Source organism: Leuciscus leuciscus, assembly GCF_965113295.1.
Source record: "Leuciscus leuciscus genome assembly, chromosome: 10".
Lineage (NCBI taxonomy): Eukaryota > Metazoa > Chordata > Actinopteri > Cypriniformes > Leuciscidae > Leuciscus > Leuciscus leuciscus.
The window spans coordinates 36253745-36481224 of record NC_138734.1 but is presented as its reverse complement, the minus strand read 5'-3'; the positions used below and the strand labels follow the sequence as shown (position 1 = coordinate 36481224).

Here is a 227480-nt window from a genome sequence, read left to right as displayed (position 1 = left end):
TAGGCTTCTACTCTCACCTAGCTTATATGCTATATCTTCCTATCATGTCCGAATGCAATGTCAGTGTACATTTTTAGTCATGAGACTTCCACAGAAGATATATGTAATTTTTCTTCTATTACAAAAAGTGTTTATGAAAAACATTACCTACCCTAGCTTTAATTACACTCCAGCACATTCTAGTATGGTCTATGATGTCCCAGTGTTAACTCTAGACCTTATAAGTTGTTGAGGGTCCTTCAGTTAAAGATGGCAACCGTGGATGGGATGTACCATCACTCTAAAAATCAGCTGCAAATAGTATTTTCAGTTTCATTACAAAAAGACACATGGAGCAGCTTTTTTATGGGTTTAAGAAATATTTGTCAAATTATTCAAGTTGTTTCAATTTTTTGCGGTTTTGTGAAAGTAAAAATAACTTAATCTTGACCTAAAACTTTTAGATTGCAACTGTCATCATTAGAAATAGTTGTATAAACCACAGCATGGTTTCCCTTGAATCATTACCATGTCCACAAATCTCATAAGCTGTAAAAATGAGACAAATAAGAGTTTAGTTGGAGTTTGGTGTCTGCAACCATAGAATGCAATTTTTTCAAACACATTTGTGACATTCTTCAAAGCATGCAGGGATGTTGTTGATGGTGATATTGCACGTAGGTTTTCTCAGTTGGAACTAGTGCCAAACCTCGGCAGATTCGTGCAGGCCCAGAGATGACATGCAAGGAAGCGATTACTGTTACATAATGATGCAGTTGAAACCAAACGTAGGCTCGGATGAACATTTTCCTAGAAATTCTAAACGTGGAATGTTCTCTATGCTGACCTGTTAAAGTAATATATCTTTATCATGTCACCCTTGAGATGCTCATTACCACAAATGTCACTCACAACCTACAAATTGCTGTTATTTTATCTTTTGGCTGAAAAAAAAAAAACTTCCCTGACAGACAGAGAAGTGTTAATCCATCGAAAGTGAACAATTTCCCAACTATTTCAAATGAAACTATATTGGAAGCGTATCCTGCCGAATTATTTACCTTGGTATAATGCACATCATTTAGTAATGACAATTAGCATTACTATATTAGATAATGTTTAATGGATTATTAAAAAGAAATGTTATGAAACATTACTCATGTTTTTGAATTTGAATGTACTGTATATGAATCACGTTGGTATTAATTAATGTTTGTTTATGGAAGTAGTTGAGTGTGATGTAGTTGTTCTGTTATGAAATAATGGATTTTTAAGGATTTTACATGATTTGGGGCATTTGTTGCACACACACACACATTTTCTTTTTTATATATACACCATTCAAAGGTTTCTGTCGGTAAGACTTAAAAAAATAACTATTCAACAAGGACACATTCAACTGATCAAGTGACAGTAAAGTAATTTGTAATGTTACAAAATATTTCTATTTCAAATAAGCGCTGTTCTTTGAACCACCTGTTGAACCAATCCTGAAAAATTCTATATATGAATTCTATATATATGTGAGGTCTATAAATGTGAGGTCTATAAATAAAGTGAATGATTGGATTATTTAGTCTGTGTGATTCACCAATAGAAATTCTTCTGTCTCATTAAAATGATTTGCTTTCACCACAAAGCACATTTTAGATTAATTTCCTGATATACCCATCACAGAATGTACTGTACAAGCTCAGATAAAACATTTCCTATAAAAGTCTAATTCAGTGAGACATAATGCCCGTGTCACGTTTTCCAAAGAGGTTAAACTAATCTTAGATATGCATTTGACCTCTTTTCAGAAGCATTTGTTTTGAAACAAAACAGTTAAATGTGAAAATCCTCACTGGAAACAATCATAAAGAAAAATCAACTGAGTGAAAAATGTCCATCGTCTGCTTTACACATGACTTCCTATACTGACACAGTTCATTAATGCTGTTTAGATTTACGCTTGTTTTTCTTGAAAGATTATACAGATCTGAAATGAAATATGGTGCTTGGAGTGTGCTGATCGATGGGAAGGATCATAATGTTTTCTTTCCAAACAAAGACGGCTGTTATGGCGTAACGCAGATGACCCTAGGGCAGTACAGACTGAGAGGTCATAAGACACAGAGAAAGCCTTCAATGGACTGTCTTGATCCATTCATTGTTCGCTGGCTTGTCTGTTTACTCTCTGTAAAATCCTCAGTGACCTCCTGCCATTTGAACGTAATATCAAATTGCTCACTGAATTAATTGAGGTTATCCTAACCCACGTTTTGGGATTTTACGTCTCAGAACTGTCTGTTTTTGTCATAGGCCAGATATTTCTAACTTCAGACATTTCAAAAATACAGCAGTGCAAATGGAGAATGTCTTTTCAACACCTTCTGTGTCCCTGCTGAACACTTTAGATTGAGTTTCAGTCCAGAGGTCAACTGGGGTTAATTTGGCTCTTGGGACTCATCTTTCGCTTTTCCACTAAGGACCAAATAATGAAAACTACTTGATGGCATTCAGTTAATGCTGTTTTTTATGCTTTATATTATTGCAATATTTTGCAAAAATTATATATATATAAAACCATGCTTTAAAAATCCTTCAGTTTTCTGCATATCCCCTGATAGATTTGTAGGCTAAAAAAATGAAGTCATCATGTTCAGTTCAGTCTGGTTTTTTGACCCAGTTGTGCTTTAATGCAGTTTGAGTGACATGGAAATCCCAAAGCAAACATAAAAAGCTATTTTGATTGCTGGCACAACTGGAATTTTAATGTAAAATGCAAATGCAGACAAGAAAAGCAGGGTTTGAGGTCATATTTCACCCCAAAACAACCTTTTTACTGTGGTCTTGAATGTGCTATGAACTTCTAAGATCTACTCGTTCTTCTACATTCTCTTTGCGACCCCGTGGTAATCGAGGGACATTTTGCATGACTCATTTGCTGTAGGCTATTCCTCTTTAGTTATGTTTTCATAGACATCAGAGAATAACACAGGCACTGACCTCAACATAAATTTAGGTGAGTGTCACGAACATTCAGTTATTTTGATCTTAGTTTCATTTTCATAGACTTTTAGTTTGTTTTCTCTGCCACATGTTCTCATATCTTTAGTTTCCCGCCACTTATTAGTTACTATGGAGATTCATTAATCATCACAGGTGTTTGTCATTATTTCCCTCAATTTCTTTGTATTTAAGTTGCAGTCTTTTCATTGTTCATTTGTCTGGTCACGTTTACACATAGCAGTTGGGTTCGCTTGCTTATCTTGTTTTGTATTACCGTCTGAGTGGATTATTAAAAACATTGTACCAGATCTCCATCTTCATTGCAACTGCTGGTGACGGTGAGAAGCTGAATCAGCTGATATCTGATATGCTCAACTCAACGGCTAGCCTATTGTTTTCCATGAGAGCCAATGTCATTTGAAAAGCAGAACATTATAAAATCATGAAGACCAAAAGACTTTGACATGCTATATATAGTATATTATCTTATTAGTTCAAAATTAGATTCTTTTTCTATTGGTCTATTTTTTTTAAATAACTCTCTGGAATACTCAATCACTCAATCGCTCCATCTATTGGTCTTATAGTTTCTAATGTTCGCCTTTATTCATGTCAACGCTGTAAATCAGAACGCTCACTGCTAGTTTCATGTCTCTTATATCGCCTCGTTCATTGACATTGATTCATTGACTCTCTTTTGATTCAAACGTGTCATCTTGTGTCTCAGTTATCGATTGTAGTGATAATGACATTATTAATTACTGTAATATTGTTGCGGGGTTCGTCTTGTTGTTTGGCCGATTGTTTCGTATGTTATAACGACCATTAAAAAGTATGTTTTATGAATGTGTGTAGTGTGAATGTAATCCGGATATACAACATCCGCCATGTTGTCATTATCTTGTGACCTGCCAACGTCAGTTGCGTCGCTTCACTAAATAAATCCTATGGCTTCATGGGATAGTAAAGTGTCCATCGAATGCACACTTTAGAATCTCGCCGGAAGGTAATCAGGGGACTTTTCGCCTACTGTTTTTCGAATACTGTGTATTCGGACATACTACTCTGTTGATGTACTGTTTTTCGCATAGCTTTTGTGTTGTCACCATTAGTTACACACTCCGGGTTGACTGAACTTACTCAGACAGTTTTTGGTACCATTGACTTCCATAGTATATTTTTTTCCTACTATGGAAGTCAATGGTACCAAACACTGTCTGGTTACTGACATTCTTCTAAATATCTTCCTTTTTGTTCAGCAGAAGAAAGAAATTCATACAGGTTTGAAACAACATGAGGGTGAGTATATGATGACAGAATTTTCATTTTAAAGTGGAGTGTCCCTTTAACCTTGCTTTCTGGAATACACCTTGATTTTGTATGTGTGTGTTTGTTTTGCTATAGTGGCTGACTGTAAATGATCCTTTAGTTTGCTTAATGTCATTTCTAGCACCCATTTTGCAGAACCCATCCCTTTTGTCCCGTGTGACCTCTCATAAGCACATGTAACAAGCTGTTCTGTGGTAAAAATCACTTGCTAAGGTTTCACAGTTAACACAGTCATCAGTGTTACACAAGTGATGACAGGACTTCTGGTCCATGGGGATCAGGATGCTGAAGATGAGTGATCTGCTGAGGGTGAGAGTGCAGGTCTGACACATTCTGAGATCACATGGTGTTCTGTCACAGTCTCTGTCAAATTAACAGCACACAGGGTTATGAAACACTTTGATGTTAGAGAATCTTTACTGTTTGATGCCTAAAAACATTTTACGGCATTTCATTTTTTTTAAATAAGCCTTGTGATTGGGACCCCACTGCTCAGTGTTGGCAGCACTTGCACTCTTTAACTTATTGGATGATGATATGCTTGGAAAGGACTTTGCAAACCTACCTTTATTGTTGATATTCATCATGACTATCATAACTTGCATATTAACTGGAATCCAGGGCATTCTGGCTTTCCCCCACTGAAAGAATGTAAACTTTTTTTTTTTTTTTTTTTAAAGCCATTGCAATGATTCCAACAAGAAAACTGACCAAATACACACACATTTTTGGACATCGCTTTTGATTCACAGCCTTCGGTCGGCTAATGTTTTGGTCTTTATTGGTAGTATAATTGTATATATGCAAGTTTCTGATTGCTTCAGATTTAACCAAAACAGGCAGATTCTGCCTACAGTACACAAAAACAAAAAGTTTTCTCTGTTGTGAAACACTGGTTGATCTGTTTGAATGCATTTTCTCTAAACAAACACCCCACTTAATCATGTGCAAAAGTGTTTCTAGCACTTCCCGTTGGTGTTGTTTATAGATTTATTCCAGAGTAAATTCTTGCAATTATTTATTTACTTTTTGTACTTTTTTGTATTTTATTTTTTTTATTGGCCCTCATTTGCACTGGTCTTCAGAGCCGTCTTCCCTGTGATATTTTAAGCACATCCAGTCCTTAAATGCAACAGACTGTCTGGGCCAGCTGGCTACAGACTCAGAGAGAGGTCAGAGGTGACTCTATTGAATTTCTCTATTAGTCTCTCTTCCTTTGTCCAATAACCGCAAGCAACTAGAGACCATGACATCAGACAGTATATGCTATAATTGTAGTATTGTGTGGGTTCTAAGTGTGACATTTGGTTTATACTACTATTAATAGAATCACTGTGATACGGACAAGATATTCAGACCAGGTATTCACTTACTCAATAATTATAATTGCTAATATAAAGCAATTTTGCTATACTGTGACAAAAAAAAAAAAAAAAATAGTTCAGCCAAAAATTGTATTAGGTCATTATTTACTCACCCTCATGTCATTCCAAACTTGTATACTGTAATTTTGTCTTTGTCATTCTTCAAATTATCTCCTTTTCTATTCTAGTTCATATTGGCCATTGCTGACAAGCTTCAAAGCAACACATTTTATGGTGTTTTAATTTTTTTATTTTAGCTTTGGGTGGTTACAATGAGCTGTTATTATATGGAAAAGATTTTTCAAAAATTCATTAGAAAATCCCTAAACTACTCATTTTAGGATGTTGCGAAATCATCTGCACAAATGGACACTTAAAAATCTTCCAAGATGACAAAACAAGCCCAAACAACTACAAATCTAGATATTTTAAGCCTTAAGTAACTTTTTTTTTCCTTTGAAAAACCAGGGTTCCCACTGTCTTTAAAAACCTGGATATATGAGGTAACCTAATTTTGATGTCTAGAAAAAAATTCTGAAAAAGTTTTAATCCTTAATCCTTGTCGAGGTAAATTTATTAAAAATCGGAAAAGTCACGGGACCTTTGAATATTGTTGTGGACAATGGAAGTCAAAAAGTTTGAGAACCACTTATCTAGACAAAATAGATTATATTGCTTCTGTCAGGTTCAACTTGTCTTCTTGGTAGAAAGAATACTTCTACAAGACCTTTGTTCAACCCATAATCAATTGTATATTTTGAGCACAATGTGGAATTCGCTAAACAATCACAAACAAAACACTCAAAACAAGTATTACCATATTCCAGTCACCACCTACGTCCTCATGTCATTGTTTATGTTTCTGTCACTTATTAATTTAACTGGCCCATGAGTGAATCCTTACTTGTTTGGGGTTTGTTTGTTTTTCTCTCATCTCTCTGCGTCCCTCTACAAGGGCGACAGGCTGTCCAAACTTGTCCTGTCGGACATTTCCCAGATATTGGGTCATGATACTGAGCTCCAGTCTCCAGCCAAGACGGATGGATCTGTCTGCTACCGGTCATTAAGACTGACCCAAAAATAACAAGCTGCGCTTAGTACTTCTATACTGATCAAAACCTGACTCGTCTTTTTAGTGCCAAAAGCAATCAGTGCAACCAATAGTAACCTGTTTAAGTCACCATCAGTGTTTAATGAATATGTTTTGAATGAATATATATCACCAGCCACTTTATTAGGTACACCTGTTCAACTGCTCGTTAACACTAATCAAGCATCTTAATGCAGTTAGGCATGTAGACATGGCCAAGAAGATCTGCTGAAGATCAAGCTGAGCATCAGAATGGAGAGGAAAGGTGATTTAAGTAACTTTGAACATGGCAAACTGGTTCGAAATGATAGAAAGGCAAGAGCTCAATAACCACTCATTAAAACCGAGGTCCACAGAAGAGCATCTCTGAACGCACAACACGTCCAACCTTGAAGCAGACGGGCTACAGCAGCAGAAGAACACACCGGGTGCCACTCCTGTCAGATAAGAACAGGTAACTGAGGCTCAAATTTGCACAGGCTCACCAAAATTGGACAATAGAAGATTAGAAAAAAACATTGCCTGGTCTGAGTCTCAATTTCTGCTGCAACATTCAGATGATAAGGTCGAAATTTGGCGTAAACAACATAAAAGCATGGATCCATCCTGCCTCATATCAACCGTTCAGGCTGTTGGTGGTGGTGTAATGTGGTGGATGATATTTTCTTAAAACACTGAGCATTGTTTAAACGCCACAGCATGCCTGAGTATTGTTGCTATCCATGTCCATCCCTTTATGACCACATCAGATCTTCATCTGATGGTTACTTCCAACAGGATAACATTACGCCACAAAGGTTATATCATCTCAAACTGGTTTCTTGACTTGAAAATCAGTTCACAAATGGCTTCTACAGTCACCAGGGGGCTCATTTATAAAATTGTGCGCAGGATCCTTACTAAAAGTGTACATGCGCCCGAAAGAACAAAAAAAAAAAAACAGACTTATAAAACCGTTCGTACGCCAGAACCTGCGCAGAATTCACTTTATAAATCCCAGTCAGCCTAAGATTGTGCGCACATGCGTCTCCACCCCGAAATAACCATATATGGAGCTTACATTTTTAATGGAAACAGATAGGCCTTGGGCATTATTTGCACCTTGCACACGAAACTATTTTCACAGACAATCTGGTATTATTTATCATGATAAGCAATTATCTCTGTGATTAAAACATTAAAACACAGCACGCCACAGGAAAAGTGTTCAAAAACATTGCATACAACAAATATTTCTATTGATTGAATATAAAACAATTTTGTAACTTCTCAGTAATGATTTCGTGTTTAAGTGTTTATCTCCACTAATTTGAATGGCATATTTAATCTAAATGTTTATATCAGAAGTAAAACATAGTTTAAATCATTATTTTATTTATTTAAACTGTTATTTGCGTCAGTTTCACTAAACGGCCCAACGCGGACATTTAAGAAGGGATGGATATTTGCTTCAAGTGATAGGCTTGGTGAGTGAAATTATATTTGTATTATGTTTAATTTTCTTTAGATTTTCTGTCTAAAAGTGACCAAAAAGACATTTAACTCCAGCTCACCATCGGTGTCGCCAAAGTGCGCCATCTCCAAAACGTTCGTACGCATGGGTCAGAGTTTGCGTGCAGGTGCGCAAATTTTCCCGTAAAGTTTGTTTTTATAAATCACAACTTATGCGTCGGGAGTGGCGTACGCCTCTTTCAGGGCCTGTTTTTGTGCGTACGCAACGGTTATAAATGAGGCCCCAGATCTCAATCCAGTAGAGCACCTTTGGGATGGGGTGGAACGGGAGATTCGCATCATGGATGTGCATCCGACAAAATCTGCGGCAACTGCGTGATGCTATCATGACAATATGGGCTAAAATCTCTGAGGAATATTTCCAGCATCTTGTTGAATCTGTGCCATGAAGGGTTTTCTGAAGCCATAGGGATCCAAAGCCAGGTGTACCTAATAAATATATAAACACTCAGTCAATAAAAAAAATTATGAAAGAATACCAAGCACTATTCTTTGATTATTATGAAAAGTAAAACAAATGTGTACATACTTTTAACTATAGTTTTATTAAGCCCTAAAGATATATATACTCGTCAATAGGCTAATGTTGACTCGAAACTGTCTCATAATGCTTTAAAACGGTACCAATAATTAAAATGACAAACTTTAGTTCCTTTGGTCTTCTGTCTTTCATGCTATTTTTAGAGGTTCACTGTAAATTTCTGCTGAAGGATGCCGGTAAACAATATGTTGGTTGAACTCCAGACTCCTGAACCAGGCCAGACGTCTCTAAGCCAGAGGAATTATAAGGAGACACAGATTGTGAGGAGTTGGTGGGAAAGGGGTTAGATCCATGGGGGGTGCTTCACATTTTTTTGTGTGGAGGCACTGATGTTTTATATTTGCTCATTTCCGCACATTCCTCTGTGCTAGAAGAAGAAGAGGAACAGGGATGAGGAAGGACTGTGCCTATAAAAAAATCCTACTTATTGGCACGTCCACTATTTCAGACAGATGCACAAATCCACTCTGCCCTACTCACGCCATGCTCCCATAGGACACGAAAGGAGAAAAAGAGAGAGAAATGAATTAGAGTTGCGGTGTAGACTTTTTGTCTGTCATTATGAAACTTGTCTTATGGGTTGTTTGAGTCTCCGTTCTATATAAACTGCTTGACAAAGGTCGAAGTGGCCACTGAGCGTATTTATAACCAGAGAGAACAATTGGAAGGGAAGGGTTCAATATCCCACTGAGTTTCCTGTGAAAATTATCCAGGTTTGTATTAAAATTATTTGGGGCTCGTTCTTTACCACTGCCTCAGGAAGAGGTCAAGAAACTGGGGAAAATAATAAGCAAAGGAAATGACCAGATGATTTTGATTACAGTATCAATTCATTGCTCAGCACATTTAATATAATATTTATATATATATATATATATATATATATATATATATATATATTATTTTTTTAATTTTTATTTTTATTTTTTTATGTCATTAATTCTTGTGATGACAAAGCATCATTACTCCAGTCTTCAGTGTCACATGATCCTTCAGAAATCATTCTAATATGCTGATTTGGTGCTCAAGAAAAATGTCTTATTATTATCAATGTTGAAAACAGTTGTGTTGCTTAATATCTTTGTGAAAACTGATACTAAAAACTGATTTTTTTTCCAGGGTTGTTTGATGAATAGAAAGTTCAAAAGAAAAAAGTTTTTTAAAGAAAACTTTTGTTACATTATAAATCTACCTGTGTCATTTTTGATCAATTTAATGCATCCTCCTTGCTAAATAAAAGTAGAATAAATACTTATTTAAAAAAATCTTATACTGACCCCAAACGGTAGTGTATGTTCAGCATTTAAATAAAACAGGAAAATATGGATATATTATTATGGTTTAAATTATGCTAAGTTGAATGGGAAAAATGGTTATGTATGCATTACAATACTTTTCATACATTGAAATTCATTACTGCTTTTTAATAAGGAGAATCACTGATGGAAATTACAAGCAAAAACAAATGGATGTATTATGGCAATGAGGAATTCCTCATATTGTCAATCATATTATGAATATATTTTACCTTAACATTTGGTCAGATTCATCCTCAAACATAGATGCTGTATAGTAGTAATGTGAGTTGGAAAAACCTTATTTATTCATAACCTTGACCCATCCTTATTATCACAGCATTTAAGACTGGTTTAGACTGGATCTATACTGGAAATGTTCTATCTATTTATATATATGCAGTGCTGGATGTCATCATTTACTTGCGTGCAGCTTTGATTACGAAAAATACTCAGATCCTTGTGTTGTTTTCATATTGTTACTATCCTATAATCCTGAGTTATTGTAACTGTAACATTTATGAATCCTTTTACTGTAATTTATTCAGAACTCTGGAAATGAAACGAACAAACACCTCCAGACTATCAATGCAGAACAAGCCACTAATCAGTTCCATAGATAGCGACTTTTACAACACTCACACATTCCAAAGACTCAAAGAATTAAACCGAACACATGGCTCCCCAGAGGTGCTAGCAGCTCCTCGCAGCACAGATGTAAAAATGCCTTTCCGTGGACCCCCCAGAGCCCCTTTTTTACAGTATCTACTGAGGGGCCACGGCATAACCCAGCGATGTATTCCAGATCAGGAATTTGATGCATTTCTGTTTCACATCATTTCTCTGGAATGTTGCGCTAGCGCAGAAGGCCCCAAACCGGAGCTGATGGATTCAAGGAAGTTTGAAAGGGGAATGATGGGATACAGGCGCTGCTGGGGAGCGGGGCGCATCCGGCGTCCACCATTAATGACCCTCCATCTCGCTGCGTAAAGAGACGCCAGTTAGTTCAGCCAGAACGCCGTGCATCTGGAGCGCACATTTACCCACAGCCTGTTTCTTGCTCTCCGTCACTCACGTAGTATGCAGATATTTGCACAATCATTAGATTTTTCTTTTAATATATAAATAATCCTGAAGGTCACTGAAAAGATATTTCATCAACTGTGGTGGTGAGACGTGAAGTCCGTGACGGAACGACAAATGATGATGGATGCATAAATATGGGCTGCGATATTGCAAATTATTCTGTTGTTGCGCTTGTTTTTTAATAAGTGCAGCACTTTTTTTTTCTGGATGTACATCAGATAGATTTGGAGGAATGCAGAGAATCGCCCATTTACATCACTAATGACGTCTTTCGCCAGAGCCAATCAATCAGCCAGGGGGACTTAGTTGAAATAAATATTGCTTTTATCATCAAATATCTGATTGCATGTGAGAACACACGCGAGGACCGGGTTACTTTAATGAGCCAAAATATTTCAGCATAAATTGACTGCAAAATTTTCAGATCATTGGACGGGCCTGGGGGTCACGGGGTCGGTCTCGGCAGTAAATACAGCTTTAAGTGGTATTGTCAGTTACACCATTTATTATAACCACAGCTGGACGTGTTACATAAGATGTTAAAGTGGTCCACCTTTTGCCCTCTGTGTTTGTGTGGTATAGCTATTGCAGGTACATACACAAACTTCATGGACACAATAATTTGTCTAATGCCAGTCTAAACCAGAAGAGGGTAAATATCATTCTTCTGCACCACATTTCCCGCTTTAAAACCTCTACACAAACAAGCACAATGCAAATGGGGGAAGTATGGTAGACATTTAAATATAAGTATATTATACTTTGCTTTGAAACAATCTTTATTGTAAAAAGCGCTATATAAATAAAGGTTAAAAAAAACAATTTGCCTTTTAGCAATTAAGCAACTATATTGGTAACACTTTACAATAACCTCTAATTTTGAAACATTAACTACATTAACATGAACTAACAATGAACCGTACCTTAACATGAATGAATTATTAATTTTATAATATAATATTTAATAGGTATACTATAAATGTATATTAATCAAAAAATGTTAATAAAAAAGTTAATCCACTGTGAACTAACATGATCACATAATGAACAACTAGCCTATGTTTTTATTCACAAACATTAACAAGATTAATAAATGCAATAAAAAAAATGTATCGCGCATTGTTAGTTCATATTAGCTAATGCATTAATAAATGTGACCTTATTGCAAAGTGTTACCATTACATTAAATAATAATAATAAATATTTTTAAATTGGCCTATATGGTTTTATTCATTTGCATATGTAAATATTATAATCACATTTAAAATAAATGTTATGGTTTGTTTGTGTTTAAGCACCGATTGATCTTTTTTTATTGACAATGTAATCATGCTTCTCCTATTTTCCATATATGTGACCCTGGATCACAAAACCAGTCTTATGTTGCACAGGTATATTTGTGGCAATAGCCAACAAAACATTGTATGGGTCAAAATTATAGATTTTTCTTTTATGCCAAAAATCATTAGGATATTAAGTAAAGATCATGTTCCATGAAGATATTTTGTAAATTTCCCACCTTAAATATATAAAACATTTATTTTTGTGAATGGAACATTCACTGTCGCCAATATAAATGGACAACTTTAAAGGCGATTTTCTCAATATTTAGATTTTTCTGTACCCTCAGATTCCAGATTTTCAAATAGTTGTATCTCGGCCAAATATTGTCCTATCCTAACAAACCATACATCAATGGAAAGATTATGTATTCAGCTTTCAGATGATGTATAAATCTCAATAAAAAAAAAAATTACCCATAAGACTGGTTTTGTGGTCCAGGGTCACATATGGCACGCGGCACTCGAAAGAAGCACATCATGTAAACTAACTAGAAATTAATATCTGACAAGATGAGGCATGAATTTTTGTGATATTTCACAGGATGAGTTCATGGAAAACAAATGGACCCTTGTGCCTAATAACACAAATCTGACACTTCCGAACAAGAATGGAAGCGATACAAATTTAGTTTGTACAAGTGTTGATATGTCATCCTCTTGGGTAAGAGAAGCATTAACCTCTGGTCAAAGTCAATCCTACAGCTTAAAATAATCTCAATTCTTATCTCATTTTAATCATTCCATGCTGTACGAGAGCAAGTATGCAAAATAAGAAATTCAATTTCCTCCCTGTTATCTTAATAGACGGTTCCCCATTGAGAAATTAAGCCGACGATACATCTTAGCTCCACCAAGTTAACGCTAAATTTGTCCTTTGATTGTTTAGGCTATGAGCGAGTTTCAATCACTTATAGACAGGAATAGTTTATGGAAACTGTGAGTCTATCAGGAATCCAATTATCATATCATTGGAGGATGACAGTGTCCTGAAATGTGGCCAAACTTTTTAATAGCCTTGTATAACGCTTGATCAGGAACACATTTATGCACACGGCGACCACATTGTAGCAGTCTCCTGCCCTCCCATTCACAATTGTCCTTTCAATCCATCATATTTTCATTGTTTGGCCCTTGTAATACATCTTGAATAGAATTTAGTAATATTTAAAACAAATCAGCCGCGGCTTATCTGTATATGGGCAGGTGCGGCAAAAAGTGCCAAACCAAAATATTCATCCAAACATAGACCTCTAGGCTATATACACTGAATTACAAAAAAAATGTAAACGTGTTAAGCATTCTGCAACAAATATTTTTCAGATTTTAAGTCTAAAAGTGAGCAGGATATATTACGATTTTCTGCATGGATTCGGTACTTAGCGGGGCAGCCGGTCTCTGAGCCCTCCCAAGCTCTACAGCGCCCCACAAATTTCCAATGTAAATCATAGACAGTATATAAGATGTAAATCTGTGGTGAACTATGGAACTGCAGCGTGCATTGGGGCAGATTTCAGGCTGCCCCGCTTTACTTTCACGTTACCTCACGTAAACCTCACTCCAGAACAAGACAATAGCCGTTTCTCAATATGCGTTCTCAGAGCCGATCCGCCCTATACGCACACTACGCAAGCTGCGTAGGGCCCCGCAAATTACTCAAGGCCCCGCCTCCCCCTCGTGTCAAAGCGCGTCAATCAAAGATTACAACATCGTTGAGACGTGAGAAAATGAAGCGGAACTATCCTTCTGGTCACGAAGAAAGAGGAAAAAACACTATGCGAGTGAATTGTGGGAACAGCAATCAGGTAGACTGAGTTTGCTTGTTTATAAACTGCAGCTGGGAAAAGATAACCGCGTCGCACGTTAACATGCGTTCATATGCGCGTGCACGAAATGAAACGCGCACTTTCCAAAATAAACTACAATAGCGGGATGACAATCCTCATTGTAGGCGTAGGCACACATACTTTTAAAACAAGACAATGATCATCTACTCTCCAAGTCAAGGTTAAGTTACAACTCTGCCATGCCAGATGGAAAACAATGTATTGGCTTTATAGTCTATATTGCAATTAAGATGCTGATTGACTGGACATACTGGTCAATATGGATGCACATCCCTCAGTAAATAATAACCTTCAAGTATTAAGTATTGCTGTTATCATTTAAAACACAGTGACATGCTGTGGCAATTTTAGCTACTTTTATTCATTCACAGCACAGGATGCATTTGTGATTTCAAGAATTCAATTTGTTCTATTTGAAGTGTGAATACTTAATATTTTACTAGTAACACTGTCTATTTCTGATATCAGGAATTACCTTTATTATATTACCTTTATAATATTATTACTCAGCAAGTAAACAAAAGCGTAAATATCTACGTAATAAAATACAAATTCTGATATTGGGGTTCCAATCATGCACTGAACCTTGATTAATTAACAAGGTTAATTCTTCACTGTTTTCCAGCTGTATTTACAGTTTTATCTTTGCTTTTGTTGTCAGGATTAGTAACTTGCCATTTTGTGACATTTGGAGTTCATTTTCTATCAAATGTTATTGGCATTGTGTATTGTCTACAAGTATTGAGGTCTCTGCATTCACATTATGCTTAACATCTGACATGTAGATATGGTGTCTCGCAAAAATATCTGTAGTATAAAGTACATGGATTTCCCAAGTAAAGCACATACCATAAATGTGTGGTGTAATTTAATATTATATTGTTTGAGTGAAATGTAATGCAAAGGAAATTTCAACTAAATTGATACTACCCAACCTTTTACTAGCCAAGTTAAAATACTTTCACCTAACTTAGTTAAGTAACGTATACTTAATTCCATATGTGAAATTAACTTAAAAAATATGCGTGTGAAATAAAAAAAAAGAAGTAAATTTTACTTATTGTTTATTTAGTGTGAGTCAGGTAGGAGGGCCCCTTAATTTTTTTTTGCTTAGGGCCCCAGGGAGGTCAGGATCGGCTCTGTGCGTTCTTGTCTGTACTTGTGTTCTTGTGGACTTGTGAAACGTCATCAGTCGCTGCCCAAGTACTGTTCCAATTCAAAGTTCACATCTAGCCAAGTCCAGTTCAAATCCCCGGATGTGTTCTTGATCCGCCCCTTTTACCGAGGATGCATCGAGAGGTGACTTGTGCGGACTTGAGACAGCCAGGTATCCCAGAATGCATCTCACACCAACCAGCAAGCGTCAATAGCGGAGGAGAAACCCCGCGTAATTTAAAAATACTGCTGTAACTGTGTCACGAAATGTAGTTTTAAGAGTATTTCAGGCGAGAATGTAGTTGTTTAAAGCTCAAATCTTTGGTTTATTTATAAAGATAGCGCCTATTTGAAAATTTGATCTGACGTTTTCGGAGTTGTGAGATCCAGGCAATCGGACGCTCGGCACCCCGCCGAGAACAGCCTTTCCTCGGTTAGTGTTGCTGACGTTTGCCGCTGGCTCGGATGTCTCCAGTCTAGTGGATTAACATGAGATAGAAATCGTCTTGTGTATATCTAACGTACGATTTATTTATTTATTTTATTTTATTTGTCTCATTAATCTATAATTTGTTCCCTGGCAAAACGTTAAGCTGAGGGCAAAGTGAAGTTTTATATCTTTATTTAGTCTATTTAATTTTAACGTTGTAGCCTAGAGAGCTGACTTATGTTTGACTGAATCGTTTGCTTTATTATTGTATAGCTTATACCTTTTAGGCTACTTATACTTTTAAAATGGCTATTATATTAAAACTGACATTTAACAAAAAAGGTCATGTCATTTTATTTTATATATTTAAAACATATAAAATATTGTATTAGACATGTTGCCTACATTCTCTTCACTGTATGTAGGCCTACATATATAATAAAATAAAATAAATTAGCTTTTTGCTAAATGTTGGTTTTAATGATCAATATTATAATGTAATTTAATAGCCGAGAAACGGCTAATATCAGTCAGCTTCAGAAATGTGTCTCTAGCATCAGGTCAGTAACTAGTTGGCATGTCTGTTCTTCCTATGTGGAGTAACATATCAAATTATTGAAAGTTTAAATCCTTTAGTTTAAACGTGCTCATGTGGATAGCCTCTATGCACAGTTAGTTCTGTGGTGTTTGTTTTATGTTTGTTCTGTAGACATGACTTTGTTTTCCTCACTGGAATTCCTACACAACTTGCCACGTTCTAAAACAACATTTGGAGGCAGTTTATACTACATTAAGGCAATTCTAAGATGACATTCGTACGTGTGTACTGAAGTCTGTCAATCATCATTAGAGCGCCACCCTCAGGCTGAATAACGCAAGGACGCTGGAATTCTGCCAAAAGTGTGTCTGATGTGTTCAGCGATTACAATATAAAGCGTGATATAACAAAATATAGATATAGATAAAACAAAAGGTCTATCATAAACTACCGCTAAGGCCCAGAATCTGCCTTACCTACATTTACGGCCAGGAGCAACTACTGAAACAGATGATATAGGCCAACTCGTGACATACCGACATAAAAGCTTTTTTGAGTTCTCAAATTTTAATTCTCCAACAAATTTGTCCAATATGTATTTAAACATTTCAGCAATTAGCCAGGTCCCTTTTCAACCCAATTTAAGTTTCCTTCACATCCAATATCCAACCATTTCTACAAGCAGGGCTGTAAATACAGTAATCTAGCGACCCCTTGTGGACGGTTACCATTAAAACCTTTCACGCACTGAACAAAATTACTCCGGTATCAAGGCAGTAGGTTCTATAACACAGAAAATAAATAATTTACAACTATTAAATAATGCCTTTTTATTGAATGATAAACAATACAGTCTCATGACTTAAATCTGGGCATTAGTTTGTGGCAAACACATAAGTTTGGTACTGTATTGTAACTGACTGAATAATCCCCAAACACAGATAAATTGTGGTAATGAGTTTTGTTAATAATTAATTAGTTAATACTGCAATCATGTCTCCTTGAATGAGAATGGGTAAACTGTTCAAAATGTGAACTGTTCTTGCAAAAGTATTATAAATTATCAGAATGTTTTTCATTAGTCCATTTTACATGATAGATGATAAACATTTTTAATACATTTTTAAAAAAACGACATTAGAGATGACTGCAATGTACGCATAAGTGCACTTTGTAAAAAGTTACTTGGTCAGTAAGATTTTCGACTTCATTGTTTTTTTTTTTACTTTTATAAAAATAAAAAAAGGGTTTAAAACCATGAACTACGGGGAAGAAACATCTGCCATTACTTTGGTGGAAATGCACCAAAATGAACACATTCACAAGATGTAGAACATCATACAAAAATGTATAAAATCACTTCAAAGCAGAGGGCCAAATGACACTGGAATGTTACAGTATAGATTTCAATGGTGAGACACGATTCTTCAGATGAAGCCAGGCTACACTTTACCCTATGTAAAGTCAAGTGGCCTACAGGTTTAGTGTGGTCAGAGACTAACCCCACAGAGGCAGCATACATACTTCACTAGTGACTTTATCTACAGTAACGGTGTATTAACAGCACAGTATAACTAACACAACTTCAAGGGCACTACTGTGGTGTAGCAGGCCTGTTTTTCTTGACCTGCCAGTCCTTTTCTCTCAGACTCAGTTCTGCCTCTGTGAATGCTGCAGGTCCCCAGTTTGTGATTTTCTGAGGGTGCTTAGGACCTGAAAAAAAAAACATACAATAAGATATGAAAATGAATTAATTCAGCAGACACTAATCTAAAGTTACTCACAAATTAGATTAATAATTATGAGCATAAACGGTCAACTGCATTTTTATGGCACTAGATGAGTAAAAAATAATAATAATAAACCGTTAATATTCTTTTTTTTTTTTACGGTTATTATTGTTGTTTATTATTATTAATACAGACAATAATTACATCGATAATAATAGCGAATTTGTTGTAATTAGTAATAATAATAATAATAGAAATGTTATAAATCAAAAAATGATGGTCAATCGCAGTATATTACATAATTGGTGTGAAGGGGTTAATATAGATGCATTGTACCATTTTATTATCTTTTGTTGTCAAAAATGTGTGCAGTCTCGATGTGAATGAGGCTTAACCTAAAAATGGTAGTAGTACGTGAAAAGATCAGGTGCTGGTAAATAAATGTTAAATAAAAGTGCTTAAATTAAAAAATAGGTCACCTGGCTGAATGAGCCGTATGAGTCCCTCATGGTGGGTCACCTTGTCTTTCCAGCTTTTTGTATTATTAGCAGCATCTGCTAGTTTCTTCATCACCTCCTGCTCAGACAAAAACATACAAACCCACCATGAGAAGTAGCAATATAAAAGAGTGGTTACATTGCACCAATCCAGCCACTAGATGGCAATCTACGCAGGAACATTTTTGAGAGCAAGAATGATCACAACTTGAGTATAATTAGCATGCAGCTATGTTATTCTAGTGTCTTACCTCATATTGCTCCAGAGCCCCCTGTCTGTCCGCCTCGAGCTGCTGCAGCTGCTGCATGGCCGACTCCAAAGCGCTTTCCTTTGCCAGCCGTTCTCGTTCCAGCTCCTGCTTCTCTGCTTGTGTCTGAGAAATGGTCTGCTGTTGATACAGGTGTATCTGCTCCAGCTCTGCACGCTTGGATGCCTCCTCCTCCAACAGACTGCAGCAGACAGAGATGCACATGCTCACATTTAAAAAAAAAAATATCATTTTCAAATGCTACCATATTATACTATATTTACAAGCTATTTAGATCTTTATTATAAAAGTGGCGGGAGGAAGTGGCAAATCCTTGTCGCAAGCTCTTGCGTTACTGCTGTGCCACAAAAAAGTATCTTTTTTTACTTTATCCTCTACAGTAAAAGACCCCTGGGTGTTATACTCGATTGCAACCTGTCTTTTGAAAATCATATTTCATATGTTACAAAAACAGCCTTTTTCCACCTTAGAAACATTGCTAAGCTACGTAATATGCTATCAGTTTCTGATGCAGAAAAGTTAGTTCATGCATTCATGACCTCGAGACTGGATTACTGTAATGCTTTATTAGCTGGTTGTCCTGCATCCTCAATAAACAAGCTACAGTTAGTCCAAAATGCCGCCGCTAGAGTTCTTACGAGATCAAGAAAATATGATCATATAACACCGATTTTATCATCACTGCATTGGTTACCTATAAAGCTCTGTATTAATTATAAGATATTGCTACTGACTTATAAAGCCCTAAACGGCTTAGCTCCAGTCTATTTAACGGATCTTCTATCGCCCTATAATCCATCACGCTCTTTAAGATCACTAAATTCAAGGCTTTTGGTCATACCTAGGATATCCAGAACCACCAAAGGAGGGAGAGCGTTTACACATTTGGCTCCAAAACTCTGGAATAGTCTTCCTGATACTGTTCGTTGCTCAGACTCGCTCTCCCAGTTTAAAACTAGATTAAAGTCGCATCTCTTCAGCCAGGCATTCATATAATCCTACAGTTCAAACTACAATCCGGCCTCTAGCTCATAAATGCCAGAGGAGAACTGGCCCCCGACTGAGCCTGGGTTCTCCCAAGGTTTTTTTTTCTCCATTAGGTCACCTGATGGAGTTTTAGGACACCATTAGGTCACTTGATGGAGTTTTTCGGTTCCTTGCCACTGTTGCCTTTGGCTTGCTCAGTTGGGGATATTTTGGGGATATTTAATTTAATTTGATCAATTAATAAATTCCTCTTGAAACAAACTTTGTTGTATTTTTTTAATTTAATACTGTGAAGCTGCTTTGATACAATCTGTATTGTGAAAAGCGCTATACAAATATACTTGACTTGACTTGACAAAAAAGTATATATTATGAACAATTTGTGATAGTGTGTTAATGAAATAACACTGTTCACTCTTATACTGGTACTGGCAGTGTTGAGGTAACACATTGCAAGTTACGTAATCAGAATATTTTTTCCAAGTAACCAGTAAAGTAAAGCATACACTGTCACTTTTAAATGTACAAAAAAAATCTGAGTTAAGTTTTCAAAAAAGTAATTTAAGTTACTGTGCCTTTACATTTATTGACTGACACCTCTTCTGTCCCCAATGTTGAGAGCAATCGGGAGGCGTTGTGTGTAAATATGATGGCTATTGAAGTTCTAGAATAAATGTGAGCACGCATTTAGTCATCTTAAATTTAAGATACATTTTTACTGTATATAAACTCATGTGACCTAAAATAGACTGTATAAATCAAGCATGTACACATTGAATTGTATATATTTTAAACAGAATGGCCTTTGTGAGCCAAGATGTGCGGCCATGTAAATGAGGGGAATTCACACACGGGTAATAGTGCAGATTGTGTCAGTTTGTGTGTGTTTGCGTAAAGTGATGAGCTTGCGATGGGTCAGCACAAACACAGGAAGAGAGATGGCTTTCGCAGGGTGAGACAGGGAACAGGAACTGCAGACTTGAACAGACATCATGTGTTTGTGACGCTACTGCAACTTCCCACCTTACAAGGAAATGGATGGCCCTTAGGTTGCCCCATTCCAGGTGCCACATGACCTTCATGCCTCAACTGTGATCTTATTCTCACATAAACTACAGTGAGGAACTAAATAAATAGGCTTGGAAGAGACAGACTCACTTTACTTAAGTACAGTAACAAAGTGTTCTGTTCATATGTGAAAATCAGTCTCCTATCAAATATTTTGAATAGGCTAATTCATTTGATGTTATTTTGTCTGTATTTCTTCAACTATATTGCTGAAATAGGGCACCAAAATGGTCAGAAACGGCCCTGACTTTATACATATTTACCTGGCCTGTAGTTTTCTGACAGTTTCCTCATCCTGTCTGGCCTGTCTTTCGTCCTCTAGTGCTTCTTCTAAGCGGTGGTACATGCTCTCCAGCTCACGTACGCGCTGCAGATACTGCTCTAACTCACTGGACTTTTGAGCCACCTGTTCCTCCATTTGCTGCCGCACCTAAAACACACAAAATTATAAATAAATAAATCATTTTATCTTCAGAACACATAAGAAGATATTTCAAAGAATGTTTTAATTGTCGAAACAACACCGGACCCCACTGACTTTCATTGGACAAAAACATTTTTCAAAATATTTTTTGTGTTCCACTTCCACAGAAGAAAGTCATTCAGGTTTGGAACCACATGATGATGACCAAATGATGACAAACTTCATTTTTAGGTGAAAAAATGACATAAAATCTAAAGTATCAGTGCAGGGAATTATTTATTTTTTTATGTGCGACTGTGTGCAAATGTTGTGCTTCCACATTTCCAGTTATAATAGTAGAAAGCAGAACATATGTTGCAGTGTACTTCCTGTAATAATCAAATAAGGACCCGTGGAGTGAAGTAATCAATGACTGCTATTGGTCAGATTAATATCTCTAGGTGCATGACATCAAAACAATAGAAGAGTGAGTGCTATGTCAATAGAAAGCTAGCCAAACAGTCACCGATCAGGTATACAGAGAGAACAAGTACCATTTTTTCTTTCTCCATTTCCACCCGGTAGAGATCCTGCAGCTCGTTCTGGGTCTGCAGACGTCTGCGTTCCTCTTCTGTTGCATTGGCTGCGGCCTCCTCCAGTTTCTGTGCAACACAAAGACTTAATTTGTAAAAAAAAAACAGATACACGTGTTGAACTGGATTTTACGAGTTGGCTATTAAAGGAGGAAACAAGCAACTTCTCTTCATTAGCTCATAATACCACTACCCAGAATGCAAGTGGTCAGAGATGGGCAGTACCATCTGGATTAGGGCCAGTAAAAGTGTATCATATGCAAACTTTAGCATAGCAGGATCTTTCAGCAAACCAAACACAAATAAAAGCCAGAATAGAATTTTTTATTTCTAGTTAAATATAAACAGCAACAATATCCTCCATTTACACAGCTGACCACAGTCTCACCCCTCAATCACTGTCTATATGGTTGTGGTCAGAGATGGCAGGTCAGTGTGAGATCCCAGGTGGCCGTGCTGAGTGACAGGGCAGGTATTGTTCCAGTATGAACTCCTCAGGGTTTGGAACGGCCCTCTCTAGCTCTCTCCCCAGGCCCCTATTGTCCTGCCATGTATTAGAGGACAGGGGGAGAGGCACTGACACATCAATGCTGGACTGTTCTCCATTCAGACAACAGTTCAGACACAACTGGACCAGACAATGAGAACTTGTCATCACCGTAAATTAAATGATTGTTCCCAGTTAACACTGTATTTACTGTGCCACTGGTTTTCTATCAGAGAATATTGTGTTGCGTGTAATATACTGTAATCAGCTGTTAGTTTTTTCTTCTGCTGAACACAAAAGAAAGTATTTTGAAGAATGTCGGTAATAACAGTTGATGGACCCAATTGACTTCCATAGTATTATTTTTTTTACATACTATGGAAGTCAATGGGGTCTGTCAACTGTTAGGTAACCCATATTCTTCAAAATATCTTCTTTTGTGTTCAGCAGAAGAAACAAATTCATACAGGTTTGGAACAACTTGAGGGTGAGTAAATGATGACAGAATTTTCATTTTTCTACATTAAATGCTTAAACTGAAAGCATGCAGGCAAATGAATAAATACATAAAACACTGTTTAAATTTAAATTTGTCTGTGTTTATAGACCAAGTACACCAATAATTAATATAGAATCATTTCTATTTAAACAGTTCTATTCACAAAACACATATAGTTTTAAATGTTTGAATGTTTATAGTGGTTCTTGTGTATAGTTAGTCAAAGCTAATCAAGTCTTATTGATTTATATTTGTATGCCAAAATATTAATTTAGTATTGCATAAAGTCTATAAACACAGACAAACGAAAGCCAAATTCCTTTACTGCACATTACTCAACATTAAAATCTCATTCTTGGTTGATTAGTCGGCTAAATCTGTTCATGGTCATGCTTATCTTACAGATTTAAATCCACTTGCTGGTGACAAAACTCATTGGGGATAAGTCTGGCTAAACCCTGATTTAACAATATTAAATCACTCAACCAGAAAAGATAATTAGGATAACGAGAAATGAGATGAAAGAAGGTTAAGAGGGGTTAAATGAGAAAACACTATTTATCCAAACCCCCAACTCTCACACATACATACTAAACTCACTTCTTTGCTCAATCCACATCTCTCTATAGGGTGTGAAACCACACACTCGAGCTAATCTGATTTCAGCTTTCAGTACAGGCTGTTTAGGATGAAGCAACTTCTGCTCAAAGTTTCTGTAGAGGGCCTGAATAGGGAAGGTGGTACTTGAAATCAAAGAAACGGGTTTCAGTGACATCAAAATTCATGAATAGCAGAGAACGAGTTTACAAAGAACCACCGTGGGTTCCTGGGGAAACATGAATGGTCAGTGTGGAAAAAGACAAAGTTCCTGTTTCACACATTAAACTGCAGTGCAGTATGTTTGTAGTTTTGTTCACAATACCTACAACATTTCATCTTTTCATTTTAAATGGAAATTGTTTTTGCCATTCCATGCATGACTAAATATGGGTTTTACGTCTACAAGTCCCAAAGTTGTAGTCAAACTTTCCAGAGATGGTGACTTTTTGCAAGGATTGTTTTTTTTTAATCACGAAGTAACAAAATTAATTGAACAAAATTCAATTTAAAATGTAGAAGGAACAAAACATGCAATTTTCAGTAAAAGGTCTGAGAGACATTTGTTTGTGAGTTGCTAGAAACTCAGAGAGACCGGAAGCTCAGCGGCTGTTGTAAAACATTACAGACCTTCCTCATGGCCTCCAGCTCTCTCTGTTTGTTCTCATTGGCCGTCTGCAGCTCTCTCATCCTCAGCTCCAGTTCTTCTTGCTCAGCTTGTTGTTTCTGTCGTAACTCTCGCCGTTTCTGCCGTGCCTCGTGGTGTGGAGCCGGACGTCCGACCTTCAGGAGTGTGATACAAGTCTGAATAGCTGAATGGGCATAAATGATAGAAATTATTCAATATTAACAAGTTAACTCTCACAAAAATGTAATATACTAACCTGACAATGGTGAATAACAATAAAGGATAATGAAAAAATATAAACAGTATATGCGCTCCAGTACACTTTTCTCAGACCTACTCATTCTTTATCAGAGTATTTACCACATTTTATAATAATAGTAAGTATTCAAAACAACTGTACCACTACACTAGCGCAAGGATTCATAAAATTCCTCAAAAGTAAAAAAAAAAAAAAATTACTGTTACAAAAGATTTCGGTTTCAAATAAATGCTGTTCTTTTAAACTTTCTATTCAAACCGCGAAACTTTTTCACAAAACTATTAAGCAGCACAACTGTTTTCAACATTGATAATGACAGCAAATGTTTTTTGAGCACCAAATCAGCCTATAAGTTATATTTCATTCTAACACAACTATAATTATATTGAAGTATGTTGCATTAAGTGTATTATAAAATCCATTTATAAAATTATATAATAATACAATTTAATTTCATCTTAAATACATTCCCATCATATACAGTCGAAGAGTAAGAAAAGCTGCGTTAAAGCTTCAGCTGCGAGGTTTCTCTGAATAACGCAGATATGCGTATGTACAGCTGGCCTATGAGAGGTTTGTAATCTGGGTCTAAAAGGTGTTTATTGTGAGAACTGGTGAGAACTGGCACACTTGGCATTGCTCGAGGAACAGGCAATAGCGCGTCTGCAAACAGCGGTAAGTTTGACAAGAGTGACGAGAAGCTGTAAGGAAAGGGTGTGTGGAAAGCACTTATATGGAGATGGTTTGGTCGTGTTTTATGTAAATGACTAACCTCGGGCACACTGTTGCTCATTTAGAATACTCCAAATTCAACAACATCAGAACGATGTTAATAACAGTGTGAATTACGAATTACGAACGTGTTGTGAATTAGGCAGTGAGACATTCTCCTGTGCGCACAAATCCGAAATAATCCACGCAATTATTAGTGAATGACCCAATGTGACCAAACTTTTGATTGGATGTTTCATATCTCACCTTGAATCCACTCTTGTTTTTTCTTTTTATCAGAGGCGCTGATTTCAAAGCTTTTGTCAGAGCACTTAACGTAGAAAAGGCACTTTTTGCCCTCCTTATCGGGTAAGGACTGCAGAGGAATGCATGAGGTCATCACAAGAAGAGGAAAAGGAAATGCAACCATGAGAATGATGTCACCATAACAACTGCAGACAGATTTCACTTACAGTAAAAGCCAAGCTGAGATCATGTTTACAATAAATCACTTCAGAAAAACATTCTTGCCTCAACACAACAGTTTCCATCTAGTAGTATGTCTCCTTTCTTCTCTGTAAGATCTTCACTGGCATAGTATGAAATTACACTGGGTTTCAACAGGAACCACCGCTCGGTCCAGTTCTTCCTTCTGTGGCCCTTTTTCATCATGTAACCCTGAAACAGGTCAAAGGAACAGGTCACATTGCAGTTCAGTTGACAGATCCCTGCTGGTGGAGCCAACCACTGGAAACAACAGTGAGTCCTGCTCCTCAAATTATCTATGAGTCACTCTGTATCACTGCTACAAGTGCTAAATGGACCAAAAAGTCTGGATACCCATGCTGACTCACATGCTCTTTTTGTTCTAAGGCGTCTTTAACACTAAATGCACATTTCAAGCCATGTAAGTATTGCGTCCTGTTTAAGAATCAGTTTACTATGACTTAGTTAATCTGTATCTTTTCCTGACTGTGTCAGCACAGCTGGCCTTGGCACCAATCTCTCTCTCATTCACAGTCAAAGCAGAAAACAACACTGATGCAAGTGTGCTTTGTTCACACTGGCCTCAGATCTACAAAACATACAGACATCAAAACACAGGCAACTGATTTAATGGCTGATAGCCAGATGCCAATATACTAACGGTCATTATAAATGGCATCAGATTGCAGGCTACACTCTGGTAAGACATTAACATTCCAGGTATGACTTACATTCTTAACCATGAGGAAATTGAATTGTAACAGGTTTGGCAACAGCCGCCACAGTGAAAACTGATTAAATCAAACCTGATTTTCCATTTTTTTTGCATAGCAAATTAACATACTTGCTGCTCATAGTTTACTTTCTGAGCAAGATTTTGACTATACTTAATAATAATAAAAATGCTTAAATAATGGATATACACTATCATTCAAAATGATGCATTAAATTGATCAAAAGTGACAGTAAAGACACAAGATTAAAAAAGAAAAAATGAATAAATAGAAATAACAATCCTGGAAAAATATATCATGGTTTCCACAAAAATATTAAGCAGCGCTACTGTTTTCCACAATAATAACCAGGGTTTCTGCAGGTTTCTGATTTTTTTTATGCCATACATGATCCATGACTAACCACAGATTTTATATATATATATTTGTGCTGTTAATCGATTAAAAAAAGTCAAGAAACATTGTGATTAATCGTGATTAAAAACACATACATTTTTGTAGGTTTATATCTAGTTTATTTATTTTATAATGTAATAATTTCACAGTTAATCTCCTAATTAATGTAGAAACAACATACAGTATATTTCAAATACTTGTTTAGTGGCATCTTTTTTATGAATGAAGGTCAGTCTCACTGATAGTAATACAGCTATTGATGTCTGGATAAAAATTTATTTGATTTGTACATCAAACAGATCCTTCAAAGGGTATGAGCACAACTGTCTGTAATATAATAATAAAATTATTTTGGATCCAAAATTAACACCTGCCAAATGCCAAATAAGACAAAAATTGACTGGTAACCTTATTAAGAAAGATGGCATTATGTCAAATTAAAATATATAATACATGATCGAATGATGACATGATGCAAAACAAACCATTTACTAAAGAAACTTGTCTCCTAACAACTTTTACCTCAGTGAAAATTTTATTTAAATTTTGTTTTACTCCATAACTCCATGTTATGGAGAAAAACATTTGTGACAGGTGCCAGTTCCCTGAAAGATGAACCCTAGCTCATCTCATATGCTGCGGGTGACGCAACATTTTTGTCAAAAATATGAAAGGAAAAATCAGCCAAATAATACCATTTTCATAGTTTGATAGCCAATTAGAAATATTTATGGCCAGCAGATTTTCTCAATTCTAAGGCCAATGGAAATTATCGCAAAAGGTACATTTTGGACCCTGTATGTATGTGTATACTCATATTGTATACAGTTTATATTATACTGGAGCCATACTCCTTCTTACCTGTTTGAGCACATCCAGAATAAGTTCCTGGAACACTTCATTAATGCCCATGGAGAGGGTCTGGCGGTCCATGCCCTTACTGAAGTGACCCATACCCACCAACTCGATCATCTCCCACACGATCAGACACTGGTGCTTGCTGCTCAGCTGGAGCTTGTACTCTTCAAATTTTTCTTCGATCCAGCTGCCACCCATGGTATCCGTTAGCTTACGAAGGAAGTACTCTATCTGAGAACAAACACATCATTATATCAATACTTTTAATACTTCAATGAAATATGTAGAAACGGAAAGGTACTTTTGTGGGCCTAAAACAAAAGCACATTTTTTAATAAGGTGATGAGTAAGATGTGTGACTAAGATGATGAAGTTTGAGTTTTCTTTGGAACATTCAGCGATTGTATTTATATAACTAAGAAAGGTATAATGATACTGATATAGTTCCCTCTTTATTAAAATATCACAGATATCACAGTGACATGCTGACAACTTCCTTCTTACAGACTGATCACAATCATAACCAGAATGGGAGAACAGAAGTTTATAAAACAGAAGTACCAGATAATAAACTGTGTGCTGTATTTTCCCAAAAACATTCGGGAATATTGGGGAATTATGATTTGAATGCCTGGAAAAGTCAGGAAAATTAATAAAATATTTGAATTGTTAAAATTGTTGAATACAAATTGTTATTAAGCTCTAAAATATTTTGTCAGAACGCAACTGCTCTTTGTGTGTAATTAAATAATTATTTATAAAAATCTTTCTCCGGTGATCACAAACGACGTAAAAAGTCATGAAAATAATTGGTCAAAAGGTGTGGAAACCCTGTTTTAGACAATTTTGTTTCAGAATTTAGCAAAAATATAATTATCATTCTCACCTCCTCAGCGACCATGACCAACGGATATTTATCCTCAGACAGGAAGTTGAAAATGCACCAGATCTTAAATGCATCATCATCTGAGATAAGAAGGTGGTTTCTGTTTAGATTTTTTCTGGCACACAGTGTCCAACACATCCTGTTAAAATCCATTCGGTCAAAGTTGTCCTGGACCTGCAGGGGGGAAAAAAAAGTCCTCATGAGACCTTATGGAACTGAAAATGCAAAACAATAACGGGCAGAATAAAGTGCTAGATACATTCAACTCTAAGCAGATTTGATGTACAGATCAGAATGAACAAAATGTCCTGAATCTGGTTTACAAGTGCAAAGAAGGCCTGAAACCTATTCAAAGCACACACAACACTGCAAATAAGACATGTTTTCCCCTCAGTACTTAACTAGAGTTCCCATGGATACTTTTGGAGAATTCTGGGCACAGTTTGCAACCAGTGCCCATCTGAATAGTGCATCTGAAACATTCTGTTGGGAAAACTGCAAAACATTTTAGCAAAGTGAGCTTTGGGCCGTTAACACGACAGCGTATTCAACTAAAAACTAAAAAACATTGTATGCGTTTTGGCCATTCATTTACATGACGACAGCATTTTTGGGGCCTGAAAACACAAACTTTTGAAAACGTGTTACAAAGTGCAAGTTTTTGAAAACAATGCTGTTATAGAGTGGTGCAGGTATGATGTCAGAACCCTTCATTCTAATTCGCCGCTGGTTCCTTCATATCTAAATAAAGACAAATGCTCTCAATAACAAATGCGGAACAGTTAGTTAATGCGTTCATGGCCTCAAGGCTAGATTATTGTAATGCTCTATGGGTGGTTGCACTGCACGCTTAAAAAAAAGCTAGAGTTCTTACTAGAACCAGGAAGTATGACCACACTACCCAAGTTGTGTCAACACATCATTGGCTCCCTATAACACATCTCATACATTTTAAAATCTTGCTAATTACTTACAAAGCACTAAATGGTTTAGCTCAGTACTTGAGCAAGCTATTAATGCATTATAGTCCTTCACATCCACTGCGATCTAAAAATTCTGGCAAGTTGATAATACCTAGAATATCAAAATATCCTTTTCCTATTTAGCACCCAAACTCTGGAATAGTCTTCCTAGGAAGCAGACACACTCTGTCAGTGTAAATCTAAACTAAAAACACATCTCTTTACCATGGCACACAACAACACATGATCAATTTATATTCAAATCAGTTAAATTATTGTTAGGCTGCATAAATTAGGTAAACCGGAACAGGGAACACTTCCTATTACACCCGATGTACTTGTTTTACATCGTAAGAAGAATGGCATCTACGCTAATATTAGTCTGTATGTCTCATCCTTATCCCAAGGTTATCGTAGTGAGTCTGATCCGGTTGAAATCCAGATCAGATGGTGGACCTGCAATTAGACACAACCAAAACGCACCCCTGAATGTCAGCAGAGACCGGGTCTACAAAAAAAATCCCCTGTGAAGGCCTTGTTGAAATGACAGATCCTCAGCAGAGGCCACAAGAACCAGACAGGTCCTCGCACAAACATCAATAATTTTCCTGTTATCACGGTTAAGCTGCTTTGAAACAATCTGTATTGTATAAAGTGCTATATCATTAAAGGTGACTTGACTTGAAGTTTTATTCTACAATGCACACTCACACCCCAAACTGTCAGTTACTCTCAGTTACTTACTTATTAACACTGTATGTTTTCAAAAATGAACATAACTGCTTCAAAATGTGTGTTTTCGCTATGTGTGTGTGTGTGTGTGTGTGTGTGTGTGTGTGTGTGTGTGTGTGTGTGTGTGTGTGTGTGTGTGTGTGTGTGTGTGTGTGTGTGTGTGTGTGTGTGTGTGTGTGTGTGTGTGTGTGTGTGTGTGTGTGTGTGTAAGTTATGCTGTAGAACAGTATGGTCAAGTTATGTTTACAACACGGCTTTATTTTACACAAACAAAACCCCCACCAAAAACCCCATTATAAAACCCCAGAGGAAAACCTCGAAGGAACCAGCGGCGAATTAGACGTCCAGGTTCTGACTTCATACCTGCACCACTCTATTGTCTCCGTGACATGTAAACTGCAAAAACGTGAATTTGTAAAAACGGTGATGTCATGTCCTAAAAAAAAACTGACAAACCTTATTAAACAAAAGTAGTAATGCCTTTAAATGACAAAAATTCTAATTATAAAGTACTAAATGTGTATTGAACACAAGTCTGACAAAAGCTAATGAAAGCTAGTCTACTCTGGAACATATTACAGTCATTATTCAATATAAACCTACAACATATAAATAAGACCTATATACATTATTGACAAATAATAAGAAACGATAAAATACAAATAATTGAAAAGAAATAACCTGGTTATAATAAGTTAGCCAACTTTGGTTGCAGGTTCCATTGAACTCTATTGGTAACGACGTAACTTGAGACTATAGTTGGCTTTGGGAAACCCCAGGTCGGCAGCACAATAACAGCTCAACAAATATCTACAGCATTTTAACAGCTGTTGTTCGCAAATGTTGCATGTTTTGTTTTTAAATTGATTATCTTTTCAGCTCCAAAAAAAAAATCAAAAAAAAAAATCAATCCCTTCAGCAGAATGGATAAAAAAATAAGCCCAGCAAATATAAAAATTACACAACTTGAGACTACAGTTGACAGAGGCATGTTGGACTTCCTATCATGTCTAAATTAAGATCTAATTATTCATTCATATATTAAAACCAAACGACAAGAAGATGCTGAACTGCTGACCTATTACAGCCCTACACTATTTAGACTCGAGACCTTGTGGAGTAATGTTTGCAACAAAAGAGACCAGACAACTCCCATTAAACACCGTGTCACTGTAATCCACAGTAAACTCAAGCGCCGTCTCAGTTGCAGTGGTGTAAGTCTGTTTGTTTTGAAATGGCAGCTCCTCTTTACTAATATATGTGCCAGATTTGATCCCTCGCTTACACGCACACCTCCCATCGCGCCCCTGCTTTCTCCGGGAGCCTCACAATAGGGGCCTTGTGGAGACCTGAGAGGCCAGTGGAGCCTCTGTTCTTCTCCAGATGAAGCTGTTCATTTGTATTCAGTGGAGCTTGGGCTCCATCACATTCATAAATAGACTTGATCACGCCTGTGAATAACTGCTTTATGGTTTCTCTGACTGTATAAAGTGTTTGGGATGAGCAAGACAGCTACAGCTGAAAACTAGTCACTGCAATCAGTTCTTTGAGTTAATATATTTCTAACTATGGAAGATTTACATGAATATTTGACCTGTAATAATGTCACAAACTGAATATAACAGTGAAAACAGTGTCAACTAACTGGTCAACAACTTTAATATAACAAAGAAGTAAGGAATACAAACCAATTGCACGTACATTATCTCACTTTAAACAGCTACTGGAATGGGCATAAAGTATTCATTTTACTTCAAAGTATTTTATTATGTGAGGTGAAAGACAGAGTAATCTAAAATACATTAAACTAGCACATGTAGAAAATCAATTGCCTTGGACAATGGTCAATTATACACTTTAGTGGATCTCCAAGGTTGCATTTTATAATTACAGTAATAATAATAATAACCTTATATTGTAAAACATAAGGATTTAAAATGGCTGTGGTCTATTTTAATATTAAAAGTTGTTCTGCTTAATATTTTTTGTGAATAAGAAAGTTCAAAAGCATTTATTTGTAACAATCTTGACTGTCACTTTTTAAAATCAATTTAAATTGTTATTGGTGAAAAAATACATTTTATTTATTAATATTACTAAATCCCAAACTTTTGAAAGGTAGCCTATGTTTCCTGTCATTTGAGCATCATGTAACTATCATCTCAAGTAAAACATAGCTGAGCAACAAAAATATTTTGATATTGCGGCCACAGCATGTTATACAGAAGCACAACCACACTACGTATTAGAAGAAGTGGGTCACACAGCACTAGACCATTTTGATATAGCGTCAGTCTATTTTGGTCTTGTGTTGGTTTGCGCTCTTTTGTTCCTCATTTGACATCAGAGCATTTTTCAGACAATGCATTTCTGGAATCAAAAGAGCTGAAAGGCTATGAAAGATGTGGGGCATAATTTACCCACAAAATAAATAATAATAATCACACAATCATACATTGCAATGAGAATTAAGATGTGTGACTAAGCTGTTGTCTACTGACAGAAGGCCATGACTGTGTGTGTAGTATGTGAATGTATGAGTGTAAAAGTGAAGCACTGTAACTTGTTTTCTCCCACTGACCACAAGTTAAATTACTTGGCTGAGAATCAGAATGGAACGCGGGGAAAGGGGAAAGGCGGGTCTCTTTGCGGCAGGGTGGAGTGAGTATTTGGTCAGTCATACAACTATATAATTAGAGGCCGAAGTGTGACCAGAAAAAGCTGACAATACGTGGCTGGTGATGTAAATGCCCCAAAGTTTGTTAAACATGAGACCTCAGACAAACATAAAATAGGCAAAGGGTATAATTTGCCTTTCCACTCTAGGAATTTTAGGCAATAAAATTCAATGTTGCTTATGATACCTTTTTCAACAACAAATCTTGCCTAAACACCAGAATTAAACTGCTTTGTGGTGCATTGAGAAATCTCTTCCCTCCTTCTGTTTCCTTTTACACAAGAAAATGAGAAATTACAAAGACAGCAATTCTTCCCAGTTTACTTTCAACATCATTGCTCTTGCAAAATGAAATGAAATTATCATGCTTAGATGCCTTCATTACTTTATCTAACATTTACTTTAAAGAGATGTAAATGCACTAGTTGTTTTAGTCAAATTGAGTTAAGTGTTCCATGAAGATGACAAATTTTCACATAAGAAAATGAACATCCATAAAATAATTACAGCATTTATTATAAAGTGCATGGCTCAGCATGAAAAACCACATGCTTCTGAATAAGAATGGCCCTCAAAAGCATTATTTGTCTGTACAATCAACAAAAACTAAGATCTAAAATGTCAACATGTGGGAAATCCAGACATTTTTTCCACTCAGTGATGTCCCACAATCCTTAAAACTTTGGACAATGAAAGAAGTGCTTACCTTGTCCAGAATGAATCTGTTCAGGTAGGGCATGTATCCCTGATTGGAAACAGGACCTTCATCATCATCTCTAAAGTGTTCCTCTAGAGCTACAGGATCATGAGGGATCTTCATCACTGTGCAGAGGTTATGGGAAAGCACCTGCAAGGCACCACTGAGATTAACACCAAAACATATCCAATAAGAATTCAATAATGTTAATTCATATTCAATAATAGTTATCTAATCAGTGCTTAAAGACTTATGAAGTAGGCATAGTGTTTTTTTTTTTTGCCGAATTCATAGTAGCACTCATGTTGTGTATTTTTGGGAGAACCTATTAATGTTTTGGACAAAATGTTAATATAATTACCTTAATTAATTTTCATAACTCTTCCATTTCATCTGAATGTTTTTAAATATTGGATACAGTTTTAGAGGTCTGTAACAAAGTCAACGTTTTGGGAGCGATTAGAAAATAACTAAAAGTGTTTAAATAGTCAGGCTGCATTTGTATGTTATCTAATACCTCATCTGTAACACGGCAATACAGTCAGACCTCATAAACAGCACTCTCTGTCCAAGAGTAGGCTACTTGATAACGTTGTGAAGTTTTGAAACAAACTAGAGTTTGAAATTCTAAAGAAAACGTCACATGAAACATTGTTACATTTGATTCACGCGTCCTTAAACACTAAGAATTTCCCGCACTGAACCATCGAAACAACTGTTACACTCCAGTGCCCAAACTCAAAAGAACAAGACCGTTAATTCAAAGGCAAAAACAAACCTTTAACTGTGACTTAGACACTTTCCCACTTTTATCCACATCCAGGGCTGTGAATGCATGCCATATTGCCTTGAGAAGTTCGTCCCTTAGTCCCATTTTCAGAGGTAGTGTTTCCCGACTACTGTCTGGCGTCGCTCTTGATGTGAACTGTTTTCTCATGAGGTTTTACAATAGAGCGGTCACATGACCTTAGAACTAGAACTACACAACTCGTAGTTAGAGCACCACTCAGCGATGAGCGCATGCTGCTGAAAGACTTGCCAGGAATTTATGGCATCAATAGTCATTAGCCAGAGTGATAATTATGAATCCCTCACAATTCTTTTTTTTTTTTTTTACATAATGTGTTTCGACGACATTTCCAAACATTTTAGTACCTGCAAAATGCGAGACTCACGAAAGGCACTTTGGTTCGCCGGAACGTAACCATAGAAACGGTAAGCTGCCTGTTCTAGCGCCTTCAAAATGTGAAGGTTTAATTACAAACATTGTTTCAAATGTTATGTAACTATTACAGTTCAAATAAAGCAAACTAGTCGCATTTAGGTGAAAACAGTTTATTAAAATGAACATATTTACAGACAAAATGAAGTTTTGAGGATTAACAAGACCAAAGTATCTAAACAGTACCCTATCAATGTAGTTTATGTAGCACATAAGTCAAAACTATACATTATTAACTAAAGACATAAGATGAACTGGACAGATTGTTTTAATGCTACAAAAATAGGGTTGGAGATTTGAATGGCATATGTACATTTAAATCATTTGCTTCCAGTTTTAAGCATACATTTGTCACATGGTTAAATTCAAGATTTGACTAGATTGAACAAAGCTAAGAAACGGATGAATGTAATCTGCAAAAAAAGGTCACTGGAGCTCTAACACTTTAATGATGATGATATTATGAAATATTGCTTGTTTGAAAGGATAAAATGATTTAAAAGTTATTTAAAGAAAAAAGAAAAAAAATCTTCCAACCCTAACAGGATACAGACGAACATGAATAGCAGCAGGCTTTCTGTGGCAAGCTCACCATTGCCTCCAAAGTGCTCATTTTAATGGCAATCTAACTCAACCCCCAAGTTCTGTGGCCAAACAGGCATTTTTCACAGGCAGTAAGGTGCACAAATCTTCGATCTGGTACATTCACATATCAGGGCTCAATAGGGGCACACATCTCCAATTTGGTAAAGAGCAACACTGCAGCTTTAAGAAAGCAAGTGCAGGAAAACCATTTTGACTCTTACCGATGGAACTTAAAGCAAGGATTAGGAAGACAGATCTATACTAAAAATGTGTCCATTATAAGGCAATTCTGTCAAGAGATTTTGAAATGGCAAACCTAATTGGTAAGGCAGATCTGCATTACATACAATGCAGAAGGACCCAAGCTTCAGTATAGACCATGGTACTTGTGTCAAACAGTGTAAGCACTATAAGTCACAGGACAGTCTGTGTCATCCTTCTGGCTACAGACAAAACTGTCTGTGTGCACAATCTTTCATAAGCACCACTGTAGTTCTCACTCAGGATTGGTCATCTCCTTTGTCTGGAGTTCAGTTCAGTAAATTGTGAGGCTAACAGAGCGGTTCATCTTCTTTCCGATGAGTCGAGAAGCTCTCGAGCTGGATTGGACTGTGGAACGTGTAAGAACGCGATCCGTGGACAGAACCCTCTCCTCTGCTGCAGCCTTTGCCATCTGAGCTTTCTTTAACTCCCTGAGAAACAAAACCCGAAAATTAATTCAATCCAAAGAAGTACAGTTTCCACCAGTAGGATTTAGTATGTTTATAACAAGTGAAAGACTTCTTAATGTAGGCCTGAATTGTTTTAAATGAAAGAATATGTCACATACTTCTGCAAAAGTGCGTTCTTGAACTTCTCAGCGTTGAGCTCTACACGCAGCTGGTCAGCACTCATTCTGGAAGCAGTCAGAAGAACAGGATGTCTGACTAGATCAGTGGTTGAGGGTCGCCGTGTTGGGTCAGGATGGATCATAAGCTGTCAGGAGGATATATACATTTTAATCAAACATTCAAGACCCCATTCAACAGTTCTGCCAAATAAATAAATAAATAAATAGACTTACTAATTAATTTATAGAATTTATAGAAGAAACCTTACCTTCAACAAGCTTATAAATTCCTGAGAAAGCACTTGTGGAATATGGGGCAGAATGCCTTGTCGGATTTTGTGCCACTTTTCTCCATTGGTGGGAAGGGGTTCTGCTCCAGAGGCACTGACTACAGTCAGAGCAAGGGCAAATATGTCTGCCTTTTTCAGGTTACTGTAGTCCTGTGGGTAAGAACAGCTAAATTAGTACATGATATTTCACAGAAGATTGTGACCTGCCAGGAATTCTTAAGACCCAGAATAATAAAAAAAGAAAAAAAAGAAGTGTTTACCTCCTGAAGAACTTCGTTTGCCAGGTATCTGCTGTCACCTTCTTCAACTTGTGGATTGGTGACCGTTGTAACATGACCTAGATCACCTGATACAGAAGAGATAGTCAAAATCTTGTCCACTTTATTAAGCCATGTCTGTATTAAACAATCATCTGGGCATGTAATTTCAGCATCTTACCTATTTTGTACACCACACTTGTGGTGGGACCATCTTCTTCATCTTCAAATTCCTCTACACTTGGAACAGTTTTGCGTGAAATGAATATATTGCCTGAAAAAAAGATTTTAATTTATGACAATTTAACAATGCATCAAGATATTTTAGGCTGACGGCTGTAATGATCAAATACATACTTGGCTTGATATCCATGTGAACAAGTGCTGTAGAGTGAATGTACTTGAGTCCACGAGAGACTTGCAGTAGCAGATCCTTCAACTCCAGCTCAGACAGGAAGTGTATACGTCGGTTGTTCTCAGCGATGACATCAGACAGGGTTCCACCATTGCAGTACTCATTCTGAATCAGCATGTGGTCATCTTCTGCCCAAGCAGAGTAATACCTCACAACATGGGGGTGCTGTCCAAGAACTGCATGTGCATATACCTCACGAAGTGCATTTTGCCTATTGGGAGAGAATTCAAAGCAGTAATTAGAAAACAATAAGAACCTCCATTCAATATAGTCAGTGTTGTTGAAAACGCATTCATAAAAGGACCACTTACTCATCCACAGAGCCTGCCAGGGGTTTTTTAGAACGTTTGATTGCGTAGATGCACCCGTCCAACCTCTTGACGCATTTGAAAACAGAACCAAACTCTCCAGAGCCAATCTTCTCCAGCTCATGGAATTCAGAAGCATATCTGGACATCATGTTATTCTCCATCATTGTGATCCTCTGTGGGAAAATCAGTTTTTATTAGGGCAGAAAAAAAAAATACACCAGTACTTAACTAACTAGATATTCATGGATTAAAGTAGGGATGCACCAAAAAAAAAAAAGATTGCCATTTCCTGTTCTCGGCCAAAAGTGTTATTGTTGAAATAATTGAAATCCAGACTGAAACTGTTACTTTAAATTCCAGTAAGAGGATCTTTAACAAAGAGAAAAGTTTAAAGTCATCCTGAAATCAAAATTGACCCCATTTACTTTGTTAGCGGACATTACATTACTAGTCTTGTGGTGAAATATTAATCCGTAACATTAATACACAGAAAAAAAACTGTCACGTTAATCTATATTCAAAATCTGAAGGAAAAAAATCGTTTCTTCTCAGATGATGTTAGTGGGTCAAATATCCTTAACCACTCCCCTCCAACCGCCAGTCTGCTATGAGCGAGGGATGGAGAGGAGGTGCGCTCAAGTAAAACCCCGCCTTCTATTCAATATTCCAGTTCACTTGGAAATACATCACAACACTGAAGTAAAGTCGGTTGCAACTACCAGTTCACAGGGACTTTTCATTTTAAAATCAGTTTCAGTTCATTTCAGTTTCTGCCTAAATGTATTTCTGTGCTTCATTGGTTAAAAAGCAAAGTATTTAAGAGTACAACTCCAAATAACTCACAGCTATAATTAATTTAAAAAAATTACCTTTGGGGGCGGAATCAGTTCCTCTTCTATTTCAGCGTCACTTGCATCCATGTCCTCTCCACAGGAGCTACAGAATGAAAAGGCATTATTAGAACGCTAGGAGGCAGCAGAGAGGCCTGACTAAGCACATGGCGTGTAGATGGAGCGAACACGAGGAGCTGGTTCCTCGCCAACTTTTTGTCTTGTAACAGAATTAGTAAACGGATTTAACGAACGGCCCTGCAACCTGTGCCACACCTGTCCAGTATCGGCATAGTCTATCACTCTATTAAAACTAACGTTACTTCACAGCAGTCAGAAACCACCTGGAGGTTAACTAATAAAAAATAAATAAATAAAAAAACACGAGGAAAAGCTAGAAGAGACATTTAAAGTTAATTATAATCAACATACTCATTCCAGTGTGATCGTTTTCTGTTGTTTCTTTGTAGTGTCGAGGACTGCACCAGAATGGAGTCCGGGGTGAAGGGGTTGATGTTTACTAGAGGTGTCTGGTTTCGTCTTCCGTCCAGACAGGCTTTGCTTGTGGAATCCACATTCTTAAACAGGGCGACTCTCCGGTTCGTCGATCCCATCGTCCTGGCCTTCGACAACAAGCTCTGCAGATGCATACATAATACTCATTAAACCACATTCCTAAAGAAAAGACTAACGTTGCAGCACAGTAAAATTCAAAACAAACCGACACAGTCAAAAAGAAAAGAAAAACACTGCACATTTTTAAATGATGTAATGATGTGCTAGTATCAATAGACTGATTCACTCAAGCGGTTACGCAACTTTGTACAGCAAGTCCAATATCTGTGTCACTAGGTGAACTCATCCACCTAGTAAAGGCTGGGCTGTTTTTTTCAAATCATAACTAACGTTGCTTAATTTGCTTTTTGAATATTAACAATGGCAGAGGAAAAATAATTACACAAACGTAAACAACAAAATGTTCTCTCGCGTTAAGCATTTGAATAGAACCGATGTTAAAAATCAACAACAACAAAAAACAAAAACAAAAATGTCGTGATTAGCAGCTAAGTTAACATGAAAACAAACCTTTGGGGTGTGAGGGGTATCAAACAGACGGAGTTTTCTGAAGGTTTTATGGGGTGGTGTATCAGGACAGTCCGGGACAGGGGAGCTGGATCCTTCCATGTCATCATGAATGTAACTCCTCTCAGGGGAACTGTCGTAAGCCTGGGGACTTTTCCTTGGCGATGGAGAGCCTTTCATGTAAAAAGTTTGTTTCGCGCGAGACGGTGAGCCAAATCCCTCCTCATCCCAGGACTCTTCGTCGTCTCTGGTTCGGCTAAGCGGGCTGCTGCTGCCCAGGTCCTCCGGCCTCTTATCGCCGCTGCGCCGCACGGAGAGCGGGGAGTCCAGCTCCGTGAAGCCCGACTCGGCCCCGGTGCTGTTGTTTGCATCTTCGATACTGTCCTCTTCACCATCACTTGCCGAAAACTGCAACTTTTGGCGCACGGGTTTAATATTTGGAGACTTGCCGTGCCTCCGTGGGCCGAAACTCATCTTTCCAGGCAAATGTTCAGTTTATGTAAAAAGATCAAACTTAAAAACACACAACGCAAGTTGTGTAAGAGTATAAAAACCAGCCCAAACGGCTGGAAAATCAGGCAGAGAGTATGTAATTTAGATAAACATATCTAATACCGCTCGTGCAATGCAACAACCGAAGCGCTGATGAATAGTCCCAAAAACGGCGATGCGATGTTCCAGGTGGAAAACTGCTACAGATTGTCCGAGAAAATATCTCCTTTTGACGACTGATATCTCCGTGACAAGTCCAAACAAGTTCAGTTTAGACGCATATGGAAGCTGATAACGACGTTGAAATCGTATAAAACAAGCGTCCACGGCGGAGTTTCGACTGAAAAAATGGCTGCTCCACAAACTTCCAACTGATTTAGAAAGAACTAGAAAAAATAAATTCCTAAAAGTAATTACGCGATATGTAAGACGCCGAATTAAAAGGTAAACTTCTCAAAACATGTCAAAACACCCAAAATAGTATCGTTTAACACAATAATGTTTACAAAACTAGTTTGAATGGTGAGCTACTCCTCCCACCAACACGCGTGGTCAAAGCCTTCCCGCGACCGTTGGTCATGTGACGTGATACACACCAATGAGCGCCGACTTCCAAAGTTTAAAAGATGGGAGGTTCTGTAAGTGCTACGTCAGTAAGCCCCTCCCCTGAAATGTCCACTGACTATGACCTCAATTTGGCGCGAATGCTCTTCTTTCATCTACGAAAATGGTCTCGTTTGATCATGGAGTTGATCAGACGAATGTTTTTGTGAGCTTTCACTATGGCACATTGTCTTCCGTTCTAGGTGACACACAGGAACATGTTACATTAATTGCATGACATTATATTTGATTAAATTAATCTTTGTGTTTATTATTAACACAATTAATCAGTGTTTTTATGGTGGTGTAAATTAGCCACATGGTTTTGTTTTGATGGCTGAGCTTCTCCAGTGGAATTCACTGGCAATCAGTTAACAAAAGCAATCACTTAAATAGCCTGTTAGGCTAATGATGTTTTGCACACCATATTAATGGGAATTTCCAGTATTGTTCATGACAACTTTTGTTCCACCAGTTGTTTCTTTTTTAAGCTGAAAGACTTAAGTCTGTAAACATTTTACTGTATGATGTCAAAGAATACATTACAATGATTTTTTTTCTTCAATATATTTGTAGACCTTTTCTTAACAGTTTGCAAAAAAATAGCATAATCAAATATATACAGAAAAACTCTACTTTTAAAACAGTTATGTACATATCCACACAAAAATATCTTCTTGATATATTGCATTCATGATGTCTCCATTAGAAAAAACAATGCTGCTTGACAGGTTTTCAATTGCCATACTTACATACACACAGACACACACACACAGACACACACACACAGACACACACACACAGACACACACACACAGACACACACACACACACACACACACACACACACTTGAGATGTTTAGTTCATCGTTTTATAAAATGTGAGTTAATCATCCATGCCGGGAGTTTCTCCTTGCTGTATTCTTGATGCTATTCTGATGGCTTCTTCTAGAGAGGGCTGATCACTGAGCTGAGAGGGGGAAAAAGTTGAAATTCAATTTAATTCAACAAAACTGTTTGCAATTGCAGTACAACAAATAATTTCAAAATTGTCCACCTTGCAATGCACAATGGCACCACCCACCAAACACAGAGGGACCGTCCCCTCTTCTAGAGAGTGACACATTGCCCCCTTGTTGGCGATAAAGGCTCATTAATCAGGAGTGAATGGCAAACCAGTCAACAAGCTTGATTGGACTAGGTTGCTAAGTTAGTTCTCCATTAGAGCAAAAAAGACAAGTGATACAATCACTAATCATAATTATTAGATCATTATCTGCTACCGATTTCAGCTATTATTACACACCAAGAGCTGGAATCGGTGCTTCATTAAATAGTATTATTTGGAAGCCAGGATAAAAAAAAAAAAAAAAGATTATGGACTGGTTTCACAGACAGGACTTAGATTAAGCCAGGATTAGGCCTTAGTTTAATCAGGACATTTAAGTAGCTTTTATAAATATGCCTTAAAAAAAAACATTACTGGTGTGCATCTTGAGACAAAAAAGGGCACTGACATATTTTTAGATATGTTCAGTTCAGTTAAAACTGCTCAAACGTGCATTGTAGTCTAGGACTAAGCTTAAGCCTTGTCTGTGGAACCAGGGGTAAGAGTTTAAAAAAAAAAAATTTTGTGCACTTTTGCACCCATTTTGCACTAATTTTCTCTCAGGTATCCACAAAATATGTATTTTTAAATCACATTTATGCACATAAATACACTAGCTTTGGTGTAAAGATTTTTTAAAAAGAAATGCATGCATTGTATCAAATATATTTGATCTGGCTTAGCTTAAAATTACTTATAACATGCTGAGAGGCGTTGTGCATTTCATTTAAAATGCTTCCAAACGTTAGACTTACAGAACAGTCCACAATACTAATTCAGTTGAGTGACCTACATCTTTAACACACATCCTAAAAACACTCTCAATGGAGGGTGGTTACAAACCTCAAAGGTTACAACCACCATTTTTTTGGTAATAATTGCATGTTTCCACCCTAAAAGTGGCTTAAAGGTTTACAGCATTAACTGCAGATTTTATTATTTACTAACAGGCAAAGTAAACACATGATTTAAGCTTTGTGACCTCTCCTAACTTAGTGTGTTAATGTAACTGTCTGTGAGAGTAAGATTCCATAACGCGTGTGTATATGTTCTATACCTGCACAGCTATGTGTGTGCCGTTAGAGGTAGCCAGCAGCGTGACTGGGTGAGGTCTTGAGGAAACCACATGCTGTTCGTGATCCTGCACAAGCTCTCCTTCTTCTGTCTGGTATGCAGATAGATCTGGCGTCACAATAGCCACCTAAAACGCAAATAAAGTTTACAAATTAGCTCAACTTATTTGTGTATTTAGCAAAGTAATGGAGTCCCTAGGTAGGAAACCAGCTAGTAACATCACCTACCTGTCCCTCTGTATCGTCTGCAGACACCATAGTGACAGAATGTGCTCCCCCTGAGGAAAGCATTGTTTCATGTGCTGGGATGGTTATGGTAGTTCCCTCTTGTGTTACCATAGTAATCATGCCTCCCATAGCTTGCATATCTGCTTGAGAAAGAACCTGAGAGGGACAATACAATAATTACCTGGAAGATAACTGCATATCCACCGCCCTGACATTGATTTTACTGCACCAATAAATGTTTTACTTTTCCATTTTTCAACTGTTTACACCGGACGCGAGTGGCGTGACACGACAAAAGCAAATAGGACCTATTATAACCAGTGGCACGGTGTGATGCGACAACAAATTCCTGACAGTAAACTGATGTAAAACCCGTTCTATTTCTTACATACTCCAAGCACCTACGCCATTTCTGACATAAAGAACAAATGGATTTGCAACGTTCACTTTTGGACAGCTTCTAGCTATTGTGGTGCGACATAACAACAACGATCTCGTCTGGTGCAGACACAGTGCAAGTCATCACTGACCTGTTGTGTGCCATCCTGAGATATGAGAGCCACATGATGTTGTCCCATGACCTCTGATCCTGACACCTGCTCAGACCCAGAGTCATCTTCCACCACTGTTGGAGTGTACATTAACCCAGGCTCGTCAATGGCCTCTGAAAAAGGTGCAATTTCAAAATTCTGATTATTAGTTAATCAATATCATATGGTCATTGACTAACATTTACATGCACCGTCGTTATGCGATTCTAATGAGATTTAGGCAATACTGCGATTAAACTTGAAAACGTTAATGTAAACACAATACTATTAAAATTAATATTAAAATTATCACAATAAAAAGGTATGTAAACAACACATTGATCGCATCTATTCCAATCTGACTTAAGTGCGCGTGTCACGTATATGGATGATGATGATGATGATGTTGCGCAACATGGATATAATGCAGTATACTGATGGTTGAAAACAAAAATTAAAACATTTTTAGGCCCGTCACAGAAAAAAATCCAATACATCCATAGAAATATTTTACATTTGACGCAAGTAGATTAAAACAGTGTCCAGTAACAGTTTGTTGGGGTATGTAAATAATGGCGGTTAAAATTATCACAATTCTTAGCGAACAATCAGAATAATGAAAATTGCATGTAAACAGGAGTAAAGCGGTTTGCTAACACATCTTACCGCATTAAGTAAGTAATAATCCTGATTATTGGAAATAATCACATTATTGGTGCACATGTAAATATAGTCATTGTTTGTGACTGGAGATTTAAGTAAACAGACCTGCAGGGGGCTCAAAATAAGCTTCTTGTTCCTCTTCTATTGGCTCTGTGTCATTGTGCGCTGTGCGTTTATGCATGGCTAATGTAGAAATCTGCTTATACGTTTTTCCGCAGTGGTTACAGTTGTAGGGTTTGCAAGGCGTATGAACCACATGGTGCTTGTACAGGCTGGAGTACTCAGTGAAACGCTTGTCACAGCCAGGAACAGTGCAGACGTAAGGCTTTTCACCTGAAGATGATGAGACACACTTTTGAGCTTATGGTCTGAAATTATACCTTATTTATATACAAATAAATCCATGCAAACTCAAAGCGTCTTCAGGTTTCATAATAATGATACTTTTATATGTTGGAAGCAGTTAAGAGCAGACAAGACAAGTACCTGTGTGGATCCTCATGTGATTTTTGTAATTGGTGGCACTTGCAAAGGCTCTTCCACAGCTGGGTTCGGAGCAGTAGTAAGGCCTCTCACCAGTGTGAGTACGGATGTGGACTTTACGAATGTTGGAAGTGGTGAAAGATCTCCCACAGCCTTCAAATGGACATTTAAAAGGTTTTTCTCCTACAAAATGAAATGTTATGCAATTTAAACAACAAAACTTTCAATTTATCAACATTTTTATGACAAAATAATTTTATAAGTCAGATGAAACCCTTATCGCAGGCCAGGTAAATATGAAAACCACCTGTATGTGTTCTTGTGTGTTTTTGTAAGTCTCCAGAGGTTTTGAAAGACTTGAGGCAGTTAAGTTCCTGACAGCGATACGGTTTCTCTCCAGTGTGTGTTCTGACGTGACTCTTGAGACCATACCCTGAAGAAAGCGGAAAGAAAAAGAAAATACTTGTACAAAAAAATTGGAGGACAATAGAAACATGCTTGTGGAAACAATCTTTACCTGTTGCAAACTTTTTGCCACAACCTATATGTTCACAAATGTATGGTTTATCCCCAGTATGCGATCTTTCATGCACCTAAAAGTATTTAGAAAACAACATGGTCAAGAAGTGAATTTAAAAAAGTACAGGGCACATCTGAACAGAAAACTTTTAGAAAATCTTCTCTCTTGCACAATTTCACCTTCAGATGGTGAGCAGTAGTATAGAGTTTTCCACATCCCTCATGTTCACATCGGAAGGCCTTTTCCCCAACATGCTGGATTCTAGGTGACCGGCTGTCTTGACCCTGCAGTACAATCTGAGTACACAAAGTGGGGCACAGCTTCATTAACATGCAAAGCATTCATTTTATTAGTTACTCATTTAATAAATAGAGAAATAGAGACGGTACCTGCATATGCACACTGCCATCAGAGTCTCCTCGACCAAGAAACCCAGTACTACATTCTGTGGGCTCCATCTACAAAGGCACACATTTAAAAAAAAGATTTGTGGTTACATTACATAAGCATAAAACGCTTTCTTTATATTAACAAACAATTTAAGAGTAACAAGGCACATCACATACAAAGTATACATATACAAATTGTATATAAACCATATAAACAGAATAAATCAAAAGAATGTAGAATAAGTGACAGGGCAATGATCTTAACCTTAGTAGAGTATTGCTCCAGCACACTAATGGTCTCAGCATCAATTGTCCCATCCGTCTGTAAGTCCGCTACAGTACCATCTGCCTGGATGGCCAAGATGGTGTTGGATGGAGGCATATGCTGAATATATGCAGTGGTGCCATCCTCCAGCTGAACAGCCTGTAAACCGCCCTGATCATATGTTTCTAAAAAAGATTGAACATGTGGAGATTTTCTTACTTGATTTCATCATAGCGAATCTAACATTTAAATATAAAAATCTAGTGGCTGTAAAGGCCAATTCACACCTCACCGACAGACGGCACCTGCGTGACTCGTCATAGACGTACACAGAGAGAAGTAGTTCCGGCTACAATGTTCTTCCGAAAGACGCTCGCTTTATTATCGCTCGCTATAGCGCCAAAAGCGTCAAAAATAAAGCCTCACATTGATAAAGCCTCACAAATAACATGCAAGTATTGAGGTCCCAGACAGCAGTCATTTAGTAATAGCCTATATACTTCTTTTTTTTTTCTTTTTTTTTTACACACCAGTGTGAATATTTTTGTTATTGCATTTCAAATAGGGCCAATTTATAGGCTACTCCTAGGCTTACGTTTTTTAATTAAAAAGGGCCTACTGATGTTTTTGCTATTGTATTTTCAATATTATAGGCTATTATTTGTGCATAAACATATCTGGTTATAGTAAACATACCGTTTGCTTGAAAACAACATATTCTGTCATCCTTGCTGCAAGCTTACAAGAGCGATAATATCATTAAATGTGAAGGGGGGCCCTAAAATATTTTCTTGGGAAAAAGGGGGTCTCAGACAATAAAAGGTTGGGAACCACTGCAGTAGTAGATAGTTTTTCAGAGACAGACCTTTGGGTGCATGAATGTAAGCAGTCGTTCCATCCTCCAGTTGCACAGCTTGCCCATCTTCTAGTCTCAATCCTTCTCCACCTGAAAAATCAATTTTAAAGCATAAAGGCAAATGTAAGGTCTTTAAAATAACAGAAGTAGTCTGCGTTTTAGCAAAACAGTGCAATTAGACAGTCAGTGATCATAGGGCTGCATCCATTAGAATGAAATCCATATGAAATACCTGTTTTAGACATTGGTAGGTGCTGGACGTAAGCAGCAGATCCATCCTCCAGTTGAATCACTTGTCCTTCCATTAATTTGTTTTCTGTGAAAGAAACTATTATATGCTGTAAGATTTGAATGGTGACTGAGCAAGAAAATGTGTGCATGCTTTGTAACTACACAATGTTTGTTGTAAGCAATGAAATACAGGACATCTGGACATTTTGTATAGAAATGGTCTATCAGAAGAAGAACTGAATTAGCTAATGCATGCCAAAAAATACACATTAATGTTTAGTTGCAGTACCTTTAGGGCTATGTTGGATGTATGCTGTGGAGCCATCGACCAAAGTCACCGCCTGCAAGCTCACTGTGTCCATTCCTTCCATGTTGTCATCTGTGTGGTAACAGTTGACCATTATGGATCTACGTTGCACAATCCACAAATTCTAATGCGGTTGCAGAGATTTGATACATATCTATCTCACCTCCAACTGTTACTGCCTCCGTCAGACAAAGGGTGACCTGCTGCGGGTCCCCGTCCACGCTATGAAACTCCATGCCCTGGGTGTCTCGATTCACCTGGGCTAAGAGCATGATCAGTCTGTACAAAGCAACCAACAACCATCAATGATTTTGTGTTAAAACCCAGAGGCAATCAAAGGCCTGTGATGATTTATTGTACATGGTGGATTTTGAAGTTTTGAACATTTTTTTGTCCCTAAATTTATTATAATTTAGCAATATTCGGTTTACAAACTGCAAAAACACAATGAAATAAATTAAAGGATATAAAATGTTTTATACATCATGGTTTTGTGCGTGTGTACCCTTTCTGAATAACCTCATTTTTAAAGATTTCTACGTATTTAAATAAAATTAAGTTAGTGAACATGACCCCAACCGTACTATATTGTTCAGAACTGTACTTGCTCATGTTGCATTCTATAGAAATCATTTTACTATGCATTTCCATTTACTATGCAAACCAGCATCTATTTTTGTCCTAGTACTTTTAAAATGTATTTAATTTAATCATTATTAATCATTATTAATTTAATAATAAATGTATTATAAACACTAGCAAACTAATCAAGTAGTGACAGTGGATCTGTTATTCAGATATCAACTAATCCCCAAGTAATTTATAGTTCGATTCTAGTGTCTCTTCAATAAGTCTCTTTAGCGCCTAATTCAATTAGTGCTGGGAAAATTGGAATAGATTCCAGCAACAACTTGTGTACTAGTCAGAGGTGATCGACAGATCCCCAAAAGATTCAATGGCAAACATGTGTAATTTGTCACCACACCAGTAACAATGGAACATTACTTGACACTATTTGAGTAATATTAAAAAATATATAATTTGACAAAAGTACTAGTAACATAAATAATAGACAATAGTTATTGTATTGAATATTAAAACGGCTTGGCGCAGAATATATTACTTAGTATTCTGCCAAAAGAGTCTATTTCTCAAATGGTGCAATAATGAAAATGTTGTTTAATGCACGTGTATAGAATTCAAGTATGTGCTAACGCGGGCATTTCATTGCTAATGTGCATTTTAGCCAAATAGCTACGTACATATCTTTGTAAATAACACGTAAGAGTACAAAAATAATTAGTAAATTACGTAAAATGGCGGGAATGCAAAGGCAGCCCGGGTAAAGTTGCTCACAAGTTTTTAGTTGTATTAGTTGACAGGACATCTGTCATGCTAACTCATCCTCACATGTTAGCAAATATGCTACCATAAAGCTCGCGGTTTAGTTTGGCCGTTTCCTAACGTTTACATAACCTAATCGCCGTTGAGATTCATATAACTATACCATTTCCCAAACTAACGTAAAGCAATACTGTCCTTTATAAAGGCGTTTAAACTTAAACAAACAGCCGTTAGCCCATATTGAGTTCGTTGCTGCGATAACTTGACAATCACAATCGGAACGTTACAATGTTGCAACCGATTACAACCCTGCGTCCAACTGCCTTTAATAAATAAAACACCGCTTCCGATGCATTTTCACTATTTTATTTCGTTTTGCATCCCACTTTGACTTCCACCACACTTCCAGCGCCGCACTTTCCGGCTAAGCGGCGTCTGAGGAAATAAGGCACACTGGGTAAAAACACATTTATATACTAACCTCCGAAAATTTTCCAACAATCCCTTCGTTCGACCACCATGCACCAGGGCAGGAAACGCTATGCAGAAAATTCAACCCCAGAACCTGAATAACGGCAGAATTCCTCCAACTGATCCGTAATACGTATATGCGATTGGCTGAAGGAGGCTGTTGACGCGCTCCCATTGGCTGAACGCCAGTCCATGCGAACTCGTGCTGCTAGAAATTCATGTTCAGGGGCACCTTAGGGACGCCATTCGGGTCTGTTGGGTTTATTGTTCAAGCGTGAATAAGCAAATCTAGCACAGCAGCGTCTGGCCATGATATATGTTCGTTGGGCGGATAGATGCCGCGGGTTTTGTGTACATTTCTTCGAACGCCATAACTTGACCAGTGGTTTTATTGGTTTTATAACAGCACATTTTTAAAGTGTGATACAGAAGGCTTGGTAGCCATTTTGAATTGCATTATGTCATGGCCGGAGTGAGGATGCATGGGCAATGCAGTGCAGTAGAAAGGCTTCACTTTTTATCAGTTTGTCTGAAGGAGAACGTGGAGTACCCACGTATTTTGAAGTTTTGTATCAGCATGACGTACCATGCTTATCTTTATGTCATATTAGTTTCAGTTTTTTATGCAACATTTTGAATGCCTTTTCAATGCATTCACAATAAAGTTTTATATGCATTTGTTTGATGAAAAATACAGTAAACACAGTAATATTAGTACTATTTTGAGTTATTACAATTTAAAATAACTGTTTTAAACTATTAGAATACCTTTTAAAATGCTATTTATTAGTTATTAGTGTGACGTTAAAGTTGAATTTTAAGCAGGTTACTCCAATCTTCGTCACATGATCCTTCAGAAATCAATCTAGTGTTTTCTCTGTGCTGTCCGAAGGGCTACTTTTTTACATTTGTTTGATGAAAAATACAGTAAACACAGTAATATTAGTACTATTTTGAGTTATTACAATTTAAAATAACTGTTTTAAACTATTAGAATACCTTTTAAAATGCTATTTATTAGTTATTAGTGTGACGTTAAAGTTGAATTTTAAGCAGGTTACTCCAATCTTCGTCACATGATCCTTCAGAAATCAATCTAGTGTTTTCTCTGTGCTGTCCGAAGGGCTACTTTTTTACATTTTCAACATTTCTATTTTAGTCTGTCAAAGTTGGGTCCTTTTTCTAAAACATGTCTTTTTCATTAGCTTTTCTCACCTCAGTGTCCTTTTCACATTTCAGCCTCTGTGGGAGAGAGGATGACAGCACATAATCTATTTTTGGATTGAGAGGCTCTCATTGGGATGGGCGTCATAGCTCTGAAATCAGGTTCAGGTGACCCCTTCTGGTGCAGGATCTCAAATGGCATTTCTCTCAAAGCCATCAAACACATTTTTAACAGTTTCATCTTTACTACTGCAGCTCCATTAAATGTGTTTTTCTACTGTTTCCAAGATATTTAAGTTTTACATTTTACTTCCATGTAGCTATATTGTGTAGAATATAACACTTTAAAAATCAACAAAAGGGTTATACTATGTATGTTACTATGTAACAAAAGGCACACAAAAAAACGTACATAGTTTAGTCCTAGTCAGTGTCTACTCTGTGCTTCTTGGCTCATCTCTTGTATTCATGGAGCATCTCTTGTCACTGTCCAGCAATAGTCTGCAAGCACTGATGGGCTCCATTTGCCCTGCTAGCATTTCTCTATTGTTGCAATGTCCTAGTGAAATCGCATGCCGTGCTCATCGCTCACTGCTCCGCAGTTCGATGGGGAAAAAATCTAGATAAAAATGTAACTTTAGGGACATGTTCCAACCAAGGCTTTTGTATGAATTGAGGTTTTCCACTAACCTATTGTCTTTTCCTTGCCACACATTGTTTGTTCAAATGCATCATCTTAGAAGATGTTCATGAATCTGAGGACCAAAAGACCCAGCTTGATGTGTAAGGGTGGTATAACTTTGTTTATCCAATCTGAAAGCAAAAGAGCAACAACCTTCAAATCACCACAAATTTGCCATTATGCACCTCAAAAGTTGTTTCATGTTGTCATACGATATGACCAACTGGAATTGATGGCAAATCATTGCCATTATGTAGCAAAACAGCTTTAAAACTGTTTATACTGTTGTATATATGTCATATATAGCTACTGACCCAATAGCATATCTTGAAAACTAGAGCCAATCAACAATTTTAAGCATCGTTCTCTGTGACCCACAATTAGTAAAGTTTGACTACATTTATTTCAGAAGCATTGGCTGTAGTCTGTATACCAACAACTTGCATGTTTTAATCTTTTTTTTTCTTCTATTATTTTACGTGACTTAGGTGATTAGAGAAACACCAGTCTCTAGAATGATCTTATTCCCTTCAGACATAAATAGACCATGTTCCCAATTGCACATTAGATGCTCTCTGTCACCACTAGATGGATGTAATGACATTCTAATAGTTTAAGGCTGGTCAGTGGCTCACTATGGCAACCTCAGTACACAGTAGAGACAGAGATCCTTGTTCAGTGGATTATTCGAACAAAACTTGCTACAGTTTGCAAGTGTGTTCTTGGAGTCAGGAAAGGTATGAATACTTTTGAATTGTTTTTATATGTATTTCCATCCTAAAAATCTTTACTTAGCTTATAACAAGAATATGAAAAAGAGTTGTTTGTGTTGACAGAAGCTAGTCAGATGGGTCTTTAAGTCAACTAACAGCAAATTCAATTGTGTTGCAGATCATTTGATGCGAGAAACAATGTCATCTCAGGTATCTCACAGCCAAAGTGTCCTTCCCTTGTTCATGGGTAAAAACAGAAATATCACCTTTATTCTGGACTCATCTGTGGGAATGAATGGCTTTTTGGGATCAGTGAAGAATCTTATCATCCAAACCTTAATTACTAAAGCTTCACTCAGAGACTCGCTCTTCAACATTATCAGCTTTTCATACAAGGTAAATTTACAATGAGTCACAATGAACACGTTGCAAAAGGTTACTTGTATATTCTAAATAAATAAATAAAAAGTTTTTAAAGTGTATGATAATTGCCCATGAAGCTACTGTCTCCATATTGATGATGCCGCAAGTTTGGTTGGTAACAGTTTTAAATGCAATTTAATCATTATTTTAATCTTAAACGGTTGAGTTTATTAAAGTCAGCATGAAACAGAAGCAGCAAATGTATTTTCTTCCCTTTTGTGACGTATATCCAAGAGAAACAGCTTCTCGAACAAGAAAAATTTTAGGGCTGGACTTGATTTTGTACGGAGCCCCTAAAGGGACATGGTGGTGGAAAAAAAATATGAGATGGAAGGAAAAATAATAAGCAATGCTTTTGCGTGCTCTCGCAAATGTTTTGCGTTCCCCCGAGAAACTTTGTGTTCGCTTGCAAAACCTTTGCGTTCCACTGAGAGACTTTCCAAACATTTTTGCGAGGAAATGCAACGTTTCTCAGGGGAACGCCAAACATTTGCAAGAGAACGCAAAAGTGGTGACATTTTTCCGCCATCTCATATTATCTCCCTTTAGGGACTCTATTCTATCCATATAGTAATTCTATCCATCAGGAATTGATTGGATGATTAGATTGTTGTGGTTTGATATTGTTCGATCTCATGTAAGTGACAATTTGTCCCACCCTCGCACCAGTAAACATGTAATCAGAGAAGAGAAGAGATGTCACTTCAAGAGGGAAGTTATTTTGATTAAACATTACAAGGGCACAAAAAAAAAAAAAAAAAATTGATGTGCACAGATAAATCATTTATAATATATTTCACTAGGCAATACCATGGTCTTCTCACATGATGCCCTGCACTCCTGATGTAGTCTATGAAGCCTTGAGCTGGATCCACACATTACAGACGAGTCCTGGTAGAGACCTCCACACAGCACTGGCCATAGCATTCTCTGACCCTGCCTGTCAGTCTGTCCATTTGGTGACCAGCGGTCTCCCAGACAACCCCACACAATGCTTGGGTTCATTATCAACCCTGGTGACACGCCCTGTCCATACATTTTACATATCTGACAAGTCTCCCATGAACACTGACATATCAGACTTCTTGCAGTGCATCACATCCACCACTAGAGGAAGCTGTTATGCGATGTCTCTCAACTCTGCTGGCAATGTGGACCAGGTAAGATGTTTGTATGGTGACTGGCCATCCTTTATTAGTGAATCGGATATTTGTCACCATTTAATGTTTTATAATATATCAGCTCAGTCCGTTGCATTCAACCGATGACTTGATTCAAAATCCATCACACTCAGAGGATCCCAGGCATTCAGTGGACTTCTATCAGGTCCCATACCACAACTGCGCAAGCTGTGTCTGTTCTGCACCATATTGGTATGCTTTCTAATTTAACTAAAAAGAGAGAAAGAAATAAAAAAAAATACATAATTATATTGTGGGAAATATATATCTTTGCAGGTGTTCCCCTATGAATCCTTTTAGTTCAGTGTCATGTGTATCTGGAAGGGTAATGCAAGGTGTTGAACTGTTTTCCGGCTGCCGTGTTTTAGCCAGGAAAGAGATGGACGGTTTTTATTACCTGGGGACAATCATACATCAGGTACTGAGAATTTTTTTTTATTATGAACATTCTAGTTTTGGGGTCACGATTTTTTATGTTTCTGAAATGAGTCTCTTATGTTTAACAAGGCTGCATTAAAAAAAAAAAAAAAACAGTAGAATTTAATCAATTAAAATCTATTTAAAATAACTAATTTCTATTTCAATATATTTAAAATGTAATTAATTTTTTACCATCAATACTCCAGTCTTCAGTGTCACATGATCCTTCAGAAATCATTCTAATATGCTGATTTGCTCAAGAAATATTTTGTATTATCAATGTTGAAAACTGTTGTGCTAGTTAATATTTGAGTGAAAAATGTTATACTTTTTATTCCGAATTTTGATGAATAAAAAGTTCAAAAGAACTAGATGTATAATCATAGTTTGTTAAACATGTTTTAAACATTTCTTTCGGTCTCTATAGGGCAGAGGAAATCTTTATATGGTGGAGTTTGATAAGTTTGGACCTAAAGGAAATACATTTATGGAAACATTAAATACAGTTCAACCAACCTGCCAGCCTGATATAGTTAATCTTGCCAGTGCACATGGGCACAGTATAGTACCAGGGGACACCGTTTTAGCACCATGGGAGCAAGATCTGAGAAGATTTGGGCCTGGAAGAGTCGTGTCCGGTATGGAGCTAAGATATCCACTAAAAAGTAAGATTTTTTTTGTTAAATTTTTTAAACCAATACTACATCATAAGAGTGATCTGTATATCTGAATAAACCCAGGGGAATTTGCTCATATCTGTTGTCTCATTAAAGGTGATGAAGGTCAATTTTTGGGACTTCAGGTTCTCTTCTGGAACGGGATGACAATTCATGTCCCCAAAGAGCTTGCAGTACGGATTCCAGCCTCTCACCATGAGCAAATTATCAAAGACCTCCAGCATTATTCATCTAGGCCATGTTGCTACAGGGCTTCCCACTGCAGCACCATGAATTGTTTTGAGTTGCCATGTCACCAGTGCAACCACCACAGTCTGTCCTCCATTCCACTGCTCCACTGTCCAGTCAAGAGATGCTGGCCAATGTTCATGTCACCTCCACTACTGAACAACCAGAGGAGAGATGAGCTGGAAAGGAAAGTTGATCTCCAACTGAAAGAACTACGGAGCTCTCAACAAACACAAGTGCCTTCATCTTCCTCATCATCAACCTCTGACTCAGATGAGAGTGAGGAGGACACTGCAGCTGAAAAACACAGGCCTCTGGGGTCAGGACTGGTGAACCGCTCAATAAACACAGATATTTCCTGCCTGAGAAAGCCATACAGTCAAACTGAGTCCAGACCAGCCTGGAGATTCTGGAAAAGCGGTTCTGCAGAACCACAGCACAAGCAACCAGGTAATGACAAAATATTTACAATATAGCTATCAAAATGGACAAATACAATACATTAAAAATACTGATCATGATCTGACATATAGTATATTTGAGCATACACACTACCATTCAAAAATTTGGGGTCAGTATGTTTTTTTTCAGAAAGGATGCATTAAATTGATCAACATTTACAGTAAAGACATTTATAATCTTACAAAATATTTACATTTCATATAAATGCAGTTCTTTTGAATTATTTCTATTAAGCCCTGACTTTTTTTTTTTTTTTAATCATAAAACAACAACCTTTTTCAACATTGATAATAATAAGAAATATTTCTTGAGCACCAATCCAGATTTGCCATCACAGGAACTACATTTTAAAAGACATTAAAATAGAAAACAGGTATTTTAAATTGTAATAATATTTCACAATATTACTGTTTTAGCTGTATTTTTGACCAAATAAATGCAGCCTTGGTGAGCATAAGAGGCTTCTTTCAAAAACATTTGAAAAATCTTAAGACCCCAAACATTTTAATGGTATGGCAGACATACAATTTAGGTTTAAATACAAGTGCCAGAAAATGAAGAATTTTATTGTCTTTCAAAATAAATTTAATTTGTACTGTTCTTGGTATTTCAGGAAGAGCAGTCAGGTGTTCAAATGCAACCCATTCTTGGCCAAGAGACACTGGGAATTCTGGGAGCTCTACAGATAACTCTATGATGACCAATCACAGCTCTTTATTTAAACTGGTTCGTGAATCACCAAAACGAGGAGTCAATATGAGGGACATATTTGCATCAACTGAATCGAAGTCATCACCATCACCACTATCTGTAGCAATCAGCACAAGGCCAAATAAACTGATATAACACAGCCAAAGTTCAAAGTATTATGAGAATTGCCAGTCAGCTTTTGCTGATTAGTTTTCTTCAGGGATGATATTTGTTGTTAATTCAAACATCTTATGGCTGTGTAGTAACTGAATAGAAAATACTATTATGTAAAACCATGCAAAAGTTTATTAAAATACAACATCTGTAAGAGGTATAAAGAAAGTAAAAATTAAATGTACATTTTTGTTTTGCTGTATAATCTCATTATGGCTTCTGTGCCTCAATATAAACTCATGATTACTTAAAAAAATGAAGAAATAAATATTCCTGAGTATTAGCAATAACAGTTATGAACATTCAAGCAGAAATCAAGAAAAGTCAGTGCATTTTAAAATTTTAGTGCAAGTCCTCAATTAAGGCATTCATTTTCACCCATAGTTCAGAGGTTGAATGTAAGGCTCATGCTTTCTCCTGCGTTGATGTGGACAGTTTTCGTCTCTGGCCTTGTGTCCTGCATTGCTGCCGTGATGGAATAGGTTCCTGGAGGCACTTCAATAAGAAAATCCTCTGGTTCTGATGAACCCTTCAATAAAATATGTAGATGAACCACTCTAATGAGTTGATTTTTTGATTTTGATATTGCAGAGCAATCAACTTTTGTACAATGCCTTCACAGTTCACACACAACATGACAAGAAAAATGTATAATGCTAAGGTCAATACTTACAATGTCTCGTTTGATGGCTGCAGTGGCATTCTGTTTCCGGTCTGCAGTCCTCAACATCTGCTGTGAATGGTAGCGACAGATGTGTTCTCGCTCACTGGGCTGAGCCAGGTGAACAGTCTTATAAAACTTCTGTTAAAGAAACACAGGCTGTTTCTTCTCATTCATATCTAAACAGAGTTAAAGTAAATTAATGAATAAAGCATTTTTCCACCTGGCACTGTCTCGTAGTTTCAGACATGTACTCCACTATTGTAGCAAAAGCATGGTCCAAGTTCGAATGGGAAATGTCTCTCTGTAACACAGGACAAAAAGAATTAGTATCATGGACGTTAACTTATTTAGTTGACATAAATAATGTGAATTGAGTCTACTCACTTCTGAGCCCCTCTCATAGTGATTGAACATGGGTGATGGTCTTGGTCTTGCACTTGAGCAGCTAACAGACCGTCTTTTTGCCTTTTCCAACACTTCCTGCCCGAGTTTAGATGAACGGCGCAGGGAAGACTCCAGCCAGGATTCACTGGCCATGTAAACAAGCGGAGTGCACTGGAATTGCATATGACCAATATTAGTCTGCATCTCATATAGCCTAAACAAAATGATTCTCACAACAATTACGTCATAATACGAAAAACTATTTGCAGCCGAGCTATAATTCTGATTTTGAACGAATTTGCATTCATGAAAACCATGCTACGATTTAGAATGTTAAGCGCATGGCAAACATTTGAACACTTAGAAAATATGTCTGCATTTTAAACGCGAAACTTACGATTAAATGACGCCCAAAGTGTCAGCTGTTTGTTCGTTTAACTGTATAAAATGATCGCCGCATTTAGTCCAATAGTTCTCAAACTGTTGCCGCTGTATGTTGGTGATGGGTGTGTGTCGCTAAAGTGAAAGTTCAAATGCATTTCCTTCTCTCCCACGCGTTGCTGGGAAATGGAGTCTTTTTTCCGTGGTTTAAACGCGACACTAACAACAAGAATAACAATATTAGGCCTACATCAATTTTCCTACTTTTTTTAAACCTACAGATCTACATTTTATAATAATAATAATAAATTAATTAATTTTAGAAAAATAAATTTTAGAATAATCTCTGGCTTTACCCTCTCTGAAGTTTACTTAAAGGGGTGGTTCGGGATTTTTGAGTCAGAACCTCATTTTTAAGTCAGCCTGGTTGTTATTCATCAGTGGAGACATTTAAAAAAAAAAAATTATCCAGTCCTTATATTTGGATAGTTAGCCGATGCTAGGCTAGCGCGAGTCAATGGTATATGTTAGCCAGCCATTAAAAAACGTTTTACCCACTCCACAGTGCACCAAACGCAAATCAATTATAACACTAGACTATCGATGTATATGTCCGTTGAGAGAATAATGTTAGAAATCAAACTTACCTTTTCATCACATTGCATTAGTTATAATTTGTTCCCTGTAATCATAAGCCTTGTCTACAGCAGCAGCGGAGTGATATTGATTACCTAGGCAACCGAGTGAGCCGGTACACACATGACGCAAGTGTATTTACCTGCCGCGACTTTGATATCGCTGAGGAATGCTAGCTAACGTTAGCTGGATGTAACGACTGTAGTGCGCTTCTGTTCTGTTTACTTTTTGCCGCATTACTAACCGGAGCAAAGTAAAATTCCGCAGCTGCTGAGAAACTAGTTCCTTTGGGATCATTGAGATGAAAGGTAAGTTTGATTTCTAACATTATTCTCTCAACGGACATTTGCATCGATAGTCTAGTGTTATAGGCTAATTGATTTGCGTTTGGTGCACTGTGGAGTGGGTAAAACGTTTTTTAATGGCTGGCTAACATATACCATTGACTCGCGCTAGCCTAGCATCGGCTAACTATCCAAATATAAGGACTGGATAATTGTGAAAAAAAAAAATGTCTCCACTGATGAATAACAACCAGGCTGACTTAAAAATGAGGTCCGATGTCAAAAATCCCGAACCACCCCTTTAAAGGTCCTAACTTAAGTTAAAGGTCCCATATTGTACACCTTTCTGAAGTTTTATTTTAGGTTTTGATGTCCTTAAGAATATATATTTACGGTAGCCTATAGGCTAAGTACCAAAAATCATCCCAATATATTTTTACAGCTCCTTTCTTAGGAGCTCTGCTAAGAACAGGTCGATTTTGGCCTTTCAATTAATATTCATGAGCCTCTCTTCTGATTGGCCTGTTGTTTTCGCACGGCCAGGCCAACAGGTAACTAGGGTCATATGCTGTAGACTGCCCTGCCCTGTTGTGGCTTGGTGGTTCTCACAAGTAAGGTAAATAAAACACCTGTATTGATGGACATTGCTGGGGGAAATGTTATCCGGCCTTATAGTATGTTCGAGCCGGACTCAGACCCCGATTCGGCGACGACAGGAGACAAACAACCACCTCCTTTAGGCGTAATTGTAAGAGTATAAACGAACATGTTCAGTATTAGAAATTTTCAAGCAATGATAGTTTGACTTCCCATGGCACTTTGTAAACAAGTGATTATTATCAGCCAACTTTGCATGTGTGGGCCATTTTGCCAAAATAAAGCAAAAAACAAATAAATAAACCTCACGAGGGAGCATTTCCTGTTACCCCGTTAAACGGTTCACACTTTAACCCCCCAATTTTCAAACCCAAACTACAGCCTTGCAACCGAGGGAGACAACTAACGTTAGTTCCCCCATCTCAAACAGAAGTGAACAAAATAGAGTATATCACCTTTTTAAAGTAACTTAATGCTTCAAAAAAAGTATGTATCGATTACATTGTCAAGTCAAGTTTATTTGTATAGCGCTTTTCACAATACAGATTGTATCAAAGCAGCTTCACAGTATTAAATTAAAATAATACAACAAAGTTTGTTTCAAGAGGAATTTATTGATTGATAAAATTAAATTAAATATCCAGTATATATATAAATTAATATATTGTGACACCAGTAGGTGGAGACAAGTGACTTTTAAAAAATGTACTTGTCATTGAATCATTAATTCAAAAGATTAGTTCAAAAACGCTATTCATCCAGTAATGAAACAAGTGACTTCTATATAATTGAGTCCTTGAATCATTTATTCAAACCGAAAAAAAAAAAGAAAAAGAAAAAATCATTCAAATTAATAACAATTTTTTTTTGTCAAGACTGCAGCAACTAACATTATGCCAGAACCTCTAGTAGGCTAAATTACTTGTTATAGTTTTTTAGTTGTCTATTCAGAATTGTGGGAGAATTGTAATCACAATTTTTTTTGTGATTGTCAGTTTCCAGAATCTTGCAGCTCAATGATTAAAAACAGCATCAACAGTTTCATGTGATGAAACGGGTTGTGAGAAGGAGGGGGAGAACAACTCATTAATAGAATACTCTTTAAATTCTTGGGGGGGGGGGGGGTTTATTAGCTGGTGAACAACAGAATTAGAATAGAACAACATGTTTATTAGGTAGCAAAAAAAAAAAAAAAAAAAAAAAAACTTAATGTAGTAGGCTAGCTAAAAATGATATTTGATTCACACAGCAGGATTACATTGGCATTTGATTGAAATGTAACATCTATGCAAAATAATCCTTGAATAATTTTTTTAAGGCCATTCCCGCTTCGAATATGTGATTGTGTATTGTCAACAATAAGCATACAAATATTCTGCATTTCCATCTTGTAGTGTGGATCATTCATTGCGACATTTAAACTGATTCTCATCTGCTTGACAAAATCATTTATGCTATTGCCCACTGAAATACTTTTAAAGCCACTGTCGTCCTTTTTTTTTTTTTTTTTGGCCTTCAAACACCTTAAAATGCAAATGTAGGCCTACTTTATGCAGGCTGTGTGCATTTATCTGTGGATTGACTGTTTTGAAACTTATATGGTAGTTTCATAGCCTCTAGACCTCTGTTATCATGAAAAAAGCCAGAAAATGTAAGTGTTGTCAATATGGGACCTTTATTGAAATGAAAGTACAAAGCAAACTATTTGCTAAAATAACCACAACATTAACAGCAACACTGAAGAGACTAACCCTGCGCATTTTGATTCAGACCCGTAGACAATGTCCTGTATAAATAAATAGGTAGGCTATATTATAAATAATGCAATGAAATTTCAACCACCAGTGAAAAACATGAGCTGGAGAAAGTGAACAAACTGGTCAGGTTTTATAGGGTTAGAGTGAGTATATTTGTATATCAGTGCATGATATTCTAGTCGGGAAGCATTTAAGCCTATAGGATCACTGTTCTTACCAAATCAGGTGCCAGGAGCTCGTTGTAATCCTATACACAAGGTAAAAAATAAAAGGATGATAGTTAGTCGAGAAGACTAGTAATAATATCCACGTTAATCAGATATTGGTTGTGTCCAAAATCGCCCTTATACCCTCATATCAGTATCAATACCCAGTAGTGGGATATATGAATAAGTGCACTCAATAATGTCCACAATGGTTTCGGACACACAAATGGCTGTTCCCTCAAATAGTACCCTATTTAAAGTCTCTATGAAAAGTTTTTGGCTTTTAGTATGAATATGTTAGCCTTACTGTTATCTATAAGCTAGTGTGCTCCAAAGCAATGTCAAAATTCGCATTTAGGAGACCCAACCCAACGTTGAAAATGAAAATCAGGTTGATGTCAGAATCCAACGTCAGATTGACGTCAATCTCCAACGTTGGACAGACATTGTATTGTGGTTGAAAATGAAAATCGGGTTGACGTCAGAAACCAACATGTCCGACGTCGGATGGTGATGTCAATCTGATGTCGGGTTCTGACATCAATCTGACTTTTCAACTTTCAACTTTCAATTCCGACCAAAATCCAACGTCTCTCCGACTTTCATTTCCAACTAAAATGCAACCCCTGCAACCAAAATCATCCCCTGACTGACGTTACTACTTTCTAATCAAGGACCTTGACAGAAATGTAGTGGAGTAAAAAGTACGATATTTGTCTTTCAAATGTATGAAGGTAAAGTAAAAAGTTTCCAGAAAAAACACTCAAAAAGTGTACTTAAGTACAGTACTCAAGTAAATTTATTTTGTTACTGTCCACCTCTGGGTGCCACTGTTGTCAAATGTTAGTCTGGAGTCCTGTCAGTGATTTAGTACTTTTAGAGCATTTTAAATGTAAAAATAAACTGCTGTGCCAAGCTGAAAGTAGGTAAGGAGAACTGTGTAAAGAGTAGAAAAAGTGACTTATGGATCCTAGCATTTGTTTTAAACAAATCATCCTTGATATGGGCCTATGACTATGACTTTTAGTTCCTTCGTTGTCATAAAGTCTGGATATCAGAAAAATATCAAAGTATCTCTTAAGAGCCAGAGAAGCATCTTTACAAGATTTGAATCCTATTTCACCAAAAAATGCAATGAAGCATCTTAAAGCTTAAGGGATTACTAGGGCAGATGCTTGGTAATTATTTGACATCCATGGCCAGTCATAGATTAACTAGTGTGCCATCAGGACATGTGACATGTGAGAAACACAGCATTCATCAACAAACAAGTAAAAAAATAGTGTTCCAATACTTAAAAAAAACTTAAAAAAACTCACTGAATGCAGCTGAAAACATTGGAAGCTGTTATTTGATTGTGTCTCTACACATCCTGTGGCTTCCCTGTGATTTATCAAACATTCATAAGGCATTATACAGGAAGACAGACCATAGATGGGGAAAAAAGAAAAAGGAGCTGCATTGAATGCATATCCGTAAATACTGATATATATAAATCGGGACACTGTTACCACGGTTTCAGTGTTATGCAATGAGGAAACCTCCCTATAGCATCCTTCTAACACTTCCCACGCAGTCTAACAGGCTCTCTGCACTGAGATTGAAACCCACTGTGCTCATCCAAGTGAACAGAATTCATTCAACCGTACTGGTGTTGGGTCCACGTGCAATCTACAAACACCATCTGCTGCATCACGCTATGTTTATACACACACGTTTATTCTGCTTTGGGGTGCTCAAGAAATTGTGAGGCATTATAAGTCAACATGTTGATTTGAGTATATAAATATATAATATGCCGTGTGCCTGCAGATTGTGGCTCTCTTTTCATTCTCTCAGCAGATATGTGACAGAGGCTCACATGCACACAGCCACATGCCCTGATTCACCCTTGAGTGTCCCGAGAGAGTGAGAGAGCGTGCACGAGTTACTGGAGAGATGAGATCGGGGATTTAAGAGTGCACAAAATTACATCCACACGTGCACTTCATGTTATGTAAGACCCTTGACTGCCTCACTGTATGCTGTAGTATAACAGCAGCAGTGAGCGGACAGGCAGAGCAGATGCTGTGTACACACACAAGGAAGCCTATGCTTAATACAGCAGGAGAAACAGAGAAGGAGCTGCCATTTTTTGGAGCTATGGGCATAAGCTTGGATGAACTAAGGTTGGATGAGATTGGATATTCACAGACACCTTTAGGAAACGAAGCTATTTGTGATATTCCTTCACCTGGCTGGATTATAATCAGTGATGTTTAGCGTGCTACACGGAGTATTGTGATCACCTCAGGACATATCTACTCTTTGTGCTGCTGCCCCTGGGGGCCTTTGATCATGACTTCAGTGTGGTCTTTGTTGTGGGTTGTGTGTGGATTGACGGTGTGGTTTCCCCACACTCACGCAACCTCAGTGAGACCCAATCTGCTCATGACCACCTCTGATCCAACCACTGATGAGCAGTCAGTCAATCCAGAACATCAGACTGAACCTACAGATCCACCCAGCAACAACACAGGTAAGAACAATTGACAGACAGACAGACAGACAGATGGATGGATGGATGGATGGATGGATGGATGGACGGACGGATGGATAGACAGACAGACAGACATACATTATGTGACCAATATAAATTGTTCTGATACAGTACATGGTGTGTGGAGCTACAAAAACTTGTGGGTTGTGTGTGGACTGACTGTGTTATTCACGCAGCCTCAGTGAGACCCAATCTGCTCATGACCACCTCTGATCCAACCACTGATGAGCAATCAATCAATCCAGAACATCAAACTGAACCTACAGATCCACCCAGCAACGACACAGGTAAGAACAATTGATAGATAGATAGATAGATAGATAGATAGATAGATAGATAGATAGATAGATAGATAGATAGATAGATAGATAGATAGATAGATAGATAGATAGATAGATAGATAGATAGATAGATAGATAGATAGATAGATAGATAGATAGATAGTCCTGACAGACATTCTGTCAGGACTACTATCGTCAAATACGATTGACAATAGCATACAGTTTGGATTGGCGGTATGGTTCTGTTCTGGGCAAGAACTCCCTGCGCATCCATCCAGCCTATAGCATAGATAAGAGCAGGGAGAGCAGCAATAACCCCCCTTAGGGGAAACAGAACAGAACCAACATGAATGTATTGCAGATATCATTCATTCAAAAATTTTAATGTACAACATAATTTAGTCTGATTCAAAGGGGAATCAGAATGCCAAATCCTAACTGACAAGAGGAGGATCTGGGGATGGAGGAGGGTAATTAGCTCCTGAGAAACACGATAGCTGTTGATAATACTGAAGGAGATTATATATGAATGCTGTGATAAGCGTTGTATTCCTATAGGTAGACGTGAGTCAGCTGATGCGAGCTTGGCTAACGTGACCTGCCAGAACTGACGCTACACTTGATTTATGTGACCAATATAAATTGTTCTGATACAGTACATGGTGTGTGGAGCTAAAAACTTGTGGGTTGTGTATGGAATGATTGTGTTATTCACGCAGCCTCAGTGAGACCCAATCTGCTCATGACCACCTCTGATCCAACCACTGATGAGCAATCAATCAATCCAGAACATCAAACTCAACCTACAGATCCAAGAAATAACACAGGTAAGAACAACTAACAGACAGACTGGATGGATGGATGGATGGATGGATGGATAGATAGATAGATAGATAGATAGATAGATAGATAGATAGATAGATAGATAGATAGATAGATAGATAGATAGATAGATAGATAGATAGATAGATAGATAGATAGATAGATAGATAGATAGATAGATAGATAGATTAATTAATGTGGTTCATAACATATTTTGAGTTCCTATTTATTAAACCAACTTTTTTTTAAGTTACACCAGCAATAATTTTTTTTAGTTTAGATATTGTATATAGTTTACTATTTATATATTGTTTTTGTACTAAGTATACTACTGTGTTTCTATTTAGGTATTATTTGTTTATACTTGAAATATACCTCTAACTGTATTTTAACTCTTTCCATTTTAAAAACATTTTATTCTAGCTTCATGCATCCTTTTTTATCAACTTTTTTATCTTTTACCCACATCTTGAATGTGGGTAAGTTTCATTAAAAAAAAAAAAAAGCAACAATTTAAACAAAAAGTGGAGAAAATCTCATTATCGCGTTAATTTACATGTGTGTAAGCAATCTTCTATCACTTGTTTCTTCTTCTACAAAAAAAATCCGAAAATTCTGTACTCTTTCAAAAGATGCGTAATATAGAAATAAAACTATATGAAAAAAGTGTTTAATAACCGACTCAATCAAAAGAGTAAACACAACTACAAACCAAGTTAACTTTGAATATATTCATTAATTATACTTTTAAGAATATCTCGATCAATAGATTTAGTACAACTATAGGCCAAATGTACTTAATTATAAAATAGAATAGACTTATTTATAAATAGATTTAATTATACTTAAAAATGCAATTTTAAGTATATTTCTGAGAAGTACATAAAAAGTAGACTGAAAGTATACTTATTTTTTATACTAATAGCACACTTGAATTAACTTATTTTTCATAAGGGTAGACAGACAAATACAAAAGGATGAATATAAATAGAGACAGATATTTATAGATGGATAGACAGATACGAATGGGATAGACAGACATATATATGGATAGACAGATACAATTGGGTAGATAAGACTTTTAGCACTTAATATATAATTTCTCCTGACCTGTGCTCAAAAAACTCTGACATGTCAGTGGATGGCCTAAGTGCACTTTCAAAGGTTTTTAATAATAGGAAAACTGTGGAATTAATCAATATTTGATAAAGGGCCTTATCTTTATTTAATCAGTTGCTTCTCCAGAAACATGGAGAAACGGGAGGGAGGAGTATTTGATAGTGAGCTGGGATCATGGGACAAGAGGCTGGATATAGAAGACAGTCACTGATATGCCGGCACTGATTCAAAGCAACATATACTCACAGAACACCATGCAAATACACGACAGACATTTACACATTAGTGAAAATTCACTGTGGTTTACCACAGGATACAAAGATGGGTGAGATGTCTCACTGCAAAGGAAACATGCAAGCAAGATGCATGAGGCAGAAAAAAATATCTATAACATAGGCAAAACAACTGGAATGATTCATTCTCCACAGAAGGATTCATTAGGATCCATTTCATGTGTTATGAGGCAATTTACACAGTTTAACACATCACAGAATATTCAAAGTCTTTGCTCTCATCTCATCTATATACATGTCTATCTGTCTGTCTGTGTTCCTACAGGGCTTGTGTGTATTTCTGTGCTTCCCCCACGACGGGGATCCTACTACGTAGAGCACGGCACAGGGGTGTCTGTGGGCTCTATGCTTGTGTTCTGGTGTAAGGAGGGCTACCAGCTGGTTGGCCATGAGAAAATCACATGCATCCTGCATGCAGGCGTCCCACGATGGAGCAGCTACCTGCCAGTCTGTGAGAGTAGGGCAGCCATTCAATTACCCTTTATGGAAAGAAATGTATCCTAATAATACTAATAAAAAAGCATAATTATTATTTTCATTGCCAACTTTGCTTATTTCCCCCAAATGTAAGCAAATATCTGAATTTAAAATCTGTAAGAACATTTCTTTCTAAAGAATATTTACAGTTTCTCTCAGTTTTAATATAACTGGCCATCATATCTGTTGAAACCAACACTATTTTATTTTTTCAGGTATCCCCCGGCCAAATGACCAGGGACTTCGAGTTGCTTTACTGGTGTCTGTAGTGAGTGGGGTCGTCATCTTCGTCATGACTGTGTGCTTCATCGTCTGCTGTTGTCAAGAGCGCATGAGCAAAAAGAAGGAAAAGCATCGGATGGGCAGAAGCAGGTCATTAAAAAAGAGTGGTGTCTTTCAATAACATATTCAATTCAATTCACGTTTATTTGTCGGCGCTTTTCACAATACATATTTCAAAGCAGCTCATATTCCATATTACAATTTAGAGTGATCTTTTATCAGAGGTAACAGTCTAATTTATGTATTTCAGAAATGTACATATAAAAAAAATCACAGCTAAATATGTATTAATTTAAACAATGTAATAATTTAATGCATATACAATGAGCTCATTGAAGTAATGAATACTTGTTTGTTAACAAATGATTATGACATTTAGAAAACATTTTTGAAGATTTTGCGTCATCTGATAAACAAAACAAATATATATTAGCTCCAGAAAGTATGTGGACACTGGCTACACTTAAAGATGAATGTATAATTGCATTACATATCAAATTATCAAATCAAGTGGCATTTACAGTATTTTAAATTCGTTTGTTAGCGTTTAAATAAAGGCAAAGTTAAGACTAAATTTCTGGACACGTTGTGGTTGTCAAACATTAGGGAACTGAATTCATTCATCCATTAGAATGACCTTGAATTCTTGGTGAAATGAATTAAAAACAAATGGTTTGTTCTTAGAAAATACTACCATCATTAATTACTACCTTATAAAGAAAACATTACTGCCGTGCATCTTGAGACAAAACAATGGCACTGACATATTTTAAGATTATGTGACCCTGGACCACAAAACCAGTCTCAAAACTGAATAAATAAGCTTTCCATTGATGTATGGACAATATTTGGCCGAGATACAACTATTTGAAAATCTGGAATCTGAGGGTGTAAAAAAAATCGAAACATTGAGAAAATCGCCTTTAAAGTTGTCTATTTATGTCCGCAATTATGATGCATTCACTCACAAAAAGAACATTTTATATATTTAAGATAAAAAATTTACAAAATATCTTCATAGAACATGATCTTTACTTATTTACTATATCCTAATGTTTTTTGGCATAAAGGAAAAATCGATAATTTTGACCCATACAATGTATTCTTGGCTATTGCCACAAATATACCTGTGCTACTTGTGACGGGTTTTGTGATCCAGGGAGGGTCACATTTGTCAGTGCTAGTTGCTTTCAGTTAAAACCATTTTAGTCTCGCCTTAGCGTTATCTGTAAAACTGGTGGATTCTGTGTTTTAAAGTTATAATGATGCACTTTTTTTTTCAATCATAATACTAAATTTGTTGGTACTGTCTTTGTTTACCTTTAGGAGAAGAGAAACACGGAGCTCTAGGACACGGAGGAGCCCGTCCTGGTTGGAGAGAGAGCAGCTAGACTGGGAGGCATTCCCCCCGCCTAAACTTTTCAGCCTGTCCCAGCGTCTTGACCGACCGCTGCCTCCTGGAAGTCCTGTTTATTCCGAGGTCATCAGATCCTATGAGAACAGAGGGTATGAGAGGTAAGGAAAATGTATTTAGCTGATTTCTCCCCACATAGACTCACAGTACACTTACAACAGGAATAGCCTCCCTTCTTGTCGTTCCTGTAAATGAATAGGCCTCTTACGTGTATTGAAACCCACAACCCTTGCCCACTCGCTACAACCACACCACATTTTCTACTATTATGTAATATTTTGGGAGGATGTGTAAAGCCATAAGACCTATAAGAAGTGCTTCAGTTTCTATGATTTTGTACATCACTAAATTCTCTTTCTTTCTGCACAGGAGTCAAGAGAGTCTGCTGAGAAGCCCCAATGCCACATACCCTACATACCACGCCAACAGCCAAATCTACCCAGCCCTTGTGTTCCAGAGGGTTCAAAATGAGCCAAACCCCTCCACTTCTTCAACCACCCCAGTTTACGTACAGATTTCTACACCTCCCAAAAACAAGACCCCACACGCTCCTTCCGTCACCCACCCATAGACATGCAACCATTAGTCGACTTTCTCATCAGCAGCACTGAATGTGGCCAAGACAATACAAACACTGCACAGATATAACTGGTCAGCGTAACCAGAAGCACTTTGAAATTTTTAATGTTGATGATATCTTTTAATATCTGCTATATTGTAAATATATCTTGACCTGGTTATTCTTGTCAAATCTGATAGCACCATACCTAATTTAATTAAACTGTAAAAAGACATTTTGATGATATTGTTAGAAAATAAGAGCAAACTTTTTGTTTTGCACATAGTACTTTGCTTGTGGTGGCTAACTACCACCCATTTTCATAATATCATATTCATAATGTATTGTCAAGAAGCGGTATGTACTCTTGATTAGAGTTTATGCATCTGTTAACTTAAAATCTATCTGTAAAATTTGCACTTTAAATGCACTGATTCATTTGTAATAAACTGTTGCGTCGATCTGTTTTCCTTTTGCCTTTAATTGAGTCCAGATGCCCTCGTCGATTTGGGTAAAATTTGCTAAATGTGTTTTTTCGAAACCAGAAATGGAAAATCTCTCATTTTCATTGGGTTGTGGACAAAATGCACTCAATGTACCAGCACAGAAATTCAAATAATTGTATTTATTTAAATTACATTGACAAAACAGAACAAGAACTGATATATTTAAGATCTGTCAAGAAGAGAGAAGGACAGCGAACAGTAAAATTGATCTCATAGCCTGAAAAGGTCAGTTTATATATCTCAACATTTTCAATAACACTTTCACAACTTATTTTATTTGATCTTATACATTTAAATATATATTTATTATTTGAGTGTGTGTATATAGACATTCAAAAATGTGGGTTCAGTAAGATTTTTTATGAAAGAAATCATTACTTTTATTCAGGAAGGACGCCTTAAATTGATCTAATTAAATAGTTTAGAATGATTTCTGAAGGATCATGTGATACTGAAGACTTGAGTTCGTTTTAAAATATATAAAAATTGAAAACAGTTATTTTAAATTGTAAAAATATTTCACAATATTACTGTTTTTAGATGAGAGTTTAAATGCATTTTTGGAATTTATTTGCCTTGTTTTTGTAATTCAAGCAATTTTTTGTGTTTCTCTATAGTGCTCAATCAACATGACAAACAGCATATCAAATGAAACCAATACACACACAATCTACAGTAATGCAAGCAATTTTCCGTTGTTGTTTCTTACCATTGTGGATAAGTGCAATGAAAAAGATTATTCCTGTGTTCGCTTGCCACTGGAAATCTTAACTTTCGTGGTGGGTCTCCCAACTAATTTGGCTCTACTATGGCTGCTGGTGAGGGGTGAGAAAGCTTTGTCTCCTTCTGAAGTTTCGGGGCTCAATCTTGCCGTGCTGAACATACTCTACTGTGTCAGTCTTCCTCTTTATATGTACAATTCTCTGAATCAACCCACTGGAACGCTTCTCATAGTTTCTGAGGCCATCTCTATCCTCAACTTAATCGGCTGTCCTCTCCTCTTGACCAGTATGTGTGTGGAGCGCTACTTTGCCGCAGCACATGCAGTCCTCTACATGAAACTAGGGAGTAAATGGGAGCATCGTGTTTTCTGCTCGGCTGTGATCTGGATCTTAACTTTAGGCATTGCACTGATTACCTACCAAGAAAGGCTCCCTAAAATAGCTCTGTACTTGTCAATCATCCTTGATGTTTCCTTACTGATAATGCTTGCATGTCTAATGGGCATTGTGTGTGCACTCTCCAAAAAAGGTCCAGGTGAAGGGCAAACTGGTGGAAGAAGTGGCTCATCCATAAAAAACAGAGCACTTAAGAACACCTTATTGATTCTAATCCCAACGGCTGTAATCTACGCACCTCTCCTGGCTATAGCCCCTTACGTGCTCACACTTGAGGATAAAGAAGTTAGTGACTCAGACTGTTTGATCTTGAATCTGATGAATGCCTTTCCCAGTCTTGGGGCCTGTATCGGGCCTGTATTTTACATGTCCCGTGCAAAACAACTACCCTGCTGGAAGAAGATTGCTGAAAAAGAACAAACAACTACTCAAGAGCAACAGCATCCCAAGTGAAGTTTCCTTTATGACTTATTCATCTGATATATGACATAAAAAAACCCTCCTGAAAATAACTTATATAGCCTAATGATTAACTCCTAATGATTATTTAATCTTTAAATACTGTAAATTGCTGGTGGCTTTTAGTTATCGCTGATATAAAAATGTATAAACATGATTACGTAAAATGATTATTAGTCGATAATATTCAGAATATTGTTACTTGGTGACAATCAAAATCATGCTTTCATGTCCAATTTTTAACTAGGAAACTCGTATTTACGATAATTCTGAAAGCACATGAAGGCAGCATTAGATCCGTGCATTAGGTCTTAAAGTGACAGCAGCCTAATATTCCTGCTCTGTCTGTCATTAATGTTAATCAAACAACAAAAGACAAAGAGAAAATCACTCACTGATCTTGACCTAATAACTTTTGTAGCTTTAACAAGGATTAATCTATAATTAGATATTCGGTGAAGACTATAGTGTTACTTTACATTTGATTATAGCCTACTACTACATGAATAATAGGCTATTAGTAGAACTAGTGAACTGTTAGCAGGGTTCCCACACCGTGGTTAACTTCAAATTCAAGGACTTTCCAGGTCCAATACCCTCAAATTCAAGGACTTAATGTGGGGACACATTTGTTGTGTCCAACAACAACAAACGTTGGGGTGGCATCGTAGTAGTTTTTCGCGCGTGAACGTCATGGCAACGTGCAACACAAAGTACCTCACGCAGGAAACACAACATAACGCGTAAATGCGCGTAACTATCGTAAATCGAGAAAGCTAGTACGCATAGGCCACGAAGTGTTGGCGAAATAACACATTAGCGGATCGCAGGGAATAATATGGAATTTTTTCCAGAAAATGTGTTGCACAAAATAAATTCAAGCGCTTTCATTGACCTGTATCTATTTATGTTTATTTTCAAAAAACTTTCCAGGGCCTTGAATTTTTTCCCCTCAGATTCACAAACTTTCAAGAATTTCAAGGACCTGTGGGAACCCTGTACCTGAAAATCTTAAAGCCCTGTTTATTTAATTTGTTTCATCTTTGTATATTGTATTTATGGGGCAACAATGATCTTGCATGCCCCTCAGCAAATGTGCAGATGCCCCTGATATATGTAATATAATATGTGATGTATATTAATATTTATAAATGTTCATTTATTGTGGGCCTGTATTAGCCTCATTTGAAGCATATTGTATGTATTGTATATTATACACAGTGAAAATAACCTGTATTTGACCAAAATTCCAGAATAGTCAGCAAGCTGACTTTGGATAGCGTGGTGAATGTTGAAATGGTTGTCAATGAATATGGGACGCTTAATATAATTTTGGCTTTAATAAGATTTTCCCAATTAATAGAGAAGAATAAACCTGGTGTCCTCCATGGTTCCTGTTTTTTTCTGACAACAAAGCATTTGAATGCAAGTTGCAACAAGATAATCTCAATTTAAGAAGTGGGAAATTTCTGATAGCACGTGAAGGCAGCATCATTTACTGACACACTGACAGTATCAAGATGCCTTGTTAGTTTCTATGGGCTGCCTTCACGTGCTATTGGATATTTCCTTCTTCCCACTTCTGAAGTCGTGATTACGAGCTTGTTGTCAGAAAGAACAGGAACCATGGAGGACATAGACCTACATGCTCTAAAATCATTCAAGCAGTCACCTCTTTATTATTTTCGTTAGTTTTAAGGATTTACAAATACCACCACCAAGGGTTATTGTAAAGGTTCAATATGGTTTAAAGTTAAAATTTGTGCACATATTAACACATTTTACAGCTTTCTTATTTTTCAAACTCGAACTTCTACCTTTAAAATGAAAACATGGGCTTATTTCTCCCATATATAGGCTACATTTATGCTAAATTTAGCTCGAATTTATAATATTCAAGATATGTAATTAAAATCGAACAAAATATGTTCAAAACAGTTGAAAGCTGTGCATGATATGATCCCTAATAATAAGTCTGGGGACAACTTCACAAAAATGAAAGTAACAAAACGTCCGTATACGTCACAAGGAAACTGCAGTACGTGACGTACGTACGACTCCAGCACACTCCGGAGGACAGAAGTTTACCGGTCAGTTTTGTTGTGTATTTTCTGTTAAGATATGATTGAGACCACATTGATGTGACATTCATTCGGCAGATTATATGCTGTCCGATAACAGAATCATATCAAAGTTATGTGCATTTTGCATTCAGATTTAATGTTAGAGTAGCCTAACTATGATCACTGACGTCGTGTAAAGTTCCAGCTGTAGCTAACGTTAACTCCTTACAGTTTACAAGCTGGAACAGTGCAGTTAAAAGTCTTGTTAAATTCACATTTTGTTTTGGTTTGATTAAGTGTTTTACATAATTGCACTGAGATTGACTAAATCTCTTTATCCAAACAGCAAAAGTCAGTGTTTGTTTTACATGATGGAAGGGGATTCACCTTCAATAACACGTAGCGATGAATATCTACTGCTTGAAACATACTGCAAGAAGAGAAAGCCAAGCACCAGCCTGGGGCGAAGTGTCTGTATGTACAGTCTGGGGGCACCAGAGAGAACAGGTCAGACCAGAGAGAGATACTGTACTTGATAACTTTGTTTCTCTTTCAGAGATTCTTAAAACATGTATTGTCATTTGAATGCCATTGTCTGTATTAAAAAATAAAATAAAAACAGGTGGTGAGAAATATGGAAATGTGGCTGAAAAACTGACCCGGATTGTAGACAGCGGACTTCTTGATGACGATGGAATAGAGGCAGATTCTGGTAAAGTGTAGGCTACTACTATACACATTCACTTCTTACATCGCCATACAAGTCATCGAAATAGAATCTTGCATTACACTATTAATTATCTAAACTGTAATTGTGCCATATGTCCTTGTTTTTATAAAAGTAAGCACAGATGTTATAGAGCAGATTGTCGACTTACTGAAGAAATCAGGGGATGACTTAAATAAGAAGGTAATCATCATTATCTCCTTATAGTCTGTAGTCTAACTGTTCAGTTTGTAGTTATAAAATCTTGTTACATTCTTAAATGTCCCATTTGCCTCCTCAGATTGAGAAGAACCATGTGCTTTTAGGACAGCTGCAGAGTACTTTCTCTTACGAGTTTTTTGAAAAACTGACCACAGCCTTCATCAAAAGTGTGGTACCAGAATTTCTTCAGAGCAGAAACAAACATGAGCAGATCGCCCTGACCTTTGAGGTCACCAGCAGACTCGGAGCCCTGGACCTTCACCCCATGAACAGGGTCATGGGATTCGGAGCTCAGTACCTGCAAAAGAACTTCACTCCCTGGGTTAAACAGCACGGTGGTTGGGTGAGAGTTTATGCACCATTTACATTTAATTACAATTTCCACAAAGCCTATTGTTGAAAAGTATTGTTACAAGTAAACATGTTTACTAGAAATGAATGCAGCTTACTAAATAAAATAATTACAATAATGTGCAATATACTAAATACGTCACATCTTATTCACTATAGGAGAAAGCCTTTGATGACAATGACGAGGTCCATTGACAAGATCGACAGTGAAATGGATGGTTATTAGTGATCTGTGAGTTATATGATAAAATATGAATGATATTTTGTTTACTTTTTATATTTAAGTATGTATGTTCTCAGTATTGACTACGTACTTGCTGACTATGTACTTGCAAATTACTAAACATTTATTGTAAAATAACATTGTAGTAGTGAATTAAATGTGTCCTTAACACATTGCTGCACACTTTTAAAATGCAAACCAAAATAATGCTAAAATATAATGCTTTATTGATGAGAAGTTTGCTTTGTTGGCAACAAATAAAGCAAGCACCACAAACATACAAATACAGTATGGCATTGGAATCAGAACAGTGCTTAGTTATTTTTATTTTTCATTATTATATGTACGTATGAATTTCATTCACTTGCTGCATACAGCAATATGAAGTTTAAATGAAATGCAAATCTGTTATAATTCTGTCTTAAGCACAACATTAGGCACAAAGAGGCAAAGACGAGATAAATACTAAATCTGTTCATTTTCTTTGTCGTTCCTTTAGTGTCTTAATACATTGTAGCGATGATCAGTTTTGATTGCTATATGATGACTATGGTTGCAATATTTCACACCTTAAAGGAATATTTCACTTAAAAATGAAACTTCTGTCATCATTTACTCACCCTCAAGTTGTTTCAAACCTGTATGAATTTCTTTCTTCTGCTGAACACATGGAAAGATTGATGGACCCCATTCACTTTCATAGTAGGGGAAAAAAAATACTATGGAAGTCAATGGGGTCCATTAACTGTTTCATTACAGACATTCTTTAAAATATCTTCTTTTGTGTTCAGCAGAAGAAAGAAATTCATACAGGTTTGAAACAACTTGAGGGTGAGTAAATGACAGAATTTTAATTTTTAAGTTAACTTTTCCTTTAATTTATGTGACATATATCCTTATGACAAGGCAAGACAAATAGATGTTTAGCCCAGATAAATCAACATCACTGCAAATGTTACAGTATTAATGTAAATTGAATTTAATCATGTAAATCAGTTGTATTTGTATTCTACAATGAAGCACTGGTGACACTGTTTGTCTAGATACCAAGGTATGTGTTCATTTTCCCCAAGGCATCGCAGACAGTGGTCAGGTCGCTGCGTAGATCTTGAACCACGTTCTCGATGCTCCTGGTGTCCTTCAATAAATCAATGCTCTGGGTGTATGGGTTGTAGTAGACCGAAAAAGGCCTCTTTATTGTTTTAGCAAATTCCCTGTTTAGAAGGAAAAATTTATTAAATTGATATATGCATGACATACATTTATGTGATTAAAGTGACGGAGCAAATGTGTCTCTTATACACAGTTTTAGATTGTTGTAAGATTTTCATGTAATTTTGTTCATGACTGAGTGGATATATATTCTACCTCATTTTCTCTTTTGCCTCTTCAAAACTCTCAGAGACAAAATAAACATCTTGAAATGTTGTAATGAGGCACTCCTGGTAGCATGTGGTTTTGGGATCAAACATCTTCACTTTTGCTTTTTCAGAAAGCGCATGCTGCATAATCAAAGAGGATTATGCATTTAGTTAACTATTAACTTGACATTTGAATACTTGACGTGTTTATGTATGGTTAACGAAGAGCTTCTTACCCTTAACTCTCCAATAGAAGACAGTAGACCTGCTCCATATGCCCTTAACTGACCATCCTGTTTGCACAGCCCAAACTCAATTGTGAAGAAATAGCACTGGAAAAAAAAGCACAGTGGTTTATGTCATAATAAACATGTTGTCTTGCATATTTCAAAGGTTTGGAAGCAAGATTATCTACAAGTTCCTTCAGACCCTTATGAGATGTACACACTCATATTGAGACTTCCAAAAACTTTATATACCCAGATCTAATTGTGTCTCAAAGTCTGCCATACAGAGCCACTGATATGATTTCAATGCAAATGCATGCGACTCAACACCATAGATCAAACTTTACGCCACGGAAAAACTTCAGTGACCTTTTTATTTCCGTATCTAGTTAGGAACCTGCCAGTCAAGTTCCGTATGACATTTAAGAATTCAATAAGCTGCTGTCACACTTACTGTTGCCAGCTTCTGCACATCCTCATCTGAAGAGCCTAGAGATGCAAGGCCAATCTCCTGAGAAAACTGAGCAAACTTGGGATCGGCCAGGAGTGGTACATGACCCAGAAGTTCATGACAGGTGTCTCTGAGGACATGAAAACAGTTAACAGGTTAGAAGTGATAAAAAAAATGAAGTTTTCCACAGAAAATAAAAGTGGGGGGCTTTTGCTCACGGTTCAGGTGTGTAGAGAGGGTCTGTGCTGTGACGTATATACTGAGTGCAATTAAACACTCGATAAGCCAGGCCGGCCAGGAAGTCTCGTGGTGACAGATATCCAGCCACAGGTCGTACGGTAAACCCTGACCTCTCTGCAAAGGCCACAACCCAATCCACCACATTAAAGAGAGTTGACTTTCTTTGTCATAGAATGAGTGGAGTTAATAATGCAAGAAGAAAACAGATTTTTTATTTGACCTCGTAAGAACAGAGACACGTCTTCCAGCTGTGGGATGTTGTCCTCTCTGTATCCACAATGCTTTGTGAGAAGAGGGAGGTTTTTCAAGTACTCGCGGCAGGCATGAGTTGGATAGAGTTTTGTAAGTTCTCTGAAAACGACTCCCCATGTCTTCACTTCCTCTGGTGTGTACTCTATTCGTGGGATGGGCTGCCCACTGTTACACAAAAGATATTCAGATTCATTTTAAGCAAGAAAAGGGAACAAAATTGACTGTCATTTCAGTTAGTCAACTACTACTCTAACTGCATTTCATGTCATTTCCATGTCATGTACACTGCCTGGCTGTTTGGATTTAAATAGGCAAATGCTTAAGAGTCTATGACTGGATATGTTTGGCAATAGTTCTTCTAACCATAATTGATGGAGTGTGTTGCTTTTCATTTCTTAAACAACCATGTAGGAAAACACATAATGGCCATAATCCAGGATGACAATGTCAAGATTCATCAGGCTCAAATTGTGAAAGAATGGTTGGGAGTGAGCATGAAGAATCATTTTCACACATGAATTGGCACCTCTGAGTCCAGACCAAGATCTTGACCAAAAATGTTTGCACCTCTTGATGGAAATAAATGTTGTGATGTTATTGATCAAGATCTTATATTGACAATGCAAGAATCAAGCACTTTGTAAAGTCGACTCTAGCACATCCAAAAGACTTTCAATGAATTTAAGGTCTGGACTCCAATTCTGGAGGTCCAATTCATGAGTGAAAATGATTCTTCATGCTCCCTCCCAACCAGTCTTTCACAATTTGAGCCTGATGAATCTTGGTTTTTGTCGTCCTAGAATATGACCATGGTGTGTCTTCCTAAGAAATGAAAAGCTACACACTCCATCAATTAGGGTTAGAAGAATTGTTGCCAAACAAATGACATGCTAGAAATATAATAATCCCTGCAATAATGATCCAGTCATTGATTCTTAAGCTTTGCCTATTTAAATCCAATTAGGCAACTTTTTTTTTTGGTCCGGGAAGTGTATTATGCATCTATTTTTAGTGTTGTTAGTGCCATGCTCTAATAATTGAGCTACAAGAACCCAATAGCAAAATCAACTACAAAAGAATATAAACTATTATAATCTATACTAACAATTTATAGTTCATTGCAACCTCCACAAAGTACTTCCTCCTCTGCCGATACACCTTGTCTTTGAATCCCTGCAATAGAGAACAGAGAATAACTTTACTATAAGGTTCAATTTGTTAACATTAGTTAAAGTCGGCATGAAACAGAAGTTGCGATAGTCTTTTCTTCCCTATTATTATGTATATCCAAGTGAAACTGCTTCTTAAACAAAACAAAAAAATTAGGGCGGGACTTGATTTTGTCCATCGGACTTTGATTGGATCATGGGAGTGATAGATTGTCCCGCCCTCACGCCGAAAAACGTGTCATCAGCGAAGAGCTGTCGTTTGAGGGCACATGATTAAGAAAAAAAAGAAAAAAAAGATGTGCACAGATAAATAATTTATAATAAACACTGCAATATTCAATAAATATACTATGTCAACCCATTTTAAATATTAATGTATTAGTCTATCTAGAAATTCACATTAACCATAATTAATTAATGCTGTAAAAGTATTGTTCACTCCACCATTGGGCTACTAAACATTTAACAGATTTACTTACCGGATGGTCGGCATCCAGTTCTGAGCCGTACATTAGCACTCTATGCGAACATTGGTCCAGCTCTGAAATCTTTTGGGGAAACCATGGTATTCCTTCCCCATCTGCCAATCCTCCCAAAACACACACACAGTCCAAACAGTCTGGAATAAAGAGACAGATGAATCAGTAGCAATATCACAGTCAAAATCCCAATTACACTGGCAATTCTTTCACAGAGAACTTACCGGTCTCTGCAGACCACACTTGTTGAGGTGTGTTATATGAGACAACGTTGACGTGGTCTTTCAGGTGCTGCACCAGCTCATTGAACTCTTTTTTTGTGCAGTTGCACTCTGCATATATCTCCACCTCATTGGTGACTTTCTTGGATCTGCGAGACTCAATGTGGGCCAAATTCACATGTTTGTCCTTTAAACATACAGCAAACAGCAGGATGTCACTTTGGTTTCATTTTCACTGTCTTAATCAAAACGTATTATTATTAAACAAGTACTATGCATACGGTTCCCTTATTAAAGTGTACTATTAATCTACCCCACCAAAGGATGAGGTGTTCACTAACCTGAAAGAGTCTTAGCGCTTTCACCAGACAGCCCACTTCATTCTTCAGGGAGAAAATCACTGCTAATTTCCCAAGGTCATAGGTGGATTTCTGTTCCTCTTTGTCAGGTCTTTCATCTATCCGATTAAAGGATGTCCTGCGGAGCTGCTTGGAGGTGTTGTTTAGTGAATATAAAACTCTTAAGATGCAGAAATGGGTTAAGATAAAAGCTTTTTTTAAAGTAATTTAAGTAGTTTACATTAACTAAAGTGGTAATTAAGAGTGGTTATTAACAAACTCAAAAGAAGAATTTACACTGAGAGACAACTTGACCGACTTAAATTTTTTTTTCAAAATTGAATTTTGTAAGAAAACATTCAATTGGATTTGCCTCTACATCCAGAATAACCAACAGACACTAAGTTTTCCAGTGTAAATTTATGCAAGTAACTAGTTAAAAAAAAACAAAAGACTACAGCAATTTAATATTTATTTGAAGAATTTTTTTTTTTTTGAAATCAGGGTTCACTACAATCAAATAGTATGGCAATTTGACTATATAAAATGTGGCGCCCAAAATAGGGTCTATCAAACTGTTCAGTACCCACCATTGAGGCTGGAAGGAGTGGTTGGTCATACATTGCTGAATCCAAAGATAGTCCTCGCCGAGCCCAGTATTTGCTGGAGAACATCATCATAGCAGGTTGCATCTTCGGAACTACATCTTGACCCCTCTTCCTAAGTAGCCCAATAGGTGATTTAGGGGCTGTCTGCGGCCCCTTCGCATTGGCTTGTAGTTCAGAGGACATAGTTACTGTCTCTTGAGATGTCTTCTTTCCCTGCATTTCCTATGGCGAAGGTACTATTGTCTCAGACGATTTTTCTTTAAGCTGTCCCTTGGAGATCACAGGGAGCACTTTGCATGTGCCACAGTACCTGACACTCCTCCCCCGTCAGTATCAGAGCTGGGATTATATACTGTGACGAATGACGTTGAGTCATTGCACAGCCTGTTGACTCTCGCACAGGGTAGGCTATCACTCATATTGGCTTTTGAGGGGATGGCTCTTCCATTAGGAAATGTCGGCTCGTCCAAGACCTGATTGAAGTGGATAAGCTCATCTCACCCTCTAGGAGAAATGAATCTAGAGCAAAGTCATCAAGATTTCAAGATTCACATAAATGTGGCTTCATTTTACAGATGTGAAGGAGAAGATGGGGAGGACATCACCCATCATTTTAGTAAGATATAAACGCCTTTGTACAGTGTGTCCTTCAGAGGAAGGATTTAGAAACATGTTCAACATAGAAAGCAAGGAAAATAAGAGCTTTAGTGAGATTAGAGCATTCATTTCCATGAAGTATGAACTTAAATGTCAGCATTATTTATGTAAACGTCACCTCCTTTGAGGTCAGATGCATATTGTTCATGGTTTTGGCAAATAAGTACGTTTGTCAGTGCACAAAATGCTGCCGTTTTTTTTTAATGAAAGGGAGCTAGAAGAGAGATAACATTACTGTGGTGAGCAGTGAGCTATCAGCTTCCTCTGAGGCAATTTCCTGTGGAACAGGAAATGAAAGAGATGGAAGTTGATTCCATGTGTCTTTGTTGTGGGCTGTGGTTATGAGTGGATAAAATACATTTCATCATCAATCAATATTTTCACCGACTCTCCATCTCATCTGCAAATGTCATAGCAGGCCGACTGAACCAAGGCTACCGACTTTGAATAATCTCAAGCCACAGTTTTGCCGTTGGAACTATTGCCTTTAGTTTAGCCGAGCAAATTTGCCTCACTTACTTTCACTAAGACAGTTAAATCATTTTGTTTTTGTGTGCGTTTGCAAATTGTATCTAAGTGACTACCTAATTACAAAGTACTCTTACCTGATTAAACCTCAAGTTATGTAACACATTAACTAATGTAATATTACATAACCCAAAATGGCTCTCTTCATTGGACAAAGACATGGACAACAGCAGGTGCAATAGACATGTATGTTAAATTTTGGGTTTAGTGTTATTTAAAAAGATTGAGTTCCAATACTGCTAAAAGATAGAGAGAGAGAAAAAACTAAAACTAACCAGTCTACAACAGTTAAAATATAACTCACAGACTAATGGAAGACAGATTTTAATTTGAATCTGAATTATTTAGGAAAAGGGCAAACTGATAAGAACAAAAAATATATATAATATTCAACAATGGATACCCCACCTCTGAAACATTGTGAAAACTCTCTCTATACAGTGAGAAGGAATGATTATTTCAATGAAAGACATTATGGTACAAGATATTACAAAAATAATGCTTTAGGATCCGTTTGGATCCTAGTTTTACATTCATATATTTTCTCTGCGATTTGTTTTTCTTTTACAATGTGGCATTTGGTAGCAAATATCTACATGACACCCAACACTGTTCATCTTGCTGGAATACAGGGGATATAAAATCTGTACTATACATCATGTAGTGTTGTACACTAGGAAATGAAGGCTACTTTGCAGCCGTTGTGTGTTGTTTCTTTTAGATGGCTGTGGCCGTTGGAGACGACGTGATCTTGTCTGTGTGAGGATCTTGGTGAGGTTTGAGGTGACTCAAGTATTCCATATTCACTGGTTTCTAATGTTGCAGAGGGTTCAGTGACTCTTTTGAGGCCCAGAATCTCACTCACTGAATGGGGCAAGTCCTTAGAGGGAAAAAGAAGAGATTCAAAACTTGTATTACCTGAACAAAAGAATCATTTTATAGAGACATTTTTTTTTCATTTTACATCAAATACCCCACTATCTGCAATCATGCATATGACATACCTTACAATTCTTTATCTGCATACAGATAGATTCAGATTTGCTAAGGATTTCTTCGATGTCCAGTTTCATGGAGAGTTCATTTATATGCTGTAAGAAAACATATCAATTGGTAAACCATGTTTCTCAAAATCTAATTTATGTATGTTGCAAGATGTAGGTACATATACTACTATTCAAAAGTTAAGGGTGCTCAAGAAAAATGTCTAATTATTATCAATGTTGAAAACTGTTGTTCTGCTTACATTTGTTTGTGGAAACCATGATATATTCAGGATTTTTTGATGAATAGAAAGTTTAAAAACATTTACAGCATTTATTAAAAACAAATTTCTGTATTGTCACTTTTGATCAATTGAATGCATCCTTGCTGAATTAAAGTATTAATTTTCAAAGAAATAAATCTTACTGACCCTAAACTTCAGAATGGTATAAGAAATAGTTTAGGCTAACCTTCAGGATTTCATTGAATCCATATTTTCTGTCCATTATTTTTTGTTTCTCAGAGTCTAAAATGGCACAGCACACCAGAAGGTGAAAGTTTTGGCAAGGCAGTCTGGTCCACATAACCTGAATGGGAAAATGTGAATTGAAGAAAATATTAAATCAAACGCCAATATAACAATCAAAATGATAACAGACAGTAGCTGCAGTGTACTGAGAAACAAAGAAATGGGCAGATGGCCCGAACAACAAAAAAAGGATAGTTATAACACACCTCCCAAAGGCGAAGGACGTCCTGAAAATGTAGCTCTCTCTTGAATCGGATCAATAACCAGCGAAAACAGAAATACAAGTACCCAGAATCCTGTGCCTCTGTGAAAACACATAAATACAGAAGTAAACACAATGCCTACTGATGGTCAACATTAATTAAAAAAAGACTATTTGTAATAAGTCTTCCTCTGGGTATCTTACCTAGGTAGTTCCAGAAGGCCAGATCTAGCAGACGAAGCAAAGTGCTGAGCTGAATTAGTTGGGTCTTCATCCCTTGCATCTGCTCTTCAAAGTTTTCATGCTGCCACAAACATTAGTGATAATTAAAGGGGTCCTATTATGCTTTTTAACATTTTCAACTTCCTTTAGAGTGTAATGTTGCTGTTTGCGCATGAATAAGGTCTGGAAAGTCCACACCAAAAGGGTGTTTCTGAACTCCCTGAAACGCCTCAATTGTAGTCTTGAGTTTTCTTCCAGGAATACAGAGGTCACAATTTTCCTCATTTAAATAACTCATATGTGTTGAAACTTGCAGTTATGGAAAGGGGCGTGACATTTCCGCAACACGCTCGAGTCGGTTGACCAATCACAACACACTGGTCCAGCCGACCAATCAAAGCACACTGAGTTTTTCAAAAGGAGGGACTTCATAGAGACCAGAACTAAACAGAGGTGCATTTCCCGAAAGCATCGTTAGCCAATTATGGTCGTTACCAACATAGTTCAACGCTTTTCCGTTTCTCGAAACGCAAACAGCATCGCAAACTTTCGTGGTTGGAACTACAGCTCTCGAGCTGCGGTTAGAAGCATAGTTTCTTGTTAAATGACGTGGACTTTAATATACCATGCTCTTGGGCACAATAAGCAAGTTAACATCCAGTGCATTCTATATCTATCATTCTATTTAAATATACACTACCAGTCAAAAGTTTTGGATCGGTAAGATTTTTTATGTTTTTAAAAGAAGTATCTTCTGCTCACCAAGGCTGCATTTATTTGATTAAAAATACAAACAAAAAGTAATATTGCGAAATATTATTACAATTTAAAACAGCTGTTTTCTATGTGAATATACAGTAAAGTGTAATTTATTCCTGAGATCAAAGCTGAATCATTACTCCAGCCTTCAGTGTCACATGATCCTTCAGAAATCATTCTAATTTGATGATTTGATGCTCAAGAAACATTTATGATTATTATCAATGTTGAAAAGTTTTTCCAACATTTTTACATTTTTATTTCAGGATTTTTTGATGAATAAAGTTCAAAAGAACAGCATTTATCTGAAATGTAAAGCTTTTGTAACATTAAACACTACCCTTCAAATGTTTGGGGTCAGTAAGAATTTTTATTTATTTTTTGGGGGAAAGAAATTAAATAAATCAATACTTTTATTCATTAAGGATGAGTTAAATTGATCAAAATTTACAATTAAGACATTTATAATGTTAGAAAACATTCTATTTTAAATAAATACTGTTCTTTTGAACTTTCTATTCATCAAAGAATTTTGAAAAAAAAAAATTGTACACAACTGTTTTCAACATTGAAAATAATAATGAATGTTTTTTGAGCATCAAATCAGCATATTAGAATGATTTCTGAAGGATCATGTGATACTGAAGACTGGAGTAATGTCCAGTCATTTTAAATGGTCATAATATTTCACACTATTACTGTTTTTTTGTTTTTTTTACCAAATAAATGTAGCCTTGGTGAGCAGAAGAGACTTTTTTAAAAACATTAAAAAAAATAAAAAAATAAAAAAAAAGAATCGCACCGATCTAAAACTTTTGACCAGTAGTGTACATACTACATTTTATTCTATATATTTTGACGTGTTAACAATCAACGGCGTTTTTGAACAGTGCACATGTGCCTAAATGTGGAAGGCAACCCTTGACGTATGAGGAAGTCCGCGATGAATCAAACATCAAATTAAGCAAAATGACTTGGAACAAAAACAGTAAAGTAGTCATAAGGTCCCATGTTCGATCCAGCATCATCTCGGAGATCTCGAATAGATTGATCAGCAGAAGTTATTACTCCTCCATCTGCGTGTGACGTCATTAACGACAGTCCTATATTGTTGAACCAATGTGGTTTAAATGACAGAGGTGCGGCCATGTTACTACGGTTTCGGGAAACAATGGTGACTAGTTGGTTAGGTTCTCCGACGGTGCATCATACTGTGGTAGTTATTCAGCGTCATACGGGAAACACACCCCAGAGCATTACTGACAGACTGGGAAGAGAGGTGCTGCAACAATGTAAAATATGTGGGAAAATAATGTATTTTTCGAACATTCAAGCATGAAAATCTATTCTAGTGAACCCCCAAAACAAAATCAAGACTTAAAAAAAAGGGCATAATAGGACCCCTCTAAAAGAAATGATCCTATAATGGCTTAATATGCAGAGACAGCTAGAAGTAAACCATTTGTTGGTTGACTAATTTAGTCCATTTAAAGTGCTTGCCCACAACAGTGATAGCGTGAGGACAGAATCATGGTTTATTGATGCAGCCAAATCTTCTCACACACAGCAAACCCAAGAGTGCTAAAGAGAGAAGTGCTGTAACAAACATATTGCATTACCATTTCATCCATGAAGGAAACAAAGCACCAGAAGGCATCTACTTCATTCTCCATTACAAAAAGGACGGGAGAGAGCAGGTCACTCATACCCTGCACGTACCCTGCACAGGAACAGGAAATTGGGTAAATACAAGTAATGTAAGCAATAGTAAAGCACTTAACATTATCCATAATCTAAATAAATGAATGTGCAATTAAATCACATTGACATAAACTGAAGGATTTTCACTGATTTGTGAAAACAAGGGATCAGCATGGGAGTCAGTGGTATACATAACAGTTGTTGATATTTTAATTCAGAGAAGTTGCACTGAACAATGATTCAAACACATGTAATCACTTACCTAAGTCAAAGTCGTACATGCAGTATGTCATCAGGATGTCATGTAGTAAAATCAAGCCAGGGTTGTCCAGGCCTTCGTAAAACTTGTTATTGCGGTCGGTTCGGTTCACATCTTTTTCTGAAAAAATTTAACAACCATAAACTGAGCTTCACCCAGGTAGAGAAAAGGTACATGGGAATATATTTCGAAAACATTTTTAAAACAACTAAATTATAAAACTGGCAATGTAATTAAAGACATACCAATCAGGCTCCTGTAATCTCGTAACCTTGAGTTTCTTCTTTCCTGCTCCTCACTTACTGACTTCCACTGGAGCTTCATTCTGAAGTATTCATCACTGTTGAGAGAACACATGATCTTATGTATGTTTAATCTAATGAAAGAGAGCTTTAAACACATGCTGTCGGTTCTCTGAGGGAAACATGCGTACGTTTTACTCTTTTGCAGGAGCTTCCTTTCTTCATGAGTGCTGTTCCATGGAAAATAGCCAAGCAAAAACTTCCAAGCCTCTTTCCTCACTGCGTGACAAAGGCCCTGTTGAGATCAAAACAACAGCAGCCTTGATGACTTGCATCTTCTGTAACATTTATAAACATGTCTAAACAGGTCTGGTCTAAGTGAAAAGAGTTGGACAAGAGGTCACAGGAAAAATGAGACACTGCAACAGCTCATCTCAGACTCAACTAATTTTCAATCAAGTTTATTTAGCTAATGTGGAGGGTATGCCTAAAGGAAATCCACCCAAACAGATCAGATTGAGATGTTGGAATGCTGGTTTGGAAGGTATGTAGATTATTTGGAATATAAATATAAATGGTAAGATCTTTTTGAAAGAAATGCATACTTTTCTTTAGCAAGGCAGCATTAAATTGATCAAAAGTGAAAGACTTACATATTTACATACAATACAACTGTTTTCGACATTGATAATATAAGAACTATTACTTGACCACCAAATCAGCAGTTTAGAATGATTTCTGAAAGATCACTTGATGCTGAAGACTGGGGTAAATTTGGCTTCGCCATCACAGGAAAAAAAATCCCATTTATTTTAAATTGCAACAAAGTTTCACAAAATTACTGTTTTTACTGTATTTTCTATCAAATAAATGCAGCCTTGGTTTAAAAAAAAACTTTTAAAAAAATCAAACAGACCCAAAACTTTTAAACAGAAGTGTTTGTGACTTCCTTTATGATGCAGAACAAAACCAAATGGGTAAAACTTCGGTAACTCATGACCTAAATGTTTGCAATCCACCACAAAGGTAACAGAGGCCATGGTGATAAAACCACAAGCAAAGAAACGACTGCCGAAGACATAATCGACAGACATAGGATATCCTGTGGATCAGAAATTCAGGTACATTAATGAGTTACAGTAAGATATTCAAAGCAATATCTTACCCCTTTAAATATGACATCCTTTATGTGAGGTACATTGGTCATTCTTCCCTCTGAGTCCTGGTACTTTTCCCATTCTTCCATTGTTACCGGCCCCTTCCTTTGCACCTCTGGCCTCGGCCCCAGATCAAGCTTAAACGAACACACACACACACACATCAAATACATTTTTCATAACAATACTTAATTTGCACAGGATGCCTCATGTCGGCTGTCTGTGTCCAGACTCAACTAAGTAAAAGTTAAGGCTGGAATTAGATCTGCACTTACTCTGGTGATGACTTCAAATCCAGGCTCTTCCTGCTGGTTAATCTCTAGTCCGGGAATGAGTTCTCCCAACAGATCCGCCACCTCTTCAGCAGGCCGCTGCTGACACTCTAATTCAGGCGCCCGAAATGCGTCAAAGAGGTAGTTAGTGACTTTGGAGAAGCCACCCAGCGTTGTTGTATAAGGATCTTTCTTGAATTTCTGTTTGATAGTGAAAATATTGTGAAGACAACTTTTAATTAATCTATCACATATATGAATATTTTTTTAATCAAAGATCAATTCATGGATGACTACTAGTACGATTCACAGTATAAACCACATACCTGAACAAAGTTATAGTTTGCATCATCCAGAAGATTCTCAAAGGACTGCGAGAAGGCTTTGTTATAAGAGCTGACAATCAAGATACTTTCATCATCGGGACACCTTTGGAAGACAGAGACAACGATAATACTATTCATTGTATAGTCTTAATAAAGTAATACCATATATAATTTTTTTTTTTATTGTGACACTATTGACATTACAAATACAAAATAATCAAAGCAAACAAACAGCCTATTAACAGTCTATTCTGATAACTCCTGTATGTATATACATTTGTGTGTGTGTGTGTGTGTGTGTGGAAGCATATAACCAAAGGAACATCTAGAAATGTATTACAGACATAATAGTACACACAAATAATAATTTTAAAAGTACACATAGGTATTCGACTTGTAAACATATGACATCACTGGCCATATCGCTCTGTGAATGACGACAGAAGCTGAGCCAACAAAGCCCAGCCTATGTTTCATTATGGAGTCTAAGATAAGAACTTTAATAACAGCTATCTTTTCCTCAGCAGGGCTGAATTCAGCATGCTTACGGGCGGATTTAATCTGGTGTGATATTTAACGCAGGGGAGAGGAGTGTCTTCCTGTCCCTTTCATAAAGCCTTAACTCTAAACGAACAGCTGCTGTTCGACCTTACATGAATCACGCTCACGGCCTCTTGCCACAGAACACATGCGAGACTTCCTCAAAGGTGCAGAGATATTCCATCTCGTTTGCATGCAGATTGGGTTACATTTTGATGACTTCAGTTTTAAAGGAGGAAGTGTTTGGAGGAATCATTCTGATTGTGAAATGTCTGTGGTATTTAGTGGATTAAAAGGTCAGGGGTCACTTTTAAGATAAGAAAAAGAAGAATGAAAATATTAAGCCATATTCATTCAGAGGAAGACATCTGACGCTACAGTTATGTAAAAGCCGAAATGCTAATTTATGCTCTCAGAAACAAAAGGAAGACATAAGCTGCAGCCCAATTTGCGTACTTGTGCATTATTCTATGCCATTTTTTGTATGAATTAGGAATGCGTCAATACCTATTTTAACAATCAACTATTTGCCGATTCCGATACCGGTATTTGTCACTTGCTCTCTTGATCATTAAAATGGATTAGTGTTTTGATCATGTTAAATTAGCAAAGTTCAAAAACACATGCATGTTTTAACTAGTGCTGTCAAATTGATTAATCGCGATTAATATGTGTGTGTATACATATTCTAATTATTTTTATTTATCATATGTCTGTGTGGGAGTGTATATGTACACACACACATATTTTTTTTGTGTACAAATATTTGGGTATACACCAAGCATTGACCTACAGTATACACACACACAGACATATATACAATATATATGTAAAAAACGTTTTGTAATTATATATATATATATATATATATATATTATGTAACCCAACTTGTATGTTAGATGCGATTCATCGATTTGACAGCACTAGTTTTAACTGATTTCAATTTATTAAAAATATATAATAAATATATATATAATATAAAAAATATATATTTAAAAAAAAAATTTAATGTATCAAATTTATGTTACATTTATTAAAATATAACATTTCTAATATATATTATCAAATTTTCAGCTTTAATCAGAGCGTAGTATTATCTGTTTATCGGATTTTACCATAGTTAAAATTATTCCATGGATCTTACCCCACAAGAAAATACATGCGGAGAAATTATTAAATAAGAGTGCAGGTTCTTAAACATTATATAAGCACTGCTTATATAATGTATTCAAAACTATTTATAAAAAAATCTGTAACTCATGACTACACTCTACTGGTCTAATGCTGTAATTAAAAAAGCATGCAAAATCATTAAGATCTTTCGCAAACAGAGATAAATAGATATTGCACAACATTTGCTTACACCTGAGCCAAAGATCAGGCTTGATCCATTGAAATAAAACCAACCCATACTGCACTCACTCGTTGATCTGAACTGATTTCCTCAGGCTATCCAGGAACTCTTTGCTCCCTCCCTGGTGGAAATGAATAGCTGGCAGTGCTGTGCCATCCTTCAACCGGAAAATGATGTATGACCAGCCCTCACATTTGACTGTGATAGACCTGAGGTCACACACATTAAAAGAGAAGGCCCACTTGTTCCGGTCATTTGCGTGGTTTGATCCACCTGTGACAATAAATAATACACTTGGTTACCGTTACAGATTTCCATCTGGTTTTGGAAAGAAAGGACCATAGGCAAAATTCACTGGCTGATGCATAAGTTATCTTGCTGACATTTTCTGTTAGGTACTGGGTAAAATGAACGGTGAAAGCAATTTGATACAAAAGAAGTTGGTTTTTCAGCCACATTTGACTTAATTGTTTTACCATCTCCATGTGTGTGGGCTTTTCTCCGGAATGAGACGGCATTGATCATATCCCACTCGGTTTCATAGCTCAGCTGATGGTCGACAGGACGATGAGGGTTGTCTTCTGAACTCTGAGTCCATTCCACCACTGAGCTGGAGTCCTTCACACAATCATACAATCAAGTTATCCTTCCTAATTCAGAAAACTATTCAGAATCCTGAATATACTAGTATAGAGCACATATTTTAACATATATATGCAAACTCTCACAGATGAAACGGGTAACAAACCTTGCAGGCACACAGTATGTTTGAGGGATCTGTATCCTCCAGGGGTTTATATTCCACAAGGGTTTCACCATCCTACAGTTAAAGAAGATAAAATAGATATTGGGAGAGATCGTTAGATGGCTGTGATTTTTACAGACATTTCAAAAGCAGGGAGTTCGGACTTCTCAGATATATATACACTACCATTGAAAAGTATGGAGTAAGTACGATGTTGTTCGAAAGAAATTAATATTTGTATTCTGCAAGGATTCACTAAATTAAACAAAAGTGACAGTAAAGATATGTATAATGTTATAAGATAATTTTTATTTTTAAACAAATGCTGTTCTTTTGAACTTCGGATATCAAAAAAATCCTGTATCACGTTTTATTTTTTATTTTTTTTACTGTTTTCAACATTGATGATAATAAGAAATGTTTCCTGAGCACCAAATCAGCATATTAGAATGATTTCTGAAGGATCATGTGACGCTGAAGACTAGAGTAAAAGTTCCATTTTTAAAAAATTATATTTCACAATATTACTAGCCTGGTTAAAACCAGACCATTCTCAGTAGTAACTGAGTTATGGTCTGGCAAAGCTCCATTAATAACTCATTTCCAAAGGGGCGTCACCAACGGACGTCGCTCAAATGCCTCTGGGCGCAATTGGATAGACCTAAAACCAATCAGAGCGATCGCGATCGTGTAAAGCCATATGCTGCGTCCCAATTCGCCTAAGTTACACTACGCCATAAAAGTATGTACTCTTTGTGAAGAAAAGGTATTTACTTTTGAATGTGTAGCAAAAAAGTAGGCAAGCTTTGGGACATACTACTTCGTCATCTTTATCGGACGGATCTGTCGCGTGCATCCTGTCACATAAACTGCCCTGTCAATCATCTTGTCACAGTTAAAATCCTCTATTAAATCTAATTTCATTTCCTACCGTTTCAGAGAGAAATGTAGTAGCACGTTCATCTGCCAGTGGGTCTTTCATGGAGACTGTCCTCATGTGTTTGCAATTTTAATATAATAATGCATTTAAAAGTTGCAGCGCTTCACCAACGGACCTCGCTCAAATGCCTCTGGGCGCAATTGGATAGACCTAAAACCAATCAGAGCGATCGTCATCGTGTAAACCCCAACGTTTCTGATTGGGGCCGCGATTTCGACGGAATAGAAATGGGCTTGAATGGGCTCTTTGCCAGACTACTTGCAGAGCAAATCTAAATTAGCCGGAAGTTATCTGGGTTTTCCCAGGCTTGAATATTACTGTTTTACTGTATTTTTGATCAAATAAATGCAGCCTTGGTAAGCATAAGTATCTTTCAAAAATACACATATATTAAAAACAAATTATCCCAAGCTTTTTGAACTATAGTAACAGTGACACAAGAATGTGGTATAACATCTTATGTATGTCACGTGGACCCAGTTCAGGTAAAACTTAGAGGAATCATAGCAATCCTGAAAAACACACTCGTTTAATATAAATAATATTATCAATGACAATCACCATACCTTATCAACAATCCTGAGGAACCCTGATATTAAATCCTGATCCTCAGATTCATCTGGAGATGAGTGAATGAAGACTCCCTCATGTTCAAACACCACCTAGAAACACAAAGAAACATGTATTGATAAAACATTACAGTTTCATTATTATAAGCCAAACACATTATTCTCTCTAAAAAAATAGGCTGTTAAAAACAAACATTTCAAGATCCTGTTTCAGTACTCCGCTCCCTGTGCCTTTAAATGTCTTAGCCTGAGGCCTGAACTAAAGGAACGGACCGGTCCTGTCATACTGACATAATGTTCTTGAAGACTCCCCAACAATTATGGCATTGATCATTGTAAAAATGGAAATTACACTGGGAAAACAACCATGGAATAACCTGGAACTATGTGCAATGTTCATGTCTCCTATATTCTCATACTGAATCTGTGTGATAGTGGTAGGTAGCTGTAAGTGTATATATTGTCAAAACATCATGGTGGCCAATGTACTTGCTAATGCATGTGTAACAGACACGAGAAAACGACACACACGAAAATGAGATTATGTAGTGACAATAAATAGTTAATAAATAGAAAAAAACATTCATATGTAAAGCTAGTTTCCTTATATCTTGAATTTACCGGAATCAACTGATAAACAATCAGTCATCAAGCTCAAAACATCTACATAAACCTGCCAGAAAGCTCATGACTCAACACTAAAGTACAAACACAACTCTGATTATTTGTTTTTAGAGTCCAGACGCCCCGAATACTTTCGATATTGCAGTTGTGCTGCTACTGGCAAAGGAAACGCTACTTCTAACGTCCGTGTTTTTTGCAGTTTGATCAGCTGTATGTCAGTGGGTTTGGCAGCTAGCAGCCAGGCTAACTGTTGCTAAACACTGCAGTTTCCCAGACCAGTGTATCATCTATTTCCCAGCACCGACAGTTCAAAAAGCAGGTCAAACAGAATATCTACACCACAACCCACGGAAAAAGATCGGTAAAATGGAGCTATTTGTCGTTCTGACCGTGTATTAACTTAAAAAGCAGCATGCTCAGTACCTTGGGAGGAGTTGTGGCCGCCATGTCGACTGCTAAATCGACGACGTAGCATCGCTCACGTGCCTGTCAGCGATCCACAACAACACTGACGAGTCATTTTCCGCATGGCCAACGCCGCGCATGCGCACTGACATATTTGTATTGAATTTTCAAGTTATAAAACGTATACATCCATGTATGCATACTATTCGAATGGATATATCTCTTACATCTTACAAAAAAACAGTCATATAACTATTACATCAATTATCTTTTCCAACAACAGCTTTTCTGTTTTCTGTTAATCTTTAAAGAAAATAAGGAATTAAAAAAATTCTGAAGTCGGTGGAAAACAATCTAATATTTGGTGCGCTTGACATATTTTGCTGTATGTAGGTGAAGTTTTCCAAATAGAGTAATCATTTTTAATGTTCTTTAAAAACAAATATTGTAACGATTAATGAACAATCTATGGGGAAAAAATGGGAAAAAAAATATGATTGTCAAAAATGCTCTCAATGTTTTACAGTTTTTATTCTAGCTTTTTTTATTATTATTATTATTATTATTATCATCATCATCGTCACCATCATTATTATTATTATTCATATTTATTGTTGTTGTTGTTGTATACTTGTTGGTACAGTTAAATGTGAGTTCGTTTTTGCATGAATAAAGGTATGAATAAAATTTATATAAAAAATACAACTGAATTAAAAATTAAACTGAAGAAAGTCAGACCTTAGCCAAGAGAGTCTCGAGCAATGCAGACGAAGCTCGATTGCCCTCTAGCGGTTCACACTACAATAGGACTTTTATTTTGAAATGAAATGTCTTCCAACTGGCGGGAAACTTTTGTGTCAGTAGATTATGCACAACTACAGACCTGGCAAGTGAGCGTACTTACATGTGTAGTATATATTTGTACATTCATGACAGTAATTTGTGGATGTAATATTTGACTTGTTTTGACAACGTTTCAGACGCGAAGGTCTACAAAACAGGAAGAATTGTGTGATTTGTGAATTCTGACACCGAGGAATCAGATAAAGAATGGTTCAAATAGTCATTTCAAGGTTGGTGTGAAATACAAGTTTTTACAGACCATGAATGATCTAAAAGTGCTCGTTGAAAAGGCTTTTCGATGTGCTCTGTAGTAATGCTGCTGAAGGTCCAGCCGAGTGGTTGCTGGTGGAGCTGCAGGGAGAAATGATGTCCAGACAAAATACTGGACTAGCAGGAAATCTGATGGGGGACCTGCACTACACTAAAGAGGTTTGTCTTTCTCTAATAATTTGGCAACTTTTCAGACCAAAATCAAAAGAAAAAAATAATGGGATAGTAATATAGAAACATACATATATTATACATATGTATGTATGTGTATATATATATATATATATATATTTACACACACACACACACATATGTATAATATATGTATGTATCTATATTATTATTTTCTTTTGATTTTGGTCTGAAATGTGCCCAATTATATATATATATATATATATATATATATATATATATATATATATATTATACATACAAAATGATAAAACTACTTTTTACCTATGGTAAATTCTTGATTTGTCCACTGTTCAAGGGATTACCAGTCCTTATAGTCGGACATCACATCCTCTATGGAAAACAGGTCAAACTGGAGAAGCCCTTTGCTGTTCTGATGAAACACTCTGGACTTCCTCAGAATACAGAGGAAACTATGGAAACCAACCAAGAGAAACCAACATCTTACACCGTCTCCGCCCTCATCAAAAAGAAGCTTATCTTTAAAACTCGACCCAAACCTATCATCACTAATGTGCCGAAGAAAGTATAACTTATGTCCAGATATCAGAGACTTAACAGATCAGCACAATATTCTAGATTTGGAACCATATGTTGTTTGGAATGGTGGATTAGTATCTTAGTGCATTTATTGTTTACATACATTGTTGTATTTTTTGTGTTTATTGACAATAATGATAAACAAATATAAATATTGTAAGTATGAAATGCAAGTAATAGGTCTCAAGCAAAAAAAAAAAAAAAAAGAATGCTCCAAAAATGCTCACTTTTGAATTGAAGTTTATTGTATCAAAACATCATTACAAGTGTTTGCAAAAATAATTATGAGGGAAATGTCGAAATTTAAAGAATCCCTTTTTACATACAGGACAATGTACATAATACATAAAACAAATATGTAAAATTCATGTGAGGTTAAAAGACCAGGCAGGTCCACTGTAGAAGTACAGGTTAGCTGTGACACTCAGACTACCGTAAATGATGCTGTTTCATCAACACATGATTTAATTCTGAGTAGAAGACAAAAGCTGCCAGTGGCAATCTGTAAAACAACTGCATGTTGGTTAAAAACATGTAACCGCTACCATTATGGATTATGAATACTGTAATTTATAAATCCCTAATCTGTACAGTGTTATTAAAATAACATTTTCCATAAAATAAAGTTTCCTAGGAAAATGCAGATACACTGATATGTGTGAGTATCGGAGAATGAGAATTCTTGCATGTTTAAAATATCTTTGAATTTTACTTTACAAAAATATATATTACTTTACAATATACTTGAAATGACTGATATAATCCAAGTTTTCACTGGTTAAGCTTCACCATCTAAAAATGAATGTACTGGTACTGTGTCCGGCAGACAGCAGAGCAAGAACTTTTTTCACTGTATATTGCTTGAACCCAATTTGAAATTTCTTTTTTTTTTAATACATACACTTTTAAGCACCGCAATCAGAGGGATTTCTGTTCCTGAAGACGGAGCATATCAAAGATCAAAAGTTTGGCACCCAGTCTACAACTGAATAGCATAAAATCTTAAAACACACAAATGTGAGCAATGAGATTGCAAGTTTGATTGTAAACAAATGATAAGTTTCATAATTGCATTGTGTCATCAGTCTCATCATCATAATGTTGCAGCCTTATAGGATGCTGCAGTCCACAGCAGTTCACTGTAAAGACAGTTATTGCACATGTAGTGCACAAGTCAAGTGGGTAAATATTTCATAAACTCAAAAGCTCCTCTCTAAACTTGTCCATGCACACATTTGCACACTAGCCTCAGTGTTTATATCTCTGCCAGAGTTAAATGTGTGTTTTGGGGGGCAGGGAGCAGAAAAAGTTAGCGTTAGCATTCATGGAGAACTGCTAAATCTGCTAATTGTTGCATTAGGATGGCTGAGGCTGAGGGAAAAAAAGCTGGAATGAAAATCCACTGTTCATATAAGGTAATCTTTAAACATCTAAATTTGCATACCATAAATAAGTTCATGTGATTCTTATTTATTTTTCTAACCGACCATTTTATTTAAACCAATAGGAACCATAAGTTTATAAGTTACAGAAAAGGTTCTTGTCAGGGTGACCGGATTCCGATACTTATGTATTTTTCATAAATAATCGGGGTATAAAAAATATTGACATATTCATATGTCAATATGACTCTTGTTCCATCTATAATAAAAAATAAAACATGACATTTTTTTATTATATACTTCTACCAAAGTTTTTCTTAGGTAAAAAGGAGAATAGGGTAAGAATAGGAATCCAGGTAAAACTTTGCTAATTTTACTACTCAAATATGCTGCAACAGAACATTCTAGATGCTAGAGAAAATCCTTTTTGGTTGCCTGACACTATTTATTCATTGGTACTGGATGTAACTTTAAAAATCTCGAACTGTAAACATGTAGCCTACAGTGTAGTAAATCATTGTGGAGTATCATACATCTCTAATTTAAATGCTGTTTGCTCTTTCTTCAATGTTCTATCATGTTACACCACAAAAGTATCAGAAGCACCACAATTTCTAATGATGAAATATAGAATTATGCTGGATTGTCAGATTAAAGACAATTAAAATACTGACTGGATTTGGCAAGTAAAACCAGGTTAGTGTCTTATGCAGGTTTCTTTAAGTTTTGGCACACACCTCTCTAACCTTGACAGCACACATTCTATATAATAAGTTCAAGCACCAATATAACCCTTTAACTTCATATGTCAGCTTAACTACATTAAATTATCACTCTTACACTAACCTTTGGCTCTACTTTTTGTGCCCGCCTTGGCTGGCGCCTCTTCAATGTGTGCTTTATAATCACGAGAAGCACAATTTCTGATTTTAACTCATGTAAATCATAGCTTTCTCAAAAGCTCTTGATTATGTCCAAAAGCTCTAATGTAGCCATAGCTAATGTAGTTAAAATAACTAACAACCAACAGTCTTTGACCTGCACATGATCCATAACTATAACCAGGATTGCAGCACCAGGTAAAGGAGGGGTCCATTTAAAATGAGCCCTGACAGCATGTATTGATCTTTTAGAAAGACTATGCTTCGGCATAGGATAGGTGGTACTGTTCCTCTCTTTTGTTACAGCGCTTGGCCACTATGGCCAGGTAGAGCACCAGAAGTATGAGCCAGTAACAGGCATAGAGGATGGTGCCCGCAATGAGAAGAGCCTTCTCAGTCTCACTGAAGGGTTCTTGCACCTCACAGTAAATGGTATAAACCACGCCACCGAGCAGTATGGCCGCCCACATGGTCACAGGCACAGCTCCAATAAGGTTTACCACTATCTTTTTCCTGCCTGATGTGCCCCAACCTGCTTTGTTAATAGTCAACAGGGCAAATATCTTGGCAGGTAGCAAACTTGACATGTAGAGTAGTGAATACAGTGACATGAAGATCATGACAAGGCTGCCCCGCAGGAAGCAGGCATAGGTGGCCTTCACCATGCCCACCAGCTGGACCGTCAGCAAGAAAAGCAAGATGTTCCACAACCGACCTCGGTAGAACAGATGGATGACTGTAGCCACCAGAAAGAAGGGAAAGAACCCAGTGACCACAGATTCATAGGTCATCCAGAGACTGTGCTTGTGGAACCAAAGCGCATTGTAGAGCCACTCTCGAAAGTAAGACTTGCTCCAGCGGGTCTGCTGGTTGAGCCAGCGCAGGTATTGCGTGGGGGTCTCGGTCTGGCATTGTGAGCGTGCCGTGAACTTGGTTTTGTAGCCGAAGCTGAGGACGCGGTTGGTGAGGTGCCGGTCATCACCGAAGCTGCACTTGCTTCCTAGGAAGGTCTGGTGGTACCAGGGCTCCAGGAACTGTTGGAGGAGAGAGTTGCGGTACATTCCCAGAGGTCCACTGATGCACTGCACACATCCAAAGTAAGACTGGCAGGCCCGCTCTATGTTGAACGCCATCCAATACCGGACACTGCTCAGAAAGGAGATCCAGGAGTCATACTTGTTCAGAATCTGAAAGAGACAAAGAAAGAACTCTCCGTGGGTAATCTTTAAAGAAGAAAGGTACTGGAAAACTTGTTTGTTGAAAGAAACATCAAAATGTCTCTCTGCATATTTAAAACTAAAATAGGCACATTTCTCACCTGAACATCTCCTCCCACCCCACCCACTTCTGGATCCTCCTCTAGAACCTTCAGCATCTCAATGGTGCATGCTGGATCAAGTACAGTGTCAGAATCACATACCTGCAAAACCAAGAGATGTCTACGATTTAGAACGCTCCTCTGCAACTTTAACTCATGCAACTCTTTTCAGTTATTGAGGCTGATGTTGACAATGACTGTGTGAACAATGCAAGGACTGTTGCAGCCATAGACATTGGCTCACAGATGTTTCAAGGTCATCTTGGTTTCTGAAGATATCAATCATATGCCGAAACAATGAAAAGTTGATGACAGCGCACAGGTGTGCTCAGGACTACAGGGGAAGGTAAGTAATAAGTCTGACCTTTGACCTCAATGCTGCATGGATTCATATTACAGTGACATTGAGGGAACTCTGGGGTGATGGCAGACTATGAAGAGTGTCAGTATATTGTAGGCTCAATAATATGAAATCCAATGTTTTTCAAAATAGTAATTTGGCCATCCAAGAGCAACAAGTAAGCAAGTCTGGAATGAATTCTGTTTACTCCTATAAAAGCCAGTACTTTTTCCGTTTTATTGAATTTTTAGGTTGTAAATGGTGTCTAGACTTACTTGTATGTAATCCACAGTCTCTCCCAGTGCTTTGAAGGCTGTATACATCACCTCTCTCTTGCCGCCCCACTCCTGCATGATGCAGGAGTAATGGCAGCTCCGCACCACCCTGGCCACATGTGCAGCTTCCTCAGCATGCAATGAGCCTTTCCCTCCTCCCCCATCCCCGTCGCTGTGGTAATTCCCCTTCCACACCACACAGCCCGTCTGCTCCACTCCCCCCATCACCTCCTGGAAGATGTCCATCATGTAGGAATCCTCCTGCCGATTCCCATCCACCACCAGCACCACTTTAAGCCCGGGAAAAGAAATGCGGCGAATGCTCCGCAGACACTTGCGAAGGTAGTCCGGATCTTCCTGATAGGCCGCGATGCATAGGGCCACGGTGTGACGCAGGTGCTGAGGTCTGGAGGGGCCACGCATCTGTCGGTGCTCCAGATAGGCAAAGAGGCTCTGCAGGAGGAGGTGGAGGGACAGAAAGGCACCGTACAGGCCAAAAGACAGGTGGTGCTGCTCGGTGTGGATGAACTGGTAGCCTGTCACATAGGCTAGTAGGATAGCAAAAAGCACCACTGCTGCAAATAGGGTGGTGATGAAGATCCGCACCGCAGTGCCAAATCGAGAGGGCATCTGAAGAGGGAGAAAAAGGGATATTATAACAAAGGGTAGAGAGAAACATCATTCTTCTTCTCCCTCCTTACCTGACCATTTCCTCTTTTCTCCCCTCCCACTAGTAGCTATTTCTCTATAGTGGAATCATTTTGAAAAAGCACAAATACAAAAATAGCAAATATAAAATATCAATTTTATATATTATCAAATTTTATTTTTTATTTTAACTCAAATTAAAGTGCATCTCAGGAATACATGATCTGGTAATAATTCAACCCAAAATCAAAAGAAAAAAAGAAAAAGAAATAACAGAAAATAATAACAGAAAAATTCATTAAAAAAAAAAAAATCCTAACTTGGGCTTCATTTTCTTGATATGAGGTATAATACAATTATACTTTTTTTAAAGGCTTTTGTGAGATTACCACATGAACAGAAGGATCAACCATTTTGAATTTATTCCAAACACATGGCAACAACTGACATTGTGACAATTTTAGAACACTATCAACCTCATGTGAAACTCTCTCTTTGTCTTTCTCACTTTTTTTCTCATTCTCTCAGGTTAATGACTTTAATTAAAGGCTAGGCCGAGTTTGGCAGGTAATCAGAGGCACCCAGACTAAGGAACAATCCCCCCCTTTCATTCATTCACTCACTTGCCTCCTGCTCCCCCTCTCATGAAAGAAAGAGCTGCTTCACTCAGTGCCCTTATATCATAACGGCCAACGCAATGGAGAAGAGTGGCAGAAATAACGCTGACTTCCACTGAAGTGGTTGTTGATTTTTCTATCACAGTAACTGAGTGTTCCCACAGTTATTTAGCTGCGCCAGACCAGTACTTAACCGTTTTACATCATATATTTCCAAGAAATACATGACTGTTCCTTTCATATTAGCAATTTTGGTTTCACGTTACATGAAATTAGCAATGTATCTGAAGTGAGAACTGCCATAAAACCTAAATATTGTTTATGAACTATATAATGGGTTTCTCCCTTTCTTGCGTTATCCTACACACCTTCTTGTGATGTGAACAAAGACAACATAGACCCTGAGGGTGAGATAGAGACAGCAGGCAGATACTGAGTGTTATGTTTGACCCTAATTAGAGGGAATCTTCCTCCGGAGGCTTGTTAGCTCAAAGGGACGGGTATGAAGAAGGGCCCCATGTCATACTCAACAAGACACCAACCATCACTCAGTCCCCAAACACAGCAAACAAACCCACTACCATATGTGTGATGAAAGGTGTAAAGGTGTTCACATGGCCTTTGATCTCCTGGTAGGATTAAGTCAACTCAAGATGCACATCCAAGAATAGTGGAGATTGAGTCATCACACAAGGTGATCTATAACACATTTAACCTTTAAATGAACCATTTAGGACAATAAAACATCACAATGTTAATATCTGCATGCTGCATTGCATTCTACGTAACCCCTGGATGTCAGTATCTAACCTAATGACGGAAGTTGAGTAATATTTCAACTTTCCACCAAATAAAGAGGTCAGAGGTCAATGGTTACTCACTGTTGTCATGATGAGATATTCACAGCCCGGGTGGAGATCAATCCATGAGAGCTCGATAATCTCAGATCCTTAGTTTGCTTTTAATAATTCTATTCCATACTCTTCCCAGTGATTAACAGAGAAGATGCAGGATGTTGTTCTCGGGTCTGTTTCTCTTGTGAGTGATGGTAGGGATGATCATGGGTAATCATGCATTCTCAGTCTAGACAGAAGCAGGTGGTCTCAGATGAAACAGAAGTGGACAGGATCCAAAAGATCTGTATGAAGTCACAGGTGGATTGCGGGTTGGTGGGGGGTGACCAGCTCTTGCCCCGTGTATTCTCAGGTGTGAACCAGATAGAATGAGGACTTTGGATGCAAGACAGGACACTGACAAAGGGAGGAGGTGGGAGAGGAATGAAGGGGGGCTGGGAATCACCAGGACCGATGAGGGAGGGCAGCAGGTGAGAGGATGTGAGATGAATGGCTGGAAGGCAGAGCATGATGTGTTTGGGTAAATTAAGATTGTACCAGTGCACTATACTAATATGCATTATAATTATAATGATCAACTGAAGTAATGATCAGTCGAGATTCAGATATAAATCACTTTTAAACTTTATAAACCGCATTCTCCACAGTCATGATGTGATTGGTGTCACAGCTATTCAACTTAAAGTCCTGGTTTGTTATAGACTCAATTTCTTTGCATTGTTAATGGGCAAATTTGTCTGGATCGCTTACGTTTTTTATAAATACATAAAAAATGTAATTCTTTGTGAAAGTAAAAAATGTCTAATAGTGTAACTTTATAGAGAATAAAATAATATTCTTGGGGGGATCTAATCTAAAAATCTTAAATCTTTTTAAAAGTCTTTATATATTAAAATATTATTAATATTTAAAAAAATATTTGATATAAAATTGATGTTTAAAATGTTATCTGTTTTTTTGTGAATTTGTAAATGAAAAAACACGGGGGCACCTACTGAGACTTCATCCTTTCACATCCAATATCCAAAAGTCCCAAAATATATATTTTTAATTTTTATTTATTTATTAAATGCTCACATTCAATTATATAGAACTGATTTAACAATAGTAAAGTCACTATTATATTCAAAATAGTAACCTTGAATCTTAATCCTGTTAAAGAAACTTAATGAAAAAAAGCATTAGATTTGTAGAAAAAAACCCACTGAACTTGCATGTAATATTTAACAAATCTTTTGTCAAGTTCTTCCAGCAGGCTAGAGCCTGTGTTGGGGTGAATCCTATTTTGGTCTCTAGCAAATAGTTCAAACACTTTTGAAACTCTCACTAGACCCTTGTGTTGTCAAAGTATGATGAAATGGAAAGCTAAACAGACGTCATTTTCCTTAATCGAGCCATTCTGAAGCTTTCCTGTTTTATTCCGTCCTGCTGCTGACTTAGTTACTCAGCCTCAGGGCACTAGCGAGGGTGCCAAGAAACCGAGGGCCAATCTTAGTCCACTAGGACTAATATTGTAATTACTAAAAACACACATATGAGGATCTTAAAAAATCTCATAATTTCACAGATTCTCTCAAGCTCTACACATAACCATTTCTTTTAAGTTGCTTAGTGCAGTATTATTTAGTGCCTTGCACAAGCACAAGCTTACAGTAGCCTATTTGTGCAAAAAACACACACACCTACCTACCCAACCTAAAATTCCATGCTTTGACTCTCTCTCAATTTTGTGTATTATACACACACACAACCACACAATGAACATTTGACAGAGCTCTTGTGCAGCATGCTTTCATATTTCATCCACTCCCACAATAAACACAAGACACAAAACAAAACTCAAGTTGAATGAAATGTCTCTTACCTTCCCAGCCCCGCAGCTGTGACGGTGGTCTCTCTCTCTCTCTCTCTCTCTCTCCCCTCTGGTGGAGTCGGTGTGTGTGCGAGTGTGTGTCTGCCAGGCGTCTGCTCCGCTCCTCTCCACCACAGTGGAGCACAGCACCGTCCTTGTTCAGCCTCCTGCTCACACTACATCTTTATTCCAGCCACACTTAATTCAGGAGATCCCTTATCCAAAAATACAGCACCATCACCCTCCTCCTCCTCTGCTTCCCTCCCTTTCTTTTTGTCTCTCTCCCTCACTCTCCTCCCGGAGAGTCCCGAGGCATGAAGACCTCTGATATCAGCTCTGAACTAAGTTCTCACCTGGCGCGAGGAGGACGGGGGTCCGCCGGTGGACCTCATGCCCCTGTTTCAGTGCTTTACTGCAGTGGCATCGTTCTGCAGTGCAGCCGAAAATCCTTCAAGGTCCCTTCTCTGTGCTTTCCCCCTCCTGCTCTGCAGTGCAGCCAGCCTCCAACAAGACTCTGGACTGTTTGAGCAGGCACACTCTTCTCTTGGTTACACACACACCCTCTCAATGCATCCTTTATTGGGTTATTTATTTATCTATCACCCCTCCCTGCACCCCTCCTGCTGGCATCCTTCAGGTCCAACACCGGCTGATGAAGAGATCTGCGAGAGAAGGAAGAGAAAGATAGACTGCAGCAGGCTCGGACATAATCAATATCCACGGAATCTCCAAACATTCCTATCTCAGTTGCGTCTTCTTCCGGGCCACCCAATGAAAACTTGCTCTGTTTTCGGAACGACCCCTCCGAAATTCACCAGCCAGGTAAAACACGCTCATGCCCTTTCTCTTTCCGAGACTGCTGCATGGCAGGAAGAGTAATTAGCGTAATGGCTCTTTCATGGCTGAATAGCAGTCGTGAGAAGGTTATTACAGGGTTTGCGGGAAAGGAAGGTGAAAGTGTGACTCTCCACTAGATAACTCCATCGTGGCGTCACTGATTTACCCCTTGCTGTGGGAACGTCCTTGGATCTTAACCAGAGAAGCAATTATCAGAGACACCACAAGAGACTTGTGAGGTTCCTTTGCAGTAACACTGAGACAAAGTTTATGACTTCCAACCGGGCAGCAGGCCACTACACAGCAGTTGTTTTAGCCAACACCTGAATATGGGTTTAAATACATGTGCAATTAACATTATGACTTGTCAAAACATGGATATCAAAATCCATTCACTCTCTCTCTGACTAGAATTAAACAGGCTGTTTATTTTTGCTATTGTGCCTTTAAGACTATATGAGCGTCATACACTGCCCGGCCCAAAAACAAAAAAAGTTGCTGTTTGGATTTAAATAGGCAAATGCTTAAGAGTCTATGATTGGATCATTATTGCATTTGTTATTATGTTTCTAGCATGCTATATGTTTGGCAACAAGACACATCATGGCCATATTCCAGGATGACAATGTCAAGATTCATCAGGCTCAAAATGTGAAAGAATGGTTAGGAGGATCATGAAGAATCATTTTCACACATGAATTGGTCCAGATAAAGATCTTGACCAAAAATGTATGCACCTCTTGATGGAAATGTTGTGATGTTTCTTCATCAAGAGGTGCATACATTTTTGGTCAAGATCTTGCACTCTGTAAAGTCTCCTCCAGCACATCCAAAAAACTTTCAATGAATTTAAGGTCTGGACTCCGAGACACCACTTCATGTGTGAAAATTCTTCTTTATGCTCCCTCTTAACCATTATTTCACATTTTAAGCCTGATGGATCTTGATATTGTTATCCCGGATTATGGCCATGATGTGTTTCTTTGTTTAAGAAATGAATAGCTACACACTTCATCAATTAGGGTTAGAAAAACTGTTGCCAAACATATAACATGCTAGAAATATAATAATAACTGCAATAATGATCCAATCATAGACTTATTTAGTCTATCATAATCATAGCATTTGCCTATTTAAATTCAAACAGTGACTTTTTCTTTTTTGGCCAGGCAGTGTATATATAGGCAAAATGAGCATCACTGCTTTGCTACACTTTCCACGTGGCTGCAATTTGTAAAAGTGTAATCTTACTAATATATGCTCCATCCATAAATAATAATCTCTTTGCAAAGTCTTAGACATTATCACAAAATAATGGAATTAAACACAGTAGTTTACTAAAACACACTGAAGAAGGACTGAGAGGTTAAATGTTTGTCTTTTTCACTTTTGTGATCAATAAAAACAGTGAATGAACTGATTTTTAAGAGTGAATCACCATTGAGGTTTTGATGCAAGGATCACAAAATAATCCACACTAAAATGTCAAAAAGTTGTTGGTGCTAAAAAAAACAGCACAAAGTTTAACAAACTATTACATTTTTTTTGTCTTCTTTTTTGTTTTTCAAATGTTTCAAAATTATATTTATCCTGGTTTCTCTTTTTTTCTCAAAGTTTCTGAACACAGTAAATGTATTGTTGACGTGTAAATGTGGTCAATGTGAAATTTAAATAGTTCATATTTACTTGTTTTCTAAATGACCATTACTAGTCTTATTGTGAATGTTTCATCTGTGTATGTTATTCCAAAGTTAAGTAAAACCTTTGTAATTTTAATCAAGGGCCGGTTTCACAGACAGGGCAGGGTTTAGATTACGACAGGATTAGGTCTTAGTTAAATTAGGACATTCAAGTAGCTTTTGTAAACATGCCTTAGAAAAAAAAACATTACTGCTGTGCATTTTGAGACAGAATAATGGCACTGGCATATTTTAAGATGTCAGTGCAAATTGCTTTCAGTTCAAACGGCTCAAACATGCATTTTAGTCTGGGACTAGGCTTAAGCCTTGTCTGTGAAACCGGGGGAAAGGGTTTTTGGGTACAATTCAGATATTGCTTTAGCAAACTTTCATTCAGTCTGGCTCAATTAAATGTCCACAATTCCTGTCCTACATTTTTCCTGCATTACTCAGAAATACTTAAAAGGACCATTCACCCAAAAATGTTAATTCTGACAACATTTTCTCACCCCACCCCACCCCCTTCCGAATCTGTGTGACTTCCTTTGCCTGTGAAACACAACAGAAGATATTTTGAAGAATGTTGGTAACCAAACAGTTTTGGTGACTACTGACTTCCATTATATGTAAAAAAAATAAATAAAAAAAAAACAGAGACATTTCTCAAATATCTTTTTTTTTTTACATTCCACAGAGAACAGAAAGTCATACAAGCTTGAAACAATATAAGGGTGAGTAAATAATTACATAACTTTCATTTTTGGGTGAACTATCCCTTTAACATTACAGAAGCACAATATTATAAACTGTTATACAATGTGAACTATTTTTAGCTTATTAATATTTGGTTCACCTATTACCTTACAGCACATGAGGCAGACAGGAACTTGTGGCACTGCAACCTAACCCAGATGTTCAGACACATGCTTACATTTATATTACCTCTAAAACAGTCCTAGCAAAGGGGAAAATAAACTGTTAACGACAGCATAATATAAACACATTAGACCAGCTTCGGAAAAATAAGCACTCTTTATTTTATTTTAGAGACACCTCATGACCAAGATATCATTTTATGAGTTAGCATAAATGCTAACATTTGTATTTATATGGTATTTAACCAGTTCTGCTTCAGGGCAATTCCAAGAGGTCAGGATGCTATACAGACGGTTAACATGAATGGATAGTTTTAGTATTGTGCAGTGGGAGGAATTTTAAGAGAATGACTAATTGCCCTGTCGTATCTTACAATGATGTCATGACCTAGCCGTCTTTATATGTACAACAAACATTCGATAAAAAGCAAACAGGCATTTTATCACCAGTGCAGAATAGAGAGGAAACCAGCTACACCAGGGCTCTTTACAAAGATATATCTTTTGCTTTTGTTCCCCTCTAACCTCAGTGTAACCGATAACAAAAGGCACAATGCTAGTTTATCTATGGCAAGACAGGTTTTTTGGTTTGAGAATGGAAATGTGGGTGTAAAACTGATTATGGAGAAGAAAAAAAAAGCTGAAAATGTATAAATTATTCAATTACTACATATATTAACGGATGGTAGAAATCTAAGGGGTCTACAAAAAATGTGTATGTAATTTCTGGAGCGCTTTCAAGGAAGTACCACAATCTTTTTCTCAAGTTTTTGCTGAGGGAAGATGAACCTCCTCATGACATCATCCAGCTCCTCCAGTGCGAGCTGAGCATGGAGTACAGCCACATCATCTGGGTCCGACCGCACCACCCCTTTCAGAGCCCGATACAGCTCAGATAAAACATCCCCAAGAACCTGAAAAAGCAGAAGAAGAGTCGGAAAGCACTTAGTAAGCGGATGTACTGTTTTACTGTACAACTGAAAGCAAGAAAAAGAACAAACAAGGAAGAGAAAATAATGAAAAATTATTTCATATACATATACTGTATATGTCTCTTGAGGCAAATGGTCTCTTGACCTTCTCCTTCACAGCAGGAGAGCGCTTTTGTGAGCAGTCAGCTGTTTTAGCCTCACACTAAGAGGACACCAGGCGTTGTGACTTATGGTTTACCTGGAAGAGCCGTCTCATTACTCGCTGCAACAGCTGTACCGAGTAACAACAGTTTCTCATACCAGAAGGACCTCTATCAAGCTCCATCCTGGGAAACTCAACAGACCGCGATGACAGACATGACTTTGCACCCGGGTCCAAGGTGCAGGCCAGGGACAGCAACATCTGAGTCTAGTAAAACCTGTCCTATAAAGTGCATGTACAAATATTTCAATGGCCAGGGTACTAACTAGGGTGGACATTGGTGCTGTAAATCAGGGGGTCAAAAGTATAAAAGGTCATTTGCAGCAGCGTGGCCAGTTTGGTCTGCTCTGAGGTCATGGGATCAGTTCATGTGTTTATAGAGGGATCTTAAGATGTGTTTTATGCGGACAAACACTCCCAAAATTCCAAGTGTTGCAAAGTGAAGGAGTGAAAGGACAAAGCAGAAGATTTAGCATCCTGACATTTTGTATCAAACTCTCTACAAAATTAAATGTATCATCTTATACAAGAATACTTCTCTAAAGAATCTTATTATTACAAAAAACAGTAAAAAAATGAAAAATATTAAACTACTTTAAATTAACTATTTTGAAGAAAAATTAAGATTTGTTTTTAAAAATTAAAAAAAAAATTTTATTTAACTGTTATTTGAGTACATTCATTTATTTATTTATCTTCTGTGGAACATGCTATAATCACACTGGAAAAACCTGGCAAATAAGATGAAGACATTTTCAAGGTTTAAAGATTATTTTATAGAAATACATTTGATAAAGGAAATAAGTGGTCTCAAAGTATCTCGCTTTCATGGAATGTGTGGCAGTCTTGTGATTCAAGAGTTAACTGGAATAAAATTACCACACTGCATTATGGGAGAACAGATCTGTAGTCTGAGAGGTTGGAATGTCAATCGGCTGCCAGTCTGCTGACAACATCAAAATGTACAAATTTCAGTAAAATTGGTTCATATGATCTCACAACAGGATAAACATCTGTTGAAGATGGCTGCTAATAGTCCAGTGGATCAGAGACTCAATGTTCTCACATCTATGTAAGCTGATACACACCTCTGATTGGTTAATGTAGTTACAGCTATAACTCAGAACTTGTGATACATAAAACTTTGTAGAAGGTTTCTCAAAAAACTCCTAACCCTAGATGATAAACTTTATTAACTCAGCCTGCACTGTTCATGTTATGGACATCAATGATTTTTAGTTTAAACTCATGGTCACGTTACCAGGTAAAAAAAAAAAAAAAAAAAAGTACCATAGTACTTTACAACAATGTCTTGGCAACCTACTACAACACTCTATCATAGCAGGGACACATTTTGCATGAGCAAGGACCATATGGTTTAGATCTATTAATTTTATTCATCAGGCACCAAATGTAGGAGCTATGGTCGGAAATTAAAGGCATTGCTGGGAAAGTGATCAGGGCCGTGGGAACAAGAGAGTCTGCTGAGAGTGATGATTAGACAGAGCACTGGTTGTCTTATACTGCAGGTGACCTCTAAATAAGAGAGTAGAAAATTACAGCTGCAGCTCATCAGTCCAGATGCTGGAAGAATTCCTCCCACTAAACACGTGCATTGATCAAGACACCAGATCGAAAGACCTAACAATCTACTCAATATCCTCACACACAACAAAACACAGTGATGGGACTTCACACCTTTGAAGAAATATTTCTGGTTAAAAACATGCTGTAAATGGATAGCATCTGTGGCATGCTGTTGAATACCACACTTTCTTTCTTTTTAAACAGATCAACTGATCAATGAAAATGACGGTAAAGGCCATACAAAGATTTATATATTTCAAATAAATGCGTTGTTACATTTTTGGAGAGGTGTATGCGTGCTACACACAGCCTACGACATAGCTATGGCGTGAGTTTGATGCAGAAGTATAAATTGGGCTTAAGAAATGTTACTTGAGCACCAAATCAACATATAAGAATGATTTCTGTAATGAGTAATGATGCTGAAAATTCAGCTGTGCATCACAGGAATAAATTACATAAAATTTAATTATAAGAAATATAAAATTAATTATTTTAAAATACTGAATAATTAATACATTTGAAGTCCTTTATTAAAGCTTTTCATATTCCTTTAATACCAGCCAAGTTAAATTGATCACGTATATTTAAAAAGACTCACCTGAGTGGTTTTATCACTGAGGCCCCTAAGGACCAGAGCAATGACATGGACCGCGGCCCTCCGAACCTCTGCTTCTCTGTCCGTCTTTATCAGGGCGGTGAGACACGCGCTCAGCTGCAGGAACCACACAAACAGAGGTCAAATACAAAGGACGTACGCAGGCCGCAGAGATCTGCAATGCTGCACTAGTTGATCTTTATGTCAATGTAGCGGGTCGATTGATGTCTAAACACATGCACACGGGTTTGCAGAAGGCTGATGGTCAAGATGGTCTAGAACAGCCTGTTGCAGGGGCTCTTTCATGAATAAGCAGCCCAGTTAGTCACACTGACAGAGATGCTTATTCATGAAGATCTGTAGACCACTGCCGCAGCTCAGACACTCACGGTAGATTTTCTCAACGACCGTATGCACAAGCGCTGAAAAATAAACAAACTGCTTTCCAACTGCAAGGCGTCACACATTTCACACATTGGCACAAAGTATCAAAGAACTCTAGATTTGTATTTCCTGAAGGAAACATCAATGCTTGCAAGTACAATGCTAAAGTCTCAGGTAAGCTTAGTCTTTGATTCTACTTAAAATACTGGTGACATGACTGATTTCCTAGTTTGATGTGATTCTGATTCACAGGCTTTAAACTTGATTTGATTCAACCCTGATTCTATATTTCAGTTATGAATGTCCATTTCACTTACATATGAAAGAAAAGAACTAATCAATAAAATAACCAGCTCATTTGTATTGTGAATTGGGCTGAACAAATATGTTTGCATCAGCCACTGAAAATAGGCTTAGAGTAAAAGATTGATCTTGGGATTGTATGGATCAATATGGGGAGTGCTCCATTAAACGAAAAGCGATATTTTTTCCCCCAACCCTTAAGACACTTCTTGTTTTCTATTGGCTGTGTACGAGAATCAACATAACGCAAATTCAACACATTCTGTCCACTTTCAAACGCAGCTAATGTGGTTAAGTAAGTGACTAGAGCAAAAAAAAGGCTATTCACAATTCAGAATACAAATGAATAATACAATTTAAAAAAGCATTCCAATATGCAAATATTATTCTGGTTTGAATTGCTAACATCATAAAATGGAAAAAAAATATTTACAGATCTATTTTGAAAGCATTTAAATAAATTTGAGCATACACAATCAATTGCTAAATAAAGATTTGTGGTCAAGACATTGGCTGATTTTAATGAGCAAATCAATTGATGGAGTTCAGGTTCATTCATCTATCACCCATCTGCACCAGCAGAAACCCTGATCTCAGCACTAGTAGTAGTAGTAATCTTGTGTAGTGAGATGTGCATGTGTGTACACACATACACAGCTGTGCCGAGTAAAGAGAACGATGACATCAGACTAGAAGCAGCCTCGGGGATCTGCTTAAAAAGAACTAATTACAGACTAAACTGCGCAGATTCAGCTTTTCATCAGCTTGTCTAGTTGACTTTTAGAAGTTTTGGAATACTAGAGTGGTACTACCTCTTGTGCCAGTGGTCCGAGGGAAAAGTTGAGACGTTGGCAGAGTTCACCCAAATTGGAGAGGCTGCTGGCACGCACACTACTGTCCTTGTCTCGTGTGCCATTCAGGAACACACCAATCAGAGGGCGACCATAGTGTGGAGCAAGGTCACCTAAAAGATACAACTTTTTATTTATTTATACGTACAGATATTTAGCTGTATATAAAGACTAGGCATGTGCCGGTATTCGGTAATGCGATAAATCGCGGTAATGAATATGCAAAATATTGTTATCGCGGGCACTTCAAAATACCGTGAAAAATAATAATCCGAATTTTGATTTTTAGAACGCGCATTATAGCTTATTTTCCATCAACCGCTTAAACAAACACTGCGTATATGCTGCGCGAAACACGTGCACACTCTGATGTAAACAATCGCCACGTGTATAAGCATGCGGCCGGTGCGCACTTCTAGTCTAATGTAAACAGTCCTCACATTGAGAAGCAGCATGGTGGAAGGAGGAACGCCGCCGCCTACAGTCTATGGCCGCCGCCGATCTATCCGGATCCATCCCGCTTCTAAAAGCAGAGCTGCCAACTCGACGCATTCAGCGCGAGACTCCTCATACGCTCACGCCACACATCCGTTTTCTCACGCAGAGAAAAATCGCGGAGCAAAGAGGACACGAAGACCGTCAAACAAGACAGAGCAGGTTACTTTTGATATGAAACAGGAGAACAATTGTGTCACAGAACGTTACATTTAAACCATTTAATGACCAGCAGCATGTTAGATGACTAAAACATATAGATAAAGAGGAGTATTTTGCTGAATATGTGCACTGCACTTTTTTTTACATATTTTTTATATTTTTACTTGTGTCATTACATAATTGTTATTATAATGAAAACCACATTATATTTGATTTAATTAGTTATTTGTAACCTTTAATAATACCTATGGTTACATAGCATTATGTGAGATATTTTTTTTCATGAGAAAAAAATTACTTGTGGGCTATCTACTGTAGCCTTCCTAATATTTATCCAAAATTAGTCAATATTGAATCAAGATTTAAATCATATCCCAAGTATTGAATTGAAATCGTTACATTTGTGTTAAGCAATACAGACAGTAGCCTACCAGTCATTGTACCATGTAATCATTGTAACATGTTGTCACTAAACTTAATAAAATTCAGTTTAGTTACCAAATGTTTTGACAATCACAATTACACCTTGTGATGCAAGTTTTATTTATTTTTTACATCCCCCCCCCCCCAATCCATCTGTTTCTCATGTGCAATTAAAATATCGTGATAATACCGTATACCGTGATAAAAGCTCACTCAATTAATCGCAGCATGAAAATGTGATACCGGCACATGCCTAATAAAGACATACACTACTGTTCAAAAGTTTGGAATAATTATGATTTTTTTTTTTGGGGGGGGGGAATAAGTAACTTATGCTCACCAATGCTCCATTTATTTGATTAAAAATACAGAAAAAAACTGTAATATTTTGAAATATTTTTACAATTTAAAAGATCTATTTTCTATTTTAATATATTTCAAAGTGTAATTTATTCCTGTGATGGCAATTTTGTTTTGTTTTATATTTTGTGTCTGTCAGATGATCCTTCTGAAATCATTAGAATATGCCGTTTTGTTGCTCAAATATTATTGGTACTCAATTACTTATAATCTTTATTCTTTATTATTAAAGTTATAATATTGAACTATTTATGTTCTTTATTATCAATGTTGAAAATAGTTTTTGCTGCATAGTTTTTGTGGAAATCTTGATATGTTTTTTCAGGATTATTGAATAGAAAATTCTAAACAACAGCCTTTATTTGATATTTATCATAAATGTCTTTACTGTGACTTTTGGTCAATTTAAAGCATTCTTGCTTAATAAAAGGTTTGAATGGTAGTGTATCACTGATTCCACATAAATACTAAGCAGCACAACTGCTTTCAACTGATGATAATAAATGTTTCTCGGGCAACAAATCAGCATATTCAAATTATTTTTGAACGATCATGTGACACTGAAGTAATGGCAACTGTAAATTCAACTTTGCCATCACAGGAATACACTGCATTTCAAAACAGATTAAAACAGAAAACTTTTCTTTTAAATTGTAATATTTCACAATATTACTGTTTTACTGTATTTTTATCAAATAAATATAATTTGCTTGGTGAGCATAAGAGACTTCTATCAACAACATTAAAACTCTTAATTATTCCAAACTTTTGACCTGTAGTGTATACATACTTAAAAAAAATTTAATTAAACTCAGATTTGTCCTAATATCACATGTACAGTGCAAGGAATGAGAGCTCCAGCCTGAACACACACACACACACACACACACACACATACAAAGCTGAAGTCGCGACTCCTCTTCCAATCTCTCCATCTCAGTGTGAAAGTCTGAGAAAGTCCAAAGTCCATACCTATAGGATGAGCAAAGTCACTAAACTGGGATTTTTTTGGCTTCTTTTTGGGCTCTGACAAAAAAAAAAAAAAAAAAAAAAAAAAAATCCTCCTCACACTGACAGGTATTAGTGTAAGGGGAATTTACATTCTTTATGGGTAATATATAAGGATACAACTAGACAAAAGCTATTATAATGGCTGCCAGGTGGGTCCAGAGGGACTTGCTCCCCACAGCTGATTTTGCTGGCCCTGTCTGAAATATCATTCAAACTGTATAAAACCTTCCAGAATCCATGTGCCAGGACCTATTCAGGCATGAATGTCCACTTGTTCAGCTGACCAATCCTCCAAACGGATCAAAAGAGTTTTAATGTCTATTGTGGACTAGATATACAAGAAAAAAAATGGGTATCTGATGGGAGGGAAAAGGAATAGGGGCAAGAAAAAGTGTAACATACGCTTCTTTGATCCAGTGCTTCTTGTTAACTGTGGCCATCTGTCCCAGCACCTTATTAAGCGACATGTTTAATTGGAAACCAGTGGCACGCTTATGCATGAAAAGGATTTATTTAATTACGCATCGGATGTGTACATTACGAAACAGCGTGTTTTGGTTAGATATTTAGTTATTACAAAATCAAGGATTTAAGGATTGAAATAAGTGTCTCATTAGATAATACTCAAGGGCTGAAAATGTAAATTGAGCTCAAGTGTGTGATGTGAAGTGTGTGATGCCCCCTGCTGTGTGTGAAGGCACTATGAATGTGACAGAGAGCTGTGAGACTCATTGTGCGGTTTCAGCGGACTGTAGCAGCTGTTGGGCTTTTTCAGAGCTCGGTCTGTTAGCGTTAAGGAGCCGGGGCCAAGACGACATGCCTCAGACCCAGACTGAATGATCTCGAGACACAATGAATAACCGCACACTTGTGCTGGGGACACGGCACTGCCCAGATCTGACAAACAGATCCTGAAATGGAGCATGAAGTATTTTAAAGGAAGAAAAGAATACAGAAAGAAAGAAATATGAAAAAGAAAGAAATACTACAGTCAGTGACTGTGCTCACCCATGGCCCTGCAGGCTCTCATTAATACCTCGCCCACTTTGAGGCGTGTCTCTAGGGAGCGCTCTCTTTTGGGGGGACCGACAGTTGCCCCGGTCTGATACTCTCCCAGCAGTCTCTGCAGAATCTGCTCAGGAAAAGAATCAGCCAACACTGCCAACCCTGAAACAGAAAAAAACAGCTCTGAATAAAGGCTAAAACTCTGACAGACCCTTTTTAAGACAGGATGAATAGAAAGCACAACAGGCTGCCAGAGCATTACAATCTTAATTTAGCTGTTCCTCAATAGGCCAAAAAGGGATGGTTGAGATGGTTCTGACCATTCATGGACAAAAGGTGAAATAACATTGGCTGCAAATACATAGAGCTGGTTTAGTTCATCAAACCAAAAATATAGCATCCCAAATCTGTTTGTTGGCCCAGATTCAGCAGCCTTGTAGATTTCAAAGCTGTTCCTGAAATAACCTGACACACATATACAAAAAGTCCTCCACAACTGCCGATCAATATACCCCACCATTCAAAAGTTTGGGGCCAGGAATACAAAATATAGTAAAAACAGTAATATTGTGAAATATTCAAACAATTTAAAATAACTGTTTTTTCAAAGACAAATTTTAGAATCATTATTCCAGTCTTTAGTGCCACATGATTTGGTGTTCAAGAAACATTTATTATTATTATCAATGTTGAATACAGTTGTGCTGCATAATATTGACTACTTTAATGAGCTCAGGAATCAGATGCTTTATCTATTCATTATGGCAAAGCAAAAGCCTGGTCATTTAACAAATGGAAGGTTTAACCAAACATCTGTATGATGTAACGTGAGGGCTGAAACACATTGTAATGTGTTGAGGTAAAGCTGACAGTGAGTTTAGCTGGCAAAAGTAAATCAGGTCAATGTAATGTCTGTGCTTTATACTTACAACTAAGTCATTCAACCAGTCAAAACCAAGCTGTTCTATTATGTACCATCACAACTACAAATAAATCAAAATTTTACATTAATTTCTGAAAAACCCTCAATAGTAATTTTCTTTAAAATTAGGCAAAAGCAGGTGTGAATTTAATATTTTGTTGTATTTCGAAGGAGTTTAGGCTGGTTTCTTTCTTGAACTAATGAATTAATTACCTTGAATAGCAGACAGATACACAAAGGAGTCTTCATGTTCCAGGTTTTCCAGAAAGAGCTGAAACACATTGAAATAATTCACTGAAAGCTGAGAGCAAAGAATTAGAGCAGAGTTAATTAATTCCTTAGTCTAATTATCGCTGACAGTTTTTCCAGCTCTCAGCACGTTTACAGTAATGCAAATTAAAACATGTCTATAGCCTGCAGTTTTAAAAGATTTAAATGAGTATGAGTTCACATGAGGTGAAGTGGTATGACTTTCAGAGAGAATGAAAGAGAAAATGAATACAACAGATAAGACATTTATGTGTTAAGAACTCTGACAGACACTGATACAAATAAATATTTAAAACTGAATGAATCAAAAGAAAAAGATTCACATCTAGGCTATGTTAATGGGTTACTGGGTGGGTGTTATGTCACTGTTAGTGAGAGGCTCTGTGTCTGTGTTCATGTGTGAATTAGTTGTATTTATGAAGCGTTGGACACAGAAGAGACTCTTATAACAGAGAATATTAGATGAGACATTGCAGAAAGCCGCTCATCATAACTAGATCCCACGAGAGTCTTCAGACACCCTCAAGCAAGAGGTTTTACACACCAAACATCTCACCTCATTTATTAAACATGGTCTATTCTAGACCCTCACCCACCCTCAACACTAGCACACAGGAGAAAGAGAAACACTGGAAGTCATGGCCCATTTAAACAATGTCACCCAGGGAAGAAGAGTCTACGCAAATCCCAGGAGAGATGTGCACGTGACACCAAGCTTTTGGCATCAGAGAGAATAATGCATACTGGGAGAGTAAGTGTTTATCATATACTATAATGATCGCCTGCATCAAAGCGCAATGACAACAGCGTTTTGGGGGCCTGAAAATGCAAACTTGTGAAATCGGGTTTCAAAGGGCTAGTTTTTAAAAATGATACTGTTATCGTCTGCAAATTTGTGAAAACGGTGATGTCATGCACATGCATATTGTATGTTCAGTACAGGCATGTACCGTTTCTTTACAAAGTGACATCGCCAACTACTGACATGCATAATACAGCATTTTTAGTTGTTTTTGCGGATGCGTGTGAACAGGGATTGTTTTGACATTGCTGTCAAAAATGCGAAGGACATTTTTTTCCGTGTTTAGTACATAGATGTTGTGTAAGCGTAGCCTAAACCAGCCATTAAGAATATACAGTAATAGGTGAAATGGAAATAATATTAATAATAATTAATTATACAAAAAAGTTTCAATATTTAAAAAATGTTTAAATTATTTCACCTTTAGCAATAATAATAATAATAATAATGTCTAGAATTAATGGGAACATTTTAAAATTATAACATTTATAGTATTTATTTTTCCGATGCATTTGGCAGATATTTTTCCAATTATAAAAACTATATATTTATGTATTCCCTGGAAATATGATATATATATATATATATATATAATAATGTTCATCCATTGTCAATGATGTAGCGACGTATAAATCACTGCTCACATAGAATTTATTTAAAACCAAGCAGATTTCTGTTGATCAAAACTGCAAAATTTTCATGACCAACATGAACATGAGCAAAATCCCTGATTATGCAGATTCCAACTGATATTACTAGATTTTGCCTGCAAATTTTCAGTAAATGTGACCACTTTCATATCATACATAATGAGAAATGTATTTTTTTTAAATTCATGCCAGGCCAGTTTTATCTGCTTTAACTTACATATACAGACACATACACATCTATACACTCACTGTTAGTAGTTTCTCCTTGTTCTGCAATGCCTCCTCGTATCCATCTCTAACAGATCGGGTCAGTGAACGCAGTGCTACGGCTCGAGTGGGCACATCTGGGTCACAGGCTTCCAGCAGGCACTCAGAGAAAGCTTTACTGCGCAAGGCCTCAGAAATCCCAGGATTTGGTATTCCTCCAGCTGTCTGAAAGTCTTTAACTTTGGGTGTTACACTAGGGTCTGTTGTATGTTTGGGATGTGAGATTGATTGTGAAGGGACCTGGGGTCTGGCTGGGAGGGAGTTTGAACTGTGGCTTGCAGGTTGAGTAAGACTGTGGGCAGTGCTGTGCTGGCTGGCTGTTTTAGGGACAGTTGTAGGGCGATAAGCCCCATGTGTGGCAATAGTGGCCCTCAGATCGGACGCTAGCTCCTGGATAACTGGCTCTTGGTGCTGCTGGGAAATCTGTTCCAGGTGGGGCAGCAGTGCAGCCATTGATGAATAATCATCTGCAGTGAGCTGAAAGAAGATACACACAGGTACAATTTGGTAGGTAATAAATAATATGTACATGAACATAAAGATTTTAGGCTGTCAGTTGTTTAAAACTTTTAATCATACTAATTAGAAAATATGCTGATTAATCAATTACAATTAATTGCATATATCAATATTGCTAGGAACTTCCTCAATATAATTGGGCAATTACATATCTTTGAATATAACACAATATAATAAATTCTTTGAATATAATTCAAAGAAATTACATTAAAACATAACTTAAGATCTTTTTTTGTTTCATGTCATTTTATTATTTTGCCCTTTTTGCATCGTTTTATTTAATCACACCAAATTAACCCAATAACTGGGCATTAGTGCATATTTTTGTGTGTTGTGACTGGGCACAACTTCTAGTTAGCAATTTTTATTTTTTATAGTTTTAGTTTTCATGTTAATTTTTGTTTAATTCTCAGTCAATTTCCATTATGTGCTTTTGTCATTTTCTAAAGTTTATTTATTTATTTATGTACTTATAATTATAGTGCTTCAACTTCAACATATTTTAGATTATTACCAAGGCAAAATTTCTAATTTTCAGTTAGTTTAACTAATATTTATATTTTATTTTATTTCAATTAACAGAGATATTCTCACTAGTTTTAGTTAACGATAATAACCCTGGGTGCAACAAACTAATATTTAAAATGTAATCACATTTATACAAGGTCAAATGGCATTTTTAATAAGTATACAAAAATAGAAAATCTTTTATTAAAAAAGTGTAGCATGCATGCCACACTGCAGGTTTAATATGCAATATGTTAACTACCCATAAACACAGCAAACAGCTTATTACTATAGGAACTCTTACAATAGAGTGAGCAAAGACCAGCAGCAAAATGTAGAAACTATACACTACCTCAGCAGCTCCAGAGAGTAGAGTGGCCACAAGCCCTATTCCCATACTGAGAGTCTGACTCTCCACTGGGCTGTCAGTGCCACGCTCCAGACTAACACATGCTCTCTGCAGCATGGATGCTATGAACCCAACCACCTGTAAGCACAGAGAGAGAGAGAGAGAGAGAGAGAGAGAGAGAGAGAGAGAGAGAGAGAGAGAGATGTCTTGAGAGATCACACCTTATCACTACATAAAGTAGCACAACTGCAGATATAACACATCTGCCCTAAATAACAGTCAGAGTAAAGATATTCTTTGTTGCGAGTTAAATGGAACAGATCTGGCCAGGGGATGATGTGCTCTATTTTTAGAAGGCCCATGTTTTATCTTAATAAAACCTCAGTTGAATGAAAGCAGAAAAGACAAAATGATAAGAAAGCTTAAAAGAACTCAAATGTACCACTTCACTTAGGAGAAGAGAGAACTATTTAATACGTTTAAATAACGTTGACTGAATGATTTCTTCAATATCTCACCTGAGTGGGTTTGCAGAGCAGCTGTGTGTGTGGAAGACCCTCACACATGATGGCCAGCGCCTGCAGCAGAGCAAGTCTCTGTCCGTGTCCACCTGCACGCCCCAGCAGATGCTGCTCTAACTCCAGCAGCGTCATAGATGAGGTGTTCACTTCCTGCTCAACCTCGTCCTGCTCAGCAGCCACAGCTGTTAAATCCTGGAAGCAACACAAAACACAAAAAAGGGAAGTTTTTTAATCTTCTTAAAGTAAAAAATTCTACATTTTGAAGCATTCTTGAGTCCTCAAATCTTGCAATAAAACAATTATGGACATCCATGTTTCTTATGTGCTATAGTATAGACATTGTTGAGCTACATTGGAAACGGTCAGGCTGAAACAGACTGGCAGAGGTCAGCACCTGCAGCAGCAGTAGGAAAAACTCTCCAGGCAGATCACTGTCCTTCATCTCTTCCAATAACTGCACCAGACACTGCACTCTCCACTGCTCACCTGAGACCTTCTCATACAGAGCATCATCTTCATCACTGTCAAAACACAGAAAAAGAGCCAGTTAATCATTGTTATGCCTTGCAACATACACTACTATTCAAAAGTCTCTTATGTCCACCAAGGCTACATTTACAGGTGAAACTCGAAAAATGTGAATATCGTGCAAAAGTTCATGTATTTCAGTAATTCAACTTAAAAGGTGAAACTGATATATTATATAGACTCATTACATGCAAAGTGAGATATTTCAAGCCTTTATTTGTTATCATTTTGATGACTATGGCTTACAGCTTCTGAAAATTTTCAACATTTCTGAGATTTTGAATTCAGGGTTTGCATAAGCTGTAAACCATAATCATCAAAATTATAACAAATAAAGGCTTGAAATATCTCACTTTGCATGTATATAAGTCTATATAATATATTAGTTTCACCTTTTAAGTTGAATTACTGAAATAAATTAACTTTTGCACGATATTCACATTTTTGAACAATTTATATTATGTAATATTATTACAATTTAATATGACCGTTTTTTTTTAGTTTTTTTTACTGATCACTGTGATAGCAAAGCTGAATTTTCAGCATCATTACTCCAGTCTTCAGTGTCACATGATCCTTCATGATCCCAAACCTTCTTTATTTTTTTTGAGCGATGAAAACCACAAAGCAATGTATGGAAAACAAAATAAACTTTTGAACAGTTGTGAAACTTAATATTTTTGTGGAAACCATGATTTTTCTTTTTTTTCAGGATTCACTGATGAATAGAAAGTAAAAAAAAATTTAAAAAAATAAAAAGAATATTTAAAAAAGAAATCTTTTGTAACATTATAAATGTCTTTACTTTCATTTGAGATCAATTTCACTTGATATTATACTGATATAAATAATGCTTAATTTAATGAAAGCAAATAAGATACACACAAAATTACTGAAATCTATATTTTACAAAATATCAACTCTAAATTCATCACTAAACACTTAAAAACATGCATCATCTTTTTTAGGGCTTCAGTCTGTTTTAAAATTGACAAAAGGGTGATCTAGCTAATAGATTCTGCTATTTTCCCAATTAGACCATCGCCTGATAAACTCAAAATGGCAAAAAAATACTGGCTGGTAAACCAGACTGACTAAAATCTCACTACTTTCCACAAAACATTAAATAATTATTGTAGGGTTCTCATTTAACAATACCTGATAAGCTCTCTCACTGTAAGTCTGGCCCCTCCTTCACTGCCAGGCGAGAACTGAAAGCCGTGTCTGACTCCATCCACTTCTCCCAGCAGTCCACACAAGCGTTTCAGCAGCAGAAGAGATGCCGAGCGCTCTGAGTGAGACAGGCACCATATCAGGATCTCCTGACAGGATGTACTGTAGGGAACAACCACTTTTAGTCTTTTTCAAACATATGCTCTATTACAAATACTTGATATTCTAAAAGAAATCTGACCGTAAATGAGAGACTTCTTTAAAAAAAAAAAAAAAAAAAAAAAGACTGACCGTAAATGAGAGACATTCTGTTTGGTGAAGCAAAAGAGATTGAACAGTGTTGAGTAGACATCAGCTAGAGCTTTCAGCAGCACTTCTGATGGATTATTACCCACCACACAAATCTAAACAGAAGGAAATAACGTTCTTATGTACATTTCATATACTTGATGATATGGCGCATTAGACAATACAGAACGCTTGGCTTACTTTATATACATCTTCAATACAGCGAGTCAGCTCCCACTCCTCCACTGCATCCTGGGATAGGTCATCTCCTGCAAAAGCTTGTCAGTTATTTTTGTAATACTAAAAAGAGAATATACTTTGCATCTAAAAATGATTCCTGTGTGTTGGGACAAACATTAGCAAGCAACTTGATGCAGCCTTTTCACACAACCTAAATTATATCAGCCACTATAAAATGCTAAACTGCAGTCACCTAACAAATACTAACCGGTTCCCTGTGCACACCGATGAAGGGGGGAGAGAAGAGGAAAGAGAAGGAAGCGCTGTGCAAACTCAGGCCGATCTTGCACCATGATGAGCGCCGCCCTGGTGGCCACTCTCTGAAACTGCTGTGCAGTTAGCTTGTCTTTGAAATGCAGAAGCTCCAGAACCTAAATCCAGTGGTATTACATTCTATGATTAGAGTACATTTCAAAAATTATTTATAGCTTTTTAGGTAACAGATGGCAATGAACTCTTGCTTTTGTTATTTGACTACTAGCATATTTTGCAAACCAAATAAAACTCTAAATAACCATTATAGCAATAATCTCACTATTTTGACTGTAATGAGAGAACATTACTTCACCTGTGGACACACTTGACTGTAATAGCTCTCAGCAGAGAGGGACTGCTGAGGACAGGCGGCAAGAATCTTGGCCACAGCATCACATTTCCTCCAGTCAGAGTCGCCACCTGCTGGTCAGCAATGTGAAACAAGTAAACATGATTGAAAAGCACATGCTGAACATTTATAGCTATCATAAAAAAACAGAATGACTTTCCATGGAATGATAGACCTATTGGAAACGCATTGGGAATTTTGTTATGTACTGGATTTATTATGTATGGAATGAAAATACACATTTTTCCACCACAATTCAAAAAATTATGGCCTAACCCACTGACACTGTGCTGTTTATAGAATATGCAAAACATTTTAGGTCACCTAGCTATTCTAACCGAGAATGGTTAAATGGAAAACATATCAACATGTTTGTCTCCTTCACAGTCTGCAGCTTTTTGGGGTCAATATTGTATTATTCCATGCAACAGCACACGGTTCCAGGATGTTGTATTTTATTTATAAGTTTGCGGAAAACAAAACAACATAAGCACAAACACAGGTTTCAATGTATTTATAAATGCATTTGAATTCAAATACATGCATACTAAAAAAAAATTGTGCATAGCAATAAAAGCCAAATAGGTTATCAATTTTACATTTGCATATATTTTAAATGTTTTTAAAATGTATTATTTTAACCTGTTTACTAGTAAATATACTAGTTTAGGGCTGCATTACTGAAAAAGTTTTGAAATGGGTTTTGAGTTTAGTAACAAATATTGTATGGCTGGTATAATGCTCTTTTTTATAATATTAATAAATAATAGCAAATAAGGCATACGTTAAATGTCTGAATTTGAATAAATACTAATTGCAGACAATATTTACTCACAATTCGCTAAAAATATTTGAGAACACAAAATATGTTTTATCCACTGGCAAGGGATTCTGTACATTTTTGGAACTGACATTAGATAGATAGTCTTGTAAACTTGATTGTATTCCATGAAAAAGCTTTTTCAAATTCCAGTGTTTCTCTGAACCAATCATCTGTACTCTAAATGTGCTAAATTCAGCCTTACCTCCGGTGCCCTCTAAGATGGCCCTCACCACTGCCTGGACGCCTTGTGGTTGCATTAACCTGTCGGACAGCAACTGTCCACACAGGCGCCTCAGCCAAGGGGGAGCTTGGGATAGAGCCTTACCTCCCCCTCCAGGACATCCACCTCGGGAACCCGAAGATGCCTACAGCAATACACAGGACATGTATCTGTGGAGTCACACAAATACTAACACATCAGAAAAGTATTCAGAAAGATAGTGGGCAACACACACCTGTTTAGGACCCCCTTGCAGAACAAGCAGTTCTTTGATGACGATTGGCTGATACACTTTCCCAAGAAGACTGTGGAGTGCTTCTTTGCAGGTCTTGCGCTCCTCTACCGTTAGTCCCTGTTGTAGATGAGAATGACTGAATTAGTTTAACATTTAGCTTGGGCCAATATGAAACTTGAAAGAGTGATGAATCAGGATTCTCACACTTACTTAAGTTCATGTCATTCTTCATTATTGTATAGGGATTTTAAAAAATATAGTTTTATAAAGATTTGACTCTAAAGGACAAAACACTGAGAATAACTAGAACAGTGTTATTTTAGTATAGTTTATATATTGTTTAAGTATTACTAGTAACACTTTACAATAAGGTATCATTTGATAACATTAGTTTATGTATTAACTAACATGAACTAACAATGAATAAAACATTTGTTACAGTATTTATTAATGTTAGTTGATAAAAATACATCGTTCATTGTTTGTTCGTGTTAGTTCACAGTGCATTAACTAATGTTAAAAAAAATTATATTTTAATAATGTATTAGTAAATGTTGAAACTAACATTAATTTATTAATTTAACATTAAATTAGTTAATGTTATTAATTTAACATTAACTAACATTAACATTTATTTAATAAATGCTCTAGAATTATTGTTCGTTCTTAATTCATGTTAACTAAAGTAGGTAACTAATGTGTTAACTAATGAAACCTTATTGTAAAGTGTTACCTTATTATTTATTGATATTTTGAATGAGATTTAATTTTAATTAAATTTTATTACATGTTTTTGTCATCTTTATTAGTTTTTGTTATTTTATATTTCTATGTAGCTGTAATAATTTTAAAAAAATCTGTTTTAATTTTTGTACTTGTACTTTAGCCTAAACTTCTTTTTTTTTCAGTTAGTGGTCAAGGCAACATTTTTTTTCCATTTAATATTTATATTTTCAGTTTTATTTAACAATAACTCTCTCTCTCTCTCTCTCTCTCTCTATATATATATATATATATATATATATATATATATATATATATATATATATATATATATAGAGAGAGAGAGAGAGAGAGAGAGAGAGAGAGAGAGAGAGAGAGAGAGAGAGAGAGAGAGAGAGAGACATTTCTATGTAGTTTTATTAATATTTCATGACTTTTCTATGCCTGGAGCAATATTAAATTTCCTTCCTAATTCCAGGTTATCCATGGCTTTGGGAACCCCCGATCTAAAAAGAGACCACTAGTAAAATGTATTCAAATAGGATTAAATATTCCTTTGATATTAGTGTATGTTTACCTTATTACTCTTTGTACCGTCTCCTTCAGGCCGCTGGGGTCGATAAGCTAACTGACACAGAGCTGCCATGATGTCACCCAGGTGGCGTGTAAACACAGGAGTCGCTAGCGATGACAGGGCAGACACCTCTAGGAGCACATTAGCGGTGATAAGTAGACGGCGTTCCCCAGTAGGGGCCACATCGTGTCGGACTGCTCCCTCCACTGCTGCCCCAAAGGCTGACCTCAGCCCCAGTGCCACTCCTACACCAGGGGCTAAATATGGGCAGAGACCCAGTGTGACCACAAACTGCAGCACAGCGCCCAGTGTCTTTTGTTGGGCCACACTGAGAACATCTGGGGGAAGTGGTGGAGCTGCTTCAGGGGTCGCAGGATTTGGTGCAGCAGGAATCTGGTGAAAGGCTTCCACGAGGCGGTTGAGGTGTCGTGCCAGGCAGAGCAGTAAGAGAAGACATTCCTGAACAAAGCCCCAGGTTAGGTCATTAGCATCACTGCAAAACCATGTGCTGTCTCTCCTGACCTCCTCCAGAAGTCGTCGGGCTTCCTCCAGCTCTTCGCCTGCAGACATGCTCTCCCGAAGCTCTGACAGGTTCCTCTGGAGAGCCAGGACAAGTGCTGTTTGTGTGCTTTGTCCATCGCTCCACTGAGCCTCTGGAAAAGAGTGTGCGTCCATCATCGCATGCCATCACTATTTAACAGATTTGCTAAACATAAACAACACACAAACCTGCATGACTTTCTTTGTTCTGTAAAGCACACAATGAGATGTTTGGCTATTCACTTTTATTGTATCGAAAAAATATACACTGAACGTGTAAGCCGAGGCTGTCAGTACCCAACATATTTAGTGTTTTACGAAATAAATAGATAAAGTCATGCGGTTTTGGAACAACATGAGGGTGAGTAAAAGATGACAGGTTTTATGGGGGGTAGAAAAATAATAATACTACCAAAGCATGTTATGAAACAACACTATTTAAACCCGGAGATATATTTTTTCTTACCTCGAATAGGTTTCGTTAATATATTGAGAGACTTTATTAGTGCTGTGACCATTTTACGCCACACTGCTGTGTTGTCTACTACAAAAACTTTGTCGCAAAGCTTTAACGTAACTGTGGTTGAAAGTTGAAACTGATGAGAAACTTTTCAAAATAAAAGTCCCACAAAATAAAAGCTAAACTCACACGAAACCCAAAAAGAAACGCAGAAATGAATAATGCAATGGCAATAATTCATGTGATAATTATCTGCATTTTACTATTTCATAAATCTCAATGGTGAATGGCAAGTACTGTAGGCTAATGAAAACATTTATTTAATTAGCTCTGCGTAAAGACACTAAAACAAATGGTACAATAATTTATAAATAAGTTTACTTAATATACTATATTAACATTTATTTACAAAACAGTTATATATATATATTCAGGGTGAAATATGATGAAACAATGAACGAATTAAGATCAGAATAGATTTTATTCAACATAATACCATTTGGACAAATTGAATTTTGGACAAATTGCAACACATTTTATCATCATCACTGAAATAAACTTGATATAACTATTCCTGTCATTGACAGAGTTATAAAAGGACAGCAATAGGCACAAGATCAAAAGTTCACATATTTGCATAATTTACACAAAAGTTAAATAAACAATAAATAAGTTATTATTATATAAATAAATAATGTCGTAAATAAAGTAGTGTTTTACAATAATACAAATATATCTTCCTTTCAAGAAAGACAATGTTAGTTAATAAGTATTAAAAACATGTGACACATGCAACCTTTTCAGCTTATTCATATAAGCATATAAAAAAAAAAGAAGTACCTTATCAAAAATTGCATTTTAAAACAAACACGACATGGTACATGAGACTCGTCTCTACGGGTTTGGTTTATATTGTCCTGTCTTACTGGCGAGGGACCACACAGGTACAGGCCACAGTCACTAGCACATGTTCATACTCTAAAGAGTATTTGCTCGGGTCAGATGGGCATGGGACCCTCTTCAGGAATAACTGAGATTTCTGGACGGGCACAGAGTTGTAGGTCATGTTCTCAACCCCGTTAATGATGCATCCTTCACACAAACACTTTGCTTCCTCATATGATTTGGGGTACATATCTGGCTTGTGCACAATGCTGAAAATACAACAGATAGAAAGGCATTAGTCTTGTAGCAGGTAACAAAATTTGGTGAAATTCAATAGATAATACATATACACAACTGTTTTATTGTATAATGTTGTATTGTTATTTGAACACTACAGAACAGGCTTAATAACAACTCCGCCCACTATAAAAAATTATATGATCAATAAGTTAAGACAACGTATATTTTTACATGGCTTTAACTCATCAAAATAAGTTAACCAATTTTTCACTTTTTTTTTTTTTTTTTGTTACACAAGATTCATCAAATGTTTCAGTTTAATGTAATTTAAGTTGAAATGACTTAAACATCCAAGTAATTTGTACTTAATTTTATTTTCAACATTCATTTTTGTTATAGGTATAAATTAAGCCAAAATAAAATAAATTAGCAGCACATGAGGCATTGTATGATACATATATATGGTTGAGATTATATGGAGGCTGGTTCGATTACGTAATTAGCAATGCTTCACTGCTGAACAGTGTTCTGATTTCTCTGGTAATATTAAATAGGTGTTAGCGAGAGCTATATTCACCTTGTCCGCCAGGGGGAGAGTGAGCGCTCACTGATGTGTGATAAAGACTGAGCGGCTTTCTCGCAGGAGTCCGCCGCGTGACCGGTGGCCTTCAGATGCCGGTGTCCGGCGGATGAGAGAAAAGCGTCGAGTAGCTTGTTGTGTGCCTTGATGAAACATCCCATATTTTTTCCTTCCACGATGTTCTCCGACAACAAGACAAATATTCCAAAAAACAGCGGAAACTGCAAAGCAAAGAATAAATAAGTAAAATTAGCAGGGTGTAACATCAATTTCTTTATGAGGAAAAATATATATTTCATAGGTTACGATTAAATGTATTAGGCTACTTTGTAACATATGGATCTACTTAAAACAGTTTTCTACTTACCAACATAATTTGATTAGACTTTATTATTAGGCTATTGTCAAAACTCAAGAGTGATGCTTCAGATCAATGCTCAGGTTGGCCTCAGAACTGTTATTGCCTTCATGCAGTTTACGCTATTTATACTATACTCACCTGCTGTCCATTACCGGGGAAAATCCGAGTCTATGAGGAAATAGTAATAAATATTTACTTCCGTGCTTCCTCTTTCATATGAAGCGCTATTTACAAAAGCATCTTGAAAAAAATCCTTCAGACCTTCACTTTTTTTCTTTTTTTCTATTCATTAGCAGCTGTAAAACGATTTCAGATATCAACTCAAATGAGAGTATCGCGATTTGAACTTTTAAATATGAATAATATGAAGAGAAATTAGGAATGTTTCTGCTCTCATCACCTGAAGTGACAAGAAAACGATTTCATTCATTAAAACGCGGTACTTCAGTCACTTATAGTTGTACATTCTATCTTATTTGATAGGAAAGGGGAGATGTAAAACTTAAACTTTTATAAAAAAAAGAAAAACCATCCTTTAATTATCAGCTCCATTAATATTGTTAAAAAAGAAGTGATGCAAGACAAGCCTAAGACATCTGTTAGTCATATAAAACATTTTCCAAACTTACCCTGCATTTCATGATAAGGCTATATCATTAATAAGGAGAGATATTAGCAATATTCAGATAAATAAAATTTCCCTTTTTCTGTGCATTTTGTGACCTTTTCAAATCCCTGGAACAGTGAATGTGGAGATAAATTGTGGGAGCCCCCCCTGGATGTTTTGGACATGACAAAAGAGTCCTTAATAACAGGTCATTCATTAACTAAAATGAGCTTTAGTAGCAGTTTTCTGTGGGGTTGCCATCACGGGACAAGACCAAGTGAATTTCCCAACATCATGATCAGCCGCTCAGAAAAACATCTCCCCAGGAGTCCCCTAAGCTTCATGCATAAATTCTATACGTTCTATGGAGAATGTGAAACTGATGATTCAATCACACAATGTGACAATTACATCAACATTTAGACACTATAATAACCAGCACTTTTCTATTAGTTTGAAATAACTGGTGTTCAGAACAATATGTATTAAATATTCTAATATTTATTAATTAAACTTTATTTATTTATTTTTTATAGTTAACTTTTTACTGCTTCTGATTTATACAAATACCCAATTATTTTTTTGTTTTTATAAAATAAAAGGGAAAGTAAATCAACTCAAAGATAAACTCCTTCAGTAATAAAGATAAAATTGTGTTAACAATAAAGGACTTGAGAAAGAGGAGTATAAAGAGGCATCACCCATTAACAAAACCATACTGGTTAGTCTGGAGTGGCTTAAGTGTAGATTAATGGTGTCCACCAACCACAGGATTGACTTTGTAGTTTCTCTATATGCCGAATCCATTCGGCTTGCAATTATTCGAGGATTTAAGCATTTAAAATAGGTGGATTTGGGCATTTTTTAAGCTCCCAATAATTTGAAGCCAACAGCATATTATATTGTGTTCAGCCGCACTGGCACTCAATGACACTTGTGCACCACAGTGATTTCATAATGGTGTAATCATTAAAAGTGACTCATGAAAGAATGTGGGCGCATCACAGAAGTGTGTTGCAGATTATTTAACTCTTACAACTTGTGACGTAAAAATGTACAAACAAAGGAAGATGAATAATGTTCCAACCCTGTCAATGAGTGATCTCACTAATTTGCGTTACGTGTTGATACTGAGCTGCAGGAGAACGGCGGAACAACAAACAGAGCCAAGTAATCAAATAAAAGCACGCAAACGGATGATGCAGATGTGCACATGCTCTGCAGAGACATACGTGCACAGGTAGGGGAAAGTCCTCCATTACATGTCATCTTCCCATCAGAGAGGAACAATTTCAACAGATTTATTCTCTTTATCAAAATAGTTTATTTAGAAGCTTTTTTTCCTGTCACAAAAAGCTAGACGGAATTATTCCTTATCTCCAGGTGTCCCCATTGCAGCCTCTCACACCTTCAACTAAAAATGAGGGACAAATAAAATGGAGGTTTTCACTTGAAAAGCTAGGGGAGGGGGGAGAGGGAACAATGCAGAATCTTAAAAAAAGCAATACTTCACATCACTGTCATTGGTTCTCTAGGATCATACACTTTAAGCAACAGGTATTGTATCATCTGGCTTTGTAGTTGTACATGATGAAAAACAGTAATGGCTAAACACATGGTGGCGGATACACAAAATCATCAGTTAAGGTGGACTTTTCAGACTGTAAAGGCTCTGAAAAAAAACAGTTCTAGATTCTGATTGAGTAGGACCGACGCAGACGCATCCAGGATGGTCCAAACACTTTAAGTATACGCCTGTCCACAGTAACTCGCCCCATAAAATAACAGGAGTGAGGAAAAAGCAACTAGAATATGAGAGAAGGGATTGTGGCAGGATGAAGAGCAAAAATTAGCACTGAATGTACAGGTTTTTTTTTTTAATCTTTGAGACTACAGTAAAGATTCCATCCTCCTGTGAAAACAAACGAGAACAGCGCCACTTCTCAACTTTATCACATCGATATAAAATCTAGACAACCTCTCTCTGAGGGCAAAACAAGCAGAAATGTAACTGCGGTCTCTTTTCCCTAGGACATTTATGCGAGACATCCTTAAGAGTTCAGAACGGCAACCATTTCTGGCAAACACTGGGCAAAAACGGATGTCCCAGAAGTTGGATGATGCCAGGTTTATTATTTCCCAGGGATTTTTGCCCTTTTGCGGGCTATGGCGTCCTCGACAGCCTTTAGCTGTTTTAGCAGCTCCTCGCGGCGAGAAAGGGTGCTGCTCGGCTTGCCTGAGCCAGAACTAGAAGCGGAGCCAGAACCGGATCCAGCCCCTGGTGCAGGAGGTTTACCCGCAGACACGGCAGCAGGGCCTTTCCCAGAAGACTTGGGTAGAGGAGATAGAGGACGCTTCCTGGAGAGAGAAGAATCAAGAGTTACGAACATGGGATATTTTTAAATCTTTAGTCTTAGTCACACAATGATAAAGCTTTTGTTATAAAACACCTTGATCCATCATGCACATAAAAAGGGAACTAAAGAGGACCAAACATGGGGATTTTTTTTAATAAAAGCTGGACTAATAATAACAACAATAACTCAGAGTCACTGCTCAACTTAAAAGAACATGAGACATCTGCACGTTATCTAAACAAACATACCGTATCGAGGGCAATTAATAGTTCTTATGCAAACAAATCAAATGAATACATTTACATACAAGCAAAAACATTTTCAGACAAGAGCTTATCAATTGATGGAAATCACCATATATTTGAAGGGATATTCAGAAGTGTGACAAAAGAAAGTGGCAGTGGGTACCTTTCTCCTTGTGGAGGCATGGGCCGAGGACCCTGGCCTTTAGGCCGATCCATTCTGGGAGACAACGGGGGTCGCCCAGGCATTCTCCTGTCTCGACCTATGGAGAAATCAGAGAGTGATGCATGAGGAACCGAGAGAGCAGATTGCAATGTGGTGCACCTCTTATTTCTAGACATCCTTTGAACAAAGAGCTTAAGCACTACAGTATCTGCTTGGATATCATATTTCTGGAGGGGTTTTCTAATGGACAGTAAAGGTGTTGTGTTGTGTTGTTTACCTCTGTCAGGTGACAGCGCTATCCTCTTGCTGAGAGGCGAAGGGGGTCGCTCTTTATCGGCAGGAAAGTACCTTTTCCTATTGCCTCTGTCGGTTTGCTGCTAACCAAAGAGGAATAAAGAAGTCATTGATCCATCACGCACTCAACACGGCTGCTTGAACGTGAAATTGCCTTCCCCATTTACCTTGTTTAACAAGGTGAGTTTGATGTCCTTGTGAGAGCCGTATCCTCCTGGAGGCCCCATAGGCGGCGGGTGCATGGGGTGACCTCTGTTCCCAGATCTAGGCATGCCGGAGCTGGTTTTGGGGGGGAGACCAGAGGGGTCCACTCGTTTCCGCTCATCTCTGAAAGGCTCTTCTTTCTTTGGCGGTTTTCCTTGAAAGGACACACAAGAGTTACCTATTTTAGTTAAATGCAACATTTCAAATTTTTATTTAAGTGTTTTTTTAGTTTTTAATCTTATATTTATATTTAATTTAAGTTTTAATTCAACTAAAGAAAAACAAGGTTTTAGTTTACAATAACAAAATTAAATGTATGGCCTGTTATAGAGTCATACTTAAAAAAATGCGACAAATGCTCATCAAATGTGATAGTCACTTAGCCACAGTACCTCTTTCTTTGTTGGGCCCCCTGTCCCGTGGAGGGCCCCTTTCTTTGCGGGCATGGCCCGGAGTGGGTGATCGGGAGCTGGCGGAAGACACGGGGCTGGCCAGGTCAGCGTACATGTCATCCGAGTCAGCGCTCCTGACCGAGCTACTGCTGGAGGAGGCAGACGATACAGATGACACGCTACTGACCGACAGAGACCTGCGAAACCACACAGGCATTCTGTTATACCACGATATTTACATTTGAACTCTTCAATGAAGACTCTACTGTCTGTGTGCATCCCATACCTAGACTTGTGCGATCCCGAACGGGAGCGGGAGAGTGAGGCGGAGGAGGAATGGGATTTTGAGCTGGAGCCAGAAATACTGCTGCCACTTACACTGCCGCTCACTGTTCGCCTGCAGGAGAAACAGACAGAAAGCGAGAGAGAGACAATCAAATGTTGGTCAAGCACTGGAGACAGAATTAGCATAGTTAATAAATGGTGCAGTTTAAGAACAAACCGGTTCTTACAGTTACAGACTTTGGTTGGAATATGTCACTGAATTAACTGTTCTGAAGCTGTCAGGAAAGTTCCTGAATCAACTATCAAGACCTTTATTTGTCTTGAGGGGCGATTAGTTTTGCTGCAGTAGCAAAGAAGTTAACATACAGTACATGACAACAAAGCAACAACATCATTGAAAATAAAATACAAGATCAGACAAATGGATAAATGAATACCACAAACATTTAAAGTTTAAGTTCAGTATACCTTATGTGCAGACGTTACCTCTTTTTTACAGAGTTAAGCAGAGAAATAGCAGAGGGTACAAAGGAGAATTTATATCTATTTGTTTTGGCGGATGGCTGACTAAAGCGGGAACCAGAAGGCAGCATCGTAAATTCTGCATGCAGGGGGTGAGAACTATATCAGACATGATGGAATCAGCCTTTTTAAGTACATGTCTATTGTACAGTTCAGTTAGTTTTATCCGCTGAATCCCAATGATTTTGCTGCTAACTTTATTTACCCATTGCTAATGTGTTTTTCCGTTTTAAACTAAGAGAAGCATACCAGCAAATGCACGAGTTGCCTGTTTCTGGTCAGTGTCCCGGTAGAGGGACACTTGTCACTTTTTTTATTCCCTTATCACATATTTTAGTAATCATCATAAAATCATATAAAATTCATCCAGTGAAAACATATTGAAATTGTATATTGCTTTCCCATGGAAACAGTATTTTAAAACCTTTTAGCTGGCTCAATTTGTGTGATATTAACTTGGTTAGATAGGCTTTGATTTTAATAGCAATTTTAAAGTCCAAATTATTTTGTAAAAATTATATTTTGTATAAAATAAATGTTTAGTTCTACTTTAAAGTAAACAAACTTTTTACACTTTCATTTTCAGATTTTCACTTCTGCAATAATCTGCTAAATTGTCTTGTTTAAAAAGACACCAAACTTAGGGTGGGTCAGTATTACAAAGCATGAATTACAACCATTCAAGTTCCGATATATTCTCACAAAAGGGTGGTGACGGTTTACAGTTTAAGGTTCATTCAGACAACAGAACATTTCTGTAATCATTACAAATCCGCAAGTGAAAAATCCAAAGCAAAGGGAAGAACATACAAAGCATCCTTCTTCTGCGTGTCAACCGAGAATGTTCCTCTTTGACGATAACTATGGACAGTACAACATACATATTTGAAATGGAAGCCAGTTCTCATAATTAAAATGAATTTACAGAGTATGTCGAAACAAAATGGTAACAGACACTACATACTTCCTAAAAAGAAACATTTCAGCACACATCAATTATTTTACTAGTTATATACAATACCATTCAAAATAAAATGTAAATTAATACTATATCATTGTCTATATCATTGTCTTCTGTATATCAGAATAATTCATAATGTCATCGCGTTCATGATCAGACGTGCTGCTGTATCAGTGTCTTTATTTGCCCATATATCATCTGAAGACGATGAAATATGTGCGTATTCACGGTGCGGGTTCATGTTTGGAGAACTAGAGTGAATGAAATTTGTCCATAAAAACTATGAACTGGCAGTGAGTTCATGAGCGATATCCGCATTGCTTAACTTTTTGCGCCGGTCCGTGCAGAAATATTTTTTTAGGTTTATCTGATAACATCTCTGTTTATCTGTTAACAAAAATGTGTTATAGGTTTCATGAGCCTTTAAATTGTTCAAGGATTTACCCTTTTTCCCTGTTGCGTTATAGAGCTGAAACATTATATAACCTTATACACCCTAGTTTTTCACATCACCCCAGCATTTCAAAACGACATATTGAACAATCCAATCCGGTTCAGTTTTTTAGGACGAGGTGTGATTTCTGAGCGCTAATTTTTTCACCATTTTAGAGTGGTGGATAATAAGGCAAAAATCTTGTAGACATGGCCAATTAAACCCCTAACAACCACGCACAATACCCAACTTCAGAGCAAGAAATTACAGGTTTTACATGGGCAAGCACCAGCCACATATCAAGATGTATCAAATGTGTCCTACACGCCAACTGCATTTGGCCAAATGCCATGACATAACGAAGTTATGATAACGATGACAAGTCAACAAAAGCTTCTTTGTGCTGAGGCAGTATAACCAACGGGACAGGAGATTTTCCTGAACACCCACACAGGGTATTCCACATCCACAGTGAAACTTCACTCTCACTGCTACAGATCACAGAACTGATCACATGCTGCTTCCCTATGCTGAAAAATGCCCTTCTAGACACACTCTCTCTTTCACACACTCAAAAACACAAACATGCCGTGTTCAGCCTAGAACACTGGTCACTGGGTAATGGGTTCAATATGCAAATACACTCGAAACGCAAAATGTAAAAAAAACACAACAAAAACAAAACAAGCACACTTTCAAGCTAGAGACAAAACCTCCAGCTGTTATGATGATGCAATCCTTGAACCTTAAAAGAAAAAGTTCTACCACTATTTATTACTAACCCTCATGTAAATTAAAATAAATAAATAAAAGCTAACTAATTATAATATATATATATATATATATATTACACATTATTATATAAATTATGAATGAACGTGATAGGGGTCTTGCTACAAGTTTTAAAATGACAAAATGAATAATACAAATAATAATAATAAATACCTAAATTATCAAAAACTACCAGTCAAGACGACCACTTTTAATGTTATGGTGCTTTTTTTTGGCATTTTGGAGCTTGACAATCCCAGTCCTCATCACCTCATGTGGGTCACATTTTGTGTTTAACAAAAGAAAGAAACGTGTAAATGTTTGGAATAGTGTTAAAATACTGGAATTTCCAACTTCGATACAATACTTTGAAAAATATTGATATTCGATACCACAGAGAAAGTCATTTTTTGGCCAAATTGTGATAGGCAATTATGCTATGAGGCTAACGATATATATCGCCATACAGGTAATTTATCATCTCAAAATTTGTTGATAATTTGTGAAATTTAGTTGTAATAGCTTACAGCACAGGGAGGCTTTATTTGAATCGCTGAACTCCATTTACAAAAAAAAACACATGTAAACAGTCGGTAATAAAGTAAAGACAAATTGCAAACAATAGCACAAATAAATACATTAGAATAAAGAGAGACATGAAAAAAACATGGCTTTAAGTTTTTTCCAGGTAGGTCTAACAGTAGTATTCACTAAGAAATACTACAGAAATGTAAGTAATCAAATGTAAAATTAATTCATTTAAAAAATGTAACCGATTAATGCTTAAAATTAAACTTACAAAAGTTATTAAGTCAAGATCAGAGATTGATTTTCTTTGTCTTTTTTTCTTTGCTTAACCTGACAGACAGCATTAGGAATATTAGGCTGCGGTCACTTTAAGAGTTTATGCACAGATCCAATATACTGTCACACAACATGTGTTTTCTCTCAACTATATACGTTCCAAAACTGACTGCATTTACCTGAATTCTTGGAAAGGTGGGCATTTTGACAATTTTGTATGTATTTGACCATTTAAGCGCAATAAGCCACGGAAAAAGTCAATTTGGTTCTCACGAGCTGTCTCGCATGAGACAGCTTTATGAGAGCGCTACTTATATAGATCAGTGATGCACGCATTTTAGGTGTGAGTGCGAAACCTGTGGGAATTAGTCAAATTATGTGCAATACAATCACTATTTAACCGGAATGAATGAGACGAGTGAGTGAGAGGGTGTCTGTCAATTCGCTGTCGGAGAGAAGAGAGCGAGACTGCGTAGTGGTATCGGTGTATCGATACTGCAGAAAAGGAGTATTGGAACTGTTTCAGATATTTCAGTACCAAAACATATCGAAATATTGATATTTTTGAGAACTCTAGTTTGGAACAACATAATGAGTAAATAATTATAGATTTTTCATTTTTGGGTGGACGATCCTTGTAAATGGCCATAAAACACATTTGCAAAGAGCAATAGTTTATGTCAGTGGAAGAACGAACATAACGCGTGCTGTACCTTCGAGGTGGGTTGTGCTGTTGACGTTCTTTCTTGCGTCCTTCTCTCAAGTTGGGGGGTTCTCTTGGTTCTCTGGGTTCTCTTGGTTCTCTGGGTTCTCTTGGTTCTCTGGGTCCAGGAGGTCTTCCAGCTGGACGTGGGTTGGGGGGCTTTCCTGCCTCTGTGATTGGCTTGGGTGGTTTCCCCGGCTGTTCAGGCAACAAGGGACTGGGCATCATTTTGGGAGGTCCTTTCTCCCTGCGAGGAGGGGGCAGTGCACCAGGCTTCAACGGGGGGCTGAATGAAAATATGCATTTTCACGTGCATGCAGTGAGTGAACAAAGGGGTTCTACAGTTAGAAACAGCCAAAAGGCTAAGCCTCAGTGTTATTGATTTAATTGGCTGTGTTGATATAGATTAGAAGTACACAGCTGTTCAAAAGTTTGGGGTTTTTAAGTTTCTCGATTTAATCAGGCATGTGATCAGCTAAAGACAAAAAGAAGGAAAACCTATTTTCTATTTTACAGAACAACAGTAAAATTACAATACTAAGGTTGTCTTAAAAGCTTAATGGTTGATAGCAAAGAAATAATTTTGGCGGAAAACCGCAGGGAGACCTTAAGGCTATGTTCACACTTAGCGTCTTTTTTGACAAGAAAAAGTTGACAACGGCGTTTTTTTAGCAAAAAAAAACGCTGGCAGCGTTCGGTTACAAATAGCAGCCGAGCGCGTCTTTTGTGGCTGGCGCATATACTGACGCGTCTTGACCATGCGTCAACATACGACGAAAAGGGTACCCCCATAACGTCCATATGTGACGATTCGGGTTATGGGTAGGTTTAGGTATGCGTTAGGGTACCGCTAGGAGGCGCTGCTGGTGCGCTTCTGTCTGCGTCTCATATTGACGTTAAAGGGGTACCCTTTTCGTCGTATGTTGACGCATGGTCAAGACGCGTAAGTATATGACGTTTTGGGGTGAGACCGGGCTGCTATAACAAGAGCTGCAACAGTAGCCTAGTGCTGTGTGATGCAAAAAATGTCGAGAAAGAGAAAGTTGGCTCTTGCGTTGGCTTTTGAAGTTACCGGGGAGGAGAATGTCGGTTCACAAAGACGTTTGTGGGTGCACGACAGACAGTTGTTCTTGTTGTTATGGAAACGACAGGTCTCGCTACTCGCTTGTCATTGGTCAGCTGTCAAAAAGGCGCTTGACGTAGGGCGTTCTTTTCAGAAAAGTTGAACTTTTTTCAACTTAAAAAGACGCTCTGAGCTGCAGAAAAAGACGCCGGCGGTGGCGTCTAAAAAAGCGCTCAGGACTTTTTTGAAAAAACGGTTTACTCCATAGGGTTATAATGTAGAACAGACGCTGGCAGTTTGAAAAAAGACGCTAAGTGTGAACATAGCCTAAGGCTTCTCTTTGTTGACAACAGATTCATAAACGATTCACATTACAAATTTGGGAGGATGTCTGGCACATGTTGCGTTCACAAATGCAAATTATAAGCGACTCAAACACACAGCACTTGCAGAGCAGCATTTACTGTGAATCAAAAATGAAAATGAATGAATGTTCCACTGAATGAATGCTCCTGAAATATGCAGCGAGCAAAGACTATATTTATCAAATTTTAACAGCGATTTGATGATTGCACTAAGCCATATCACATTCTCACAACCATGCATTGTCAAAATTTAACTGGCGAGTAACACCGTTTCAATGCCGATTTTTACTCGCATTTGGCGCTTTGAACCCTGGCTATGCTTAAGGGTGTCCCGCAGATGACGCCGCAAACTCTGGCAGCCCCTTCAGAAGCAATCCGTGCATGAAACGTATTAGAAAACGTAACATTTTGCAGTTTATTTAGCAATTGTTTAAGGCAATTTTGCAATTTCAATCATCATATTGTAACCATTACCACCCACAAAAAAAATAATTCTCGGACATGCACAATTCACGCGGGTCATATTTTTAAGGTAGGAAAATACAGAAAAATCACATCACTAAGCATCCTTGCTGACTAAAAGTATGTCTTTCATAAAGAAGAAAAATCTGACTAACCCCAAACTTTTGAACGTGTATAGACCTTATGCGCCAGAGAAACAAGCACGCAGCGCCAGAGTATTGTCTTTGAACTTCCGTTTAAGCGGTAGCTCTGTATATCTCTATGGCATCGCTGTCGAGGAGTAATTAACTGGTGAAGTGGATTTACTTATTGTAGAGTTAACGAAAGTTATCACGAGCAGATGTCTTAACAAATATGCAAGAACGCTGTGGAAATACAAACCGGAAGACAAAAGACAACAAGCGCAGTGCTGAAAAGGGGCAGGGCTACATAAGGTCTATTTACCAAATGTGTTTTGAAAGCATGAGTGTGTGCATTTACCCTTTCACTGCAACAGGAGGCTGCTCAGCTTTGTTTTTATTAGTGTTTCTTTGTGCCGAGGGGGTTGGTGAGGGTGAGGAAGAGAAGGATCGCGATCTAGACAATGGAAAATGAAGTGATTAATAAAAGCAAATATTTACAGCAAAACCCAGCCATTTATAAATGTTCAGAAAGTCATTAAATCAGCATGAGCAATCATCATATCTTGCCTAGAGCGGCTTCCACTGAAAGAGCTGCGCTGAGAGGAGTGACTTGAGAAGGTACTCAATGAAGAAGACCGTGAACGAGATCGGGACCGGGAAGAGCCAGAACCCGTGAACGTTGAGGACCGGGATGAAGATCTGGAAAATTGGAGAAATGGATAAATAAAAGCACCATCCCTTAAAAAACAACTTAAAGGGGTAGTTCACCCAAAAATTAAGATTCATTTATTTACTCGCTCTCATGTAATTCCAAATCTGTATCACAAAAGAAGATATTTCGAAAAATTATTTTGATCATATAATGAAATTCAGTGGGGTCCAAAACAGTGTCTTTGACTGTATGGACAAAAACAATTTCTATCTAAATATCTTTTTATGTTCCAAAAGAAAGAAAGTCAGACTGGTTTGGGAAGACATGAGGGTAAAATGTAAATGAACATTTAATAAAAACAATTGGTAAACTATACCTTTAGCTAGCAAGAAAGCTATTATCTTACCTAGATGAATTGGAAAGAGAAACTGAAGATCCAGAGGGCCTGTGTCGCCTGCGGCCACGGGGAGGGGAGCCCATGAGACCAGGTCTTCTCCTAGGGGATTTGGACCTGCGCCAGGGGTCCTTCCATTCATCTGGCCTCTTGGTCAGTGGGACCATCTCCTTCTTTGTTGGTGGCTCCAATGGCCCTCTGAAAAGAACAGCAGAAGATGTGGATTTAGATAGAATGCACCTACAAACATTTATCTTATGGCTCGTTTCCACTGACCGGTACGGTACGGGTTGGTAAACCATGAATCGGCTAACGTTTCCACTGCCAACAGTACCCTTACTTGATAGGTGTGGTGTAGCCTATGCCGGAAATTAGCGATTTCGCGCGAAGAAGAAAGCGACATAAACAACAATGGATGACATACAGCAGATCTTGTTCTTGCTTCTCAGCATGTTTCTCAATACCAAGTACACAAAGTTCGGACTTGCCAAGTCCGACTCAGGAGAATGACTCATGAGGACGCGAGTCCGGTAATTCTGCAAATAGAATAGCTCGTTCTTGAAAGCGTCACTCGGCTCTCTCTGCTACTCCAGTTATCCCTGTATGTATATTTTAGGCAACAATAAAACTAAATGTGTTATAAAACACCACACTGCCTCTTTTCGTTTTCATTTAAAGAAATCTTAAACATTATAGCCACACAAATGTGGTTCAGGCAACGCGTTTTGATTATATTCACTGCATGTAACGTTAGCCTTTTATAATAAATTTTACAAATATTAAACTTATTAATATGGTATAGGCAATAGGTTCATTTGTACTCTGATCATCTTCACTGTAATAAAATTTAAAAAAGGACAAAACTCAACCCTAGCTGTCTCTTTTTGTTAAATTTCAGTTTTATCAATAATAGCCATAATAAAAGTATAAGTAAAAAGTACAAGAAGCTATACAATAAGAAATAAACCAAACAATTCAGTCAAACATACAAAGTCAGCGCTCTAGTCTAACATTACAAAGTTAAAAAGCCTAAATATAAAGTTATGAAATTTCACTTAGTCCTCAGCCGAAACGATTGGGCAGGGAACAAATTATAAACCACAGATTTGAGCTTTAAACAACTACATTCTCGCCTGAAAAACTCTTAAAACTACATTTTGTGACACAATAACAGAAGTATTACATTTCAACTGCATATTTAAAAAAAATGGCGCTTCTAATGTTGTCATTCCCCTTGTAGCACGTGCAAGTGACGATACTCTGTCAACCAATCAACGTTCTGCAGTGAGTCTAGCTCCACCCTTTAGTACCGTAACACTGTGCTAAGTTCCCCAAAAAAGCGGTACGGTACGGTTCGGCATTTTGGTACCATTCACAACTTTTGACAGTGGAAACAGAAATAATTGCGTACCCGTACCGTACGTACAGTGGAAATGAGCCATTAATGAAAACCACTGTTGAATTTCCATATTCTCTGTAAAAGAAAGAAACTGTGTCATTGACATTGCAAAGTTGGCACAGATCAAGAGACTCAACAGAAGAATAAGTCTTCCTTGTAAAAAATATCTGTTCATTTCCTGAAAAACAATAGAAAACCCCCAAAAATATGCACGTCAATTGTCGTTATAAACTAATACCATTATGTAAACAATATTAAGTAATGTTATTATAAGATGGCATATGTTACGGAGACTTCACCATGTTTAAATATTCACAGAGTGGTGGAGTTGCAACAGTGATAAAAGACATATCCGAATTTAATTAATTATTGTAAAATGAAAGTAAACTGTCATGACAATTCAAGTCATGTCAAGTAATTTTACATGAAGGCAGAAGACTATATCCTCTTCACTGACTTTGGTAGCCATCCAACTATTCATCAGGAAGCTAGAGCTGCCAAAACGCTTCCCATAAGTAGTGTTAAATGTCTCTTCATGGGACAGTCTTATGAAAGTCTTTGTAACCAAAAATACATTCAAGAGTTTCCAATTTGTTCCCAGAAAACAAACCTAGAGATGTAATTTAGTCAGCTGTTATTCAAAAACAATTGATTAGCTCTATGCTGCAGTATTAAAATAGTATCATTGGTGTCTTTAGCCAACTTAGTTTCCTCCGGGAAATTTAGTGCTCTCAGGTCCTATGTGTTTTTTAATAATTAAATAATAACCGCTGACCTTACAATGTAATTTACCAATTCTATGGATGATATTGAAGCAAATGTAACATGCCAGAGTTTTAGTTGGCTCCCATTCAAACGCCATACCAGAAAAGGAAGATGATATCAATGATATAGAAACACTACCTTGTTTTAAACCACTTGTTTTCTGGCAACTAGATATCTAGTTTTCAATCTTAACTGTTTTTACTTCCTGCAGAAGAACATGAAGATTTCCCCTGTGCTTCGGTAGAAAGAAATGAGAAACGTTAATAATAATTTATTGTATGATTAATGGTATATTATCATCTCATACATCTATTTTTTTTAACTATTTTAAATGTAACCAACCAGATATTGTCATTAAACCCTTTCAATTACAAATGATGTGCTAACTAGTTTTGATTTGGCATTAACATTTATGTGCTACCTATTGCAATCCAATATCGTCACACTTTAGCAACACCGTCGCTGGTATAAGTAGCAGGTAATAGACTAGAAATGTACAGTTTTCTACCATCTTGCTGATAACGTTTCTTTAGTAATTCGCCAATCCTGCAGCCTGAACAACTGTAGGGAAACTACCCTTAAAATTAGGGGAGAAACGTTAATAATATATATATTTTTTATTATGTTTATAGAATTTTTATTATAATACAAATCTTAACATTTCTAAAATATGCCTTAATATTTTTCAGTTATTATTGGCTCTCCAATAATCCAATGTGGATGTTCAATTTCTCTGGGAATTCATAACTTGAGGTGTGCTATAAGACTCATAACCTCATAAGACTCATTACTTAAATACATTACTGAGTTCCAGTCCATAAAATGCAGCAAGCAGACCTTAGCGGTCATATCACCTGATCAGCTGGCCCTCCAGTAATCCCATTTCTAATTGTAATTTCTCTGGATATTCCTGCTCTATTTTCAAGAAAGCAGGTCAGGCAAAAGTTAAGAGAGTGGGAGTTTTTGAAAAAGTTGCACATTAATTAAAGATCATTATATTACAGAATTAGTCAAACATAGGGCATTCCACATCATCTACACTTAAAGTATACCTTTAAATGACTAACATGATCCAGCCTAGGACCTGGAATGTCCTTTTGGGTGACGTCAAAGTAAACAAACCCGAGGCAGACCAAGTATTGCAGTGTGCCTAAAAATAGAACAGACAAGCTGAGCTATTTTTAGATGTGAAATCTAAAAACCTTAGCTCACTTTCCTGTTTATACGGAAAAAAGGAATAACATCCTTCTGTGAAGGAATACTTGATGCAGAGCAGTAACATGGCAAATGCCCAATTTAAAAAAATTATTGTAACAAAACATAGGAGACAAATGCTTAGTTCAAAAGTTCAAGTCATACTTTTTGAATATCCTGTTTTACTCTGTAATATGTCTGAAGTAAAATGGACTTTGAATGTTCTTCATGAAGACTTTCAACTGATAATAAAATATAACAAAAGATACTTACATTTATAATTCAAATGACAAGGGTTTTATAGCAATTTGTTAAATGACTGCACATGTCAATAAGATTTGTTTTATGTTTTTGAAAGTAGTTTCTCATGTTCACGAAAGTAGTTTCTTATGTTCACTGTAAGGATGAAGAAAAAAACCTTTGCTTTTCTGTTTCAACCCCTTCCAAAGGCCATTTGGAATTTCTAAAGGCAAAGATGTGCTGATAGTGATCAAGGTCTGTAGGCCAAGATGTGTGTTCAGTGGGGGTCTGCTAATTGGCACACCTTTAATATGGTGGGGGAAGTTGTTGTCTTCTGATTGGTCAGTTTGAATGTCTAACATTTGGCTTTAAGTCACATGGTCAAGGAAGTGATAGATGAAGACCGATAAAATTGATAGATAAAATTGATAATAAGAAATGTTCCCCCACTGGATGAAGACAATAGTCACACCTCACGATTGATGGTCAACATCTGTTTCCTTTCTCTCCCTCTCTGTCCCCTCCTCTTCTTCTAAAAACAGGACACTTCAAAACGCACATAAAAACACGTCTCAATCAAGGTAGAGACGTGGCCAGCAGCCATATCACCCTGTAGCCAAAGACTGGTTGCCCACTGAAGCCAAGCAGGGTTGAGCCTGGTTAGTTCCTGGATGGGAGACCTTCTGGGAAAACTAGGTTGCTGCTGGAAGAGGTGTTAGCGAGGCCAGCAGGGGGTGCTCACCCTGTGGTCTGTGTGGGTCCTAACGCCCCAGGATAGTGATTGGGACACTATCCTGTAACAAGCACCGTCCTACGGATGAGATGTTAAACGTTATTTTCCGACATGATTGGAATTTTGGAATTTGGAATTTTACACCTACTTTTTCGAACTCCTAGACAGTTACTCCAATTTTTACACAAATTGAACCAGATAATCTTCAGACATAGCAGATAAAAAAAAAAAAGTTATGGAATTCAAGTTTATTCGTCAAACCGTTCTCGAATAACGTGTGAACGAATTCGATGAAGAGCACGAAAATGGATGTGAGACTATATCTCCACAACGCTTTAACAAATTGAGTTTTAACGAACGAGTTTCAGCACAGTGCCACCAAGTGGTCAGGTGATGTGAAAAATTTAAATTTGTGTGAACAATTTGGCCAAAAATCACAAAACCTGGCTATTTAGATTCGGTGTTTCCCAATTTTCCCATTTCAGCTATTTTGGGGGTCAGACATTTTTGTTGTAAAACGCCATATTTTACGAACGCATTGGCGAATCGTTACGAAACTCGTATGTGTCTTCGGCACCATGCCCTGACTGTACTAAAAAAAAGTTTCAACTTTTGATTAAATAAGCCTATTATAATGAACAATAGATTCAACAATAGACCCAATATTCCTTGGGCCATGCCGAGAACATGGATACCAATTTTGTCACAGTCAGCCAAACTTGCTGTTCGCCATTTAGATTTTCTTTAAAAACCCACTTTTTTGAACTCCACCGTTTATCCGGTTTTCACCAAAATGGAGTCAGACCATCTTCAGACTGTACTGATAAAAAGTTAAGGAACAAAATAAAAAGTTAAGGATTTCGTGTTGACAGACGAAGCCGTTTTTGTATACCGCAGCAAAAAATGAGGCATGATGCCAAAACGATTCTGAGGCCGTATCTCTGCAATTCTTTGACATATTGACACCACACTTTGTATGTGTCAGTCACCTTACTCTGACCACACCACATGAAATTTGTAACAGCACCACCTATTGGTCAAAAGTGATAAACCCTTAAATCATATTACTAGTGACTGTATTTATGATTTTTCAGCCTTTTTGCCTAAAATCATCTTAAAATGTCTTTAAATGCTTGTTGCAGTTGGTCTGATGCTCCCAGCCATGCTGGCATGACTTATTGTGTTCATTGTGCTTGGGCCTGATAATTGCTGCTTGCAGCTATATTTCATGTCTGGTATCATTTTAAATAACTGTAAAGGTCTCATTCCCTTAACCATTGGAAAAACCACCGTTAAGGTCTAGAAATTGGAGTAAATACTGTATGCAACTGGAGATAAACTCCACCCAGGTCTCTCACACAAATTACCTCCTGTATGTAAATGAAATTCATCTTCCCACAGAAATCAAAGAAGAATCCTCATCACTAACTTACAACCCCCAGAATGAGGTGACAAGATGTTTATAATAAACAAACACCACCATTTGATAAATCTATGAATTATCTGGATATCTAAAGGAAGGTGGCAAAGGGTTCAGGGAATCTGTAGAGAGATCTCCCACATAATTGCTGTGTGTAGTTCTCATTGGCATGTAAATGCTTCCAAATTTCCAATCAAAGAAAGTACTATTGGTCAGCTTATAATATCTGTAGTACTGGTGATGACCACTGACTAGAGACAGTGTTGCTTTATTCAAGTGTATACAGATCTATTGAGACTAAATAAAGTACTTTAAGATAGATCACACATAGGAGCGGCCATCTTAAGTATTAGTCAATTACCTCTGTCTAGTGACCAATACTCTTGAGTTTGAGACCATGCTGTGTCTGGCGCGAGGCTCTATGCGACAGATTGCTAATGAATGAGTACAATATAAAGTAAAGAGTTAAAAGGAATGATCAAACATTTATTCAAACATATTAATTATCGAATATTATTGGAAAAAAATTCATAATTTGCTGATTAAATAAAAGAGGTCATACATAAGGAAATCCATTTAATTTATGGATTTAAAAAGAAAGACAGTAACACGCAGGAACCCTTTTGCCATGGCACTGGCTACTGTCCTTGGACCAGTGCGTGGACCTTACAATCTGATCAGGCGGATCAATTGATTGTACCTAAAAATACACTTTTTTTTCAAGCTTTTGTGCTATTCTGAGCAAACATTGCGATGTATTACTTCATGCCTGCAAACAAAATTAGACCATCATGAAATCTGATCCCTGCTGAGAACAGTGGAGGACATGTTAATCGTTGACTGAAGTCATTGCATTGTTTTCCTTATAACAGGAACTAGATTGCTCTAAAAAAAAGGTGTAACCCAACGTTCAGCAGATGATGAAACTTTCAGTCACACCTCTTTGAGCAAGTTATAAAGGTGTTCTGTACTAAAATCAGACTCACACAGGAAGAAAGTCTTAAGGAAAAAAGGCTGCAACAATGCAGCTGGGCAGATTACACAGGCTTACGTAATTAACCTACAATTCCAAATACAATACACTACCGATCAAAAGTTTTGTAATGTTTATGAAAAGTCACTGGTGCTCAAGGCTGCATTTTATTGACCGGAAATATAGTAATAACAGAAATATTGTGAAATAATTTAAAATGTATTTTAAAGCTGAATATTCAGCATTATTACTACAGTCTTCAGTGTTACATATCCTCTTAGAAATCATTCTTATATATGGATTTGGTGCTCAAGAAACATTTCTTATTATCATACAAAGTTCAAAAGAACAGCATTTATTTGAAACCAATATATTTTGTAACATTCTAAAAGTCTACTGTCATGTTTGATCAATTTAATGCATCCTTGCTAAACAAAAGTAGCCTATTACTTTACAAAAAAAGAAAAATCTTACAGATTACAAACTTTTGAACAGTGGTTTAACTTCTCTCATTTTAAACCACATTATTAATTTATTAACACTACACACACATAAACAACACATTTTGTTAATGCATTATGAGGAGAACAATGACATCTCCAAAATTGTCTCTGGAATGTTTCCAAACGTGAGCACATGCCCAAGGATAAACATAATAATTTCATCATCGCTCCACGAAAGCATGTGGCCCCAGCCAGGTGTGTTTATCTCATCAAAACCAGCATGCTTTCTAACCTGTTTCACGTGATGGATTTGCCCTTGACGTCATATTTCATAGTGTGAGCGGGCTATATATGAATGTTGTGCTAAATCAGAAAGTAACAGAGGTTAGCAGCTGTATCATCTGACAAGCTACAATCCTTTCAAAGAATCACTTACAAGTTAAGCCACTGCAAAATGTCGTTCTACAGGGTATTTCCTGGGTTAAAAATGGTCTTCGATGATGGCCGACAGACACTGTCATCCTTTTTTTGCCCTCTTTTTTTTTCTTTTTTCTTTTTTTTTTACTGTGATTTGACAACTGGATTTCATAGCTTTGTAAGATAAAATCCTTCTTTGCTAGACCTGATAATTATTTTAGTATATAATCATATCAATATCAAAATGTAGAATAAAAAAAGTAGCATTCAAAATTTTATTTTGACTAATAGTCTAATTTTCTACCATATACAATTGAATAAAATTAATACGTTAAGCCACTGCAAAATGTAGCACTAACAAAAGGAAAGAGACAACACTTCTTGTTTATATGTCAAAATAATGTGATAAAATATCTAGAAAAGCAAAGTGCAGGGCTGTCCCAATTGATTGCACCTTATCCTGGGCAAATATCTCAATGTATTACTTCATGCCTGCAAACAAAATTAGACCATCATGAAATCATATCCTTGCAGAGAACAGTGGAAGACAGGTTAATCGTTGACTGAAGTCACTGCATTGTTTTCCTTATAACAGGAACTAGATTACTCTAGATTACTTTTTTTTTTTAAATGGTGTAACCCTACCATAAGCAGATAAAAACACTTTCAGTCACACCTCTTTGAGCAAGTTATAAAGGTGTTCTGTACTAAAATCAGACTCACAGAGGAAGAAAGTCTAAAGGAAAACAGGCTGCAACAATGCAGCTGGGCAGATTACACAGGCTTACGTAATTAACCTACAATTCCAACTACAATACACACTACCGATCAAACGTTTTGTAATGTTTTTGAAAAGTCACCGTTGCTCAAGGCTGCATTTTATTGACCGGAAATATAACAGAAATAGTGTGAAATATTATTACAATTTAAAATAGCCACTTTCTATTTTAATACATTTGCAGCCATTACTCTTCAGTGTTACATGATTCTCTAGAAAATTAGAAATCATTCTAATATGCTGATTTTTATGCTCAAGAATTTATTTATTTTTATTATCAATCTTGTAAACAGTTGTGCTGCTTAATATTTTTATGAAAACCATGATCATTCTTTTCAGGATTCTTTGATGAAACCTTAAAGTTCGAAGATCAGCATTTATTTTAAGGTTTCATGAAACCCCCTGATTTAGCCTGGTTGTTCACACCTAAGCTGTGAAAAAGTGGGAGCGTAGAGGCTGGGAAGAGGGGAGAAAACCACCAATAAAAACACAGACCTGCTCATTACTACAAATGAATATTAATATGAGCAAATAAATAAAGAATACAATTTTTGGTCTACATTATAGTCTTGTGTATCAGAATAATCCTTCATGATCAGACGTTGTATCAGTGTCCTTATCTGCACATATATTTCATTTGAAGATATGATGAAATATGTGTGCAATGCATACACTGTGCCGTTTCATGTTTGGAGCAGGAGAGTATGTGAAATATCAGTAAAAACCTGAAACACGCTGGTCCGGATATGAACTGTGATCCACGTGGCCAGTATTGTTAAACGCATCACAGAGATCAGAAACCGCTCTCACGCAATTCGCAGGTTGTTGCAAATGAAATAGTTACAGGCATATTTTCTGTGTGTAGGAAGTCAAACTAGAGTTCTGATCTCATCACAGGAAAAATGCAAACAACACTATTGTGCAGAGGTGATCAAACACCACCGAACAGGTCTTGTCACATTTGAATTATGCGCTGTAATGCGATCTCATGTGATTGGACAGTCTATTTTCATGAATAATACAGAGAAACTGATGACGTAAAAGCATACTCTCCAGCCACGGCATTCAATCACAACTCCAAATTAACCTCACTTTTCATGAAGTTGGTTCAACTGGTTTTTTAAACTGGAAGAACAAAATAGCTAAAAAAAAAACGAATAATAACCTTTAATTCCTTAATAAACCTTTCCCCTTAATAATAAACGAATGCTATTGTTGTTTTCAATGACGTGAAACCTGTATATTTCTGTTAATATAAAAAAAACGTTTTAGGGTTTCATGACCCTTTAAATAGAGTTTTTTAATATAAAAGTCTTTACTGTCAATTTGATCAATTTAAATGCAACCCTCACATGAATAAAAGTATTAATTAATTTATTCATATCTTTTTTTAAACAAGCTTATTGAAACCAAACTTTTGAACACTAGTGGGGAAACCAATTTTTAGGAGTCTGGTCTGTACTATGGCTTATTCTGGACATGAAGTGAAGCGAATGGATAGACAAAAAGGACGAAGAATACATTCTTATTAATTTTAGATTCTGCCAAATATGCTTTAAAGTAAACAAAAAAACTTCCATCCACGTGTACATTTTGCATCAACTAACTGCAACAAGTTCTATATAGACAAACTCTGTGACATTACACATGTTTACGAAGAACAAATCTGAATGAAAATCTCTATCATTTCATCACTTCACCCTTTACGTTAATGACCTTTGTGACGTACAATGACGAAACCTACAAAGTCAACATGAAAAATGACGCAGAAGCACAATTCCAGTATTGCAAGAGCTGTCTGGTGAAAACAGGCAAACAATACAACCTGTTATGTTGCATACTTAACCATTCTGTGCTATAAATGGAAAGAAAAAAAATGTTGTTTTGATTTTTAACCTCCATTTATTTTATTCCTGGCTTGGCATTGTTCCAGTTCCCTTCGCATTTTTCTTCACAGGTGAAAAATGTTTTAAGTACACAAGAAAACGTGACAATGAAAGACAGCGTAGAGTACATCTATAGAACAAAGTGGTGAAAACCACAGAGTAGGCTAACTGCCAAGTCAACAAACACTCATGGCACACAAACCATTCAACAGTTCAATTAATATTTCAAAATGCCCTGACATTATGGTGAAGTCTGGAATATCACATACAGCCAAATGATACAAATTACGGAGAAGCAGAACAATAGATCAAAACAAAACAATGAAAGGGGCGACACAGAGGAATATACCAGACACCAACACAATGGAAAAGAGAACACGGATAAATTCCTCTTCTGGTCTCTCCACATCTTTGGACAAACCTGATTCCATAAAAATACATTTCCAATTAAAAAAAACAACAACAACAAAACCTTCAACATATAGAGATACTTCACAACAAACCTAACAAAAAATATTTGGATTATGACTGTCAATTTTAATTGTATTGTAAAAAGCATGTAGTGCGATAAAAACATTGACAATTAACATTTTTAAAGCGCAAAATTTTTACATAATTTTGCGAGTATAGAGACAGAGCGACACGCGTCATAATCTGAAAACCACGCCCACCGGACAATCAAACCGTCTCCATTGACTTTGTATTGGGTGAAGCTGCCTCCTTGTCATTTCTGACATGTAACAAAAAACTAAATGTCTGAAAGCTGTAGGGCTGTACTGTCCCAGTCGATTAGTCGATTAATTGGTCGATACGTTCTGGTTCGACCAAAATTCTGATTGGTCGATTTTTTGCCGCGTTCATTTCATCAGTTTTGCCGCGTTTATTTCATCAGTTTTGCCGCGCTGAGGCGCGCTCATTTCATCAGGTGGAAAGCACTAACTGCTAATGGGGGTGTTTTCAGAGTACCCTTGTTTCACTGTAACAGTCTGTCTTCAGAACACCCCCCTTGTTTTCACCTTTTTTGGATTAGCCCAACCCAAGAGAGAGCGATAACTATAGAAGGTTTGATGCTGAATATTATTTATTTAATTGTGAGAGCGTTTAATAGTCAGTCCTCTTCTAACATGTCAACAACAAAGAAATCGACAGTGTGGCAGCATTTTGTTAAAATTGATAACAGGAAAAAGGTCGAATGCAAAGTTTGCAAGCAACAGTTTTCCACAGCTCGACGACAAACATGACATATCATCTAAAAGTGGTAAGCTCACTTGTCTGCGTTAGCTTGCCCTGTCTGTTTTGAGTAGGCTATATGAACATATCAGAATTTGCATATTTCAATGTTTTAGTGTGATAACCTAACTTTTAAAAAATTTTATTTGGAGCCTAATGCGCAATAGCGCTGTGCTGTTGGTTGTGTTAGTTTTGAGCCTAGGATGCTTTATTTTTCAGTTATGCACTTTATTTCGTTTCTGCTCTTGATCTGGTTTGTTTAATAAATATAATTTTTTTATTAAAGTGGACGTGCCTTTTGTGTTTATTAAGAGTAAAAGCTTTAAGTTAATAGTCTATTCGTGTCTCAGCTGCGAAGCTGAGCTCATGTTCAGCCTCGCTCGGTGCGAGGACATATGCACGGTGAAATGATAGTGTCTGACAGTTATAACTTATTATTATAACATAAATAATTGTCTAAATTATGTTGCATATTCCTCAACAGTTCTTGTGATGATATCACTAGTTGACAACATAGTACTATTTTCGGAAATCATAAGCTATGATATTGCGCAGGTGCACGTGATGCAACGCTGTCAGAGCCGACAGACTCGAGTGTCAGACTCATTTCAGTGCAAAATAATTCGGTCAAAAACTATTTAATATACTGCAAATAGCCTACTAGTTTTTTATGTTTATTTATAATTCATTTAGGCGGACAACAAGGCTACCAAGTACTGCGCATCTAATTTTTTTTTTTCTACCGTCATTTTTAGTCGAAAATTTCAGGACTTCAGTCGACCAAGATTTTCTTTGGTTGAGTACAGCCCTAGAAAGCTGCTGTGTGACAGGGTGTACAGAAACACAAGCTAAAAAACACAGAACTATGTTTTTATAAGCTGTCGACCCCAAAAAACTAGCATTTAAGGACACAAAAGTGGATACAGTCGTGAAGCGTCTTAAGGTCCTTGCAAACGGAGTCCGAAATTTTCATATGCATTTTTACGTATTCGTCATCCTAAAAATTCATCACGCACGGAAACTTTGCACATCGAGTACACGGAAAAATTCGCAAACAGAGAGGATGATTTTGTTGTTCTCTCTTCTTAAAAAGAGAAGAAAAAAAAAAAGAGGAAAAATTGGGTCCATCCAACAATCCTGAGATTGCGTAGGAATGAAGGAGAGTTCCACCCTATCAAGGAGCTGCGGGATTATCCCGAGTGATTCAAAGTTTACTTCAGAATGTCAGTGGCTCAGTTTGACGCTTTGCTAGCGATACTGTGGCCACATATTAAAAAGAAGACCAGCAAACCAATTTATCCTGAACAGTTCTGAATTTTGTCATTTGCTTGTATGGTGGCTCTGAATTGTCAAAACACCACACTTGCTACGGACACGAAAAACACAGAAAATCAAACCCATTCCGAATATTTTTATGACAGACAAACGTTTCGGAGGCAGTGTGTGAACATGATTGACCCAACGTGAGGTCGTATTTATTTTTCGGACTCGGTGTGCAAGGACCTTTAAGTTAATGTAAACAATTGGGAGAAAATCAGAAGTGTCTGTCAACATATACGCTGATTTCACGCAGCCGTTATTTTGAAATCGAAAGCGAGGCTCCGGTGGGAAGAAAACCGGAAGTGTCGCCTTTAAATCACAGGAGAGTCGTGAATGCGATGGCGTATTGTTGTGTTTAATGATGTTGTGTCAATTCTAAAACTGTACATACATTTCTTTCATACTTTAGACTATATACAGTGAAATTCATTTATAAATAAAATATTTTTTTTATATATAATTCAGAAAGTAAAAAAAAGAAGCAGGAATGAGATATATACATATCCTATATTGGATATTAACATCCAATAGTGTAAATCGCGGCAGCAGCTTCAGGTTTGTAGTCCAAGGCATTGTTGTTTATCTTTACTTCCGGGGTTCTTACTCACTTTCGATTTCAAAATGGCGGCTGCGTGAAATCAGCGTATTGGATCTGTACATTCGGTCTTAAAGTGACAGCATGCTAATATCCCTGCAGCTGTCAGTCTCATTAATGTTACTCAAACAACAAAAGAAATTGATTGAATAACTTGAGTAGCTTTAACAACTATCAATGTATATTCAATTCATACAATGAACACTATGCAGTGTTTAATTTTTACATTTGATTGTTCAATTTCTGTGGTATTTCTTCTAGGGGTGGGTCGATTCACACACGAATCACGATTCTATCGTCTAACGATTTAAATCGATTCATAAATTTCATTGTCATTTTTAAAAGAAAAATGGCAGGGCTCGCAAAATCGCCTGCCCGACGTCCCGGGGGCGATATTTTTTTTCACAGGATGGTAGGGGAAGACTCATGAATATTCATTAGGGAAGTCATCCCTGATTGGTCTTAACCCCAGTGACGGGTAGGTTTAGGGCGGGGTTAGGGGTAGGTCATCAGACCCCCAGTGGCGGGTAGGTTTAGGGGTGGGGTTAGGGGTAGGTCATCAGACCAATCAGGGATGACTTCCCTAATGAATATTCATGAGTCTTCCCCTACCATCCTGTGAAAAACAATATCGCGTCCCGGGGCTATATTGTTTTCCATTCGGGCTACCAAAATGTATAACCGGCCTGCCCGACGGGCTATCTGAAATACTGTTCGCTTCAGTCTTGTTATAATCAGATTCAGCGCGTTCTTCATCTTCAATCCGCAGTGGCTCCGAGCAGAGCGCACGTCAGAAACAGAGGACAGGGTGTGCGTGTGTGTGTGTGTGTGTGTGTGTGTTCATCTGAGTCTCATTGGTCTGTCAATGTCAGAATATTTGAGATGACCAATCAAATCAAAGTAGGCGGGCTTTATATACACAGAAGCTTCTGACCGCGAATTTGAGCAGAGCGACTCGCTGCAGTTTACGGTCGAGTGCGAGATAAGATGTAAGTAGCTAAACTAAACATTTCATTAGGTCATAAATGTGAAACGAATGACAAAAATTATCAGACAAACGAATATACTTTTGTTGAATTTCGCCATTTTGAACTGAAAATAGGCCTATGTAACGTGACTAATAATTAGTTTGCTGTCATTGTGAGGGGACATTAACAGAGCATTAACAAAGCCGTTTTCATGTTGGGCACAAGATTAATAATGAATGTGTACATGTTGAGAATTAATATACAATTTGTAGCCTTCAGTAAATTAAAAAAGTTCAGCTTTAGGAGGGGAAGAGACAGGGCAAGATGAGGAGACTGAGAGAAAAAGAAAGTGATGGATAAGAAGTGAGAGCAGGTATTGACAAATAATCTACTGCCCACTGACGTTGTTTTAAAGCTAATTCTTTTTCTTTTTTTTTTTTGGCCTTAAAATGTCTTGAAATGGACATATCAGAGAAATAAAAAAATGTAACCCCCTAATAACCTTAAATGCAGGACCTCTTTGATTATAAAGCCCTGTCTACGGCCCTGTATTAGGAATAAGATCAATAATGAATGTGTACATACTGTGAATGAATTTAATAAACTTAGGCTACCTAGCTTTCCTAGTAGCATTCAGTAAATTAATGCGTCTGAGAAAATGATTCATAAATCAACCTATCAGATGACCCTATGTTTACTTCACTGACAGGCAAAAATGAAAAGCCTATATCAGTCAAAGCTCAGCTTTAGGAGGGGAAGACAAAGAGAATAGGAGTGTGATGCTGATGAGAGAAAAATAATCAGCTGCTCACTTACATGGTTTTAAAGCTATTGTTATCCATTTTTTTTGGGCCTTCAAAACATCTTAAAATGCACATATGTAGATCAGAGAAAGCAAAATTTTCTCGAACCCCCCTGACTGAGTATGAGTGAGTATTAGACCCTAAACTAAAGTGTTACTTTTTTATTTTTTTTTCATACCCTCATTGGGGGCTGAGCCACAGACATGACTGATTCATGTTCCATACTTGTCACACACATTTCAGTTCAGTTAGAACCAGATGCATATTTGTTGATATTTTGTGTTTTGAAAAAGTTTTTGATTCATTGTTTTGACTCCTAACCAATTTTCTACATTGAAAATTGTCTTTTTATCTGGGCTAGTAAAATTCATTTCGGGCTACCAAAATCTGAAGAGTGCCTGCCCGAAGGGCTACCAGCGATTTTGAAATTTTGCGAGCCCTGAATGGATATTCTAAACTTCTGTTAATAATGTGATATTGATGGATGGAACAAAGTGCAGCACTCGGACAGTTTAGAGAGAGCACAGGGTTTCAAAAGACGACAAATGAAGCTTACTTGACAATAACAATAAGATTAAATAATGTATTAATGTACTTTTTTGTACTTTTTACACAGCATATTCAACTTGGACGCGCAAGCGGCTGCTGTGGTAACCAACAATACTAGGGATGGGCATGATTAATCGACGATCGATAATTGATCGTTAAGAATTTCGTCGATCACGTTTATTTGTTATCGATTAAACTAATGCAGGTTGCGTTGCGTAGTGTGAGTCTTGAAGCAATGGAATTAATTTTAGCGCGGAGGTACCTGTGCATCCCGGCAACGTCAGTCCCCTCAGAGCGGGTGTTTTCGGCGGCTGGACTGGCTGTCACCAGGTTGCGGTCGCGTCTGATCCCAGATCATGTCAACATGCTTATCTTTCTCAACAGAAATCAGTAGACTGGTGCAGAAGTTCTATGGGAACTTCATGCGTTTTCTCAGATCGGATAGCTATCTGATTTATCAAAACGATTCCATTTACACCTGGTCACATAAATGTGTTTTTGCAAAACGGATATAAATCCGATCTTGAATTCCCGCGCTATATGCATATTTAAATTGTTGCACGTCATCGAATCGAAAGCAACTGATATGAGCTGCATTTTATTGATCATCAGCGAAAATGTCTAAATCAAAGACCGCAACAAGATATTGCGGCAACAGCCCTGGTAAGATCATTTCGGTTCTTTACTTTTAATGAAGATGATTGTGTGTTGATGAATGACTTTCACTTTGATTTGCGATAGTTTGCACGTTGGCTTGATGAATAGATGCTCGTCTGTGGTGATGCGTGTTGAAGTAGCGTCGTCATATCTGGATATAACATGACATATAGCCTATAACACGCTCTCACACGTTTATTTCTTATCATTTTGGGGATAAGTCAAATTTACATATGTGGTTTCAACAACCAGATGCATTTACTCTTGTCCAGTTTCGTCTGGAATGCGTCTCAGATCTCCTCCTGAAGTGGTTTGAACGATCGGATTTAAATCCGTCTCGAATGCGTTTCGGAGGGCATTTAGATTTGGTCTTTTCACGAGCGGATAGCTATCCGATCACAGAAAACGGATGAAGTGGCCATGGGTCTCTGTTTAAGAACGCCGGCTCGCAGCTGCAGGTTCCGCTGGTTTAGAGCACCGCAGGAATCTTCAAGTCTACCGAACGTCCAGTTTCACTGCCACAAGTTGATCTTCTTGTAATAAAGATCTCATCGAGGACAAACAAACTGTATTTTTGTATTTTCATTGCATTTTTAATTTATAAAAAAGTTAAAGAAATAATGAATTTCAATATAAAAATATTAATGATTAATCGATAGTCGATCGTTAATTCTCCCGACGATCGACTAAGAAAATTTAATCGAATGCCCATCCCTAAACAATACCTGCTTGTAAAAGCAAATGAAAATATCCTGTATCTGAGGCTAAATCACTGAATATTGAGAATGCAATTGTGCATATTATGTTTTTCTAACTCCAAAAGATCGGCCAATGATCAGAACCAGCTGATAATCACACATTTGGATGATCCAAAGGATATGCGTGTGCTCACGGCGTGAGAAGCGACGGATTCTCAGTCTCCACCGGGCTTCAGTAAAATAATAATGCGTTTACAAGGAGTGTACAATTTAAACTATCTTATTAAATAACCCCACTAACAGTAGCTGCTGTTCAGTTTGCATACTGCTGCTCTCCAACTCTCTTACGAAATTTTCCCTCTCTTTATTAAAGCTCCAGTGAAGGGTTGACCGATATCACATAAAAGGCACTTAAAAACAATATAACAAACAGATATGGCAAAACTGTACCAGGGGAACAAATATACAATAGAACTAGTATTACAAATGACCTAAAAAAAAAAATTAAAGGAAGGAAATGTAATTTATTATGAAAAAAATTGTTCACTATAAAATATTTAGATACTTTATATTGATTGATAAAGTAAAATAAAACATGAGATTAAAAAATAAAAATTCAACAAAACTTTGTATTTAAGTTTAAATCACACCTATGAGTTGTATTTAATATCAATTAATTTGGGCACAGGTTCTCTTGTATATAAGAGAACCTGTGCCCAAATTATATACGCATACACACACACACGTGAATATATATGTGTGTGTGTGTATATATATATATATATATATATATATATCTCTTTGCTTTATTGTATTTGTCCTATTGTTATTCTTATTTTTAATAACTAAAATAAAATAAATAATAACTATCATGATATATATAGTTTTTCACAAATAACAGTTATTCATACTGTGAAATAAGATTTTGGTCATATCACCCACCCCTAGTATCAGTTAGTCAAATGCTGTATTGAGGTACAGTTTCAGTTATGAAATGGTGTTGCATTTCCATTATTGCTATTTCAAATGTTAATTTCCTTAAACTAATCAGTCCGTATCTTAAACCGGAAACCAATTGAGTAGCGATGACCCAACATTATGAAGGAAAATACACGCATGAAAAAAAAAAGGACTTGCCTTGACACATTCAGGTAAAGCCTAAAACGGTGATTATGCACACCTTTCAACGTCACAGGGAGTTGCTTCTTGCAAGCAGACAGTATCAATCTAATATCACACTCCTATCTTCACCACGCCTGGGAAATGGTTCACACAGTGAATATCCAGGTTTAATTATTTCCTTCCTTCATTCCTCTGACAAGCAAAAAAATTCCCTTGTTTCATGATCACGTGCTTGCTACTATAATGAATTTTCACAATAATTTACGTCAGGTCCTTTTAAGACGCAACAATAGATAACAATCAGATCAAACTTTCACCTGTGGGGTAGGTAATACAAAGCCATGTAGTAATGCAATCCAAAATCATGCAACATTTGATAGTTGCAGAGGCTTCATTTCCACACTGCATTGACAAGTTTCATGAGGATAATAAATGAAAAAATCCTTCCTTGAAAGACTTACAACATATACTGCACAATACATACATCATACATACATACATCCATACATCCATCCATACATCCATACATCCATACATACATCCATACGGCATATTTTAAATACTATGCACTAAGAATGAAGGCCAGTATCACTGATACCACAACTGATACTTATGTCCCTGTTACATGGTTTTTTTTCCTCCCCCGTCAGTTTTAGCCATTAATTATAACCATTCAACATTACAGTATAATAGAAAGCTATCAATTGTTAACATTTAATTATAGCCTTTAAAAAAAAGCTAACATTTAATGTACGGTGAACTTAAAACAATCTTCACATAAACTCACTGTAATAATGGGTTGTAAAACTGTCACATTTAGCTGTGCCCAATAAGCATTCGCTAAACGAATTAGAACGATTCTCCGAATGTTTTACTTTAGGACACAGTATATTTTAAATACATTGTATTTTGCAGAATAACAGTGAATTCACACCTTTGCTGGTTTCATGATAACATTTTATAACCTAATTTAGCCCATACTAATCTCTCAGTTACCATTTATTGAATTAAATTATGAACTTTATTATGATTAAATTAATGTATGAGACACTAGGTATAGCATTCTGTTATAACTTTTTTTTCCCCTCAATGTAACCCAGCATCGTTAGGTCTGACTCACCAGGTATCATTTAGTGAAGAAAACAGAACCACTAAGTTACGACTTTCACAGTGATTATTTAACAAGAGTTGTTATTGCATATTTGTTCATTCCATATTTGTGTCAAATACTGTTAGCTCTTATGATATGTAATTTGTGTTAAGTTGCTTTATTGAGAGCCGCCATGAGACCGCTAAAACGTGACAGTGTAATTCAGGCTGCATAAGTTACGAAGTTGATGTCCGCCATTTTGTGTTTGTCTGGGGGGGAACTCCTAGTACTAACTTGAGGACAAAACGTGGCCATGATATCATTTTAGTTAACCTGACATCCTCAGTTGGTTCTGGCTTAGTGCCCTAGGCAAGATAAGATTTTGGAGTCTCTAAATTAGAGAAAAAAACTAATTTAACAATTATTGTTATTAATATTTTAACATTTAATTATAGCCTTTAAAAAAAGCTAACATTTAATGTATGGTGAACTTAAAACAATCTTCACTTAAACTCATTGTTAGAATGGGTTGTAAAACTGTCACATTTAGCTGTGCCTTTAATACATCAGGGTTCAACACTAAGTTTTTATTCCTAGGCAGGACGGTTCATATTTTTACCTGCCCTGCAAAAATGCACAAAAAAAGTGTTGTTTTTGACCCATATAAACAGTACTTTAAAGGGGTGGTTGATTATGATTATTATATTAGATATGAACTCTGTATTTATTAAGTCTTGTGTACGTTAACTTGAGTGCAGGTCTCAATTCCAACATAAAACTGAAAAACATGGGTGTCCATTAACGCGCCCGATAAGCATTCGCTAAACGAATTAGAACGATTCCCCGAATGTTTTGCTTTAGGACACAGTATATTTTACAACTATAAACCAAAAACATTTCAAAACATTTTTCATTTATTGAATAAATGTTGTTATTTCAGGCCAAATACAATAAGAATATCAATAAAATAAAAGTGGTGTTATGGGTTAATTGCTAGTGTTACTTCAAAACTAAGTATTGTTTGATTATATTACATTGACATTATTAATTAATTGACTAATTTTGTATTTAATGAACGAGGACCAAATTTGTTTGCTGTAATCTACTAATGTATCCACCTTATTATTATTATCAGTGCAGAAGTAAGCTATTTTACGTGAATATGCAAGACTTCCAATTCATTTGCTGCCCAGAGTGTTACTGCCAGGATCCGCCACTAGAAATCCTCATGAATTAAAAATTTAAAGACATAAATTAATCAAATTTGGCAGTTATGTAAAAAACTTCTGTTCTGTCACTTATCGTCAGCTATTTGATGCAAGGAGGCTTTTGCCGCTCCTGCAAGTTCTCATCACATCACCAAGACATCCTTTTCAAGCACTACAGAACTTGCCATTGGTCAGTTAGTGCAACTTCCTTTCCCAGTTTACACCCAGAATGTGTTTGTATTTGGGGCTTTAAAAATACATCTGTGGAGGGTACATCCAAAGACTGGCATTAAGGAGAATGCCACACTCCTCTCAATTTAAGAGGGCATCATGAGAATACTAAAATTCTGATGAAATTACACTAAACACTGAGTGAAGAAACCCTGACATACTTTCCGTTTTTCCTTTTTTGTGTGTGTGACTTTTGCAGTCTAACAAAATATTTGTAAATGTTTTAGATGTTTAATGTTTATAAATTGTTAAGATGCCGTTTCATGAGCTCAAAATACCTCTGTGAGAATACAAAAATTCAAGTGAAGATACACTGGACATTTAAAGTAACCCTCTCCAGTTACTTGCATTTTATGGTGTTTTTGACATTTTTGCACTAGCAAATATTTGTAGAGGTTTAATGTTTAAACTGTTAAGCTGCAGTTTCATGAACTCAAAGTACCTAAATGCTAAAAATGTCAGTGAAATTTCTCTAAACACTGGGTGAGTACACTCCCCAGTTACTTACATTTGATGGTATTTTTTTATGTTTTTGCAGATAATTTATGTTTTTCAAATAGGCCTAATTGTGATTTTGTTAATGTGAGGTGCAATTCATCAGCATTGTGTATCTTATCAGAATCCTGAATTTAAAGGCATGATTTTTAAGGTCTACTGTGCAGAAAAATGCAATGTATTTACCATTTTAAGGTATTTTCACAATACTGTTGTAGATTTAATAAAATGTATTGAATAAACTATTATATTATTAAATAAACTGGCAGAATGGCTTGAGTGTTTAATATATAATGATGTTTTTTTGGAGGGCAAAGGGGAATAATACAGTAATTTTACTAATATAAATTTACCAATATACATTTTTAGTTTAGGTAAAACTAAATGCAACTACAATTTAAAATATATAATTAGATCAATAACATGGCTTGGTAAACTAAATTTTTTTCAATTGGTTCAACGTATTATTTCTCATTGAGCAAATGTTAACAGACTATTGCAACAATTAATCAAATACAATTTCCAGAATTTCACTTGGGCCAATTGAAAAATTTAGATGTGACCAGTCACTAGAATATTTTGAGTTGGAGAGGTTAGAATTTTTTTACAGTGTAGAAAATTGTGTTTTTGCTCACCCTCAAAAAGTGACAATATTAACATGCTATATAAAAATATCTGTGGGGTATTGTGAGCTGAAACTTCACATACACACTCTGAGGACATCAAAGACTTATTTTACTTATCTTGTGAAAAGGGCATTATACCACCCCTTTAAGATTTTCAGGTAGGTCCAACAGGTAGGAACAGAAATTGAATAGAATAATCCTTATTAAAGCTACAAACGTTATTTAGTCAAGAGAAGCGAGTGATTTTCTCATTGTCTTAACATTAAACAGACAGTAGTAGGTTTAATAGGCTGCTGTCACTTTAAAGACATGACGCACATGACCCGGATCTGACAAACATCCCATTTTCGCACAACTCTTTGCGTTCATTTAACATTAACTTAGTAAATGAGAACAGTTCGTGACATCGTGTGGAGCAACATGTGAACGGAGCCGCTCTGAAACACACGTAAATAATTAAAGGGCATGTACATATATATTAAACCCGTAAAGCATTTATTTATTTAATTGAATCGCAGTCTTTGCGAATTCACAATAGCACTATCCTATATGGTTTTAAAATGGTTTTAATAAATCGTGCAGCCTTAGTGTAATAATTCATGGATTATCAACCTTGGAAAGAGACACATTCTGTGTTTTACCGGTTACTTGACATGGGTAAATTGCAATAGAGGATTTTTTTTTAAATAGAGTACTCGAATTTAAATCTAGGAATCATGACAGTCCTAATATATACACACATGTACATAATGATATACAATAATAAAAATATTTTTTTAAATAAATAAAAATATATTATAAAAATATTTATTTAGCATTTCATAAAATGATAGAAAAAAGTATTTTAGCAATGAGACATTACACAATTCAGTTTTAATGAACAAAATGTAGTGCATGTTCAAGTTTTCACTTTCAAATAAGATCAGTGGAACTGAAACTCCATGTTTGTAGATCAAAGACATAGTGGCAGAAATAAATGATAGTGTTTTTCTCAAGTTTCAAGCTGACTAAATTGTTATGTTCACAAAATGGGGAGAGTTACATCAGAAAATTTTTTTTTTGAAATGTTTGAAATTTGAGACACAACAGCATTCTTTGCAGTCAAAAACTAGCTAGGTGTGAATCTCTTCCTACCCTGCCTGGTATCATGGGACAGATTCCTGCATTTCACAGTCTCCCATTGCAGAATTCTAAGAACACGAGGGATTTACTCATGTGAGGGGGAAATTTATTGTGTGGGATCTTGGCTTAATGAATGAAATTCGAATCTCTTTTTTTTATTGAAGAAAAATGAGAGCTTTTTCTGTGTAGGTGTAGGTCAAAAGAGCAGCACTGGTGTGACCATGAGATATGAATCTCCAGGAAATTTCCCATAAAGTGACCATAATCAAATATGCAATCTGAGTCTGTGGTTAAGTGAACACAGTGATAAAGAAATCGCTGTGAGGGGAAATAAACCCAACTTGAAAAGACTATTGTTATAATGTCAGGAAATACCTAAATTCCAGAAGAATTAGAATGCGTATTCAAACTAGTTACAACTGCAACAACAGTGCAAGTAATCTAATAGAAAAGGCACCCTGCAGTGCTTTCCACAAAGAATTAATATAGGCTAAATGTTAATTGAGGCCAAAGCTAATTTTATGTTCATTAACTGTTTAAACATAACATACATGGCTAAAACAGCAACATTATTTTGTCTTTATTTTATCCTTCAAGTTTTAGTTAGTTTGATTTTTTAAAGATAATATACAACTATACATTTCTATGACTCAGTTCCTCAATTCCACAATTTGTCCTGAACTGGCAAACATTCTGTCAATAGAAATAAGAATTATTCCGATTTTTTTATTTTAACAATACTTTTCCCATCAACCGGTTAAAATGTAGAACACTGCTGTATGCTGCGTCAAAGAGGCATGTGTGCACTCTGATGTAAACAAGCACAACACGCATGAGAAGTGCATGGCAGAACGAGTGAAGTAGACGTGCTGAGTGAAAATGCAGTCACGCTCTGACAGCAGATGACACAGATGAAACAGCAGAAATGCAGCCGTTACTCCAGTAACGCCATAAAGCAGCTGCGCTACTTTCTGTTTCTGAACAAATTAACGTTTTAAACAGACATTCAGATTTTTGTATTTGCAGTCATGGTGTTTATCGCAGCACCAAATACTTACATATAGACTTAATTAGGCTATTTATTTTCAAACTTAAAACATTTTTACATTTTAATCTGGACTATTACATGCCCGAGATATTGATTGAAAATGTTCTGATTCTTTATTATCAGTTCTGAGGCTCTATTAATTCTTTCATTAACAAACTGAAAATGTTAATAGCATTTTAACATATTCACCTGAATAGAATGAATCATCAAAAAGGTGTGTGTTTTAGTACATTAAGGCACTTTAAGCGTGGGTAGTTCGACCAATAAGAATTAAGCATCTCCTTAGCCTGGAGTTGGTTCACCCTCCACCTTTGCTGCCCATGCGTAGTGGTTTATAAAGACATTTGACTTTTTACAAGATTATTTCCTTTATCGGCAAGAGCTACTGTTGTCAGAAAGAGAGTTTCTGGTGGTCGATAAAAAAGGAAATGGAATATTAACATTGTTGCTGTTTAATTGGCAAATTAATCGTAGATGGTTTTAATTACAGGTTACAAATGTAATCCTGGAATTGTTATTCTGTGTTTAAAATTAAGTGGTGCAACAACTCGATTTAGACACATGAATTAAAACTATGAATAGCACCAAATTAATAAAAAACACAATATATTGTTCTGTTTTCTATCATGCGGCGTGCACAATTGTGATATGTAAGATAAATGCAAGTGCACCAGGGTTCGGTAGAATCAAGTTGAGTGTGAAACCAGACAAACTCTGCGGGGGGGGCACCGGGAACAAATCGCACTCGGACTCTGACCGCAGCAAATGTGCCCAGTGTGAAAGCCCCCTAAGTATCAACTAGGTACCGAAGTACCAGTCCTTTTGACAACCCTATCAACATGGAGTCTGGTGCACATAGTAGCTTATTTGAAAAGAAACTTCTCGCTAAGCCAGAAAAGAGACAATATGACCAACATGCAAAACAAGTATAACCACAGTTTGTCACACAATTAAATCTGAATTTGATCCTACCACAACAACAGACCAGCATACAAAAAGGGGACGCTCGCTGATTTTAAAACGCAGCAGTCTCTGTGAATGATTGTATAGAAAACACCAAAGAAATTAGTGGAAGTGCATGTAGAATTTGTGGTCAGAATTTCCATCCATCCAAAAAGAAGTACCAAATGAGATTAAACCTTCCACACTTTTACAAAATACAGGTATTATACTAATTCAGGTGGCACTCATTGCACCAGACTTCAAAATACAACTAAACACCTATATCCCAAAAAGATGCATAGCAGCCAGGCAATCAAACTGGAACAGGCAGATTTCGTCAGTTTTGTGATTTTAGAGCGCAACATGCATCAGTCGTTATTGGACTTTGTTCCATCTAAGACTGTAGGAAGCTTGAAACTGACCTGGGTGGCATGTTTGTGGGCGAACGTGGTTTGAGTGGCTTCTCCTTCTCATCCTTTTTCTCCCGTGGCTCTCTGGGAGGCCGCTCTCTTGGCCTTCCCTCCTTTTCGTCCCGTTTCAGACGATCTCTTTCCCATTCCTCCTTCCTTCGGCGGCTCTCTTTCTCCCGTTCCCGCTCTCTCTCCCTTTCCCGCTCTCTCTGCCTGCGCTCCCTCTCACGGTGGTCTCTCTCGTTCTCCCGTTCCCTCTCCCTGTGGCGCTCGCGTGGATCACGCTCCCGCTCTCGGTCCTGATGCACAAGAAAAAGAAAAATCTCAGTTGTTCAGTAGTACAAATACAGGTACACAGGTCTCAGGGATACTTAATTCTGCTATATTCTATATTTTTGTATTATACACAATTTTGGCATAATTTGGCAAACACATCATATGCATGCACACTGTGAATATTTAAAAGATAAGTAACTTCGCATTTTAGTTTTATGCTAAAAGCCCTTTGGAAGAAATAACAAAAAACAAGTAAAACATATGAACACTACATCACTCACAGGGTAGTACGGCAGTGGGGTCTCTGTGTACTGCACTCGGAAATTCTCATACTGGCCTCCTCGCCAAAAAGCTTCCATCTCATAATCGTAGTATGGGTCACCATATGGATCACTACCACAAAAAAGGTTGTTAAAAATACAGTTGGGAAGAGTGATAAACTGGGGTTTAAATGAATAGTGAGGGTAGGGGTGGGCAATATGACCAAAATCTTATGTCATGATATGAGTAATTTTATTTCACGATAGCAAAATATATATATTAACATCTATCTCACGTGCTAAGAAGCGGCTTCATGTGCGCGCATCTCTCAGAGAGAGTACTGAAATGAGTTGTCTTTCGCTGCTCATTGCTTTTCAACAGTTTAAAATCACCTTTATTTAAATCGCAATGCTTAAAAACGCATGCAAACGATAAGCTTTCGTGACGGCGTACCACAGCAATGTCACTTGAGTTTAACTGCGATAGAGACGATGGTCCAAATTTTCTACCGGTTAATCATGTTTACCAGTATATCGCCCATTCATAAGTGAGGGGGTACAAGTTAATATATAGTTAATATACAAATTGTATTGAAGGGAAGCATTTCATTTATAGTACTCACCCGTAACTTGGATCTCTGAACTCAATATCACTGCAATGCAGAGAGAGAAAAAGGGTCAAAATTAGAGTGCTTTTTTAAATCAACAATAATTAAGATAAAATTACATGAATATTTAAGGATCATTGTATATTTTAGGTACAGGCCATCATTTAGGCTGTTTTCCATTTTGCCATTTGAGCAAAACAATAGTTTTAGATGGATGACAATTACCCATTACTTTTTAACAAACTACCTTTGTTTTTTTTAACAAATTACCAAATGTTTTACTACATTTGAAATTAAAGGCTTAGTTTATTACCCCAAAATGAAAAGAATTTCATCACCCACTCACCCTCATCGTGTCATTCCAAACCCGTAAGACTTTCGTTCAACTTCGAATCGCAAAAGCAGATATTTTAAATGAAATCGGAGATATTTTTGTCCCCTCATTGACAGTCCACGCAGTTACCACTTTGTCGCTTAAAGAGATCGTCAAACTAATCCATATGAACAAAGTGGTTTAGTAAATTTTCTGAAGAGATTTGATCACTTTATATGATGAACAGATTTAATTTATGCTTTTATTTACATTTAAACATTGATCATCGAACATAAACAGAAGCGCAACCGAACTTGCTGGATGTGTAAGAAACAAATCTCATTGGTTCTTGCTGAAGCTCAAACGTGCTGCGTAACACGTGAATGAACCTCAATGGTTGCGCATCAAGTGAACACGCTTGATCTTCACATTACCATATCTGATGTGTGTTGATAAATGTTTTATGTGAATAAAAGCCTAAATTAAATCTGTTCGTCATAAAAAGCGATCGTGTCTCTTTAGAAAATTTGAACCAAACCGCTCAATTTCTATGGATTAGTTTTACAATCTCTATGAACTTCTTTGAAGCGTCAAAGCTGTAGTTGTGTGGACTGTCAATGGTGAGTACAGAAATTTCTCAGATTTCATTAAAAAATATCTTCATGTGTTTGGAACGACATGAGGGTGAGTAAATGATGACAGAATTTTCATGCCTTTAAAGGAGCAGCAGAAACTTACCAGTGACCAAAGATAAGTGGAAGAGATCAAACTCTAATAAGCTACTGATAAGTTATGGTTTCTTACCCAGCATCTCTGATCTCTCTGGTTATACGATAGCCACGTTCCCTGAAGAAGTCATTTTCTTTGTCAAAGTCTCGATCATCTTCACCTATGGTTACGGTAAAACGTTTTTCCTCGAAATCTGGTTCCTGCTCTTTACGGATGGTGGCTTTCTTCAACACCTAAAGGGAAAGCAGAGGGTTTTTTTTGAGTTGGAATCTTACAATGTCTTTCATCCTTAATATAATGTATTTTGAAAACCGTACCTCTTTGGCATGTCTAAGGCCTCTTTCCCAGGCGCTCTCCACCGGAGGATCTAGAGGCGGCGGAGGGGGAGGCAACTCTTCTGTGGCAGGGGTTCCCTGAAAGAAATGAAGATTCAAATGTTGAGTTGAAATTGAAACAATTTTAATTCAAGAAGAAACAAATTAGTTGAAAATGAATTAAAAAGGATGCATACCCAGGGGTTAGCAGGCATGAGGGGGTGAGGTCCTCCTCCTCCTCCAGGAGGAGCTCCGTTAGGAGAGAAGGGGTCTGGCTTGGAGATGAGGGAGTAATTGCCTTTATCATTGACTCCTGGATGGATGAACCTACAGATCATGCCCCATGTGCAGTTACCTGTCAGAGACCAGAAAGAAGCCATTATGATATTTAAATATGTTGAGCAGACCATGAAGGTACAAAAAAGCATAAAGTGGAATGATATAAAAAAAACAATAAAAAAAAAACTATTATATGATAATATTATGCCCCTAAAACTCAAGATATCAGGGGAAAAATGCCCCTGTACGAGTTGTCGTCTCATATTTATATCCTATTATACAGTTAAGCAATCTCACGTGCGTAAAGAGTGCAATATCACATGAGTGCTTATTTTATCCTGAATAGCATGTGTGCAAAAATTATATTGATTTTATACAAAAGTTAAATTAATAAGTTAATAGTGTAATATTTTAGACACAAATATTTTGCTCAGTTATGCCAACAAAAATATTTCCTTCAAAACCAGAGCAGAACTGTTGTGCATCTCCTAGCAATTCACAGCACTGTTTCGTGACTGAATGAATCCACGTTTTGAGTTTATCGGTGAACCAATGATTAAATGGCCCATTCATAAAGAGAGCCATTTACTTCATTCCTGAATGAACCAGCTATTTGAACGAATAGAATAAATGAATGAATAAATGACTCAATGACTTATTCATTTAGACATTTACCACCATCTACTGATAGTTTTAGTTTCTTATTTAGAGTATAATCTCATTAAAAAAATAATTTCATATTATGGGGATTTTCCCCACCCAAAATTACAATTGTGTTTATTTATTATTTACATTTACTTAACCTCAAATAATTTCAAACCTGTATGACTTACTTTCTTTTGCGGAACATAAAAATGAATAGAGAAAGAAAATACATTCCTTTCTTTGTTATCAACAACATGAAGTGCATAAAATATTACAGTGTATAATTATGAATGAAAGTATAATGAGTATAATGAAAATATGAAATAAAAAATAGTTTTATAAAATAGTTTCAAATAATTTAAAAATAAAAATAAAACACCTGCTAAAAACAATACAAAATTATTTTGTTTACCTGCATGTCATGTAACTATTAACCTACATCAGTGAATCATGAACTTTATTCTATTATTTATTATTGACTTCATTTTATTATTGACCTAACTTATTAACAAAATCTCAGGGGCTACTTTTTATATATTAGTTCATTGTTAATATACTAGGTCAAAGGTTCAGCTGATAAAAAAGCTCATGTACATTTGAAATAACATGAATTTGTACATTGTGTTTAAAAGACAAAAGGCTTCCAAATACAGTAATACATGGTTAAATGATTCACTGAGTGATCAAATGATAATTCATGTGTTTGTCAGGAGCTGATTACATATGTAATGTTGCGAAAACACTTAACAGTGAAATTATTTCTGTAAATCCAGTGATCAAATGCTGTGGGTCTGAATGTATTTAAGCAGTAGGCTTTTTAGAAAGTATAATTTAAAAGATAAAAATGTAGTTGTAGTAGATTACAAATGTAGTAGATTTTTGCTGATTCCGATTTTCTTTGACAGCATATACAAACAAAAATTTGTTTACTAACAAAATTAAAATGTCAATAAAAAAATAAGATCAAATAAACAAATTGCAAACAACAGCACAAATAAATGCAAATTAATAAAGAGATATGAAATAAAAACTGCTTTAAGTTTAAGTTAAAGTTAGACAGTAGATTAGAATTCGGGTAAGAAATACAACAGAACTTAAAGTAATCAAATGTAGAATAACACTGACTGGATAGTTCATTCATAGTAAAAATTAAATACAGATTAATGCTTAATTACAAAAGTTATTCAGTCAAGAGCAGTGAGTGATTTTCTCTTTGATTAACCTGACAGACAGCACTAGGAATATTAGGCTGCTGTCACTTTAAGAGTTTATGCACAGATCCAATATACCGTTACACACTACATGCGTTTTCTCTCAACTATTTACGTGAGTGAGAGAAGGCGGGTGTGTGCCACTTCGCCTAGGCTTTACAGACTCAGAGAATGGGCTGAAAAAGAGAAAATATCCAGTAAACGGCAGTTCTGTGAGCGAAAATGCCTTGTTGATGCCAGAGGAGAAGTCAGAGGAGAATGACCAGACTGGTTCAAGCTGATAGAGAAGCAGCAGTAACTCAAATAATCACTCGTAACAACCGAGGTCCGCAGAAGAGCATCTCGTGAACGCACAACACGTCGAACCTTGAAGCAGACGGGCTACAGCAGCAAAAGACACATCGGGTGCCAATCCTGTCAGATAAGAACTAGAAACTGAGGCTTCAATTCACATGGGCTCAGCAAAATCGGACAATAGAAGATTGGAAAAAACATTGCCTGTTCTGATGTGGCTCAATTTGTGCGACATTCAGATGGTAGGGTCAGAATTTGGTGAAAACAACAAGAAAGCATGGATCCATCTGGCCTTAGCCTCTCCAATAGAGCAACTTTGGGATGTGGTGTGATGCTATCATGTCAATATGGACCAAAATCTCTGAGGAATGTTTCAAGCACCTTGTTGAATCTATGCCACAATGAATTAAGGCAGTTCTGAAGGCAAAGGGGGTCCAGCCCAGTACTAGCAAGGTATACCAAATAAAGTGACCAGTGAGTATGAGTGAGTGAGTGTGTGTGTGCCTACTTAACTATATTTTGGGGACAAATTTGTAAAAGTGACCAAAACCTGAAAGAAAATCTCCAAAAACCTCCCTTTAGTGTCATCCTCATTTGTAAATCTGGTATAAAAAGTAATAAAAGTTTTTTTTTTTTATGTAAAAATGCAGGAAGTTTTGTGTGATGGGTAGGTTTAGGGGTAAGGTTAGTGTAAGGGGATAGAATATACAGTTTGTACAGAATAAAAACCATTACGTCTATGGAATGTCCCCATTTAGATAGCTAAGTAATGGTGTGTGTGTATAGTTTCATACTTTTTAAATAATTAAATTAATTTATCACATTAACATCAAAACCATCTGCTGGTTTGCAGGATTTGCTCTGAGGATACATTTGCTCACGGGAGAGATACTGTATTCAATTGCTCCCCCTACTGTTGTAATTTGGGCATACACATAACAACAAACTAAATGCAAATGACGTGCATATCAAACTTGAAAAACTTTCCTTGATGATAACAAGCTTTCTATTATTACCTATTATAAAAACAAAATAAAAACTCAGACTACAAAGTACGTACATCAAAGTTAGTTCAGATATCAGCCGAATCATTACATTTAGAAATGCTGTATTAGAAGATGTATAACCATTCAGAGAATTCAGATGAATGAAGAACTTACCTTTCATGAAAAACCTGCAGATGGGCCGGGGTCGGATCTTTCTGTCCATGGGGTCCTTAACCTCCCCTTCTTCAAGGTCATCATCCTGAAATGAACAGGAAAAAACACCTATTACAGCAATTAATGACGACTGGTTATTGATGTTATTGTTTTAATCCAAATCAAGGGCAAGTAATTTACTCTACCATTCAAAAGTTTGGGGTCAGTAAGATGTTTTAAATAAGAAATTAATACTCAGCAAGGATGCATAAAATTGATCAAACATTACAGTAAAGACTTGTTCACAGTGTTACAAAGGATTTCAATTTCAAATAGCCTACCGGTAAATCCTATTCTACAATATTTTCATTTTCAAGAATCCTAAAAAAGGTATCACAGTTTCCACAAAAATATTAAGCAGCACAACTGTTCACAACATTGATAAATAATAAGAAATGTTTCTTGAATGACAAATCAACATATTAGACTGATCATATAAGGATCATGTGACACTGAAGACTGGAGTAATGGTGCTGTTCCTTTGCCATTTCAGGAATAAATTACATTTATATTAAAACAGAAAACAGTTATTTTTAATTGAACTAATATTTCTCAATATTGATGTTTTAAATGGATAATGAATGAATAGAGTCATGGTGACTTTTTTCAAGAACATACAGTAATCTGACTGCCCCCAAACTTTCGAATGGTAGTGTGTATATATATATTTTGTATTTACATATTATATAATTAGTCTATCAGGTGATCGATTAACATTGAGAGATTAAGTATTTTCTGCTTTAGCAGCAGTGTCATTTATTCTGATTAAAAAATATTTTTTTTTTGATTATATCAATGGCTCCCTCTACTGTTATGGCCTGGCCTAACAATCCACAAAAAAATTATGTGTATTATGCAAAGCTAACCTCCACAAATGTCGCATAAAAACTAAAAACTCAAGCTATTAAGAAAGGTTAGAATGTTTAATCATGAAACCATTAAAACTGTCACAAATGGCTCAGCAGTAGTGAACTGAGATTGAACAGCTCCTATAATCATATGATAATCACAAATGATTTCAAAATACTTACATCTATCTCTCCCTCATCAATCTCTCCGTCATCTTCCTCTTTCTTTTTATCACGGAAAGAATCTCTCCTGCCTCTTTCCCGTGAGTCTTCCCTTGAGTTTCTCAGCGGTGTGTCTTTATCTGGAGGCAGAATTGGTTTTCTTTCCTTTTTCTTCCGTCTCTTCTCCTCCTCTTCATCATCCTCTTCCTCGTCTTCTCCATCCTCCCCAGCGGGACCCTTCTCTGCCTCGTCCTCCTCAGGAGCAGCAGCACTAATCTCTTCTGGAACCTCCTCGTCATAATCCAGCTCATGTTCATCCAGATCTCTGGACACAGAAGATTCGTCCTTCAAATCACTCACTACCATCGCCGCCCTCCTCCGCCTCCTCCTCTCTTCTTCCTCATCATCCTCTTCGTCGAGCTCTGCACGGCCAGGCTTGGTGGTTGGCTCATCCTCCTCGTCTCGTTCCTCCTCCGCCGGGGTGAAAGGTAGCTCGTGTTCTGGGCCCGGTGAGTCAGGATCCGGTGATCTCGGCGTCTCAAGGATTTCTTCCTCTTCCTCCTCCAGGCTAGCATTCCGCCTGCTTCCTCGGAGCGTCAAACCAAGGTTTTGTTGGTGGACGTCTTCTCTCTCCTCCCGGTCTATCTTGTAGTCTTCCAGGTCTGAAATATCCTCTGGATCTTCTCCACCAGTAGCTACTCTGTCTCCATCCTCAAAATCTGAGTCTCCTCCTCCACCCTGTACTTCATTTTCATCATCATTCAAGAGCTCACTGTCTGACACTCCCTTGTCTACTTCTGCTGGGGACTCAGGCGACTCCAGCAGCTCGTTGTCAGAGAGACCCTTCTCTTCCTCCTCGGGAGATTGCGGGGACTGGGTGGGGCTCTCAGGCGTATCCATCAGCAAGAACTCTGAAGCAGACATTCAATGAAAGCCAAACAGTTAATTCAACAAAAATAAACTTATTCGACATTCACCTCAGAAACCCTCTACAGCAGAATTACAACACTTGCTGCAATAATATCTAACATATTTGTGGGTATATACATAATACAATGAACTGTACCACAGCAACATTTTAGACAAGAACCAAACAAGAGGCTTTGCTTACAGACATTACTGAAAACACTTGTTAAAAAAAAAAAAAAAAAGATTATTACTTCATTATATTCAATAATACATTTCATGAACACATAATATTTAAATTAAATGTCTCCAAAAAATATGCTTTAAAATAATTTTACAACCAGTTATCTCCTAAAACTCATCTTACTAACAAACAAACAGGCAAAAATAACGTCAGTGTTAATGCTTTGTCTATCAGGCGGTTGACTTGATACTAAATATAAAACAATTATAAAATATTCCTATTATCAACAAATCAAGAAACTTACAAATATTTTTAAAAATGAGCTATAATTTGTAAAATTACTAAAGAATAAGCTTTACTGTGGAAGATACCCTATATACTAAACTGGCTTTCAGAAAAATCACAAGACTAGATATTTTTTGAATGACAGTTGAGGCTGGCTAACACAAAGTTAAGTTAATATCAGTGTTATTTAGGTGAAAAATATAGTTACCATGATAATTTTATGCAAAGGTAGTCCTGAATATATGTAGCTCTTATTAAACGAATTAAGTACCTTACTAGTTCTTCCATAATAACACCTCTATATTAGCCTGCTAACGTAAAATAGCTTAAACGCATTCAAACTTTAAAAAGCAACTTTCCATACCACACAAAGGCCAATCATTGAATCATCTGGAACTTGTTTACCTTCTCAGATTTAAGGCAATGGATTCATGAGAGGGAGACCGACACATGTCTTACTAGCCGCTTTATCTTTAACGGGAGAGCTCGTTGATGGCGATGCGGCTAACAGGCCCGAATCCTGCCCGCACACTTAGAAAACGACACCATTTCCGACATTTCCCGAACGACTGCGTCGCTTAAACGCCGAGACTCGTGCTTAAATAACACATACGTCACTTTCTAAATCTAAATTCGCGAGTTACGGCGTTGCACAATGTTTCTTCGATGCACACTGGCTAAAATCTCATGCAACAATAAAGCGTTCCCTCCTGCACAACACACGGACATCGCGTATTAAAACACATTCGGTCACCTTTCAAACCACAGAGTCTCAAGAGACAGGGTCTCAGTGTAGGGAGTCACCCGGTCTCTTTCCTTGGGGTGACTGTGCTCAAACAATGAACGATCTGTCTGGGGTTCTTATTTTTCTCTACCGGAGAAATGCATAAACCCTGCACGACACAGTGAGAGCGGCCATTACCCAGACGTCATCAAAGCTCGACGAGACGATTTTTTGAATAGAACACAATTCACAAACAAGTAACAGAAAGAAAGACATCATTATTAATTATTGCTAGGAAACAATGAAAAAGAAACATATTAAGTACACAATACATAAACATACCGATGCGTAATATCATACATACAGGAACAAATATTACATAAAAAGTTATAAAAATAAATGATAGGCTATCAAAATAATCCAGTCATTTCCAAAATGGGGATCAACCTTGAACAAAATGCAACAGAAGCAAACTCAGCTGTTTTTGTAACCTCAATATGTCCTAAGGGGAAAAAAAAGCCCCGAAGAAAACCATTAGGGGAAAGTTTCGAAAAAGACCCAGCCTGTTCATACTAGTCCAGCCATTTTATGAAAAGAGGTTGAACAAATTGCAACAGAAGCAAACTCAACTGATTTTGTATCCTCAATATGTCCTGAGTAAGGGGAAAGTTTCGAAAAGGACCCAAATACACCCCATTCATACACCTATTCATTCTTTTTCGTGCGTGAATAGGGTAAAATTTTTAACCTTTAGATAGCTCCATGAAAATTACTGAGTTGATTACTTACATCAAGAAAAACAAAAAATGTTTTTTGAAATTGTTTGTTAACATGGACAAATGGTGCATAATCTAATTACGTGCTAATTTGCATAAATACCACAACAGAACTAAACATTGGGTATAGCCAGGTGAAAATGTCTTGTTGAATCTTGGTGACACATAACAGTAAAATACTTAATGTTAAGGTCTGAATGGAACCCATTTAGGCTACCCATGAGCATTAATACATAGAGGCAGGAAGAAGTACTTTAGAAACCAGCCTTTATTCATTTTTAAGAGATTGGGTTTGGGGCTGCGTCCGTGGTCCGTGGGACTGTTTCTAGGGGACGAGTCTGAGGGAAGAACAGGAGACAATGGTAAGGAGAATGCAGAAGACAAAGGGTAGGCAAAATAAAAAGTGAATCCCCAGAAACAGTCCCACGGACCCAGCCCCAAACCCCATCTCTGCAATAATAATTAATAAAGGCTGGTTTCTAAAGTACTTCTTCCTGCCTCTATGTATTAATGCTCATGGGTAGGCTAAATGGGTTCCAATCAGACCTTAACATTAAGTATTTTACTGTTATGTGTCACCAAGATTCAGCAAGACATTTTCACCTGGCTATACCCAATGTTTAGATCTGTTGTGGTATTTATGCAAATTAGCACATACGTAATTAGATTATGCGCCGTTTGTCCATGTTAACAAACAATGAAAAAAAACTTGTAATACATTTTTTGTTTGTCTTGATGCAGTAATTTTCATGGTGATATCTAAAGGTTCAAATGTTTACCCTATTCACGTAAGAAAAAGAAAGAATAGGTGTATGAATGGGGTGTATTTGGGACTTTTTTCGAAACTTTCCCCTAATGGGTTTCTTCGGGGCTTTTTTTTTCCTCACTCAGGACATATTGAGGATACAAAATCAGTTGAGTTTGCTTCTGTTGCAATTTGTTCAACCTCTTTTCATAAAATGACTGTACTAAAAGAGGTTTAGAAAGTTTATGAGGTTTAAGGTCACCATGAAATCAAAATGGACAAATCTTATTTTTTTATGAAATATTGCAGTATTTATTGTAAATGATTTATCCGTGCACATAATGTTTTTTACAAACAATTCATATTTAAAGTCACCATGAAAGCAAAATAGACTATATAAATGATTTATCCCTATTATAATAATAATAATAATAATAATATGCCCTTCCCACTTGCAGCAGCATCTCTTCTCTTCTCTGATGGCGTGTTTATCTCAGTCAGATCACAGCAATAGGAAACCACAACAATTCAGTGATCCAATCAATTCCCTATAGACAAAATTCGAGAATCAGCTTAAAGTCCCACTGAAGTGTCTTGAAACGCATAGCATTATTTAATGTGTTGACGTCATTTCCACAGGGTGGGACATCAAACAGCTCCTCCCCTTTTTTAAAATAGCCAATAGCGTTTTGTTTAAATATCACAGCTCAACCAGAGCCGTTGAGCTCGGTAAAGATGCAGTTTCCTCCTAATCTATAACCGTTTCTCCTCCTAATCTCCTCCATGTCACTTTAAACTTAAGCATTCTGTATAGAATTCAAATGGGTCCGATACGTTTTCTGATCTGCGCCGATTCGCGCATATGATCCGCTCTGTGCTATTGTGTCTCTGGACCGGAGCAGACTGTGTGCACCCTGTGGCGGTTCGCGTGACACTAACGTGAAACCAGAAAGCATGTTTATTTACAGTGCATGTCTGAATCGTTCCCTATCCCCTATATAGTGCATTATGTACCATTCACCATGTAGAAAACAGTAAATGTTTGAACAATTTTAGCCGGAGCTTCAGCGTCTATTTATAATGTAGGGGGCGGGATGCTTTAAAATTCTGGAGAGCATTTGATTGGACAGGAAATCTGATGAGAAGCCGAAGTGCAGAGTGATGTCATCAAAATCATTAATCCATATTAGCAGAAGTGAGAGATTTTGAATGTTTATATCTTCTAAATGCGAATTTTGTCATTGTTTTGGAGCACACTAGCTTATAGATAACACAAAGGCTAAAATATTCATAGCAAAAATAGTATAAAAACAGACTTTAAGTCTGACGTCACTGTTTCTGGGTCCAAACGCTCTATCAGATGCCAAAAGCAAACAACAAATGGTAGTAATATACACTTATGGTGTACTGTAATACTACCGAAAAATTATGATCGTAACATTTGTCGTCATACCAAAATCCCAGATGGCCAGACAGTGATTCATCTAATCTATCAAATATTGGTGTCCGGGATGCCATGAGCAGTGTACACCATGAGATCACCTTTAAGCTTACCTTATATTAAATATGAATAAATAGGCTCATAAATGGCTGTTGAGATATAATTCTCACTTCTCTTGGACCTGGATATGGTATTCCTTACAGCACAACTTAACAAGTGGATGGGGAAGAACAGATTATTGCAGCTTCCATTTTTTATGACGACTTTAAGACAACTAATACTTAAGCTATAATACTCAAATAATAGGCCTATAGGCTATTTGCTTGATACTTGTACAATTAATGCTTACTTTGTGGAAAATCCAGAATGAATTGACATGTACCCTTCCAACGTGTCTCAGTGTCAACACAATGGGTGAATCCAGGGTGATTTGGACACTTTTTTTTGCCATTGAGATGACATGGGAAAAGTGTCCCAATCAACCTGAATACACCAAAAATAATTGAAAAAAGTCTCAAAATGTGGATCACAAAGAAGTAGAAAAAAGTCACACAAAGTTATCATGTGAGTGTACATCGTTTCAAAATTTTTCAAATGTACAATTCATTTCTTAGGGGTCCAAATTTGTGTGCATCTTTAAGCCTACAGTGTGTCTCAAATCACTCACGATACACGCACGAATTATTATTGCTTCCACTAGGGGACGCTATTGTAATGAAGGGATTTACAGTTGAGAAGACTTACAGTTAAAATAGTGCATTTACTAGCGCTTCTCTACAAGATCAGATTATTTGCTCGTCGTTTCAAATACTTCATATCAGTGCATTTTGTTTTTTCATCAGGGGTTTACGGCCGACACTGCATGAGAGCTGTTTTGATTCCACACTACAAGAATGATGTCTGGTAAGAGACGCTTTATCCTATCTTGAGAAGTTATCGATGACAGTTTCCATAATACGTAAATTTTAAGTGATTTTATTTTTGCATAACTCCGTTGCTAAAAGTATTTTTGAAGACACATTTATTTATATAACATTTAAGTTATATATTTATATTATGCACTTTTAGCTTATATTGTGTGCATTTTCTAAGACAAATGGCTCATGAGCTATGTTTTACAATACTGAAATTCTTGTTTCGTTCAATATGTTTAATAACCTAACGTTATCCTATATAAAGCGGTTCAGATAGAAGACCGCGGTGCTAATGATTACTATTACTAGCCTAATTACTATGTGTAGTGAACCTTTTATTCATTACGATATGAACAAGCAAAGCATACGTATTTTTGAAAATACATTTACAGGTTCACGTAATCAAGTTCACATTGGCTATAATATTCAAGCCGCCAAACTGTTTTGCAAAATAACCGTTGCTTAAAAGATTGTGTTGAGTTATTCGGTTTCACGCGGTCAGTCGAGAACTATGATTATTTTCAGAGGATTAATGAAACATCTGCTTTCCTGTTCAGGCACAAATATAGGCTGTCTACCTTTTGCCAAGTAGGACATGTTCCTGGATCAACATATTTTGTTGATCCTGGAACAACAATCCTGTCTGAAAATTTTGTCCTAACCATATTCCTACTCTAACCTAACTCTACCCATAAGTTATCCTTAAAATCAGAGGGAAATGATAGGCGAAAAACACCTAACCCTGGTTGTAAGCCTAAACTTTAACTGTAAACTTGTCCCTCAAAACTGATTGGTTGATTGGAATGTTGTTCCAGGATCAACATAGATGTTGATTCAGGAACATGTTATTGCTAGTTGGTGAAATCATGTTCACCCTTCCTAAACCTAGTGAGCTCCCTACCTAGATGACGTTTTTAGGCATAGTGTTTTTTAAACCAGTCTGTATCGCCCCAAAACGCTGTCTAGTTATAGCTCACTATGTGAGACACAGCTGTGCTGTTTGCCTTAGAGCACATTCTACTGATTTATGATTCTGGTAGTGATACAGTCAATTAGGAGAGCTAAACAAATGTGAATGACAGCCCATTTCATAGCAGCACGCCTGACTCTCACCATTAATGAAAATCTCTGAATCAAGCATAGAGAAAGAAAAGGAAGAGCTCTCCTTTATATATGTGACAGTTGGATAATATAGTGCTTTTACTGAAAACCAGATGTAGCCACTCTTTTTTTTATTTACATATAATTATTATTAACATTTCATTTGATATTCTTTTTCTTCAATTTCAAACATGTCCCTCATTTGAAAATCATATAGCCTAATTTTCTTAATTCATGCAAAGACGGCGGGAAACCGCAGAGCTCTTGTCCATATTTGCATTGCCAGAGCAGTAATAATGGAATATGAAATAGAGTAAGATATGAAGTCCGAGCAGGGTTTTGCAGGGTTGGGAAGTCGGGATTGAGTTAAATTACTTTTCACATCGTGTCCACCTCAATATATTAGGGAACCCCGAGAGGCAGTGTAGTCTTATTTACATGGCAAAGAGACAGCTGAAAAGAGCAACAGATGTCTGGATTTTTAAAGCTTCTGTATGCGCACCATGTTTTGGCACCATTTAGTGGCTTTAATGGATTTCACAACACTATTTTCAGACTAGAATTTATGTTCAAATATGTTATCAAAGAATATTTTTTGGTAAACATTGTGTTCTTGCATTATGATGAGCATTCAACAGAGATTTACATTATTTGCATTCTTTTGTGCAATATACACTGAAAAATAGCTATTGATGTCATTTGTAATATCATTCAATCCGCAGAATAAAAACAATATAGAGGTTGCTTTTGTTTTAAAGATCCTTGGTTATTAAACATGCCATTTGCCACAGCAGCTGTGTGTGTGTGTGTGTGTGTGTGTGTGTGTGTGTGTGGCTTTAAGTCTTTCTGTGATTTCCCCTACTTATCGCCGTGCACCACTTAAAATGTCTCATTTGAATAATTAAAAGCTTCTCATCCTGTCTCAATAATGTTCAGAGGAAGTCTCCTAAAATCCTTACTAGAGCAAGTGTTATGGGAATATTTGTAAAGAGAACAAATAGGACGTCTGTGTTAGTCTGCATCATGTTATTTTAATATGCGATGCTTCCAACTCGGTGTACTTCAGCATTCAGTCTTATCTTTTTGTGCCAGATGAAATGGACTGTTATTTAGCAATTAACGGACGGCTATAAAATCCTTTTAACAGTGATTGAGACATGCTTTTCCCCTGCTGACTTTTATTCCAGGGTGATCAATTGGATGGAGGATTGCATTAACGTGGGGGAAAAAAAATTGACTCTGGATTTCAGTGTGACGCTTTTAATGGAAGGATACTGTTACAGATTAACACAGAAGAAATAATGGGTTGCGGTCAGCAGAGGAACATCATTATGTGGTTGAAGCCAAGAAAATTAAACAAGATACTTAATAAGAGAAAACACCATCAATAAAAGCTGGAACTGAATAGATAGTTTTTATATACAAAGTTTTCATACCTTCTTCAATGTTTTGAATATCAAACAGATTCTATTCTGCTTTCTTTCTCCTCCACCAATTTGATTTCTGCCTGTTCCTTCACATCTTTTATGTAAATATTCACACCAAGAGGACTAATCATGCCAGAAAATGTGAGCTCCAGAATGGACACTCCCACCAACATCTCCCTGGTGGGGTCTGGGGACGCTGTGTCCGAGTCCCTGGAGTATAAGACTGTATCTGTGTTCCTGGTGCTGCTGGTGTGTGGCGTGGGCATAGTGGGAAACATCATGGTCGTGCTGGTGGTTCTTACCACACGCCACATGCGTACACCCACCAACTGCTATCTGGTGAGCCTGGCAGTGGCGGACCTGATGGTTCTGGTGGCCGCGGGTCTGCCGAACATCTCTGAGAGCCTGATGGCCACCTGGGTGTACGGGCATGCTGGGTGCCTGGGCATCACCTACTTTCAGTACCTTGGCATTAATGTGTCCTCCTGTTCAATCACAGCTTTCACTGTGGAGAGGTAAGACCTGAAATTAAAGGAAGTTACATAAAACTGAATGAAATACTTTTGAATAAGATTTAGAGAAGATAATATGATATGTGCTCTTAGAAATCTAATGAATATTCATAGTCTTTGTGGCTTATTACTTATGCGCTGGGTATACAAACAAATTGACAAGTTAATTTCTTTCCTCTTTTTGCCATGAAGGATTTCACCATTTTAAATATCAATATTTAACCTTCTGGTGGTTTTAGTTCATGAAGTTTGTTCTATTTTTTTTACTTTATCAAAATTGTACTAAACTTGGTGACTTTTGTAGCACTTGCTATTTGAACACAAAAAATCATGGACATGATTATAAAAAACTAAATAAATCTTATATAAAAATCACACTTGTGATCTTTGACGGCCTTAAGAAAATTAATGGGAAATTACAGAGGATCTACAATCAGCCATGAGGAAGTAGTCTTTGATAATGTCTAAATATATATCCAAATGTAAAACCTAAAAAAAGATGTCTGAAGCATCTAGTGGTTAGACTATGGTATTACAACTTAACTTTCTTTATTTCTTCCATTAGATAGCACCAATCCACCTTATATACATTGGATTCAAATATTTAAGTAATACTAAAATACAAAAATTTTGTACAAATATTAAAGATTAAATATTACTGAAACAAAATATAGTATGTTATATATAGTACATTATTCGTTGCATAACTTAGTCTTCGGTCTGCTTTGACCAGCGAGGATCAAGTGTGACCCCTAAAAGAGGAATAGGCCTACCAGAGGGTTAAACATTAAATAATACACATTACTGTTATCTCTTTGTTCCACAGATACATCGCCATATGTCACCCAATGAGGGCTCATACCGTCTGTACGGTATCCCGAGCCAAACGCATCATTGCCGGGGTGTGGGTTTTCACCTGTGTCTACTGTATGCTCTGGCTCTTCCTGGTGGACATCCAGGTGAACCCTGACGGTCGTGTTCAGTGTGGTTACCGGGTCTCTCGAGACCTCTATCTGCCCATTTACCTTATCGACTTCACCATCTTCTACGTTATCCCGCTGCTTCTGGCCATCGCTCTTTACGGTCTCATCGCCCGAATCCTTTACCTGAATCCCCTGCCCCACCCACCAGACTCGGGCACCATAACCGCCCCCACTCTCAGGAGGAGCTGCAAAGAACCGGCGGATGCTGGAAAAGGAGGTCGTCCGGGACGGCCAAAGAGTGCGCTTTCTTCCCGGAAACAGGTAGGTGTGTGTGTGTGTGTGTGTGTGTGTGTGTGTGTGTCTGCATAAGTTTGTTTTTAGACAATTCCGCATTTTAATATCCACTGAGATTGCAGTCGAGGGCAAACAAGGGGCGGTTCTCTTCTCCTGTACCGTGCCTTATGATTATTATCTCATATTTGTATTTTGAAAGGTCAGTTCTTCTTTTCTGAGAAGAATGTTTCACTCTACTAAATGTCAATTTGTGGGAAGAAGAGTGTGTTGATAGTTTCCTGGTACAGTTTGAAATAGTGTTTAACACATTTAATGGGCAAAATTTAGATAATCAAGTCAAGAAGTATTATTTTTTATTTGATTGCATTTTAATTTGTACAAGACAAAGTGCCTAATTTTGCATAATAATAAAGGAGACAATCATTTAAAACCTAGTTGCCATTGGTGGCCATCTTAAACTTGTGCATGGCAGTGTTTCATGCACGCAAAACAAACAACAACTTTGTGTCCGATTCACAAACATGATCCCACACATTTTTTTTGGATGATTCAGTCAAAATAATTCACTGTTTCGAATTCGCTCACGAATCAGAGGTTTGAACCAGATCTTTAGGAGCCGTTACTAAGTTCACAACTGAACCATGAGTCAAAATGAACCAGAAACCTTTACTGGGATGTGGATTCTTTACAAGACTTACACCAGTCTATTTATTGACTTGTTGTTTATTTGACAATGCTTAACTTAAGATGCAGAGTTTTGTGCTGTGATTGTGAATAAGGTCCAATTGTACTTTTGAACTGAGCGTAAGAAAAACTCAGTTTGGGTGATACTGTATGTTGGATCCATTGGCAACACTTTTTCCTGATAGCATTAAAATGGAATTTATACTAAATGTTTTCTAAATGTAGTATTTTTGTGTGTCTGGAACCTGTATACGGCACAATAATATACCTTCTTTTGTGCAAACAAACTCATATAGATGCAGACCAAACATCTGAGCTCTTTTTTTTTATGTGAAAGGGTAGGCCTACATAATGGCCAATGTCATCATAAAGCAGGTCATTAGGATCTATCTCATCAGAAGAGAGGCATTAGGGGCCATCGTGGTACAGTTTTGGGTCTACATTACCATCACTGCATCAGCCACAGCTATGTTGTGACACTGGAATAATGGGCTCTGTGATAGATCATAGACATTACAGATATGATCTATGCATGCAAGTAATGACATTTTTTTTTTTTTATGGTTTTAGTTTTAGTTGACTATAATAACCCAGCAAGATATATAGAGACTTTAAGACTTCATTTGGAGTGTCAAACAGTGGAGAATGGATATTATCATGAAATTCAGGCCATTCTATGGCCTTAAGTGCACCTGTCCTTACCACAAGTGCATTTACAGTGTGGCATGCTATACTTATACAGTATATCTCCATGTTATTTGTCAACTATCCTCAGTTTTATTTTAGCATCACTGAGATAGTATTATAGTTATTGTTTTTTTTGTTGATGAAAATAATTTTCATTTAGTTAAAGTTTTAATAATTTATTGTTATTTTTGGTTATTTGCTTTTGTAAATATGTCTGTGGTTTTTATTTCTATTTTTAGTTATTTTAGTACATCAAGTTAAATTAAATGAAAATGAGAAATGCTGCATTGGCAACTTAAGCTGAAATAAAATAAATGTACCGTTTTATATATATTTTTTTTTATTTTACTTCAGTTAGCTTTCATTAGCTTTTTGTTTTAGTTAACTATAATAATCAGATATACATACTTATACTTATTGTAGTCCCGAGACTTTAATGATATTTCAGAGTTGGAGTGTCAAACGGGTGAAAATTTAGACCATTCTGTGACCTTCCGTGTACGTGTCCCTGCGAGTCAGTGCACTTATGTGGAGATGCTCGCGTGCGCCTCAGATCAAAATCTTGAAGATTCAAGAGGGCCCCACTCGAGTGGAACATTTGCATAATATGATTTGTGATGTTCACTCAAGTATGCTTAATACTCCTAGAGATTATGCTCTTTGAGGTTATAAGAGCGGCTCCCTTTCTTTCGCTTTTGTACCTCGGTTACGCCGCACCTCCAGCCTTTTGATCACTTCATCTGCACATTTCATAAAGTTCAATACGATTCAAGATGCCCGTGCCACCGCTGTGGTTGAGTGAAGTTATCTCTCCTATGAATCTGATAAAGTCATCACTACAGTAGAGGCTCCCCTTTATTTAACCTAATCATGAGTAGCAGCCGGCTTTGTTTGTGCTGTGTTAAGACCTTGTTTTCCATTGATAAGCAATCACAATAACCAGATATTCCAAATACATATTCAAATTGTCACTGCCAGTCATGCAGTCATTATCTCCTGCTTTGTTAATTAAAGGAGCTCCTCCCAGCCTCACACAGCTTCAATTAGATGCTTTGTTGTGCAGACAATTTTGTCATTATTATTGAAGGTCTCCGTCACCGGTTGTCTTCTCTCCAGCGTGAGACAATGAGTACGCTCCAACCCCGGAGGACTCCCTGTGAATGTTAATGGGAGGAATTTTGGGATTTATTTGTCGCATGAACTAAGTAAGGAGGCACTAGGGAGGACTGCTTTGTTTTCTTTGACAGTCAACACATGGTGTGGATATATTTCCATCCTTCTCAAAGTGTCTGGCTGTTAACCGTCACTGACATAAAGATTATGTTTGACTGATGTTTGACTGCGTCTCGTTGTCTCTCTCTCTAGCTCATTCTCTCTACCGATCCCTCTGTTTTCATGCCATGAACAATAATGTAATTGTTTCTTTTTGAGCTCTAGAAGATAAGGATGAATTGATTTTAAAATGTAATTCAAAGCACTCTGTCAAAACCTGTTTGTATATTTTCTCTAAATAATATCTCTAAGTATTCTGTATGAAGACATGAAAATACATCATTGTTATTATGCATTATTTTCATTGTGTGTTTTCCTGCATTGAAAGCGCAAACATATGTTTTCTTTTGATCTACTGAACATTGTTGCTGCGAATCCTGCTAATTTAAATGTGTAACATTACCATGGTAACATTATATAGCTAGCTAACATTGATGTGTTGTAAAAATTATGAACATGACAGTTTGGGCGCATGTTTTGAAGAGTTGAAAATTATTAATAGATTGCAGTAGGCCACTGTTATCCAGTAGACATGTTTATGAATTTACAAGTTATGACATGTTTATGAATTTATGAGTAACATTATAGCTAGCTTAACTAATTATTGGTTGTAGCTTGTTTTTCTGTCCTAAACCGTAACATTTATTAAAAAATATATTAACATGTATCTTTATGTTATACGTTATATGTTACAGTATCTTATTTTAAAGTCTAATGCTACCAAAGCAGCATTTATTTGAATAAATGCACAAAAAGAGTAATTATGTGAAATATATATTTTTAAATATAATGAATTTTCAGCATCATTACTCCAGTCTTCAGTGTCACATGATCCTTCAGAAATCATTCTAATGCTGATTTGGTGCTTATTTTCAGCCATGAAAACAAGTTGTACTGATTATTGTCCGTTGTGGAAACCGTGACGTATAGAAAGTTCAAAAGAACAGCATTTATTTTCTGACTTCAAACTTTTGAACAGTAGTGTAAAAAGAATAGAAAACAATAAATAGAAAAGAATAAAAATGGCTGAAACATTGCTATAATTATTCTGTTTCTGCATTTTGTCTGTCAAATGTCAGGATTTTTATCTTGTTATACCAACACTGTAACTTATTACAAGAACATATTCAAGATTCATATCATTAAAATAAACTATTCAAAAGACTAAGGTTAAATTGGCGCATGAACATCTGTTCACTCTATTAACAACTTTCTGTTAATGGCATGAAAATAGTACAATATGTGACCACGAGGAACATGCTTGACTTTATTGTTAGAAATACTGGAAAGGAAGTCCTCTGAATGTATAAGCTTTGAATGATCATAAGGTATTAAAGGGAGAGTTAACATTTTTGGGTGAACTATCCCTTTAATACCTTCTGATAACTCAAATCTTATGAATTCTGTCATCATTTACTCACCATCAAGTTGTTCCAAACCTGCATGAATTTCTTTCTTCTGCTGAACACCAAAGAAGATATTTTGAAGAATATGGGAAACCAAACAGTTGATAGACCCTAGTGCAGGGTTTCTCAAACTCGGAGGGCCACTGTCCTGCACAGTTTAGCTCCAACCCTGATCAAACACACCTGAGCAAGCTAATCAATGTCTTCAGGATCACTAGAAACTCACAGCTAGGTGTGTTTGATCAGGATTGGAGCTAAACTGTGCAGGACAGTGGCCCTCCAGGACCGAGTTTGAGAAACCCTGCCCTAGTGACTTCCATATGGAAAAAAATACTATGGAAGTCAATGGGCCCCATCAACTGTTTGGTTACCGACATTCTTCAAAATATCTTTGTTTGTGTTCAGCAGAAGAATGAAATTCATTCAGGTTTGGAACAACTTGAGGGTGAGTAAATGATGATAGAATTTTCATTTTTGGGTGAACTAAGCCTTTAAGAGCTCACGTTTGAACTTTGAACTTAATTACATTGCTGTATATGCGATATAGAAACTTCAAAGAACCACTTTTATAATTTCTCGCTTCTTCAGGTCACTAAGATGCTGGCAGTGGTGGTTGTGCTCTTCGCCCTGCTGTGGATGCCGTACAGGACCCTGGTTCTCATTAACTCCTTTGTGAGCACGCCGTACCTGGACGCCTGGTTCCTGCTCTTCTGCAGGACCTGCATTTACGCCAACAGTGCGATCAACCCAGTCGTTTACAACCTGATGTCGCAGAAGTTTCGATTGGCCTTCCACGGGCTGTACCGCTGCCATAGGGAAGACGTGCACCAGCGGACACTCTCCATGCTCCAGAGCGGATACAGCCTAGGAAGAGACCCCCGACTTTGCAGCAACACCAACGGCACCAGAGACACACCTAAAAAAATCGGTTCAGTCACTCCTGAGCAGAAACAACACAAAGGCATTGAAGACAAGAAAAATATGGACAAGCTAATTAGCGATGGCGTAAAAAATGAGATTGGTCCAAGCATCAACAAAAATGCAGTTGAAAACTGCAACATAGATGAATTGAAAACCTCAGTAGACAAGGAGATGCCTTCAGTGGAGAACGTGGACATGAGCAAGATTAATGATAATGGGAAAATAATGGAGGAAAGCGCTAATACTACTCAGGATATTATCGCTGACATGAACAACACAGAGCAGACACAGCTAGCCTGTGGTGAAGTCCAATCCACTCTGGGGGAAGCTGAACAGAATGACACTGAGCTAAATCACAGCATTGTATAGATCACTCCACTATATTTATATATACATACATACATACATATTCATTGAAGTGGCAGGGTTGATCAGTAGAGCCTGGTTGTTCATTTCAAAACCAGATCTTGAAATTGGGATCTTGATTGAATGTACTAACAGTAGGAAAGCTGCGTCATCTTAAGTTGTTCCGAACACAGAAAAGTCCTGCAGAAACATGCGCCTCATTGCTAGGGGACACATGACAGATGAAAACAATTCTGTATGTGCTCTATCTTCTGATAGACTGGATAGAATCATAATCTAAAGCAAAAAGCCTTCAGTCTGAGCCTATCATATACTAATCTGGGAAATCAAACTGCCCAAAATCTGCAGACTGGCTATGACTTTCAGCAAGGTTTAACTCTTCCAGACTGCAAATCTGGGCAAAAGTTGTGCAGTCTATTGTATTCCAGCCTTGAACTGTTGCTCCTAGACAGCAATGAGGTATACATTAAAAGCTAATTAAAATGATGAGTTTTGATTAAAGAGATAGCTTACTCAAAAATGAAAATTATTTATTACCCTCATGTTGTTCCAAACCTGTATGACTTTCTTACTTCTGCGGAACATAAAAGAAGATATTTTGAAGTTTTTTTTTTTATTCAGTTATAGTCCATACAATGAAAGTCAATGGGGTCCAAAACAATACATTTCATAGTATAGCCTAAAAAAGCCAAATATTTTTTTCAGCTGCAAATATAAATAATTACTCTTTAAAGTCAGTATGAAATGCATCTTATTGTGGACTATTTGTACTGTATGTTTATTTTTTTGTGAAAGTGATTATCAAAATTTCACAACTCAATCCTCTGATGAAATGACAGACTTCTCTCTGCTGATGTATGCCGGACTTTTCCAATCGACTGCAAGACTGCATTCAGATCTGCCTTCGTCCAATCAACAACCAACATTTTTCCATTTTTCGACAATCTGTTTCACTTGGATGTACGTCACAATACAGAAGAAATGAAATGTCACTACTTCTGTTGCAACTTTAAGGATGTTCACACTTAAGTCATCTTTAAAAGAACCGAATTCTTTCAGTTGACCCAAAAGTGAACTGAGTGAAAAAAGACTGCACACAAAACATTTAGGCTCCTTCACTTTGACACTACGAACTACATATTTAATTAAATCGCAGGATTTTAATAATCACACAAGGCCATACCGCAATTTGGACTTGAATTTAATTAGTTGTGCAGCCTTAGCTCCAGGATGTGTCCTCTCAACACAAAACTTTTTTGCCCACTTTGTGTCTTCAAGCACAGCAGAATGAGAAACAAACAAACCCCATCCTGCTTTTAAAGCGCAGACGCTTTCCCATAAAAACATTCAGGATGCTATGGGGCATAAGATCCATTTAAAAGGCTTTCGTCCAACAATAAGGCCCAAAGCTTCATGACACATTTGTGTTTTCCCACAGCCAACACAAGACATTTGCCATCGCTGGATGAATTCCATAGTACGTGGAGATGTAATGCCTCGCCATTTGTTCCTGCCCAAGTAAACAGATCCGATTCTGTGTGCCCAGCGGCACGTTTGAGCTTTTTAGACCCTTTTTACAACCTCGTGGAAGACGAGCAGAGTCACGCATCCATTTGTCAGGTGCAGTTATTCATCTTTTTATGTGGAGCGCAAGGAACAGCTTTCACACAGAACAGAGACGATGTTTTCTGTTGAAGCAAGCAGACAGTTGTAACCATAAATCATCCATAAACAGAACACATCCTTCCTGGAGGAGAGCCGTGGAGCTGGAGAGTATTCTCAAAGCACTTTGTTGTTTAGCAAGCGCTATTTTTGCCTCATATTTATGCAGAGACATTTAATACTCAACACTGGTGTGATTATCTGTTATAATTCATCATGACATTGTCATTTTTAGTTGAAATGTGAAATGTTGCTATTTTAGTGAAGTGTTTTGTTGTTGCTCTGGAGAAGAATGCAGCCCCTCACTGAATCATTTGAAATGAATATGAGCCAGGCAGACTACAGTTTAATTTCTGATATATTCTGCATATGTTTTTGGGTTTGCAATTCTTTCTATCATTAGTGTAAAGAGACATTTGAAAGAACAAACATATATTGCTTAGCCTACGAGTTTTTAGACAATGCTTGTCTCTTTCCCATGATGCTTCGCAGGTCTTGTTTCTGTGCCAGGAGTGGATTTCCTCTGCAGACTGATGCTGCATTCATGCCATGTCGTAATTACCGTAAATAAGAGATGATAACACGTGTTTCTGTACTTCGAGCTTTTTGGACTGATATGTTTCTCTTGCACTATTAAAGGGATAGTTCTGTCATAATTCTGTCAGTAATTACTCTCATGTCGTTCCAAACCCCTAAGACTTTCGTTCATCTTCGGAACACAAATGAAGATCTTTTTGATGAAATCTGAGAGCTTTCTGTCCCTCCATTGACGGCTACACAACTACCACTTTGAGGCTTCAAAAAGTTCATAAAGAGATCATAGAACTAATCCATATGAATTGAGCGGTTTAGTCCAAATTTTCAGATTTCTTCAAAAAGATCTTCATTTGTGTTCCTAAGATGAACCAAAGTCTTACGGGTTTGGAACAACATGAGGGTGAGTAATTAATGACAGAATTTTCATTTTGGGGTGAATTAACCCTTTAACTTCAAAATAAATCTGCAGTGGTCACGTGGTAGCCAGATCTCTCAGAAAATTAAGAGTCTTATAATTACGAGTTCTGCAATCACGTGACTGCTTTTTACAAGTCAGAATAGCAATTAATTGCATACAATAGTAATCAGTAGTAATTACGACATGGTGTGAACACACCTTGCTTCATTTGGTGTTGCCTAAAAAGTCATTTCCATTTTGTGAGCCTAGAAAGCTTTTTATTAGCTGCTATTTATAAATAATCTATTTTGAAACCCATGGTTGATATTGTGTTAGTATTGCGATATGAAGCTTCTATTTGCTTTTGAAGCTTTTGAGCCCGTTCTGTGTTTGCTCAGACTGTGGTTGCGAGTTAAAATCAGAGTAATGTGCAAGTGATCTGTGAGCATGTTCAGTTTTCTGCATATTTTTTAAAAACAGATAAAAACATACATATGAAATCTTACTCCTTTCTGGTTTGGCATTTGCGATCCTATGTGAAAATTAAAGCTGGATACAAGTGCAGAATTTTAATGAGTTGTTGATTTATTCGTGTTGAAGCTGCCACATGTCCGGGGGAGGGGGAGGGGGGTGGGGGGAATTACTGGTTGCAGAAAGTAATGATAATTTCACATTGCATGAGATCTTGAGCAGTCAATAGCAGGACTGCACTCTGAAGCAAATGAGCCAATAACATCAGCTCATAGGTGTAAAAATTTACATATGGGTCAATGACCAATAAGGATGATAAAAATGAGAAATATGTTAACCATCTTCAAAAAAAGTTATTAGAAATGTAATCTTTGTAATCATAACAATCTTTGTTTCATACATTAAAAAACATTTACTGCATTGTTTTTAAACTTCATGACAATGAAAATATCAAAATGTTTCTTTTAATAAAATGGTGATATTTTGAAAGAAAAAAAGCCTTGACAATCAGGAGAGTCTAATTTGATGGTTTTCTTGTCACATGACTACAAAATAACACTCTTAATACAATCTGACTGATTTAGAGGAAAAATATTTTCACTGTAAAAAAGTGATCAGTTGATTTAACTTAAAAAAAAAAGTGAAGAAACCCGTTGCCTTAAAATGATTAAGTGAATAAACAATGCGTAATTGAAAAAATGCATGCAATTTATTTACTTAATTTTAAGGCACCGGGTTTCCTCCGATTTTTAAGTTAAGTCAACTGATCACATTTTACAGTGTTTAGATATTAATGCGTTTCAAACAACCAAACTTAGCTGTTTTTAAGAATTTTCAATTTCAGGCTTACGTCATCAAGATGTTTTTGAAATTGAAGTTGAGAAGGATATTCAAACATGTACATCATTCAAGAGGTGCATTTTTATTATTTTTTAATAAAATAACAGGAGTGAGTGACCAACGCTATCTCACAACCAATTCATACGAATTCGTACGAGTGATAAAAAGGTGGCTAGTTCGTACGAATTCATACGACCTCACTCGTACGAATTTGTACGATTTGTCTAAACCCACGTGATGGGTAGGTTTAGGGGCGGAGTCAGGGGTAGGTCATTCGTATGAATTCATACGAATTGGGCAATTCGTAAAATATGTAAGATTTAGCAAAAATCATACTAATTCGTACGAGTGAGGTCGTATGAATTCGTACGAATTAGCCACCTCGTAGAATTCGTACGAATTGCAGTGAGATCAGGCTGGAGTGACCCATATAGAACCAGAGACATTTATTTCTTTTATAAAACATTTGTATAGTTTTCTTGTATTCTCTGTCAGTGGACTTTAAGTGTGGTGTTTATCCTTGCGGGACATGAGCTACTGGCTGTGTAGTTTCCTCTTAAAGGTCAACACACATAGCCACACTCAAACACACATACTCTCGAAATGCTTCACACTCTCCCTTGTCCAATCGATATGCAAAAGAGGCACATTCTAGAAGGTAAAAATAGCGACCTTAATGTAATGTTTGGCTCAACATGGTAAGCATTGCAGGTAGCTTGGCAGCTGGTTGCTAAGGTTACATTCTTTTTCACTTCACTTTTGCCTGATTAGATTGGAGGATTGTAGCCGGGAAGATAAGACGCTCCTGAGAATGGATTTCCGGCCAGGTGCAGTGGTGCCAATCCTAGTGTTGATAAGCCATCTTTTCAAAACTGAGGTGTCATTCAACAAGATGAGGCTGCCGACAGAGTCGTGTTCGTCAGCGGCCCTCGCTTTTCTACCATGTGCCCTTGGCCTTCAAAATTCTCAATATTAAAAACTTAATAACATATATCCATTATGAGGGTTAGATCTAAATCGTTTTTTTGTTTTTTTCTGTGCCATCTTTTGTTCATTCGGTGTGCGTGAATCACCCACTTATGAGTAACTGTCAAAAGTCATTTCCATAGAGAGCTGAAAACAGATTTTCTCTCTAAGAGAGAGTGGCGGGCAAGCATGCCGAAGTGTTGGGCCTTGACGGAGAAGATGGACAGATAAAATTAGATGAGTTCCTCAGAACGGGAAGCAGAAACACTTCATCAGATTTGCTTATCACCATCTTCCTCTCATTTCAGTTCTCTCTTCTTTTCTCTCTCTCCGATGGCATTAGTTCACAGATCCAGCTGATGATGTCAGACGCCCGTGAATGAATCCTTTCATCACTGAAAGCCACTGTTGAAGACAAAATACCTGCTCTTGCAAGAGGAGGCTATGATCTTGACTGCCCACGTCCCATTATATTACATACATTTTTGTTTTCGAGTCTTGTAAACTAGGAAGAAGAAAGTGTTATATATTTTGCTTTTAAGATTGTCACAGTTTAAGGAGTCCAACGATGAAGATGAGTCAAAAGTTCCAATCTAAAGGTATATAATAAAAGAATAAACTCAGATAGTCCAACACAGTGTAACAGCATGTCTACACACAAACAATAGCCGACAAAGAACAGAGAAAACCAAGGAACTTGAGAAAACAATAGCCGCGTTTCCATTACCCTTCAAATTGCGCAAATTGAAATTGCGAATTGAAAATACGCCCAATGGAAACACGTCAATTTCGCAAAAACGCGCATTTATCGCAAAATAGTTTTTACGCTCGCATGAGGTGGTTTTTCAGGCAATTCGAAAAAGAAATATTTCGCAAAACTGCAATGGAAAAAAGTTTTTGCGCATTTGCAGGTCACCTGACGTAGGTGTGTTTGTACAGAATACGAGACAGAGTTCTTTATTAAATTCATAAAAGACAAAAGAATTACAGGAATAATGGATTCTAAACCTCAAATAAATGCCACAATCAAGACCTCGAAGCAGATATGAGGGAGAAACACCTCATATGTGCCGCTCACAAGTATAATAAGGGTCGTTCCTTACTGCTTTGAAAACACACATACATCTCCTTCGATTAATAATAATGGCTATAGTGCAGTGGCTGGGAAACCATACCAACATCCGTTACCATGGTTTTTGGAATGATTTTACTTATCGCGAGAGGAAAAAAATGAAGTTTTAGTTGCATATCATCGGTTAATGGAAACGCCGTCATTTCGAAATAGTTTTTTGTCGACATTTAGAAAAAGTTTTGCGCAAATCTGTAATGGAAACGTGCCTAATGATAATGAACTAAAAAACGAACAGGTGTGATGATCAAATGAAAGGCCATGATAACTGATTAGAGCGGGAAAAGTGAACAAAGACAACAGGAAGTAATGAAAAGCAAACTAAAAGTCTGTGAAGATGAATAATTATATATGACAAGGATAAAATCGTCATATCAAAGTAAAGCCTGTTCAGTTTTTGTGAACTACGCATCAGAATATGTACCATGTGATGTGACTGAGTTCTAAACTATACCGAAATCTGTACCATCAATTCTTACACATTGTTATATTTCTATACAAAAATGTGTTATGTTGATTAAAAAACCATAAGCTAAAAAAATAAGAAAAGCTTTAAAGTGGCGAGTTTTTTTTTAGTAGGACCTACTATTTCATACATTTAGTGTAATTTCAGACAATTAGTTTTAAATGGGCAATTTGCCTGTTCAATTGCACTAAGGAGGTGAGAAAAAGAGCCTGTCATCTTTTATATAAAAATTACAATAAAGATATTTTTGGACTGACTTTTTTTTTTAAGCAGTACAGTCATATTCTATATTTTTTATTAAAATAATGAATTTTCACAAACTTTCTGACACCTACGTGAAAAATATTCTCATCTTGCAAAACAATTATCACTTATTTACTGCAAATTAAGAACTTAATAATCACTGCCAGTCAAATAGATGAATCGTGTTGTTGTTGTTTTTTTATAATCGTGTCTTCTAAATAATTAAATACAATAATTTTACCGTCCCACTATGCTGAAATATCATTATATAATGAGGAAGAAGAAGCTAATGTTTTAGTGGTCTTATACTTGCCGAATGAAAGTGTGCTTGCTTTTATATACAGTTCAATAAACAAGATGTAAACACAATATTGTCAATTTCCATCAAACCAATATCGAAATAGATAATGTCATCTTTGAATCAGTGTTTTTAAATGAATAGGTTAAGTGAATGATTCACCACTATTACAAGACTGACAAACAATGCTCAGTAGATTCATAATCATAACAAGACATTAGACTAATCAGAACTTCCCTAAAGATATTCATGAGAAATAAAAGTGACATTTGCAGCTTTCGAAACATTGCTGCCCTTTTCAAAAACGACTCACAGTTTTACATCACAGCAAGACTGATAACCTATATTTTTTCTTTGTCTAGCAGTCAGAAACATAAGGAAAGAACCCAAGAAAATGAAATCTATGATTTTGTTTTGATGGTGCTCTTTCAAAGAAACCATATCTGCAGACTGAAGTATCACATGTTCTTGCTCTCACTAAAGTCTTTGCCCTGTCAGATTGCTCGTATCTTTTGGTAGAAAAGCTCAGGATTTGGTGGAAGATCAGACTCTGAGGATAAGCTCTCTGCTAACCATGACACAGATGAAATGATCAAATCTTAGCAAAGGGATAAAGGAGTGAAAGAGACATGTTGAGCTAAAAGTGTCACACACAGAGACATCACACACACACACACACACACACACACACACACACACACACACACACACACACACAAAGGATTTAATCTCAGTCCAAAAAAGGTTCAATTACTACAGTGAACTGTCGTTACTTCATCTAACGGCAAACGTAACCTTTCCTTTCTTTTTTACCTTCCATATGTCCAGTGATTTAAATATCTGAATGCCACTGATTAACTTCAAGCTCAGAAAAAAACACACACTTTGAGTACTTTATAATTAACATTTTCCTTTCTGCAACATACTTTGTGTATTCAATTTATATCAATAAGTAAAGTTCAAAAGTCTAGGACCACTGCTTATTAAGCATTTACATTTTTTATTTAAAAATTCTTAGATATTTCTTATTCATTTTGTCATAGGTTATCTTTGTCCTAGTGAAAAAGCTTCTATTTTGCAATTTTGCTCGTTATAATATTTTTCATCGCAAATTAACATTCAAATTCTAAAACTTTACATGAATTCACCCCAAAATGAATTAACATGAATTTCAGAATGCCTTAAATCTTAATTCTTAAATGTCCAGTTTTACATATTTTTTGTGGTAACACTTCACAATAAGGTTCCATTTGTTAACATTAGTTTAACTGCATTAACATGAACTAGCAATGAAAAACACTTCTAAAGCATTTTTCAATCTTAGTTTTTGTTCATTATTTACTAATACATAAAACAAATCAAAAGGTGTATCTGTTAATATTATTTCATGAACTTTAGTTTGTATTTTTATTAAATAACTTTAACAAAGATGAATAAATACTATAACAAATAGCTCATTGTTAATGCATTAACATTAATTGGACCTTATTGTATTACCATTTTTCCTTCGTTTTAAATATTTCCAAATAATTGTTGGTTAACTAATGGGACCTTATTCTCCAGTGTTACCATTTTTTCTTTGTTTATATATTTCAATATCCTAAAACTTTTATTTCCAGTTTAAAGTTAAAAAGAAAAAAAAAAGCATCCCCCATTTTCATTTTGGACCCCCTATGTATGTAAGTTTCTTAGACCAATTACAGCAGAGATGATGTCTGTATAGGATTCTAAGGAACTTTATATTCGGAGTATTTTTCCTACTGTTCTCATTAGCTCCGAAGGCATTCCTGCCCTCCGTTAACACTGTGTTTCATGTATGTCAGTGTGAACAGGCTCTACACGGCGCTGCTTAATTTGTCTTTTCCAGCCTCCGCAGGGTGCCGAAAGCCAGATCTGCTTGGCCATGATACTACACCGATCACACAATGACTGTGTTTCCTCTATATCCGGTGTGTGTGGAGGCGTGTGGGTGTGTTGTTGTGTTTAAACATATGTTCCTTCTTCTGCGGAAAAAAACATCTACAACCTTTCAGACATTGATAATTTAACCCATTCGAGGAGTTTGGCATGAAGTGTGATGTGTTGCTTTATAGGGAATGTGGAGGGTGATTGATTACCTCTCCTGTTGTTTAGTGCTTGAGGCGGGGCAAAACTAATTTGATAAAAGAAATGCTAGTCAGTCTTGTCTAATCAGTAATATTGATCAGTACCCATAATTACAATCCTGCCCTATAGTCAATGGGAAAGCTTGCCTTTTTAGTATGGACGCAAATGACCATAAAGGTGTTCCATTCCCTAAGGCTCAAAATGATTCATACATTCAAAGAAACAAATCGCAATGCCAGCATTTGCTTAGCAATTGTTCATTGTTAATAAGACAGATTGCACCTCAGATTGCAAGGGGTAAATAATGCTAACAATAGTATTTACATTTTGCATGCAATTCTCAACAAAGAAAGCTCTTTTACAGTAATTCACACACATGTGTTTACAGATTTTCTTTTGTGGGAACTTTGACTAATTGATGCATTTCATTCGCAAAGAAGTGAATGTTTATCGTTAGCTGTGTATCATTAGTTGTGTATCATTATCATTATCTCTCCGGGTGCCACAGTGCTTGTGTGATGTCAAACCCCCGCATCTCTCGAAATCGGGCATGTGGATTCACAAGTTGCCGTTCAATAGGAACTTTCCATGTTGAATGTAAAGTTGCAGAAACAATACAGTAAGTACAAGTCAGTAAGATATTTGCACACCAAGGTTGCGAATATTCTGTATCTAAAATACAAAGTATAATATTGAGAAGTATTAAAACTTTGATGGCTATTCCTCACTATTCCTGTGATGGCAAAGCTGAATTTTCGACAGCCATTATAGTGTTGATGATTCTAGAAATGATTCTAATATGCTGATTTGGTGCTCAAGAAACATTTCTTATTTTCATCAAATAGCTGAGCTGCTTAATATTTTTGTGGAACCTGCGATAAGTTTTTCAGGATTCTTTTATGAACTTTTTTTTTTTTAACAATGTAAAAGTATACTGTCAGTTTCGATCAATTTAATGTATCCTTGCTGAATGAAAGCATTTTCCTTTCCTTCTCACTGACCCCAAACTTTTGAACGACAGTGTATTTCATTGCTTATCTGCTTAGTTGGATGCTCCACTATAAGGCCACAGCTGCTCCCATGGCCATTTTTAGAAAAAGAATCCAAACTTGTTATTGTGAACATCTTGTACTGTGTGCACTTGTCTTGTGCACTTGTACAGAGGTCAGAAAATAGCATGACCTCTCTTTTCATGGCAAACACAAGTGCACCTGTTTCTCTCTCTAAAGGCAGTCGGTAATGAAATAGCAATTTTTAAAGCTGCTCACCTGTTCTTGAGCTCAAGGTCCACTCGTTTGATGTCCACACTGTTTTGGATTCCAGTGTTGATTACGCTGCTTGGATCACAATAACCACGTTGATGGCAAGACAATGAGTTGTATGGTAATTTTAAATAAAGTGTAGGAAGAATAAAGGACTGTGAGGGTGAGCTGAGAGCCAGTGTTTTTAAATGTGGAGGACACAAGCTTAGGGGATACATGTGCTTTGTTAGGCAACAGACGGAGGATGGCACTTCAAACACACGGGCGATGTGCTTAAGGGAAAGCGTACACACACAAACCCAGTACAGACAAACAAAAAGAGCACTTCACATGCTTGCATCTGTCGTATGATCTCATACTGTCTGATTATACAGATGTATTCTAGGTACATTTGCAATAAAAAAAAAAAAGGTATTGAAAGGAATTATTAAGTCTATAGCAATTAAATAACAATGTAGAATATACCCGTCTCCAGCAGACTAGCACTGAGAGCCCATGTAAAGCAAAAGCATAAAATGTTAAAAGCATGCCGCCTTTCAGCTTCACAGAAAGATATTAGAGTTAAAATGGGGGGGGGGGGGGGGGGGGGGGAGATCCACATCCCAGATCTGTGGATGAATTTGAAAAGGCCTTCTAGAAGGAATAAAAACTTAGAAGACTATTTCCAGGCAGGAGTTTTTTTAGGCGTGTGGCAGAGAAATATTTAAAATATGAGATCAACTCTCATAACCTAAAAAACAAGGAAGTGACATTAAATATTAAACTGCTGACAGACAAACAAGAAGGGCATTCAGTGCTTCCAACAAACCAACCAAGTGATTGCACACAAATGACTAAATAATTTGCAGTTGTTTAAAAGTAGCCTAATCTAAACAAAAATCATATTCAGGATGTAGGCTAATAAAAAAAAAAATATATAAAAAAAAACGTATAAACAGATCATTTTTTTAAGTAGCACTGAGCAAACTATTGTGTGGAAAGCTGCATGACTTATTCATTAGGTTGTTTTTGTCAAAGTAAGTTAGATGTGATTTCTGTCTACCTTCTGTTCCACACTGATTTAGCCACACGTTGACAAACGCAAGGGGCGGACAGGCTGTGGGGGTGTTTATCGTCATGGCGATGGACAAGGTTACTTTAGTCACGGATTGTGTGCAGGTTGAGAAAACCCCATGTGACATTCTTCTACATGGAGTGACTTGAATGTCAGACGAAGCCTACTTTATGAGGGAATGAAAGTTGCATTTTGTGATTGATAGCACAGGTGTAAGAAGACTTCTAGTGTATGGGAGGCGTTTCTGATAATATTTGAGCGACAAAAATGACTATATGTAGCCAACTTCAGCCACTACACAGGGGTGCATTTCCCGAAAGCATCGTCAGCCAATATGGTCGCAAATTCCGTCATTATCAGGGGTGCGTTTCCCAAAAGCATCGTTAGGCAAATATGGTCGCAAGTTCCGTCGTTATTATATGATTTCGGGAAATATAAGATTAGTTCAACGACTCGGTGTTTCCCGAAATCATATTTCCAACGCACACAGGCAAACAGCATCGCGAATTTGTGTGGTTGGAACGACAGCTATCGACCTGTGCTGAAGTTAGAAGCATCGTTTCTTGTTTGCATGATAATCCTTTTCTTGAGCGAAATAAGCACGCTGACATTCAGTAGGCTATCTATATCTTTTATTTCGAATAGGCTATACTCTAAAATGTAATTTTCATCTTTTACTTTGTCGAGATTTAAAGCACCGTTTCTGAAGACTGTGGATGTATCGCGTGCGCACTTGCTCTAGTTGCCTACGAACTTACGTAAAAACGAGCTTACGATTGAATCTGAAAATAAAGCAAAATATTTTATAATATATAGCTAAACATCTAGCATTAATTCGATCTCAAACGGATTCATTAAAATGAGTTATATTACTCATTGACATCATAGCCAACGTGGTTGAACAAACACATTTGCGATGATATGGTTTCGGGAAACAGTCGTGACGAGCAAGTTAATTTCTTCGACGATGCTTCGTACTATGGTTAAGCAGCAAGTTACGTCGTTCGTAGGCTACGCACCCCAGGTCAGAAGCGAACACTAAACACTAAAACACTTTAACCTGCACAGTGCATAGGACTTTGTGAAAAAAGTTGCCATGTGAAAAGTAGCCATGGAAACAAGTCTAACCTATTTCCTCTTTTTTCACATTTTATCTTTCAAATTGGAACATTTTGCTGCTCCTGACAAAATGAATCATAATCAAATTCCTTTAGAGAAGAAGCACATTTTTTTTTTATCAACTCATAAAGAATGAATTGAGCAAATAAAATGACTCACTTAAATCATTACTAATGTTAATTATTAAATTAGCCTATAAAAACAATGCACGTATTATAATATTCATACTTAATATATTCATATGCCACAATTAATTTTTAATCAGCAAAGAAAATTTATCTTGCGAAGCAGTGTGGAAAAAAAATGGGTTTAGTGAATGAGGACACCCCTTTGAGAGATGATGAAAATATCAGAACAAGTCAAGTGAGAGTATAGTAGTGCATTGAGGAAGCTTGCTGGAGAGCTTCAGGGTTTAGAGTTGTGTGTAACTAAAGGCAGTCACATGCCAGACTGACTCTATGAATTAAACATGGCAGAAACACTGGCACAAAGACAGCTGCATGCCCGTGGAGTGGTGATAACCACGTTTTGAGCAGGAGAACGACCCCCAGAGCCCTTTAGCAGAGCCAGACAGAGGAAAACATCCATCAGAGGCAGGAAGGCTTCATGACAGTACATCAGCAGCTCCTGTTGAGCATTTCCGTCTGACCGAGTCTATAAAGGTGTAGCTGATGGAATTATATTAAAATAAATCATAGTGATATACTTATGATAAAAATAAAATGTCCAAAACTTGTAAACTACTAAAATTGTTTATTAGTCAACGTTTTTATTTATAATAATTTCAGAGTTCAGTCAATTTCATTTTTAAAATAGGCTAATTTAGTGCGGTGGAGTGTAAATGAGTTTGTCACACCTATATGCATGTGTATAAATACACTATACAGTATGCATGCACAATTGATGAACTTTACAGTTATTGAACTGAATTAACACTGAACTGCTGTATAAAGGCACTATTGGCTTGTTAGAGCTGCTTTACAGCAGAATTTAAATTTGTTACAATTGAGAATCTGTATTGTATAAAGCGCTATAAATAAAGGTGATGACTTTATGTATATTCTGTATATGTTTACAAAATAAACAGAAATGCAAGGGTAACATTTTTATTTGTTTCTCCAAAAAAAAATCATGTCCATTTGGTGAGTACTTAATCAAATGAATGGATAAAAACTTTACAAGTTCACAAATGAAGATCATTTAAAGACATTACAAAATGCCAGATGGAAACATCGAAAAGATATAAAAATTCTTTAGGAGTCAATAGGCTATATGTTTTATTTTCAGATTTAACCTAAACCTAATTTCCATTTGCCTACACATCGATTTGATCAGTCCGTGATGTTAATGATGTTCAGTAACAAAAACTTGATGAAAAATCATAGTTGCAGTCCTGCAGAGCCTTAAAATTAGGGCTTAAAAATGACATTTGTAGTCTGGTCTGCCTCGAACGGCCAATCAAATGAAACTATAGGCGGGGTTTACTGTTTACAGAGCGTGAATTTCCAGCGAGTCAGTTTAACGTTGGAAGAGACTGAGGTAAGATCGTAAATAGCGAAATATTTAATACATGTAAAATGTTATACGATAGAAATGTTAAACGACCGACAGTATAACATCCAGTGATGCAAACTTCTCGACTTTGTTTTTGTTTTTTCTCAAATATGGCCGTTTTGAATAAAAAATATGGTAGGCTATCTTTTAGGCTACGTAATTCAACTGAGTGTGATGACGAGGCAAGAAAGGTTTACCATTTTCGACATAATTTTATTAGGCATACAAAAAGTAGCCTACACTTGTGCACGTTTTAATGCAAGTTAATGCAAATATTATTTAAAAATAGTTCAAAATGATTATTTCCCAACTAGAACCGAATTTCCTGCACTGCTCTGTTTCTTTATGCTTGTCAGTCTTGGCTGAATGTTTTTATTTGTTTATTTATTTATGGATGAAACTCACTTAGAAATAGAATTATTATGAAATGTTATGCAGTTAGTTTAGTAAGTAAAGTTCTGTCTTTTATTAAGAAGTCCTTCCCATTTTTATATTAGCCTATATTCTATATTTTGTTCTGTAGCCTATATATAGGGGTAAGATATTTTAGTGATATAGGCTATAGATTATATTGTGATAATCCAAGTTAGGACTGAATAATATGTAGCCTACTGTAAAAAATCGTTGACAGTGCACTGTTGCAAAGACTTAAAGTGCCCCTATTATGCTATTCCTAATTCTGTTTTGGAGGTCTCCTACAACAGGTTTACAGGGTAAAAAACATGGTTTAATTTTCTCATAATATACATTGCACATCACCACTTTTTTCAATGATTCTCAAACGACTCCATGGATGAATCAATCTCTAAATCTTTTCCACAAGCTATGCTCTGATTGGCCAGACAGGTCAGTCTGTTGTGATTGGTCTACCGCGTGTCGGAAACAAAAACGCCATTGTCATAACTGAACTTCAGCTCCATCCGGAGGCTTCCTATAGGAGGATCTTTGTTGACATCTTTGTACGCATGCGCGAGTGGTTGTGTGGCAACAAAACAAACAGTATTGCGGGCAGTAAAGACGCGACGAGCACTTTCAAGAGAGTTAGCGGGCGAAATCCACAATATATAAGCACTTTAACATCTGAAGACCGGAGGAGGTTTGGAGAGAAGCTCAAAATTTGTATTGGTGACAAAATCGAAGTTATTCAAAGCCCATATGAGATCTGGGATGACAAAAAACGTTGGTCCGACTTGCCCGTGTCTTGGCCACCAATCTGCTGGGGAGACATTTATTCTTATTTAATAGAAACCCCTGGACCCTTCACTCATGAAAGATTAAAGGCTTTCAAAAGTCTGGAGGCCTATGATTATTTTGTTTTTTCAAAAAGTTGGGCCGATCTTTTCTGCCAAACAGAAAGCAGTGATCGTGCTAAAAGCATAGGTTGGAACAGCCTTTTCTTTTGCTTTTAAGTTTTGCGATCCAGAATAGCCCATTTTGATGTGAGGAACATAGTCTGGGTGCTGTGGATCGCGGTTTGGGACACCTGAATCAGAACGCGAAAACATATGACTCGGTTGATTTGACTCAGTTTTATTATTATTTTTATTCAATCTTCTATAAATACATAGTCACTAAGACTTAGGCCTACCATGAACAAAATGAGCCTCACAAACTCGATCAGTAACGATAGCTGCAGGAATCCAGGCTTTCTTCGGAGCGTCCAGGTTCAATCGCCTAATTGCACGCAACCATTTCTTTCGTTTTTCGCGATCCTTTTCGGAGGGAATTCGAAAAAACTTTTTATCAGGCCCCCAACGAGCCGTACAATCGACCACACAGCAAGAGTGAACCATCCTCTTCTCTAAATCCTCCTCCAAACGTGCAAAACAATCAAATTAGAGGTATCTAGCGGTGTTTCCTGCCACACGATTCCCATGATGCAACGCGACAAACATAAACAATGACGTCACAAAAGATCCGCCTATAGCTCAGCGATGTAACGAACAATGAAATCGATTTTATCATATCAATCTGAGCACGAGTCCGAAGATGAAACATTTGGAAGAGCCTGAACCTCCATCGCAAGGACGACTTGAGTAGGACGTTTCTCAGTGATACACTACTCAGTTTGAGGTACATTATGAGATGTTTCAACTATAATTCCTCACCATCAGCATTAACAAGAGTCTGTCCATCAACAAACCCATGTGTATATTTCCAGTTTATTGCGGTGCACGTGCGGGAACTGTATCGATAACGGTGCATACGTTAGCCGAGCTCAAACATGAATGACTGATGTAACACACGTTGGTAAAACAAATCTTGCTCCATCCTTTATTTTTACTCAAAGTAGTAAGAACGACAGACAATCTGCATTAATAGACGCCGTTTTAAGAAATAGTGGTTCAACTTCACAGCTGATTAGCAGAAGTATTTCAGTAAGACAGTTATAACGTGAGTTATTCAGTTAGCAGGAGACCTACACAATATAAAACACAAAAGTATTTTGAACACCCGGTAGAAAGTATATACATCAATAATTACTCATACTTACAGATGATTCTGAACAAGTTGGTCTAAATAAACTGGGTACAGACCCATCTTTCTAGAGCAAGCGTTTCGCGAATCCTGCGTTGAGGATGAACTAAGAGATTTGTGAAGCAGTCGTCAGTAAAATGAAGGGATCTCAGCAAAAGTTTGGTATTATACTGCTGTGGTATCTTGGTAAAGATTAATTTTTAAAAGCCTCATCCTTTGGAAGTGAAAATAAACCGAATTTACTTTCACAGTGTAGAGCACAGCGTCTTGACGACATGATATCCATACTCCATACGAACGAGCTAAATGTAGGTGGGCATTATGCAAATGTTGTAAGTTGTGACATGTGAACTTCACAAAAATAGATTCGAATTCCAAACGACTCGTTTGAGCGGTTCAGAGTCGCCTCTTTCTTTTGAGATAAACTAACTTTATTTATGATGCACTTTCAGCTGTACAACTTTGCAGACTGTTCACATTCACATACATTTAAAAAGCTTTTTAATCTCCACTAAAATGTAACTTTTACTTCTAAAGATGTGTTGTGATACTGTCTGCCTAGCTTGACTTTAAAACAATTCAGTTTGCGACATGCTTTTTCCTGAGACACACTAAACCCAGTATTTTTTAGCAAGAGAGAGATGAGGTATGACTCACAGTTGTGAATCAAAATAAATTAATCTATAAGATTTATATGACTCAGATCTGTGGGCAGCACAGATGTACAGTAGTTTTGTGTTCTTTCTGAAACAAATGTTACACACTCCTGGCGATTCCTGATGGGAAATGGATGAGCCTTTCCGCTGTGGCGGCAGGGAAATTGTCACACTCAATCTCACGGTTCAGCTCTGCTCTTGAGGAAATCCTCCTTCTGGCCCCCAGGATATGCTGAGGTGAGAGGAGTGATTGACGGCTGTTGGGGAGTAAGTAATCGTAGATCAATGACACCTGCTGTCAGTCAGCGTAATGTGGGTTTTTGTCTGCCTCTGTTTAGGTAGGAAAATACCTAATGTTGTTTTAATGTTGTTTATATGTCTATGTGGTGTGTTTAATATGCTGTAAGACAAACGATGTGCAAATTCATCAGTCAACACCATTGCTGAGTATTTTCTCCAGTGAACCAAAGACAGGCTCAAAAGCAGAGTTTGAAATCACCCCTGTTCTCTATGTCACAAACATGTTGGAACCAATCACGTCAACATGTGGGCGGGCTTTAGCATATCATTGACTATGCTGCAAAGCTGGGGAGTCTCAAGAGAAGCCAGGCTATCCCTGTATATTTTTCTGTTGATATGAAAAATCAGGTACATTTAGCAATATAGTGAGTGAATTATGTATATGATGTATATTACAATGTTATGTTAAACTATATGCCAGTTGTTCAAAGCATTTCTAAGGATACTCATTTTTAGTACCATTCTGATACATCGACTTGTCTTCTACAAGCATAGCCTGCATAATTCACTCTTCCACTTCTTCTGAATCAGTTTCTGGTTCAAACATAAATGGCTGAATTAACCCAGTATTTCCACTTGCCATTGTGTAGCGTTCACTATACAGTAAAGTTGACTAAGTGGATCTCTGAGCTTGTGTGATTGAGTGGAGGCAGGGACTCATTTACATATTCATGGTTCCACATATACCAAATGAAACAAGGGTGTAGAGTTACATTCAAGCTGTTTTAAGGCATGAATACATTATTTTCACCAAAAAAAGAAACGTTTAAATATGTCATTTCGGTGATCAAAGATGAGTTTTAAGGGATAAAATGATTGACTACAGAGGGACTTAAAAAGATCAATTTCGATGCAAACACCCACACAATCTCATTCCTAAATGACAAATGATTCGAATGTGTCCATTAAACCTTTGTCAAAATCACACCGGAACATTAAAATCTGTGTTTACGCTGCTGCCGAGCCAGAGAGAGCAGTTATCATGCAGCCTACAATATAGGTATGAAACAGCTTCAGAAACAGTCTTTTCAACCACACAGTTTAGTTATTTCTGTTACAATTAGTAATATTATCACAGAAGTACTGGGATAAAAGTTTTTAGTTCGGATATAAACACTGATGTCTATGACAGTGATCAAAATAGAGCAAATCCAACTTTTGAAAGTAACAGTGCTTCAAATAACGATTGTATCAACTACATCGACAAGTTACTTAAAAATGTATATCACTGAATCATTCATTCAAGAGATTTGTTAAAGTGAGATTTGTAAGTGAAATATTGTGAGTCATTGAATCATTCATTCAAACATAGATATACATAAATAGACTGCAGCAATTAACATTTTGTCAGAACCTCTAGTAAATTACATGATATTTTGTTTAGTTGTCTGTCCAGAATCGTGATCCCTGTTTGAAACAAAATTCATCATGCAGAATCGTGCTGCTCTAAAAACTAGTAAAGTCAAGTTGCCATAAATTAAGGTTTAAACATCTGCTGACAGTTATGAGGGGCAGAAAACACATCAGCTGGGCTCTGCCGCCATTTATCTGTGTGCAACAGAAACGGGTGTGATAAAATGATGGCTCAGTGCCAGAGTCTGATGTTATTACCGTTGTTTATGTGCTCTGGTTGTTTTTATGTCTGTATCGAGAGGTCAATCTGGCGCAGGTTTCGTTTGAATATTTGGAGACGCGTCTCTACCCTCCCTCCTACAGTTCCTCCTGAACCAAAACAACTAGCCTATGCTACTTTCACGCTATAATCACTAATTTGGAAGTGATGGAAACCTGTGGCGTTAAACTCGGAGCGGTTTGTGACTCGAATTTATGCGTATCATTGGCAATTCTATCAATGCCTAAATCAGCAGCAGTGGTGATACAGGTCAGTGCTCTTTTAATTTGTTTATTATTATTGCAATGGTATGTGCTTTGAGACATGAGGTAGTTTAACACAGTCTCTCATGATGCTTTTGTTTGCTCCCTGCTGTTTTGAAGGAGGCGTGCCTTTGTAGAGCGCTCTGAAGGGAGGGTGGGATCTTATGCTTTCAAAGCTAGCTCGCTATTGCTAGCCTCTCTGAAAATTGCCTACCCTACCTTTAATGTGTATAGTGAGCTACTGAGCTAACATTCATTTTTAGTTTGTGCGGAGGCCTCTATGACTCTAAATATAATGCATGCATTCAAAAATTGTAAATGAAAATACAAAAATGTTAAATTGCCTGCCGTGTTAACCTCAAAACATCACCTACTTCTTGAGTTAACTCTCCCCAGCAGCGTGTAATGCATAGTGCTCGTGAGTGGTTGTCATGCCAGCAGGTAGAAGCCTTGTGGGAGATCATCAACTCTGTGGTGGGGCCGACCTCTAGCTGCTTCATACTGATCTTTAATTGCCCTGTAATTAAATTAAGCCCTGTCAGAGAGTCTACCCAGATTATCTGGGTCATGTGCAATTTTCTCCGTCTCTTTTGCTGTGTGCAATTGGCTCCACTGAGCACTCGAGCGTGGATAAATATGATGACAACCCCTTCCACGTGAGCGGAATGTCCTGCATCTACAACACCTGCTTTTTATGGACTCAACCTGTCTGGGATAAAGTGGGCCAATGAATAAAATAGTAAGACATGGCTGGTAGAAAGAGAAAAAGGGTGTAAATATATCAAATACATGGTACATATATAAAGACAATTTGTTACCTTAAAAGCCATATCTAGGAAATATGTAAACTTGGGGGTGGACTAATAGCAACAACTCTGTACCCTAGCAACCCCCTAGTAATCACCCAGAATGTGACAATTCCCGGGTAACAACCTATAGCAACTATTAAGAAACACAACATGGTTTTAAAAATCTAGATATATTTACAAATACCTTTGGTGCAGCTAATAGTGCGGAAATTATACATGGCACATATGAGCCGTTAGTGCAATAGTTTTAAATAGTGTCCATCATTGTGTGCGATATGCTTCTTTGCTTCTGCCAGGGGAACAGACTGTTAAAGTGACCTTTGCCATCAGATTTATGTTCCAGAAGGGTCTCTCTCATAGACCTCTGACCTCTACCCTTGTGTTCAGGTCGTTTTGACCCAGAGAGGATTTTCTTTTCCCTGAAAATGTTAGTTGATCTTATCGCATTGAACTAAAACTTACTGACTTCTCTCACACAGTGTATAACTACTTCCCAACATAATTATTTAATTTTTTGTTACTTTTTGGGGATTTTTCCCCACCTTGTTTACACTTGTGTTCCCGTTCAAACATGACTACAAAAAATAGCTTGTAACTCTCGTTATCTTTTTTCCAACTTGTTTTCTTTCAAGCAGGTTTTGTATTTATTTTTTGTAACTGACTGATCATATCCCTCATTAATCTGAGTTTATGCACCTCTGTTTTTTGAATGAAAAAAAGCAGTATTTCTAGATAATTTTGACAATATTCAATAAATATATATATATATATATATATACATATATATATATAATAAATTGCACTGTGCTTTAATGTTTAACCAGGAAGTTTGTTTTGAAATGCTTTTATTTTGTACAAAATGGCACAGTCACACTTGTTCTGAATGACCGAATTGCTTATAAATCTCTCGTTATGCAATATTATCAACAAATATTGGATTTGATCTTTGAGATTTTGTATTTATTTTTGTAACTGACTGATTGTAGGCCTCATTGACCGGGAACCAAAGGTGTTCCAGGGTTTTCAACACACGTAAGAGCTTAGCAACCACAACACAACATTCAAACTTCTTCTGATACCGTGCTTTCAGAGCTCTTATTTGTGTGCATAATGGCTTAATGCTTTCTGATCTGTAGAAAATAACTGATTTATTTACATGTATGCCCATGCAATTCTTCTATTGTAGCATGGTAGGCCACTATTCAGAGTTTAAAATGTGTGTCACACCACTCTCTCAAACAGCACAGACAAGAAAACAGCAATAAGAGCGATAAAACCAGCAGTTTTCTGACTGCTCTATTTTTGAATTGGACTCCAATTATGTTTCTCGCTCTCCAGAGAAGATGACTCTTTCACTCTTTTTTTCTTTTCTGCATGGCCCTCAACATCCAACACCCCTTTCTGGCTCCATCAAATGGCTCAAAGAGATGCATGAAAAACAAATTCCCTGCATTTGAAAGAATAGAGAGGACATTGATTTGGGGATTGAGCTGCTTCAACTGAAAAGAGGAGAGACAAAGCATGTGAATTGACTCTGAGTAACTGAAAAGATGGAGGGAAATCGGGGACAAAGACAGCATGCTGATCGATGGATGGGAGAAAGAGAGAAAAAGAGAGAGAAAGTGCCTATGATTAGGGGGAAAACAGCAGGTAGAAGGGGTGCCATTCTTTAGTTATCTGAGTGTCAGGGTCACAGTGGCTTTGAAAAATAACCGCACAATGTCCTCATACTGTAGTCCATAGTGAGGTGAAAGAGGCAATATAAACCAAATCATTCCTGAAAAATAAGCCTCATTGGGTCCTCCGATCCTATAAGTGTTCACCTTTCTCAATATCTTGGAAAAGACAACCCCACATCTCTCATAGTACTAGTATAGATCGAAAACATAGCTGTTAGCACTTGAGAACGTCTCAATTTCCAAACGTTCTGACATGTCTGCCAAAGTCTGCCTGTCTGCTTATGCTGAATTGAATTGCTGTTTTTAGAGCTTTGTAGAAATATATACAGTGAGTTCCACGCTGAAAATCAAAATCTAATTTAAATGTGAAAATAAATAAAGTTTTTGGATTTTAAGCCATTTTAAACAAAGAATCATTGTGATGGAAAGTGAGTGAGAAATGTTTAATATTCTGCACTATTTTTAGGTCACTAGTCTAAATAAAACTTTGAGCTACTTTGTACAAAAGTGTGTGCTTGCTTCCACTGAAGCACACGATGCTCTGGATCATTCACTCTAAACAATACTGGGTTGTTTCAACCCAAATTTGGGTCAAACTTGGACAAACCCAGCCGCTGGGTTACATTTTTACATTTAATTTTTAACCCAACAGTTGGGTTTGTCCATATTTGACCCCAATTTGGGTTAAAACAACCCTGCATTTTTTGAGTATTTGCGAACCATTCTGAGGACGAACAGGTTTTACACTAACTTGTGGAGCTGAGGGAAAGGGAAAGAGGGAATTATTTATTACAATTTAAATTAGTTGTTTTCTATTTTAATATATTATTTATAAAATATATTTTATATATTATTTGTATTATTTTTTTTTATTTATTTTTTTTTAAATAATTTATTCCTGTTATAGCAAAGCTGAATTTTCAGCAGCCTATACTCAAATCTTCAGTAGCCTATCACATGATCCTTCATAAATCATTTTAATATGCTGATTTGGTGAACATTTTTTAAATGTTTTGGAAAAATGCATCATTATTTTCAGGATCCTTTGATGAATAGAAAGTTCAAAAGAACAGCATTGATTTGAATATTATATTTTGTAACAATGTCACTTTTGAACAATTTAAATCATTCTCTCTTTTTCAAGAAAAAACATAATGACCCTAAACTGTTGAATGGCATTGAATATTAAGACATTGTATAAAATCATTTTATGCAGATAATATAAAATTTAATGAGAAAGTGTATTACATTATAAAAATGCAAAACGGAAGCATTTTCACTTCTGGTTTCAGACATTTTTGACCACATTGTATATCACATTTTACTTTTACTGTAACTGATGATCACGTTTCAAATGTTCAAATGCTTATCATTTATCAGTTTAGAATGAAGACAAAACCAGACTTTTCACATGTTTATATCGTGCACACACAAGATGCGTAAAAAGGTAAAAAGTTGTGATTTTCTGTCTGTAATGAGAGACAAGGTTGGTCCGAAGACATCGGAGATGTCTGAAAAAAGGAGGAGATAAAGTCTAAAAAAAGTGTTAAATGACATGAGATAAACTGATCATGTTGTGATGGACAGGATTATACAGTATGTCCCTCCCATTTCTGTCATTTAGTCACAGTTTAAACCATCAGATAAACAATTGTCTACAAAATAGGAAATGTTTCTGATATGATTGACTCCATAAATGGAAAAAGAACTGAGTGAGGGGGAAAAGAGAAGCTCATATTGGTATGCTAGACAGGAATGTTTGGATTTACCAGTATTTTTGGATTTACACGTGGCAGATGTCCACAACACAGTGCAAATCTGTAATGTCTCATGTTTTCCATTGCTGAGTTCCCAAACTTGCCTACTCAAATTTACTGTCTCATAGAGTGACATTAAATATCCTAAACTATAACTCAGAGCTCTGGTCAGCTTGTATTCTGCAGTCTGCGTAGTGAATGTAAAAAAATACACTCCCGTTCAAAAATGTGAGGTCAGTAAGATTTTGTTTTTATATTCTTGAAAGAACTCTTATGCTGACCAAGGCTGCATTTGTTTAAAAAATACAAGAAAAACAGTAATATTGTGAAATATGATTCAAATTCTATTTTAATATATTTTAAAATGCAATTTATTTCTGTCACCTTGACAGTAAAGCATTGTTCAGGAAGCAGACACTCTGTCAGTTAAAATCTAGATTCAAGACCAAGATCTCTTTAACCTGGCATACATAATATCACATTTCAATAATTTAAATCCCTTAAGGATTGTTAGGCTGCATAAATTAGGTCAAGCGGAACCGGGAACACCTCCCATAACATCCAATGTACAATGTTACATTGTAAGAGGAAAGGCATCTACGCTGATATTAGTCTGTCGGTCTCATTCTTAGCCCGAGGTTATCGGAGTCAGCCGGGAACTGGTCCGTATCCAGACCAGATGGTGGACCTGCACCTAGACACAACCACAACAGCCCTGAATGTCAGCTGAGACCATGACAACTAGACGAGCCCTGGAGACAGACCTCCTGTGAAGACCTCACAGCCATTGGTACAAACCCTCAGCAAAGACCAGACAAGTCCTCTGCACAGACCCCTATGGCCAGCTTCAACTCCTCCTCCCACCGGCATACGGTGTATCCCGATAATGTATCCCGATCTTCAAGCAGAAGGAACTGGATGATATCGATCTACAATCTGACTTGTAATGCAGCCTGGAATCATAACCACACCACGTTTGCTCGTCTGGCCAGAGGAGAACTGGCCCACCCAAATGAGCCTGCTTTCTCCCAAGATTTTTTTCCCCTCCATTTCTGTCAACTGATGGAGTCAGTTCCTTGCCACTGTCGCGTTTTGATCAATAATTAATTCTTTAAAACAAATCTTTCTGACCCAAAAATTTTGAATACAGTACGGACAGTATTTACATCTGATGTGTCTACAGGCTAGAGTAAAGCTGAATTTTAACAATGTCTGAAAATAATGAAGAAAGTCATTAAAAACCTAATGGTACAACATCATCCCTGCAGATATAAAGACTCCCTGAAAAATCCTCACTGACAGAATAACGGGTCCAAGACTCCTGAGGGATCAGAAGTCAAACTCAGTATAGAAAGGATGTTCTTGAAACTTAAAATGTCAAAGCGAACACAAGCAAACTTGAAGAGCTCGCTCCAAGAGGAAATCCTTGACCTCCCGAGCGCTTTGCACTATTGCAGACAGAAAAACGGCTCTAATTCTTATCCACTTAGAAAATCTGAACCCTCCTCTTCCACAGACACTTTCAGATTGTGAAATACCACACGTATATTGTCATTTTTATGAATTGACTGTCATGTGTTTTGTTACAAGTTGCTCAGTCATTCATGCCAACCAGCTGACTCTTTTCCATACAATTGAACTGAATGGTGTCCAGGGCCCAGTTGTTCAAAAGTAATATGATCGGTTTTCAGCTATCGGATTGGATCAGATATGAAAAAATAATGTGTTGTTCAAAAGAAGCAGAAGAAAAAAAATTCTGATATCAGATTAGATCACAAAATCAAATCTTGGTTTTGATCTGGATCAAATAATCCGTTTGTGTTGCTCAAAACTTTTTAGTAAGACTGGGATACCTTTGATCCCCCCAAAAATTGCAAAAGCCCCTAAAGGGACAAAAAAAATATGAGATGGGAGGAAAAATGTATTATAATGTTTGCAATGTCTCTGTAACGGTCACCAGCTGAAGTGCCCTTGAGAGCCACCAGCGGGCACTCCACATCAGAATATTGTCATTCCCTCATCTACATCTCCCATAATTCTCTGCCTGGACTCATCAGCACTCTCTAGCCTGGTTTTCACATTCATTCCCTGCAAAGTCTTGTTTAGTGTTACACTGCAATTCCGAGCATTCTCTCTGATTTCATGTCTCTTGGTTTTTGGATGTCTTGCCTGTTCTGTGGATTACTCTTTTGCCCGTGTTCCCTGCCTTGTGTTTGTTTGTATGGACTGCCTGCCAGTGTTTTACCTTGCCTGTACTTTGGATTACCTTGTTCAATAAATACTGCATTTGGATCCTCAACCTTCATGTCTCAGAGCAGTACGTGACAGTCTCTCGCAAATGTTTTGCATCCCCCGAGAAACTGTGTTGACAACTTTTGAGTTATTTGCGAATGAACGTAAAGTTTCATTTTTGATTGCACTATCCCCTCAAATCAGCATCCATCGTTTATATGCATATTAAAAAAAGGTTGCAATTTCATGTGGCTTAACATCATGGACTAGCTGTGACCTGTTTCAAAATTTCAAAAGCATAAATGCACTTACCTGCTTCTCTGATATTGTAAAAGGCATTTGGAAACATATTTGAGGAGAAAAGGGAAACAGCAGAAGAAATGTAATAGAATCAGAATGGGTCCTCTGTAGAGCACATGAGTGGGCAATAGTTTCTAAAACAGTGGCCGGTTGGGAGTCTGAAAAGCGTTTAAATGGCCCCCAATTTGAGAAAATTTGACCACTGTGTGGCAAGATGTTTTTATGCCATGTTGGTCCATCACTTAGGGACAGTTGGCCCCAAAAATGTGATTGTCATCATTCACTCACCATCATGTTGTTCCAAACCTGCATGTTTTTCTTTCTTCTGAGGAACACAAAAGAGAAATTTTTAATAATTGTGGAAGTATCTATTTTCAGTTACATTGATTGGGAACCAATGCGCCTTTTTGGAAGTAGTGGTTGACCAATATATCGCCAAGGCCGAAAAATCATTTGTCGATATTTGCCATTGTTAAAATATAGGCCAATAAGTTTCTCTCTTTGGACGATGTGTTAGAAGTGGGACTTTTATTTTGATGGCGCTGAAAATGCTGGCTCTGAGAACGGCAGCGCCAGAGCCATTTTTTTACGGTCTATTGCCAGAGCACACAGTGTTCCGTCTTCATTAGTTATGTTTTGTGTTTAACTGTTAAACAAAGTAAATTGTATATGAAAAAGTATTATAGCGTTTGCTATTATATAGTAACAAAGGAATACTATGTGTATATATATATACAGTGCCCTCCACAATTATTGAACCCCCTGGTAAATATGATCAAAATTGGCTGTAAAAAATAAATCTGCATCGATTATCCTTGTGATCTTTCATTAAAAAAATGTGAAAAATTCTAACCTTTCATTGAAGTAAAAGAATTGAAAGTGGGGGGGAAATCACATTATGAAATAAATGTTTTTCTCCAAAACACGTTGGCCACAATTATTGAAACCCTTTTATTAAATACTTTTTGCAATCTCCTTTTGCCAAGATAACAGCTCTGAGTCTTCTTCTATAATGCCTGATGAGTTTGGAGAATAACTGACAAGAGATCAGAGACCATTCCTCCACACAGAATCTCTCCAGATCCTTCAGATTCCCAGATCCATGTTGGTGCTTCTCCTCTTCAGTTCAGCCCACTCATCAGGTCAGGGGACTGAGACGGTCATGGCAGAAGCTTCATTTTGTGCTCCACAACAAATTTTTGTTTTGATTTTGATGTTTGTTTTGGATCGTTGTCCTGATGGAAGATCCAACCACGGCATATTATAAGATTTCTAGCAGAAAGCATCAGGTTTTGATTTTTTATCTGTTGATATTTGATAGAATCCACAATGCCATGTATCTGAACAAGAAGTCCAGGACCTCCAGCAGAAAAATATGCCCACAACATTAAAGATCCAATGGTATATTAAATTGTACACATGGGGTACTTTTTATCCTTGTGTTCACCAAACCCATCTAGTGTGTTTGCTGCCAAAAAGCTCTGTTTTAGTCTCATCTGACCACAGAACCCTGTGTTGTTTGAAGATCCAGTCGTGTCTGACAATTAAATTTGCTGGAATTTGTTTTTGGATGAGCGAGGAGGTTTTTTTTTAAACCCTCCCAAACAACATGTGGGGATGTAGGGGTTGTTTGATAATTTTTTTTTTTAGGCTTTCTGACCCTAAGACTCAACTAATCTCTGCAATTCTCCATCTGTGATCCTTGGAGAGTCTTTGGCCAGTCAAACTTTCATACTCGCCGTGCATTAAGACAGTATAGACACACGTCCTTTTCCTGTCAGATTCATAACATCTTTAGTTGGTTATAACTTCTTAATTATTGCCCTGATGGTCAAAATGGGGATTTTCAATTCTTTAGCTATTGTCTTACAGCCACTTTCTAGTTTGTGATGCTCAACAATCTTTTGCTACGCATCAGAACTATATTCTGTGGTTTTACTCATTGTGATGGATGATTAAGGGGATTTGGCCTTTGTGTTTCCTCATATTTAAACTTCTGTGAAACACGAAGTCATAGCTGGACAGTTTCATGTTCCTAGTCACCCTGGTGTACTAAAAAAGGTAAATATTAATGGGAATATACTTCAGAGATATTTTACTCGTAAAAAATTCTAGGGGTTTCAATAATTGTGGCCAACGTGTTTTGGAGAAAAACATTTATTTCATAATGTGATTTCCCCCCACTTTCAATTCTTTTACTTCAATGAAAGGTTAGAATTTTGCACATTTTTTGAATGAAAGATCACAAGGATAATCGATGCAGATTTATTTTTTACAGCCAATTTTGATCATATTTACCAGGGGGTTCAATAATTGTGGAGGGCACTGTATATACATATATATATATATATATATATATATATATATATATATACACACATATATATATATATATATATATATATATATATATATATATATATATATATATACACATACATATATACAGTATATATACACATTATATACACATATATATAGATATACACATTTTATATATATATATATATATATATATATACACACATATATACACACATTTTATATATATATATATAAATATATATATATATATATATATATATATATACACACACACATTTTTATATATATATATATATATATATATATATATATATATATATATATATATATATATATATACACACACACACACACACACACACCTCAAACAGTAGAGCGCTGGCACTTGCAACGCCAAGGTCATGGGTTCGATTCCCAGGGAAAGCAAGAACTGATAAGAAAGTAAATGTGTACCTTGGAATGCAATGTAAGTCGCTTTGGATAAAAGCGTCTGCTAAATGCATAAATGTAAATGTAATATATATATATATATATATATATATATATATATATATATATATATATATATATACTGGCTTTTCATCAGCCACCCTGATCTCAAAGATATCGGCCATCAAAAAAACACTATCAGTCGACCACTATTCGGAAGACTCACGATGACCATTTTGAATGGAAATTTGCGACTGAAACAATTCACAATTTCTTTTTTTGTGGTTACGTAAATTTAAATGACTGAATTAAAAAAAAATGTGTGAACTGTTCCTTTAAGCCTCCTATCAGCAAGAGACCAGCAAAAACACATTCATGACTGCTCAATTGTCTGAGGATGACAAGATATGAGAGTTTTTGGTCCCTTTATTCTCATAAACACTTTTGGACTGACAGTCAGAAAAAAAGGACACTTGACTACTTGTATAACGCATAAACTTAAATTGACCTTTAGAGTTCAGATAGTGGTTGCCAAGGTAGTGAAGTGTGACAGACAAAATGGCCAGTCAGTGGCAGCTGCCTGCTGCGCCATTGAGCCGTTACCACACGCTGAGTCACTGGGGAAATAGTGGATGGAAAATATAATTTCAAAATATGATAACAAAACCTGACACACGTCCAGATGACAACTATCAAGAATACAAAAGCGAAACAGAAGCAGGCAATGGCCAGTTGATGGACAAGCAGGTCCACAGAGAGTAATTTCAATAAAAGGAAGTAGCCTATACACAAAATGCACAGACTTTATTTAGTCTAAATTATTTTTTATCAAGAGAAATCAGGAGAATGTTGCGGCGAATCTTTTGAGCCTTTGAGGAACGGGCTTCCGTAATTACAAGCCAGATAATAACCTGTGTGATATTCTCAAATCGTCTTTAATAATGTCTCATGAGGGAGCGTTGATGAACTGCAAATGTGCAGAAAACTGATGGAGAAATTCCAGAGATGGAAACAGGGATGAAACGAAGCGACTATCAGTGAACTTTTCACACAAGGCCGTTCCCAGATTGCATGTCACTCTGTGCCTAATGAAAATTAGTTTTTATCTGTAAGAGCCTGGTTGTCATGGCCTCTTTTTTCTCTTCTCCTTTATGTTGTTAATTAGATATTCCACCGACAGACTGCAGAGATGTCATTCCTAACGCCCCACGTAACATGCTGGCGAGATATTGGTCATGATTGTGACTCAATATATCGCAACTGTAAGGCTGCAGAATTAGACAGAAAAACATTAATTATGATACGAGTCTTTTTTAGTGAAATTCACAGCCACTGATAAAATGTATTATCTGAACTCCTGGGTTGTCAGTGAGTAATAAATTCTGTATTTTAAAATAAAAACATATTATTTTAAAATATACATATTATTTTATAGAAATTTCCATTCATTATTAATACATACACACATTTTTACATTATACAGTACATAATATTGCTTTAAATTATGCTTTAAATTGACCATAAAAGAAATTTGTAAATTTTAAACAAATAAATAAACAAACAAACAAACAAACATGTATATGTGTATATACTTTTTTTTTTTTTTTTTTTTTTTTCTTTTTTTTTTATGTGTGTGTGTGTGTGTGTTTATTAAAAGGAAAGCAGAATATTAGAATGATTTCTGAAGGATCATGTGACACTGGAGAATGGAACAATTCTGCTGAAAATTCTGCTTTGCCATCACAGGAATAAATTACATTCACAGAAATTCACAGTATTACTGTTTCATTGTATTTTTTACCAAATTAATGTAGGCTTTGCTCAGTGAATGACTCAGTGACTCGCTCATAAAGACTGTTACTTGTATCTTCATGAGATGCTGTGTCTCATTATGAAGGATGCATCCTAGAGGTCGCATTTGTCGGCTGCATACATCATTGAGGTTGTCTCATTTCAGAAAAGTAACCATTTCATTCCAATGGAAGACAGAAATGACAACAATTCACACCTCACAAGGAAAAACAATTTCATAATGGTTACTTTTCTGAAACGGGATATCCTCGATGGCGAATCTCTCAAATTGAGACAACTACTCAGTGTTTTTGAAGGAATCGGTTAAAGCTACACTGTGTAATTTTTTAAGTTGATTCTTAGCAAAAAACACTTTGTTCTTTCAAAATGATATGTGCTCATTAATGTGTAATTACTTCTACCAACTAATCAAGTATTCTCGTAAGCGTAGAATCTGCCATTTAGAATACATACGAGCGAGTCGCTCGAATGGCGGCAGCCATGTTGCGCCTCCATCTTGAAAATACATTAGCCAAAGAGGGACATACCTGGAAATTCAAGCTTCACCTTTCGCGTTTTTACACTCAGTGGCACCGTGACGAATGCGAGGGGGAGATTACTCGCGACTGCCGGTAGATTTGAAATAATACGGCCACCGTAGGAGTTAAAACGCCCTCGGAATGGGAGGGGCTAGAAAGTAATATTCAGTTTGTAGTCATAAACAATTTCACCGCTAGATGGGAGAAAATCCTACATAGTGTAGCTTTAAATTAATGATTCAATGACTCATTCATAAAGACAGTCATTTGCCGCCATCTACTGGCTACCAATGTAGCCTACAGAAAGATTCACTAAAATCCCCAGGGGACAGACAGGATTCTGTGCAGATTCAAAGTGTGGAACTGTTGTATAATAAAATGTATAACTGTAAAATAAAAAAAATATTATATTAAAAAGTATGAAAAATTTTGTGATTATTTACAGTATTTAGCAGTATTGCTGTACAATTACAAATAATTATAAACTCTTTATTTTATATTGTGTATCATTGATCTTTTTTTCACAGCTACTACAACTGATCTGTTCTCTGTCATACAAACAGAGCCAAGGAACAGCATGGTGAAATCATTCCTGCCAGCATTCAGCTTCTGCATGTGACCTCGGGTCTCTGAACAAATATAACTCGGAGGGGGCGAGAGATAGAGAGGAGGGGGGAAAATGAAAGAAAGTGTGCAAGAAAGAGAGAGGAAGCATCTGTCATCTCTTTAGCCAAGAATTTCTTTTAATTCAAAACTGAGTTCTCAGGATTCCTGTTGAATTGCTCACTCATCTAGAAGTGAAAGCACATGGTTTTAGAGCGTCATCATTCTTGAAGGCCAATGTAGTTTACCATCAGCTAAATCTACACTTGAAGTGCTGATGATTCTCAGATTTGTGGTTCATGGCTGACTCATCTCCCCTCAATCAATCTTCACACATCTGCTCTCATCCTCCATCTTTAAACCAATTTCAGACTATAAGGGCCCTCATGGTACAATTTAGTAGTGATTTATGTCAAATTCACACTGCATTCAGCATTTTTCAACTGGTGCACATAATTTAGATCCAGAATAAAACGGGTAAAATCGAGTCAGCAAGTGGATGAGAGTTTTATGGTGTTTTGATGTCCAAAAAGGCCAATGGCCATTTGGCAATCTTGAAAAGACTTTGTTTTAGGTAGCCTACTTCATGCCTGAATCATAAAAAACAGAGTAATAGTTATAGTAATAGCTACTATACAACACATTTGAAAGCACAACTGAGCTTAATGACAAGTATAAAAAAAGTATAAAAAGTATAAAATCAGTAATCTTCAGAATAAAAAAAAAAATCTGTAATAAAAAGGAAGAAAAAAACCCCCACCAACGAGCACTAAATGGCCAAAACCATCAGGTTGAGTTCCACCAAGAAATACACAGTCTGAAAGCCTTTAGCCTAATAAACATTGAAAGTTGGGAATAAATTATGTATTACCTCTCTGTTTAATGCGTTTACAATCACTCACTTAAAAGCACTCTCAAGCCATTCCGGCTTGTTCAGTTCCAGCTCATTAGTCACTGTTTTAGGACCGTTCACAACAAGGACCAACATAACTATAAAGATAATGATAAAGAAATAGTTCAATAGCTCAAGCCTCTTAAAGTGACAGACAAGCACACGCTTAGAATAAACAAAACGATATCTCCACTGGTGTGGACGCTAATGTATCTTTATAGTTATCGTTCTCGGTGTGAACGTGCCTTTAGGGTAGCCTACATTTACACAAAAATGATGTACTAAAAACTGAAACGTTTTTCCTTCGCGTTTTTCACTTACAGGCGACAAGATTATCGAAACAATCCCGTTCACACGTACTTGTGAAAACAGCTAAAAACGCTATATGCTGCCAGGCAGTTGGCGAAGTCACTTTGTAAAGAAACATTTCACGCCTATAGACTGAACACATAATACGCATGCGCATGACGTCACCATTTTCACAAATTCGTGTTTTTGCAGGTTATACGGAGACGATAAAGTATTCAAAAACTTCCTTTAAAACAGTCCTTTAAAACCAATTTTCAAAAGTTTGCTTTTTCAGGCCCCCAAAGTGCAGATGTCGTGTAAATGAACAACTAAAATGCAAAAAAAAACTAAATTTTTTTTACGGTGTCGTTCAAGCGCCCCTAAAAAGAACGCGCTCCTCACTGCAGTCAGTTTCAGGGGCCATTTACACGAAGCCAAGCCGTCCCTGACTCAAACTCCTATATTCACTGTGAAACACCCATTCAGTGCTATTACTTCAAATGCACTAGCCCACAATGCATTGCGTACTACAGTACAAAACCGTAATCCATAAATACAGTATATTAGCGTTGAAAATGGGCTGTAATTAACAGCAGTTGCTTTCTGTGCAAAATATTGCCCAAAATGCATTGTTTTCCACAATACATTACTGTTTTAATGGAAAACACTAGCTGTTACTGTCAGAATTTGGCATTTTTTTTAGTGTTGGTATGACTCACTGCCATGGCAACCACATAGGAAAGAGAGAGAGGGGGTAGGGAGGTTCCGACTGCATGGTTCTGCAATTTCCGTGTGAGAAAAGGGCAACTTACTGACATCAACACTGATGATTTCATCAATTTCATCACTGAGGGGATTAAAACAGGTACTGGTTAATGAAAACACAGTGTAGGAGTGAGGGTTTATACCACTGTACACACAATAATGAGACAAGCCATGATTATCACAGATTGAGTCACAGTTGTCTGAGAATGTACATGAGAGCTGAATTCACGTTGTCATATGAAACTCAAGTAATATGGCTAAAGCACTTTTTGAAGGTCCTCCCAATAGTGTCCTCAGAAAAGTGGGCATCTGTTCATTTATTCACATATTCAATATCTTATAATGCTTCACAGTTTAAACATTAGCAAAAATCATTTAGCAGGCACTTTTACCTATAGCCTACATTTGTTTATTCATTTTTTACCATTCAGGAATACTTTTATATTATAACAAAAACAAACAAAGGTAGATAGACCCACTCAACTTTGTGAGATTGGTGTTCCCAGTATAATTTTCCACTATAGTTTCCAGCTGTTTTATCATTGCTTTTGTTGTTAGATTTAGTAACTTGCTGTGTTTCTGAGATCTGGAGTTCATTTTCACCTCAAAATGGCACATTCATACTCAAAAATTATCCAACGAATGTTACCGTTATTGTGTATTGTGTACCAAGATCTCTGTGTTCGGGTGGGCATGTTACCTCTATTATGTATATGTTGTCTACTACACGATATCTACTGTATTATTTACTTTGTTTCTCTAAGTAAAGCACACACTTTAAAAGCATGGCATAATTCAGTGTTATATTGTCTGAGAAAAATTAATCATTATATTGCAAAGTAAAATTCAATTAAGTAGAAATTACTCAACAAACTTTAACTGGCCAAGTTAAAATTTAAAGTAACTTATTTTGTTTGTTCATTTTACTTAACTTAGTTAAGCAGATTTGACTTAATCCCATATGTGAAATTTACAATCTGTGTATACAAAAATTTGCAAAAGAAAAATTAAGTACATTTTAAACTTTTTTTCAGTGTAGATTTTTTTTGTAGAATTTTGCAATTCTAAGTGAAGACTGAACAAAGATGGATGGATGGATAGACAGATATAGGTAGGTGGTGTTGATACAGCATCAAAATTTGCATTTCTAAGTGAAGACTGAACAAAGAATTCAAAGACTACAATCATAATCATCCTTCTAACTAATCTATTGCTGAATAAAGCATCATCAGCAGATGTAATATAAAGCATTGTTCATGTGAGTTAATTGTATCATTCATTTTCAATCACAGCCAGAAGTATTTAAGTGGCAACACAGTCTCTCCAGCCTGTGAGTCCGAGTTTGACCCTGAAGAAGAGACTTCCTCACAGAAAGACGCTCTCATGTAACGTAAAGAGACCCCGAGGTCTTCAGAGCCCAGGGAACTCAACGGGCCTTGCTTATGGCTGATAATTTTCCAATCAAGCAGTTCAAAGTAAAGCATCTCCTGTAGCTCTCAACTCAATTTGGCTCAGGCCATTATAACAGTTCAGAGTTTTTTCTATCTCTTCCCTCATTTTCCCACGTTTCTATGGAGACATTTAACAACCAACCCTACTGTAATTGCTTTAAACATGTTTTCCTTCCTTCCACAACATTATAAACACATTTAAGCAATTATTTGATTAACAATTTTTTTTTATAGAATGCAGTGAAATACCGTTTTCCCAGCCTTTACAGACATCTGTCACTCTACTAGCTCTCACTGGAGCGTCTGCCATGACAATTTATGTGCAATAATTAATCACTAATGATATTCATGAATGAAAAGAATAAGAACTGTGAATAATTAGTTAACCTTTCGAAAATCATCCAGCCATAAGGAACATGCACGGCAGATCTGCATATTATATTGCTAATTAGCAGTGCAGAGCCCTGTAACATTTACCACCAAAAGTTTACTCTGTTTACTTACGAGTAATCAAATAATCCATGGAAAACATAAATAAATAAATAAATAAAACATATTTTCGAAATACTTAATAGAAACCGTATAAATTGGGTTTTTATCCATAACAGCCTTTTATATTTGAAGCCTCTCAAAGATCATTTGAAAGGTGATCATCATATTTAGTGGCATGAAAAAAAGTTTGAAAACCATTGAAATAGGCGTACTATTTCATAGATAAGCCTGATAGAAGATAACATTTGAGAATTTTAGAGAAAATTAGCTACTTTTAGCTTTTAGTTTTTCTGTTTTTCCTGTCAAAGTCTCACACCCGATATACATGCTTATCGGCTGTAGGAACATTCAACCCAAATTTAACAAGAATTTTACATATTCTGTTTATCCTCATTAGTCGTATAACCATGAACTCTGAGGGCAAGGTTAAGCCATATTTATGATTGGCACACACTCATCCTTTCGGAGGTGAGATCAGGGCTCTGTGATCTGTCTCTAATTGCTCCATCATTTGAGATTCAAACCTGCTCAGTATAAATCTCTGGACCAACAAGGACTTTTCTTCAAATGGCAGAAGGCAGATTTGTGTCTAGTGGGTTGTCTGATACAGGTCTAACACTAGTTTACATTTCAAACACATTCATTCATAATTCACATTACTCTAATCAGCGATACACCAAGCACTCAAGGCAATCTTAGGATTTTGTAGCACTTACCACCACTCATGATCACGTAATGTCCATTTAAGTGCAATACTGAGTGAGCGCATCATAACATCTCCAGTCACAGAGCAACTTGTGTCTGTCTGCTCTAGTTTAGCATCCTTTTCTGATTTGTCAAATGTTCTCCTGCTCATGCTATTTTAATTAACCAACTGATATGCTGTAACATCCCACATTTGGAGCATGAAGTCTAGGGTAAATCTAGTAAAAATCATCAGTAGAAAAACCAATCAGAGCCAATCGCCTCCTGCAGGCTTAGCGGATTTTGAACCTCATTGGAGACCTTTTATAAAATAAATTAAGGTTTGTAGTAGGCCCTGCTGAAAAATAAAAACAAACAAATTTAGTTTGCTGATCTTTGCTGGTTTAGCTGGTCTGTTTTGAGGAGATTTTGCCACTGTACCTGCTGCTCATGCTGGTAGAGAAGCCGGCTGCCCAACTAAACACCAAATAAGCCAGATTACAAGGCCATCTGAACCAGTTTAAACACAGCAAAAACCAAAGGAAGGAAGGAAGGAAGGAAGGAAGGAAGGAAGGAAGGAAGGAAGGAAGGAAGGAAGGAAGGAAGGAAGGAAGGAAGGAAGGAAGGAAGGAAGGAAGGAAGGAAGGAAGGAAGGAAGGATGGATGGATGGATGGATGGATGGATGGATGGATGGATGGGGATGGATGGATGGATGGATGGATGGATGGATGGATGGATGGATGGATGGATGGATGGATGGATGGATGGATGGATGGATGGATGGATTTTTAATTATTCTGCTAATGCCAAAAAAAAAACAGCCAAGTGGAGTTTGCCCATGACATTTCACTTTCAAAACAAGTTTTGTGAAAGCCCTTTTTTCCAAATATTTTGAGATTGAATGTTACAGGGTTGAAAGTCACTGGATAAATGCCCGATGACATCCAACTAGCAAACATTATTGCACCACCCTTGTGCCACATTCTTGTACTTTGTGCCAAGAACAATAAGTTTTCTGCAAAAAATGCTTACAGATTTTTTTCCTATAACAGAAATTACTGAGAAAAAACTGTAAGAGAAACCAGTGGCCAAAAACAGTTTGAACAATAATATCACTCCTTAAAATGTGATGTCAAAAAGGTGTTTAGAAGATATGATATAATATTGGGGAAGTATAACAGTAAGGCTGGTTCAAATCATACCTATCTGACCGCTACCATTTTGTCTATTTAAATGGAGAAAAATCGATCATAACTCCAGTAAACTATGGAGTGCCGCAGGGATCTGTATTAGGCCCTCTGTTATTTTCAATATATATGATGCCACTTGGAAATATTATAAGGAAACATGGAATTAGTTTCCATTGTTATGCTGATGACACTCAAATATATATTTCATCACGGCCGGATGAAAACGCTAAATTTTCCAAATTGACAGAGTGTGTTAAAGATATAAAAGATTGGATGACGCGTAATTTTCTTTTATTAAATCCAGACAAGACAGAGGTAATACTTATCGGTTCAAAAAACCGCCCACAAAACCTCGCACAATACAACTTTAACATCATAGGATGTCCTGTTACTTTATCCTCTACAGTAAAAGACCTGGGTGTTATACTCGATTGCAACCTGTCTTTTGAAAATCATATTTCATATGTTACAAAAACAGCCTTTTTCCACCTTAGAAACATTGCTAAGCTGCGTAATATGCTATCAGTTTCTGATGCAGAAAAGTTAGTTCATGCATTCATGACCTCGAGACTGGATTACTGTAATGCTTTATTAGCTGGTTGTCCTGCATCCTCAATAAACAAGCTACAGTTAGTCCAAAATGCCGCCGCTAGAGTTCTTACGAGATCAAGAAAATATGATCATATAACACCGATTTTATCATCACTGCATTGGTTACCTATAAAGCTCCGTATTAATTATAAGATATTGCTACTGACTTATAAAGCCCTAAACGGCTTAGCTCCAGTCTATTTAACGGATCTTCTATCACCCTATAATCCATCGCGCTCTTTAAGATCACTAAATTCAAGGTTTTTGGTCATACCTAGGATATCCAGAACCACCAAAGGAGGGAGAGCATTTTCACATTTGGCTCCAAAACTCTGGAATAGTCTTCCTGATACTGTTCGTTGCTCAGACTCGCTCTCCCAGTTTAAAACTAGATTAAAGTCGCATCTCTTCAGCCAGGCATTCTTATAATCCTACAGTTCAAACTACAATCCGGCCTCTAGCTCATAAATGCCAGAGGAGAACTGGCCCCCGACTGAGCCTGGGTTCTCCCAAGGTTTTTTTTTTTTCTACATTAGGTCACCTGATGGAGTTTTAGGACACCATTAGGTCACTTGATGGAGTTTTTCGGTTCCTTGCCACTGTTGCCTTTGGCTTGCTCAGTTGGGGATATTTTGGGGATATTTAATTTAATTTATCAACCAATAAATTCCTCTTGAAAAAAAACTTTGTTGTATTATTTTAATTTAATACTGTGAAGCTGCTTTGATACAATCTGTAAGTCGTACAAAAAAATCGCAAGTCGCTTTGGATAAAAGCATCTGCTAAAAGCATAATTGTAAATATAAGTTGTAGGCTAATTTATTTTTATAGTTTTACAATAACACAACAGTGGTACAGTTATCTCACGACAACAAGGGTAAAGTGAAGGGCGATTGCACCAAAATGGGCAGAAATCACGAGATAAGGACATACAACATACATCATAAATCATAAGTTAGTTTTTCTAATAGTAAAAGGGAGGCAGCAACTTAAACTTAAGCTGTTAACTTAGCACACATCTCCAGGACAGTACGTAGAGACATCATCACATGCCGATAAAGGACTGGAACGATAATAGTGTAAAGATCTCTGGCTGAATGTGAGAGTCAGAGGTGTTCTTAGAAGTGTGTGTTGGACTAATGAGGGATGCTGTGAGGAAAGAGTGACTCACAAACGCCCCAGACGGCGGTCAGACACCTTGACCTTGCCAGCATCTGTTTGAACACAACATTTCTTGTATAAATGCACCTGATTTTACCTCTTCTTTTTCACTTTGTCTATTGCTGTGAGACCAAGGTTTGCCCTTTCAAACCATGCACTTCTGGGGGCCTACACATGATTGGTTGTATATTTTTCTAAGCGATGAATCATCTGGTCAGGATGGCGGCTCCTGAAGAGCCCATCATTAAAGCCAACATTGCAAGATGTTTGAAAGAAAGGCCTACTCACCTCTCCTGCAGACTGTGTGGTCTCTCATCTTAATAAAGCATACCTCTGCATCACTAATAGACATGGACTTTAATGCCTGCCTGCAGAGAATACATCTAGTACAGAAGAAAGATGAGATAACAAGGAGAGAGGTCAGAACTATGTAGACAGTACATTCAGATCACTCCTGGTGTGATGCTCTGATCATTAGTTTATCAATTTCGAGTGGTAAGACACCTGAGGAGATGATAGTACTTTTGTAGTATAACATATTCATCCATAACGTTCAGAACCTGGGCATCTCGTTATAAGAGCTCTTTGAACGTTGTGGGAATGCTGCTTGAAAGCATTCATAAGAAAGGATTGTCAGCTATGTGACTCTGATAAAGAACAGCTCA

At 36.9% G+C, this 227480-nt stretch overlaps 14 protein-coding genes and 1 long non-coding RNA gene across 29 annotated transcripts; 6 read left to right on the top strand and 9 right to left on the bottom strand.

Annotated features, from left to right (window-relative positions):
• Window positions 1-17315: 17315 nt before the first annotated feature.
• On the bottom strand, window positions 17316-34592 carry swap70b (switching B cell complex subunit SWAP70b). The gene is made up of 12 exons (XM_082181543.1): window positions 34435-34592; window positions 33666-33806; window positions 28589-28762; window positions 27706-27933; window positions 25760-25906; window positions 25496-25604; window positions 24261-24442; window positions 22009-22116; window positions 21315-21481; window positions 18979-19177; window positions 18710-18806; window positions 17316-18213 (listed from the first exon to the last, which is right to left on the bottom strand). Exons 1-12 carry the CDS (start codon window positions 34528-34530, stop codon window positions 18095-18097), a joined length of 1767 nt encoding a protein of 588 aa, XP_082037669.1. The 5' UTR covers window positions 34531-34592; the 3' UTR covers window positions 17316-18094.
• Window positions 34593-34975: 383 nt separating this feature from the next.
• Window positions 34976-40563, bottom strand: wee1 (WEE1 G2 checkpoint kinase). Its single transcript, XM_082181542.1, has 10 exons — window positions 39482-40563; window positions 38828-39033; window positions 38435-38501; window positions 37566-37738; window positions 37197-37465; window positions 37021-37113; window positions 36843-36928; window positions 36562-36732; window positions 36293-36438; window positions 34976-36155 (listed from the first exon to the last, which is right to left on the bottom strand). The coding sequence occupies exons 1-10, from the start codon at window positions 39950-39952 to the stop codon at window positions 35999-36001; spliced, it is 1839 nt and encodes a 612-aa protein (XP_082037668.1). The 5' UTR covers window positions 39953-40563; the 3' UTR covers window positions 34976-35998.
• Window positions 40564-41121: 558 nt separating this feature from the next.
• On the bottom strand, window positions 41122-49145 carry znf143b (zinc finger protein 143b). Of its 3 annotated transcripts, none has more exons than XM_082181539.1 (16): window positions 49052-49145; window positions 47390-47505; window positions 47209-47298; window positions 46921-47016; window positions 46698-46778; window positions 45833-46017; window positions 45568-45636; window positions 45358-45474; window positions 45176-45251; window positions 44966-45091; window positions 44662-44841; window positions 44281-44508; window positions 43513-43646; window positions 42983-43138; window positions 42739-42882; window positions 41122-41543 (listed from the first exon to the last, which is right to left on the bottom strand). In XM_082181539.1, exons 2-16 carry the CDS (start codon window positions 47496-47498, stop codon window positions 41460-41462), a joined length of 1875 nt encoding a protein of 624 aa, XP_082037665.1. In that variant the 5' UTR covers window positions 47499-47505; window positions 49052-49145; the 3' UTR covers window positions 41122-41459. The 3 variants fall into 3 exon arrangements, with proteins under 3 accessions (XP_082037665.1, XP_082037663.1, XP_082037664.1); XM_082181537.1 differs by lacking the exon at window positions 49052-49145 and adding an exon at window positions 48583-49032; XM_082181538.1 differs by lacking the exon at window positions 49052-49145 and adding an exon at window positions 48583-49032 and having other exon boundaries at window positions 46921-47004.
• A 105-nt stretch (window positions 49146-49250) lies between these two features.
• Window positions 49251-55841, top strand: cUnh11orf16 (chromosome Un C11orf16 homolog). 2 transcript variants are annotated; one of them, XM_082181541.1, is made up of 9 exons: window positions 49251-49291; window positions 50281-51624; window positions 51779-51996; window positions 52827-53183; window positions 53266-53396; window positions 53481-53622; window positions 54052-54289; window positions 54398-54979; window positions 55605-55841. In XM_082181541.1, exons 3-9 carry the CDS (start codon window positions 51787-51789, stop codon window positions 55835-55837), a joined length of 1893 nt encoding a protein of 630 aa, XP_082037667.1. In that variant the 5' UTR covers window positions 49251-49291; window positions 50281-51624; window positions 51779-51786; the 3' UTR covers window positions 55838-55841. The 2 variants fall into 2 exon arrangements, with proteins under 2 accessions (XP_082037667.1, XP_082037666.1); XM_082181540.1 differs by lacking the exon at window positions 49251-49291 and having other exon boundaries at window positions 49969-51624.
• A 128-nt stretch (window positions 55842-55969) lies between these two features.
• On the bottom strand, window positions 55970-57430 carry akip1 (A kinase (PRKA) interacting protein 1). Its single transcript, XM_082181544.1, has 5 exons — window positions 57301-57430; window positions 56904-57074; window positions 56740-56820; window positions 56529-56657; window positions 55970-56384 (listed from the first exon to the last, which is right to left on the bottom strand). Exons 2-5 carry the CDS (start codon window positions 57054-57056, stop codon window positions 56241-56243), a joined length of 507 nt encoding a protein of 168 aa, XP_082037670.1. The 5' UTR covers window positions 57057-57074; window positions 57301-57430; the 3' UTR covers window positions 55970-56240.
• Window positions 57431-62745: 5315 nt separating this feature from the next.
• LOC309508044 (uncharacterized protein) lies at window positions 62746-69011 on the top strand. 4 transcript variants are annotated; one of them, XM_082182591.1, is made up of 7 exons: window positions 62748-63282; window positions 63480-63590; window positions 64304-64411; window positions 66084-66275; window positions 66511-66667; window positions 67904-68092; window positions 68361-69011. In XM_082182591.1, the coding sequence occupies exons 1-7, from the start codon at window positions 63102-63104 to the stop codon at window positions 68560-68562; spliced, it is 1140 nt and encodes a 379-aa protein (XP_082038717.1). In that variant the 5' UTR covers window positions 62748-63101; the 3' UTR covers window positions 68563-69011. The 4 variants fall into 4 exon arrangements, with proteins under 4 accessions (XP_082038719.1, XP_082038718.1, XP_082038717.1 ...); XM_082182594.1 differs by having other exon boundaries at window positions 63236-63282; window positions 63415-63590; XM_082182593.1 differs by lacking the exon at window positions 63480-63590 and having other exon boundaries at window positions 62746-63282.
• Window positions 69012-72564: 3553 nt separating this feature from the next.
• LOC309507478 (apoptosis facilitator Bcl-2-like protein 14) lies at window positions 72565-75630 on the top strand. The gene is made up of 6 exons (XM_082181673.1): window positions 72565-72723; window positions 73043-73203; window positions 73319-73408; window positions 73539-73606; window positions 73704-73967; window positions 74135-75630. The coding sequence occupies exons 2-6, from the start codon at window positions 73065-73067 to the stop codon at window positions 74168-74170; spliced, it is 597 nt and encodes a 198-aa protein (XP_082037799.1). The 5' UTR covers window positions 72565-72723; window positions 73043-73064; the 3' UTR covers window positions 74171-75630.
• On the bottom strand, window positions 74403-80893 carry tph2 (tryptophan hydroxylase 2 (tryptophan 5-monooxygenase)). The gene is made up of 11 exons (XM_082181672.1): window positions 79527-80893; window positions 78940-79083; window positions 78602-78785; window positions 78378-78517; window positions 77835-77902; window positions 76698-76894; window positions 76456-76591; window positions 76241-76367; window positions 75796-75891; window positions 75567-75700; window positions 74403-75412 (listed from the first exon to the last, which is right to left on the bottom strand). Exons 1-11 carry the CDS (start codon window positions 79761-79763, stop codon window positions 75238-75240), a joined length of 1638 nt encoding a protein of 545 aa, XP_082037798.1. The 5' UTR covers window positions 79764-80893; the 3' UTR covers window positions 74403-75237.
• A 144-nt stretch (window positions 80894-81037) lies between these two features.
• tbc1d15 (TBC1 domain family, member 15) lies at window positions 81038-92695 on the bottom strand. The gene is made up of 17 exons (XM_082181671.1): window positions 92578-92695; window positions 91528-91623; window positions 90025-90096; window positions 89753-89894; window positions 89345-89549; window positions 87383-87485; window positions 87060-87257; window positions 86793-86921; window positions 85819-85922; window positions 85631-85725; window positions 85389-85505; window positions 85045-85145; window positions 82649-82748; window positions 82449-82546; window positions 82184-82300; window positions 81734-81820; window positions 81038-81609 (listed from the first exon to the last, which is right to left on the bottom strand). The coding sequence occupies exons 1-17, from the start codon at window positions 92599-92601 to the stop codon at window positions 81403-81405; spliced, it is 1995 nt and encodes a 664-aa protein (XP_082037797.1). The 5' UTR covers window positions 92602-92695; the 3' UTR covers window positions 81038-81402.
• Window positions 92696-93426: 731 nt separating this feature from the next.
• On the top strand, window positions 93427-95047 carry chtf8 (CTF8, chromosome transmission fidelity factor 8 homolog). 2 transcript variants are annotated; one of them, XM_082182667.1, is made up of 4 exons: window positions 93427-93445; window positions 93540-93632; window positions 93714-93831; window positions 94163-95047. In XM_082182667.1, the coding sequence occupies exons 2-4, from the start codon at window positions 93610-93612 to the stop codon at window positions 94394-94396; spliced, it is 375 nt and encodes a 124-aa protein (XP_082038793.1). In that variant the 5' UTR covers window positions 93427-93445; window positions 93540-93609; the 3' UTR covers window positions 94397-95047. The 2 variants fall into 2 exon arrangements, with proteins under 2 accessions (XP_082038793.1, XP_082038792.1); XM_082182666.1 differs by having other exon boundaries at window positions 93427-93449.
• A 150-nt stretch (window positions 95048-95197) lies between these two features.
• Window positions 95198-105976, bottom strand: has3 (hyaluronan synthase 3). Of its 2 annotated transcripts, XM_082182539.1 has the most exons (5): window positions 102584-105976; window positions 100747-101212; window positions 98601-99230; window positions 97986-98087; window positions 95198-97854 (listed from the first exon to the last, which is right to left on the bottom strand). In XM_082182539.1, the coding sequence occupies exons 2-5, from the start codon at window positions 100753-100755 to the stop codon at window positions 96925-96927; spliced, it is 1671 nt and encodes a 556-aa protein (XP_082038665.1). In that variant the 5' UTR covers window positions 100756-101212; window positions 102584-105976; the 3' UTR covers window positions 95198-96924. The 2 variants fall into 2 exon arrangements, with proteins under 2 accessions (XP_082038665.1, XP_082038666.1); XM_082182540.1 differs by lacking the exon at window positions 100747-101212.
• Window positions 105977-106100: 124 nt separating this feature from the next.
• Window positions 106101-125637, bottom strand: tango6 (transport and golgi organization 6 homolog). 4 transcript variants are annotated; one of them, XM_082182479.1, is made up of 19 exons: window positions 125497-125637; window positions 125013-125143; window positions 124494-124949; window positions 123194-123310; window positions 122941-123103; window positions 121880-121989; window positions 121520-121682; window positions 121273-121340; window positions 121075-121187; window positions 120769-120945; window positions 119477-119603; window positions 119080-119274; window positions 118565-118699; window positions 117169-117663; window positions 115411-115468; window positions 114279-114437; window positions 110781-110932; window positions 109285-109398; window positions 106101-106876 (listed from the first exon to the last, which is right to left on the bottom strand). In XM_082182479.1, the coding sequence occupies exons 1-19, from the start codon at window positions 125546-125548 to the stop codon at window positions 106700-106702; spliced, it is 3162 nt and encodes a 1053-aa protein (XP_082038605.1). In that variant the 5' UTR covers window positions 125549-125637; the 3' UTR covers window positions 106101-106699. The 4 variants fall into 4 exon arrangements, with proteins under 4 accessions (XP_082038605.1, XP_082038602.1, XP_082038603.1 ...); XM_082182476.1 differs by having other exon boundaries at window positions 124494-125143; XM_082182477.1 differs by having other exon boundaries at window positions 121880-121986; window positions 124494-125143.
• Window positions 125638-125952: 315 nt separating this feature from the next.
• zc3h18 (zinc finger CCCH-type containing 18) lies at window positions 125953-174152 on the bottom strand. 3 transcript variants are annotated; one of them, XM_082182470.1, is made up of 20 exons: window positions 173985-174152; window positions 171877-172766; window positions 170807-170891; window positions 167415-167572; window positions 167221-167316; window positions 166979-167136; window positions 165877-165906; window positions 165275-165386; window positions 164730-165016; window positions 139368-139553; window positions 138877-139008; window positions 138668-138763; window positions 136308-136583; window positions 132105-132215; window positions 131819-132015; window positions 131390-131580; window positions 131206-131305; window positions 130929-131025; window positions 127193-130521; window positions 125953-126644 (listed from the first exon to the last, which is right to left on the bottom strand). In XM_082182470.1, the coding sequence occupies exons 2-19, from the start codon at window positions 172753-172755 to the stop codon at window positions 130296-130298; spliced, it is 3417 nt and encodes a 1138-aa protein (XP_082038596.1). In that variant the 5' UTR covers window positions 172756-172766; window positions 173985-174152; the 3' UTR covers window positions 125953-126644; window positions 127193-130295. The 3 variants fall into 3 exon arrangements, with proteins under 3 accessions (XP_082038596.1, XP_082038597.1, XP_082038598.1); XM_082182471.1 differs by having other exon boundaries at window positions 131206-131302; XM_082182472.1 differs by having other exon boundaries at window positions 136308-136544.
• On the top strand, window positions 136514-138661 carry LOC309508117. Its single transcript, XR_014209390.1, has 3 exons — window positions 136514-136632; window positions 136665-136909; window positions 137693-138661. It is a non-coding gene; the product is annotated as an uncharacterized lncRNA (long non-coding RNA).
• A 3521-nt stretch (window positions 174153-177673) lies between the features above and the next one.
• Window positions 177674-190953, top strand: trhr2 (thyrotropin releasing hormone receptor 2). 2 transcript variants are annotated; one of them, XM_082182542.1, is made up of 4 exons: window positions 177674-177819; window positions 180478-180873; window positions 181697-182114; window positions 186725-190953. In XM_082182542.1, the coding sequence occupies exons 2-4, from the start codon at window positions 180488-180490 to the stop codon at window positions 187424-187426; spliced, it is 1506 nt and encodes a 501-aa protein (XP_082038668.1). In that variant the 5' UTR covers window positions 177674-177819; window positions 180478-180487; the 3' UTR covers window positions 187427-190953. The 2 variants fall into 2 exon arrangements, with proteins under 2 accessions (XP_082038668.1, XP_082038667.1); XM_082182541.1 differs by having other exon boundaries at window positions 177675-177819; window positions 180119-180873.
• The last annotated feature ends 36527 nt before the right edge of the window (window positions 190954-227480 follow it).

Coding starts and splice junctions, on each gene's coding strand:
- zc3h18 (XM_082182470.1), bottom strand. CDS start 172,755: ATGGATACGCCTGAGAGCCCCACCCAGTCCCCGCAATCTCCCGAGGAG. Junction 167,137..167,220: donor GCCTTAGACATGCCAAAGAG/GTACGGTTTTCA, acceptor CTTTCCCTTTAG/GTGTTGAAGAAAGCCACCAT. Junction 165,387..165,876: donor TTCAGAGATCCAAGTTACGG/GTGAGTACTATA, acceptor TTTTTGTGGTAG/TGATCCATATGGTGACCCAT.
- wee1 (XM_082181542.1), bottom strand. CDS start 39,952: ATGAGTTTCGGCCCACGGAGGCACGGCAAGTCTCCAAATATTAAACCC. Junction 37,114..37,196: donor TCACATGGATATCAAGCCAA/GTATGTATTTGA, acceptor TCTTTTTTTCAG/GCAATATATTCATTTCACGC. Junction 36,439..36,561: donor AATTTATAAGCTTGTTGAAG/GTAAGGTTTCTT, acceptor TCCTCCTGACAG/CTTATGATCCATCCTGACCC.
- akip1 (XM_082181544.1), bottom strand. CDS start 57,056: ATGGCCAGTGAATCCTGGCTGGAGTCTTCCCTGCGCCGTTCATCTAAA. Junction 56,658..56,739: donor AAACTACGAGACAGTGCCAG/GTGGAAAAATGC, acceptor TTTCTTTAACAG/AAGTTTTATAAGACTGTTCA. Junction 56,385..56,528: donor CAGCCATCAAACGAGACATT/GTAAGTATTGAC, acceptor ATTTTATTGAAG/GGTTCATCAGAACCAGAGGA.
- has3 (XM_082182539.1), bottom strand. Junction 98,088..98,600: donor AGACTGTGGATTACATACAA/GTAAGTCTAGAC, acceptor TTGGTTTTGCAG/GTATGTGATTCTGACACTGT. Junction 97,855..97,985: donor GGGTGGGAGGAGATGTTCAG/GTGAGAAATGTG, acceptor TGTCTCTTTCAG/ATTCTGAACAAGTATGACTC.
- trhr2 (XM_082182542.1), top strand. CDS start 180,488: ATGCCAGAAAATGTGAGCTCCAGAATGGACACTCCCACCAACATCTCC. Junction 180,874..181,696: donor ACAGCTTTCACTGTGGAGAG/GTAAGACCTGAA, acceptor TTTGTTCCACAG/ATACATCGCCATATGTCACC. Junction 182,115..186,724: donor CGCTTTCTTCCCGGAAACAG/GTAGGTGTGTGT, acceptor TCGCTTCTTCAG/GTCACTAAGATGCTGGCAGT.
- tango6 (XM_082182476.1), bottom strand. CDS start 125,548: ATGGTCACAGCACTAATAAAGTCTCTCAATATATTAACGAAACCTATT. Junction 125,144..125,496: donor ATTAACGAAACCTATTCGAG/GTAAGAAAAAAT, acceptor ACTCTTTTCCAG/AGGCTCAGTGGAGCGATGGA. Junction 121,683..121,879: donor ACAGTCAAGTGTGTCCACAG/GTGAAGTAATGT, acceptor CACTGGATTTAG/GTTCTGGAGCTTCTGCATTT.
- tbc1d15 (XM_082181671.1), bottom strand. CDS start 92,601: ATGGCGGCCACAACTCCTCCCAAG. Junction 86,922..87,059: donor GATTTGAAGTCATCACCAGA/GTAAGTGCAGAT, acceptor TGTTCGTTTAAG/CTTGATCTGGGGCCGAGGCC. Junction 81,610..81,733: donor TGCAGATAAAGAATTGTAAG/GTATGTCATATG, acceptor TTTCCCTCTAAG/GACTTGCCCCATTCAGTGAG.
- swap70b (XM_082181543.1), bottom strand. CDS start 34,530: ATGGGACTAAGGGACGAACTTCTCAAGGCAATATGGCATGCATTCACA. Junction 25,907..27,705: donor TTCTGGATGTGCTCAAACAG/GTAAGAAGGAGT, acceptor GACCTGTTTCAG/GGTTACATGATGAAAAAGGG. Junction 18,807..18,978: donor GGGCTCTGGAGCAATATGAG/GTAAGACACTAG, acceptor TTGTCTGAGCAG/GAGGTGATGAAGAAACTAGC.
- znf143b (XM_082181537.1), bottom strand. CDS start 48,620: ATGACAGATGTCCTGTCAACTAATACAACTAAAAACTT. Junction 47,506..48,582: donor ACTAATACAACTAAAAACTT/GTGAGCAACTTT, acceptor TGCTTTGTACAG/ACTGATCATGCTCTTAGCCC. Junction 45,637..45,832: donor TGGAGCAATACTCTACTAAG/GTTAAGATCATT, acceptor GTGCCTTTGTAG/ATGGAGCCCACAGAATGTAG.
- LOC309508044 (XM_082182591.1), top strand. CDS start 63,102: ATGACTTCAGTGTGGTCTTTGTTGTGGGTTGTGTGTGGATTGACGGTG. Junction 63,591..64,303: donor TCCACCCAGCAACGACACAG/GTAAGAACAATT, acceptor TTATTCACGCAG/CCTCAGTGAGACCCAATCTG. Junction 66,668..67,903: donor CATCGGATGGGCAGAAGCAG/GTCATTAAAAAA, acceptor GTTTACCTTTAG/GAGAAGAGAAACACGGAGCT.
- LOC309507478 (XM_082181673.1), top strand. CDS start 73,065: ATGATGGAAGGGGATTCACCTTCAATAACACGTAGCGATGAATATCTA. Junction 73,409..73,538: donor TGGAATAGAGGCAGATTCTG/GTAAAGTGTAGG, acceptor TTTTTATAAAAG/TAAGCACAGATGTTATAGAG. Junction 73,607..73,703: donor GGGATGACTTAAATAAGAAG/GTAATCATCATT, acceptor TTGCCTCCTCAG/ATTGAGAAGAACCATGTGCT.
- tph2 (XM_082181672.1), bottom strand. CDS start 79,763: ATGCAGGGAAAGAAGACATCTCAAGAGACAGTAACTATGTCCTCTGAA. Junction 76,592..76,697: donor CGTGTCTCTGTTCTTACGAG/GTCAAATAAAAA, acceptor TGGCCTTTGCAG/AGAGGTCAGGGTTTACCGTA. Junction 75,892..76,240: donor ATGTGCAGAAGCTGGCAACA/GTAAGTGTGACA, acceptor TTTTTTTTCCAG/TGCTATTTCTTCACAATTGA.
- cUnh11orf16 (XM_082181541.1), top strand. CDS start 51,787: ATGCGAGAAACAATGTCATCTCAGGTATCTCACAGCCAAAGTGTCCTT. Junction 53,184..53,265: donor CTGCTGGCAATGTGGACCAG/GTAAGATGTTTG, acceptor ATAATATATCAG/CTCAGTCCGTTGCATTCAAC. Junction 53,623..54,051: donor TGGGGACAATCATACATCAG/GTACTGAGAATT, acceptor CGGTCTCTATAG/GGCAGAGGAAATCTTTATAT.
- chtf8 (XM_082182667.1), top strand. CDS start 93,610: ATGGTTCAAATAGTCATTTCAAG. Junction 93,633..93,713: donor GTTCAAATAGTCATTTCAAG/GTTGGTGTGAAA, acceptor TGTGCTCTGTAG/TAATGCTGCTGAAGGTCCAG. Junction 93,832..94,162: donor ACCTGCACTACACTAAAGAG/GTTTGTCTTTCT, acceptor CCACTGTTCAAG/GGATTACCAGTCCTTATAGT.